This window comes from Panicum hallii, chromosome 3 (assembly GCF_002211085.1).
Source record: "Panicum hallii strain FIL2 chromosome 3, PHallii_v3.1, whole genome shotgun sequence".
In the NCBI taxonomy this organism is placed as follows: Eukaryota; Viridiplantae; Streptophyta; class Magnoliopsida; order Poales; family Poaceae; genus Panicum; species Panicum hallii.
In genome coordinates, this window is record NC_038044.1 from 61,566,371 (window position 1) to 61,841,567 (window position 275,197).

The following is a 275,197-nucleotide window of genomic DNA, read 5'->3' on the forward strand; positions in this document are numbered from 1 at the left end:
ATTCCTAAAAGTTTTCGGCCCACGGCCCAGAGTATTATGCCATAACGAACGAGATTTTAGATCGAACAACATTCAGATTCAGGGTCGCAAAAAAGCACCGACTGGTGGATTAAGTGAGCTTCGAACGAATCTTGCGTGCACTGTACGAATAAGAAAGTGGTAACTGATTATGGTTCTAATATTCTCTTTGGAATTCAATTTAACTTTTATATACTTTTAGCTCAAAATTGTATATCCCAAGGCTAAAATTTGAAACCCTGCACTCCTGTTTATGTATACACATACAGTGTTTACATCTGTCGTCTAGCTAGCACTCTCTTAGTTTCAAAGGCCGAGTAGGTTTTTTTCAAGTTAAACTTCGCAGGTTTTGCCCGAATTTGTAGAAAAATATAATATACGATGCCGGCCGAGCACACAACTTACAACTTTCAAACGCAAAGAGTAGTTACAATAGATTGGAGAAATTTATTTTGAATTATCTGGACCCCTAATTGGCAGCATTGCTCTTTTGATTCAGCATGGCTCACCTGATCGTTTATCCCCCTGTCCCCGTTAACCGAACAGCTCAGCGCGACAGCGCCCCCAGCGTCTTCGGTCTCCATCCACTCCCCCTGGCCCCTGGTGCATGCGAACCCGACCTCTCCGCTCCCCGGCCCTCCCCGCGCCGCCCACCCCACAGCCCCTCAAGGCCTCAACCCCAACCGCTGCAATCCGGACTGCTCCTCCCACCTCCCACTCCAAGCTTGCGAAAACCCAAAACCCATGGAGCCCTAGCGTGGCCTGGCCCGCGCCCCGATGGTCCTCGCGGAGGCCCTGCGCGCGCGGCTGCTGGCCGCGCTGCGGCCGTGGCTGGCGGCGGACCCCGCGGAGCTGCGGGTGGAGCCGGGCCTCCTCGCCCGCTCCCGCGCCGTCGCGCGCGGGGTCGAGCTCGACGCCGCCGCGCTCAACGCCGCCGCCGCGGGAGCGGGGGAGCCCACGCCATGGCCCGCCACGATCGACCACGCGGCCGCCGCCGAGGTCGAGCTCGCCGCCTCGCCCTGGGCCGCCCCCGCGGTCGACGCCGTCGTGCGCGGCGTCGACATCGCCCTCACGCTCAGGTACCGCCAAGCAGACTCGTGCAATCCAACGCTCGTACGGATGGAACAGTAGTTGCGTCACTGTTGTGCTTAACAATTGTGGCATTGTGCTATCGTGGAGTGTTTTTTAATGAATTGTTGTGAAAATTTGAAATAGATGGCTTAGATAATTCGATGACACATTTTCCCTGTCGGTTTTGAAGGGAGCCTGCGCCGAAGAAGCAGCAGCCGGACTACAAGGAATGGGTTTCCAAGGAGAAGAAGAGAGTGCTCGCGTCATTGGATCCTCAGGTAGGGCAGTTCCAACACTTTCCGTTCATCTTCTTTACCCAAAGTGCTTGCCAGTGGCACACATTGAGCTAGAATTTTCTAGTGGTGTTATAGTGACGAGCTTATTACTTAAAACACTGATCAAAAGCTGCCTGTCGTGCCACTTGCCAGGGTGAGATGTTGCATGAGATGATTGAAGGTGTGGTTAACTCCCTGGAAGACAAGTTTGCTTCAGTGTTTGCCAGTGTGCTTCTGGACTGTGGTCAGGTGCGGTTTGATGATGTCACGATACAAGTTCGATACCTTGACGACTCCCATGTTTTTGTATTGAGGATGACTGACTTGCGGTTTGGCCCTGAGCTTGTTTTCCGCAGCTCTCTGTTCAGAGGACTAGTTGGCTTTTTTATTTCGTCCAGAAAGAAGAATAGCCTGCTTGTTAGATGTTCTGAGTTTGAGTTTCTGATGAAGGAGAATGATTGGGTAGATTGTTCTGCATCTTTCACTGGCATATCTGCTTTGGTTAGATTGGATAATCTGCAACTTGCTGGTTTTGGCATTCATGTTCGCAAAGCATGCTGGGAAATCTCACCTAAATTTGCTCCTTCATTGATGGTGATTTTGGATATCACAAGCCAGAAGGAAGAGTTTGGGATTAGGAATGGCAGAGAGCTTTGGAAAATCACTGCACAAAAGCTTCACAGCTCAGCAGTCCGTCGAAGATTTTCTTTAAGCAAGGCTGTAAGCTGTGCTGCTTTCTGGCGGCGCTATGTTCATGCTTACGTACTGTTGCTGGCATTGGTAGGGTATCCCTCTGACAGGATTATAACGAGGAATTGTAGTAGGGGATCAAGGAGCAGGAAACTCTGGAGTACTGTTAAGGATCAGTGGAAAACTGTTACTGATTTGGAGGAGAAAATCCCTGTAGAAGCTATTGCTAGAGCACGGTGTGCTGCACGTTCAAACCTAACTGTGTCAGAGCAACCAACCAAGCAAGAGTCATCAAAAGCTTTTCTCGTTTCTTCCTTGCTGAAAATTCTCACATCCTTTTTATATTTATGGAAGTTTCTTGTGTACACATGGAGGTCAGTGTGGGCAACTGTGGGCTCTGGAAACAAAGCATCGTATGCATATATTTTTCCTGTCTCTACTCATGATGTAGACACGGAGCTTCAGCTCAGTGTACACCTTGGTGAACTCTCTGTAACCTTGTTACCTGTTGCTGATCGCTCCACCGATGCAAAAAGATCAGACAAGAGAAACAAGACTTACCACATTGATTTACCGGCGAATATTGTAATGAGGTCATCATGCTTACTTTACTCAGCTGGTCGCACCAGAAAATCAGTGTTTTTTGTTGTTGGGGAACTGAAGACATGCCTTTCCGGTGTCCCAAAGTTGCTACAAGCAGACATTAGCAACAGTCCCAGGAGGAGTTCATCTTTTGGAACAGCAGAGTTCACCGAAGATGCTGACTCTAGGATAATCCTCTGGAGCGATTCAGCTAGTATGGACCTGTTTTCCCGACAACAAGCAGACGGATCTTTTTACTGCAGCGATGATTTGTCCACTGACCTTATAAAGAGTAATATGGATGAGTTATGGTCAAATTGGATGACAGTTAGCAATCTGTACAATGAATCGGGTGTGATTCATCATGCAAAGCCTTCTGTTATTTTTGAATTCAAATATTTTCTCATTGATCCTTACAAATGTATAAGTGGTTTTCAGCAATGTAGATTCACAGTTGGGAGACTAAACCTTGATTTAGATTATTTATGTGCTTCCTCAACTTATCTGCTGTACAGACAGTTCATGCACCACAAACAGCCGAAAGAACTAACTGGAAGATCAGCTGACCTTTCGAACAATGCTGGCACCTATGTAGCGCGTACCAGTGGACTTGTTGACAAATTGAGATCATTTGATCATAGAATGAAGGTTGCAATGTTGGATGTGCTTCCAGCAAATACTCTTCAAATTGTAGCACTGGCTGCTGGTCCAAGTGTAAGGTTATTCTTTGATAAATATAATACGTTGCAAAATAGCAAAGATGTATACAACCCCTTGCTTTCGCAGATGAATAGCAAGTCCTGTATAGTTTTCAATCTAGCATATGTGGAATGTGCTCTCTGGCCAGCATCTCTATCTTCTCCAACTCTTCCAAGTGCTAATTCACATGCCAAAGAATCACGGAGCACATTTATTAGTGTGAAGGAGGCCAAAGAACATCAGCAACTACAAACAAAAAGTAGCGCAAGGAATGTTTATCCAGGGTATATTGTGCTGGATGCTTGGTTCGTCTTTGCTGGCGTAACTCTTCTGATAGATAATCCTGAGGCCAATCAGCAGTCTCACATTTTCGGACCAATGTCAGCCAATTTACAGATTTCAACAAACAGGTAGAATTGTCGAACACTCCTCATTTTCATGGGCATGTGACGCTTTTCATGGATGTGTGACTCTAAAAAGATTTTGGTTCAGTATGTTACCTTGGTCTGATATTTGCTATGAGTAGTCGAGTCTGAAAGGTTATCTATGAGAGGTGTGAATAGTAGCATATAATCCAAGAAGCTGTGATGAGCGAGACAACTTGTAATTTTTGATTAAAAAGTTAATGTTGTGGCCTCAGTTTGCATGATTCGAGTGCATTTTGTTATAAATTTTGTAAGTTAGCATCTTTTATTTCACCTTTCAGGAAGTATTTCTATTCCTTCTTTGGAGTGAGAGATGTTATCTCAAATAACTTAGGAGCAAGAATCGCTGGATGCATAGGTTTCTTCTGCATGGATGAACTCCTCATTGTTTGCCAGGTATGCACATTGGATTATATCAGTTTTCTTGAACATTATTAAGTCATATGTTTATTTATACTTATCTATACTTTGTGAGGGTTTTGAGAAACAGTCATAGAAGAGCTGGATAATGCATGATTTAGATCCGCTTACAGTAGATGAAATTTCTTCCTAAACCATCCGTAGCATATATTTTATTATTTTTTAATCAAGTATTCTACTCCTTAAAATATCTGCTTTAACTAACTTTACATTACTGTACTTGTGGCGTTTATCAACACTTTGCAGCTTATTGAAAGCGTGCACCTGGAGGTATTGGAATCTGACCTAGGCAACATTAAGTATTCTGAAGATTTTATTGGAAGACTAGCATCTTTTTATAAAAATGATATTAAGGGGAGTATAATGGAGCTTGTTGAACATATTGCCCAAGAAGACAAAGTGGATCCTTATGTAGAACTCAGTGTTGAAATGCAACTTGATTTGGAGTCAGCATATATCATCTTTAGTGCTTCACGTGATATACTTTTCACAAATCCTGCTTTGTTCATCAACAGTTTCGTAAACTACATCAGCAGCTCACCTGTATTTGAGGGCACAGCAACACAGGAATTACTTGATGTATTAACTCTAGGTGTTGGGTTCTGCATCAGAAGTTCTTCTGTGAAACTCTTGCTCAATGGACAATGCACAGACTTCCACTTTAGTCTATCTGGAATTCAGTGTGTGGCGTTAGAGAATCAAGGTCAAATGGGTATTTATAATGATATACATCAGCACGGAGACATATCTAGTGGCACACTACATAGCGAGAACCAGCTCATTGTGTCAGATTGCACCTTTAATATTAGTGTTGACCCCATGAATGTCAACTTGATTGATGAGAAACTGCAAGATGAATCTAGGAGCTGTTGCATTTCTTCTTTAGGAATTTTGTATTCAATTAAAATTGAATTTACAGAGGTTTATGTTGGAGACTACAGCATACACAGTTACCTATCTGAATTAAGTCAACGCAGAAAACATAAAATCTCTTTGTTGATCCATGATGATCTTCAGGTTGTCAAATGCAAAATCGAGGTGCATCACTCTCCTTGAAGCTTTTCTGCCAATTCTGTTAGACAAATATGATTTCTTATTTGCTATATTGACATTATTTTTGCATGCCTTTAATGGCCATGAGTTTTCCAGATATAAAGCATTTAGTTTATTATAAAAAAGCATTTAGTTTGTTTCTTAGTTTTCCTAATTGGCACCCCTTTTTTATTGTCCCGCTTTTAAGGCATATTCTTTATAATTGCAATTGACAGGGTGGCTTGATCTTTCTGGAAACAATTTCTTTAGCTAAGCTTGTTTTGTGTTGCGAAGTTTACTTTTGGCTGCTTGTGAATCTCCCACTGCGGGCAACGTCAAACTTAGTCAAAGATTCGGTAACTCCAATCTCTGCAGGAGGGAACTATATTGCTACCAACAGAGATAGTGAGAGGGAGGCAGCAGCTGTGCCTTTAGGTGCTAATGTACAAATTGGGGAATCCCAGTTGAATGCCATCCAATGCCTTGATATCGAATTATCTTGTTTGTCCCTAACTCTTGTTATCGCGGATAAATCAGGTAACAGGCTCATCCTGCTTATCCTTGGGTTCAATTTTGCTGCCAAACAGATAATTGTTATTCTTTTCCTGCATTTAGGTACACATCAGGGATTAACTTTTGAAGTTGATGCAAGTCTTCAACAAATAAATCTTGGCATGAAGTTTTTGTTTGAAGTGAAACGTCTTTCGATCTCCACTATTAGTAGTATTCACAAGAATGCCAATGAACAATTAAGAGATATACCAGCACCTCGTTTCCGAACCAGCAAGGCTGCTGATCTTTCACCTCAATCTGAAATTCAAGAATATCTCCCATTTGTACAAGCAGACAACATGGATACTTATGATCATGATGCTCCTTCAAGCTCAACTTCTGCACTGGGAAGTTCAACAGGCAACAGATCACTAGATTTTTCATCACATGAAAATCAAGTCCTGAAGCATTTCTCTACTTTTCTCAAGATCGAGAGAAAGAACTTTGATGGCGACTCCAGTTTGGTACACTTGAGTGGTGATTGGTCTGGAAGTGGATCTGTTTCTGGTTTGGAGGTGGCAATGTCACTCTCAAACATTGAGGTGATCCCTCTCCCTCAATCTTTCTCTCCCCTGGACTTATTATCCTTTGTAATTTATGGGTGACTAGCAGTTTTGAAAAAAATATGTAGAGAATACAAAAAGAATGAGGAGAACTAGCATCATTTAACACCATCTTATAGATTCTGGACCAAATTGTTTAAATTGTTCTTTCATCTAGGTGTTCAGAATTGGGGCTTACATACATTTGTGCCAGCATATTACTACTATTTTCATCATAAGTACACAGACAATGTCATATGCTAACACACTTGTTTTCAGCTAGGCATAGTTTGCCCTCTTCTAACCATGATACCAAAATTTCTTTTTTTAAGAATGCATCTTTTTGCCAATATGTACCATTTTCATGCTCTTCTGTGACATGCACTCACTTTTGGAGAATGAACTGGAATTATCTTGTTAGGAATATGGAAATGCACCCATCACATTACATGAGTACAAAACATTGGGTCATGGCTATCCAAGTTATATTTGGATCAAGTCTACTGCACAATTTCTTCTATGAATGGACCAATGAGTAAACCTTCTATCTGCAGATGGTCTCGTCATTACTTGCTCCTTTACATGGGATAATGAGTTCTGGCTCAACCCAGAAGGAAATACAGTCTGGTGGCACCACTCACCAAACACTGCTAGATAATATGGATTATACTATACCTGATGGTAATTCTGCTTAATGACAGATGCATGCATCTTATAGATCTAAAATTCACTGTGCTAATCTACATATTACTTCTTTAACAGGAGCAATTGTTGCTATAAGGGATCTTAATCAACAGATGTATGTATCAGTCAAAAACACTGGAAATACATACCAAGTGGTTGGCGCATACCATTATTCCCTTGCTGGTGAACACGCATTATTTAAGGTTATAACTTGATACCTGTACTGGAATTAATTTCTCTATTTAAGGTTATAGCTTGATACGTATATACTGGAATTAGTTTCCCACTATTAATCATAGTCATCTACAAGGGATGATATAAAAAGATTATTTCACCTTTTTTTTTTCAGGTGAAACACCATAAAAGATGGAGATCCAACGCACAATGCATTTCTCTTTTATCTTTATGTGCAAAGAATGAAGGCAAAGAGCTGGCCCTTAGTTTCTCCCAAGGATCAGATTTTGTGGAAATTTCTTCTTATGTTGACAAGCCTTGTTCAATTTGGAGCACACTTCCTTTCCGAATTGATAATTTTGATGATGATGGTGATGATGCAAAATCTTACAAGGTTATACCAAGAAGTTCATACCATCTTGTCAACAAGAAAAACAATTATGGCATTGCATTTGTTGATGGCTTGCTAGAGTTTGTGAAAAAACCAGGAAATCCATTTAAAGTGCAAGTTTTTGATGAATCTATTTTTTCTGATGTTGCAAGACTCATTGTTCCCCACATGAATTTGGATAATAACACTTATTTAGAAGTGGAAGATGATGTGCCTTTTTCTGTGAGGGATAGATTGGCGAGTGATGCAAGTTCTCAACATGTAATCATCAGTGTAGACAAAATTGTTTTTACCATCACTAATGAAGTGTTTGATACTGATAATGTTTTCCCACTTGTGCAAACTTGCATAAGTGATATCTGTGTTGTTACACAAATATTCCCATCCAAAATCAGGATTCTAAGTTCATTCAAAGTCTCAGGGCAGTACTTTAATGCACGAAGAAATCTGTGGTCAGTAATCTATAACTCCGTTTTCATGTCTAATTGCATTTTGTTGGTTTCTTGCAAGCTGGTGAGGAGACTTGAAATTAAATCGTTGCTATCTGACACACAGGGAGGAACTCATCTCTCCTATCGCCTCCTATACATTCTTTCGATCTAGGTTTTTTACCACAGATCCAGTTACTGAGTATGGAAAGATGCCCATCCGTTTCTTCTTTCACTTGAAGCAGGTGCAATGCTTTAGAAATATGCTCATTTCAACTACACATAAATGTTTAGCTGTAATATAGTTTTAATCTCACCTTCATTCTTTCTTTTGACAGAAGGCTCATCTTCCTTCTTGCAGGTGGATATACTTATTAATGAGCTTTCAGTTGACATCCTTCTATATTTGGTTGGGAAGTTAGACTTGATGGGTCCATATGCTGTCAGAAGCTCAGCTATATTTCCTAACTCCTGCAAGGTTTAAATTAAAGCCTCTATTTATATTATTCAACATTCTAGCATAATTGGTTTTCATTTTGGATACTTTTTTTTCTCGAATATGCAGGAGATCACTTTGGATACATGAATATGAATTACAGTGTTATGTTTACCATTCTAATGATATGGCTGATAGCTTTGAGACTCTATCTTGCCATATTCTACACCTTGTTTCATATATGCTGTGTTGCATATTGCATATATACTTCTGATTTGTTTCTGTCTTTTCACTATTGCCTCTTTCTTGAGATATGAACATACTACCCGTTGCTTCTGCAGATAGAGAATGGCTCAAGGCTAGCACTTGTGTGCAATTTTAAAGATAATGGGGATGCAATAGTTCCTGGACAACAGTCAATTTCAGTTTTCTTGAGGTCCGTTTATTTTGTTGGTTACCTAGATCATTCTCAACATCTTAGCAAGGGATATGTTTTGTACATTGTCATCAATGGACAATGGATAGCTTCTGACTAATTCAGTTCTCTGGATGTTCATCCTTCCCTTGCACTTTTATATTATACTACTGTTATGGTTGACAGTTGACACTCTATGTTTATACATCCTCCAGGCACTTCACATTTGATGATAATATTTCACATGATCAAAACGTGGTTTCTATTTGCTTGTTTAAAGAAGGGTTATTTTCAACTATTCCAATCAGCATTTCTCTCCATGAGTCTGGTGTTTTCGCATGGAGGACCCGCATATCACCTGTCAAAGGTATTCTTTTCAGCAAATATCGATCCATTGAAATAACAGTGTCGTTTTGTGATTAATGTTTTGAAAGTGTTCTTGTTCTGAACCATGTGTTGCTTGATTTAAAGAATATTTTGGTTTGAACTTTGAACTACTTTTCCATTACCTCTGTAGACTTGAGAAGCTTTTCTGGACCATTTGTTGTGGTCAAGGTGTCCCAGAATTCCGAGGTAGGAAAGCAAATGCTTTTGTAGTTTACCTTACATATGACTATCATATTCTGATTGTGGTTTCTAATAGTTAATGTTAACTAAATACAGGAAGGCTTATCTCTTTCAGTTCAACCTTTGTTAAGGGTCTATAATAAGAGTGACTTCCCCCTTGAGCTTCGGTTTCAGAGGCCAAACAAAACTAATGAAGAGGCAGCATTTGTCACAGTTAGAAGTGGAGACATGGTTGATGAATCTACTGGAGTATTCGATGCCATGGATTTATCTGGTGGATCGAAAAGAGCATTGATGTCTCTAGCTCTTGGCAAGTAACTATACTTTATCTTGGCATGGCATTTGTCCCCATTTTGCATGATGATTTAGCTCCTAATTCATTGCATGGCGAGGGATGGAAAATTATTGGAGAAAAGGGGTAGGAAAGGTCCTCCATAGGACCATAGTATACATAAACTTTACTTAGTTTTCTTTGGATAGTCATCTTCCCTGTTTAGTGTCTATTAAGACACTATCTTCCATCCAACATTCTAAAGATGGCTGTGCAGTGGTGTTTTTTATTCTTGTTAGCATAGCATTATTTACCTTGGGACAGTGGTGGTAACTAGAAAGTTTTCGATTTAAGCATTAGCGTAGTGTTAATCCTGCATACCATTCTTTGCGAACATACTTATTCCATGGACATCCTCTATGTGCAACTTGTGCAAGAAAGCGTTCCCATACTAAATACCATCATGGGTAGATTTTTAGGTACTATTCACCTTGCACACAATAATTATATGCATACTGTGAATCCTAACAGAAAAGCAAATTTTAATTGCATTTGGGATTTTCCTCTCAAATTGTAAACTTTTACGTGCTTCGTGACCCATGTGTGTATATATATGAGTGTTATTGTTGTATCAATTGAATAGGCAAGCAGTGCTCTAATATTCAAATATCGACAAGTCATGCAGTCTATGTGCAAATTCTAAACTAAGTTCAGATATTTGTCATTCCATATACTGATATACATCTCACGTGTTATGTGTAGTTCATGCTTCTTGTGGTTGCACATCCAAGTGTGCATGAGCCTAAAATGGCAAGTATTCAGATCAGAGGTAGTACTTTTGAATACTACACCTATCTGACAGCTGTTTAATCGATTTCAGGAAATTTTATGTTGTCAATTAGACCCGAGATTTCACAATATTCTGAAAATATTAGCCAGCCATCTTCAGTGAACTGGTCAGAGGACATAACTGGTGAAAAAGCTATCCGGATATCTGGGGTTATAGAAAAGCTTAATTATAACTTAAGAAAAGCCTTCAATGTTGATTCCATGAAGTCTTCTTTCAGCTCTTTGAGTTGCCCTGTTTTTGTCGATGGCCATCATGTTACAGATCTTCATTTTTTAATTCATACCCTGGGTAGAGATGTGCCCGTTCAGCCTACAAATGGAACTCGTCTATCTGAAAGAAGTTCACCAGTAACTTTACAGGTCCAGAGAGAAATTTTTATATACCCAACTGTACAAGTGCATAATTTCTTGCAAACAGACATACACGTGGTTCTGACAGATTGCCAACAGGGTAATTTCTTATCCATGAATATTCATTTATGGCAAAGTGGATGTTCCTATTGAAGGAAGCCAAAACAAAAGATGATATGTTTTACTTATTCGTTTCTATAATACAGGAAATGCTGTAGAAGATAACTTTGGCAGCATTGGCAAGCAGGCAACGATTTCAAGTGGTTCAAGTGCTTATTTCTATGTGAATCCTTCCCTATTTAATTTCTCAGTCACACTAATTTCATATGGTTCAAAGTCTATGACAGTTAGTAGTAGTGAGTGGGTTAAGAGAATGCAAAAGCAAACAAGTAGAGCTCAGTTTCTTGACATGCTGCTAGACTTTGTTCCTGGGAAGTTTCATTCTTCTTTAAGATTATTACGTCAGGAGAAAGGCCTGTTGGAGGTAGGATGATGATTTTTATGTTTTTTTCTTCTCAATTTCCATTGATATCTTATAAACTGCATGCCTTTGGGAATTAAGAAGTCTGAAGGTATCAAATGATCTACCTGATAGTCAATCTATTGATTGTGCAGGTTGCTCTATTCACAAGATACACATTACATAATACCAGCGACTACCCCTTACAATTCACATCTGCCCATCAAAAAGCACTGCCTGCGTATGTAAATCTGAGTATTAGGTAAGCATTCGTGGTTACATGGTTTACTCATGAAATGCTGAAATGTTGCAGGTCGGAATCAGGAATGAACAATATTAATCTTCCTCCCCAACATGGATGTATTTTGCCCTCAATGTCGATGAGCTCCTGGTTTATAAAGTAAGCAGTCACATTGAGTTTTGTTCTCTGTTCATTGAAAAATGGTTCTTGATTCAACACAGCAGGGCTAGGTAGTTTGCACAAAATTTCATTCAGTCACTGTCTTATGTCGAAAGTTTGCTTTCACAAATAGTCAATCTGTTATGGTTGTGAATTGTTCCTAGCCTCAGCTGGTTCGTTCTTTCTAGCCCTAGCCTGGCGGTAGACTTGCCTGACCATGAAAACAATTATTTCGGTACTGTAGATAATGTTTAATATATTGCCAATTTGCCACCTGCTGTGCTATCATAATTCATATGGCTGGTTTAGGGGGTTCCTGCCAGAAAGTTCATAAACAGTATCTGTGGATTGTCTATTCAATGTGTTACAACTTACAGACGTGTGTTTTTCAATCTTTTATTCTTATTCAAGGTGTGAGCCATTTAATTCATTTTTGTTGATTGAGAAACAATCCCGCATTGTCTATGATTATTCTGACGATGGAAAATGAAAGAATGTGAAGTCAGGAAAAAATGTCTTGTGTTAGCAACTTAGCATAAAAACAGAGCAGTATTCTTTCCTGGCACCGAGTCCACAAAACACGTTTAACTATGTAACATGACAAGAGCTTATATATGGCAGGTCAAGCAAATTTCGAATAAGCCTACATAGTGAGAAAGGATCAGAAGCTATTATTGATTTGGAAGCATTGTCTGGCTTCACTGAATTTTTTCTAGAGATCCAAGACAATATAGTGCCTCGTCGTATGGCAGCTTTTGGTTTGTCTTTACAACCTGTTATGTATAACTTGCCTGTGCCATCACAAGTTGTACTAATAGTTCCAAGATATGTTGTTTCAAACGAGTCTGGTGATGCAATTGCTGTTCGCCAATGTTTTGTTGAGGTGTGCCACTTTTTCTCTAACATGTATTGATACATTCATTAACTGTCCTCACCTGATGCTAATGGTTTTGGTTACAACTTTTGTAGCATGAGATAGATGGATTGACCATTGAAGCTAAACAGCGGGCTACCTTACAGACATGGAAACCTGGAAAAAAGCGAGAAATAAACTACTTTGATTTATTTGTTAAGAAGCACAGAAATGTGTTTGAGGATTCTCACATTTTCATCCAATTTTGTCCAAAAGAACCTGGATTCGGTTGGTCTGGACCAATCTGTGTTTCATCAATTGGCCGTTTTTTCTTGAAATTTAGAAGATCAGATCGCATGGTCACAGATGGTATCAAAAGAGACCCCATAAATGATGGGAAGCTGAAACTGTTTGCTTCTGTTGATGTTGTTCAAGAGACCACTTCTTTTGTCTTACACTTCACTAAACCACCGAAGGTTACACTACCGTACCGAATAGAAAATTACTTGAATGAAGCATCTATCATGTATTTCCAGAAGGTGCCAATCTTTTGATAGTTCTATCATTCTATTCTATCATAAAACGAATCATTACTGAGATATTACTGATAGAAATATAATTTTTTCTAGGATTCAGTTGAATCAGACGTATTATGCCCTCAAGAGTCAGAACAATACGCTTGGGATGACTTAAGTTTACCTCGCAAATTGGTTGTGCGCATTGTTGGTAAGTTCTTAACTCCTAATTCTATATGAGCTACTACTTCTGTTGCTTCATGTATTATGTTGGTGGTTGTTATTACTAATTACAAAGCCAATAAAGAAACTGCATTAACGTTCAGTATTAAAATATTTCATGTCTCTGCAAGCACTTTTTTATTGTTAGTCCTCTTTTTTCTTTGTGGTTTTTGTGGGGTTTCATCTCTACCATACCCCAAACCTTGCTTGGGATTAAAAGATTTGATATTATTGTTGTTGTTGTTGTCTATGCAAAAAAGCATGACAATGCACAACTCAGCCCCTTGCAATACCCCCAAATTGGGAAGATACACAGTCATGTGTATACACATAGGCAGAAAACACCCTGATTTAGAGAATAACTGCATGACTAGACATAACAATATGCAACACCAATTCTCAGTAAAGTGCTAAGCCAGCAGTCACTTTACCACTTAATACTTGATAGTAAACAGATTGTACGGACCTTTCATTTTTCAAGTTAGCCTTGCATATTTATGGGTAGGTATTAGCAATTGGTAATATCACATATTCACATTGTGTGTAATATAAATTGAATAAAATCCAATACTGTTGACTACTGCAAAGAGTTATCTGCGATTTTGTTATGGTTATTTAAACTAGTAAAGAATAGAAATGAATTGACCACTCAATGGTGTGGAACAAACTAATTCAGTTGCAGTGTGCTAATAGATAGGAAGATATTGTTGGTGAGATGGCCTTATTTTTCACATGACTTTCTGGTCCTAGTCTTCCTTGTCTAGAGAAGTCTTTTCTGGCTTACACATTGGTGCTTTTCACATTTGCTATGGTTCTCTATTAATAGCTTGTAACATTATGATTGATCTTCTCCAGATACACCTGCATTGCGTGAAATTAAAATAGATAAAATCAGTCCATGGAAGCCATTTTTGAAGATGCGGCAAAATAGCAGGCTCAATCTGGATTTCTCGTTCAGTGATGGACTCAGTTCAAGGAAACAAAGATTTGATGAATCATTTGGACTGAGGGTGTTCAAAATTGGTTATGAAGTGTATGCTGATGGTTTAACAAGAGTTCTACGAATATGTGAACATGCAGATAATCCCAAAATCGAGAAAATTCGAAGGCCAATATCAAGCCTACAGTTCAGAATTTCTTATGTGTGTATTCATCTTATTGACAAGGGCCAGGTTTGTTCCTTACTTTCTTTTGATTTCCTCCTGGCATAAGCGTGAGACCACTTTTTCATAAATTATATCAGCAATCTATTCATATTTGCAAGTCAAACTCAACGTCAGATTTCTTTGTCTTTTCATGTTTACCTTGTTGAAGAGTGGGGAAAATGTCCAATTGCAGTCTACAATACTAACAGCAAGACTTCAGCATGTATCTGCTGATTCAGTTGTCACAGATAGCTTCAAGCATGTATCTATTGCAATTCATGTAAGTAGTGGTCCTTCTGCAATTTTATATTTTTTCAATGTAAATAATGCATATAGCTAGACTAACTATTGACCAGAATAGAGTTTGCAATTTTTGTGCCCTTCTTTTTGTATGTTTACTTTTGGGTTTATATATATATTTGAATAAGTGCAGTCAGTGAATGTGGATGAAAAATGGGATGGAGCTTCGTTTGGGTCAATTCTTAGGAGGAACAAGCTTCAGGATGCTGCTCTCAATGAAAATATTCTTCGTATAGTCTTTGTACTGAATTCAACCAACAACAGTGTCAAACAAATACAGTATTGTTCGATTATTCTACAGGTAACTTAAGTGGTGTGCTTGCTCCTTTCTAGCATCCACAACAGCCTGTTCTTAAGACTTCTGTTAGTTATTTCATTCATTGTTAACTAGTGGAATATCGCAAGAATCATAAATTCTCTAACAAAGATATGATGTCACAGCCTGTTGATCTGAAGATTGATGAGGAAACATTAATGAAGCTAGTACCATTTTGGAGAGCGTCCCTTGCTCCTTCAGGAACACCAAGTACACAGTTTTATTTCAGACATTTTGAAGTACATCCAATTAAGGTGCCTTGCTCCTCGTTTATTTCACATCTGTAATTATCACGTGGTATTATTTTTGAAACACTGATTGGCTTTTCTTATGAATGCAATGGTCTAAAGATTATAGCAAGCTTTCGTCCTGGTAGCCGATGCACAACTTATAGTTCTGCTCAAGACGCTCTGAGAGCACTACTGCATAGTGTTATAAAGGTAGTTTTAAGCATCTTTCTTCTTTTGTTAAGTGGACACCTTGTCGACTATAAAAGGGCCTCTTTCATTACTTTATATCACAGTTTCATCTCTTACCTTCTTTCATTTTCAGGTGCCTGAAATTAGCAATTCAGCTGTGGAGCTCAATGGGGTTCTCCTAAATCATGCTTTAGTTACATTCCGTGAGCTACTTCTGAAATGTGCTCAGCATTATTCATGGTAAATCTTTTCCATTTCTTACACCATCATCTGTTGAGTCTTGATTACCCAAATTAATGAATATATGCTTTGACTAATTAATAGGTATGTCTTGAGGGCAATCTATGTAACAAAGGGAAGCTCATTGCTTCCTCCATCTTTTGCCTCAATTTTTGATGACTCTGCTTCATCTGTTCTTGATGTTTTCTTCGACCCTTCTGATGGATCGCTCAACGTCCCTGGGCTTACCATAGGTAAAAGATAAAAATCTATGTTCTGATATTTGTAGGAACGCTCCATAGTCATCGTAATATATTGAGCTAAATAGATACTAACTGTTGGAAAATTACTTGATTGGAGCTCTGATCTTGTAGTTTGGAAGATGTCTACTATCATAACTTGAACAATAATATAACAGCCTGTTCATTTGAAGCATGTATGATGTTGTCTTATTTGAAGGACTATATTATGGCTAATGGGTTACTGGTTTGCATCTAAAGATACACTGTTATATCCTCTGTTATAGATTTTAACTTATGGTTTGCTTTACTTATTTGTGGATTGTGGAGGCATGTTTAAATTTATAAGCAAAAACATGAAGTCGGGTGGTTTTTCTGGAACAAAGCGGTACCTTGGTGATCTCGGGAAAACTGTAAGTTTCCAAAACTTACTGGTTGTATCAATAAAGTCTTCCAAGGGATTAATTTAATGCCGAGTCTTCTGTAGGTTAAAACTGCAAGTTCGAACGCTCTCTTTGCCGCTATCACAGAAATTTCAGATAGTGTCGTGAGAGGAGCAGAAACAAATGGTTTGAATGGCATGGTATTTACTCTCTTTTTACATGAACTCATGCCACTTGTCCTTTTTTTTTGTTCCCTTAAAAGAAGGAAGCCACATGCAATTAGACAAACTAGACCAACAGACTTCCTCCTTGCAGCGATAACATTACTAAGCATTTGTCCTCTTTTGTACATAGGTTACTGGTTTCCACCAAGGCATTTTGAGGTTGGCCATGGAGCCATCTGTATTAGGACAGGCTATAATGGAGGGAGGTCCCGACAGAAAGATCAAACTCGATCATAGCCCTGGACTTGACGAGGTTCTGCCTATCTTTTACTGATTTCAAATCTTTGTCATTCGGATTAGGTTACCAATTTTTAACAGTTCCTGTACCATCGTTCAGTTATACATTGAAGGGTACCTACAGGCTATGTTGGATGTCATGTATAAGCAAGAATACCTCCGTGTCAGGGTGATTGATGACCAGGTAACTTTCTTGCATCCATTTGCTTTTTGCAACCTCCTATGTTATTCACCTAGAACTTTTGTTTTCTTTTCCACGAACATGGAAATACTACAGTTTATCTGAGCAATCTAATGCTGGACTCTTACCTTCCAGGTTATCCTAAAGAATCTACCACCAAACAGCGCCTTGATAAATGAAATCGTGGACAGTGTCAAAAGCTTTCTTGTGAGCAAGGCGTTGTTGAAAGGAGACTCTTCTACGCTCCGTCCGTTGCGCCATCTGCGAAATGAACGTGTAAGTTTCATCTTCTTAAACTATACCTTAAGGGAGATGCCACCTGCTGCCAGTGTAACCGACCTCACAACTGCCTGCAGGAATGGAGGATCGCGCCGACGGTGCTGACCCTGTGCGAGCACCTGTTCGTGAGCTTCGCCGTGCGCGTGCTCCACCGGGAGGCCAGCAAGGCCATCGCGGGAGTCATGACGAGAGCGAAGAAACCCACCACTGGAGGAGAGGGCGAAGGTGACCCATCGTCGTCCGGTGGAGTCCTGTCGAAGCCAAACAGGCTGTGGACTGTCGGGAGGTTCGCGGTCTCGGGCATGGTTGCCTACGTTGATGGCCGGCTGTGTCGGCACATACCCAACCCCATCGCCAGGAGGATCGTCAGCGGGTTTCTACTGAGCTTCATCGAAAGCAAGGGCAACGAATAGGCAGGCAGGGTACACATGTCATCGCGTTCTGCACCTGCAGATTAACTATACCACGGTGAATAGGAACGCACGTCGCACAAAGCACTGATGTGTGTGGCAGTGCACGTGGCCGCTCACTGCAACATGTAGAGTTGTACTCACGGGCGCATGTTTGGTATACATAAACACGGGGACAGTAAATCTGTAATTACCATCCCTCTCTAGTTACATTCCGATGCCACTGTTGTGAACTTGCAAGGCCCAGGCCGTGCTCCCTCTGTTGTATGTTAGCCCTTTGGTTGCTACTCCTATGGAGAACTCTTCTGTAGCCTGTACAAATGTTACGCTCCACCCTGGAGCCCCAAAACCCCCACCTCGCAGCACTCGTCTCACCTCTGCTCTCCTCTCAATGTCATGCAGGACTCCTCCCTGACGACCAACCGCCGTGGCCGCGCGGACCTCCTCATTGCATGCTAGTTGCCAGTTTGCCAACCGCCGGCTGTTTTAGGGTCTGTCTAATGGGGCGAAACATCTAAATTTTAGATGTCTGGCAACGTACGGGTCTCTAATAGAACGGGTATCGTTCGTTTAGAGGCCTCCAATCTTTAGAGGCTTTGAGCACTCTAATGGGACTCGCGGCTCGCGATTTCCAGCGCCGCCCCCTCTCTCCCCACCACCCTGCGCGCCGCCTGCCCCCGGTCCTCCCCGCCCCGCGCCGCCGCCCCGCCGTCCCCTCTCTCCCCCCAGCCCCCGCGCGCCGCCGCCCCGCGCTCCTCCCCGCGCCGCGCCGCCGCCCCCTCTCTCCCCCCAGCCCCCGCGCGCCGCCGCCCCGCGCTCCTCCCCGCGCCGCGCCGCCGCCCCCTCTCTCCCCCCAGCCCCCGCGCGCCGCCGCCCCCTGCTCCTCCCCGCGCCGCGCCGCCGCCCCCTCTCTCCCCCCCAGCCCCCCGCGCCGCCGGCCCCTGCTCCTCCCCGCGCCGCGCCGCTGCCCCCTGGTCCTCCCGTGCGCCGCGGCCGAGGCCGCCGAGGCCGCGGCCGCCGCCCCCTGTCGAGCGCCACCGAGAAGCAGAGGAGTCAGTTGAGGGCAGAGAGAGAAGCTGAGAAGGAGTCGGATCAAAGCTTTATTAGAGGGCTATAACGAACAGCTCTCTAACAGAGCTCTTAAATGTTTAGACCTCTAATCTATGGGGCTGTTTTTTAGACCCCTCTAAGGGGAAACGAACACACCCTAAAGTCTAGAAGAAGTCCAGGATGTTGTCCTCATTCTTCTTGCCACTTAATACTCACATAAGGGCAAAAGTAGAACCCTCGGTCTCTTGGCATTTGCATTCACCAAGAAACTAAGAGCTGCTACTTTCCAATGGTAACCATGCTTTGGGTCCGCTGCGTTTTGCAGTTCATATTTGAATTTTTTTAAAAAAAGGGATAAAAAATTAAATTTGAAAAAGGGGTACCGTTTTGAAAAATTTCGAAAAATGGGTGCCTCCCGCCCGATCAACGGGTGGCAGGAGGCGACCTCCCGCCCGCCCAACGGGCGGGAGGTCTGACAATTCCTCCCAGGCCCCTCCCGAGAGCCTCTTCACGAATAAAAAAGAAAACTTATTCGCGAAGAGGCCCCTGAGGCAGGCTTCCCGCCCGTCCAGTGGGCGGGAGGCCTCCCGCCCGGCCAGAGAACGGGAGGTCCCAGCTTATTTTTGTTATTTCACAACTGTTCGAATTCTTGTTTTACGTACTATTTTAAATTCAAAATTTTTTTTCAAATACAATATTTATTCGCCATGCCCTTTTGTATACATATAAAATTTTAATTCAAATTTACGAAGAAGATTACTGTATCTAAAACTCATATGAAGATGGTTAAACGATAACGTTTTGCAACGTAGAATCCAAATATTACGATAGCATTAAAAATAAAATAGTATCATCCAAAAACAGTTTAAATGTAAAAAGTGCACCGAATCAGGAGTATCTACCCTGCCTGTCCCGGACCTCGCACTCTCTTCGTCCTCCCCCCCTAGTCCTAGGCCATCGACGTATCTGGTCCTCCGAGTACGTGAATGCATCCGGAGCACGGTGAGGACGAGGCGGAGGAGGTGCTGGCGTGAACAGGTCATCTGGGACTGTGCACCTGGAGCGTCATACGTCTGCGAGGGACCAATGATGTCAGGCCCGGCGCCGCCGCCCACCAACTCCGACCAAGTGGCGGAGCCGCCCTCCCAGTCGTTCCAGTCCTGCACACCGAACAGACCACCGTGTGAAGAAGCTCCCATCGACCATCCATGCTGAGTATAGCCCTAAGAGTACGGTGCAGCTGGCGTTGAACCCATTGAAATATAACTACCCTAAGAAATATATCTAAAACTATTGAAATTACTAAAAACTATTCAAAATATAACTACCCTAAGAAATATTTCAAAAACTATTGAAGTTACTAAAAACTATTCAAAATATAACTACCCTAAGAAATATATCTAAAAACTATTACAATTACTAAAAACAATTCAAAATATAACTATCCTAAGAAATATATCTAAAACTATTAAAATTACTAAAAACTATTCAAAATATAACTACCCTAAGAAATATTTCTAAAACTATTGAAATTACTAAAAGCTATTCAAAATATAACTACCCTAAGAAATATATCTAAAAAATATTACAATTACTAAAAACAATTTAAAATATAACTACCCTAAGAAATATATCTAAAAACTATTGAAAATACTAAAAAGTATTTAAAATAGAACTACCCTAACAAATATTTCTAAAAGCTATTGAAAATACTGAAAACTATTCAATATATAACTAGCCTAACAAATATTCCTAAAAACAATTGATAATTATACGACTAGAACGAGAATATACCTCCAAACCGACGTGTGAACAGGGCTTCGCCGCTTACTCTCCTCTCTTCCTCTCCTTCCTTTCTTCTTTTTTGTTGATTTTTGCTGAATAATATAAGGTTTAGGGCCTCCGGGGAGCCTCCCGTCCGTTGGGAGGGCGGAAGGCCGCGTCAGGGGCCTCTTCACAAGTTTTCTTTCACGAAGAGGCCCCTCCCAGGAGCCTGGGAAATATTTTTCGACCTCCCGCCCGTTGGGTGGGCGGGAGGTCTCCGGTCCCACACATTCCGCCCGTTGATCGGGCAGGAGGCACCCATTTTTCAAAATCTTCCAAACCGGCACCTCTTTCTCGAATTTAAATTTTTTTAAACCCTTTTTTAAAAAAACTCGTTCATATTTCACATGCCAGTGGCAGGTGGCTGCGACGTCGAGGAGAGGATTGCTCTTATGCGCATCAGATCCTCGTTGCTGGAGGCAAACTCTAAGTTCCTGCTTCATGGGGACACACTGGCGACTGCTGCTCCTGGGAAAGGGTCCGATGCAACAGCAGCACAAGAGTATCAGATCTCAACCTCTACTCTATGTATTTTCCCCAGTCAAACTCCAACACTGAAGGTCAAGCAACTGTTAAAATTGAAGATGGATGCTCGCCCTGGAACCTAAGGCTCACTATCTTTTCTTCGTTTCATGAGCTTCAGCTGCTGGATTTATCTTCAAATTTCGCTTGTTTCCAAGATTTTCACGGTATGTAGCTTCCTTCCCATGCATACCTTATTCATAAAAATTCTCTTCCAGTGCTTTGTATAGAACCTTATTCATGTATCGTAGTTCATAAAAACTTCTCAGGTGTTCAAGGAGTGACTAAGCTTCGGTATCTAGACCTAAGTGGCAACAGTTTGATTGGGAATAATATCTTTGAATCTCTCGGTAAATTGCCTTCTCTTGAAATCATAGATATCCATTCAAGTGGTATGAGCGGTGCTCTTCAGGATTCAGGTTAGCAATAAGTAACTTCAAGTATCCTTTCATGTTGGCTTTGTTCGTAATTATTATATTGAATGTATGCATCATGTGACAGCTTTCAGAAATCTTAAGAAACTGAGAAAATTGCACCTGGGGTCAAACCAGCTGAACGGAAGCATACCACCGTCCTTGTTTGAGCTCCCACACCTTGAATACTTGGATCTTTCAGGAAATCTCCTTCAAGGACATATACCTATAAACTTATCTTCAAATCTTCCTTCGTCACTTCAAATTCTCAAGCTATCATCAAACAATTTAAATGGGACGTTTGATTTCTTTTGGCTACGAAACTGCACTATGCTGAAGAAGATAGACCTGTCAAGAAACACTGATTTGGCTATTGATGTCAAGTTCTGGGGACAGGTGCCAAAATTTCAACTGAGAGAACTAATGCTCTCTGGATGTAACCTTGACAACAGCATCATTACTGGACCGAATTTCCTTGGCACACAACGTCATTTGCAAATCCTTGATTTGTCTAACAACAACTTGGCAGGAAGCCTACCCAACTGGATCTTTACAAATGAAGCGAGTCTAGTTTATCTGGACCTTGCAAATAACTCACTGGTAGGATCGTTAAATCTGATGTGGCAACGCCAATCAAATCTTCAAATGGTCAACGTATCTAAGAACCGGTTTGTTGGGCAGCTGCCAACAAACATCAGCTCAGTGTTTCCGAATCTGACAGTTCTAGATGCTTCTTACAACAGTATTTCTAGATATTTGCAGCCATCTCTGTGCAACATTAGCAGATTGGCATATATGGACCTATCAAACAATAAACTTACAGGAGAGGTGCCACCTTGCTTGTTCACTAATTGTTCTGAACTGAAAGTCTTCAAGCTCTCAAATAAAAATCTTGGTGGTACGATACTTGGCGGGGTTAGGAATTTGTCCTTTATATCAGAAATATACCTTGCTAGCAACAATTTTGAAGGAGCACTTCCTAACAATCTATCGGGTGATCTGGAAATCATGGACCTGCATGATAATAACTTGTCTGGTGAACTCGATGCTTCATTCTGGAATCTTTCTTCATTGCAAGTTTTGAGTGTTGCTAGCAATAGCTTAACCGGTGAAATTTACCCAACAATTTGCAAATTGACTGGCCTTCAGGTTTTAGATATGTCAGCCAACAACTTAGCAGGGTCTCTACCAAACTGTAGTAGCAAGTTAACACTACATTTTCTGAATATGTCGAGCAATACCCTCTCGGGCTTCCCTAGCAGTTTTTTCAATAGCTCCTTCGTTACAGCTCTGGATCTAAGATATAACCAGTTCAAGGGCAGTCTTGATTAGGTACAGCATCTTTCTCAAATAAAGCTGCTCCTATTGGGAGGGAATATGTTTGAGGGGCAGATCCCCCCAAACTTGTGCCATCTCCAGTACTTGAATGTCATTGACTTGTCGCGCAACAGACTTTTGGGTTCATTACCATCTTGCATTGGAGGCATGTCGTTTGGATACCAAGTAGATGAGCTTGACCTTTGGTCCTCAGTCTATGATCTTAAGTAGATGAGCTTGACCTTTGATCCTCAGTCTATGATCTTGAGTTTGGAGTGGGGTTATCTAATATGGATATGGATGATCCGTCTTTCACGTATAATGGACATTATGACCTCCAAGGCTTCACCTTCTCTACTAAAATGAAACTCTACACATATGGTCGGAGTTTCTTCAATCTGAAGTTTGGCATCGACTTATCCGCCAACATGCTATCAGGTGAAATTCCCTGGGAGTTGGGAAATCTGAGCCGTGTCAAGTCACTCAGTTTGTCGAACAATTTCTTCACTGGCCAAATTCCATCTACTTTTGCAAACATGAGCACCATTGAAAGCTTGGACTTGTCCCATAACCAGTTGATTGGATCAATACCTTGGCAATTGACTCAGCTGTGGTCGTTGGAGGTGTTCTCTGTGGCGTACAACAAAGGGTGCATACCAAGCTCTAGCCAGTTCGGCTCGTTCGGCTGGGACAGCTATCTGGGCAACATGAACTTTCACAATGTATCACGAGGGAACAGGTTCTCTCCCATTCCAGTTCCTGTGGAAGAGGAAGATGTGGGCGGGGCATCTGAAGATCCAATCCTTTACATAATCAGTGCTGCCTCATTCGTACTGGCATTCTGGGCTACTGTTGCGTTCACGTTCTGCCATTCGTCCAGGAAGTGTGCAGTACTCCAACTGTTGTCCGTTACACCATCCGCTAGACGAACCTGTAAGATTCGTTTGTACATGGAAGCGATACCTTGAGGAAGATGCCTCCTGTTCCTGTCTAAGCGTGTCAGATTAACGTTAACAATGTTACCATTCGTAATTTCTTGCAGGAGGGTCTCGCCGACGGGGCTCGCGCTGGCAGTCTCGCATCATTCGTATCACCGTACCTCACCTCTCTTCTCATGATCTCCTTCCAATCCAGTCTTCGCCAGAACTCGTCGCCGACGACGTCAACGGTCGCCGGCCATCACGATCAACGTTTGGTGCCTTCACGTACACGGCAGGCTACACCTGAGTGCTGCCTAACCCGCCACACCCTGCCTAACTTGTGGCGCTCAAAACGGCCGCCACACCTGCGGCGGAAAAAGTGTGGCGCGCCATGGTGGGTTAGGCGGCACTCCAAACAGCCCCTAAGTCACTGCAGATAAGAATTCCTGTGGCCAGGAGAAGATATGGAACAGTACTTCCACGCCGTGATGTCTATCTCCATGCAATCAGTGCGTTCGAGTGAAACGCATTGACGGTATCACCCTTACACGGCACAAGTTCTACTTTAATACTTTTCTCCGTTCAAAAAGGAGAAGCATTCTGGCTCACCTATCAAACCTGAGTCTGTCACCACGGTTTGGCCGGAAACTAAAAGCCTTTTCAGCCTCTTGTCACTTACATTCACCAAGAAACTATGAGCTGCTACTTCCCGCTAGGAACCATGCTTTGGGTCCTATGCGTCTTGCAGTTCATGTTCCACATGGCAGGTGGCTGCGCGATCGAGGAAAGGATTGCTCTTATGCGCATCAGATCTTTGCTGGTGGAGGCAAACTCTGAAGTTCCTGCTTCTTGGGGACGGAGTGGCGACTGCTGCTCCTGGGAAAGGGTCCGATGCAACAACAGCACACGAGTGTCGGGTCTCAACCTCGACTCCGTGTACAGAAACGATCATATTGGAGATCCATGCTGGAATCTCAATTTGACCATGTTTAACTCGTTTCATGAGCTTCAGCAGCTGGATTTATTTCAGAATTCCGCCTGTCTTCAGAATTTTGAAGGTACGTACGTAGGATCCCTGGACATGAATGCGGCTTGATCCAGTACTTTGTGCCAAAGGACCTTATTCATAATTCATAAGAACTTTTACCCAGGCCTTCAAGGATTGACTAAGCTTCGGTATCTCAACCTCAGCAACAACAGATTGATCGAGAATAATATCTTGGAATCTCTTGGTAAATTGGCTTCTCTTGAAGTCATAAATTTTGAGAAAACCGGTTTGAGCGGTGCTCTTCAGAATATTGGTACAGACATAGCTAATTCGTAGCATTCTTGTTTGTTGCTCTTGTTTCTTGTCTTTTGGATAGGTGCTGCAGTTATTTCTATTTATTGTTGTTTGTTTGTAGCATGCAGCTTTCAGAAATCTCAAGAAGTTGCGAGATTTGCGTCTAGGATTCAATCTAATGAATGGAAGCATCCCAGCCTCCTTATTTGAGCTTTCATGCCTTGAATATTTGGATCTTTCATACAATCTCCTTCAAGGACACATACCGGTAAGCTCGTCTCCGAATATTCCTTTGTTGCTTCAAACTCTCAAGTTATCAGCAAATAATCTGAATGGGACGTTTGATTTCTCTTGGGTATGAAACTGCTCCATACTAAAGAAGATGGACCTCACAGGAACCCTCAAAAGCTTGCGAGAACTGCATCTAGGATCCAACCGACTGAATGGAAAGTTTGATTTCTTTTGGCTTCGGAACTGTGCCATGCTAAAGGACGTAGATCTATCAGGAAATGCTGAATTAGCTATTGATGTGAAGTTCCTTACAAGTGTGACCCCATTTCAACTGAGAGCACTAATGCTCTCTGGGTGTAAACTTGACAATACTATCATTTCAGGACCAAATTTATTTGGCACACAACGTCATCTGCAATTCCTTGATCTGTCCAACAACAACTTTTCAGGGAGCCTGCCTAACTGGATGTTTACAAATGAAGCGCCTTTGCTGTATCTGGGTCTTGCACATAACTCGCTGGTAGGATCATTGGATCATCTGATGTGGCAGCAACAATCGAGTCTCCAAATGATCAACATATCTATGAACTATTTCACAGGACAGCTTCCAATGGACATCAGCTCAGTATTTCCGAATCTGACAGCTCTCGATGCTTCTTACAATAATATTTCTGGCCATTTACCACCATCTCTGTGCAACATTAAATCCTTGGAATTTGTGGATCTATCAAACAATAAACTTACAGGAGAGGTGCCAGCTTGCTTGTTCAATGAGTGTTGGTCGCTGGAATTCCTGAGGCTCTCGAACAACAATCTCGGGGGTCCGATACTTGGTGGAGCTAATACACATTTGTCTTTCGCGGCAGGATTATATCTTGATAGCAACTATTTTGAGGGACCATTGCCTAACAATCTATCAGGTGAAATGTCAATCATGGATTTTCATGATAATAAATTGTCAGGTGAACTTGATGTATCATTTTGGAATACTCCTTCATTGGAATTTTTAAGTGTTGCTAGCAATGGTTTAACTGGTCAAATTTATCCAACGATTTGCAACTTGACTGGTCTTCACTATTTGGATGTATCCAATAACGACTTTGAAGGATCTATACCAAACTGCAGCAGTAAGTTAATGCTGTATTTTCTGAACATGTCGAGCAATACCCTCTCAGGATTCCCTAGTTATTTTGTCAATAGCTCCAACGTTGTAGCTCTCGATATAGGATATAACCGGTTCATGGGCAGTCTTGATTGGATACAACATCTTTATAAAATACAACTGCTCCTGTTGGGCAGGAATATGTTTGAGGGGCATATCTCTGCAGAACTCTGTCATCTCCAGCACTTGAATATTATTGATTTGTCACACAACAGACTTTCAGGTTCATTGCCACCTTGCATTGGTGCTATCCCATTTGGATACCATACAGATGATGATAATTTTTTCTTCATGTTCTACGGTATTAGCTTCGATGTGAGGCTTTCTAGTATGGATTACGACATTCCGTTGGTCTTGTATGACACCAATAATATCCTCCAAGGCTTCACCTTCTCCACTAAAGGAAACATTTACACATATAGCCGCGGCTTCTACAATCTCATGTCCGGCATTGACTTATCGGCGAACATGCTATCAGGGGAGATCCCTTGGGAGGTAGGGAATCTGAGCCATGTCAAGTCCCTCAACCTATCGCATAATTTCTTTATCGGTCAAATCCCAGCTACCTTTGCAAACATGAGGGCCATAGAAAGCCTGGACTTGTCCCATAACGAGCTGAGCGGACCTATACCTTGGCAGCTGACTCAGATGTCATCTTTGGAGGTGTTCTCTGTGGCCTACAACAACTTGTCAGGGTGCGTACCGAGCTCCGGTCAGTTTAGCTCGTTCAGCATGGAGAGCTACCTGGGCAACACAGACCTTCAGAATTCGTCACGGGGGAACCAGTGTTCACCTGCTCCCGGCTCTATGGAAGTGGAAGATGTGGGCGAGGCAGCTGATGATCCGGTACTTTATATTATCGGCGCCGCCTCATTCGTATTGGCATTCTGGGCAACCGTTGCGTTCTTGTTCTGCCTTCCATTCGGGCAGCGTGTGATGCTTCAACTATAGCTCATCACAACCGTTGAACAGGTGCAACCAATGTTTTTCTTTCCTTCTAGTTATGGGTAACGAGAAAGCCATGTATGCTTGATGTTTTTGTTCTGTTTCTTCACGTTTTGAATCTTTGAAACAAGTTTAGTGGTGTGTAATATAATAGTGTCGCCTTTTTCTTCGACGATGTCTCCATCGCATTGTACCCTTTTGACTTCTGTTCTGAAAGGAATGTATCAGACTGTACAATTCAATGGTACAGGGTAGCATTGAGAAGAACTACCTGTAATTGCATGGCCTTACATGACATATTGACATAGAAATTTTGTGTTTTGCCCGCGAAGTGAGCACATTTTTGTGTGTGTAGAAACACTGGGACAGTGAGCTTGCCTGTCACTGTTGGGATGACAGCTACGCCAGATGCTCTCCTCCCTGCATTCTTTTGCTGCTCGCACATGGCAGCTTGTTTTTCTCTCTGTCTATGTGGCTAGGATCATTCCTATCGAATTCCTGTGTCGAAAAATTCAGAGACAAAAGGAAAGGTACCAATCAAGCAACGCTTTTAGCAAAGTTGGCAGGCAGGAAATCAAGCAAAGTTGGACTGATCGACCCCGCACGTTTGAAATGGTTTCTTCTTCCTTTCTTTGGGCGTTTCTAATGGTCATCGGCCGAAGGGAAATGCTTTCAGCGCCCTACATAGACTCTAGTAGAGTAGCTAAGCATGCTGATCAGAAAAGGCTCTCTGCATTATTGCCAAAGCTTAACAGGGGGGAAACATGGATGGGGTACGGGAGGACTCGGACGCATACAAGAGAACAGTAAAAACAAACAGGAGTTACAGGTTAAACATTACATACAACAAACAGACTCCAGTGTTGCACTAAACAAACTTTAACAGGCATATAAATTGCATTCCATTACATATAAATTGTTGTTCTAAACAAAATATAACAGGCTCTGAACAGACTCCATTTTTTTAGGAATTACATTATGAAAATCCTTTCAAATGTAAATCCAATGATATAAAATTGTATTCCACAATCTACAAGCTCTTAGATTAAATATCGGCCAAATATCGTATAAATAGCATGTTGTGTTTTGTAAACAAAAATAAAGTGACTGCATGTGTGTATTCATCAATTAGAATCCCATGGTGAAAACAAAAATAAAATTATATGGATTGAAGCACAATCATATATAACTGCTGCTCCTACAATAAGGTCGAATGACTTTAAAAAATACACATATCTTCTAATATATATGGTGGGTGTTGCACTGGGATATTATTCTATAATCACGCCAACACGACTAAAGATGCATCCTAGTAAGTATGAAAGCCCCTAGCCGCGTGTCTTCACCGACCAACAACTATGAGGCCACCTCTTGCACTTAATACAATTTTGCAGAAGAAATAAAGACAGAAAAGAAGAAGAAAAATTAATTTTGCAGCAAAAATAGAGACAGAGAAGAACAGAAAAAAAGAAGAAGAGGTAAGTACAAAATGCGGCAGCAAGAAGCAAGAGGTTGGCGACAGCGACTTGGCACGCCACTCGCCACCGCCCTTAATTTGGCAAATCATAACGTAGTTGTCAACTTTTTTCTGTGGCCGTAATCAAATCCCCTGCCCGGAGGCCATGAGTGATCTAAGTGCCTTTTAGCAGAGGAAACCACCCCCCTCCTATTCGTTTGGTTGTTTGGAGGTAGGCTTCGATCACTGCACCGCCCACCGCTTCGCCCCGTCGTCGCCGTCCCCTCCTCCCTCCCTCCCTCCCCCACCACCTCCAAAAAAAAGAAAAGAAAAGAAAGAAAAGAAAGATTCAGGGGGGAGCGCGGCATCGTCGCCGCGGTTTCAGAAGGTGGCCGGCGCCCCGGCGTAGAACGTGCGCGCGAGTCCGTCCCCCGGGCATAGCCGCCGGAGCCCGCGGCTCGGTGTCGGTGGCGCCGGCGTTGGCGGGCGCCGCCGTGGGGGGATCACGCTGGTGCGGCCGGCTCGGGTCGATTCCGTCCTGTTTCCGTGGTAAGGAACCCTAGCTTTGATCGGATGGGGCTGCTCTGTTCTTTGGGGATCTCTCTTTTCCTACGAGGGATCAAATAAAAATCCCACCTTTTCTCCGTTTCCTTCCTGTAATCCCCGGATTGCTTTGCTGCGTGGTGGTAACCTAACAATGCGAATTGCTCAGCCGTCTATGGTTCCATTAGGCCCTTATTCATGATCGACCGATCTTGCATGTAAAAAGGGAAATTTTGCAGCTGAATTCGATTTATGCTGTTGCTGCAGGGACCAGGGAAGGGTATTCGATGTGTTTTCTTGGTAATTTGTTGTGGAAATCCGCATCGCTCGGTCAGGGCCAGGGTGGACATTAGGCGGCTGCTGGTTTTCTGTCAGGAGATGAATGATTCGGTGCTGGAACATAGTCCTACTTTGGTGATTGGCATTTCAGAGCCAGGTGGAAGGACATTGTTTCGCCTTCGAGCCCGTGCCGCTCAAGGAGGAGCTTCTGGCACAGCCATCATTCATTTGCTCTGCGTTGGATGAATAAACAAGTTGGTTCCAATCACCAGAAAAATTTGGATGTTGTCTATCAAGATCTGAACAAAGTTCTAGGTCTTAGTAGGTTTTGACTCTTGAGAACCTTTCAGATGTCTCATCTACTGTTTGTCCACTGAAAGGCGTTATGGATCCTACAAATTTCTTGCATCTGAAAACAGTACCATCTGAGAATGGACTTAAACCAGTTGAAAATCCAAGCGATAATCTGCTGGATATGGCTTGTGAAAGCCCATTTTCTGGGAAAGTCAAGTTCATGTGCAGCTTTGGTGGGAAAATCTTGCCAAGGCCAAGTGATGGGAAGCTCAGGTATGTGGGCGGGGAGACACGTCTCATCTCCATCAACAGGAGCTTCTCATGGAAAGAACTCATGCAGAAAACTCTGACAATCTACTGTCAGCCTCATATCATCAAATATCAGCTACCTGATGAGGATCTTGATGCACTGATATCTCTTTCATGTGATGAGGATTTTCAGAATATGATGGAAGAATACGACACTCTTGAGAAGGCCAATGGTTCAGTTAGACTAAGGATATTTCTTGTTTCCCTGACTGAATGCGAGGACCCATCATTGGATTCAAAGAGCTTGGAGAGTGAACCAGAGTATCATTTTGTTGCTGCTGTCAACAATCTTGCACATCTGGATCGGAGCATCAGCGGCAATAATTTAATGAGCCAGTCAAACCATCAATTCTATAGTTCTCCAGTCCCCTATGGAGACTCACCGCTCTGTCCAACCAATACAGAAACTGGAGCCAAGGATTCTGTCGGAGCAACTCTTAATGAGCCTTCCTCTCAGTTTTTTCTTGCTCCATACACACAACAAATGGTGGCGGAGTTGTCAACAACGTCATCCCCGAGCTTAGGTCAGCAGAGGACCATGCAACAGTCTAGGATGCAACCCCCTGCAGATGAATCCACCAGGAATCACGAGCATGTGAATAGAAGTGAGATTTGCAATGGTTTAAATTTGAAAGCCATGCCTCCAGGCCATCTAAACAAGAAGCAAAATGATGCAGACAGGAGTATTGGAACTGGACCTCCCATGCACCATCCTCATATTGAAAGGCAGGTGAAAGGTTTAGCTGGAAATGATAGTGACTTGATTTCACGTACCAACTATGATATTTCTACTCCAGTGGAAGCATCCTTGTATTCTGAAAAGGCCTCCGTGCATGCAGAGAATGCAGGATTGGCACCTGGGCTGCAGGAACCCACTGCTCAAATTCTAGGCATGCCTCATGCCTTCTCGGATCCTTTGATAAAGAACATCAATGATGTACCAGCATCCAATTTGTCATTACCTGCTGATTCCTACATAACCCAATCATTTTCCGACAAAATATGCCAAACTAATGAGTTGGAGAGAACAATTAGCAGGAGTAGGCCAGCTTTTGAATGTGTTAAGCTCCCTGACATTGCTCGTACAGATGAAACAAATTACCTTGTTTCTAATCATATTGATCAACAGTACGGTCAAGGAGTTATTGGCTCAGCCAGTTCACAGGCACCAGTATCTTATCAACATGAAAATTTGTCTAGTAATGTGACACGAAAAGGTCATGATGGTGGTCCTGTAATTCAACAGCAGGATAAGTGTTATCATCTGGATAAAAATGCTGGTCCAATTGTTGCTCCCTGTAGCAATTTTGTTGATGCAGGATTGATTTATCACACACGTGATGCAAGGTTGTCCTCAGATGAGTTAGATGCTCTAGAAAGTTCAGTTCCAAAGCCAATGTGTGCTACTGATCATTCCCTCTCATATCTTCTTAATGTATCCCAAGGAGGGGATTCAAATCCTGGGTCACACATAGAGAAACTGAATTCAGGGCCTATAGAATATGGAACTACTGGCTATGGGCATGGAAATGATAAAGTTGCTCCAGAGCCCCATATTCTGTTGCCTGTAAACACTTCTGAAGCTTTTGCCTTGCAAAGGTCAATGGTCAATGGAGAAGCCAGTGTGTATCAGAATGGTAATCTGCGCCCGTCATCAGTGCATAATTCTGGTTTGGCTGCCTCTCCGCATATTGGGCTGATTGATACTGATCTGAGCATGAACTTGCATGGCAATGGTGGCCTCTCATTGTCTTCGTCTCAAAATCCAGTTACAGATGGTGTTCCTAGGAGAGACGATCTAATTCGTGATTGTGGCAATATTGCCTGTACTGAGGGAGTAATTGGATTTGACCGTACCGTCATCAGTAATGAAAGCATTAAGCTACCACACAGGATGCATGATAATGCTCAAATTATTGTGCCTTTTATAGTTGAGGACGTGACCGATAATGTGCCTTTAGGCATTCCATCATCCAGCTCAGGTGGTCCTCAGGTTGTAATAGCAACTGAAGAACGGCAAGAGGTGATTATTTCATCACAAAAGGATGATGATACTAGGAGCATCGAGCCAGAGTTTGCTACTGAGGTATAGCCTATATTATATATTAATCATGTCATTCGTTCCAAATTGATTTCTGAGGATATCGTGTTTATTATTTCAAACCTTAGGATCATGATGGAGCTGTTGATGGGTCCATTAGTGATGCTGTAGTTGCTGAACTTGAAGCTAGCATGTATGGATTGCAGGTGCAGTTCTCATGCTCTAAATTTTTCTTGATCAAGATTGCTATTTGATTCACAAAACTCATTGCCATGCATTTTATCTTTAACATGCAAGTAATAGAAACATGTGGTTGTCATGATTTTGATGACCAGATCATAAAAAACGGCGACCTTGAGGAGCTACGTGAATTGGGATCTGGGACATTTGGAACCGTATACTATGGAAAGTGGCGAGGAACTGATGTTGCTATAAAACGTATTAAGAAAAGCTGTTTTGCTGGGAGATCATCTGAACAAGAGAAACTTGTGAGTGATGTTTCCATCAATATTTTTAGTCATTTGATTGCTTCATCATTTATGCAAAATTTTCGTTGACACCAGATGCGAAGACACTGACTATAAGGATAATATTGTTATTGGAACTGAAGCCTTTTCAACAGAACTCATGCATTTTTTTTTCTGAATTTGATGTTAATCTTCTTTTTTCTACAGACCAATGACTTTTGGAGGGAGGCACAGATTCTTTCAAAGCTACATCATCCAAATGTCGTTGCTTTCTATGGTGTGGTCCCTGATGGAACTGGAGGAACATTGGCAACTGTGACAGAATTTATGGTGAATGGATCACTAAGGAATGTTCTTTTAAGGAAAGACAGGTGAGTCGTGTATGTTTCTGTTAGGCACTTTCCACTCTGCACAATGATGTGATTGTTTACTAGATCTGAGCAGAATGCTTGACCGTCGGAGAAAACTTACCATTGCTATGGATGCGGCATTTGGGATGGAATACTTGCACTCCAAAAGCATAGTGCATTTTGATTTGAAATGCGATAACTTACTTGTTAACTTGAGAGATCCTCAGAGGCCAATCTGCAAGGTAGGTTTGATTCATATTGAGCTCTCCATCGGGTTATTTGAGATTTGTGTTCGTTGCTAATGAGCAAGAATTTTACCTTGTTTTTGGCTTTCAATTTGTATTTTGTTTAAACTGTCCCATTAATCATTCGTAACTAATTCTCAGGTTGGAGACTTTGGGCTGTCAAGAATTAAGCGCAACACTTTGGTTTCTGGTGGTGTGCGTGGCACTCTTCCATGGATGGCACCAGAGCTATTAAATGGCAGCAGCAGCAGAGTGTCAGAGAAGGTAAGGTCTTTAATCGGACTCCAGATCTTTTTCTAGGACAGGACTCCAGATCATTATTTGCAGGTGCAACCATGATGTTCCTGATATGTAACAAGTTTCACACTGTAGGTGGATGTTTTCTCATTTGGTATTGTTTTATGGGAAATCTTGACTGGTGAGGAACCATACGCAAATATGCATTGTGGCGCTATCATAGGTATGTCTTTGCCACATCTCTTGTTTTAACTTTTATTATCCATCAACCAGGATAGGAAGAAATAGAACGACAATCCTTCATCCATTCATGCTTTCACCATCTAAAATTTTCATTTGTTCAGTCCTCTAATTAACTTGCATTCCTTGTTCTGAAAAGGCGGTATTGTCAATAACACTCTCCGGCCACCAATACCTGAAAACTGTGACCCCGATTGGCGAAAGCTGATGGAACAATGTTGGTCGGCCAACCCTGATGCCCGGCCCTCATTCACCGAGGTCACCGACAGGTTACGGGCCATGCCATCAGTACTTCAGTCGAGAGGACAGGCTCCGGGGACCAGATAAAGCGCGATAACATCAGCCAGCAGATTATTTAACTGCAATAGGCTTCATCAGTTTCTGCACTGACATGCGAGGCGCCTATATGTGCATAGAGTACATATATACATAAATGTATTTATTGGTTATGGTGTGTATTCTATTCTGACGTATCTACGCTTCTTGTATACATTTTTTTTGAACCCCCGATGTCGAGGGTTTCTGATGTAACTACATGTATCTGAGTTAACAAGTAGTGCAGGCTGCTGCCTGTGGCCTCACGGTTGTTAACAGTTTTGTGTGTAGGTTGTGATGGTCTGCCAAATAGACCACTCGAGCTTTTTTGGGCCTTGGGTTGTAAAAATATGAGCTGGACACTTGTAATTACGTAGTAGCAGATGAAATACTGACTATACTGGCATGGCACTTTTGGAAGTATGAAATTTGAGAAATATATGGAACTTTTTGCTTGGCTGAACTGGCAGCAAATTCAAGGAACTTGTGACTGTATCTGCATGTGCTATGCACTTCAATAGACATCCTATAGTTCGTTTGCTTTGAGTATCAATGCAGATTCATTTGGAACATTGCAGTGTCTGAATCTCATTAGGCCTAACTGATGGTCACGGATGTGCTGATTCACAACAAGCCGACGTTGCATTCGTGTCAGAACGGATAAGGTGTCTCCATTGGATGATTCCTGGCTCTGATCTTTGATTCTTGACATCATTTCCTGGCAGCTGCAGCAGCAGAACACTGAACTGAGGCGCTGGTCGTGCAATGTCGGTCGTGGAGCTAGCTAGTGTCGCCGACATGGACGTGTACCTCGGCCACCGTGCTGATCCCATGCTTGGACGGTGGATTCTTGCTGGCCCTAGTTTTTACTCTGCCGAGACAACCAACGGTACTGTGGTCCTAGTTTAACCTTAAAAATAATCAGCGGGTCACCGACGTTTTATTTTATCATTGCATTGTTTACTGCTTAGTTAAGCATCTTTCTGACCTAACCAAACTCCGCTAGGCTTATTGTTTGCAAACTAAAGCTAGTAAAGTGTTCATTGCAACTGAAAGGCTGTTTTGCAGCCTCGTCAGTGCCCATTTCTGTCTCTACTACTTTTTTCTGCATTGGTGTGGAACTACCTAAAAAGCCCACGGTTCCATTGGGAACAATGAGTAGGTAAATCCTTAAGCTACCTCAATCAAAAACAAAAGGGATTAAAAAAAGGGTAAACTCTCTCCGTTCATATGCTATAGCCAATCATTCCTTCACACCAAATAGTGTGTTCTAAAGATACCCCTTTTACTGGGTGAACTGACGCGTGACAGCGTAACTTTTAGTGTGCACAGGCGTGTCATTAGAATCTGATTAGTTGGCAGTAAAAAGGCGAAGAAGACAGTAGAATGTGCTCGAGGGGTCACCGTCAGTTCATCACCGCCGGTGACTGGCGGAGCGAATAAACAAGAGAAACAGGCGGCGGCGACACGTGAAACCATGTCCGCCAGCTACCCGTTTCGAGCTCCGAAGTCTCTTTCCAATTTTAAAATGGTTTAAGGGTAAATAATTGGGATTAGGGTGGTGTTTGAGCTCCTCCTCCATCGCCGTCTATAAATAGGCTCGCCATTGCCACCTTCACCTCCTCTCACTCATCGCACACCCTTCAAGTCTCGCACTCTACCATTTTAGCTTGCTCTCTGCTCTCTCTCACACACAAAGGTCTCGAACTCTCGATTGAGAAATCAATTGAGGTCAAGGGAGCGGCTTGCCTTGCTTTTCCTCGACCGCCATGTCGTCTTCCATGGTGTCGTCCAAGAACCCGCCGCCGGCTGCCGGGTACGGCGACGGTGAAGGCGGCAGCGTTGACGCCGCCGCGGCGGCGCCGGTGACGAGCTTCCTGTACTTGCACCCCGGCGCGGGGACGCTGGACAGGGACGCCGTGCTGCGCCGCATCCGCCACCGGAGGCGCCACAACCGCCTCCGGGACACGCTGCGCTCCATGCTGCAGGCGCCGCCGCCGGAGCCGGAGATCATGGACGGCGCCGAACGGCAGCTCCCGTGGCCGCTCGACGACGCCTTCTCCGCGCCGTAGCTGAATACAATCAGGCGCTCCTCCCTTGTGCAGATTAAGCAATGCCATGATCCAGCGTGCGCCTCGCCTCTTCTCGTGTAGATCGATCAAGAACAGGCGAAGATAATCCAGCGTAGTGCTTAGTGCAGTAGATGTGCGTACTGCAAGGATGGAGCCATGGATGCAAAGATCATTCTGATGTCTTCTTTGTATAATTGCTTGGCTACTTGGTGTAGTTATGAATCATGATCGAGTAATTAAAGAATGTCTGGATCAAATGTTTAATTCGTTTTTTGTCTTCTTTTGGATTTAGGATTTTTTTAAAATTTACAAATAAAAAAGGCTTCAATCTGTGGGTGTGGATACAATGATTGGAGTACATCATGTACCATTAGAGACAAGCTTCTTGGATTCAGATATTTTGTTTTTATTTTCTATAATGCTATGATGGATGTTACTTCATCAGGTCCCAGCTAGTATTTGATAACCTGGTGATGTGGAATGGCTAGGGCACCCACCAAGGATATGATAAACAAGGTGAATAGATTTTTCTTGAGCAAGTGCTGGGCCAAGAACTCATGATTTAGCGCAGGATTATTTGGTGCAGAATACGTCTAAGTTCGTAAAAATTTCGACATTACTATTATTCTTTCATGTGTCAACAAATACCTCCTGTTGGATTCAAGAGGGTTACAACAGTATACATTCCCAAGAGGATTACAGTCATTCGTTTGACCAACAATTTCAACCTTTTATAGAAACCTATCATGTATCCCTGACCTTTTGTGCTCTACAGACAAAATCTGAACCGTCGACGTAAAATTTGGCTATAATGGTCACACTAAAAGAATGATGATGAATCTGTATCGTAGAATATGGCTAGAATCCAATTCATACTGTATGGTTATTACTAGACTCCAGTAGCCTGTCTCCTTCCGAGGGCATGTCGGATGACATCTCCAGGTTTTGCTTGGCTGTCATCTTGTTCCACTCGTTCTCAACTCGGAAAAACACCCACTGCCACCGTCTCAGTATTTCCAGTGCAGCTATGGTGAACACCGTCAGGTAGTTGTGTCGAAGATGTGCCGAGAGCTTGTATGTCCATGTACATCGCAGAACCAAATTGCTACCTAGTACCCAGTAGAACACCTGTAGGGCATGTATAGGACTGGTGACAAAACTGTCCAGGAGTTAATTAAGAGCATATATGTGTTCAAATTCATACCCAGTTCTGCCCATAAAGAAGATTAGTCCATATGCTTGGGTTTTTGAACATGAAAATCCTGGTTAGGATGCTGCAGGGACAGAGTAAAGCTCATTAGCAGAGATAGGATGTGTATCACACGTCAATTGAGTAGCAGACCATGTAAAGGTGCCATACCTCAAATCCCAATCTCGCTTTATATCCCAGTAGAAGGAATACAGCGAGTTTATAACACTAGATATAAGCCAGAGGGGTCGGTAAAAGCTAACCCACTGCTCAGGAAATACATGATACTTGAGAGCCGAAAGAAAAATCACTGGAACTGCTGTTGAGTACTTGAGGGCTGGATTTGGGATTAAAAAATGGCAAGTTATTCCAGAAATGGGTATAGAATAAGCATACAAGTTATATGCAAAATAAATGAACAAAGTAGATGCATGATGAATTAATACCGTTCAAAAGACATGTTTTCTCCTTGGTATCCTTGTACTGTCGGAGACATTGAAAGAAACGGCACAAGTAGGGGAATACGAGAGCAAGAGGAATAGCAATGGAGTGACTGCCACAAATAGAATCTGCTTCAAACCAAGCAATAGTCGCAACCTGGTATGGAAATGAGGAACATTGCAGAAGAATGAAATCAGCTCTCACAATAATTTAGAACTGATGACAAATGCAGATAACTAAAAGCATATGTAAGAACCAACCTGGCGATTCACCATGCGACAAACTGAACGCTCCAGATCTGAGAACACCTGTTAAGATATGAAACAAATAAAAAAAGATCATAAACAACAAAGATTAAACATTTATAATCAATCAGTTTTCTACTCGCGGAAAGTAAGAATCCGTATCAATTTGTTCAAGTAGTTAAGAAATAAGAAGATAATTTTTGTCTTCCATATATACTCCATCCGGTTTTTAAAAATGTCACATTTGCTTTGTCCCAAGTCAAATTTGTCCAACTTTGACCAAGTTTATAGAAAAATATAACAACTACAATACCAAATTTGCTTATTGAATCCACTATGGAATATATTTTGATAATGCATATAGTTGGTAGTATAGATGATGTTATATTCTTCAATAAACTTGGTCAAAATTGGACAAGTTTGACTTAGGACAAAGCAAATGTGACATGTCAAAAAACGACAGGAGTACATATATTAGGATACACCAAGACGAAAAACAGAGAATCATGTATTATTGACAGTGAGTACAATCCTTTGACATGGATGTAGGTCAAATTAAAAAATAATAATGTCCGCAACTAGTACTTCTTGATAAACTAGGACATACCTTTGACATGGATGTAAAAATATCAGCCAAAAAGAAGTCAGGGAATGTAATTGCCTGCACAAAAGATATCAGGATATCGTTAAAATTTGCTTTGATCAAGATGCCTCCACAACAGTTACAATCAGGAAAACCCAAGCCACGGCAGAGCATATAATATTGTTTGAAGCATAACGAAAGGTAAAACCTATCTGTACCCATTACTGATAGATTCTAAAGCTTACTTGTAAAGGCAGTATTATACGCCACACTGTCCTCAGAAAGTAAAATCTTGATGATATGTAAAACATATCAAAAGGGGAAAAAAGGATCATCAGAAGGATAGCATACAAGAGAACCTGCAAAGAGGCAGAAAGCATACATCAATGATCAATTAGTTCACCGCCCTATAAATGAAGACTGATGCACGAGTGAGGAAAATAGAGAAAGATATTCTCGCTTGCAACTTGGGGAAGGAATTGGGCAGCACATCCTATAGAATTTGAAAATAAAGATATAATATGCAACTGAACCCAAGTATATGTACTTCTGTATCGTTCACTGAGATGTGCCTTTTCACTGAGAAAAGTAATATCAGTGCTAGAAAACTAACAAAATGAAAACTACCGCTCAGATCTACAGTAATACTTTAAATAGTTAATGCTCAGGTATTATATGGCAACAAATCATCAGTTCGTGAATTAACAGTGCATAGTGGCCCAACACTCATTGGATGTCCAGCAACATATCGATAGGTTATACTGCCCATAGCAAGAATTCAAGGAATTTATCCTTACATGGATTTCATTGTTGTTAAGAAATGCTGGTCAGGTGGAAGCATTACCACAAACATAAGTAATAAGACAAAAGGTCATGGGCTTAAGCACACAAGAAAGAAGAATAAAGCATTGAATGAATTACTACTAAATAGGTTAGATATTACACTGGTTGAGATGCTGCAAGAGACACTTCTCCATGTGAGTACAGATATAGGTAAGCTGTCATGCTTGTGGGGACAATTAAAGTCAGCCAAGTAGCACACTGTCATTGGAAAACAAAAGGCAAGTGTTAATGTAGCAGGTGAATGTGTCAAATACATGTGGTATGAAAGGTTATGCAGAAACAACAAACATGAAATGCGTCTACCAGAAGATATCTTGGTATATGAGAACCAGGTCAGAAAGAATACTGCTCATCTGACAGATTTAGGACATGCAACATGCAGGAGTCATGCTCACTGAGAAACAACAATAGAAACTAGATACTGAAAGCAGGGTAAATATGTTTTATCATAAAAATCTACAGGTGTAGTTGAATTTGCAGAATTTATGAAATAACAACATGATAGAAATCTGTGAGCTTAACACTCAACATCAGCGCATATATGATAAGGGCAAAAAAGGTTCAAATATTCAGAAACTTGTTACGGCATCATGTTTTGGAAAATACATTGTTGCAGAAAAAAGGCATTCAGTACAGTTTTGAATCACTCTTACTCTCTCCTCACTATCTTTGACTAGCCAAGTCGGCACTATAGATAGATTTCCACAGGAAAAAACAATTTTGTCAAATCAAGAATCAAGTTTAAAAATGGAAAGTGCAAAGATGAGTGTGATAGACATACCCTCCATATCTCTCGGTGAGATAAATGTGTCTGTGCAAGATCAAAAACTTTAGCATAGTTGACAGATGATTGCGCAAAGACCCATAAATTTACTCCCCATAACCAAATCATCAAAGCCTGTAATGAAAAGAGATCATAGTTAATATGGATGCATATATACAAATCAAGGCTTTGATGTGCCTTCTTTTCTTCAGGTAGAGATTGTTCTGCATGACACAAAGTATGGTGATAAAATAAACTTACCACAAGAAGAAGAGGATTATAGTACAAGAAAGCCTCATAAAGGAATAAGTCTCGCAGATCAGCACTCATCCTCATAACTGAGTCCCAACCTATCTGTAATGGGAAATAGATATAGTGAGTTACCACAAACAGGTGAAAATCATGCATAAGAAAGGTCATGCATAGATGATGGTAAGACTGACCTTGCAACAACATAAGCCCCATAGGAGAAACAATATGGCCTGAAAAAGGACAAGCCGGTCAGAAGTCTAAAAAAGCATGATTCAAATACAGAACTAGGACTAAATGAAAAATGGTGCTTTCAGGGAAAAATACTGTAACAACATTTCCAATATACCCTGGAATCAGCTAATGCATAATAATGTAGGAGCAAAGAAATATTTAGTGGTTAGCATTATAGACTTTGGCCGAACAGAGGCAATTGAACATCATGTCATAGGAGAACATAAAAAAGAAGCTTATAATGGAAGAAGCAAAATCCCTTTTTTTTTATTCGTTTCAAGATTTTCAGTCATTTTCCTAGAGAATCAGATGTGTAGGCTGAGTTCCGATAAAGGATTTGTAACTTCTCAATTATAAACCCCACTTGTTGTCACTACAATGAGAGTTGTGATTATTAGAGCCATTTCTTGAAAACCCAAACTAGACCCTTCATTTCAAACGGGGCCTCAAAACATGCTAGAAGTTAACCGTCCTGCAAACATAAGCAGCACTTCCAGACAATGCAGAACACGGCAGACCTACTCCCCTCCTCGTAAGATGCTTACTAAACAGAGTAACTCGATGCAAGCTAGCTAGGTTGCTTATGGTGTATCTATCAGGAGGTGAATTTGGCTATGAACACTTGACTTGAAATCAGCTTACTCGTGGAGGTGAATTTGGCTATTGAGCACTCGACTTGAAACCAGTGTACTCGTGGTTGGATAACTCATTCAATTTCACAGGAGTTACCTTAAACCGCCAGAGGAAGAGCGGCGAGGGCATGATCGCGACCGCGGGGATGACCGCGCCCTTCATCTCGCCGCCGGCGCCGCCGATCCTGTGCGGCCTCCGCGCCAGGGGGCGGTCCTAGCGCCTCGAACAATCTGGGAGGAAAGCAACCATATAAACCCGTGTCCCGTCAGCACACAGACGACGCCGGAGCTGCCACACGAACCCAATCCACAACAAACGGGGGCCGAACTGGCGCGCCCACCCGTCAACGGAACAGATTCCGATCCCCGAAGAACAGCGCTAACTCACCAACAAACGAACGAATCACTCGACCAACCAGCCAGCCGACCAATCCAGAGCCAGCCAGCCGCGGCGGATCTCCTCTCCACCCCGCGGCAGTCCACCACGGGGAGGGAGCGGGGCGAGGGCGCCCACGACGAGGCGCGGTGCGGCGGCGGCGGCGGCGCCTGATCTGGACGGGGGGGCGCTCGGCGCGTAGCGGAGGGGGGAATGGCGAGCGCGACGAGATCTGGGAGGAGGTAGGGGGGAGGGGAGATGGAGGGCACGAGGCGGCGTGCGAATGGGAGAAAGCGAACGGAAGGTACGGGACGGGGAGAGGACGGGGAGAGCAAGTCCGACGAGGAGTTTGACGTGTAAACGAACCCACGACTTTTTTAAAAAAAATAATGGAACAGTTCAGTGTATTTCGTACTTCCGGTTCCGGAACTGGAATTTATTTTTCAAAATTTAAGTTTGCTTCACTTCTTTTCCTTGGAGCGTGGAAACGCCACTCCGGCACGGCGTGGGGAGGAGAGGGATCTTCTGTGGGCGTATTTTGAAGTGATCCTGCTCTTAGCTTTGCTTGTAATCGGAGAAATCATCACATGGATCGAGTGGAGTTTTGGTTCCTTTCGCTTTCTTCTTAGTTAGGCCACTCATCCCCACCTCCACCCGTCCACCGCCTAACACCCTTCTTACACTGACCAAGCGAGCAACAATGAAAATAGGAAATATCTAACTTTTTTTTTGAACTGGAAAATATCTAACGTTGGTTGAACTGAGAATCATTCATCTATACGATTGGATTGCCCGCGTTGCAGTTGAACACTTTGCGCGGCAGCATAATGAGCCTGTTTGGTTCCGATTAAAATCGGATTGTCGGTGAGAAAAATCGAAAATCCCGCCAAACGCTTCGATTGTGGGCTTGATTTTTCCCACCGCCGCTTCTTCGGGAATCCAAAATACACTAGCGACCGCTTTTTCTGGCAAGCATCCTTCCCCTCGATTCCCATGAAAGCGACGCACTTTCCTCCGCATGCCCCTCCCTCAGCCGGCCGCCCCTCCCATCTCCCTGCCGCCGCCCCTCCCATCTCCCTGCCGCCGCCGCCGCCCCGCCCATCCCCGGCCGCCGCCGCCCCTCCCATCCCCTGCCGCCCTGCCGCCGCCCCCTGCCGCCGTCCCGCCCGCCCCTCTCCCTGCCGCGGCGGGCCGCCTCTCCCTGCCGCCGCCGCCGCCCCTCCCATCTCCCTGCCGCCGCCGCCGCCCCGCCGCGCCCCGGGCCCCCGCGCCCCGCTGCCGCCCCCGCGCCCCGCTGCCGCCCCGCCCCCGCTCGCTCGCCCCGGCCCCGCGCCCCCACGCGCCCCACGCGCCGCCGCTGGCCCAGCGCCCCCACGCGCCCCCACGCGCCACCGCCGGCCCCGCGCCCCGGGCCCCCGCGCCCCGCTGCCGCCCCTGCGCCCCGCGCCCCGGGCCCCCGCGCCGCCGCCCCAGTGCGCCGCCTCCCCCTTGCGCCGCCGCCACCCCCGCTCCCCGTTGCCGCCCCCGCGCGTCGCTGCGGCCCCGCCCCCGCCCCCGCTCGCTGCCGCCGGCCTCTGTTTCCCATGTGATCCTGCAGGCGTCTTCCTTGTCTTGCATACTAACTGCGACTACAAGGTGATCGATATCGCCTTAGCTAGCAACTAGCAGGCTGGTGTTTCCCATCTTCACTTGTTAGGAGGAGGTTTGGTCAATGTGCAGGGTAATCTACACGGCAAATGTTGTTAAGTTGCTGGGACACAAAATTATGAACATCCAGCTCCTAACAGCTCTTGTTGTTACTGCTAAGTCAAATTGGTAAGTGAGAATAGCTGCCAGCTAGTGATTGTTATTACGTATCACCAGCTAGTCATGAAGAAAATAAAGTTGTGTGATGGCACCTGTCCAATAATCATTGTAAAATTGTATTATTTATTAATCTATAATCATCATGACTATTATTTATTAGTTTATTTTATCATTATTGTGTGTTTTATGACTATAATTATACTATAACAAAGTTCTGGTACTAATAATATACTTAGATTTGAAAATGGTAGAGAAATCCGATCAAAATGAGCTATTACAGGACTCAGGGGCAAATAGGTCATTTTACAGTCAGAACAGACAATCCAGTAGAAATAATCAGGATTGCCAAACACCCCGGATTCTTCAGACAGCGGATTCTTCAGACAGCGGATTATCAGAAAATCTTGATTCTCGGATAAGCGATTCTCAGATAAGCGAAACCAAACAGGGCCAATACCAGTGGGCTGCGCTGCTGGACCGCCATCCGAGCCCAGATGTGGCCCACTGAACCCAGGCCAGACCCCCTAGGGAACTATCCAGCAGCGGAGAAGAGGCCCGTGCCCGTGCTGCCGCGTTGGGAACAGCTAGCTGGAAGCGAGTGGCATCGTAGAGAGGAGGAAGTAACCACTCCACGCACGCACGCGACGCGTGGTACGAAACGCGCAGCCGCGACCACGACCACACCGCCAGCCAGGCTCCTTGCCCTCTTCTCCGGAGAGCTCCGCCGAGGCTCCGGCGGCAAACCTGACCAACGGCGCCGGCGGCCGGCAGGCGAGCGGCGACGGCCATGTGCGCGCCTCTCTCTACGGACGACGCCGGCCGGCCGGCGCCGCGCGCACTTGATGATGACTGGGCGATGATTGGCTCTCCGATCCATTACATACATTGACGTGTACTGTACAAGCAGGAAGAGGGGAACTCGAGCAAGCGACCGTCAATCATCGGAGCAGACGAAGCGAAACAGAACCGGACGCGTAGGTGATGAATGGGACATCTTGGGTTCTTGGTTCTTGGACAAGCTAGCTGTACAGGTGCAGTATCTTCTAATTCGATCTCTCCCTGTCTCGTCGTGCCAAATAATTGATCTACGCCCGTGCTACCTAACCCCACCATTACACTTGGATGGATGCAGCGCAGGAGTTGGCTTCATGGCTTGAGCGATCGAGGCTGAGAGAGGCTGCAGGGGCCAGGAACGCGACGTGGCGGACAGAAATGCCATCGTCGCCGTTGCAATCGGTCGACCAACTTGCGACCTAGCTAGAGCTCGATCGGCCGATCTGATCATGCCATTGCTAAAAGCCGTTTAGATTAGGCCAGAAGCCAGACACTGCTGCTGATAGCTGCGTCTAATAATATTCTTTTGGGCTCTGCAGGTGCCTCCTGGTACGCCGGTGCCCATGTCCGGATCGGAGCTTTGTCCGTGCGCATGGCAGGAAGGGGTTCGTGCGTGGACACCGATCGAGCGGCCAGCGCCCGGACCCTTGCTGGAGTGACGGTCGAGGTCATCAACCACGCGGCGCGGCGCGGCATCGGCATGCATGCCACGCCACCTGCAGGCCGCTGCGCGCGGGCCTTGCGGCGTGCAGCTAGCTAGCCCGCCGTGCGGGCACCGGAGGGGGGAGTACGCCGTGATGACCGGAGTCCGGAGGAGGCCAGCCATGACCAAAGAATAGAAAAAAAGTTTGCATAATTCAGTGAGGCTGCTAACTAGCCGCCAGGAGCCCAGCCCAGATTACGCCCCACGGCAGGATCCAACTGTGGGTATGAGTCCAGAATACATGTCATTCTGTCAGAGCCCGCGTCGTCAGTCAAAACAGCAGCAAAAACAATTTCGGGGAATCATAATGATGGAAGAAAAAATATGGTTTTCTTCAGGATTTGATTCTTGACCATACATAGACACTCTGACTAATCAATCAAGCTTATTGCCTGCCAATGATCCATTCATCCATCTTCCTCCCTTCCTCTCTCTGGTCATATTGTGCCCACTGCAGACTGCCATCGTCTATCTCTGACTCTCTCCATTGGCATGTCGCAGCTTTCCAATATCAGGCAGGTGTAGAGAACTAGTACTAGGCAACTAGCTAAGCAAGCAAGCCATCGAAGGTTCTCCAAGGAGAGAGCAGAGACCAGCAGAGTGAACTGGCCGCCTAGCCTACATGTCCCTCGTTCTCCTTCTCCTGTTCCTATCGATCCCCCATGCAACCTTCTGCGCCAACGCCGCCGCCGGCGGGTGCAACCGTCAGCGCGGCGGCACGATCGTCCCCTACCCCTTCGGCTTCTACGGCGACTGCCCCATCATCCTGGCCTTCAACCAGACCGCTGGCGCGGCGCTACTCCCGCGCGGCGCCGCGGCCGCGCCGTACCCGATCCTGTCCTTCGACCCCAACGCCTCCACCTTGGTCGTCGCCGTCGCGCCCTCCTGCGACCGCACCGTCTCCGAGACGCGGGCGTCGCTCAGCGGCGCCGGGTACGGCGTCTCCTCCCGCACCGGGATCTTCGTCCGCGGCTGCGGCGGCGCGCCGGCGGCCGCCTCCAACTGCACCGTCCCGTCGGAAGTCATGGCGAAGCTGCTCCGCAAGCCGGGGTGCGGCGGCGGCAACGGCACCGCGGCCTGGACGTGCGTGGCCTCGGCGCCGCCGGACCCAGGCAGCGCCGCGGCGGCGCGGGGCGAGGGCCAGTTCATGCGGTGGGGCAGGGTAGAGGCCGCCGGGTGCGAGGACGCGCTCACGGCGGCGGTGTACGCGGACACGCCGCGGGGGGTCCCGTCCGTGGAGTTCGGCGTCGCGGAGCTGGGGTGGTGGCTCGACGGGAGGTGCGACGCGGCCGCGGACGACGCCACCAACGGCAGCCGGTGCGCGGCGAACGCGGCGTGCCGCGACGTCGTCACGCCGGACGGGGCGTGGGGGCACCGGTGCGCGTGCCGGGACGGGATGCTCGGCGACGGGTTCGTCGCCGGCGAGGGGTGCCACTTCGGCGCGCCGGCGGCCGGTGAGTGCTCCCTTAATCATTGCTGCTCTAGCGTCATCGTGGATGCATGCGTGCCGCAGTGGGTTACTGGGTTTCTACTCTCTAGCGGTGCTGGTGTGGGTAAGTGGGGGCCAGTTCTGCCACGTCAGCCGCACCCGGCCCGGAAGTCTTCGCGGCGGTCGATCATGCGGGAGCTAGCTATTCATAGTTCACTCACTAAACCACCAAGCTATGTCCCTTTCGGGGGACTCTATCCCGCCAAGGTAGCTCTATTCCGTCACCCTAGCTGACAGCAATCTCATCATGCGATCCACTGCCACCGTTAAGCTAACCTTCCTTTCTGACCTTTAATTTTCCTTAAAACTTTCATGACTTCGCGTTGAACTCCAAATCTAACCCAAACCTATACTCCAATCTCGTACTTCGCTGTAGTTATTAGGACAGTCTCAATGCATAGTTTTATTGTACAATTACTAAGATTCAGTAACCAAATCGGATGAGTACACTAGGATGAAAGTCCTCTCTCTCATCTCATGAGACTCTCCCTGCTCGATGATCCTACTATTCCAACAAATTTGCTAATGTGATATAAAATTTAATATTTATAAAATTTCTCGTGAACCCCACTGAGACTGGTCTTAGCATGATCTGAGATATCATCGAAAGAGTTCAATTTCCAATATCAACCTTTTCAAAAAATTTAAAACTTCATGAAACGACGAGATGTTAGCTTGGAGAGAAGTTAAAATACAGTAACTGATCATTAATCCCCCCCGCTTGATGACCGGAGAAGGCCCAGCCTTGGCAGCGAATTGAATTGAATAACTCGGTGGTAGGAGCCCAGGACTCGGTAGGACTCCTACGCATGCCAGAGCAGCCATGATCAGGGAAAGGCAAGTCATCAAGGTATGCAAGGATTCTCAATTCACGGGTGTGGACTGGGTACACAGTGCCCACGTCGTCAGTCAAAACAGCAGCAAAAGCAATTTCGGTGAATCAAAATAGGGGCAAAGAAATCGGTTTTGTTTCAGGATTTATTTGTTGACCACTGATACTCTCTGGCTGACTAATCAAGCTTGCCTTCCAAGTTCCAACCACCCTTCTTCCTCCTCCGGCTGTTCCTCTTTCAATCCCTCTCTCTGCCTCTCCAGTCATATTGTGCGCGCGGCTATCGTATCTCCCTCTCCATTGCCACGTCGCAGCTTTGCAATATTAGGCAGGCGTAGGACGATCTGAGCAAGCCATCGAAACTACACGTAGGAGCGGAGACCAGTGGTCTGAACTGGCTGCCTACATGCGGCAGCAGCTCTTCCTCCTCCTCCTCCTCCTCCTCCTCCTCCTCCTCTTCCTCCCCCATGCAACCTACTGCGCGACCGCCGGCGCCGGCGGCGGCCGGTGCGACCGCCGGTGCGGCAGGAGCTTCGTCGCGCCCTACCCTTTCGGCTTCTCCGGCGACTGCCCCTTCCTCCTGGGCTGCAACGCCACCGCCTCCACGCCCCTCCTCCCGCGCAGCACCGCGGCGGCGCCGTACCCGGTCCTCTCGTTCAACTCCACCAGCTCCACCTTCGTCGTCTCCCTCGCGCCGTCGTGCAACCGCACCGTCGGCGACGCCAACGCGTCGCTCAACGTGGCGGCCTCACGCGCCGGCGCCGGCGCCGGCTACGGCGTCTCCTCCCAGACCGGCCTCTTCCTCCGCGGCGCCTGCAGCGGCACGACGGCGGGGGCATTCAAGTGCAGCGTCTCCGCAGACATCATGGGGAAGCTGCTCCGGAAGACGCAGTGCGGTAACGACACCGCCTGGACGTGCGTGGGCTCGCCTCCCACCGCCGCGGTGAGCAAGGGGCATGGAGAGTTCCTGGACTGGGACGACGTGGAGGCCGCCGGGTGCGAGGACGCGCTGACGGCGACGGTGTACGGGGTCGCGCCGGCGGGGCTGCCGTCGCTGGAGTTCGGCGTGGCGGAGCTGGGCTGGTGGCTCGAGGGGATGTGCAACGCCACGAGCGGCCGGTGCGCGCAGAACGCGACGTGCCAGGACGTGGTGACGCCGAGCGGGGCGTGGGGCCACCGGTGCGCGTGCCTGCACGGGATGTCCGGCGACGGGTTCGCCGCCGGCGAGGGGTGCCACTACGGCGCGGGTGAGTTCCTTCTCCCTTCGCCATGGTTGGTCTAGTCACGGATCCATGCCCGCCACAGAGGATCCCGCCCCGGGGGTGTTGGTAAACGGGGCCGGCCGTGGCCACGTCAGCCGCACACGGAAAGTCCTCCCTACCGTCAATCACATGCGCGAGCTAGTTAATCATAATCCACACTCACTAACCCACCAAATTATGCTATCTTAATGTAGTTATAGTGGCATCACTTTGATCAGTTTATCCAGCATTCCAGCAGTGCATTGCTCATGCCCATTTCCAACGCAGGGGTAGCTGTGTAATTTCAGTGGGATAATTCTACATACAAAACGCACCGTTCACATTGTTTTAAGTACCATTTTTTTTAAAAAAAACACTTGATGTGTGCCTCGGAAACCGTGCCGGTCGAACAAAACTGGTCCAGGGAATACTGTCATTTTTTTTAGGTTTCACATCATCATTTCTATAGTAAACTCGAGGGTTCCAAAGATGGTGACAGGGGGTTGACAATCAGCAGCCTTTGGTTATACAGGCTGTAGCAGTATGCTATTGCTAGCAGCAGCAATAAATGGACGCACAGAAATCCTTGACCCGGAACAACTCTAAATAAAAAAAACTTTTCAGTGTAAATGAGGCGTAAATTCCATTTCTTCACAAAATTCTTTCTTGAATTCAACCCGCCGCCCTAAACTAGGAATTAAGAAATCTGGTTACTATGTTTCCACGGTAACTCTTCCTGGTCCAACAAATTGTATATTGAATTTTTTTAGTTGAATTTTCTCAAGGGACAACCATATCTAGCTGGCAAGAAAAAATATGCAGTTTCTAAACCTGGGAATTATATATTTGAAAAATAGTAACCAAGAGTGAAAAGAGCTCACCAATCTGGGCAATATCCTTATTTTCAGAAAAAAACTGGGCAATATCCTAAAAAAACTAGTATGAATCTGTCAGAAGCATTGAGTGACAGGTCATACTCATTTTTTACTCCTCAACAGAAAACCAACCAACTGCCACCAAGTACCAGAAACCTGCCCCAATTTATGATAATCCTACCGAGTCCACGAACTACAACCTTTTTTTTTATAAAAAACAATAAACAACTTTATAGCATTTCATCGTATTAATCCTTCTTCTTTTGTCCTTTTTTTTTTCTGCCAGAGCGTCTCAAGAAGAAGATTCTCCTCATAGTTGCAGGTAAAAAAAATCGAACTCTTCTGCTTGACTTTTACTGCACATGTACTCCTTGTATCTCCGCGGGAGATACCACCCCTGTTTCTTACGGCGTGGTGAGAACAATCAGATGCTCTGGTCAAGCCAATTCGTCTCGTTTACATTTTTCTGTGCCGGTTACGTGCAGTTTCATGCACGTTGATTGCAGACTTTTGACCGGGAATTCTTCTTCTTGAAACCAAAAAATGAAACAAAAAAATCCTTTTTGATGGCGAGAATTTTATGGCTTTGTTGGACCAAGAATATTTTCAACAGCAAAAACATGAAAATCTGATGAATTGGATTTGGTTAAGGTGAATTATTCAGTGATCAGATTTAGTTAACCGTCGTCGATTTCAACGGCAGGTGTTGTGGCGGGCGTCGCGGCGGCCGCCGGCGCGCTCCTGCTGTGCCGGGTGCAATGCCGGCGGTACAGGGCCGGGCGGTCCGGCTCGGAGCGACTCGCGGCGATGCGGCTGCTGTCGGAGGCGGCGACGTCGAGCGGAGTGCCGGTGTACTCGTACGGCGAGGTGGCGCGCGCGACCAACTCCTTCTCCCACACGCACCGCCTCGGCACGGGCGCCTACGGCACCGTCTACGTCGGCAAGCTCCCGGCCAGCGCGCCGACGCTCGTGGCCATCAAGCGCCTGCGCTGCCGCTACCACCACGAGGACGACGACGCGGCGGCGGCGGCGCTGCTGCTCAACGAGATCAAGCTCATCTCCTCGGTGAGCCACCCCAACCTGGTGCGCCTCCTCGGCTGCTGCCTCGACCGCGGCGAGCAGATCCTCGTCTACGAGTACGTGCCCAACGGCACGCTCTCGCAGCACCTGCTCGACGGCGGCGGCGAGGGCGGCGGCCGGGGACGCAGCCGCCTGCCGTGGCGCGCGCGGCTCGGCGTGGCCGCGGAGACGGCGGCCGCCATCGCGTACCTGCACGGCATGCGGCCCCCCATCTTCCACCGCGACGTCAAGTCCAGCAACATCCTCCTCGACGGCGGCCTCCGCCCGAAGCTCGCCGACTTCGGCCTGTCCCGCGCCGTCGACCGCCTCGAGGCCTCGCGCTCGCACGTCTCCACCGCGCCGCAGGGCACGCCCGGGTACGTCGACCCGGAGTACCACCAGAACTTCCACCTCTCCGACAAGAGCGACGTCTACAGCTTCGGCGTCGTGCTGCTCGAGCTCATCACCGCCATGAAGGTCGTTGACTTCGACCGCCCGGCCACCGAGGTCAACCTCGCCTCCCTCGCGCTCGACCGCATCGGCAGGGGCAGGGTCAGCGAGATCGTCGACCCGTCGATCCTCGACGGCGGCGAGGAGTGGGTCGTGGAGTCGGTCCGGCACGTCAGCGAGCTGGCGTTCCGGTGCCTGGCGTTCCACAAGGACGTCCGGCCGTCCATGAGCGAGGTCGCCGCCGAGCTGAGCCAGATCAGGGACGCCGCCCCGGACTCCGATTCCGACGACCCCGGGTCCAGGCTCAGGCCTATGATGGACGTCCATGTCGACGTGAGCTTGGACGGCCCGGACGCGGTGGGGAAGAAGGCGGTCTCGCCGGTGTCGGTGCAGGAGGTGTGGGTCAGCGACCAGAGCTCGCCGTCGACCAACGGCTCCATGCCGCGCTTTGTTGCGTAGTATAAGCTAGTTCTTGTACACTGACGAGGAAAACAATGTAATTTACTAAAATTTTTGTTCTCTCATTTTCTCTAGTATAAAATTCACTGTGCAAGATAACATCCATTATTGTATAGTTACATGAAAATACGCGATAGGTTATCTTACATTACAAGAACAACCCATGGTTTTACCGAACATGATATGTTGACAGCATCACAAAATGGCATCTTTGGCTTCCTTCGTCGTTTACCATGCAAGCAAGAAACATAGTTTGGTCACAAGATACCTCAGAACAGAGCTGCATACCAAGATGCGCATTGGGAATGACTTACAGTTTTATCGGCCACAAAGTAATAACGCAAGAACAACATCCACACTTTGTTTCCTTCACCAATTGCACTGTTTTTTTACAAGAAATGAGAGGAACATGGGATGATGCTATAAATACTTAAGTGAAGACACAGAAGAAACCGTCTCCAGAAACTGAAACAGCATCCTGTTCCTATTCCTACATCTGAAACAAGAGAAGATGTGCTACAAGGTGGAGTGCAGCAAATGCGGCAAGTTCACCTGGAACGGCTGCGGCAAACATGTCGCATCCGTCTATGACGGTATCGAGAAGGGGAAGCACTGCACCTGTAAATCATGGCCAGGCGTCGACACAAAGGAGGAAGGATCCACATCGACTGCGAAAGAAGGTCAGTTGCCTTGCTGAATTTTTCGCCTGTCCAATATCCAGCAGCTGACCAATTTGCTGATCTGACTCCTGTGCCTGTTTTGCAGGTGAAGCAAAAGCTTGAATTCAATGCAAAGAGATCACAAGTTTTGCCACTATTCGATTGAAGGAGCTTACACTTTGATAATGTTTGCCACTGTTATCTGCTTGTCATAAGTATGTTTGCCTCTGTTATCAGCTTGTACTGATTTCTGGCTTCTACAAAAATCCAATAAAATACTGTCCAGTTAGTTGAAACCATTGCTCTGCTGAAGACGCCAATTCGGGCTGTGAATGTGATCTAGAGAGAGTTTGAAGACTTCAGCAAACTCTTTGATCAAAGAATTGTATGCTTGATCCATCCGTGATGTTTCATCAATTCCTCTTCCATCAGATGCCTTTTGTAATATCTCCTTAATGCTCCCCATGCGGCAGCCCTTTATGCCACAGGGAACAATCATTTCAAATGGGGATAAGTCAGTTGTGACGTTTAGTGCTACACCCTGGCAAGTTATATGTCGGGGGAAGACCACATGAATCCCTATTGATGCAACTTTCTGATCCCCTAGAGAGAAAATGGGGAGGACTTAGTATCAATGCCATAGTTAATTGTACTGACCGTCAGAAATAAAAAGTAACAAATGAAAAAGGAATAGTGAAATGATTGGAAATATGGACGATAGCACATACCAACCCAAACACCAGTGAGGCCATCTACCCTTGATAGAGAATGCGGATTGCAGTGCGCGGATGATCACTTCTTCAAGTGATCTTTGGTACAAATCAAGATACTTCCCGTGATAACACAGATTGAGGATTGGGTACATAACAAGCTAAAAAAAAAAGAAACGCCTGTAAGAAATACAGATATGCTGTGTTCATTCATAATAATTGCAAATGATATTCTTTAATTCAGGATCTATTAGACTTAAACAGGGACCACATTTTTTTCCATGACACGTCACCAAGGTTCAAGTACTATGAAATGCAGTTGTAGACATTGGATATAGATAAAAAAAATTACCTGTCCAGGGCCATGATACGTGGCTTTCCCAGCACGGTCGACGCGATGAACCTCGAAGGGAGGATCTTCCTCATCGAAATGGAGGCACTCCTCGGTGGTGCCATTGCCCAGTGTAAAAACAGGTGGATGCTGCAAAACAATCAAGGTGTCCGAGTGATCCTCGCCTCTGCCTGCCAACCCTTTCCTTCTCGCGACAATGGACTCCTGCCAAGCCTGGGACTCCGCGAAAGGGACTATCTGCTGATGCAGATCAAAGCAGTCGCACCTGTTTCAATGCAGGTAGCATCGTCATCCTGAAACCTGAATACTGCGACGACGGAAGAACTCCTGCTCGACACAACTAGATCGCAAAGCAGTTAAAACTGTTCAAGCCCTACCTCCTCCTGTCGACGGCGGCCGATCGGGGCTGCAGCGCCGCGTCCCTCCACTTGACGGGTGTAGAGCTGTGGCGGCCGCCGGCGGCCGCTTGGCGCAGGCTCCTCCCTCGTCGGGCGGCCAGGCATGAACATAAACAATATCAAATTAAACTCATTTCCCCTCAACAAATAAGGATTTGGGCTAAAAAAATCCTACCTGATGGGAAGTCGTCGGCGAAGTCACAAGACCCTCTATTTTTCATTATAAAAGCGATAAATCAGAAAATGATGGGTTGTTTTGCGAAAGAATCTTTAGATCCATAAAAAGCGGAATTTGTGTCTGTGAAAATTCTCGAGCGAGCATAGCTGAAAACAAAGACGAAAAATTTTGCCAAAAATGCGGGGTAGAATTTGTTGATTCTCGGATACGAAGATATTAAATGGGCTACGTAAAACTGACATGTCCAACAAGGGGCAGTAGGATGATGAGGGGGCCGGAGGAGCCATGGCGCCGCACGGCGTTGGATCACGTGGCAGCGGACGAATGGACAGGACGATTAGTTGGCCATCAGAAACTTTCGCAAAAGCACCCCTTTATCGGATTGTGATTAATAATCGCGATCCGAATATTTGCAAAGTGCCTCCTAATATTTTTATATAGACCCCTTATTTGTAATCGCGATCCGAATATTTGCAAAGTGCTCCTACTATTTTCATGTACCCTTGAATTGGATCGCGACTGTTAATCACGATCCAAATATTTGCAAAATACCCCTAAAAGTTTCATATAGGCCCCTGGTTTCCCTTCCGCTCCATCGGCGCCACCGCCGTCCTCAGGACCCCGCCGGAGAGGGCGACCGCGCGGACAGGTGAAGCGCGGCACCGCGGACCCGCGTCGCCGCGTCCCATCCATCGCATCTCGTACGAGGGGATCGGAGATGGAGGAAACGAAGCGGCGACGAAGGGGGCGGCGCGATGCCGCTGACCGGGGGCGAGACCGAGCAGTTTGCGGGCGGGGAGCCGGAGCCGAGCGGTTCGTGGCCGCCGCTGGCCCTCGCCGGGCGCGGCGCATGGAGCGGTGCGCGCTGGCAGCGGGTGCGGGTCGTCGGCCGGAGGAGCCGTGGCGCCGCCGCGCGGCGTTGGATCACGCGCGAGGGATGGGACTCCTTCCGTGCTCCCTGTGCACCGGCGAGCGGCGGCGGACGGAAACCGAGGCGAGGGGGAAGAGGCCACAATGGTGAAATGAGACATATTACCATGTTGATGATGGGTTCTGTATAAAACCGTCTCAAACCGTTGTGTAGGAAAACAACAATCTTTTATGCAAGATTCGGATGCGCTATTGCAGCAGAACGTCGTCTCTGTGAGAAGCTAGTCATCTGTTCTTCCAACAAATAAGGGACAACTTAAACAAATACACTTTCAATTTAAAATGTGGATGCAAAACAACAATAGACACTATTTTAAATGCCGGTTCGGATGTTAGCACCGGATCGTATGGAAGAATTGGTAAATACACTGTTCCTTACAAGAAAGAAGCACTACATGATGCTACTGCTATACAGAGTGGAGTGGACTGCTGCAAACACGGCGAAATTCATCTCGAACGGCTGCGACAACCATGCCGCCTCCAAAATGAAACACCATGCAGTAGGCTGGGAATGAGATTGTTGTCTCACTGAAAACTGCAATGAGGGCTGATGTCTAAACTTAGTTGGAAAAGCTCAGCAAACTCTTCCACCAAGGAGTTATATGCTATATCCATCAGTAATCTGTCGTCGATTTCCCTTCCATTGGATTCTTTTTGCAGTATCGCCATAATGCTCCCAACGCCACGATCTTTTATGCCACAGGGATCAATCAGTTTGAAGGGGGTTAAGTCAGTTGTGACGTTTAGTGCTAGACCATGGTAAACTATCATCCGGGTGCCACGAATCCCTATCGCTGCAACTTTCTGATCCCCTGGAGAGGAAATGGAGAGGATTCATTAGCGATCCGATGGTACCATTGATTTTACAAGCATTAGAGGATTTCAATGAATGATGGAAAACAATGGAAACTTGGTAAGGTACTTGAAATTTTCCAAAGTATGGCTCATACCAACCCAAACACCTGTGAGGCCTTCTACCCTTGATGCCTTGATGAAGAATGCGGATTTCAGTGCACGGATGATCACTTCTTCAAGTGACCTAAAGTACCAATGAAGATCCTCTTTGTGGTACCGCAAATTGAGAATCGGGTACATAACAAGCTATAGAAACAAAGAATGGAGTGTAAGAAGCACAGATATCACATATTCACTCATGGTAGTTGCAAACATATAGTAAAGTCTAAAGACTGAATATGAATGAGCAACATGAAGAGGTCAGTTGTGTTCTGAGTTCTGACTTTCAAGATGAGTAGATAACCAATCCTGGGTCTACATATACTACTAACTATAACTAAATAGCAATCAGAATTAAGAAGCGACTAATCAGTAAACAGAGCATCTAGATATGCAGGGCTAAAAACATAGGTGATAAGTACCTGTCCAGGGCCATGATACGTCACTTCCCCACCACGATCAATCTGATGAACCTCAAAAGGAGCATCTTCCTTGTGGAAATGGAGGTATTCCTTTTTGCTGTCAGAGCCCAACGTATAAACCGGTGGATGTTGTAAAGCAATCAAGGTATCCGAGTGATCTTCGCCGCTGTCTAGCAACCCTATCCTCCTCTTAACAATGGACTTCTGCCAAGCGTAAGCCTCCGCATAAGGAACGATCTGCTGATGGAGGTCGAAGCACTCACACCTGTCCAACACAGCTAGCATCATTACCATGACCAACAAAGTGGAAGCAGCAAAATTCACGAGCAGGTTGTGATGCACACTGTATTTTGAGCACTCGGCTGTGAAATAGAGAAACTTGAGGGGCGCAAACTGTTTGCAGACATCTGAATGTGAGTGAAGGAGAACAGCCAGACGGAAGTTCATTCTGTTGTTGACTCGTTATGCTGAAACTGTTGGTGATTTTTTGAATGGTGAGAGGACTGTTGATGATTCAGCCGGTGAAGGAGCAACTACACAATCAGTTGTGCATTGACCAATGTAAAGGTACATCTGTTAACATCTGAGGCTTGCTAATTTTACACCATAATATCATATGAGATACACGCATTGCGTCACGGAATGGAGCATTCGACAAGGAACAAGACCAAAACAAAATCGATCCAGCCGGCTAAACCCCCCAAAACGGCGAGCGACTCTAACGTGAGGGATCCGCGCGGGCGTACCTCCTCCTGCCGACCGCGTCGGGACGGGTCTGCGTCGACGCGGAGGTAAGGGCGTAGCGGCCCCCGGCCGCCGCGAGGCGCGGGGTTCCCCCCCGGGGGGTCGCCCAGGGGGCGCCGGAGGTGGCGGCGGCCGGCGCGAAGGGCGCGGCGCGGCGGTGGCAGGAGGGGGAGGAGGTTGACGGCAGGAGGGCCATGGTTGGGGGCAGGCGCGAGGCGTGGGAGGACCGCCCCCGCGCCCCGCCCTTTTTACGCGCCCTCCTCGCCGGCGCGCGGTGGCGGCGGGCGGAGGCACCGAGGCGGCGATGTCGTTCGGGGTCGCATCGCATCACTGGGTTAGCGATCCGGCCCACGGAAGGCGTCCGGCCGCCGTAATGTGGGCCTGCAAGCTACGCGCGCGGAGGAGGAAGAGCGCACATGGGCCGGCGCCGTTGCGGAGGCCCCCGATCACACCGAAATTGAGAAGAATGAAGAAGTGTTGACGCACAATTCGGCCCGGTTCGGTGCTGGGCCATGTGCTACGTGCTACTAGAATTACAGAATTACCACCGTGCCGACCTGCCACTGTGGCGCGCTGCAACCCTACACTACGAGCTACTCGGCATGTGAACGAGCAGGACGCTGATCCGGTTTGACCCGATCTGACCCGAGGCCGAGCCGGTACGAGGGACGGGCGGCAATCCAATGGCCGGCTGGCTGGGCGGGCCAGGCCTGGCCCGGAGGTGGGACGGGATGGGCCAGCAGCCCAGGCTGTGCGCGGACGCAGGGCCGCCGCTTTACGCGACAGCCAATTTACGCCGCCCCGCGCTTCGCGCTCCCCCACTTCCTCCTTCCTAGGTTCGGTTGCTTTCCCAACCAGATCACGCAGGCTTCACCGCATCTGCCTCTCGCCTCTGCTCATCCTCGGTTCAGACGAGCCGTGCCGTGCCCGCCGGGGAGAAGTAAACGTTCAAGTGCTGCGAAAATTACGTGCTTACTTCCATGTGGATTACTGTTTCCTCTCTTTTTTTCATCTATGTCGAATCCTAAAGATTTTTGGATCTTGTTAGTGTTCCCTTCAAAAGAAAAACAAAAAAAAAAGAATCTTGGTAGTCGGTTCATTTTCTTCTTCACAAAACAAAGTGCCCAATGTAGTAACAAGAGGAGGAGCTTTCTATTGCTACTTGCAACGACCTGTGTCCTCTGATGACCACGGTAACGACGCTTTCGCACTTCAATTGGCTAAATACTCTGAGAACCACAAGCGGTGAAAATCATGAGCGGTAAGGTAGTCAAAATTGTTATGGTTAATGTAAAGTGTACTGTAAACAATGGGTTCTTCGCCGACGCTACTGTATTCACTCATTGAGACATGCATGAGCTAATCACTTGCGCGTGAAAAAAATGCCCACCGTAACAAGAGATCGGAACTACTTTTACTAACTTATTACAACAAGCTGTAATTAATAACACCATTTTTCGATACTTAAATAACACCATTGAGACACAGTTCGGAATACACACGAGACAAAACACCAGAGCCAAGAGACAGACGGTCCATCCAGACCGATGGAACCGTGGTCATCCGCCCCCTCCGATGAGCCGTCCGGCGAGAAAACGACGGCTCCGGCCAACCGCCGGACGCCGTCGTTTTCTGATCGGACGGCCTACGCCGCACCACCTTCCACCACCATGTACACGCGCTTGGTCACAAGTCAAACGGCCGGCCGGAGGAGACGGGGAGAGAGGAGCCAAAATTTCAAAGATGAAGCCGGCGGCAAGCCGAAGCAGCGACACTGTTGCGTGGAGACAGCGGGCCTGCTGCGGGAAGCGACACGGCTCGCTCTGGGCGCACGTCCTCCCGCCATTAAAACCGCGGCAGGGACTCGCATTTAATCGCGCCATTACTGCCCCGCCCCCGCCTCCACGCGGGCGCCAGGCCCACCGCCCACCGCCGCGAGATCCGCTCACCGCGGCGCGGTGGGCGTCACCGGCGGCGGGGCGGGACGGGGGTCAGCGGCTGAGCCGGTCCGGCGAGAGCAGCGCCTCGGGGTCCCCGCACCGGAGCCGGCTGGACGCCGCGGCGGCCGCGCGGCTCCGCCTCGCCGCGGCCAGGATGGAGGGGGGCTCCGACGCCAGCGACATGAAGAACCCGCTCCCGGCCCCGCCGTGGGCGCGCCGGCGGGAGAAGGGGGACGACTTGCCCGCCGCGGAGCGGTAGGAGCGGAAGGAGAAGACGCGGGCGGCGGTTGAGCCGGCCGCGGAGCCCCCGCCCCCGCCCCCGCCGCCGCCGAACGGGGACGGCCAGCGCTTGCTCCAGAAGCTGCGGCCGCGGGAGGTGGCGCCGTCGGCGGCGGCGGACGCGCGGTAGCGCCAGGGAGGGGAGGCCGTGGACGCGGCCTCCACGGCGAGGCTGCGCTCGAAGCCGAAGGAGTAGGAGCGCTTGAGCAGGAAGTCCCTGGCGCCTCGGAGCTGGTCCGGGCTGGCCGGCGCAATCTCGGGCCCGGCGCCGTCGGGCGGGGCCGGCGGGACCGGGTGGAAGAAGAGGAGGTCGTCGAGGCTGGGCCGCACCCGCCGCGCCGCGCGGTGGAGCGGCGACGCGACGGGCGGCGGGAGCGCGACGGCGGCGCGGCAGAGCGGGCAGGAGGCGTGCGCGCGGAGCCAGACGTCGATGCAGTCGGCGTGGAAGGCGTGCGCGCACAGCGGCAGCGCGCGGAGCTCGTCGCCGTCCGCGAACTCGAGCAGGCACACGGCGCACTCTCTGGACGCCCCCGACCCGCGCGCCGCCGCGGCCGCGAGGTACTGCGCCGAGGGGAGCGACTTGATGGCGGCGTCGTCGAGGCCGCAGTAGGGCGAGAAGGTGTGGTAGTAGTTGTCGTAGGTGGTGAAGGACGCGAAGGAGCCGTCCCCGCCGCGCGCGGAGGAGGGGGAGAAGGAGCCGCCGCCCGGGGCCATGAGCAGCCGCAGCCGGCGCCGGCGCCACCGCCGCCGCGCCGCGCGGAACACCCGGCTCACCAGGCGTGCGTACAGCACCACCAGCAGCGCCGCGCCCACCACCGCCAGCATCGCGATGAGCGGCGGGCTCAGGCTCCCGCCCGCCCGCCTCCCGCCGCCCGCGAGCGGCGCCGCCGCCGCGGACGGCTCCGGCGCGGGACCTGCACCCGGGCCCGGCGAAGGGCCTGGGGAGGGCGCGAACGCCGCCGCGTAGGGAGAAGGCGGCGAATGGCTGGCGTCGCGAGAGGGCGACGCGGGGGACGGAGCTGGCGTTTGCGCCGGGGACGGGGGCCGCGGCCGGCGGGGCGGGCGCATGGTGGTCTCGCGGCGGTGTCTGCCTGCCTGCCTGCCTGCCTGTGGGTGTGTCGGTGCGGCGGCGGTCAGTGCGCGGGAGGCGGAGGCGGCGAGCGCATGGCGCGGCGGCAGGAGCTGCTGCTGCGGCTGCGGCTGCTGCTGCTGCTAGTGGGAGTGAGCAAGCAGCGGCGCGGCATGATGCGTGTGGTTGAGTGCACCGGGGGGGTGCTTGCGCACTTGCTGTCACACTAGTCCCGCTCGAGGAGGACAGGACACTGGTTGGTGGGCCGATTTATTATGGGTCGCCCGTCGCCGATCCCATTTACTTCCACCCGTCCAGCTGGGCAGCTGGTCGTTTCCTCTCCCTCTCAGCGGCGGGCTGAGCTCCCCCGCGCCGGACCCCTGGGCCCCGGCCGCCGGAGGAGGTCGGCTCCTTGCTACGCTCGCCGCCGCCGGCGAAAGGCCACGGTGAGAACTCGCGCTCCAAGCTGAGACCTTGAGCATCGGGCAAGATGAGCCGGGGCGTTTATCGCTTGAACTATGCTAAGAAAAAAAAACAGAGAGAGATTGGTTTCGGCTAGATTAGGTTTCTGCCATTCTGCATCATGGACAATCAGATCGGGCAGAAAGTAAGCCTGCACAGTGACCCCTGGTTTCCTAACAATTGAACACTGGAAATGGTTTCGCTGTCAATACAGCCAACTATTTCATCATGTGCAAATGGTGAAGAGAAAAGTATCATTCCAGGACAAAATGATTCAACAACACCTAAGATATCTGATTTGGAGAGCACGGGCGTTTTTTTTTCGCTTAAAATTTTCGTATCAATGTTGCCATATTCATGTCATGCAAAGTAGCACATTCGTGCCAAATCGCCGTGTCACGGGAATTGAAAACATTCCCAGCTTCATCTGCATCAGCCACTCCATGAGCGATGCATGCTGTGATCTGACTCAGCCGGGAATCAGAGCGGCCGTGCCTGGGCATGTTTTACATTAAGATGGGGAATCAGATATTGGAGTGAAACCTGCAGAACACTATTCTCCTTAACCTTGGTCCCTGACAGAAAGGTCTCTCAGGTTTGCACTCATCAGGCTCTTGGCGTCTCCCTTTTGGGAAAGAACTGAGAATCAGGACAAAGTGGGAGATATCGAATTATAGATCAGTGCCCTAGGTAGCTATAACTCTGCTTTGCAATGTTCTTTGTGCTCCATAATTCCAGTGTCCCTGCATTATTACATTGCCTTGCTCTCTTTTCTGACCTTTTGGCATGCGGACAGGTGAAGGCAATGTTCCAGTCTCGGAACCAATTCCTTGCTCAATCTTGATCAGCAAGCGCCATGAACAGTCTGATAGAGAGTTCAACACGAAGGTCGATCCAGGGGAAGATCAGATGCTGGAGCAAAGCGGACATAAGAGGTCCGTGTTTTTCATAGTGGGTAGTTCAGAATTCCTTCATTCAGTTCTGTACTTGGACACTGAACTTTAGTACTACCATCTACTAGTTCCTGGCAAAAGGATATTACAAATTGTATCAGCATTTCTAACTGATATCAGAAATAAAGAAATCTCCCTATGTTCGAATTACTCTTTGCAAAAGGGATAATTCCAACACCGGTCTGCACTTTTCGTACCTTCATTTTACATAACCTGTGACACTGATTCGAAAAACCATCACTTCAGACTTTCCGAAGAATGTCGTCAAGAATTTCAACTTGTTGATAATAATTGTTTCAGATATTTTTCCCCGTGCACCATAACCCTACATTCCTCGCTAAATTCCAGCCTGCCCGCGCAAAAGATTCTCGCTGCACTCAAATCCCTGGTAACCACAGGTTTTTTGCAGTCTGCTGGGGACATTCCAATCTTATTCTCCTCTGCAATCTGGAATTTGTGCGCTCTTATCCGCTGCTCGCCCTCCATCATGAAGACAAAGATCAGCAAGGGGATAACTGAAATCCTGGACTGGATGTTGCCGAGCTGGTTTAGAAGGAAATGCTGTGTAGGATTAGTAGCTGGGTCAAGAGAGGAAGCTGAACAATTTGACGCTGGAGGACTAGGAGGAACAAGATGCCTGCACCAACACACCAAAGCTTGAGATGCCATGTGTTGTGCCAGTGACGATTCATGTCTCGTCAAGCAGCCTCTTTTCCTCAGACTAATCTTGGCTAAACTTGACAAGCAGATAACATATCACTATTCAATTTTTTTCGTCACAACTGACAACTACAACTTCAACAAAATATTGTGGAAATGGTTAGAAACCATTGTGATTTCTCCAAAATTCATGTCAATATGCTCTGTTCTGAAACTGAATCTTTTTAGTCCAAAATCCACAAAATTCGAAAGAACACACAAGAATATATTCCATTCCATTCCTCGACGCCTCTCTTCTCCAAGCCTGAAGCCAAGCCAACCAACTCAGCTCCTGCCATTCCCATTCCATATAAACCTCCGCGTCCTCGGCTTCGTGCTACCTTTCTCTCCCGCTCAGACGCCATTACAAACTCTCTCAAGAACAGTGCAACGACCACGGGCAATAGCATCAGCTCGGAGGCGCTCGACCGGGAGGGTGGTGCCGGCCTGTTCCCGGCGGCGGCGATGAGGTACGGCGAGGTGGCGCACTTCAGCCACCCGCAGCACCGCCTCCGGCTGGAGCACCACGACACGCCGTTCCGGTGCGACGGGTGCCGCGAGGTGGGCATCGGCGCGCGCTTCCGCTGCCCGCACCCGGGCTGCGACCACGACCTGCACCGGCAGTGCGCGCTCCCGCTCTCGCCGTCGCCGCCGCCGCTCCGGCACCCGTTCTACCCGCGCTGCGCGTTCGCCTTCCTCGCGCGGGCGCCCGGCGCCCCCGGGTCGCGCTACTGCAACGCGTGCGGCCGCGACGTCGCCGGCTACGTCTACCACTGCCGCACGTGCGGGTTCGACCTGCACCCGTGCTGCGCCGCGCTCCCGCACGCGCTCGACGCCGGCGGCGGCGTCCGGCTGTACCTGCACCCGGACTCCAAGGCCGGCGTCGCGTGCCACCGGTGCGGCCACCGCGGGCGCAGCTGGAGCTACCGGAGCCACTGCAGGAGCTTCAGCCTCCACGTGGCGTGCGTCATGGACATGCTCGTCGAGAGCTGGCACGGCGTCGGCCGCCACAAGGGCGTGTACGACGGCGGGCTGGTGGTGCCCGGGGGCGGCGGGTGCAGGGTGCCGGCAATCCGGGGCGCGGCGAAGAGCGTCCACGCGAGCAGGGGAGGGTACGCGTCCTGGGGCAGGAAGAAGGGCAAGGTGAAGCGCTGCTGCGAGATCGCCGGGTTCGCGGGGCAGGTGGTCATCTCGGCGGTGCTCGGCGACCCCACCGCGCTCATCGCCGGCGTCATAGGGTCCCTCATCGCGCTATGACGGACGGACGCCGGCCGAGGGCAGCATGGCGACATGATCAAACGTGCAAAAACACTGTACATATATGTGCATCGCGGTCGCAGGGCGTGCATTCACAATTTTCAAATGGCATGGCCGCGCAGGTAGAGACTTCGTGGTGAACTAGGGTATGTTTGGGTTTAGTCCTCGTCGCATCCCATATTTAGACACCAATTAAAAATATTAAATATAGTTTAATTATAAAATTAATTGTATAAATGGAAGCTAATTCACGAGATGAATCCATTAAATCTAGTCAGTTTATAATTTTATTATATTGTGCTACAGTAAACATGTGCTAATTGGCGTGCGTATTATAAGATAGGGGATCGGACATGGCCCACACCGTACATCAGCTGTAATTAATCATAGCGTAGAACTAGTCGGAATAGAAAAAACCTACCCGGGTAGTATTCGGGTAGGACTCCTGAGCTCGTATCCGGCTAGGATTTGCATGTAACCATATCCCCCCAAACTATATAAGGGCGGGTAGGATCCTTCTTGAACGAGACCATGGGGGACAACTCGTGCCTCGTGCAGATCAACCCGATCAACACCTAAGGCAATACAAGTCACCACATAGGACGTAGGGCATTACGCTCCCAGCGGTCCGAACATGTCTAAACTTTACGTTCCTTACACCTTCGAGTTTCTAATCTCGGCGATACCCTACCTACAACCTACCACCTCGGGGGTATCACTCAGTGGGCTTGATGATAAAACACCGACACTAATGATGGATTAATTAGATCTTAATAAATAAAATCTAGTAAATTAGTCTTCATTTATGCAATTAGTTTTGTAATTAGTCTATATTTAATATTCTTAATTACTATCGTTTTTGACGGAACTAAACTTAAATCCGACGGATCCAAACAGCCCCGTGTGGTGGTGGTGGTGGTGTGTGTGTTGGGGGGGGGGGGGGGTTGGGGGTGCACGGAGGCAAATTGTAAAGTTAATATGTGCTTAGCATATTTGGTTGGATGTAAGCGCAAATTCATCGATTTTTCTGGTCTTCCGTAAGACCATAACTCATTTCTATTCGTCCACATATTAATCGAACGTGTTTATTTTTAGAGTTTTAGGAGCGAAGCCCCCGTCTTAAACAAGGCAAAAGACCGTTCCAGCGATTTTACAGCTCAGAAGTGCATCATGCACTACAACCAAAACCAAACTCACGGACAGAAAACTTTCAACCCAGGCTAACAGAGCCACACTGAACTACCAGAAACAAAGACGCAATAAGGAAAAACAATCTGACTCCAACAGGGACCGAAACGACCCCAAAAACTCTTTTTCTCCTGTCAGAAGCTGATTCCCCGTCCTCACCGGCAGCCATTGATCCGGTCTTCTGTTGTCGATCTTCCATTCGGTCAGTAGCTTCCCAAACGTCAGGGCTTGAATCGCCGAGTTCACATCGCCGGCAACTCTGGCTTGCAAGCATTTTGCTTCAGGTTGTTTATCCAACTCGTCAGCACCTCCTCCTTTTTCCAGGGATATTTTTCCAGGGACAGAACACGCATCAACCGAACGGCTAGCATCCAGACATCTAATAAGATAATGTTATAGCGTCCAGACATCCAATAAGATAATGTTATATCATCGGAACTAAGTAACCATTAGATGTTTGTACCATGACACTGAATCGCTAGGGCCCACTTCAATAATTCAGTTGAATACCTATTATATTTTCGAAAATCTTTTATATAACTATATATAATTTATAGCATGTAAATGTATTTAAAAAATCGAAAATAGCACGACATAACGGGCTTGCCAATCCCTCATTCTCTTCTTCAGCCCAAAAGAACATATTAGCCAGCCCACCTTCCCCTCCTTACCCGACAGTCCAGACGTGGCCCAAGGGCCCAATTTCACTCAGTGGCCCAGTCCATCCCCCATTCGGCCACTCCCTGACGCGGCGACGCCCGAGTGTCCCGGCTCCCTCCCCTTCGTCGTTCCTCGTTCCGAAGGCCCAGCCCTAGGTCGCCGGCAGGCGGCGGCGGCGGCGGCCGAGCTTGCAGGGCACCAGAGGGCGGCCAAGCGGCGCGCCACAGCGCCAGCGCGTGCGCCCGCAGCAGCGCAGGGCGGGGCCGCAGGGGGCTCGGCAGCGGCCGGCGGCGGCCGAGCACCGGCGCCGAAGGGGCTCCGCGGCCGGCGGGCATAGCCGGCCTACGGCATCGACTCCATCCCTCGCCCCTCTGCGCCTTCGCCCGTATTCCCTTCTCTGCTCCGGGCTCAGCACAGGCGCACGGCAAGTCAGCAACTGAGTTACTGAGGTGAGCAATTTGTCAATGTATTGTAAACTTTTTTATTTGTGACAATGTGGTAGTGACAGCGATGCAAGTTAGGATCAATTTTATGAACCTATAAATTTAGGCTGTCAAAAAAAATTATCATCTTAAATTTTGAATATCCACGCTCCAAATCCTGGTCACAGGGGTATGCCCACCCATTCCCTTCCCTTCCTGTTGTGCGGAATTGAACACCCAAACCTCTAATGTATGCTATTTTTATTCGGATCTGACCGTGCCTTTTACCTACTAACTTCTTTCTTTTTTTACAAAAATTATTGGGTGTCCATGTGTACACCCATGTCCTACACTGGGTCCGCCCCTGATTGACATCGCTTTATTGTTTTTTCCCATCACCAATCAAGTGAGCAATTAATTTCTTATACAGTTTTCGGGCCATCTCTGGGAATATGGATATTGCTCCATTCAAGCTGGACATTGATGAGCTAATAGCCGATTATGCCAAGGTAAATTTTGTCAGAAGTTTTGTGTGTGTTATGCACATGCTAACTTAGATGAGTTACATTGTTGCGTTCCTGACTGATAGGAGAACAGCACGTCACTGGCTGATTTCAAGCGAGTTTGGAAGGCAAAGAAATTTTCTTATCTCTATGAAGGCAGACCTAAGACAAACTCTGGTTTCTTCATGCAGTCCCTCTTTCTGCATTGTATTGGTAGGTGTAGGCTTCCTGGAAAAGCAAATTTCTGAACTGAACTCACAAGTGCTAATGAACCTTTTTTGTCCTGTCACTTTTGAACTATTTTAATTAATTGTGCACCCAGGTCATTTGACTTCTCAAAGTTCTCTACGCCGAAGATTGGCTGGGCTTTACTGCCTTTACTGTCTGTATGAGTGTCAGCCATACAAGCCACAGTTCAAGATCTACTTGTCCCTTGGTAAGGCATATATTTTTAAGCCAATAATTTGGTGCTTCTGAATCTGAATGTTAATACACTGAAACTTTTCCTCTGTTGAAAAACAGAGGAGTGCAGGCAACTGAAAGATTTTGTCATTACGACTAAGCAAAATGAAGTGCATCTCGTGCCGGCGCTTGTCAAAAGGATGCTGGATAAAGGCATGTTTTTGTTTGGCTACATGAATTTGCTGGGTGATGACAGTGAGAAGCAGGTTGAGGAATTGACTGCATTGCAGAATAAACGAGTCAATTTTGCTTGTGACAAGTATGTGATTTTTGCCAGTGTGTTGTTTTAGCATTAGCATTTGTATTTTCAGTAAATTGCACCAAAGAATACTTAGATTACTGACACAACAGCATGAGTTTTTAGTATGATTTTTTTATCATTAGTATTAGTGTTTCAAGTAACTTGCACCTATGGATACATAAATAAGATTAGTATCATTTTTCACCTTAATGATGTGCTCGCGCATTTGTCAAGTTCCTGCACTAGCTACACCCATCTTGCATGTTGTTCTACACTGCAGTTTATTACTCGTGTTATCTTCTCGTGCAAACGAGACCATTAGTATTACATGCTGATATTTTCCCTGTACTTTTGTATTGCAGGTTGTTCGCAAACACCCAAGCAGAAAGTTATATGCACATGGACCTGGTATGTTCTAATGTATATTTAGTTCTACATACACCACTGCTTTTATAGTTGTATGTCCTATCTTTGCGACACGGCATTTACACTACTTCATGATTTGCAGTTTGCACACCCCCTCTGAGGCTATGATCCTTCCAGTTTTATGTTTGAACACAATCTCATTAAGATAGACCTGTGCTTCCTCTTAATTTCCTTAAGGATTAGAGATATTATTATTCTATATTGTTGGGTTGGAAATATATCAGCATAACTACAAGGGCAGCCTGCCAGTCTGTTCTTGTTTTGATGTGAAAATTTATGCTAATGAACTTGATTGCTGACACATTTCATCTACCTCCAGGGTGTGGAATTTGAGCTTGATAGCATCAAGAAATTGTCAAAGGAGTATGCTGAAGCCAAAAAATTGGCCCTTGCAGGTGCTTTCCCCCTTGTTGCCTGTGGCTTACATTTTCTACATGTGTGTACGATTTTGGAACTTTACTAACAAGAGCACTGGTTTGAACCTGCTGCTACCCGTTTGCCCTAACTTTCCACCTTGACAGAGGCTGGCCAAACCGTCGACATTGAAGATGCTAAGCACATCCTTCAGAGTGATAAGCTGTTGGGCGACAAGATAGAGGAGGTCGTCAAAGAATGGGATGCTCAGAAGGAAGAGTTCTACGAGAGAACAGGATTATCACGTGGCAATGAGCTCGTTTTGATTGACAATGATGAATCAGGAGTACAACATCATGAATACGATGACTTTGATGAGCTAACACAGCTGCTTGAGTGAAGAGCGTCTTACACATGAAATCCTTTGCTGGATTTACTAGATTCATGCCCCCCACCCCCGTTTTTTTTCTTCTAATTTGACCTTTATGTGTTCTACACTGCAATTAGGAATTAAATCTTGTACATAGTTTAAGTTTATGGCGAAGCTTATCTCCTGTGGATGCTGGGTGATACGGTTTCATGCATTGGGAATTCTCACATGTATCAGGCATCCCAGTAGGCCAATTAAACCTGCAATATTGCATTTCCAATACAGGTCTTGCAGGAATTCTGTACATTGAGAATTTGAGGCAATATATGTAGGAGATAATTCCCCACAAGCCACTAGAAAAGTTTGAAATTCCTTATCTACCATTGAAAAAGTTACAGTTCCTGTTGTGCCATCCTTTCTTTTTTTTTTCCCCCTGGGCACCACGTGGATGGCGGTGGAACCGGTGGCCCCTGCAGGGCACGCAGCACGCTGCCGTACTCGGCGCGGCGGGGACGCAGGGAGCAGGGTTAGCGGCACAGCGCCCATAAATTTGACCTGTGGGGACAAGGGCAAAAGTGACTCTTCCAGCTGCACTTAACAGCCATTTCACGGTCCTACGACGGAAGTGGCGAGAAAGGAACCAAAAAATTGAAGCGATGGCATAGGTGGCATAACAACTTTCTCAGGGGCACGGAAGAGGCATCTCCATTCGTTTCAGTGGCACGTAGATAATTGCCTCTAGAACGTGCAGAAAAAATCTAGTTACTTAGTGTACTGAATTTCTGATAGTTGCATGTGACAGGAAAATGTTGGAAGAAGAGAGAAAAAACATTGAAAATAATAAGTAACCTCTTATCCCTGAAGAAAAGGAAGCAACGAGAGGTACTCTGGAATTTAACCGTATCGGTAGCCGACGCGTGTCCCAGTGTGGGCCCGTCCTCTATTTTTACCGACTTCGGCCCAGGTCACGTGGCCTCTGCCGCCGCCATCGGCCGTTGCAGCCTGCTGGGCTTCGGCCGTAGTGTGCGTCGTGCCTGTTCCTCCGTACCGTTCCCCTTCCTCGCCGTCGTCGGTCGGCGACGGGTCGCTGCCGCCCTCTCGCACCTCCCCTCTCGCTACTGGTACTGTTCCTCACCACACCCTCTCTCACTGCGCCATCCCCAACGTGGTCAAAAGGACGGCGACAGTTCGGGTCACAGCTCCTCTCATCCGTCCCACGCCTTCCTCACCTCCCCTCTCGCTACTGGTACTGTCTTCCTTCATCTGCCTGCAGTTCTCGATTGGACCAACGTCAATGAGGTCACACAAATCCCAACCTTCGTAGCTCCACTGCCAGCAAGATGAGAGGGACAGCTCTGAAGAACAGCGATGGTGGGTGACTGGCCCTCTCTCTCTCTCTCTCTCTCTCTCTCTCTCTCTCTCTCTCTGCTTGATCTGGTTCGATTTATATGTAGTAATCTTTTTTCCTGCTTGCATAGCCCCTCTCCAAAATCAGCGTTAGATGGTTAGAATAGCATTCATGAATACATTCAGAGGTCTACAGCTCTTTATGCTAGATAATTGCAGCGTTAGTTCCACATGTTTTAATTCACTTTTCTTCTTCTAATTGTCTATTTGACTATTTCCCGCATGAAACTGTCGACAAAACTTGATTAGTAACATGACTGGGTACACATGCAGTGGCAGCCAATCTCTGAATCCTCAGCAGTGCATTTGTATTCGTCAGAAATCAGGATCTGCATTGCCAATATGAAGCCTTTCCATCGATCTTGCTCCATAGCAGCGGACTGATCCAGCTATGGTTAGGTGTTGCCACTTAGGCTTAATTTCATCTATGTTCAAAGTGCAGGCATCCATGGTCCAGAACACATCAATTAATATTTCTTCTCTTTTACCTTTTCTGCCCCTACCTACAGTAATCATTAGTTTCTAAATTGTATGTTCATGTAGTACAGGTAGGACTAAATATGTTTTTGGTTTGTCCAGTGTCATATGTTCCTGATTATACAAATAGCTTAAGTCTTTTTTCCAAGTTACCCTTGACAGTTTATCTAACAAAATAACCAACAATAAGCACCAATTGAGTCTTTGTAAAGTTGAAATTACATGTTCTTTAACACTGTTGTGTATGTTTATCGTGCTTTCAGATGACCTATTAGTTTAATAATAAATGTAAATGTGATACATATACTTTAGCCCCTAAAAATAATTTGTCAGCAGACATATAAAATATTCACATACATGGCTGCTGACTTAGCATATTTCTATCGTGATCAGCCATACCTTCAACATGGACTAGGTACAGAAGCTTTCTTTCACTGGATTGTTTGTATGATGGTAACTTCTGCGTTTGGTTTCTTAAAGATTAATGAAAAAAGAACAGTTTTCCATTCCATGGAACCAATGTTTTGCAGACAACATCTATGATTTATATGTTTGCTGAATGAACAGCTTTCTGTCGCTACAGCATCTATTCAGAGTTTCACCAAAGTTTATTATGGTACCTGTATAGCAAGAAGCTAAATATGATACTTCAGATTATTCCATCTTTTGGCTGCAATATTTTGTAGACAACATCTATGATTTTAGCTCATTTTTCACTGAGTGTGAGCCGGTTTATGTTTTTATAGCTGACCTGGTTGATTGCCACTTCACTGAATCAGGAGACATTAAATCAAATATCCCGCAATTCCTTCTCATTAAGCATTGAAGTATATGTTTTAAGTTTTGAACCCTTTGTATTTTCACTATGTTTTCTAATTCGATAACACCCAACTGGCTTACAGTACTACCTCATCATATCTTCCCCAGGGTACCCTGCTTGCTTTAACTCATTCACCATGTTCAACATTCAGACAACAAAGAAAACACTGCTGTTTCGGAGCGGGCGCGGCGTAGCGTGCCAAACTTTCTAATGCTGCGATTTGAAGCCGGGTCTACGCGCGACGGGAATCGGAAAAAATATTGAAACAATAAAAATGGAAACTGGGGAAAAATGATTCCATTGCCGGGATTTGAACCCGGGTCGCCTGGGTGAAAGCCAGGTATCCTAACCGGACTAGACGACAATGGATTTGATGCCTCAATCTATGCCTTTTGTTATACATCCTCTGGGTACCAAGTTTATTTTTATATATAACCAGTCGATAACATATGATCACATCTCCTCTGTGAATCCGGCGCGGAACATATGAAGCCTAGATTTTTTATGTTCCTTTTTTTTAAGGAAAAGCAGAACAGCCTTTACTTTTTCCTCCCTTATCAAGAACAAGAAAAGGAGAGAGAGAGAGAGAAGGGTGTGCCAGGGCGTGAAAGAAAGCCCAACGCTTTCCTCGGAGACCTAGATCTGAAAAATCCCAACCTGCACTTGCTGTCCTCTCCTGCCAGCCAGCCAGTTCCCAATCTTCCATGCTCGCAGGTTGTAGCATTACCGACCACTCATCAGAGTGGTTTACAGTTCAGGATGTATCATAAAGACATGTAAACTTTAGTTACCATGATAATTGCAACCGTCACGGTGAATGATTGAGGAAACAATTGCTGCACAAGAGTAGCTCACAATTCAAGATTCATGATGCATTGACATGGTCCTCGATGCACAGCTGCACACAGTACCAGCTGGTAGTTCATCCCTGTTCCATGTGGTCTCGCAGGCCTCCAGCGCTGTGACTGTGAGGGCTCCAACCTCTCATGTGATCACTGACCGAGAAATGGTCCGGTGTGCTCTGGCCCATTCATCCCCTCTTTATCCATCTCCATCTGCTCACAAAAAAATGTATGCCATGACTTTAGCTGCATCCTGCTCCTGCAGTCCTTTTGATACGAGGTGAGAGAGACTGGGTTTTGGGGACTCACCAAAACGGCCGCTCTTCTTGTCCTCTCTACACATCTCAAGAAATATGTTTCTTCCATGACATCCGCCTCTGTCCAGCCTCCTTCCACAAACAAAATTTTGACACTCCTGATGCGTAAACACGATGATTTTTACAGTCTTCTGAAGTTCCTGTGAAATTACTGCTTACCCAACTACCAAATGTGCATAAGGTTTCCATTTTATTTACAGCCGGTCGGTCTTCTGAAGAAGCTACCATCCATCTGGAACAGTGCAGTGAAATGCAGGGCAGGCCCGGCCGGCCAGAAAGGACAGCACGGCGACCCACGCCAGCGTGCTCGTTCGCTTCCGGGTTACCCAAGCACTAATAGTGAGGACAAGGCATTGGATTCGGAGCAACAATATCCTAGGCCTGGCAGCCTACTTGCTTGCTTGCTTCTGCGCCACTTTACTCCAGTGCTGCTACTCCATCCTACCAACCAGAATGTACCCAAAGTGGTAGCTCCAGGACGCAGCAGCTGAACGAGGCCAGGACGCAGGACAGCACACGCCCGGTGAGGCTGCAGAAGCAGTTGCTGCCTTGCCTTGCTGGGTTGAGCCAGGCAGCCAGCCGAGTCTGTTTCCATTCCAGTTCGGGGCTTGCGTTGTCACTTGTCAGGTTGCAGTTGCAGGACAGGATCACAGGCGCGTGGGTTGACGACGATCTCAGAGGTGAAATCTTTGCCCCAGCCATGGTTTCCGTGCGAGCAATCCGGTAGCGCGTCGCCGCCGTTCGAGTCGGCAGTGTTTCTTGACGTTGGCAGGCAGGCATGTCGCTGTCGAGAAGTAGGCATCTGCACTTGTGCTGTTGTTCTTGTTCTGTGGTTCAGAGCCAGCTGATTGTGGAATGGAGGGAAAATGGGAGATCTTTTATTTGTTTTTTTTCTCTCTGGGTGAATTCGATTGAGCGGCTTGCGCGGATTTCTTACTCTGATCTTCAAGTCGATTCGCCTGGCAGGTTCTTCCGAGGAATCGGATGTGAAGCTGAAGCCGCCGGTCTCGAGCGAGGAGGGGATGGAGGGATCGAGGCCGAGGAGGGGCTCGCCGGCGAGGGTCAGCACCGTGCCGATCGCCGTCACGCCGGAGGGCTTCTGGTGCTGCCCGTCCCCGGCGGCGCTGCACAAGAGCCTCAAGAACCCGCATCACCACCACGCCGGCGGCGGCGGCAACAAGCAGGCGCCGCAGCATCATAAGACCCCATCGGCCCCTCCATCCAAGGCGCCATCAGTCCAGACCGCGCCGTCTGTGACCGACGAGCCACCGGCGCCCGCCGACGAGCCGCGGCATCAGGACCAAGCGGCCGCCGAGGCACCGGCGCCGGCGGGTGGGCAGCAGGAGCCGCAGCACAAGATCTGCGTCGGGTTCGGGCGGCCGGAGACCAGCGACCTGACGGTGATGCTGTACGGGAAGGAGGGGATCGCCGTCAGGATGGGCGTGCACAGGGAAGTCCTCTGCCAGAGCAGCGCCTTCTTCGCCTCGCGGCTCGCCGGCGGCCACGGCCCGCCGGCGCCGTGCGTGGAGATCCACGACTGCGACGACGCAGAGATCTACGTCGAGACCGTCGGCCTCATGTACTGCGACGAGGCCAAGCACCGGCTGCTCAAGCAGAGCGTCCCGCGCGTCCTGCGCATCATGAAGGTAACGAGGAGCAGCTCCGAAACCATAAGCATTGCAGATTCATCGCAGCGTCTTTCATCGTTGCTGCAATCTTAAACGCCATTGGAATCTCGATCATTCCGCAGGTTGCCGAGGTGCTTGGCTTCCATGGATGCGTCAAGTCATGCCTCGAGTACTTGGAAGCCGTCCCTTGGGTCGGCGAGGAAGAAGACAACGTCGTCGCATCCATACGGCATCTTCAGAGCAAGAACTATGGAGTTAGCCCGCTGCTGAGGAGGATTTCATCTGAGAATCTGAACTCACCAGGTGACACACTGGCAAACATAATGGAGATGGTACTGACGAGCACCGATGATCGGGGGCGTCGGGAAATGAAAGCCCTGGTTCTGAATCTTCTCAAGGACAGCAGCCATTGCACTGATGGATCTTCAGACATCTGTTCTGAAACGCTGTACAGTTCATGCCGAGGGTGCTTGGACAGGCTCCATCGACTATTTACAGAGGCATCTGAAGAGGATTATTCAGTGAATGTTACGCGGCGAATCACCTTGGAGACTGATAATCTCCTATGGCTGGTGGAGATTCTTGTTACCCAGCGAATCTGCGATGGCTTTGTGGTGATGTGGTCAAGCCAAACAGAGCTTGCTGAATTACATCCAAAATTGCCGGCAGCATCTAGATACACCGTGAGCTGCATCACGGCGAGGCTGTTCGTCGGCATTGGGAGAGGGGAGATGCTTCCATCCAAGAACACCCGTCTCAGTCTCCTGCAGGTATGGCTGCAACCGCTGATCGACGACTACTCCTGGCTGCAATGCAGCTGCCGGTCGTTTGACAGGAAGCTTGTGGAGGACGGGATCGGGCAGACGATCCTGACGCTTCCATTGGAGGACCAGAGGTCTATGCTACTGTCATGGTTTGGGAGGTTCTTGAAGTTGGGGGATAACTGCCCGAATCTGCAGAGGGCGTTTGAAGTGTGGTGGCGAAGGACTTTCGTCAGGCCGTATGTTAACGAGGCTGAGGCAGGTAATGTTTTATCATCAGATAGGAGTTCATCTTGAAGTGGTAGGGGTGTTAAATTTAGCTGACCATAGAATCTTTTTATCCTGAGGGTATTGTCTTGGTTGATCAATCTGACATGAGGCTTAAGAACTTGGGTGTTTTATTTCCTCGTGTAAAGGTTTGGTAGTTGTAAAGATTTGTGCAACACTACATGTTTAACTTGTGTGTAAAATCAGATGGTTTCCCCTATTTATGAGAAGAAAATCATCATCAATGAATCCTCTCCATTGTACCTATTGTGTCCATCCATTTCCAAGTTCTTTGATGAAATCTCACTATTCTTTTACCTTTGTTTTGGCTAACTGAATTACTGAAGGGTGGTCTTGCATGAACTATCAGTACATGAAAATCATGCTACTCAAGACTTGAAAAACTAGTTAATGCTACATGCATAGACTATAATCTTTGAATATAAAAGCTCATTGGCTTCAAATCATTACCGTATTGACAGTACCCAACAGATGACTCTCTGTAGGTTCATGGAGGAGAACCTTTTGACCTAAGTATGAATGAGGCATTAGTTTAAATGAAGCTAATAGGTTTGTTGTTTTTTTGCAAATTGAATAATTTTAGTTACTTTAACATGTTTGGATCTTGAAAATTAGAATAGTCTTAACGCACCGCAGATATTGGCAAAATATTTGATAAACCCCACATTGTTTCTTACAGTATCACATACTGCTATGAAGTGGTGTTTCAGTGCATGAATTTCTTAGCAGCCCAAATATATGCACATGCCTGTATTCGATAGTTCCATGCTACAGGGACATGTCATATCTCTCACTCCTACAAATAGTTCAGTACAAAGGACCTGGTCCAATTGTAATTCAAGAACTCAGCACAATGCCTCAAGTGAAAAAAAAATCTATATCCTGCATACCGATGTTCATATCCTACTGGCAAAACTGTTTTGCTAACAGATGTTTTCAGCTAAAATTACCGTAATCAACTTGGGGTCCAATCCACCGCATGCGACTTCGAACGCCCAGTAATCGCGAGAATCTCCTTTACTTTCCTCATAAATTCATCTTCTCCATGTTCCTTGTGAGGAATAATCTGCAACGAAGAAGACAGCACCCAGACCTTTGCATCCAATGTTGTAAGGGCCTCTGGATCACGGTCATAATCCTGCATGACAAAACAAAGGATTGGTTAGTTGAAAGGAGAATCGATGACCAAGCAAAATATTAGACAATGGGAATCCACAAGGCACTACTACCTTCTCGGTAATTAAGATGATGACATCTTTGCCATGCTGATCCATGAGATTCCTCACGGTTTCTTGGATTATCTTGAGGTCCTATTGTAATTTGTTTGTAAAGTAACAAGAGGGAATAAACCAGTAACAAGAGAGAGAATAAACCATCACAAACAGCCATCACTAGTAGAATACACAATCACAAAAAGCTGTGACAATTTCTGTTGCTTTAGCAGAGAACAGAAGTAGATTAATGCATTATTTCAAGAAGCGCTTCATATATTTTGCAGTCAAATAAGTAGGATAGGGTGCATATACATGCTGGACTATATATCAACATACGTTTTAATTCAAGACTCATTCTGAAAGCAAGGCATCTTGATTTGTGTGGAATATTTTAGTCAATAGTGCTGAGAAAAGGAAAAGAGATGACTGTACTTACATGTGCATTGAAGAAATGGTGATCACTGAAATCCATCCTATCAATTTTAAGTGGACCCATCTGCAGCAGCGAGGATAGATATTGCAATTCAGCATTGGATGGAATGTACATGGATTTTATGCTTTTAATAAATTATTACAGTTTATAATCAGTACAATAAAGGATCAAATGCTTCTGATCGATAAAGGAAATAGGTAAAAGTGTCATAACTAGTGCAGGCTATAACAAATTTCTGATAAAGCTGGACATTCACACCTTCAACCCTTGCTAACAATAGCATGTTGTTACGGCTTACGACAGACACTATGTAAAACCAAAATAAGGGGTTCTATACAATTGAAGAAGGCAAAAGTAAAGCAGGGAAGTATAATACCTCTCTGACTGTATGAATGAACGCATTGGGGCAGCCAATTGCAGAAACACATAGCACGATCTTATCATTCAACACATTAAGAGGAAGTTTCCATAATGGTTGCTTAGCTTCAAAAATATGTGATGGAGCCAATCTGCTATAGAACATTGAGCACGTTGCTGCATTGTCCTCTATTGTAGACCTGATTGCTTTAAGTTGCAGTTCAGAAGCCTGTGAAGTAGTAAATGGTAATTCAGAGAACAATCCAAGTAATTATTCTTCAGGTAAACATATTACAATATAATCTACATGTCTACCACTCACCTCTTATAGTGATATTCATTGGCAGAGAATAACAAAAGCTCAAAGGAAAGGTGATTGTTACAGTGTATTGGTTCATGTTCAAATTGGCAATTCCATGAACATAATCAAAGGACAAAAGACGAAAGTTGGCTTTCTCGTTCATTTAGATTCTCTTATCTCTGGAACTATTTTATCTTCACTCATTCTTCAAGGTAATCATTATTTATCATACGGAAAACAAGTTTGCAATGAGAGGGAGTCCCTCAAATTTCTGGTCAAGTTCAACCACGCTTTGACAGTATAGTTTTGTGCATTTGGATAATGTTACAAAAGTAGGCTGTAAAACAAAAAAGGTAACTATAATCTCAGAGATTGAGCCGATAACACATACCAGGTCAGCATTATGAATGACCACAATATCAGCTCGACCAAGTGCACTCAAAGGTTCTCTCATAGGTCCTCGTGGAATGAAATGGGTGTTTCCCCACGGAGCCAACCCATTAACCATTACAATCTCGACATCTCTGAGCAAGCTCCAATGCTGCCTAAAAGGAAGGGATGTTTCAAAAGAGCGTGTAAGTAAACTACCATGACGATGCCTTCATATACATATTATGTTGTCAAACAGATGTATCTGAAAACAGAAGACCAATTGCATCACCTGCATACCGTCATCTAATATGGCTACTCCAATTATACCGGATTCCAGTTTGCTAGTTGACGAAGGCTTCTTCTCAGCACAGAAGGTTTTAGAATGATGGATGTAGCCATATGTTCGCAGCATGGAAGAAGCCACTGCTGCTCTATTTGCACCGACCCCAATCTTGGCTGAAGTATCAGAAAGGCGCCTCCGGAGCATCTTTGGCTCATCGCCGCCCGCATAGCCCTGCGACACTAAAATCCAAATGCTAGGAGTGTTCATCAACACAAGCATCAAAAGCAATGCGGCCTAATTTTTGAAGAAAAGGATGATGACAAGGACAGACGAGAGCAGGAACCGACCCTTGTTAGGATGAGCGGCGACATGCCGAGGCGGTGGAAGCTGCGGGCCAAGAAGTCGACCATGGGCGTCTTGCCATTCCCGCCCCAGGTGAGGTTGCCGACGCTGACGACGGGCACGGGCAGGTCGCGGCGCGGGCGGAGCCGCGAGAGTAGCAGGGTCAGGCGGAGGGCGGCGGACGCGGCGGAGAGGAGGGGCACGGTGAGGGCGCGGTGGACGAAGGGGAGGTCCCGGACGGCGGAGTCCGGGGTGGCGGCGAGGCGGGCGACGAGCTGCCTCGCCTTCTCCTCCATCCCCGCCCCCGTTCAGCGGCGGCCCGGCGGCCCGCCCTCGTTCAGTTGCGTTGTGCCGCCGCCCGCCGCCGCCAGGAAGGGGAGGCAGTGTTGGGCCTTTTCTTGTCTATGGGCTGGCATCCGGATGGGCCCTTTTTCTCAGGGCCTTGATCTTGGGCTCCCCGCCCAACATATAAGAAAATAAATAGAGTTTGCCATGGCCCATGTATCACTTCATCAGGACAGAGAATCCATCTCAATTCTCAACAAAAAAAAAATGGCCACCCTAAAAAAACTGAAAAACAGCCGTCAAAATTGAATAGACTTTTCTTTCAGTTGGAGGAGCCAGAGCCTGAGGTGTGATCTTTTGAGCTTTCCTGAGCCTGGTCGTGCCTGAGTGCTGACTCAAAAGTAGGAACATGTTCTCCCGTGGGCCCATGGTTTTGTCCATGGGTGCCTTGATTTTGCACTGGATGATAGAGTTGCGAGTTGGAGGTTGCTGGGGTATGATTAGGACAAAGAAAGTTTGGATGGGTACCCATCATCTTCCAGATGGACATTAAACAAATGGTCTTTGTGTCGTGCCATTAGTGGACAGCATACATGCGCCTCAGAGATGACACAGGAAGCTACAAAAAGGTGGCATCATTTGGCGATGACGGCATGGCTGTCAACTTTCACCAAACGACTTTGATTAGTGTCGACAACTGATGACTCCATGTCTCCATGAGTATGTGTGTATGCTGTGATTGGACACCTGAATTATTTGTAGTATATATCATGGGTTGACAACTGACAATCCCCAAAGCATTCACATGATCACATCAATTCATGGTTATCCAAAAACTATATGATACTCGATACAGATGTCAAATAATCCACAACGTAGCACGTAGAAAAAGCTAAAACTAGGACGGAGAGAGTAACCTCTTGGAGAAGCCGGGAAAGATTGTACAAGGCAAGGATCAATCTAGATGGGCAATCTTTTTGCCAATGTATTAATGAGTCGGAGAGCACGTAGAATTCTTCATCCTAGGGTGTGTTCGTTTCCTCCCTCTAAAGTTTAAATCCGTCACATCAAAGAGAATCTTGCTATTTAGAAGTGTTAAATAAAATCTGTTTATAAAACTTTTTGCACAGATGGGTGCTAATTCGCGAGATAAATTTAATGAGCCTAATTAATCCATAATTTGCCACAGTGATGCTGCAGTAATCATCCGCTAATCATGGACTAATATACCTCATTAGATTCGTCTCGCGAATTAGCGCTGGGATTCTGCAATTAGTTTTGTAATTAGACTTTATTTAATACTTCTAAATGATAAGATTCTCTTTGATGTGACACCTCTAAACTTTAAATTCTAAGAAACGAACACACCCTTAGTTTCACTTGCTCAGTGTCACATCATCCGAACCAATCATAATCATCCCACATGCCATGATGGGGTTTGCTAAATTTTGCCGAATTTGTTGCGGCACGGCGTGGCGGGAGTCAAATAGGGCGTGAATTTTGTTTCGCAACAAATAAATGGATCAGAGTATATGACTCCTATGAGCGAGCTTGTACCTAACATGCATGGGCAGAAGCAACTGCTGGCCACATGGTGTGCCGCAGAGCCAAGAGAAGTTGTGGATTGACTATGCATGACCTGCTCATCATCTTGTGAGGTCAAAACAAAATATACATTTTCCAACGTAGCTAACACATGTCACGAGATAAAAAACTACAGGACATGAAGTTTTGTCAATCTGAATAATGCAAGCGTCAGAGCCTGTTTGGAAGAGTTCCGGCCGGTTCCGACTTCTCCTCCCTCTGTGACAGGGACAGAGGGAGGGGAGAGGAGAGGAGAGGAGAGACAAACCGCCTCCAGTGAACAGTGTTTTGTCTGAGGGCTGGGGCTCTCACAAATGGGCTCTTAGTGTTGCATTTTTTTGTGTGTGGTTGTATATAGACATGTTGTCCTACTATGTGATTGATTGCTCTCTTATTCTGTAGGGGTAGGTACTGCACCAAGCGAGGTAACAATGGTTTAGTTCAGCTGCACAACTGGTCCGCATGCTCGAGTTATTCCTCAACTTGTATGTGTAACTTGACATTTTTTTTATTTGCTCGAGTTCTGCACATGCATTTTTTTCCTTGTTGGAAGAAAATACACGAAGATTTGGAAAGTGAAGTTGTTAATTGACCATCTAGATGATATATGCACGGTGAAGATATAAGCTGCCAACTTACTCTCGAGATCTCTTTTTTTTGAAAATTGGGTGAAGATGTAACTCCCCAACCTTGCTCCATTTTTTGAAAATTTGGTGAAAAATAGAATGGCCTTTCAAGTTGAAATTCGAAGACTAGAAAACGTCCAAAAAGCGTCGACTAGTCAACTCACTGAGACCCACGGCTCTCCAACTCCAATTCCCTTCTCCATCCCATCAAAAAAAAAAATCCCTTCTCCATTCCAGTTAGGCAGTTACCGCGCGCCATCCCGAAATCCCGTCTCCATCTCCGCGCGACCTCGAGGCGTTCGACGAAATGCGACGCCACGCCGCGCCGCGCCGCGCGGCGCGCCCCCATGTGGCCGTGCGTCTCTCTCCTCGCCTCCTCCTCACCCCGCTGCCTGGCGCGCGCGCGAGGGAGACGTCGCTGTGCCAGCGCTGGGCGGACGTCACCTCACCTCACCCCCTCGCTTAGCTTTTCTTGACCCGGCTGCTGCGTCTCCACTACTCCGCCTCCCGCCCTGCCGTCCATGTCACGCCTCGGCTCCTTCCTTTCGCTTCCGCCTCCTCCCTTGCCCCTTGTCCTCTTCCCACCTCCTCCGGAATCTGGCAGCGCACCTACTTGTCGCCCGCCCCCTCGCTCGCTTTCTTTATCCTGCGGGCGGGGGCGCGTGCGGCGGTGTTCTTTGTTCTTGGATCAACGAAAAAGGAGAGGAAAAAAAACGAGCTTTCTATCTGCGACCGGCGGTTAGCCTGTCGCTTGCTGGCTCACTCAAGCGGTTCATCCGCGTCTTCTTGGTGTGTGGCCAAGCGCGATTGCGGAACTCGAGCCTCTCGTTTGGGAGTTCCGGATCACTTCGAGGTGAGAAGCTTTGTTGAATTGTGACGGGTTTGATGCAGTGTTTCGATTGGGCTTAGTGTTCTGATACTGTTTAGTCGCAGGGGTTCGGGGGAAAGGATGGTCGCCAGTTATCCTGGCTGGTTTTGATAGAATCGTGAGTCCCTTTGTTGACTGAATTCGTAGTTTATATTTGGCAAATAAGAATATAGTGCGTTGTAAGAAATTAATCAGTCAGCTGGATTGATATCCGTGTTTCTTCATTCTGTCTTGTGAGAGATCAATTTGATTTGCTCCCTTCAGCTTCAGTAGCGTTTTCCTCTAGTGTGCTAATTCGTTTCTGTTTTGATACAGGTCTGAATTGTTGAGAACATACCGGGTTTGTAGATTTTCTTGGCAGTTTCATCCTTAGACTAGGTATGGGATTAGAGATTTCCTGCTTTTACAGTCATGCAATGCCTTTTGCTAATACAGAAAAGGTGCTCACTGATGAATGAGAACCTTTCCGTTCGTGGCTTGCCAGGAAACATGTTTTTCATTTGTAATTCTAACTCAATGGTTTCTCCAAGTTCTTCTGAATTTGTTTTATACTCTTTGCTGCAGGATAGAGGAATCTGACCATCACATAAGGTCAAGATCATGAGTTGGTTAAACAAAATTTTCAAGGGTTCAGTAAATAGAGTTTCAAGGGGTCACTATGACGGAGACTGGCATGAAGGCCAGTCATCTGATTACAACAGAGTAAGCCTCTGTCCATGTGCTTTGCTGTTGAACAAAATCGGCCATGTGCATTCCTTTATCCTTTCTAGTTTCTACTGTAGCTAATCCTTTCTTGTTCATATAACCTACGCCTAAAGAAAAGTTTTAGCCTTATACCTTTCAATGTGATTATTCACATTCTATAGAATGCATGATCCCAAGACAAAAGAATTGTTATTCAATGCCTGCTTGTCCTCATTACTGTAGGATACTTATGGTGACAGTGATAATGAAGATATAGATCGTGCTATTGCATTATCACTAGCAGAGGAAGATCAACATAAGGGAACAGCGGCTATTGGTTAGTGCTGGCCTGACTTTTCATATCCTCTTCTTTGTTTATTTTATCATTATTTACCTATCTCGCCCCATATATAAAATTAATGTCCTTGGGAACAATGACTTTGGAAATGAAATCATAATACACCATTGCTGATTTTAATGTAGATACTCACTATAATTTGGAGGAAGACGAACAACTTGCACGAGCACTGCAAGAGAGCCTGAATGCCGAATCTCCTCCTCGACAAAATGTTCCTGATGAGAACGTACCTCCTCGACGGAATGTTCCTATTGAGGATGTGCCTCCTCGACAGTATGTTCCAGCAAAGGAGCCACCTCCACATGTTTACCCAGCAAGTGGATTCAGGTGTCTATTTCTTCCTCCGGTTTCTTTGGTATTTTAGATTTTTAGTATAACAGTTCAACATTGCTATGAAACTGGGAGATGACCCAGCCAGTACTCTAACCAAATTCGATGAGCATATCAAACACAAAACTAACATAGGACTTTTCAATATTTTTTGCAATAAAAGTAAATGTATTCTTTCAAGGTAGAGTTTTCCACCCCTTGAGGCTGACCTGAAATTTAACTGCTAACTGGATGATAAATACATATAAGTGTCATCTTCCTAGTACCAAGAGAGCTCATGGAACGATTAGCTCTACACATATGCTAGCAGGCATGTGTAACTAAGTTATCATATGAGGCTGCGAATTTCGAGGTCCACTCTGTTTGTCTATTAGCATTCCAGCACTGACTTGATCAGAAGTCCTTTTATTTGTGTAGGACTTGTGCTGGATGCCATAACCCAATTGGCCATGGCCGTTTCCTTAGTTGTATGGGTTCAGTTTGGCATCCCGAGTGCTTCAGATGTTTTGCTTGCAACAAGCCCATATCCGAGTATGAGGTATAAGAGAGTAGTATGTTTACATATATTAGTGTTCTTCAATTAAACCAACTGATTGATGATAGTGCTTCTTTTCTGCAGTTTGCTATGCACGACGATCAGCCATACCACAGATCCTGCTACAAAGAGTTTTTTCATCCAAAATGCGATGTTTGTGACAATTTTGTATGTATAAGCATGAAGGTATTAGTCAGAGTTATATTTTTTTATCTGTCTATATAACTGTGGTTATTATGTTTTCCTTCCCTAGATTCCAACGAATAGAGATGGCCTCATCGAATACCGAGCACATCCTTTCTGGATGCAGAAGTACTGTCCTTCCCATGAAGATGATGGCACTCCTAGGTGCTGCAGTTGTGAACGAATGGAGGTCAGTACAGGGTTTTATATCTGTCAATGAGAACAGATCCCCTGGTCAGTTCCTGGGTGGGAGCCGTTCACTTTTCACTAACATTTGAAAATACCGCCTATTTACTTGGAACCAGTATAGATCACTATATGTCAGCATAAATATATGTAAGTAGTTACATCACTTAGTTCCTACACTATTGTTGTTGTTGTCGCAATTCTTGGTTGTTACCATTGCACTTTGGTGCTAGAGTCTTAGGAATGCCAGCACAGGATGTAGTACCCCAGCCAACTAGTGGTGTTGGCCCATGCCACCAATGTGTTGTGTGGTGATAATAGTCCCGCATGAAGAGTTTAAATATGTTCGAGCTAGCTTATAACCCAATGTTTCCAAACATAACACCTCTCAGTTAATAATTTTGCACAAATGATGACATAAGTGTAAGCAGGGTATTATTCCTAAGCCCTGCAATATGTAGGCTTGGCATAGAGTGGCAATAAAAAAAATTCTTTCAGTACTTCTGCAATCAACTTTTGTGCCTCTATTGGTTCTCAGTTCTTCAGCCACTATCCCTTTTCAACTAGTGTTCTATGTTCTTATATGTTCCTTCCATCCTGAAATTCAGCCTAGAGAGATCAAGTACATAACATTAGATGATGGGAGGAAACTCTGCTTGGAATGCCTCAATTCTTCAATAATGGATACTCCAGAATGTCAACACCTTTACATGGACATTCAGGAATTTTTTGAAGGTTTGAACATGAAAGTAGAACAGCAAATTCCATTACTTTTGGTTGAGAGACAGGCTCTGAATGAAGCATTGGAAGCTGAGAAAAATGTAAGTGATATGAAATAGTTATTTGGTGTGCACAACACTTCATATACTCCCAAACTCACGCCATTTTATTTTGCTCTGTTTAAGGGGCACCACCTGCCCGAAACCAGAGGTCTATGTCTTTCTGAAGAGCAAATTGTCAGAACGGTGAGTTCTTCAAATATTGATGCATTACTCTGTTCATTTGACTATTGGGCTACTGGCACGGGTAAATTTTTAAGATATGCATGTACTGAATGATGCTATTGTTCCAGATCTTAAAAAGGCCACAGATTGGGCCAGGAAACAGAATCCTAGATATGATTACAGGACCATACAAGCTGTCTCGGCGGTGTGAAGTGACTGCGATCCTTATATTATATGGTCTACCAAGGTACATTGTTTTACCTTTATTTTTCCTCATTTATTGTTTTTTCAGATCATCCATCAAGCAGACTTCTGCCAGTTCCATTGTGAACCTTTAATGGACCATGAACTTATGATGTTCTTATGTTTGAAGCATAGCTAGATAGGCCTTCTTACTTCTCATTAATATAATGGCTACGCAGATTACAAACTGGCTCCATTCTTGCCCACGAGATGATGCATGCATATCTTCGTCTCAAAGGTAACTTGTTTATGCTAACATTTTTTTGGGCTTCACATGTATCGTCATCACTTCGCGCGCTTATTTTCGTCCATAAAGAAAAGGACAATTGCTACTCCTATTGCTGACATGCTTTTCTTTCTATAGGATTCCGAAATCTTAGTATTGAGGTTGAAGAGGGCATCTGCCAAGTTCTGTCCCACCTGTGGCTAGAGTCAGAAATCATCGCCGGTTCCAGTAGCAATGTCGCATCCAGCTCAGCGGCATCGTCATCTTCATCTTCAGCACCTACCTCTTCCAAAAAGGGCGCGAAGACCGAATTCGAGAAGAAGCTGGGGGCATTCATCAAGAACCAGATCGAAACGGATTCGTCCGAGGCATATGGAGGTGGGTTCAGAGCTGGCTATCCGGCTGTCGAGCGCTATGGTTTGAGAAGGACCCTGGATCACATTAAGCTGACAGGGTCTTTCCCCTATTGAAGTAACTGTAACTGAAGCAAAGAAGGCGACATTCAACCTGCGGGGGTGCTGCATATTCTGGAACATTTTGGTTTAAAACTGACATACACATACACACCACAGGAGAGAAATATGCTGTAAATCAAGAGGAAAAAGAACGATTTACTGGGGTAATATAAAATGCAGATGTTTTTTTTTTCCTGGAAGACAATACATGAGAGACTTCAGACAGAGAGGTTCTGCAGTCATTTCTAATTCTTAGTGGTCCCAATGTTATCAAATATCACATTTTCAGATCCAGGACATAGTGCAATTACCTAGTTATTAAACAGTTCGTGTAAATGTATAAATCCTATAGCTAGCTAGGACACCAACTAGCTTGTCTATAACGGATTTGATGCTATTGGTGTCTCGTCAATTGACTTTGTCAGACGTAGCAAGCACGCATTGGCCGCTCACACATCATCAGTGACGGGGGCGGCTGTTGCCTATAGCCACTGCGTAGGACCCTTTGAACACTTATTCTCTCCAACCACCATTCCTCTTTTCTTTTCCCCTTCCTCAACGCAGGCGCTCGTGTGAAACAACATAGGGGGTGTATGGTTCCCCGTAGACTAAACTTAACTTAAGTCTCGTCGTATCGGATATTTGACATCAATTAGAAGTATTAAATATAGTTTAATTATAAAACCAACTGCATAAATAGAGGCTAATTCGCGAGATGAATTCGTTAAGCCTAATTAGTCCATGATTTGACCATATTGTGATACAGTAAACATGTGCTAATGATGGATTAATTAGGCTTTAACAGATTCGTCTCGTGAATTAGCACCGGCTTATGCAATTAGTTTTATAGTTAGCTCATATTTCATTCCTCTATTTAGCATCTAAATATCTGATGTGATCCGGACTAAAAATTAATCTCTAGATCCAAACACCCCCGTAGTCTCCTCTTCCATGTAAAAGGGATTGAGGGTGATTGATTAGATGCCAGACTATAATAGAGAGTGAAGACACTTGGGTTTACACAAACTAGATATTATATTTACGGTGCGGATTCTTTTTAGATGGCAATGTGAATATTTAATGGGACAGAAGTTTGGATGTTTGAATTTTTTTAGATGAAGGAAGATTTATTAATAAAGTTTCAGGCACTGCAACAAACCAAATACATGGAGCCATTAAAAAAAGAAAGGAATAAAACGAAAGGAATTTTAAACTCAACATGTAGGTCCAAACCACCTACCAATCATATATTCCAAGTTTAAAATGGCTAGTTTGATTCAATAGCACGTATTCTATTGCACCACGGATAGGATGACATACTCCACAAACCCGTCGTCCTCCACCCAAAAAGAAGGTGATGAACATGGGATGTAAAATTAATAGATGATTTCTAGAACTAATGTACAAAATGAGTTTTCATCTAGTGCACAATTTGCTACACAAATGGTCACAAGAAAACTCGGTTACGTTTTAAGGAAAAAACAATGCCCACATGAAACTAACACAATATGGTTTGGTCTCGCTTGATGAAAAAAAAAGCTCCATAGTCTATCATAAGAATAACTTGAAAAAAATCAATATTGTATTGCTCAACAGTTCCGTTTCATTATATATTTATTTCATTTTTATATGCTTATCAATACCTATTTATTTGCTGTTACTGAAAAAACTTTTTTGTGATGTATGTACTCAATGATAGAAGTCAACATAACTACTTTTCAAAGCGGCTTCAACAACGGTGATTGTACTAAACTTTTAAAGTTATGTAAAGTTTGGAAAAGAACCGCCACAACGATTTGTGAGATACAGATCCTATTTGGCAAAGCTTCTTGCTATGAAATCCATGTAATATTTGGAGTTTTGTATCCTAACTAAAGTAGTTTGAACATATGCGTTTAATCCAATAAGAATGAAATGCCTCAATAAGTAAGTACCCTTAATCTGCTCAAGGCTTCAGTGCCAAGAATTTCTAGTGTTGTTCATCTAAGAACTACTAGATTTAGAAATTACCAGCTCCAAAGTTTCGTAGAGCTAGAGCTCTACCTAACAAATAAAAAATCCAACAATTTGCATATATATGTTTCACATTTTATACGAAGCTTGTGAATAATGAATTTGTATATAAATTAGAAATGTTTGTACAGTTAATTGAGAGGAAGAATATGGTTGCATCCGATTCTTAAACAGTCTGCGTCATATTGTGTTTCGCAAAAAAATAATTTTTTTAAATGCTGTAGTTTATTACCGATGAAAAACCAGTCCGGATTTCTCACTGCACAGTAGGCACAGGTAGGTCCTGCCTCCTAGCTGAGCTTGTTTTGCACGTTGCGTCATCTGACGAGAAATTTGCAATTTCGCCATTCTCGAAAATGGACTTCGCCAGAATACTATACTTTGCCATTATAAAACATGGTCAACCCGCTAGAATGCATTTCCGTGGTTTTCTAGTTCATTTTATGTTCTCTCATCTATTTAGCCACATGGATGGACCAATGTGCCCTTGAGGCACCCATCTTTATCTACTGGATTTTTTTTTCTCAGTGCGTTTCAGCAGTTCAACCTGAACTGCCAGCCGCGTTCGACGCCCCCAGCCGCAAATCCTCAACGCCGGCAGCGTCCCTCGCCAGCCAAGCGCTGCACCAGATCCTGACGCCGCCAGCCAGCGGCGCCAGTCCTTGACGCCGCCAGCCACGCCAAGGCTCGTCTCTTGTCCGCCTCGCCGCCGCACTCCCAAACGCCGTCGCCGGACCGTTCTGCAGCGTCTCGGTCGAGCAGCACTCCCACTCGAGCAGCAGCAAGCGGCGTGCCAACGCTAGCAACAAATGCAACACCCAGGAAGACGAACGAAGCTGTTGGATGCAAGTATGCGACATGCTGCAAGATACGATAGAGTCGTGCAAAGAAACTGCTACTGGTGATATAGATAATTGTGATTCCAATATCAAATCAGCTAGTCAAGGCTTTCGTGATGTTCTTGTCCCTGTCCTCATCCGCTAGCAGGACAGAGGCAGGACAGAGGAAGACGGATCGACGCAAGCAGCCGTGTCGACGGTCACCTCGAGCACCTGGGCGGCTGCGCCCCCGGTTCGGAACAGGTAGAGCATGGTTGGAGAGAGGAGCAGCTGAACGGGACGACGAGGTAGGATCTGCCCTCCGTCCTGTCGCCGCCGTGCCGGCCATCTCCGTCCATCCCGTCCCCGCGGCGGAGGTGGAGAAGCTGGCAGCGACGGAGACTTGAGAGAAGAAGGACGGGAGCTCGGGGACGGTATTGTCTCCTAGCGGCGGCGCTGCGGCGAGGCCCACCGCGGGGTTGCGAGCGCGGCGGCTCTTGCTGTCGGCCATGGCGTGGGTTCGAGAGGTGGAAGACCGAGCGGATAAGACTGGGTGGCAAGAGGGCACATTGGTCAGTTCATCTGGTAGAAGAAAGGGTAAGTTATAAAATGAATTATAAAAGGAAGAGAAGGCATTGCAGCAGGAAGACATCGTTTCATAAGCAATGTTGAAAATAGCCAACTATAATTTTGCTATAGCCTGCTATTAGCTTTTTAGGAGATCTACAGCTACGCTATGCAATATTTGTCCGCTATGTCCGCTAAATGGGTTTTACGAGATTTAGCGGTGCTAAATGTCGTTAAAGTGACTTTTGCGATATTTAGCAGTGCTGCTAGTATATTTTAGTGGTGTCATTCGCTCAAAGATACGGTCAATAGAATAAATACAACTAAATGAACATAGCGTGGACCCTAAACAACATAGCATAGGTACCGTTGGGCAGTTAAGAGACATGTTAGAGTTTATTTTTTGGTGTTAGACCAATAATGCTTATAATTTTATATGTAATTATTGATTATTTCATCATTCCACTGAATGATTTAGCTTTCGTTATCGTCCGCTGTAGCTTTCTATAGCTTTTAGAGAAGGCTGCAGCTAAACTTCATAGCCCGCTATTTACAACATTGTTCATAAGGCGTTCCTAACCCTCAGGATTTCCATACCATTAATTATACCGCTACATAAGACTTTTAGCTCATGTGACACCATAATAAATGAGAGAGAGTGGAGAGAGGAAGAAACTAGATCTCACCCAGTGTCAACAGGTAAAACAATACGCTAGATACTATAAGTTGTGCATTAGGAGTGATATGGTGTCTTCATAATAAATAGAGAACAAATATGATAGGTGGAGAAAAGAGACTTAGTTTAATAGGAATCCGCACCAAATTTCTAAAGATAATGTCTTGATGATATGGCAATATAGACACTACCCATAGACACTGTAAGTTGGGACTGCCCAATGGCACCCAGGCAAAAGCTAAAATTTGATGGTATTATAGCCAAGCCCACCTCCGATAATGTCGAAATTGCAAATTTCTCTCGCCTGACAGCCTAACGGGAAGCAAGGCTTTCCCAACCATTCGACATCGAGAAAATTACAATCTTGAGACTCGAAACATTGCGTTTCACATATTTGTCATTACTAACATTGGCATCGTAAAATTGGAATTTCAAAGATCAACAATTTGATTATACTGCCATTAGATGTATTTCTTCTCTTTTCTAATTTTCTTTTCATGTATTTGGACTGTGGAAAGATCCTTCTGCCCTTCACTCTCGCACAGATCAGGACATGCCTTCTTGCTGTGGCAAGCTGGCTGGCCGCTGCCGCCGCCATCGCCTGGGCAGGCTGGCTAGCAGGCCACCGCCGCTCTGGCAGGCAGATAGGCAGGCCATCAGGCCGTCACTCCCGCCTGGTGAAGCGTCCCCTCATCCGAGGTGACTTAAATGTGATATAAAAATCAGTCCTAGGAGGCTGATACACATTTATTACATCAGATGGTACATTACCGTACAAACCTCCGAGGAGGCGGACACTCGATACAAACGATAATCAGTAATAAAACAGCTATGGTGATACACCAAAGCACGACCCACATGGGATCCAGCTCGGGCTCAGAGTAACACACTAGCAGAAGCATCTTGCGGAGGGCTAACACCACAGGCAAGGTTGGGTGCGGACGCAACCTTTACTCGACGTCTTCAACAACGAAGTCCGGGTCTTCCTCTGAAGAAAATCACAAATATATATTGGGTGAGTACAAAGGTACTCAACAAGTCCAACCACACCCACGGAGGGGAAATAATAAAGATTATGCACGGGTATATCAAGGATGAGGCTAGGGTTCATTTGCGATAAAGCGAGGTTTTACACATGCAAGGGTTCATTTGATAAAAGAGTTTTCTCAAGACATTTTTATAGTAATCGAATAATAAGTGGGGTTGATCCTACACAAAGGATTCCAAGTTTTAATGCCACCGGACTCCACGTCCACAGTAGCTTACTGCACAACTGCCGGGCACTTTCAAAACAACTCACGCCACAAAACCAATCATCCCAAAATATCTATTGAAGTGACCATGCCGTAACGCGTCCAATACCGTGGACACGGCTTTTCGTATAGATTTTTCACTCTGCAGAGGTGGTACACTTTACCCTCAAATAGGGTACCGCACTACGAACACCTTAATGTCGCGGCGGATCCTAACAAAGCCATTACCCACCTTAGCCGAATCTAACTAGCCAACACGGAAGCTACCATGGGGTTAATGACCTATCAACAAGGTCATAACCGGGACATAACTCACACAGATCGTATTCCTCCTCCATGGTCTCCCGTTGCTCACCCACTCTCCTTTTGGCTAGCAGAACAACTAGTGGGGTTTATGCTAAGCCGTTGCCCACACAACGGTCAAGTGGTTGTACGATAAATGGGTTAGGCAAGATGACACCTCAGTTCATCCTTATATTGACCAGACGGACATCTCCTGACAATGCTCAACCACAAAGGTACAAGCACACTAGTGGCATTTCACACAGAAAATGCCGTCCATCTCGTCAGATTATATCTTTTCTTTATTTTCCTAAAATCCCGTTTTATCTTTTAAAACACTCGTACCCTTATCTTTTGGTAAAGCGCTTGTGGTCATGGTTCAAAATATAATAAAGGGAATAACAGGTAACAAGCATCTCTAGCAGTAGTTAACGTCTAACAGAGCAATCCTAGGTCATCAAGGGATAGTCATAGCAATCAAGGGGTGGCTATCCAACCATGTCTTGCAATAAAACGATGCATTTTATAAAACAGGCCAATAGGTTGCGTTTATAACACTGGGATAAATATGCATCAAAGGATGGGATTGGACTTGCCATTCACAAAGCCTTCCGGGAAGTCCTGATCGAGGTACTGTCCGTCGGGTTCGGGCTCGCGGTACTGGTCCTCGGACTCTTGCTCGCAGTACGGCTCGTCGACGGGTTCCCCCTTGGTCACTTCATGATCTACGGCGCACACAAACAAACATACAATAAAGAAGGGAAATAAAGGTTTTATCATCGGGCCCGAATCAAGAATAGCTTAAGAAACAATGGTAGAAAGAATATTTTTGGGAGTTTTCTTGATGGCATGGCCGACATTATGTTAGAAATGGCAAACGGAAGGTTTTTGGCACATGAAATAATAGGCCGAACGGGGTTTAGGGAATGAATAAGGATCCAAGGGCCTATTTGTAAATACTGTTGGGAGGGGAGGGCTTGATTAGAATTTCTGGGAATACCTAGGGTACTCTGAAAAGGGTCAGGGGCTTATCCGTAATTATTTTGTGTAGTGGAAGGGTTCATTTCCTAAATAGAGCGAACCTGGGGCTTATTTGGAAAAAAGGGATTAAAGAGAGGGAGGGCTCTTAATGAAATAGGCAGAAGGGCAGGGGGGGCTCAGGGCAAAGTTTCCCTTCTTCCTCCTCCCGTTGCCTGGAACAGAGGAGGGGGAGGGGCGCCGGCGGCGGCGCCGATTCCGGCGGCTCCAGGGCACGGCGGCGGCCGGGGGCAGGGGCAACACGGAGAGGGGAGCAAGGGGAACCTATTCCTCTACTCACCACGAGCTGGGGGGGCGCACCGCGGCCTGCCCACGGTGGCCAGCAGCGGCGGGCGGAGGCGCTTGCGGCGGCGGCGATGCAGGGCCGGGGAGGGGGCTAGGGGCGGCGGTGGAGGTTGTGGTGGTGGTGGGGCGCGACGTGGGGGTATTCATAGGCCGGCGAAGGCGGGAAGGAGGGGGGGGGTGCGGTGGAGGCCGGTGAGCTCCGGAGGCGGCCAGTAATGGTGGTGGGGGCGGCGGTGGCGCTGAGTCGTCGCCGCGCAGGATGGTCGGTGGCGCGTAGCGGGGAGGGGCGGCCTGGGGGGTGTGCGGTGCAGGGGGGGCGGCCAGTGGCGAGGCGCCGCGCGGCGGCCAGCTCTGCTTCGCCGTGGCTCGCAGGGGCAAGCGCGAGCGCCGAGGCGGCAAGGGGGCACGACGCGCGTAGAGGAGGGGCCAAGTTAGGCAGCGCCTGTGGAGGTCGCCAGTGGGGGGGTGGTGGCCGGGCGCTCGGCGTCGTGCTGCGCGTGCAAGGGAAGTGAGAGAAGGAAAAGAAAACGAGAAAAGGGAAAAAGGGGAAAAGAGAAACAGGGGGGAAAAGGAAGGGAGGGGGGTGCGTCGGCGGAATTCGCGGCGACTGTCGCGAGCGCGGGGTTGAGCACGCAGCACGGCGCGTGGGTCGAGGAACAGAGAAAGGATGGTGGTTAATTTTGGGTGTCAGACGGCGAAACGTCAGGAGATGTTTTGGGTGATTTGGAGCTTGGACGGTAAAGGATTTAGGGGCGAGTTGAGCTTGATGACAAAAAAAGTTTTGAAAATTATTTTTAGCGAGTGATTTGTACTGTAATTTGAATACGATAAAAATGCGGGCGTTACACCTGGGCAGGTTGGCTAGCTAGCTGCCGCCGCACGGGTGGCGGGCAGGCCGGCCGCTACTGCCGCCGCTGGGAAGGCTTCGGCTAGGGGTTAGGGCCAGCCTCGGCCTGGGCGGACGCGGCAAGGGCGCCACAGCCCTCAACAAGGGCAGGCGCGGCCAGGCTGCCGCCGGTCTCGGTCAAGCTGGGCGCGGCCAGGGAGCCGCCGGACTCGGGCTGGCCGGGCGCAGCCATGGTGTCGCCGCCCTCGGCTAGGGAAGGAGCGACAAGGGCGGACGTGGCCAGGGCGGGGCGGCGGCAGGTACTGGGGAGGCAGCAAGAAGGCATGTCCTAATCCGTGCAAGTGATAGACAAAAGGAACTTTTCACAGTCCAAATCTATACTATAAAAGTTGAAAATAATTGGAATCTTTTTTCACCTAGATTAGACCAACCGTACCCCTCACGGAGATCCCACTTGCCAGTGCGGGAGGTTTGATAGGAGGTGTGGAGACCTACGAAATTGATGTTTCTAAAATGTTTTCGCCAAAATCGTAATACTTTTTACACCAAACCCTTCTACATACCCATCCGATGTACCCACCGCATGGAGCACCCTCGCGCGCACAATTAAGAGAGAAAATAGATCCCCACATATTTATTTCCTTATACATAAATAGGAAATAGAGTAGTATAAATGGAGGAGCATAAATAAATTAAATAGTAGAAATTCTTTCCATACTAAATAAATTAAGATATCCCTATCAATCAATCAAGAGGCTAATTGCAACATCAAGACGCGCACAATTAAGAGAGAAAATTAATCCCCGCATATTTCTTCCCTTATGAAAAAAACTCGACTTATAAATATTTCTTTCCTTACTTATGAATCACTCCTACGGACAAATAGGAAATAGGAAATAGAGTAGTATAAATGGAAGAGCATAAATTAAGAAGTATAAATTCTTTCCATACTAAATCAAGATATCCCTATCAATCAATCAAGGGGCTAATTGCAGGTGCTTTGATTGCCGCAGGAAACTTTTTCAAAAGCATAATGTCTCTCTACCTTCCATCACCATACCTATAAACCCATACACCTCTATGGTTAATCAGTCACCCTATTGCTGCTACCATCTGATTTCTTCTTCCAAGATATGACCTCTCCGCCGATCAGAAGAGGGTTAAAGTTGCGCCAAGCAGCTGCTACCACAAGAGCAACAAGATGTCGCATCTAATGCCAAGGTCTGCCTCCTGCCCATGTTGCAATGTTTGTTGTGAATAGCAGTTTTATGTTCGTTAGGCAGGAGATGTTGTTCATCAGGACGTTGAAATCATGTCTTAGGTCCCCGATGTCCCACATCATCCGCATTCCCCTGCTAGTCGCCGGCGTTCCCCGTTCTCCCTGCCCCTCCTAATGTCGGACATTGCATGGTCATCGGCACCAACGCCCGTTCATCCGGCTTCTGATTTGTTTTGCAACCGTGAGCAGATGGCAGGACTCCTCGCTGGGAGCTGATCCACTAGCACAAGGATGTGGATGATGCCGGCAAAAAGGATCCAGCGGAGCATGATCCTCTTCCATCGAGCACCTGCAGGTTTGGCTCCCTCCCATGTTAGTTCTTGGTGGTTCGTCAAAGAAAATTGTTCTCGATCCTTTTGTCCCCCTGTACTACAGAAATTTATGGATTTGATTCTTCCTCTAATAAAGTATAAGCGGAGCATGACCTTCCCCCTCGAGCATCTATGTGTCTGACTTCCACTAGGCCAAGCATTTCGTGGATTGTTTCATTTTTTTCTTCTTTCAGTTCTTGACTGGTTCATAAAAAAATCACAAGAATTGCCTTTTTTTAATAGGTTCTTGGGATTGAAATTATAGGTTCTCAAGTTTTTCCCCTCGAGCATCTACGTGTCTGACTCCCACTGGGCCAAGCATTTCGTGGATTGTTTTATTTTTTTCTTCTTTCAGTTCTTGACTGGTTCATAAAAAAATCACAAGAATTGCCGAATTTTTCTTAATAGGTTCTAGGGATTGAAATCATAGGTTTTCAATTTTTTCCGTGAAAATGCAGGAATTTGTGGATTAACAAAATTAGTGTACACTTTGCCCTTAAACTGGACATGTTATGTAATGTTTAGTTTACTCCTTAAATAGGAAAATGCAAGAATTTGGTTTTAGGACTTATTCTTTTTTTTTAGTACAAGGCGAGCGAGACCAACTTTTAAGCGCGGTTTTCCAATGCTCTTTCGAAATTCCAAAATTCGCACACTTGAGACACCATTTGTGGTACCTTTGCCACGCCTAATGATGATGGTGTGGGTTTGAGCCCGTCAAGCTCCCTGCGCTAAGCCGGTCTATGGGTTCGCTGCGGGTCGAGCTCGGTGGGTCCTTACCCCTCAAAGGCAATATTTTTTTTAATCTTTTTAATCTTTTACAGCAAATCTTCTTGCAGCTATCACGGTGATGTAAGGAATGTTTCATCCCTTCCTTGTTACTCTTTTTTAAGCATATAGTACCCTAATAATATATATGCATTTTGGGTGAATGTGTCCAATGAATATCCCATGTATTTCATCAGTTATTTCCATATTTGATTTGATTCACTGATTCCTTTACTAATCTATAAGGAATATAAGAATTCATCCACTAATTGCATATAATCATGCTGATGTTCAACCGGTTTTGTAATCTAAGGAATAAGGAATTCGATTAGCTTGTATTAGATTAGATTGGGTTGCTATGATATACTAATAAATAAATTAAATTTTTAATAGTCTTGATGGAAGCCAATTATTTTTAAATAATTATTCTTTAAATACATCCCTGTAGCACGTACATCTCCACTAGTACATGAACAGAAAATTAGAAAAGAGAAAAAATATATCTAATGACAGTATATTCAAGTTGTAGATGTTTGGAATCCCAATTTTACAATATCAATATAGTAATGGCAAATATACGAAGCGCAACGCTCAAATCCTAAAATCGCAATTTTCTCTCGGTCACCTCTGCTGCTGAGTGAAAAACGAAAAGAGTCTCTCTCTGGTCAAGCGAGGACCCCTGCCCACATCTTCTTTCCTTTCCCAAGTGCGGCACTCGCGGAGGCGTGGAAGGAGACTGATTCAGCCTTCCCGGGAGCAGAACTCTGGAAGGGAAAGGCTGCTGGGCTCGCCAGGTAAAGATCTCTGATCTGTAGTATCCTGAATGTTCTCCTAGTATTTTTCTTGCAAGCTGCATCTTACTCAAATTGGACCCATTCTGAAGCTATCTGCATGACAATCATGAAGACCTTCATCCAATGATCCGATTTCTTGGCTCTTCATCGCGAGAGTGGTGACTCTGGCAAGGAAGCTGGAGAACACCAAATTCCTTGCATTCTCGAAGGAGACAAAATTTCTGCTTAACCAAAAAAAGGTAAAAAAAACGTTGTACTTCAAAAACAGTAGAGGAAATCGGGGAAAATATTGAGCTAAGTTTTATTTGCACTTTGTGGGACTAATATATGCTTTATCTCGTGTCATAGTGTCCCTCTGTAATCAGGAAAAGAAAAAAAAATGGTTGGTGAATCTAGCAGATGTCGTAACCTGGAGAGTATGCTGCAAGACATACAAGCAAAACCATGCAATCTATCATTAGAACTTTTATCAGATATCACAGACAACTTCTCAGATAAGCGAGAGATTGGCAGAGGTGGTTTTGGAGTGGTTTATAAGGTAAAATAAAGTCCTATCTTTCCAACCTCCAAAAATATATAAAAAATGCAATCTCATTTAATTCACAAAAGCATGTATGTATTAACAATGACTTTGCATAGGGAGTGCTCGAAAATGGGGATGTAGTTGCTGTGAGGAAGCTTGTGTCCATGCCAGGAGTTAATGATGTACAATTTGAAAATGAGGTTTATCATCTCATGATGCTTAAGCACAAAAATATAGTTCGCTTTCTAGGATACTGCTTTGAAACACGACATGTATGCATAATACATAAAGGGAGATATTGTTTTGCGGAGATGCCAGAAAAGTTGCTTTGCTTGGAATATCTGCCAAATGGAAGCCTTGACAGACATATTTCAGGTACATTGGAATATTTGCATACTTATAATACAATGATATGCCAGGGAAGTAGTGTATCATGCTGATATGCTGTTGACTTGTAAACAAAAGAGAAGAGAACACATGCTAGAATCCAAATATTTTTTTGCCGTGTAATCAAAACCATCAGATTTATGTCCTATATGGAGCCTCTGCTGTTCATTTTCTTTTCTCGAACACTCTGCTGTTCACCTTTCACATGCAGATGAATCTTGTGGACTTGATTGGCGCAAGCGTTACGAAATAATTAGGGGGATCTGTTCTGGTTTACATTACCTTCATGAGGAAAGCCAAACAAATACTCCGATAATACACTTGGATCTAAAGCCTGGCAATATATTGCTAACAAATGAGATGGTGCCGAAAATTGTGGATTTTGGTCTCTCCAGACTCTTTGGTGAACAACAATCTCGAATTTATGCTACGAATATAGGTGGATCGTTGTAAGTTGAATGCTCCCATGATAATTACTTTATGCGATAACTGAAATGCATTTATGGCTTTCATGTTGCTATGCAGTGGTTACATGGCACCAGAATACTTGCACAAAAGAATAATAACAAAGAAGTCAGACATATTCAGCTTGGGAGTTATAGTCATAGAAATAATCACCGGGCGCAGAGACCGCCCCGATAGTACTGGGATGTCTATGCCGGACTTCATTGAGAATGTAAGAAAATTTTGTCCACGTGCATTGAACATGTTGTGGACTCGTGGACTTAATCCCCCCCCCCCCCCCCTCACTGTACTGCTCTAGCTCTGAATACCAGTTCCACAGGTGCTTGAAAAGTGGAGGAATCGCTTGGAAGACTCGAGGTGCACATCACTGGAAAAGGGTTGCCAGCAAATAAGAAGATGCATTGAAATGGGTCTAAACTGTGTGCAATTTGATGAGACGAAAAGACCCACAGCAAAAGAAATTATCAATAGTCTTAAAAGGCAGGATGATGCGAATTTACATGTTATCAATGAGGAAAAGTTACCGGCAGACCAGGTAGAACATTGCTTACAGAAGACTTTATATGCTATCTGTGCGTTTTTATTTTGAGGGAAATCTTTCAATATGAACAGGCCTTTTCTAGTAGTTTTTTACTTGAAAGTGCATTTTAGTTCTAAATTTCAACTTATTCAGGCACTTCAAAATTATTCAAGCAAGTCAAAGCCAGGTATATATCCACTTACCGTGCGTCAATTAGATCAATTGACCCTGAATGCTGAGTCTCCTAGACAAAATGCTCCTGTTGATAATGTTCCATGGAACAGTCTTCCAGTGAAGGAACCACCTCCACATATATTACCATCAAATGGATACAGGTGCCTAGTTTTTGCTTTGGCTGATTTGATGTTTCATCATTGTAGTTGTAGTTTTAGGTAATTCGATCTGCAACTGCAAGTGGAACTAGTTTCTTTTTAAAACGGAGAGATCGTTGAGGCATTTTTTATTAAAAAATATGGTAATAATATACAGAAAGTAAATATTAATGTTTATGTCTTCCAAAATAGAGTCAATCCCCCCCGGATTGATCTGATAGCTACTGCAAATACAACTGCTAATTGGATGTTTGAAATGACTGGGCACAAATGGTGGTAGTAAGTACATGTAGAAGCAAAAGGCTTAGTATCACCTTATGGGTGCCATGAATTCATAGAATGATTAGCTCTACTACATATACGGTAGCAGTGCTGTTCCATAAAGTAATCGAATGATTAGCTTTATGTATATGTTCATGGTTCAGCAGGTTCTTTTCCAGTCTTCATTTGCCCAGAAGAATATATATCCTGTGATTTTATTCTTTTATCTATTCATAACTATTTATGTTTTTTGTAGGACTTGTGCTGAATGCCAAGACTTAATTCGCCATGAGAGTTTTGTCCAGTGTATAGATTCATCAGTTTGGCATTCTGAGTGCTTCAGGTGTTTTGCTTGCAACAAGACCAGATCTGATAATGAGGTATAAGAGAGTAGTATATTTCCATTTATTAATGTTTTCCAATTAGACTTAATGATTGAAACTAGTGCTTCGTTTGTGCAGTTTACTATGCACGAAGATCAGCCTTACCACAAATCTTGCTACAAAGAGTTTTTTCATCCAAAATGCAATTTCTGCTACAACTTTGTAAGTATGCCCACGTATCAAGAGTATGGATAAGAATGAAGGTATCAATTTTATCTGTCTGTTGAACAGCGGTTTTTATGTGTTCCTTCCCCAGATTCCAACACCGAACAAAGCAACTAATCAATGTGGTGAAGAAGCTGTTCACATGGTAAATCGAGCCATTCCTGACTACCTGGAGCAAAGGACAGTCCAGAAGCTTTTGTTGGTTGGGTCAGGGGCAAGCACCATACTCAAACAGGTACAGTGTTTATGGACATCTAATAAATTAATGTGCACAGACGTATAAGTTGATCAGCTGCAGTAAGATCACCATCCAAGATATGCTTTGCACATAAATAATGATTAGTTTTCTGAAACCCCACAAATTTACAATGTTGATGTGCAATTGATGTTGAATCTATTGAATATATTAGGCCAAGTTCTTGTACAAGAACAAACCATTTTCGGTAGATGAGCGTGAAGATCTGAAACTTATCATACAAAGAAATATATACAACTACCTTGGTATATTACTTGAAGGCCGTGAGTGGTTTGAAGATGAAGCTTTAGTTGATAGAAGAAACAGTCAGCATGACCCTTCTAGCTCTGGTATGTCCCAGTTTGTTACAACTCTTAAAACAATTGAGAGTTTAAGGAAACTCCTAATTGTTTCCTTGTTGTGAAGCAATGTAACAAAAGAAAAGATTTCTATGTTTGCAACTATGCCTGGTACAAGTGATTTTTTGTTTGTTTTCTGCAGGCCGTTGTGAATCTGGGTTCTCTGATGAAGTTACTGAATACTCCCTTATTCCGCGCTTGGAAGCATTCTCTGATTGGATTCTAAAGGCAATGGCTTTAGGTAACCTTGAAGACATTTTCCCTGCTGCTAGTCGTGGATATGCACCGGTTGTTGATGAACTATGGAAAGATCATGCTATTCAAGCTACATATAAACGAAGAAGTGAACTGCCATTCCTTCCACCTGCTGCCAATTATTTTCTTGACAAGGTATTACTGGGAAACAGCAAAACTTTTTTCTTTGGTTACTATAGAATTGTTTATAAATTGCGATTGCTCATTCTTCAACCATGTTTGGAATGGCCAGGCTGTTGATATTTCTCGAACTGAATATGAGCTCTCTGATATGGATATACTGTATGCTGATGGAATTACATCCTCGGATGGGCTAGCATCCACAGAATTCTCTTTCCCACAGATGCCTTTGGGTGGACAGGGTGCTGATGAGCCTGATCCACAAGACACCTTGCTAAGGTCAGTTCTGTCACTCTGAAGGCAATAGTAGTCTGCTACAGTGATGTATTACCTATCTCACTTTCTGTTTCTACAGCTTCGTGGTTAGTGTGTCGTACAGTGTTATCTAGACTAGACACCTCTTAAATGTGAATAATTTTTTTAATGTATGGGCATGTGGCATTTTCATGTAGAGCGACTTAGGATGGGAACTCACATGCACGTTTGTTAAACCTTATATTCTAGGTTTTAGTTCTTGACTTCTGTCAGGGATTGTGATAGCTGTTATTCTGTTTCATTTTCCTCTCTAAAATAGCTTCAGGTTGTTATTCTCCATCTTTGCCCAAATCAACTTTTCCATTTGCTTTCAGGTACCAGCTGATCAGAATAAACAACAGAGGTTTGCATGAGAACTGCAAATGGCTGCAAATGTTTGATGATGTGAGGCTTGTTATCTTCTGTGTTGCTGCTAGCGACTACGATGAGTACTACGAGGATGCAAATGGCACGATTGTCAACAAGATGATAGAGAGCAGGGAGCTGTTTGAGAGCATCGCCCTTCATTCAACATTTGAGCAGATGGATTTCCTCCTACTCCTCACCAAGTTTGATCTCCTAGAGCAGAAGATTAACAGCTCCCCTCTAACCTCATGCGACTGGTTCGACGACTTCACTCCCCTGATCAGCCGCAACCTGCTCAATGGCAGCAGCAGGAGCACCCGGAGCAGCCAGACCGGCGCGACGCTGGCCCAGATGGCCGCGCAGCACATGGCGACAAAGTTCAAGAGGCTGTTCAGCTCCCTCACGGGGCGGAAGCTCTACGTGTCGTACGTGAACGCGCTGGACCAGGAGTCGGTCCGGTCCGCGATCTGCTACAGCCGGGAGATCATCAAGTGGGAGGAAGAGAAGCCCGTGTTCGGCGCCAGCGAGACGGTCTACAGCGAGGAGCCGAGCACCTTCACCCACTGACCTGATCCCCCCACCTTTGCTGCGTGCGGAGAAGAGGTGTAAATATCTGTGCATTTCGCCATTGCTTAGAGTTGTACCCCCCCCCCCCCCACTCTCCCCCCTCCATCCCCCACATTCCTTTTGTTCGTAGCTGATCATCGGCTTGTAGTATGGCTGCTAGTAGTTTTGCAAGTAGAATGATGAGGTGCGAGAAGACCGGCCCATTCTGATTCTTGTAAATTGTATTATGAGTTGCTTGCGTTTGATTTGATGCATCTGGCTGGAGCAAGTCTTGCAGGAGGATGCATCCTACATTGCTGAGATGTTTCGCTGGAGATGCATCCTCCACTATTGAGACGCATCATCTTCAATTGTTACTCTGGAGTATAACCTGTGCGACCACATCTTGGATTGTTCTACGAAATTTCCGCGTCCCTGTTCATTGCAGGGGAACGCCCATGGAACGAAGAAATGGGGGAGATGAGCAACCAACAGCAAGATGGCATCACAATCCACAACATTTACACAACCATCGCCTGCCATTGTTTCGTTTCGCCTGTATAGATGGACGCAACCGGTCGCCGGAGCGCGGGGGCGAGCTGAGCTCAGCTGGGCGCGAACCGGTCGAGCAGCAGGAAGACCGTGGTGTCGGACATGGCGCCGCCGCACCTCCCGACGTCCCCCTCCTTCGCCGCCTTCCCCGCGGACGCGGCGGCTCCTTGCACCGCCACCGCCGCCGTCCTCTTCTTCACGGCTCCCAGCTTCTCCTGCTGACGGCCCGGCCGCCGCCGCTCGCCGTGGCTGGAGGCCATCGCCTGCCACGCCCCCCGCGCCGCGGCGGCGAGCTCGGCGAGCCACAGGCCGGCCAGGTTGGACGCCGCCGTTGAAGACATGGTGACGCAGGCAGAACCGAGAACTGATCGGATGTGAGGCTGGCGAGTACCGAGTACTGCGACTGCGAGGAAGGTTCAGTGAGCGAGGAGGACACTTGGTCTGGATGAGTGAGGTTGGTCGGGCCCTCGCCCGCGCTTATATAGCGCGCCAGCCGAGGCGAAGGCGAACGGATCAGGCTTCTAGGTGTCGTCGACGTCGACGGCGCAGCGCGCGGCCGGCCACGACAGCGGCAGCGATACGGCAGGCGCGCGGCGCGCCCCGCCCCGCCGGCTTGCCGAGCCCGCGGTTTCGTCCGCCCCGCCCCGCCGTGTCGCTGTCGATCGGAAGTCGGAACGGGGCCAGCTCATCTAGCTGCCAGCCTGGCCGACGCGTGCCGCGGTCGTTGTCCTGTTGCGCTGATGATAAACCTTCCAGCTCCACCGTCGCCGTCGCGATGCGGACAAGCCTTGACGCGACGGCGGCGAAGGTAATCTTTAACGACCATCCGGAACCCCCGTGCGCGCGGGGTGCCGTTCCTCCTCCTCGTTTCGGCCGCCGTCGCCGCCGCCTTCTCGAAGCATCTCGATTCATCCTGTGTAGTTTAGTGCCACCTCGCTAGACGAGATAGTAGAAGACGGCTGGATAGGATACAAAACAAGAGGTGCAGATGTATTTCAACTCGTACCTTTCTCGGCCTTTTGGCTAAGATTCAAGTGTAGTATCTGTTCTTATCAGTTTAATATCTGATATGTGAGGTCTCGCCCTCACAACGGTATTAAATTTACTTTTTGTGGGGGAGAGCTCGCCGCGGTAGCTTGCTACCTGGGTTCTCAAGTGTCGCCCTAGTTTTGCACTGTATAGCTCGGGCCTGGCACACCCCATCCAAGACCAATGCAAATTTTATTATGTTTGCTGGTTTTAAGCAATCTAATCTGATTTGGCATACATAAACTGCAGGAGGATCGAGAACATTGTTGCTTTGGACTGTAGGATTTAAAGATGATAGAAATGGCCATGAAAAGTTCTTGAAAGATCTTATCGTGATATACGTTTCGGGTGGAAATCTGTTAAGAGTTTCTGTGAATATTTGGACAACACTTTGACAGTAATCGGTAGAACATCACTGCTTTGGTTGCATCTTCAGCGATGCTTGCTCCTGGGACGCCATGGAGCGGAAGGAAAGGGACGCGAGCATGGCAGCAAGATGCCACTACAATCCAGAACACTTGCACAATCATCGCCCGCGATGATCTTGCCTGTACAGATGAACAGTGGACACGAACGCGCGCCAGTGAAGGCCACGCAGCTGAGCTCAGCTGGGCGCGAACCGGTCGAGCAGCAGGTAGGCCGTGGCGTCGGGCATGGCGCCGCCACAGCTCCCGACGTCCCCCTTCGTCTCCGTCGCCGCCTTCGTCCCGGCCGCGGCGGCTCCTAGCACTGCCTTCTTCTCGCTTCGCAGCTTCTGCTGCTTTCGCGGCCGCTGGTCGCCGCGGCCGGGCGGAGTGGCCTGCCACGTCCCCTGCATCGCCGCGGCGAGCTCGCCGAACCATAGGCCGGCCAGGTTGGTCGCCGTCGTCGAAGACATGGAGGTGAAGTCCGAGCTGAACTCAGTTGGTGCGCTCTGGAAGAAGGTTCTCGGTGAGGAGAAGAACACCTGACCTGGCTGATGAGTGAGTAGGTAGCTTGGACCCTCTGGCCTGCGGTTATGTAGCTGTCGTCGGGTCGCTGTCGATCGGAACCCGGAACGGAGCCCCACCTCGTTCCGGCCGTCGTCGCCGCCAAGTATCTGGATTGTGGATTCCCGTCTCCCGACGGCAGCGAGACAGAGGGGCTTTCGCCTCGAGTTGCTGGGATTACATGGGCCTCCACACCTTCCTCACGGGTATTGGGCCACCTCATAGGCCGAAATTAGGATCAAGTGCACGAAGCCCAGCAGGACAGCGCGCTCCGGTTTTGCTCAGCAAACCCATGTCATTAGCTCCGGATCCTGTAGTTATAGTTATAATTAGTACCACATCGCCCCACGAGGTTAGTAGAAGCCGGTCGAGGAGGATACAAAAGAACAGGCGATGTATCCAAGCAACTCATACCTTTCTCGGCCTTTTGGCTAAGATCAAGTGTAGTATCTGTTCTTATCAGTTTAATATCTGATATGTGAGGCCTCGCCCTCACAACGGTATTAAATTTATTTTTCGTGGGGGAGAGCTCGCCGCGGTAGCTTGCTACCTGGGCTCTCATGTGTCAGTCCTAGTGTTGCACTATTGCTTGGATTTGGCGCACCCCAACCAAAACAAGTTTTGAAATTTTACAACCGCTGCAAGTGCATGTCCTAGAGCTTTGAATGTGTACAAATGCTCCAGAAATAAGATCGTCTGTGTTGTGAATTTTGATGTTTTGCTTTTGAAAATTTTCTTGGGAGATCTTTCTACCAGTCGGTCGATGCAACAGCGTTGAAATCCGTACGACGTTTGCGTGTGAACCATTGGCAGCTGCTGATTGTTGCCTCCAAGCTTCCGCCGCCAACGCCAAGACCGGCCGACTCCCCGTACGTGTCCCCTTCGACTGGCGGATCATCGCCTGCCCGTTCTGATTCCCCCAAACTGGGAATCACAAGCTGCGTTCTTCGTAGCCGTATTTGATTTGATGGACGGTTATTACCATTTAAAGACGGTAAAAATGGCCATGAAAATTGTTAAGTGATTTTTTGTTGTAAGTGATTTTTTGTTTGTTTTCTGCAGGCCATTGTGAATCTGGGTTCTCTGATGAAGTTACTGAATACTCCCTTATTCCACGCTTGAAAGCATTCGCTGATTGGATTCTTAAGGCAATGGATTTAGGTAACCTTGAAGACATTTTCCCTGCAGCTAGTCATGAATATGCACCGCTTGTTGAGGAACTATGGAAAGATCATGCTATTCAAGCTACATATAAACGAAGAAGTGAACTGTCATTCCTTCCACCTGCTGCCATTATTTTCTTGATAAGGTATTACTGTGAAACGGCAAACCTTTTTTCTTTGGTTATTATAGAATTGTTTATAAATTGCGATTGCTCATTCTTCAACCTTGTTTGGAATGGCCAGGCTGTTGATATTTCTCGAACAGAATATGAGCTCTCTGATATGGATATACTGTGTGCTAATGGAATTACATCCTCGGATGGGCTAGCATCAACAGAATTCTCTTTCCCACAGATGTCTTTGGGCGGACAGGGTGCTGATGAGCCTGATCCACAGGACACCTTGCTAAGGTCAGTTCAGTCACTCTGAAGGCAATAGTAGTCTAGTGATGTATTACCTACCTCACTTTCTCTTTCTACAGCTTCGTGGTTAGTGTGTCGTACAGTGTCATCTAGACTAGACACCTCTTAGATGTGAATAATTTTTTTATAATGTATGGGCATGTGGCATTTTCATGTAGAGCGACTTAGGATGGAAACTCACATGCACATTTGTTAAACCTTATATTCTAGGTTTTAATTCTTGACTTATGTCAGGGACTGTGATAGCTGTAGTTCTGTTTCATTTTCCTCTCTAAAATAGCTTCAGGTTGCACCAGTTATTCTCCATCTTTCCCCAAATCAACTTTTCCATTTACTTTCAGGTACCAGCTGATCAGAACAAACAACAGAGGTTTGCACGAGAACAGCAAATTTCTGCAAATGTTTGATGATGTGAGGCTTGTTATCTTCTGTGTTGCTGCTAGCGACTACGATGAGTACTATGAGGATGCAAATGGCACGATTGTCAAGAAGATGATAGAGAGTAGGCAGCTGTTTGGGAGCATCGCCCTTCATCCAACATTTGAGCAAATGGATTTCCTCCTACTCCTCACCAAGTTTGTTCTCCTAGAGCAGAAGATTAACAGCTCCCCTCTAACCTTATGTGACTGGTTCGACGACTTCAATCCCCTGATCAGCCGCAGCCTGCTCAACGGCAGCAGCAGGAGCACCCGGAGCAGCCAGACCGGGGCGACGCTGGCCCAGATGGCCGCACACTACATGGCGACAAAGTTCAAGAGGCTGTTCGACTCCCTCAAGGGGCGGAAGCTCTACGTGTCGTACGTGAACACCCTGGACCAGGAGTCGGTCGTGTCTGCGATCCGCTACACCCGGGAGATCATCAAGTGGGAGGAAGAGAAGCCCGTGTTCGGCACCAGCGAAACGGTTTACAGTGAGGAGCCGAGCACCTCCACTCACTGACCTGATCCCTCACCTTTGTTGTGTGCAGAGAAGAGGTGTAAATATCTGTGCATTTCGCCATTTCTTAGAGTTGTACCCCCGTTCCTTTTGTTCGTAGCTGATCACCGGCTTGTGTGGCTGTTAGCTATTGTGACAGAAGTTGGAAATGGTAAAAACACTTTATTCTGGACTGATAGATGGTTGCTTGGCCAAAGCTTCGAGCAAACACTGCCACATCTGTTCAGTTCAGTGGCAGCCAGAGCAAGAAAGAAAACAGTACATGCATCACTCTCTGATGGAAGCTGGATTGCTGGTATAAGAGGGCTCTACAGGTCTTGCTCGAATACCTCCATCTGTGGGAACTTCTTTCAACTGTTCAATTACAGCCCGAAGTGGAGGACACACATATCTGGCAATTTCAGCTTCTGGTCAATATTCCACAAAATCAGCATATGAAGCATTATTTATTGAGCCCCCCGAATTTAGTCCTTGGCAAAGAATTTGGAAGAGCTGGGCCCCTAGGAAATGCAATTTTTTTTTATGTGGACAGCAGCTCATAATAGATGTTGGACTGCAGACCGACTTGCAAGAAGAGGCCTTCCTCGCCCTGCAGCTATGTGATCAGGCTGATGAAACAATTGACCACCTGCTTGTCTCATGTGTTTTCTCACGCCAATTATGGTTCAACATCATGCAATTCTTTGGCTTAGATGTCCTTGCCCCACAGCTGAATGAGTTGTGCTTTGAAGATTGGTGGGCCAAAGCAAGTGACAGGGTTTCTGGTCAAGTGAAAAAGGGCTCAACTCCACATCATTTTAGGCGCTTGGTCACTGTGGCTCCACCGCAACCATTGTGTTTTCGATGGAGGTACTCCCAGTTTGACTACCGTTGTCTCGGCCTTCAAAGAAGAAGTGTGGCAGTGGGCTTTGGCATGGGCTCAAGGAGTGTCTCACCTTCTCACCCTTGCCCCTCCTGCAACTTAGCCTGGGCATAAAACCTGAGCCCGAAGCCCGAAACCCGAAAAACCCAAGCCCGAACCCATTTAACCCGAAGCCCGATACCCAATGGGCTCCCGCGGGTATTGAATCGTGAAACCCGAATTAATTTTGGGCTTGTTCGGGTAGTAGGCCGCGGTACCCAAATTACCCGAATAGCCCGAATTTATGTTGTGTTCTACTGTTCTATGCCTTTACTCTTGTTACGAACTTCTCTTAGTCTTATTTTTGTTGACTTGCAGTCTTGCATGCTCTTTAATACTCGTTTGTTTGGCTGTTGTTAACTATTGATCATGCTTTAAATCTGTACATGTAACACTGATTTCTAACCTGATATCAAATTTCGGGCCAAATCGGGCTACCCGAATCCGAACCCGAAATATTCGGGTACCCGAAATTTCGGACTTAGCTTTTGAAAACCCGATTTCGGGTAGCATTTCCGAATACCCGAATTCGCCAAAAGCCCGAAAAGCCCGACCTGAAAAATTCGGGTAGCCCGAATGCCCAGACTAACCTGCAACTTAGCTTGGTCCTGTGCTTTCTGGTCCAGTTTTCCCGGTCCTTAGAAGGAGAGTCAATTTGTTGTTTTAAGGGTGTGTTACACAACCTCTAACCCTATAATGTTATATACTAGGGGCTCTTTCCCTCTCTTTTCTTCTTAATATATTGATGTGCAGCTCTTCTTCGTGTTCTAGAAAAAAAAAGTTGTGCAAGTAGAATGATGAGGTGCGAGAAGACCGGCCCATTCTGATTCTTGTAAATTGTGTTATGAGTTGTTTGCATTTTATTTGATGCATTTGGCTGGCGCAAGTCCCGGACCCAGAGGGATGGCTGGTTTGTCACCGGCAACAATAGATTATCTTGCAGGAGGATGCATCCTCCGTTGCTGAGGTTTTTTTTGCTGGGGATGCATCCTCCACCGTTGAGACGCATCATCTTCAATTGTTACTCTGGAGTATATCCTGTGCGACCTCATCTTGGATGGTACCATTTCAAAATTGCAAAAATGGTTATGAAAAAGTTCGAAAGATATTGGATTAAGAATGGCGTCATCAAGCATCAAGCAGTTTACAGAACGACTGAAACTCTGCCGTAGCAAGGACAATTGTCGCTGGATGGAGATTGTTCCTCAAAATTTCGCTGTAGTTTCAGATTTTAATTTACGTGGATAGCACTTAGGCCTTGTTTGTTAGGAAGGGGTTTTGTAACAACCCAAATGTAATTATTATATTAAGCATTGCATCATGAGCATTCTTGTTAGCATTTATAAAAATTTTGTGCTTCATTTGAGTGCATTTGAATTTAATTTCGAATTGTTGATACATTTGGAACTCATGCTTTGTGAAGCAACATGCATTTTTATTATAGAACTTATGTTGGGAGTTATGTTAGTAAGATACTTCTTTGCAAAACTTGAGGTGATTTTTCCCGGATTTTAGGAAACCATCTTGAAGCCAGCCAAACAGCTCAGCCGAAAACCCAAAAATAGCATTTCGAGAAGAATTTTCATTTCAAATCTACAATAAGTTTTCTACCAAATCCAACCAAAATAGGTCGCTCTTGATTTCTTGTATCAAAACAAAAATTAGTGGAATTTTTGGAGGCTTAGAAGATTAGTTTTGAAGTTTGGAGCAAAGAAAGGAGCTTTTGTACACAAGTAACATGTTACCTGAATTTTTTCCTCGAACTGTACGCTAGTCTACCGCGGACTGTCCGTGAGAAGCCCCTGTGTGCGTGGCATCTCTACAGAGAAGTTGTGCCATGTGCTCCCGCCGGATCCCACCCAATCCCCACCTCACCCAGCGCCTCATCCCCTCCCTGATACCTCAATCCCACACAGAAACCTCCTATCCCTCCCTTGCTCTCTCCCCAACCAAGACATGACATGGAACAAGAACTCACATTTCCTCACCAAATCCACCACCTCCTTGTGGATCACCGGAGGACGACGCCGACGAGCTTCCCCACCACCTCGACCACTTCTTCCTCGCCAAAGACCAAGAAGAAGGCTATCTCGAAGCTTCTCCTTCCTCATCCCCAAGCATCCAAGGATAAAATCGACCCGATCTACACCGATACCGCTCTACTCCAATAAGTGGCCCCTTGCTCGTGCTCTAATTGTCACCGGCGATCTTCCCTGGCCGTTCCCCTTCCTCCTCTTGCCCTCAATCAAGCTCCCTAACATATCCATGGCCTTTCACCATGATGATCTAGAGCTTTAGAGACTCCATGCATGTTAAATCTACTAGCCAAGATTAGTTCCCTATATTCTTAGGAACCCATACAAACAAACCATACTCAAAACCGTCACCGGCGACCTTGCCGGTGAACCTCGGCAACGAGTGGACAGTCCGCGGCCTACGGCCGAACAATCCGCTAGTCGTGGCATCCAATACCGAGCTTCTTCACAAAAATAGGCCCCCGGAATTTTGGTGTAGGGTGGACGGTCCGCTTCCCACCCCTGGTCTACATTTCACTTCCGAAATCCACTCAGAACCGATTTGCTTTTGAACTCGTCCCACACTCAGCAGACTAGCTGGGTCTATAATCATGCATCATATTGCATAATTCATATAAAATTGAATATAGCTCCGATTGATGTGAAACAAATTTTGTTGGTTTTTTCTTGATGTTCTTCACCTGTTAATAATTTTTTTGCTCCCAAAATAATTATATTATTTCCTATTTTATTAAACATATGTCTATCGTGTTAATTGTATAATTAATTCTCTGTTAGTCCAAAAGTTATGAAACCAATTTTGCTAGCTTCCTTATGGAATGTACTATCCATTAGACATGTTGGTTGGTATGAATTGTTTCTAGATTGGTACATTTTAATCTATATTTGTTTAAACCTAGTTAACTTGTAAATTGCACAATAAATACATATTTACCTCTAAAACTGTGGATCCAATTTTATTAACTTTGTTTAACCTTTGTCTACTTCCTGAAATTGATAACACCCATGTAATAGTTATATATTCATATGCTTTGTAATTTATTGATTAAGAGCCTGCTACCTAGTTGAATGCATGGTCAACTATTTTATGATGCTCTCTTAAAAGCATGAAACAATCTTGTTGGTTACCTATAGCCATGATATGATGTTGTTAAATATTAATATTCATATATGATTTTGTTAAATGTTACCTTTCATGACATGGTTGTAGAAAGATATAAATTTAGATATGTTTGCTCTAGAACTAGTTTACTTGCAAAATGCCTATTTGTCGTTGTTTTGGATTGCCGCCTAGTGAATTTGTGTTTGCGCGTCTGGCTTGGAAGGTGTGTAAGAAAGACAAGAGTTTATACCGGTTTGGGTAGAATATCCCTACGTCTAGTTCAAACTGCCCGTGTTCTTGCACTGGTTTGCACTAGGGGTTATAAATGATCGAGAGAGGGAAAGGGCTCCCAAGTCTCTGGTGGCGGAGTGTTCGAGTGAGTGCGTGAATGTCTTGTCCTTGCCCCTGGGGGACTCCCCTTCCCTTTTATAGGCCAAGGGGAGGGGTCGGATAAGAGAGAGAGAGAGAGAGAGAGAGATAAGGAGCACAAAAGGAGGGTCCCTAGGATCCTGCTGCTCCCCTTCGCTGCGTGTGGGCCCCGTTTGCCCTGTAGATGATGGTGGGGTGTCCTGCGTAGCTCCCTGGCGCTTCAACAGGCGGCGTGGGCTCCCGGTGTGTCTGGTGGTGCGAGCCCTCGTTGTGGTGGACGACGTGCGCTCTGAAGGGACGGGCTGCGTGAGCCCCTGGCGTGTTTTGCAGCTTAAGCTCTGGCGTGGTGGGCGGCGGGCGCCTGCCGTCATGGCCTATCACCTCCGGGGGTCACATCGAGGCATGCTCTCGCCTGTTCCTACGTCAGAGGCTTGACCACGGATGGGACCTTCCACTCCCATGGGGCCCTGAGGGCCCTACGTCCTTGAGGCGGGTACGGCTGAGCCCGTGCCCTCGAGGTCGGACGAAGCGGAGCTCTCCCTCCAAGGTCGAGTGAGGCAGATCCTGCGCCCTCGGGGTCGGGCGAGGCGGAACCTAACTCCCGGTGGTCGAGCTGGGCGGCTTGTGCCCTGCGTCTGGGCCTGTTATTGGGCCGTCGATGTTCCTTCAACCGTCGGGCTGCCCGTGGCCGCGTGACGGCCCGGTTAGGCCAAGCTGCATGGCTAAGAGAGCTAGTCCGCGGTTAGTTCCCTGGGACCACACTTCGGGGTACCCGTGATATTCGCCCCTGTCACTATTGAATCAATTGTGCTCATGTGAGCCATCCACTACCCTTTGTTAATTAAATAAATGTGGCATGCTGTTATGATTAGAAACTTTCATGATAAAACTTATAATGATGATGCTTGTATTGATTAAATATAATAAAATTAGCTAGTTACTCATTTGTAGAATGAAGTTATTACCTTAACTAAGATGTGATGTTGCTAGCATCTACCCGTTACTTCTTGAATTGTCTAAAGTTGGCTATATTAATGTTATCAACTTGTATAAGCATGCTCTAGTACTCTATGTCGATAACAATCATGAACTAACTTTCATGGATGATGCTTGATGTTATGATGAGTTAACTTATTGTTAGATTATATGACAATTAATCATAGAACAACTAGTTTTGGTTGGCATCTTAATGTTACAACTTGTCTTGTAGAGAGTGTGTCCAAATGTATGAATAGTAGTTTTGACATCTTCACCCTATAAAATGTTTGTGTAACCTAATTCCCCTCTTTTATTTGCTTACTTTTATGACCTTGAATCAGGTTAGCCTTTACCTTTCATGTTATTGCATCTCATATGCATAAGCATTCATAGCATCCTTTATAATTCATGCATTTATCTACTTTCTTAGAGAATGACATTCCGGAATGTCGTTGTGGAGTACCAAGGTAGGCATCTATGTATCTCAAACTTTACTTTTGAAATTCTTAATTTGCTATTATAAAGTATTGCTTGTTCATGGACTTAACCCTACCTAGTTCATGTGATATGTGTAGAACCCACTTAGCATGTTTTCCCTTCTAGCTCTAGAATAACTTATACTAGGTAAAGTATGTATGTTTAGACTTCTCGAATTAATTTGCTTAGACATGCTTAGTCTAGGATAGAAGTGGAGAGATGGCAAGGTCACCAATTCACCATCACTCGCGAGCTATAGGGTGTTTACATAAATATACTTAAAATGTACTTGAGTAGATGAGAAAGATTAAAATATGAGCAAGGTATGAATGATGGATCGAGAATTGAGCAAGTGTGGTAGGGCTATGTTGGGAGTTGAATCATAGTGGCATAGGCTTGCTTGAGTTGGTTAAGGACCGCCGCATCATCGCTTTAATACTTAGCACTATTTCGTATAAACCATATGCTTAATATGGGAATGGTAAGCTAAATAACATATGCGCATCCTTCACTGAGCGAATTTGACGCGGTTTGTGAAGGGGTGTAGTCGGCAGTTTCGTTGCACTTGTCCATTCTGGCCGTTCATTCAGCGTTGGGGATAGGATGTGAAAGGTTGACACGTGAATCATTGCTTACGGGTCATATGGCCTATGGTCTCATGTCGTGTGGGAAAAATTGTACACCCCTCCAGGGTATTAATCTATTGTAATAGCCGCGCTCTCGAACAAAGAGCACGCTCAAGTTTATGATTACATGATCACTTTAGTTATGCAATTGTATTGGTGCTTGATATAGAAATGTAGATGCCATGCCTTTTGCTTATTCACTCAATAAGTTATGCTCGTATTTTTATATATTAATGTTAAAATTTGACTAGCCTAATGCATCCATCAAATGTACAGTATTATGGATAAGTCCTGCAAGTATAAAATATACTTACAGTGTTGCCGTTAAGTTGTTTTGTAGGTTTTCTTCTAGGGATTGACGGCCACATTCATCCCGCCGAAGCTGACAATGTGGATGGATAGTGGAAGCCTCTCAAAGCTTATGCAAGTGGTGTCTTATGGGCAAGGACATCATTATTTCTACTTAATACTCTCTAACTTTCTGCTGTGTTTTAGCTCTCAATCTAGAAAAGCATGATAGAATAGCCAACTAGACCTATATTATATCTTAGTTTATAAAGAACCTCACTTTAATTGCTGAAAAATCCTCATGTTTAGTTGCTTATGTTATAGTGAAAATTCATGAGTTTTTGTAAGATGATTAAGACTTGTAATCAAAATTTTAAAATTTTGCTCTCATATGTATCATTGTGATGGCTGTTATGATGTACAAACGGTATGCGAGTTGTTCCTGGGCGATACTCAAGGCGCATATTGGGGACTACCGAGATTATTTCGCTTAAGCTGGGTTGATCAATGGATGATAACCCGGTTTAGTCGAGATAATTTGGGCGGTTCCTCACGGCATGGCATCAGAGCTTTGTTATGGAGAGAACCCTAGATAGAGTAGTTAATTGGGTAAATAAAATATAACAACATACACTTAGTGACCAACTTTTACCACTAAATATAATTTTAATTTTCTAAGTCTATCCATCTCTTTTTTTCTTACCTATTTTAGAGCTATTCTTGTCTTGTTCTTCACCACTTGAATTAATAATTGTTCTTAACTTGTCTTTTCTGTAATGGTTTTGGATGCGTAAAGAATGTCCCTTCATCATGGTGCAACTCCAACCTTTGTATCTTGTCTAATCCTTGTTAGAGAATTTACATTATATCTCACCTTGACCTTGTCCACTCCCTTCTAAATTCTTTCTTTCTTTCTATCTCAATATGTGGTGTGGTTAAAATGAGTAGCGTTTTTAGTAGTAAGAATGTTGATCTATAAGTGGAAATGAACCATGACCAACCTAGCTAGATTGCATATAGGTGCCTTAGAGATTGGACCGATTAGTAAAGGTTCATGGTTAAGTTTTTAATAAGGTTTTAAGGTATGAAAATGACTAGACATGAGTAAGGACGAGTGTTCGACAGGCTTCTTGCCCTATGTTTCTATTAAAAAATCATATTCTTATGGTATGCCTCGTGGATTGCATGTGGACGGTTGTGGTTTGGAAATTTCAGCAAGCACACTTTATGCATTTATGTTATAATTTAATCTAGATTTATGTTTTAGTTCATTGTGAGAACATTTTGTGCTAATTCATGCAGCATGCAACATGAGATTTTCCATTAATCAAATGTTATGGGAAGTGATTATGTTGGCAATGACGTATGAAGGGTGTCTACGTAGAGTTAATTGCATGAACACCACTCATGAATGTTTTATTTTGCATGAATGATGATGTATGTGGCCGATTTATCATGCGTTGAACTGTTCATGCTTGCTGAAATTTCTAAGAAATTATAACCATATGCATTGGTATTTGTCGGTACATACGGACAGGGGTACCTCCTGCTAGGGTGTCCAGACCCTTAGCGCGTCACTGTCGCCTCACAGGTAAGGGCGCGTTGGTGTCCGGCTCTGGCGTGTGCGCCAAGCGTATCGTGGTGGACGTGCGCCACCACATGCTCGGCCGTCTATCCTCCATCATCGCCAAGGAGCTGCTCAACGACCAGAAGGTCGTGGTGGCCCACTGCAAGGAGACCTGCCTCTCCACGGGCCCCGTCTGTCAGTAAGTCGTCTGACAGGGTCTCCAACCAGATGGGCGCAAGGTTATCCGTGACCACGCCCTGGTCCTATGGGTGACGGGGCGTACGGTCCGGGCCTGACAGCTAGGATCATGGTCTCCGGACCTCCCCCCGTGCTCATATAGGTCCGGCGCCTCCACGTGCCCACGAGGACAACATGCTCGGGAATGGCCTCCGCAGGCCCGGATCCCCCAGGGGGTCTGGCGCCGCCACGTACCCCTCTGGGCTTGTCTATCCGGACTAGCCTCGGGGGGCCGGACCTCCCTTCCCCCCCCCCCCCCCCGCCCCCGAAAGGGGTCCGGTACCGCCACGTGCCGTCAAGGAGGTGACCGTAGGGCCGGCCCTGCCACGTGCCCGTGGCAGAAGGCCCTCCGCGGGATGCCGGTCCAACTACCGCATTTAATGCGGGTAGGTGGGCTGCGCGCGCCCAAGACAGAGCATGGCCTGCCCACTGACACGCTGGGCAGGTATGATGACACCACGGTAAGCCCGCCTGTTTCCAAGGCGGCGCGTCGCATCACTGTGCACTGTGCACGGGCAAGAGGCGTACAGTCAACTCACGGCGCAGCGCGCGCGTGGGTAATGATGGTCTGCTGCCGGAGAGCCAAGGCGTGCGCTGCTACAGTGTGCGCGGAGGCGACGGCGCAGCGGGTCAGCGCAGCTTCTTCGCCTGTCAGAGGGTTCTAGCCCAACAGTGACAGCACGTCTCCCACTGTGCGTAACACTGACAGCAGGCACTGTGCCGGTAAAGCGGCATAAGACCATATCCTAGCTGTAGATATGCACATCAACTTCCCGATAGAGAGGACTACAGAGAGGAGCTGGAGAAGAAGATTACATATCTCTCGTATTGCAGGCTCCAGTTGCCGGGCCCACCTGTCGAGGTCCCACTCAGTGTATGCACCTCACTTAGTCTATAAAGGGGAGAGAGCACTCGTTAGAACAACAACTTCTAAGTCCAGAAGGCTCTCTCAGGCTCTTTCCAAGCCCAACAATCTTTCAAGCAATACAACGCTCGAGTGGACGTAGGGTGTTACGCTCCGGCAGCCCGAACCACTCTAAATCCTCGTGTCTTTCCCGTGTTCATCCGCCCTTTGATCAAGCGTTCCTAGATCTCCCCCAAACTCTTTCTAAAACTAGGATTAGGCGGGTGCATTCCGCCACCCGGCTGGAGATTTCTTCCGACAGTATTTATGTTGAGTTACACCATATATGTTCGAGTGTAAAAGGGGTTTTATGTAAGTAGTAAGCTTGCTGAAATTTCTGGAGAATGACGAGTTTGAGAATAACAGGATTGCGGTAATATAGTCATTATCATTTTGCATCCATTCATATGTATGTGAGAGTTGCTATTGATTTTCATAAGCATACATGTTATATATACCTTGTTGTCCAAACTAAATCTATAGAAATCATCCACACTTGTTGTCCAAATGCTTTTACATGAGTCATTCTAACTTTCCCATGCTATCAATAAGTAGATATCTTTCTCACCAATTCTTATTACACAAGTTACCTGCTAAATTGGTCACCTCCTTGCAATCCAAAACTTTAGAAAATATGTTCCTTGGTAATATATGCCATTTAGTTGCTATTGGCGGCTTGCTTGTAGTGGTGCCACTCCATGTGACTCATAGTGCCGCGACGAAACCTAGGGCCTCATGTGTGCTGCAGGCATATGGTTGTGGTGCTAGGCACGCGCTGGTGCTCGGGCGTTTGGTCATGACATGCTACAAAAGCCTTCCGGTGCACTACTTTGGTCTTGAACATTTCTAGTGCTCTCATTCTCAACATCCTATCATGTCCTGAAGTTTCTATCTAATAAAGTGAGTCATTCTAATGGCAATAGCAGCTACAAATTTACCTTTCCTCTGTTTCATTCCATCATATAAACACCGGTGTATCTAATCTTTTACCAATTCAACCCTTCCTAATGCCCTATAGGTTATGAGTGATGTGATGATCTATTAGGTTGAATTCAATCATCCTTGATCCCCAAAGAGTTTCTAGTAGCATCATCGCATCCAGCTCAGGAGCAGCGTCGTCATCATCATCTTCAGCACCTACCTCCAAGAAGGGCGCGGAGACCGAATTTGAGAAGAAGCTCGGGGCATTCATCAAGAACCAGATCGAAACGGATTCTACCGAGGCATATGGAGGTGTGTTCAGAGCTGGCTACCCGGCTGTCGAGCGCTATGGCTTGAGAAATGAGACGGACCCTTGATCATATCAAGCTGACAGGGGCTTTCCCGTGTTGAAGCAACTGAAGTAAAGGAGGGCCATTCTTCGACATGCGAGGATGCTGCACATTGGCGGATTTTGGTTTATATACATATACATATACATATCAAAAGAGGGAAATATGTTGGCTGTAAACTAGTACTTGATTGCAAAGTTAGTGTTTTTCTTATAGGGAAAATAATACTTGTAAGTCTTCAGATAGGGAAATTCTATACTTCTTCTCATCAGAGTCGACACATACTTGAAATGATCAAGCAATGAGAAACTCTGTCTATGCTCAATTCTGCGTGTCATTCGAATTTTGTTACATCAGATTATGAAAGGATAAGTTCACTCTTCACTGTCAGGGAACTATTATTTTATTTGTGGGTATGGAAGTATAAATGATTAGTTTTTTTAAAAGATCATTAATAGTTAATAGGAATGCAAGTTATATATATTTTGGGTTATTGGATCGATTCAAAAAAGTGGATAAAATGAAAGTATTTTGCGTAAATAATTTAGAAGGAGAAATGAACTAAATTAGCATAACATTGTAATTAATTTGCGAACTCAAAAAATACTATTAGATATCCACTTGCATCCTTAATCATTAACCACGCTCCTGGAGTATTCTCCAACAGATTTATTTGCTGAAGAGTATTTTTCCCTGCCACCTGCCGAGCTTGCCTCGTCCGGCATCTTCTTCTGACTGGCCATTTCAGTTGTTTCGTTTGTGTCGTCAGCAGCTCAGCGCTAACCAACCATGGCCGGATGGCCTTCGTCCCTTAAAAAAAAACATGGCCCTCGTCGAGTTCGGCTCAGCCAAATTGGTTGAGCCAGCCCATCAGCCCATACAAATTGGCCCAGAAGCCCAGCCACGCCTACACACGCCGAACAAAAGGCCCCACGCTCGCAATCCGCTTTGTGGCGGCCGACGCATCTCGCACACTTCGCGTTCTCGCCGTACTGAGCGGCTGTCAAGCTTCCCAAACCATGGTGGCGGCGAACCTGCTCTCCCGCTCCCTCCTCCCCGCCCTAAACCCTAGCCCGTCCGCCCACCGGAACCGCGGTAGCGCCGCGGCCGCCGTCTCCTTCCCCCGCCCCCGCCGCCACGGCCGCCTGTCCTCCGTGCGCGCCTCCGTCTCCACGGCCTCCCCGTCCCCGCCGCCGCAGCCAGCGGCGGCGGCGGCGGCGCCGAAGCACTGCTTCCGCCGCGGCGCCGACGGCTACCTGTACTGCGAGGGGGTGCGGGTGGAGGACGCGATGGCGGCGGCGGCGCGGAGCCCCTTCTACCTCTACAGCAAGCCGCAGGTCCTCCGCAACTTCGCCGCCTACCGCGAGGCGCTCCAGGGGCTCCGCTCCGTCGTGGGGTACGCCGTGAAGGCCAACAACAACCTCCCCGTGCTGCGCCTCCTGCGCGAGCTCGGTTGCGGCGCCGTGCTCGTCAGTGGCAACGAGCTCCGGCTCGCGCTCCAAGCGGGATTCGACCCCACCAGGTGCTGCTATTGTTCCTACATTTCTACTTCCTGGGATGGAATGGGTCATTGAGCAATGCGTTTCCATTTGCTGGTGGAGGAATGCCTTCCTGGTGTTGTGTGATGTATGAAGTTTGGATGGATTAGAATAGATTGTGTTGTATTTGTATTAAAGTTGCGGACCCAGTTGCAGGGAGACCGGGGATGCTTAGTTGGTCTCTACTTAATCTAAAAAGGATACCAAACTTGCTAATTTACAGTCGCCTGTTATGTAGCATTGTAAGGGGCAACACAACAGTCTGGATCGAGTTAAAGAACTTTTAAACTTAACTAACAGCTCGAATACAAGATCTTTGATGAACTCGAAATTGTCACTTTTGCATGTATGGTCAAAGAGGATAAGAAATTTTTTTTGGCTCTACTACCTTCCATTCAATAAAACATGAAGGAGCAGGGAGAGTCCGGAACAGTAGCAAGCTATCTAACAGGCGTTCAGTTTTTTTTAAGGGCAGCTCCAGTGTCACATTCGAATTGAAAGGGCAGTATTCGGTTGGTTCTGCATGGTTCGCTGCCTGTAGTGTAAACATCGTTTTCTTGGGCCCCACATTAAGGGCCTGTTTGGATCCACCAGCTAATTGGTAGGTAGCTAATTTTAGCTGTGGTGGATCCAAACGGGACCAGCTAATAGGCAGCTAAACCTCTTCTAACAAGTTAAATAGCAACTATCCAATTAGCTGGTTCAACCCAGCTAATTCCAGCTAATCAGCTAATGAATTAGCTGGGTGGATTCAAACGGGGCCTAAATAAGAAAATATCTTTCTTTTACCTGCTAGATTTCCTGCCTGTCACTGCACCATTGCCAGCATGCACTTTTGAGTAGCTTTACGATTATTTTACTTCGCTGTGTTCGAATCATGTTCGGAGTTCGATTTTAGCTTCTGTCATGAGCATTCGACGCCTCCAGTGTGCATGGTTTGCTGTTTTTGCCCACGGTTTGCTTTTAAATGCACATTGGAGCTGCCCTAAAAAAAATTTATCTACAGAAGTAACTATGGTTTTGTTTGTGCAGATCTGTCCTTGGTAACTTCTTTTTCTTTGCATAAACAAGAGAGGAGACCCCTAATGATGTTTTATTAAAGAATAAATAATATGTACAAGAGTGTTACGTGGACTTTAAGCCTAGAAGCTAAAAAAGGACATTGTGATACTATTTTTTATTCTACTCGAGGAATTCTTTCGCTTGCTATTGAATTTGCACACCTTTTAGCTGTAGAGCTCATTGTTTCTCCAGTTGATGACATTTATTCCGAAGAGGAACTAACTCTATTCAATTTGTATTTTGAAGATCAGGTGTATATTTAATGGAAATGGGAAGACATTGGAAGATCTCAAATTAGCTGCTGAGAGCGGGGTATTTGTAAATGTGGATAGCGAATTTGATTTAGAGAATATTGTCAGAGCTGCAAGGGCTACAGGAAAGAAAGTGCCTGTTTTGCTTAGAATAAATCCAGATGTGGATCCGCAGGTATGATCACCCTCTAACACTCCCCAAAACACACAGGCATGTGTATGCACCTGTGGCCACTGAGATTATTTAGTTGATTTTTCTCGCGCTTTGTCCTATCCCCTTTGCATTGTTTTGAGTGGGATACCTTTTGTTGGTTTAACTGTGCTAGTTAGCCATGAGGTATTGACCTTTTTTCTCTAAATAGCTTGATGATCTTGTAGACAACCACTGCCCCAGTCCTGACTAAACAACCACACTGGGTCTGTTTCACCTTTGAACAACCACCATCACAAGGCCTTCTAATCCCAAGCAAGTCCGAGTAGGCTAGAGATGAAACCTAACAAGAGCCCCAAATGATAGCAAAGAATAAACAAGTTATTAGTAATAGTAATTATAGTAAAGGAGAGTAACATCTTAGAAAAGTTTTGAGTTATACACCTACATAAGATATCTTTCAATGACTGGAGCAGTTCAGTTTTTTTTTTTGAAGACAAAAATTGAACTTTCTTTCAACAGGTACATCCGTATGTTGCCACTGGAAATAAAACTTCCAAATTCGGGATCCGCAATGAGAAATTGCAATGGTTTCTGGACTCTATCAAGTCATACTCGAATGATATCAAATTGGTTGGTGTTCATTGTCATCTGGGGTCTACTATTACAAAGGTAATGTCTTGTTCTTTTTATATAGTATTTCTCTTAATTATCACTATAAATGTAATGTCTAGCGTTTGCTGTGTGAGCTTGATCTCAGTGGTAAATTGTACCTTTTTCTGCCATAATGGGCAACATCTTGTTTGAGGAGAACAGTCACTTTGTAGAAAGCAGTTAAGTTTTTTCTGTCCCAGTGAACAATGACCCTGTTACATCATGTCACCCTTTGTCAGTAGATGCACCCTCTTTTGGATAGTCCCTGAGAGGCAGGGACTACAGGAGAGTGGGCGAGGACAAGGACAAGGAGTGAAGATTGAAATTGATATTTATCAAATGCCAATTATATCCATTTAGTTTTAGAATATTAGAAATATATTTGCATACCTGAAGTCCCTTATAGAACCTGTAACGAGGATAGATGTCTGGGCTATCACACTTCCATAACAATGCCCTAATTGATATGTGATCTCAGAACAATTCTTATTTACTTGTTCACTTCAAAACTAGAAAGTTGAATTGTGTTTTGCCGCCTCCAGACCACATTTGCACCTTGCTCTCTCACTATTTCATGTTGAACTGCGAAGTGAGTTTTGTTAATTCTGAATAATTGAAGTTGCTATTGTCTTATAGTGAAGTCCAAAATTTTCAATAATACTATGGTGGTCTATAGCTACATATAGCACTATTCTCCACGAACTATCATGTTCAATGTGAGGCAAGTATGGAATTTGCAGCATTTGCCAGAGATTTGATGCATTGATATCAACATAAAAAATGAGCCTGTGTTTTGTTAGCAAGTTGTGTGAGGATGACCATGTAATGGCTCAATTATTTTGAAATTAATATGCATATTGACTGAACCAAGAGGTACATGTTCCTTGTACTAATATGCTCATTTTAGTAAATATTGTTTCAATTATTTTGCTTAAGCAAAGTGGTCTGATATGGACTAATGTTACCCAAAAAGACCCTAAAGTGCAAGGTGGCTTGTGCCTTGAAAACTGAAGTTGCACATTGTTTGAGCTGAGTAACCTTTTGAGCTTGGTGTCACGCGGAGAACTTTTAAGCTCTCAAACTATTTTGCTCCTCTTTGTTGACATGCCTGTATTCTGTGTAGAATACCTGTTTCTTTCTTACATCTGAAGTGTTGTTCCATTTTTATTAGGTTGATATATTTAGAGATGCTGCAATTCTTATGGTGAATTTTGTTGATGAAATTCGAGCACAAGGTTTTGAGTTGGAGTACCTGAACATTGGAGGTGGTTTGGGAATAGATTACCACCACACTGATGCAGTCTTGCCTGCACCTATGGATCTCATCAACACTGTAAGATCAACATCCTTAACATGTTTCTTATTCATATGTTTGCAGGCTCATATGCTTTCCTTAAAAGAGCAGCTTTCCTTTTGCGATACGGAAAGTTAGTCTACGTGGTTATGCTGTGATTCATTATGCTTATTCTAATTATTTTGTTGTAGGTGCGAGAATTAGTTCTCTCTCGAGATCTTACTCTTATCATTGAACCTGGAAGATCCTTGATTGCTAATACTTGCTGCTTCGTCAATAGAGTAACTGGTGTTAAATCTAACGGTACAAAGAATTTCATTGTTGTTGATGGCAGCATGGCAGAACTCATCAGACCTAGTCTGTATGGAGCATACCAGGTTCGTTTAGATCTTATTAATGATGATGCGTGTTACTACTTCTATGTTCTCAAGGAAGTTTCCTTCCTGTCTCTAGAACCATAATCATTTCAAGAGGCAGCGTTTTTGAACTTAATCAAGAGGCAGCTTTGGTTATGTATCTAGGATAGTAACCGCTTTGCCAGGAAGTCTTGAAAAAAAAATATACTATTACTCTAGTACATGGAACTTTTGGATATTGCAGTCTGAGATAATTTTGAATGTTGCTTTCTCCAATCATAGTAATTTACTTTTTATATGTTCAACTGGTGAAGGATGAGAAAGTTCAACCACACACCTATGGCACCCCAGCTTCACCTTGACATAAACTTGTCATGCAGTGTCAATCAAGTCCATGAATGAACTCGGAAACCGTATATTCAGGTCTTTAAACTTGTTAAACATGTCATCCAGGTCCAAAGTACCCAAAATATCCCTTGGTTTCTGATGTGACATTGCCAATTTGGAGATTTCTTATTAACAAGTTAAATAAACTCGAAGAACTAGAAAGAGGGAGATGATATCCTTCACATGACCATTTTCCATGCTTTTATATTGCTATATCTCATTTCTTGCCGTAGATTTCTTTTATTATTGTTCTTTCCGCTGCTAATTCTCTACTTGGTGGGCACTTAGTCAACAATGCGCCCTGGCACCCAGGGATTGCTGCAACTTAATGAAGCACTATCACGATATTGGGACCCACAGTATGATAGCATATATTTATACATAGTCGGCATGCATTTGTGTTTGGGGTGCATAGCATCTATCTGTCATTCAAGTGCACTGAAAATCATGTTAGCTGCATAAATAAAGATGACATGCACAGAAGTGGTTTCAGCGCTTGAATCTTGTTACATTCTGTTGAACCATTACTCATCTCGCAGCATATCGAACTGGTCTCTCCCCCCTCTCCTGGTGCTGAAGTAGCGACCTTTGATATTGTCGGACCAGTTTGTGAGTCTGCAGATTTCCTTGGAAAAGATAGGGAGCTTCCAACACCAGATGAGGTCTTTTTCAACACCATTGTATTCTCTCTGATGATTAGAGTCTCCTCTGTTCCCTTTTGACATATTGCCCTTGTAGGGAGCTGGACTGGTTGTTCATGATGCAGGTGCCTACTGCATGAGCATGGCTTCCACCTACAACCTGAAGTTGAGACCGCCAGAGTACTGGGTACAAACTACGACCGACATTCACTTTTTCCTCTATCTTATGTCTTGTAGTGGTTCATTTGTCATTATGGGTTCTTTCTTCCTAGGCCATCTAGCTGACATGTTTGTTGTTTGCTTTGCAGGTGGAAGAGGACGGTTCTATCGTAAAGATCAGGCATGAAGAGCAGCTTGATGACTACATGAAGTTCTTTGATGGTCTTCCTGCTTAGACATTTATCTACAACTGTGATGAGCACACGTTTTCTTGGGGGATAATTAGACTTTCTTTGCCAAGTCCATTTTACTTTCTTGTGGTTGTAGTGGAATGTGTGACTGGATAGTTAATTTGGTTTGTTGGTGTACCCTCCATTTTACCAATTTTGTAATATACTGCAATTTAAAGCCAGAAGTTCTTACCTGGATAAAAAGGCACAGTGAATAAGTCTGCCGTCCCGATGTCTTGCGTGCCGAATGCATGCTAAGTCATGGACGATGAATAAATATAAGCTTATGCTTGGCGCAATGGTTTGATCTAGGAGGTGCAAGTTGGTGCCCCTAAGGGTAACCGTTGGCCCTCTTTAGTTTTAATTCTTTTTTTAAAAAAAAAACTAGTTTTTTAAAATTAAACTGAGGATTGGTTTGGCAAGCCGAATCATCTCGGTTTCTGGCTCCAGTGCAAAGGTAAGCCTCTCTACTACTATTTTTTTCTTGTCACCTGAGACATGCAGATTGAGACGCCATCTCAAGTTGATTTGGCTTGAAACGTACTGTGTGAGTTGTGATAGTAGCGGACTGCTAGCTTTCTTTTTACAAATGTTTTCTGTATTGCACTATGATTGGCCACCGATATGGTGTTTTGTTTTGGTAGCTGGACATGAATCGTAGTTCAGGCATTCTGTGTGTACATGGCTGTTACCACATTGACATGATTGTGCATTGTGCTGCGAAACTGTAGATGTCTGGCTCGTCTGATTGGTCAAGTGATGAACATGTCAGAATTACTTGCGAGTTTTGCTGAACAAGTGAGCTGGAAATCGTTCGAATACCACCTCCACAAGATTATGGCAGAAAAAAACATTACAAACTGTAAGGGTGTGGTGTAAGAATGACAGTAGCGATTGTTAAGGCGCATTGTGATTGTAGCCTGTTTAAATCAGAATCTACCCGCGCGATGAGCAAAGCAGGCGGCGCCGCCGGCCCAGCCCCGGGCCGACGGCCGCGGCGCAGAAGCAGAAGTAGCTGCTGCAGAAGGCCGACGCCGACGTCTCCAGCCTCGTCGACAACTTCTCCTCCCTCATCAACATCTCCCGGGTACGTCCCTGCGCCACCTTTAATTCCCCCCCCCCCCCCCCCTGCTGTCAAATCTAGCGACCCCGCGGCGGCACTCCGGACTAACCCTTGCTCGGGATGTCGTGGTCAGGTCAACGAGCCACCCGTGCGCAACTCACAGGAGGCCTTCCAGATGGAGATGCGCGCAGCCCACATGGTAGGGACCTGCTCGCTGCCGGCGAGGTGTTAGTAAATTTGATTCTGAAACTTGTGTTTGAACTGGTTTGAACTAAACATACACTAGTTATTTTTCTAACTAAACACATGATCAAAATTTAGAGTGATCTATAGTTCCCTACTACTTTAAACTGCTACACTCTTTAGTTTCCAAGCCAGTTTTTGCTTTTGACGATTCCTTTATCTTTTGGCTGCACAATATTGCTCTGGCTCTGCTTATATTACACTGCTGAGGTATGGATAGATAGAATTATGTACATTGTTCGAAACATATACTGCAAATCAAGACATAAATGTTCTTCCAGGGTTTTGAGTTTGACATTCTCAACTTGGCTTCCTTTCAATTAGATTACTAAATAAGGAGTTAGATTTAGCCATTTCCCCAGTAGATATGTTGTAATCAGTTCATGGCATGTCTAATAATGAAATCGCCAGGAACTGTGATCTTAACCTGTTAGCTTGAGGCGACCAGGCTATAGAATCAGAAGGCTTGTTGTTATGGGCGTGAATCAAGATGAGAACAAAATGAGGATGCGAAACTGTAATGAAAACACAGATGTAGGATCTAGTGATGAACACGTGTGGATGCATAGAACAAGAAGGGTAATAAGGTTTTGGCGCATCAGAACCTGGATGGCATTTCAGGGGCATCAGAACTTGGATGGCATTTAGAAGACTGATGTTCCAAGGTAAACACAACTGTTAGAATGACAATAAGAGAAGCTTTCCCTAGACTGTAGTGGCCCTTGTTCACTATGGCCAAGATGATCATTGTGGCCAGGTGAATATCCTTCTTTCCCCTTCCATATGCTATAACGGAAAGGTGATATTCTGCTAAATTTTATGTCTTACATGTGCAATCCTAATGCGTTTTTTAAAGAAAGGGAACTAATTCAGATAATGAAGAAATTGGCAATAAGTGTCATGTATCGATTCTAAACCTTAAATTTCTGATAATGTCTTATGTCTTGATTCTGTTCAGGTACATTCAGCAGATTCTCTGTTGAAATTAGTGTCAGAACTTAAGAGGACAGCCATCTTTTCCAGGCTTGCTTCATTGAATGAGAATGTGGATAGGAGGATTGAGTTGCTTAGTCAGCAGGCGGAGGGAACAGAGAGGATGCTGGAGAGAATTGGGCAGGAGGCAGCTGCAAGCTTCAAGGAGTTAGAGGCCCACTACTACTCATCTGTTGTGCGGTCGCCGTCCTACGATTGAGGTGAATATTATCTGCCCAAGATTGAATTGTGTGAAATTTTTAGCTTCAGAATTTTTTTGTAGATGGTTTTGGCAGGGATTGACCTGTTGCACTAGCCAAGGTACCATTAAGTTGCCGTGGGGTTGATACTTGGTGGAATGGTTTACCAGAGTACTCCTGTGTCTTTCTTTCTAGAAAAATATTTTTATGGATGCTACGAATAATCGTGGAGTTACATACCCTTTTTTTATCATTCATCTATCACAATTTGTGTTTGCCACTATCAAATGAACTTAACTGAGGAAGATAAACTTTTGTTTGTTTCCGGCTTCATGAACTATAGGATAAATATGTTCCCTGAATTCACAACAAAAACTTATCTACCAAAACAATGGAAGCTGTACCACGCAGCAATCCTTCTTAATCTCTGTTTTGATTTTTTTTATGCTGACCATAATGATCTTGAATATTAACTACGGACAGAACAGTTTACTTAATAACCTTTTTGTTCCTCATTGTTTCAGGGTTGTCTCGGTTGGTAGGCCTGGATTTGGAGTCGCGAAACAACATGTTTAATATGTACATTGTGTAGAAATCACTCAAATTATTTGATTTCTCAAGGCTGTTGTCTTACTACTTCCACGGTTCAACACGCTTGATGTGTGTGTCTGCTGTCATTCTAACGGTAGACAGGCATTGCTGGTCCACCATCTATCTTTACCCTGAGCCGTAAATTGCATGCAGCCTCTGAAGCTGTCGCATTCCTTATTTCCAAACCGATACGCGTGCTAAATTTTGCTCCAGATCATGTTGAACTGATCTTTCACACAGGTCTGCATTCCCCTGCCCAGCTGGGACAGAATTTCCACCAGGGCCGTATGAAAGAATCCTCATGTTCTTCAGTACATTTGTGATACTGTTTCTCATCAAACAGCAAAACTCCCTTTGTGGTTGGAGTATTTGGTGAAGATTATTTTTGCTTGGCACCTGGCATCTTCTTCTGGCCATTTCAGGTGTCGTCAGCACTATGGGCTAACCATGGATGGCCTCGTCAGAGTTCAGTTGGCCCAGCCGAATTGTTTGTTTGAGCCAAAACAGCTCGTCCCAGGACCCAGAGGCCCCGCTCGGCGGCCCACACGCTCGCCGGCGTTGACCAGGCCGGCCCTCCGCCGCGACGAGATCCGCGCCACGCCGCGCGTGGGGACGCTCCACCTCCACGGCACCACCACCGCCCGGCACCGGCGAGAGGGCCGCGCCCAACTCCTCCTCTGATCTCTCTGCCCCCCGAACTCGTCGCTCGCGCCGCCTTCTTCTCCTCCTGTTCCTATGGCGGTGGCAGGCGGTCCTTGCTTGCTCGCCGTGGCGCTCGCCGCCGCTTGGATCTCCGCCGCGGCCGCCTCGTCGTCGCCTGAGCCGGTACGTGGGGATGGGCGGGTGCTCCTGGTTTAGGCGGATTTACTTGCGCGCGATTTGCGATGCCTTGTTGGTTCGGATTTTGGTGTTGTGGCTCGCGTCCATGCATAGGATGTGGAAGGGTTTCGGAATGCATTCATTTGTAGCTGATTAGCAGTTAGGTTCAGTGATGTGGCTTAAGTAATGCAGATTGAATGCTACCAGCGATTTAAATGCTGAAATTTACTTGCATTGATAATGTAAGGAAGTGTGAATCCATCCCAAGTTCGATTTAAATGTATGATCGTTCAAGTCCAGTGGCCTGAGGTAATTAGCTGTATCTTGTTTGGATTTTAAGATGCACCCTATTTCTAGTTATGTATGTGATGCTTTGAATTTTAGTCTTTTTTCTTTTTGGTCTGAGTTGTTTATGCCTGTGTGGGTGAGTTTTAATTACTGCACTGCACAGGCAGGTAGAGGCCAGAAATCCATCAATTGTATGCCCTGCTCCAGGACGTACATTGGCGATGAATATCTCTACACCTTCACTGACCAGCTTGCTCCCCACCGTGGCTTAGCTGAAATGTCTGACTCTGGTGAATTGTGCAAAGGACTTACTGATGCTGTTGAAGTGCCTACACTCTCAGAACTGCACCGGCAACTGGTTGGTGAAGGTTCTCACCGTCGTCTAGTCTATTCTGTGAAATTTGGTGCCTGTCAAGATGCCATGGTTAATTTCCTTGATGGCTATGATGCCCATCTGGTGATAATTGAGAAGCTCCCGAATGGGGTGTTTGCTGACCCATTTGAGCTACAGCATTTTGTTGAGCACAAAGGTGAATTCTAACTCTGAGGAAGACTGCAACTGCATTTTTATTTGCATTCTAATAAGTTTTTCTATAATCTTGCAGTTTTCCTTGATGTTGCTGTTTTCGGAGACACCAACCTTGAACTACCCTCAGCTCTGTCCAACCGGTCAACTGTTGAGATTCATTTTGATCTCAGGCCAAGCACTTTAACAAACTGTAACATTGTAATAGACCTGCCTCTCCATGCTAGATACCCGGTAAGGTCCTATAGACTACCATTGGCAATAATAAACACTATTAATTTGAATTATTTGGCTCCTGCTACCTGTCATAGAAAACATCACTTGTTGTCCTTTTGCTTGTAACCTATAGCTATGGATATGCTGTTATACCGAAAATTCTGTCTGCAAATCCAGCATTCAGGTTTTGCCTTATCAAGTGAGAAATTGATGTGTATGAATGTATTATAATATTCAACAACTTGGCGGTAGTTAGTGGTACATGATTTCCGTGATGGACCTTAAATAATGCATGCTGAAACATAAAAGCCTTCTATGTTGGGGCACATTGATACATAATAATAGTGGATATATGCTTCCCACTCCCTTTGACATGTTTTAGAACATGGGCCTAATAGATAGAGATAAACTGTCCTGCAACTTTAATAATTTCTGATTAGTTTTGCTTCAGTGTACAGATAATATCTCACCAGTGTCTATGGATTTATGCAACTGTTAAGGACCATCCCTTGTGCATGCTACCTTAAAACTTTCCAAGAAATTTCAGAAAAAATACATTCTCGCACTGCTTAGAATTCTGATGGACTAGGTCCTGGAAAAATAACTTCAGCTTTGTAGTCAGCCGGGAGACAGGAAATGAGAACTGGATGATTTGCGCGAGTAACAAACTGAAAATAACTATCGTCATATAGTTGTGGTTTACATGTTCTGTGATGCTGCAAAAATGCCTGAATTGCACATGGTGTTCTGAAATTTAAAATACATTTCCTTCTTTATCTTGGTCAATTCCTCATAGGCATATTTAGTACAATCAATCGTCACTGAAGAGACTCTTCACTCTTGGTTGACTACTGACTTTGATGTTTGATTGCAGCCTCTTGATGCCAGCGAGCATGCAACAGTCGAGTTTGGTAGCCCAGATTTGCTCCTACGCTACAGAAAAAAAGAAATCCGTTCCGAGTCCTGTTTGTGGGCGCTTAAGAATCTCGAAGCCGCACCTGTGGAGAAAGCTGCGTGGCGGGTACCCTGTGGAGATGAAGCCCACATAGGATTTGTATCTAGCATTACCTTTCTCTCTGCTCTTGTCTGTTCCATGTCCATTGTCCTAGCCGCTCTAGTTTTTTGATGTCTTGGGCTCCAGGCAAAACTGGAATGAAGTAAAGAATGATGTTGGGAACCTTATATTCTTGTTGATCAAGCGATCCGCAGAGCAAAACATGCCACAACTAAATGATGCATAAATTTACACCTGCAGACGCTCCTCAATCAGATGGGACTGTATATAGTTGCAAAACAAAAACTGGACAAAACAAAAGTAGCCACGGTGTGGGATTTTACCTCAAAACAGAGCCATGGAACCTGGTGACAAGCACCAAAAGAGCCTAGAGAAATCTGGCGTGCCAATCACCGTCCCTCTCAGCTCTCTGATCATGACGAGCATGCTTCCCTTTTGACTGTGCACTGGAGAAAGGAGTAGCTAGGCGACGCAAGCCTGTCCCAGTGTTCAGCACCTCAGCATGGCAAATTGGCATTTCCACGAACACCTCGCGGTCGTCCGAGATGGGCAAGAACATCAGGCTCCAAGACCCACCTCGTGGGCACAGCAGCTGGCTGGCTGGCTCTGCATCCATGATGGCAGGCACGGCGGATCCCTCGCGCGCATTGCTCTCTCCCATCACAAAACAGCAGGCGTTGCCCCTGCACAGAGCACAGTGGCAACGGATTTGTTCAGATCAGATCGATGCAGCTGTGGTCTGATGGAGGATCAAGGATGCGCCACTTTTTTAACCCAAACGATCCATCCATTCCTCTCTCTCTCTCTCTCTCTCTCTCTCTCTCCAACAGAACAAAACTCAATTCATGGAGAGCTTGCTCATGGGATGGGGCTCCGGGCTCCCGGCGGACGGGCGGGGAGGGCGGCGGCGGCGGACGGGCGGAAGGAGTAGCCAACCTGACCAGGGTGCTATATGCAAAATTCAGGATCCTAATTATAAATATTTGGATTGTGATTAATAATCGCGATCCAAATATTTACATATAAACCCCTACATAGTTTCAATATTCGGATCGCGATTATTAATCGCGATCCGAACTAGGGGGCATTTTGTGAATATTACAAGCCAATCCAGGGCTTTCTGCGAATACAGCCACCACCACCGTCGACGGTGGGGATCCTCCGCCAGGAAAACCGCAGCAGGTTCTTTGCCTAGGACAACCTCCACTCGAGGCCAAACCGTCTCTGCTTTAGTTACCAAGGTCCGGGAGCACGCGGCACCGGCGTCACTCCGTCGCTTCACCGCTTGACTCGCCGGAGCGCCGGCGCGATCCGGCCATACCGTCCAGCCGCCTCGTGCAGGCGGCAACAGGCATCCAATCCAACGATCCAGTGATCAATCGAAGTCAAGTACTTCGGTGGAACAAACGAATCACTTGTGAAGAACCGATCACTTGCATTGCCAAGGTGAAGGATCTCACCTTTCTGACTGCAGCTGCATGAGCCAAATTTTGGCACTACTGATTAGGAGCTATTTGTTCTTTGTGATATCACACAACATGTACTCATCATCATGTATCATTAGATGTTGCTTATTCATTTGACAAACAACACAATTTACGGCCCAGGCCCGATTCAGCCCGGCACTATTAGCCCAGCCCGATTGGCCCGATTACTTAACCGTGCCGGGCCGGGCTGGCCCACGTGCCGAGACCTCAGCCCAGGCACAGCATGAAGGCCTTCTTTCCGTGTTGGGCTGGCCCGATTATCCATTTGGGCTCTGCGTGTTGTGCTAGCCCGCAGCCCGTCATCCTCTCCACCATTTCATCTTCCCATAATTTCATCGTCCATTTCAATTCCACAAGTAAAAATTTGAAGTTTCAAACATACACATACACATAGACAGAAACATACACTGATGCACATCCAAACTTTCAAACATACATATCCAAACATTCACACATAGACATTGAGAAGAACAACATATATTAACTTGAGATGTTTTATTTGCTGCCTCATTAAAAATCTTTATAGGTAAAACCTCATACCGCATGGGGAGAAAACCCTACAAAGGAAAAAAAAAAGGAAAAAAACGGGTACAACCAGCTCTAAATTGTTCAAATACATCACTTCAAGTTCAAGTTCTGGACAACGTGTCCACACCAGTACACCACAAATCATATTACATAGATTCTTCGTCAAGAAACAAGTTCTGGGAAGAGTCTTCGAGTTCTTGATCCTCCACGGAATCCTGAAGTCTTGCATCTTCTAGCTTCCAATCCTTCACTAGAGCTAGCATCTCCACCATCTCAAGGCCCAGACGCCGTCACCGCTCCTCGATGATCCCGCTAGTAGTATTAAAAGCAGATTCTGACAATATTGTAGAAACAGGCACAATCATAACCTCTCTTTCTAGGATTGAAAGAACAGGATATGGTAGTTTTTGCTCATGCCACCAGTTCAAAATGTTGAAATCATTGTCGTACTGATTAACAGTATCACTGTCCAGGTAGGCAGAAAGTTCAGAAGCATCAGCTAGACAAGCACCAGAACTAGCAGCCTGCAGCAAGGCACTAAGCACATGACCTCCTATGCAAGGAGGGAGAACCACCAAGCCCAGCACCAAGACCAGCAGAACTAGCAGAACTAGAACCAGCACCATCATCCTCAAAGATCTTATCCCACAGATAAATACAAGCAAACATTTGATATGACTACCAACTCCTTTGCAAGTCAAGGTCAAATGGGCATACTAAATCCACATTCAAGGCAACGCAATCCGTGGCATTTCATTGGCTGATGCATCCTGGTTTCTTTGGGGTTAGCAGAACTTTCTTGCCATGTAGCTAGCATCTCAAGAACATCCACAGAGGTATTTTCATTTTTTTTTCCCTCTTTCCTTTTAGATACAGTCACCTAATCCAGAAAGGATTTCTTTTTTGAAGCCTGCTTTATAGATGATTGTGAGAAGTTTCCATGCAGACCACAGCTAATAATTTGTACTAAGTGCGTTATCAGGGTGTGCATGTGTACGGCAGCGTGTGCAGTTGTTGCAGCCAACGACTTGACAGAGATGTCGCCACAGCAACGGCTATTAGCCTATTATAAATGGTCACCAGCAGTCCTTCGTCAGCATGAATACCGTCATATATAAATGGTCGATGCTGCAATACCCTGGTGGCGACGCCGACGAACAAGCACAAACGCACAAGGAACGAAGAAAGGACAGGGGCAGAGCATGATGCGTTTCCACGCGTTGTTCATCAGCTGATCAAATTTGTTCTGAATCGCTGTGTCGATCATATCCCCAGTCCAAGCATTCACCTGCACATGCAAGATTGGTAGAATAAGTAATAGAATACTTAACAGAAGACCTGATGCTGGCTAGTTTAGGGTACGACTAACCCGAGTAGCAGCCGTCTCTTGTCATTCTAAAATGGAGCAGATGACCTTACTTTTGTCCTTTGCCTTGGCGAGGTTCATCAAATGGTCGCCCAATTAGGCCTTAAATACTAGCTAATTAAGAGCGCCATTGCTTGCTTCTAACTCATCTCCGGGGAAGCCTTGCTACTGGCCGGCGATTGCTTAGCTTCTAACTCATCTCGCCTCGCTCCGCCTTGGGCAGCATGGAGAAGATCACTGGTGCCGTGCTCAACAAGATCAAGGAGCTCCGCGCCACCAAGGCGGACACCATGACGAAGACGGAGAGCAGCATGCTGGAGAATCTAACGCACAGCAACAGGAGGCCTACGACGAGCGCTTCATGAGACGGTTCAGGACGATCGAGAACACATTCGTGTACGATCCAGAAGTGGGCACCCTTGCGTACGGCCGCAGTCCTCCGCCCCCACGGGTGGTTTAAAGGTAACTTGCATTGATCTCCACACCACTGATTTTTCAGTGTTTAATTATTATACTAATTAATTACCACTTGGCTTCTTTCTTCAGAGGGAGATTGCATTGTTGGCTTGTTGCATAATAAATTAAATAATGAAATTGTATTAAACTATGTCAGTATCTGTTCGACAGGCTTCACACAGTTCAGCTTGTTTGAGTTGAAGGTCGCGACGAATAATTTCTCGAAGAAGAAACGCACAGGAAAAGGTGGTTTTTGCAATGTCTACAAGGTACACACTTATTATATATAATATATACTTCCGTCCACAAATGTAAAGCATTGCTATACCATTGGAATCAAACAGGTAGTTTTTCTTTTATTGATCTTTGGTTCAGAACAACTACGGGTAGTGAAGCATCCAGCTGTGAGGCTTATGGCTAATGCTGTTACTGATCCTTAGAGATAAACAAAATGGATGCTCAGATGTAGTTGCTTATTTTGAGAATTTTTACGCTTCCCCGGATATTCTTGGTCCTAGGATTTCTGTGGTGCCTTGGACACTAGCTCTTGTTCTTGTATATTTTATAATAAGATGTCACGAACCCATCATTTGACTCTGTGCTCATTACTTTTTAGGGTCGATTACACGATGGGCGTGTGGTTGCCATCAAGAAACAAGCACCCGACCCTCCATCACGTGATGAGAAAGAGAAACACATATACAATGAAGTTAATATTGTTTCAGAGACTAGCCACAAAAATATAGTTAGATGTCTGGGATACTGCCATGAAATCAAAGTGGCTTTGGCTTGCTTGGATGATGAATACGCTGGAGATAAACAACCGACTTATTGTTTCGTCGAAGAATACATGCGAAATGGGAGCATGTACGGCTTTATTACTCAAGGTAGTATATGCATTGCTGCCGAAATACAAATTACAGTTCACCGCCAGAAAAAGATGCATCTCCTAACCCTTTGTAAATTTATTTGTCTCTAACTTATAGTTGCCTGTACATGGCTATATGCATCTTCTGTAATTTGCAGGCAATGTTAAGTGGCCCACTCGCTTCCAAATAATTAAAGGGATTGCACGAGGCATACACTACCTACATAAGCAACGCATTGTCCATTTGGATATGAAGCATAGGAACATTCTCTTGGATTGTAACATGAACCCTAAGATTAGCAATTTTGGGACAGCTAAAAGGTTGGGCCATGATGATGAGATCACTTGGCACACCGTAAGACCAGTCATTCTAAAATACTCCCTCTGATTTCAAATCTAGGTCTTTTTACTAGATTCGCCATGTTACACACCTTCATAATATATAGCTATCTATTTAAAACAATTTTACAAAAATTGCAAACCATGTCATATTGGAGGAATGGAGACTCTATTGTTGTCCTGAACGACTTGCATTCAGAACCAGAGGAGCATGGGCCCAAGATGTGCATATATATAGCACTTTTCAATTTTGATTTATTTATCTTCTCTTACATCATTTCATTTTACTTAATCATTCAGGGGATTTATAGCTCCAGAGTACGTACATGAACATATTTTATCGATGAAGTGCGATGTGTACAGTTTTGGCGTCACTCTCCTTTGGACCATCAGTGATATGTGTGGATGTGAACCACCACCTGCCGAAGATTTAGTTCAATAGGTAAGTATTGCTCGTTGTATAACATCTATGTTTGTGATATCAATTTACAAGTCATAACATATATACCACTGGAGTTGATTTCAGGCTTGGACGGTTCGGCAGGAAGCTAGACGAATGGAGGAGTTGATTGATCCATCACTGTGTGACGAGTCTCAGCTAATGGCGGTCAAGATGTGCATGGAGGTAGGATTGCTGTGCACCCAGCTTGATCGGAATGATCGACCCACCATGGCAGATGTTCTTGCGATGCTGAATGGGAGGAAAGAGTTGCCGGACCCAAAGAATCCAGCAGGCACATCTGGTCCAAGAAAGGGCCGGAGAAATCGGATGGGTGCTAGGGCGCTTCAGAAGAATCCTGACACCTCATCAAAGAGAATGCCGAGAAGATCTCGAGCTCCGCATCATCGCCAACACAACAATCCAGCAAGAGATGATGAGCCATATGCTAGTTCGCGGGAGATGGCAGGATTGGAGGCAGATGCAATCTCTCCCTCGGAATCTCCCTCATTGCCTGCCAGTTCGGTGAACCAGATTGAGAAAGTAAGGAGTGCTGGAGAAAGTTATGATCATAAGCACAGAGAACCAACGAATCCACAACCTGACCAGGGAATAAGAGGATTCAGAAAAACGTGAGACATAGGTCAACCTCTGCAAAATTGTCCGCAGATGGCATTGACGATAGCTGAAAATGGAATTCAATGGAGCAGGACAGAGAGCAATGGGGGAAGGGGTCATGGCGTCAGACGGGGTCGTGGCGGTGGCCGAGGTGGTGGCAAACGGAGACCACCTGGCTGGTTCGACCAGGGAGATCAATACCAAAATCAAGGTTCCAGAATCAACCAGAGGGGGCCTTCTCCAGCTTCTTGTCGACCTATGCATCAGGAGATGAGGAGCCAACAACCTCAAGCTCAGGCACAAACTCAAGGCAAGCAGATGCGAGCTCCTCCAGCTCAAACAATCAGTACTGCTGTGATGAATGCGGGGGGAAAAATTGAGGTAGGAAGATCCAGTAAAGCTACCGAGAAACTGACTCAACCTAAATGCAGATTGTGTTTTATCTGCAGCAAAGAGGATCATCAGGTGGAGGAATGTCCTGTGAGAAAACGTGGCCACCGGTATGCTACATATGTGGGATCTGCAGCCAATGGGCTAGGTTTCTACAATATTGAAGTTCCTGAAGTGCATGAACCACAACTGATTGATCTCAGAAACTGTGGGAAACTTTTCATAGAAACTGGTGAGATAACCGTGGAAGAATTAAGGTGGGAACTTGCTAGAAGTTTCAACCCCAATTGGCCATGGCAGATAAGACAACTTGATGAACAGTGTTACTTAGTGAGATTTCCTCCAAACAAGAAAGTGGAAGACTTAGCAGACTTTGTATCTTTCAATCTCCGTAGAGAAGGTGTTTCAGAGAGAGTAGAAGTGTGGAACGGAGATCTTGAACCATACTCTGAGCTAAAAGAGACATGGGTTCAACTGAGAGGGATCCCTCCTAAATGGTGTACCTGGGAAGTATTACATCAGTTTGCTTCATGCTATGGGCTGCTTTTAGATGTGCATTGGGAAGGAGTGATCCAGAGCTTTGGTGAGGTGGTTAGAGTCAAGATTTCTTGCAGAGATTGCACGGACATTCCTAGACAAAGGCTATTTGGTATGAATGGGAAACTATATCTAATGTCGGTTACCATAGAACCTCCTATAGCTGCTGTACAGAATGGCATGGGAACAATCTACAATGATGATGAAACAGATGACTGCGGACCAGATGTACAGCACATTGAAGATTAAATGGACACCTTTCAGAGGAACATACAAGATATTGCAAACAGAGAGTGCAACTGTTACTATAGCTGATTGAAATTTTGAAATATGTTAGATGTATTGATCGTAACTTTATGGAACACTTCATCCATTTTTTTCCTGAAATTTAAGAGTTCTGAACTGCATTTCATGTCTTCAAGAAGCTTCAAATTATCTCTGAGTGTAAATCGTGATCAACTGAACTTTGAAACTTCGTGGAAATGCTTTCATGATTTTCAGATGATACAGTTACTTCCATTTTCAAAGAAAGAGACAATGTTATATTACAAATACATGAAGTAATACCTCAATCGGATGGAAGCATTGGAAAACAGATATTGTGCAAAAGCAAAGACTGACAAAAGCAGAGATAGCACATTGGAATTTACCTCAGAGCACTGGAACCTGGTGCAGCATCACTGCGTCAGAAGCCCAAAAGGGCCCAGAGAAATCTGGCACATGAATCACCATCTCCTCTCACCATCACGAACATGGTTTTACTGTTGATTGTGCCCTGGAGTAGCCAGGCGATGCAAGCCTGTACGAGATTGTTAACTCCTCGGCATACGGCATGGCACTGACACTGCATAATCCTTGTTGGTCCAGAATTCCAACGAGATCGAGCTATGCAAGAGGGGCAGCGGCTGAGCGGCCTCCTAGACTGCATCCTCCAATTTGAGCACGGCGCCTGAAACTGTGTCACGCTCAGCCATCCCCGTCCAAGCATTTCCACGAACACCTCACGGCCGTCTGAGATGGGCGAGAAACATCAGGTTCCACTCCGTCTCGTGGGTGGTTGCAATAGCTGGCTCTGGATCTCTGATCGAAAACACGGCAGCGCACCGTCTGCGGCTCCAGGCGAAGCACCGGCCGGCTGCCGGCCACGGCGAACATCTAGGTCCGAAAGCGGCCGAAGCTCCGGGACGCCACGCGGCGGCCGCCGCCCTGGCCACTGGACTCCTCGCTTGCTGACGAGCTATTCCGCGCAGTTTACGGAGAGCTCGTTGATGCTAGGTCCTGGATGTGGGAACGGTGGCTGGGATAACGCTAGGCGCTGCCGGCGGACGGGCGCGGAGGGCGGCGGCGGCCGACAGATGGGAGGAGGAGCCAACCCCGACCGGGGTGCTATATGCAAAATTCAGGGTGGTAATTACAAATATTCGGATCGTGATTATTAATCGCGATTCAAATTAGGGGGTATCTGAAAATTTTAAGGGATTATATATAAATGTACGGATCGAGATTATAAATTACGATCCAATATAGGGGGTATTTTGGAAATATATTTATTACAATCGAACCTGGGGGGTCGTTTGCGAATATCCCGCGACGGCTGCTTCTTCGCCTCACGCCGCGGCTCGCCGACCGTCTCTCCCTCCCTCTCCCTCCCTCCTCCCAGCCTCCCGTCCGGCGGTGGCGGAGCGTCATCTCGTACGACGGTCGACGGTGTGCGCCCGCACGCTGGAGGCGAATGAACGGCTACTAGCAGGAGGGCAGAGCAGGGCATGGCAGAAATCAGAAATGGCCGGCGGTGCCCAAGCTCAACCGAGATATGGCTCGCCGCAACGGCAGAGACCTCAATGTCGCCGCTTCCTCAACGAGGAAAAGTTGTGCTAGGATTTTTTTTTCTTTTTGGGGTTTGCCTGCACTGATGAATGGTGATGGGATTTGTTTGCTGAATTGCTGAGCATAGGGGCGCTCAACCAACGCAAGCACTGCCGAGATGGCTCTGTGCGAGATATCAAGACAAGAATCCAGCATTTTTCAGGGCGTTTGTCCCTCACGATTTTCTCTTTCTTTTCATGAATCAGAACATGCTGCTTTGTCCAGACGACATAGGGCCTGTTTGGATCCACCCCTAAATGGCAAAAGGGCAAATGGTAAAATTTTTGCTCCTATCACATCAGATGTTTGGACGCTAATTAGAAGTATTAAATATAGTTTAATTAAAAAACTAATTATATAGATGAGGACTAAATGACGAGACGAATCTATTAAGCCTAATTAATCCATAATTAGCAAAATTACGGTAGCATTTGCCCTTTTGCACTTTGGGGTGTTTGGATCCAAAAGTGCAAAAAAAAAGTGCAAAAGAGCAAAAGTTTTGCACTTTCTCTTTCTCTTTCCGTTGGATCCAAACAGGCCCATAGATAGTAGTACCATTAGGATTGAACAGAACTTTCAGGCTTTGACAGGCAGTTCTGCACTGGAACCATCATCCAATTTTGCCGGTTCCTTTAGTGTGGTCCACTGCACAATAATGCGTGACTAAACTTTTCTTATCTCGAGCAAACTGAATCTACCATATACAGGCATGGAGTTCTGCTTGACAGAGTCAGCCAGAGAACTGCAGGAGATTACAGCGGTGCTGATGCCATGCGAACAGAGAAAGGGAGGAGGTTTCAGATGTTGCCCCTGCATGTGATGTGTAAACAAGATGGGCAGATGCAGCTCTGAAATTTCCAGCCGTCGGCTATGGAAAGCGGAGCACCACCCGGCGGCCGGGCACGGCGAACTTCTAAACCTGAACCTGACGACGACGACGAATTCCTGAACCTCAACGAACACCTGATACACTGATAGGTGCCCTCAGCTACCTGCACTTTCCGCAACACGCCTCGCGTATAGAGCAGAACACATGCAGGGACGGCTCTTCCGTCTCCGCTCCTGCACATTGCAACCTGGTTTTCAGATTCTTTTTGAAGGTTTACCCATCAAATTGTGGCTATGAAAGTTCAAGATTGAGTCGACGCGATGCTGGTGAATAGATAACTCCCCTCTGCCTGTCAACAAGAATTGGGAGAAATCGAAATCGAGAACAATGCCTGCCAACCTTGTTTCAGATTATTTCTGAAGAATTGTCCATCAAATTGTGACTACGGAATCTCTCGGTTGAGTCGTTGCGATGCTGGTGAATAAAAAAACTCTGCTCTGCATGTCGACAAGAATTGGGACAAACTGAAATTGAGAACAATGTCCGGAACCTTTTGACTTGCTGATGCTTCAGCAAACCTCTGGCCGGGGAGGATAACGTCCTGCAATTACGAGACAGATGTCAGCAACTCCTCAATTACAAACAGATGTCAGCAAAGAGACTGCTAACATCGAACACCTCACGAACAGAACCTGCGGCAAGACCAGCGGAGGCGGCGAAGCATGTACCGGCCACCGCCGCCGGCGGCGGCGAATATCTGAGCATGACGAGTTGATGACTCATTTGTCTGTTTGTAGTCGCTTGGCCTGCCACTGCTCCAGGGGAGGAAGAAGAGCTGAGCTCCGAAGCTTGGGACAAGAAGCCAGCCAGGTTGCAGACATGAACGAACCGCATGTCGCGCCGCCGGTGGCGCCCTCGAAGGCGGCCAAGCTAGTGAGCAGCCTTCCTCTCGCTCTACTTCATCGCGGCCGACGGGCGCCGCACCACGGCCCGCGACGTCCGACTCTGAAGAGGCAAAGCGCCTGGAAACTCCTTCCGCGATTCGGTAAATCTGGGCCGGCGGACAGGCGCGGAGGACGGCGGCGGCTGACGAACGGGAGGAGGAGCCAATCCCGTCCAGGGTGCTGCTATATGCAAATATCAGGGTTGTAATTGTAAATATTCGGATCGCGATTATTAATTGCAATCCAAATTAAGGGTTTCTATGAAAATTATACAGAGCCTATACGAGGGTTATATATAAAATATAGAGACCATTTGAAATATATAGAGTTTATTCTGCGTATAAATTATTCATCCCGGACTGCTACAGGTGATGTCTTCGTCTCACGCCGCGCGGCTCGCTGGATTGCCGCCGAGTTCCGACCATCTCGCCTCCCTCCCGCTCCTCCCAACCGACCCACCTCGTGACTCGCCGAAGGGCCACCGAGTTCCGACCATCTCTCGCTTCCCTCCCGCTCCGCCGAGTTCTGACCATCTCTCGCTTCCCTCCCGCTCCTCCTAGCCACCCCAGCTTGCTGCAACTCTGCTACATCTGCAGCTGTGTGCCTCTCTCTATTCGCTCGCTAAAGAAGAGCTAATGGCCGGCGGTGCCCAAGCTCAACCGAGATGACTCAGCTCGTCGGGACGGAGAGACCTCAACGTCGCCGCTTGCTTAAAGAGGAAAAGTTGTACTAAGATTTTTTTTCCTTTCTTGGTTTGCGTGTGTTGGTGAGAAGATTTGTTTGCTAAGCATAAGGGCGCTCAATCAATGTAGGCACCACCGGAATGGCTCTTGTGGGAATGCAATTATACGACGACAATTCTATCACTCCGAACATGCTAGGATATAGCGTTGGTACTACACAGCTTTGCTTATAAGTCGTAAGAGGACGATCATGTGCTTACAAGTCGAATCATTGCTGCAAGTTCAGTAAATGTCACTTAAGCGATGAAGCACTTACAAATTATTCACACATACGCTTCAACGGTTTATTTCACCATTTCAATTAGGTACACATACATATTTATTCTCACCGATTAAAACAGATACGCCGTACATGCATTTAACAACTTCTTTTATACACTTTCTAATATGCTGTAATCCATTAGATTCCTAATTAACAAAACAATTTATTAAACTAGCTTTCTCATTCTCATCTTGTCATTTAATCTTAACAACAGATATAGAAAATCATACATATTTGTAAATGTATTTGTTTCATGATATGTTGGTAACATAATGATATGGTAACAACGTGATTAATTTATGTATCATGAATTAATTATGTAATGAATAAATTATCTTATTTAGTGCTATTCTTTCAGTGGTAGGTGACGCGCCCGTCGACAAAGAGACGTCCGCAGTGACTTCGTCAATTTCGAGAATCTATCAGCTTAGTCTCTCAAAGATGCTCACAGAGTAGGCTTGCATGCGTGCAACTATAGAGGTAAGTGTGCCTGCATGTTTGTGAGCGTTGGCGTCTAAAAAATATTATTATTACTTCTTAGTTCTTACGACACTCCATACTTTGCTAGATAGCAGCGTATAAATTTTGCCTTTTCGTAATTTCTAGATAGGTTGTTACTTTATGATAGATAATTCTTTGTTTATATTTGCTACATGTCATAGCCCATGTACACTCCTTTCAGTTTTTATTTTTGTTCCATTTGTCTTTTTAGCATTACCAAATACAAAGGAATAGATGTTAATAAACATCACCGTGATAGAAAAATAGTGCACATATGCTTGGAATACGCCAACATGTCCAACTTTTAATTTCTGTAGAAACAGTTGATTGCACGTGTTGCGAAATAATGCAAACTTTAACATATATTTATAACATATTATTGTCAACAATATATTACACACTATATTTTCAATCAATGACTCTTTCTTTTACATGTTATCGAGTGGTTTTATCATTAATCAAGTAGTTACAGAATATAATCATGTTAGAGCTTTGATTTTACCTTCCGTCTGCAACGGCTCAACAAGTCATTGCACACGGTAACTATTTTATTAATGCCCACTTTTTTATCTGCATAAACCACGTACGGCTTAAAACCGTTAGATGCCGTTGAATCTTTCTAAGATATCCTCCGACACGAGTCATGGTCATCAACATATCACATAGCAGTACTTTAGTACTACCATAAATATCTAGTATCAAAATGTATATATACGTTGTTATAAATCGCTGCCAAAACAGCAGGGAGATAATTATCCACCGTGGTAAATGACTGCCAAAATATGCCATTATAAATAACTCTGGCGTACGGAGTAGCCAGGATGAATGAGGCGAGCTAAGCCTACGGAGAGGGAAGGGGGCTAAACCTAAACCCGATCCGATTTTTCAACAGCCAGCCTCCCCGACTCCATTCCACCACACCTCCCCCCTTCACCCCGTCTCCGACTCGACTAGGGCGCACGCCTACGCCGCCGCCCCCTCCACCGCCTCCGCCGCCGCCGACGAGCGGGAGGGAGGACGGGGCTCTCGATCTCCGCGCGGGCCGCGGGGGTACGCACGCACGACGCGAGGGGCGGCCTCCCCGTTGGGGGAGTCAGATCCGAGCTGAATCGGGGGATTTCCCGGGCAGGTGAGCATTGCGGCGCGGTTTCTCCCCGATCTAGTTGGGCGGCGGGCATGAAGGTTCCTTCGGTCGGCTAGGCCGGAGTCCCGCGCGGGACGGTTCCGGCGTGCGCCTAGATTGGATTGAAATGGATTGGGTTGGGTTGGTTGGGTCCGGTTCCAGACTTCCAGTCAATTCGCGTTCCCTTCGTGATAGTCTCGGGAGGGAGCTGCAGTTTTTTTTCTTGCGTAGGAAATAATCCGGCTTCGATGTATATATGATTTAATTTGCGAAGGCCTACAGCCCTTGCGGCACTGGATTATTTATTATTGCTTTGGGATTAGTGTCGTTACTTTAGCTGGGAATCAGAGGTTGCACGGGTTAAGAACTGTCTTCCTGGGATCCGGACATTATTCCTGATACTATGTGATGGTAATTTTTGCTATTCTGGATGTTATTTTTGTTTCGGTTGTGTCTGGAAAACCCATGTGATTCTAGTGGTTCAATCGCCGTTTCTATTTTCTGCAATGCCTGTTTGGTACCATGCACGCTTTTGCGGCTGTTAGGCACGAGATTCACGAGGCACGGATTCTGCAAACCTACTAGTTAGCAATTGTCTGTACTGTCTAAAAACTTTCTGTCTTTGTAACGTCTTGTTTAGCGTCACCTTTGGATATTTCTTTTTGTATTTCTGGTTGTCTACTGAAACTAGGACTTATGATTTTAGTTTCTTGGCAACTGCAGGAAGGAAAAGGGTGAGTGTGAAATAGCTTCGCTTCTTCAGGTGATAGAATAATGGCTGGCACTTTGATTGAGGACAATGCTGGGGATAGTAGATCCTCATCAACTGAAGAGATGCCAAGTGATCAACAGAGCCATTCCGGGGATTCTTTAACTGAATGGAGGTCAAGTGAGCAAGTTGAGAATGGGACACCATCCACCTCACCAGCTTACTCAGACACTGATGATGATGATTGTGGTATTTTGTCAATCTCTTCTAACATCTTTTTGTATTTTTTGCTTTGCAAATGCTTTAAGCTAAGTATTTATAATCTTTCCTTCTGATATTACCGTATTTTTAATTACACTGTTCCATAAAAGGGTCTCAACTAATTTGGTTACAGTACTACACAACCCATGCACATGATTCATTGCAGTCTTATTAAATGCCGATGCAATAGGATGGATGACTACTTAGATACTTATATTTTCTTCGGGGAGTTTAGTCGGTCACTGCAGTTATTTGGGTTAGTTATGTTAGGCTTAAGTTAACTGCTTGCTGAACCTGGACCTTGGAAATAAGTTTAGCGAACTACAAGACTATGTATGTTACATGTTGAACAAGCGCTTCAACACCCCTTCCCAATTTTTTCCTTAAAAAAAGAAAAATGGTTAGCACTTGAAAAAAAGAAAAAAAAAATGGTTAGCACCATGCTGAAGACATAAGTTAGAGTCCCAGGTGCTACCCTCCCTTCAGACATAAACATGGACTGCGGTTTCAACTTAAGGGTGGTAACAACATTAGGCACAGTTTCCCTATACAAAAGGGAAAAAAAATTCTAGGTAAGCTTAGCTAGGGACTATTTGAAACAAAACAAAGCTAATGAAAAGCTGAGGTTAATCCGTTTTACTTATGACAAACTGCTATTGGGAAGTGCATATTTCTTACGTGACAAAAGTTGTGGCACATACTACTATACCTGGCGTAATCTACCCACATTATGCTCCATCCATTACTTTCCCACACAAATGGTTACTGCTCCTACCACAAATCATGGCTGCTTGGGAGGTCATACTGCCTTCTAGTTCTGTTGCATTCAATCATTTAGGATTGTAGTTTACTATTCTAAAAGGCTGGCACCTAGGCGGTGCTTATTTTAAAATAGATGTACTTACATTATATTATTATAAACTATGTGGCCTTTTTATGTGTTGACATCACTGAGTTGGACATGTTATTTCAATTTTTTATCGGATCGCCTTGTAATTAAGATGAGATGATTAATACCTTAGCCTTTTGGTTCTAGTGGATTATGTGATTCTTACAAGCTTGATTTACGTGATGAACAATTCAATCATTCATCAAATTAAAAGGTTCTGGTATGAATTGGTGCTTGACCTGTTAATTCTATTGTCTTGTATAGGACCAAGGCCTTCTGAACTTTATGGGAAGTTTACATGGAGAATTGATAATTTCTCTCAAATCAACAAGAGAGAGCTAAGGAGTAATTCCTTTGATGTTGGCGGATTTAAGTGGTATGGTCTTTGTATGGGCATTTATTGGACTCACTATTTCCTTTTTATACTTTGTTCTACTGCAAACATATTTCTATTCTGCTGTATCTTTGCTTCTTACTTCTGCTAGGTATGATTTGGCTGTTAGTTTCCAGTGATTTTGCAATGATTTCTATTATGTTGAAAAGGTGTCGACACAAATGAATCTATTGAAACAGCACAAGGTGTACTATTTGCATGTTTTATTTGAACTGCAAATTCTGAATGGTGGCCATTCAAAAGGTGATTTGAGGGTTGAAAAGCGACTATAATATTAACCATGGATGACCTTGTGTTATTAGGTATCATGGTGACCTTGCATCCTTCAACAGTTGAACTTACTGGTAGCAGATCAATTTATTGTTTTTTTTTTGTTCTGCCTGACCATGGTGGTGTACTTTGGCGAGCAAATAGTAATCCTAGTTTTTATTGCCATGTAGAAAAAGGACTATTGTAGTATTAACATTTGCATGTAAATATTTTTCGCTATCGGTATCCAATTCCCTTAACATGATCCCTATGTAAATACTTATGGGATCACTGATGCCAAGGTTACTTATTTTCTGGAGTCTGTATCATACTATATTCAATATCCTTTTAATTTCCGTTTACAAACTTCTACTTCATATCTTTTTACATACTGTGAAAGTGAGAAGGAAAGTGTTTGGTGTTTCTCCTATAATTTATTCAAGAATGAATAGACTTGAGCAGTTTTTTTAATTAATTTTATTGTTTTTTTTTGTTTCTTATGCCCTTTTCAATCTGATATGTTAGACTTATATTCTCATGCTGTTTTCTTCTGCATCATGTCTTGAGATCTATTAATTGATTTTCAGGTATATCTTAATTTATCCACAAGGATGTGATGTTTGCAATCACCTCTCTCTCTTTCTTTGTGTTGCGAACCATGATAAACTACTCCCAGGTAGATGCATAGATGGATGCATTGTGTTTGATACACTTCACTTCGTGACTATCATGTTCTTCAATATGATTTGCTTTTGTTCAGGTTGGAGTCACTTCGCACAATTTACAATAGCTGTAATTAATAGAGACCCTAAGAAATCCAAGTATTCTGGTGAGTTTGATGAACTACTATATGGTTTGGCTAGTGCCTAGAGCTAAAATACAAGCTTTTGCTTGGCTTCTGCAATTGGAGTTTAAAGAAAGTAGTATTTCAGATACACTACATCGATTTTGGAAGAAGGAACATGATTGGGGGTGGAAAAAGTTTATGGAGCTATCAAAATTAAATGATGGCTTTGTTGTTGAGGATGTTCTTACTATCAAAGCTCAAGTTCAAGTTATCAGGTATCTTTTTTCTATGAATCGTACATTTTAATGCTACCATCAGTTAATTGCAAGTGGCTAGTATCTGTTTACTTTGCATAACCATTTCTGCTTCTGCATTCTAATATTTGAGGGAGAAGGCAGATCGTCCATTTCGTTGCCTTGATGGCCAGTACCGAAGGGAACTAATTAGGGTTTATCTATCAAATGTGGAACAAATTTGCCGACGCTTTATTGATGAAAGAAGAAGCAAGCTTAGCAGGTTGATTGAGGATAAACTGAGGTGGTCCAGGTTAGTTAAACCTCCAGAAATGGGGCATTAGTGTTCTGGGACCAGGCTCATTTCCAATACCTTATTTAATATTTGTTCTTGGTGAATTGCAGTTTCAGTGCATTCTGGCTAGCAATGGATCCAACTGTGCGGCGACACATGACAAGGGAAAAGACTGACACTATATTGAAAGTTCTAGTGAAGCACTTCTTTATAGAGAAAGAAGTTACGTCAACCTTGGTAATTGACTCACTATACAGCGGACTGAAGGCTCTTGAATACCAGAGTAAGAATAAAAAGGGGATACCTAAACTAACAGAGACCGATGCTCGAAGCACTCCGATGGTACTTATTGATCAGGACATGTTTGTTTTGGCTGATGATGTGATACTTTTGCTTGAGAGAGCTGCAGTGGACACACTGCCGCATCAACCGTTGCCTACAAAAGATGATAAAAGTTCACAGAACCGCACAAAGGTATGCATGTTTCTCTTTGACCAGTTAAACATTGGTTTGAAATGTTAGCGTTCATCCTAGAAGATTTCATCTTGTGGACAGTTCACTAGAATATAGTAACTGCAGATAATTTCTTTTTCATATTTAACATTAAAATGGGATTCTTTTGAGATTTTACTCAATACTAAATTCAAAGTTACTTTCATGAATATTCCTCTGTAATAATGCTTTGAAGTAAGGCTAGGACTTAAAGAGTCCTATGACTAACGTCTTAGTGAGTTACAAACCCTAAAGATGAAGAGATGCTACATGCAGTACACAGTTTGTCTAAATGTACTTTATTCTTCTGATACGTTTGGATCCTTAACTAATGTTCTTATTACAGGATGGCAACTCAGGTGAGGAGTTTAACAAAGATTCTATTGAGCGCGATGATAGACGGCTTATAGAGCTAGGCTGGAAGACATTGGAGCTTTTTGCCTTAGCTCATATATTCAGGTAAGCAAACTTTCAAGTTCAATGCTATTTTGCTCGACAAAGCGCATAGCAAGGGTCAACAATGTGAATTGTGATTTCCAGAGCTTTGTGTACTTGGCTTGATATGTATGCCTTTTCAGATGTTGCTTATTTAATATGTTATCACATCACTGCAGAAGTGGTGTCTCCCATTTGTGGGATGCCAGACGTTTTTTTTTAGGTTTTGATGAATGTGTGTTAAAATTCTTTTACATGGAAAAACATAAATGTTCAGATGAAATCTGTAAATTCTAATCACAGTTCGATTATGCCCTTGCGTGACTCATCTTAATGTAATGTCTTGAAACAGCCGAATAGAAGTGGCATACCAAGAGGCGGTGGCTTTGAAACGCCAAGAGGAGCTCATTCGTGAAGAAGAAGCTGCTGGGCTAGCTGAAATTGAACTTAAGGCAAAGCGGAGTGCTGCTGAAAAGGAAAAGCGTGCTAAGAAAAAGCAGGTTAATATTAATCTGATGAAAAACTCTCCTATTCTACTTTCCTTTCTTGCCTGTTTCATATATTTATTATAGTTGAGATGAGAAATTGTGTTGTCCTTGGTCCTCACTGCTGCTGTTGTATTTTTACTTGATAATTGGCGTAATTTTGTTGTTCTTATTGAGGATTTCTATAATGTTAGTGTACCTCTGTCCTCCAGGCAAAACAGAAGAAAAACAGTCGAAAAAGTAATAAAGGGAAAAATGGCAAGTCTGACATCAACAAGGAAATACTTATGGACAGTAGTCCATCTGATGATAGGATCCTGGACGATTTCTCTGGACAAGCAGAAGAAATGTCCTCAAATGCTGACAACCCTGAAGAAGTCTCTGATATATCTGACAACAGAGATGATAATTCAGATGCACTTCATGTTGATATTGAAGACCGCGAATCTAGCCCTGTTAATTGGGAAACAGATGCTTCAGAAACTCAAGCTACTGTGCCTAGAAGTGGTGAGGTGCAAAATGACCAAGCAGGGAAGCGGACCTCTTTTGTGGATGATAGCTCATCAACTTGTTCATCGGACTCAGTTCCCTCAGTTATCTTGAATGGATCATCCACGGGAGGTGCCTGGACAAATGTCAGATCCTCATCCAATAGGTATGCTTTTATGAGTATTTTCCCCTATCTTACTGTTACTTGATATTTATCTTGCTGTATTGTGATTCAGGGGAAACAACCGGAGGAATAAGGATACTGATCCACGAGCAGGACTTGCACAAGGTGGACCAAATTCAGGGTATAATGGTTTTATAGGATCCGGCAGCAATGCTTCTGGCAACTCCAAGGAGAACAGACATGAATCTGAGGTACATGACTTTCTTGGATGTCTCAGATATATAGGCCTGCAAACCTTGTACTTATGATTTGCAATGTATTCAATGGGAAATGCGCCATAAAGCATTCCATTTTAAGATAAAGTTGTGTTAAAAAACATCCTTCTCTTGATCTTTTACCAATCCTTTTGTGTTCCACTTGATTGAATAATCATAAAACTTTATTCGTTGCAGGATGATAAAGTTGTCTTGCAGAGGAAGCAACATGCACAACGCCATGTTGATGTCATGAGCCCCTCCAAGTCAAGAATGGCGGAGTCTTCCTTTTCTTCTGTGAGCCCTGTTAAGAAGCAACCTAACTTATCCCAGCAACCAAAATTTTCACTAGAAAGCACCAATAGTTTGAATCACCGTGCAAGCCAAGTTTCGGGTGCTGTGACTGCCACTACAATAGCAGGTGTCACTTCAACCCCGGCAGCTCAGATACTATCAAATAAAGGGCCTCTGTCCAGTCCTGCGATCCACAATGAGAAGTCAGTTCCAATTGCAAGTAGACCCCTGCAGGTCCCTGTACACTCCAAATCTGAAGCGCAGAAAAAGGCTTCCCTGGATGGCAGTGCAACAACCCAGGCTGTTGCAGTATCAAGGCCATTGAGTGCCCCACAAGTCCCTGCAGGAAAACAAAGTGCACCAGTTACTTCAACATCTCAGAGTGTACCCCTTCTTTCTCGTTCAATGAGTGCAGTCGGACGGTTGGGAAATGAGCCCTCGGCCAATGCTCCTAGCTTCATTCCCCGGTCACGAACTTATCGCAATGCCATGATGGAGAAAAGTTCTGTTGGTGGAAGCAGTTTTACACATCAGCCGAGTTCATTGGAGCAAGGAGTTGCACATTCACAATCATTGTTTTCATCCCAGCCTTCCATTCTGTCATCTGAAACCTTGTCTGGGAAAGAGGAAACATCATTGAAACCTGGGTTTACATTTGGAACTGTCAAGCCCGAGTCACTGAACCAGTATCAGTGCAGAGAACAGAGCTCACAGCAAGCAAGCAGCAGCAGCAGCAGCATCAGTAACAGTAGTGATTGTGCTCCATCGAGTTCGAACATCAGAAGTGAGATTGCGAAGCTCAATTTGAATGGAAGATCACGAAGCAGGCAGCTGTTGTCAGAAATTTCTACCAGATTTACTCCTTTTCAACCGCAAGGCCTGGTTGCTGATGAGTTCCCACACCTAGACATCATCAATGACTTGCTGGATGAGGAGCAGAGCGACAGGAGAAGGGTTCTTCGACCTGGATTCGCTCAACATTTCTCTATGCCCAATGATGCCAGCAGCCCTGATTATGGCTTGTTCGGTGAGCCATACCTGATTGATCAATCCGAGCCATACCTCGAGGAGGAGCCTCCTAGGTTTTATAGCACATTGAGCAGTGCTCCTCGGGGGCTGAGGGACCGGAGTTATTCGCAATTCGATCTCCCTTCATACTCCAGCAGCGGCCAGTTTGAGGATCTGATGATGAACCAATGGCCATACAACCACACTGAATTATCCATGCCTAGCTTTTTGTCAGACACAAGTGGCTACCCCTATCAGTCGCAGGATTTCCCGAGTTCGGCAAATGGAGCAAGCAGATACCCATCCTATCGCCCTGCCAATGGGCACTGAGAATTTTAATGATTGCATTGGTAATAATTTGTGGTCGAGTCCATGCTGTTCGCTTCTGAGCTGTGTAATTGTAATAGTTCCCCATAGCAGTGATATAAAGAATGGTTCCTAAGTTTCCTTGTTCAATAGTTATACCTTCCCCCCTTACTTTCTATAGATCAGTTTTGCCCGATGGTAATAAATCTAAGTCAGTTAAAATGGTATGGTTAATCTAGTTAATCACATTGTGAAATGTGAATGATGCAAGCAATGGTATAGCAGCTTTTTTAAGCAATGCCTTGCTTAAGCTGATGCAGCAATGATAGGCAATATTTCTCATCATCTCTTGTTCAAATTTTCTGTAAATTCCGGAACCAGCCCATGGGCAAAAACCCTAAAATCTTGCATGCTGATTTTTTTGTACTTGCTGATCTGAGTTCTGAAGGTCTAGGAATATGGTCGATGATAGCATGGAATAGCTGTAAAGTAAAATGTTATAGCAACAAAGTTTTCATGCCATCCTTAAAAAAAGGACGAATGTCGGCCTTTCGAGAGCAATTATCTGAAGAATTTTTCCACTTTGAACCAAAATTATGTAAAGAAAGCAGGGATTGCAAAAAGGCTGTTACATTCTTGTTTCTACTTCAAAGGAAACGTTAGGTCGTTAGCACTCAAATATCCAAGTTTTGAATAAAACAGGTTAGTTACAGTTGGCGCTGCCGATGTACCGTAACCGTAAGTGGCGAAGGTTAACAAAACTACTCTGGTATCTCTCTCTATAAAACAACTCAACGCAACTCCTGGAACACACACGAACCTCGGGAATATACATTCTTCACAATTGGAGTGCACCACCCACCCTGTCCATGCTGCTCTACTGCTACCGTTGCCGAGACCCAGGAATGGCGGAGAAGCTCCCATTATCAGACATGAAATAGTGATTGTAATTGATTCTTGTAACTAGATCCGCAAGATGGGGAAAATGACCCACATTTAGCTTGAAAGATAGGATCTACAGCATATATAAAAATCATAGTTAGTGAATCTAACGGGGGAATACCGAAGTAGATGTTAGAGGTGATGGAATTTTACTAATCTAGCAAATAGATTTAGAAACCTACCCTCAGGAGAAATACGACACACTCATCAAATTGCTTCTCAATCCGATCCATTTCCATCTCACATCGTGTCCTCACAGCTGGAGCAGTCCCACCAGTACTGAGAGTCTGTTCTACATTGTGAAAGTCGAGAGCCAACCCAAGAATAGTCTTAACTCGACTGGCAATGAGGGCCCACTGAAAAACACAGGCAACAAAGCATTCTTATTGAAACTTAAATATTGGAGACATGCATTGGTTCATATTAGGAACGATGCTTACCAACTTATCAGAGGCAACAAAGCACTGTCGTTGAATAGAAGAGAGATATGCCACGTGAACTTCCATGACTTCGTCCAATGTCGTAGCAGATGCCATGCCATCACAAAGTTCGGTCCATGCACTATGATATACCTACTCAAAGATTGCAGTGAGTAAAAGACATACAGTGGTCGAATGGAGGAACAAAACATATTTCAACTCACTCGGTCCATGACGTACTGATGAAATGCATCGACAAAATGGAGGAGCTTCTGTGCTACAATTAAGTGCTGTTTGAAATTATGTGCAGTCCTGCCTCTGGCCTGCCAACAGAAAAGGATAGATTTTATTGGCAATTAAGTTGTCATTTTCGAGCACATTTAATTGTCAACTCCCAACAACATAGCAATCCATAATTTCTTCAACATTCATCAAAAGAGAACTCACAACGAAGGATACTATGAGATAATAACCAAAAAAAATACAATAATCATATGGATCAGTACCTTCCACATCCACTTTCGGGTTTCATCCAAAACAAACTTTGCCCGCTTGACCTTCAGTAAGAATCCCATGACCTAGATAACAGCAAAATTATCAAAGGCATCAGTACATATGCGACCCTACCTGGTACTTGCAGTAGGAAGTAAGACAATACCTGATTATACTTCTTCAGTGCATCTGTATTAACAATTAAATCAAGAGGCCAAGACACCTGCCATTACAAAAATACATAAAAACACAGCAAGAATACAGACAAAGCTTGTTCTCGTTGGTGCTTACCTTATATGTAAAATTAAGCATGTCAAGAGCATCTATGCCAAAACCAAGTGCACGGCCTTTTTTGGAAGTTGATGTACCTTCGTCATTGTTGTTTGTTGCCAATGAAACAACCAAAGAATCCGGTGCTGTCAGGAGCATTTTGTCTGCTGAGTTTCTTATGGATTCCTGCATGAAAGAATTAACATAAGAAAACTTCATCATTGATGAAGCCTAAATATCAATGAGACAGTAAATTTGCAACATAAATCACCTGCAACAAATTATTCAACTCAAAATCATCATCCCAGGAACTCCCTCTATCAAGCTTATCGAAAATTGTTATCAGAAACTGCTGCAGCATGTCACCTGAAGGCTCAAGTAGATTAGTAGAATCACATTTCATTTATTTACTCACTTTCTGCAGTTTGAGGGAAACACAAGTAAGAAGTTTTTTTGGGCGTTTTCTAAGCTGAATGATGACACACCTGATCCTAGCAAATAAATAGCACGTAACACAAACAGTTCATCCATTAATCTCCATTCACCCATTAGCTTGGACAGGATTTGCTTGCCAATGTGATCCACCTGAAAGGGGAAGAAAAGCACAAACCCTTTATAGTATGGATAAACAAGAAAATGAACAATATATAACTTTTAAGCAGACCTGTCTCTTTACGCATTGGGAAAGGCATTCTTGGATGATAACCATTGGCTGAAGACGATCTTTCAAACTCATATTCTGAATAAACTTCAGAACTCTTGATGCTAGTGTACTATCTTTCTGCATTGGTAAGATCTCCGACAGCGGGACATTTTCCTGAAGGGAATGTGATTAGAGATATAACTAGGAAATACAAATAACAAACTATATTAGAAGCAAGTCTTACATTTGCACAAGGAAGAAGAGTTGGAAATGCATAAAGCACCTCCAAGGTCCTTCTGTCATCTTCTTGACGGACATAGTCCAAATCATTGAATTGGAAACCGAACTTATAATCAGTGCCATCCAGTCTGGGGAAAGAGGTTGTAGGCTGTGTATCACCAATGGTGCAAGTTCCTGCAGAATGTCCATCAGCAAAGATAGCTCTTCGCATATTCCCATCATTCAGTGGAGGGAGATGAAAACTTTCAGAGATATTCAGTTCACTCCAAGAATTTGGATTCCTCAGTAGCACTTCTCTGCAAGCAGTGATGGCTGGATTTTCATAACAAGATAAAGTGAAGCGCCCTGCTTCTACTGCATTGGAGGATGCATCTTGTGGGTCACCAGGGACAAGTATTGGCTTATCCATAGCAGTGTTTCTGGATATGGTCTTCTCAATACCATCATATTTCCTTCCTGACGTAGCATTTTTAAGGAGCTTTACCCAAGTCTTCTCAGTGCTGCCTTCTACACATATATCCTTTGTTTCTTGGACGTTGCTCTCACTTTCCACAAAAGCTTTGTTATTTGGAACACTATCAGCATGCAGTCTTCTTAAGTATTCATAAACATGGTCACCATTTTCTAAGAGACCAGATAGGCATATCAAGAAAATCTCAGACAAGGTTAAGAGCCCCATTTCACGAGAATCATTTCCGAATTGACTTGTGGATTCTTCAAGAGCATCTTCACTTCTTGGATGGCCATCTTGGATTCTTAAACTTGAGGTATCTGTCCAGAATTTTTCTTGACTACTGCAATTAGTACTCTGATAAAGATTGGAAGCATATGTATCTTTATGGGTTTGAATTCGATGCACATCTTGAACATGTTGAACAAGTTGAAAGGATTTTCCAGCAGATACAATGGCCCTTGCAATATCTTTCAAGAATATGGGGCATAATATATCCACACAACCTTGATCGTTCACTTTCAAGCAAGCTCCCGCAGTAGTTGATTCCTGGTTGCTTGATTCTTTTTTCCTGATAGATTCATTATCAGTTGAATTTGTTGAACCGTCAGCTCTTGAATCTCTTATTCTGAGCATATAGCTCATTTCCCAGAATGCTGGCTGATCTATGGTAACTTCACTATTTGCAAAAAAGAACATCTAGAGAAGACAAAAACGGCTGAATTACAAAAGTTGCCTTTAAAAATCAAGGTACACATCAGAAAAACTAAACAGCATTCATCAGCAAATCTCTACAGGATTATTTTTTTTCTGGAACACGCAGGAGACCTGCGTATTATATTAAGAAAGAAACTACAGGATTATGTTAAGCTGGTAATAATCAAGGCAATGTAGAATTGCATGATATAAATAGCAGTTAAAATGACTAATAAATTGGGTAAAGGTATGATACGTGTCAGACATCAAAGAGCAATGACCTTATACCGCGAAGAACTGGGTATGCAAATAGCACCTTATTCAGACAAAACTTTGGAAAGGGTGAATTTCAAGATACACATGGAACAAGATCAGGACCTCTTCCAGCCCACCCAAGGAACAAAAATAAATTACCATATGCTTTTGTTGAATTCTTCAAGGCACACGACATAATCATGAAATTCTCACAATTTATGTTTGGATTTACGTAGCAGGTCAATCAAACCAGACAAGCTACTTTTGTAGTGTTTAACACAGTTACATGAATGCCTATGAAATATATAAAAACAAGCAATAAAGGACTGTTTCTTCAGCACCTCTTCATAAGGGTCATCAAGGATACCATCATAAAGCCAGGAGTCAAGACACTGAAGATAAGGTAGCAAGCTTCCAGCGAATATCACTAGCAGCATATGATGTGGCTCGCCCTGGAATTTATAGGGATTAAAAATTCAAATTAATGAGCATTATAATAATAAGCAAAACACCCAGATATTGAGACAACTGATTCTTGTTGCAACCTCGCCATCTTCCACAAGACAGACTTCATTTAACTTCTTGAAGAGATGGTTGAGAATATGAACTGAAACTTCACTAGATGCCATGAGTGCACCAGAATCCCAAAAGCCATCTGGCACAACTCCATGCACAACTTGAGACAAGTGTTCTGCTCCAGAACATAAACTGCAAAAGATTTTATATAATGAGTGACTGATGGCTACAAATTAAATCTGTCAAGTGCTATGTAGCGCATAAGAAATTCATGTACTAAGTTCAACATGCAAATTGTCACCAGCACACATTACACACAATTGCTGATCTCTCTAACAATTTCATCACTTAAAGTTAACCTACTCATCAGTTTAATAGAACACTACAAACTTATATACAAAGCTCTGAAAAATATACAAATGAAATTCGAGGAAGAAACTTAGTAAAGTATCATGGTGAAGTATGACCTTGACATAGAAACGATTAATCCCAGTAGCGTTATAGTCCTGTTGACTGAAATAAATAGCTGCTCTTCCTCCTTCAAAGCTGCTTCACGGAGCCTCTGATGTTAACATGACAACAGTCATTGGAATTTTGAATTGGACAAATACCATTTACTTAGATGACACAAAATTCATCTCAACAAATCTATGCACATCCTGCAATGCAAACTCACCGTAAGCCAAGAATCAATTGAGCTAGCAAACGCATCCAATGTCGGGATCCTGTGAGGACACATCCTAACCTTCCGAACAAAGAGCTCCACTTCCTTCAAGCATGTCGACGCAAACAGAAGTGGACTCAGCACGGACCTGAGGCCCGTCAGCGACAGGTGCATCACATATATCCCTGCTTTCTCACGGTACCCAGGCACATTACTGTCCCAATAGAGCAAGGATGTCTCGAAACCTTGGATCACCTGGAAAACAGACTTAACCTGCAGCAGGCACAAGGACAGCATGAGCACATGTTAATCAACTTGACGAAGTATAGTACAAAACCGCACAGTCATATTGCGAAGCAATGGAATTCCTACCAGCTCATGCTCTTCTGTTCTCAGTGCTGGCACCGGCACCGCATGAGGAAGGCCCTTGGAGACGCTAAGCTGAAGCTTCTGTACGAAGCTTTGGGCATCATCGCCATCCACCAATTCTGTGGTTCGTTGGGGGAGAACCATGCTTGGTTCCACCAGTAGGTCAGAAAGGATTTCAAAGGTGGGTATTCCCACTCCCAACAAAAGAAGGTCCTAACCAAAAGTAAGAAAAAAGTTCACAAACACTACTGACAAAGTGACAATTAAAAGCTAAAGTTGTTCATATCTCAGATATCCATGAAACAAATGGAAACTACAAAACTTCAAAGAAAATTACAATCTAGCATTAACTTCGTTCCTTCATGGCTTTGATGTGGTTGGTGATATCAGTATCCTTGACTTGCAAAAAGAACACACGCTCAATAAATGTGACCAAGGTGACCAAGCAATCATACAAGTAGTGATCCCCATCTCATTTCTCAATTTATTCTTCACATAATTCATTGATGAAAAGCCTTTCTCAACACTAGCAGTTGCTACTGGAAATACTAGCACCAGTTTGAGAAACTGGTAAACAATACTACGTATGAGGAAAATCTTTATTCTAACAAGTATCAGCAAGACTTCCCACTTCTCTAAACCTTTCATCTCTACGCATTAGTAAGAAAGAGTTTTAAGTGCGGAAAGAAGATTGTTCATCTCTACGCATTTACGCTCAACAACGGGTGTAACTAGATTTTCACCCTCGACAGTATCCAGCTGCGGAATTGATGTGGAGCCTAACTCTACCTTCTGTGTCTTTGCTACTCTATCCCACAAAGTCTTCAAATCAACTGCTTCGTTTTGCAAAGCTTTAGCATCTAAAGGGGAGGTATATAGACACACAAATCAACTAACAGAACCAACCTTCCTATAAAATAAAAAAATGCTGAAATCGGCAGTGGTTCCTCACCCAAAAATCCCAAATCCCAATCGCTGCAGCCCGCTGCCCTGCTCGGCAAATCGACGGTGCCGAATCCCCGCCGCCGCCAACCGGTGGTGGCGCCTGGCGACCCTGCAGGCGCAAGGGCGGAGCCGCGGAGGGGCTCGGTCGCTCGGAGGCGCGCAGTGCCCGGCTGCCCGGCAACGCCGCCTCGCGGACTCGCCCGCCGCGGCGCACGCCCAGGCGCGGAGGCGCCCGGCCGTCAGCCGAGCCGCGCCTCGCCTCGCCCTCGAGTCGATTCGGGGGAACAGGGTGAGACGGGAAGGGCCGACGCGGACGCCTGCGTCTGAGGGAGAGGAGTCGGCAGTTGTGGCCAATGGATCGACCTGAGGGTGGGGCAGAACTGAAGGTGGCCAGTGACAGTTAGGTTGTGCGGAGCGGCGGCGGCATGTGGAGGACGGCAGCGCTGTGATAGGTGGGAGCGCGTCGTGAAGGGAGCCGCGGGTGGTGGGAGTGAAGGCGACGGGCTGCGGGCAGCTGGTGCCGCAGGCCGGAGGAGGGAGTCGGAGGCGGGGAAGACAGGAGGCGCGGCCGGGCAAATTGAAGCAGGCGAACAAAACCGGAAAACTTTCATATGAGAACAAAATGTAATTTTGAATAACCATGTTTCATTGCACAAATGTGCATAAACTTCAAGAAAGTTTAAAAAACTCTACATTAACGTAACTCAAGAAACGGATTATATTGGCTTTGTTGAGTAAGGCAAGTGGTGCAGCGATAGCACAAATATAACCATTTCAAATCATCTTTTCTTTTCTGGTTGCATTTTGTTTTTTGTGATTGTAATAGAAAAAAGGTATTCTATAATCCTTCTGAAACGCTTAGAGCGGCTCTATTGTTATGCAATTTCTACATGATGCCCAAGTGTTTTCTTGACTCCCCACACTCAATTTTTTTTTCATATCACTAATCTTCACCATTCTCTTCAATCTTCCCTATCATTGGTGAGATTTTTTCTCCTCCGTAAATTATTAAGCTTATAGGTTTAGGGTTGGGCGCTAAAGATTGTAGGCTTAGAGGTAAAATTAAGAAAGGCAAGATGATTAATGAACGAGGCACCATTTGCTGATATGGTGATGGAGGGCTTAGGCCAGTCTTAATGCACAGTTTTATTATACAGTTACTAAAACTAAAAATTTACTAACTGTGCCAGTTGGATTTTACGAGGATGAAACTACTCTCCCATCTCATAAAATTCTCCATCATCTCTTCTCGTAATGATATTCTTAAATCAGCAAAATTGATAATATGATATATTATTTAATGCTTATAAACTCCTAATAAAACTTCTACTGAGACTAGGCTCCGGAGGAGCAACTCAATAAGCTAGCAAGGCATTCAGATCTCACGCGTCCACGGTGATTGTCAAGATGAAAAAAAAAGAAAGTCAAATGAAAAATGGCAAGGGGAGGAAGAAAGAAGGAGAGCCGTTTGATGAAATGTTGACGTAGATGCAAAGACTCACATTCAAGTGTAAAAAATGGTAAAATATTTACCCAGAGAGTAGACATATGCTGTTTGTTATTGTAGCGAGTTAGCTATAAAAAATAAGCAAATTATGGATCACCACTTTGAATCAACTAAACTGAAAACGTTTCGAGCTCTCATTCTCAAATTAGAGTTTGCATTTTTGTGAGTCAAAATTCTTAAAGTGAATGTGACAGTTCAGTCGTGCAATATTTCCACGAATCTAAATAAAAACATGTGATCAGTACAATATATTTTTTGTTTAAAAAGAAGGCAAAGAAATATTGCAGAACCTTGGCAATTTGGCATACCCATGTGAGAAGAGATCAATTGGCCGTACGTTTTGTTTGAATGGAGAACTCGCTATTTGACAACCTTTTTTTTAATATTTTATCCTTTTAGCACGGAGTTTACCCAACACAAATTGGGTTCCCAAAAAGGCCCAGCTCCGCCGATGGCAAATCGGGAAATCACCCAACACTCTGCAGCCCGGAGCCCCTGGCTTTGACCTAAATACCCCTCCCCTCCCGTCTCATCCCTTCCCCCCCGCCGCCCCCGTCTTCCACCATTGCCCCTCGCCTCGCCTTCCCCCAATTTCTTTCCAGCCCATCTTCCTCTCTTTGCCCTCCGCGCTGCTGCCACCCTGCCCCTGCGCGGCCTTCAAATCCGCCCGCTGTTTCCCTGCCCTCCCCCTTCGCGCGCAGCTCCCTGCCTCGCCGCGCCGGCGCAGCGAGGCGCCGTTAGCTGGGTGGGTCTCGCTTCCTGGATCTCGCGGTCTCAGGGGCCTGCCTGGCTCGTCGGTTGGTCCTGGTGTCTCCTGGCGATTCCGACAGCTTGCTGGGTGGTGATGGCTGTGGCTAGTCTCGGGGTGATGGCTGCGTGAAGGTTGGATTGGGTTTCCGGCAGAGGGAATTGGATCTTGGCGGGGCTGCAGGAGGCCGGATTGCGACGCCGCTGTGTCTGCTTGGACTGATTGTGCCGCCGCTGCGATTTCCAGTGAGTTCTTGCTCTGTTCTTTGACCAGGCTCTATTCGATTTGAGCTTGTTCTTGGTTTCAATCCGTGGGATTCACTGTCTATCCGTGCGCTTCGTCACTGATTCGCTCAATTCCACTTGGTTGATGCTTTGTCAGGAATTACTCAAAGCTGTGAGTTTGCTGGCGCGGTGATCGGCGATGGCGAACCACGAGCTGGTCCTCGGGCACGGGCAGAACGCGGAGCTTGCGCTGGGGCAGAACCACCACGACTTCGGCCAGGACCACGGGCTGGGCCTCGGCCACGGCCACGAGCTCGACCTCGGCAGCCACCACCACGACCACGACCTTGTCCTCGGCCAGTCACACGAGCACGACCACGAACTTGTCCTCGGCCAGTCGCATGACCACGACCTGGGGCTGGGGCACCACGACGACGATCACCAGCTTGTCCTAGGGCATGACCATCACCACCATGGCCACCATGGCGGGGAGCTGGCTCTGAGGCAGGGCCATGAGGGGGACTCGGGAGCACTGGATGTGCAGGGCCACCACCACGACGAGCTTGAGTTGTCTGAGAGCCACGAGTTGACTCTTGCTGAGACGCACCACCTCGGTGTCGATCAGAATCTGGACGACCAGCTCTCGCTTGAGCAGGCTCATGAGCTCGCGCTGCATCCACATGACCTCTCCCAGGCTCCTCTTGCAGTTGCTCCTGTTGTCCAGTCACGGACCATGGTTGTGAGCCCAGAGTTTCAGCTTGCCGTGGGCCAGGAGTTTCCAGATGTTATGAGCTGCCGCAGGGCCATCCGCAACACTGCCATCGCCTGCCATTTTGAGATACAGACTGTGAAGTCTGACAAGACAAGGTTTACTGCAAAGTGTGCTGCTGAGGGTTGCCCATGGCGCATACATGCTGCAAAGCTCCCTGGTGTGCCTACGTTCTCCATCAGAACCATACATGACAACCACAGCTGTGTGGGGATCAACCATCTTGGCCATCAGCAGGCATCTGTCCAGTGGGTTGCAAACACTGTTGAAGAAAGGCTACGTGAGAACCCACAATGCAAGCCCAAGGAAATTTTGGAAGAAATCCACAAGGCCCATGGGATTACACTGTCCTACAAGCAAGCTTGGAGAGGGAAGGAGCGTATCATGGCTGCGGTTCGAGGGTCTTTTGAGGAAGGTTATCGTCTCCTGCCAGAGTACTGTAGGCAGGTGGAAAGAACAAACCCGGGAAGTATAGCTCGAGTCTACGGAAACCCAGATGACAATTGCTTCCGGCGACTCTTCATATCATTCAATGCATCAATATATGGTTTTGTGAATGCATGCCGTCCACTTATTGGGCTTGACAGGGTCCTTCTGAAAAATAAGTATCTTGGTACCTTGTTTCTTGCAACTGGCTTTGATGGCGATGGTGCTCTCTTTCCTTTGGCATTTGGTGTGGTTGATGAGGAAACTGATGAGAACTGGGTTTGGTTCTTGTCTGAGTTGCATGAGTTACTGGAGAAGAACACAGAGAACATGCCAAGGCTCACCATCTTATCAGATAGACGGAAGGGTATTGTTGATGGAGTTGAATTCAACTTTCCAACTGCATTCCATGGTTACTGTATGCGCCATGTTAGTGAAACCTTCAAAAAGGAGTTCAGCAATCCACAGCTTGTCAACCTTCTCTGGGAAGCAGCTCATGCACTGACTGTGATAGAGTTTGAAACTAAGCTGCTGGAGATAGAGGACACCTCACCAGAAGCTGTTGTTTGGATAAGGCATCTACCTCCTCGTCTTTGGGCCACAGCTTACTTTGAGGGGACAAGGTACGGTCACCTAACAGCAAACATCACAGAATCACTAAATTCCTGGATACTGGATGCATCTGGCCTTCCTATAATTCAGATGATGGAATGCATCCGTCGCCAGCTAATGACATGGTTCAATGAGCGGCGTGAAGCAAGCATGCAGTGGACAACAATCCTTGTGCCCACAGCTGAGCGCCGTGTGCAAGAGGCCATTGAGCGTGCACGGGGCTACCAGGTGGCCCGAGCCAACGAGGCAGAATTCGAGGTCATCTCAGCTCACGAGGGAACAAACATTGTGGACATCCGCAATAGGTGCTGCTTGTGCCGGGGGTGGCAGCTCTATGGAGTGCCTTGTGCACATGGCGTGGCGGCGCTCCTCTCCTGCAGACAGAATGTTCACCGTTACACTGAGAGCTGCTTCACTGTAGCAACGTACCGCAAGACGTACTCGCAGACCATACATCCGATACCAGACAAGACCCTCTGGAATGAAACAGCAGGCCAAGGCCAGGCTGAAGAGAACAAGGTCGAGATGGTCATCAATCCACCAAAGTCATTGAGGCCCCCAGGGAGGCCACGGAAGAAAAGGGTCCGCGCGGAGGACCGTGGGCGAGTCAAGCGAGTCGTTCACTGCAGCCGCTGCAACCAGACAGGACACTTCAGAACTACATGTGCTGCTCCAATATGAACAAAGGCATCATACAGGCAGTGTTGAAATTCCGAATAGCTGCAGTATTACTGAGACAAGGTAGAATTTGTGTCTACTGTGCAAACTTCTTGCTTGCAGATGGGCGTCTTTGGTTTTACTTGATCCTGCTGCCGTTCTAGCATTGGCTTAATAATGTTAATTTCAGCTATATATATCTCCTGCCAAACTGAGGGAAATAGAGCATCTATGTTCTCCAATCACTCAATATGAGTAATTCGATACTAACGATGTCTTATCCCCAAGAATGAGTTGCTCCTTTCTCAGTTAATTTTATCTTCAAATTTCTCTAAGGGGCCGTTTAGATCCTCTCATTTTGGAGGAATTGAAATCTACATCTACTTAATAAACAAGACTATTTGGCTTAGAATTTGATATCTCACCACTTTTCAAAGTTTAGATATAAGTTTATTCTAAATTTATAGAGTGGGAGATGGAAATTAATTCTACACACCACCAAGCTTTCTATTCCATAACTTATAGCATGCTCTTTGACTCACTCCTCCATAGTAGAAATATAGCACATAAGTATCTTTCTCGTATGGCCATTGGCCAACAATAATATACAAATATATTCCGTATATAGTCATATTAATAAGCATATTATTTTAATAGATTTGTGTCTAATAAATTATAATTATTAGAATGAAATTCAATTCCAAGATTCCAAACGGGCACCAAGTAAATTTCACAAAATACGACATTCTTATCCTAATTGTCACAAAACTACAAATTATGTGGTACACGTGAATTTTACTCAATTTCTTTGGCTCGTGTCTTTCATGCATATGGTTGCTGTTATGCTGTATTTTCTCATGACGAGAAATTATGCATTAGCCAGATAATAAAACTTAAAACAAAGAGAAGTACAAGTAATAACCACATCAGTAACAAAATTTCTACATCAATGATACATGTACATTCTGCATATTACAATACACAAGTTCCTCGTAACAAAAAAAAAGAGATAAAAATCAGCTTATCATTTACTAACTACATGGACAATCAGTACAAAATCGCCATTCATCATATACTCGGCGTCAACTGAGCTTGGGCTACTAGTGGCTTCTGAGCTTGTGCTACTTGTGGCTTCTGAGAGTCTATCCCGGGAAACTGACCAATATCATGCCCTTCAACTTTGTTTAGGTTCTCATGCAAACCAATCCCAAACTCTTCGGGCCTTTCACCGTGACTCACAAAGTAATTAGCTATCTGCATTAGCAATTGAATTCATATTATTTTCTTTTAGTCAGCAGCTGAATTAGTTAGCTGTAGAATATTCTGAAAAATAGCACGCGACATCTGAATCTTACATGGTTTGCAAGAGACGTTCCACTTAAAATTGCTGCTTCTATGCTTGAACCTGTAAGCCAGTCACCACAAATGCCTGCTCGTCCAAGGGGATCAAATATGCATGGTACTCCTGGAGTGTTCATGGGCAGAGCTGCACCCCTGTGATTTCTACATTAGTTTGTCCTGGTGTTTCAAATTAGTGGAGAAGGAGAAGAGATTCAAGGAATGCATTAGTTATACCACAACTGCACTCTTGTATAAATTGGTTGATGAAGAGATCCTTTGGATAACCCCAAAGCATGTTCTACTCCTCCAAGCATGTCTTCCTTAACTTTTTCTGCTGTGATTTTTGGGATATTTTCCTGAAATTAAAAATTTAATCCATTAGAGAACTCAAACATATAAAGCTGAAACAGACTTGGAATCTCTATTGTTCAATCTGTTGTCTGTCAAGTAATTAAAATATTGGGTGGTGCAACCAAATCATATGACTAACAGATTTCAGCAAAAAAGCCACCTGCGGGACTTTGTTTCGCTTTCCATAAGCAGCAGTGCTGAAAAATGTCCAGCACTCAGGTGTACCCGTCTGCATTGGAAAAAGTTTACGGGTATTGTTGCCCATCCAAGAGAGAGAATCAACATCTCTTACAAACGCTCCTTCAAACACTCCGTGAGAATCATTATGTGGGATAGGAAGAGGATCTTCAAATGCTGCAAGGAGTGCCCAGACAGAACTGAGCTCTAGTCTCTGATCATTGAATGCATAAGACCCAGTAAGAAATTGGAAGATAAGGATATGCCTCGTGGGTCCAAAATTTGTGCAATAGTCAATACCTTCATCTGTTTTGTAAGCAATGGTAATCCTGATGTAGAGAGCAGACGGTTGGCACATTTCCCTGATAAGTGTGTACCCAAAAGGATCAGCTAGGAATATGATGTCATTTGAAAAGATTAGAAATTTGGTTTGCCAAAAAAGTTACACAGTTCCTGCTATAAAATCAGGGGAGTGCATAACTATGGTGTATGGACGTGTGGCATAAAAAATATATGTTACAATATAATTGTGACACTTAAGCAATAGTATGTTTTTTAACATCATTCTACTTTATTTAATAATGTGAGCCATTTGGGTTGTCCAAAACATGTAGAGCTATAAAAAAAGACAGAGTGGAAAGGCTGAGCTTCAGAAGTTTACCGCCTAACTTACAGAAAATGTCCAACATTATGCAATCATGCTTTGCCTAAATAAACAATATTTTTCCTATTAGAAAGGAATCTGTACTTACCATTATGAGCTATCACAATTGCATCATATTCACCACGAGGCTTTTCATTCTCAAACAAGCGCCACAGGCCATTGAACGGCTCAAGTTTGCTTATCCAACAAGGCCGCACAACTTTAATCATATCAGTCTGCACAGTGCGACATGCAAATCAGCAATTGAATGGGCATCCATCAACCAAAGAAAGAAATAAAAGAACTCAAGCTTCAGCAAACCGTTGAGTTGTTGTACTTCATGCTACTTGGACTGAACTCCTAAAACAAAATCAGAACAGGTTTCTTGGGCAGGATATGATCATGCAAGTTCAATGTTTGGCGAATCATGGTTCAGGTAACTGAATCACTAATCACTTCGTACTGATCTTTCAAGAAAACAAAGAATCACTTCATACTACACTTCCATGGAGCTTGCGTCAGGTGGAGATGGATATACCTCAGGCAGCATTGCATCTGCAAGTGAGCGCATCCCGTTCACACCGATGTACCTCGGCGTCGACGAAGGTATGGGCCTGAAACGGCCACCGGCGTCGAGCTCGCCGATCAAGCCACTCCACTCACGGACCAGCCCTCTGTCGAGCCACTCGTCCACCAGCCTCTGGAACCTCTCGTCGCTCGCGGTGAAGAACTGCGCCGCGTGGTCGAACACCAGCTGCTCGCCGCCGTCGACGAATCTGGTCGCCATCCTGCCCCCTAGGCCGTGCATCCCCTGCATCAGCATCGTGCCCGTGCCGTTGAGCCTCGCGTGCTAGCGGATGGGGTGCCGAGGAGGGGAAGGGAAGGTAAGGGACTAAGGGGCCCGATTCGAACCGTGTCGAAGACGACGGAGCGGACGCCGCGGGCGGCGAGCGCGGACGCGCAGGCGAGTCCGGAGGCGCCGCCGCCGATGACGGCGACGGTGGGGTCGGCGGGGACGGGCGTGGAGAACACCACCTGCTCCTGGTGGAAGCTCTTCTTGATGGCCGACCGCCGCGAGAACCCGGGCTTCCCGCGCCGCACCCGCCGCGGGGGCGCGCCTCCGCTGCCGGAGGAGGCGGCCATCACTCTGGCGAGGCGGGCCGCCGGGAGCGCGGTGGCAGGGACGACGAGGGGAGGCGGCGGCATCACGGCTGTTCGACGAAACGCGAGAGCGCGAACCGTACCGTTATCTGTTTACGGGGGCTTTTTTTTTCATGATACGTTTACAGGGGTTGGGTTTTTATTCTTCTTCAGTCGACTGAAAACACACACGTTCAATTCTAAGGCTAATCGCAACGGAGGTTTCATGGCGAGTTTCATAGTATTAATTATTATAATATATCAGTATTTTTAATGATACGGTACTGATTTAATGAGAAAAGAGAAGGAACCAGTTTCATCCCCACGACACCCTGCTAACCAGTTTTCAAGATGTTGGAAATGGCGTGAAACGATCACTAATAATGTGAAACGACCACTGTGACCGCCGTTGTTTGATAGGGGATCCCGTGCGCCAATAGATTAACTAGCATTTAATTACACTGGTTAGCTTTGAAAACAGTGAAATAAAATTCTCCATTGAGGCATAGTGTTTCATTCATTCCCGAAACTAATGTGACATTCTTGGAAACAGGGATACGAAATCCCCGTTGTGATTAGCCTAATCTAATTTAACTTTAAATTGGATCTATTAACTAATTAGCAGTAGCTATTTTTAGTAAGATGAATCCAAACATGACCGGCTAATACGCAGCTAAAGTCATTCTAACTAGCTAAATAATAATTATTCAATTAGTTGGTTCAACCTAGCTAATTCTAGTTAATTAGCCAATGGGTTAGCTGAATGGATCGAAACGGGATTTTATCCGATTCATTGTATAAGTCGACCACAATAAAAGGGAACTATAATAAATCCTAAGAAGCAATATATTTTCCTCTCTCTGATGCTTTTCTTGATGCTCCCACCCCCTAGAGAAAGTTGAGATGAAACTCCTGCCAAATTTGCAGAAACTGTTCTAGCGGTAACGAGAGTAATTAGTTCAATCAGTAATCACCAAGGCTCAATTAAGCGAAGAGACGAGCTAAACAGAGCTTAAACATGGCTTAGCCGTTGGGTTTCCGTAACCTAACTCGAAGCGCGTGCTTTAACGATCGTGCTAGAAGCCGAAGATCCACCGGCCCAGGGCCACGAGCGCCGGCTCCCGCTCCTCCTCCCGCGGCGCACGGCACGCCGCCTCCGGGTCCCACCGCCAGGACTCGTCGCGCCGGTGGCCCTGGCTCCACCACCCGGAGAGGGACGACGCCGAGGGGGTGAGGTTGTCGCGGTCGCGGAGCTCTCCCGGCCCCGGCCTCCCGCGGGACCCCGCAGCCTCCGCCAGGGCTTCTTCGCCAGGGGCTGTCACCGCGGCTGGCGTCGCCGACTTGGCCGCCGCCGGATCCTGGCGCCGCCATTCGTCGTGCCGGAGGCTGTGGCTGCGGCGGCCCTGGCTCAGCCGCCCGCTCCACCGCCCGGAGAGGGACAACGCCGAGGCGGCGACGCGGTCGAGGTACTCGCCCAGCCACCCGCGGGACCCCACCGCCTCCGCCAGAGCTTCGCCGGGGGCAGCCGACGCCGCTGGGGCCGCGGTGCTCAGCCTGGCCGCCGCCGCGGGGCGGACGATGCGGGACACGATGGCCTCGACCTCCTCGTCGACGCGGTAGTCGAAGGAGCCGCCGAGCGAGTAGGTGCGCCGGTGGTCGTCGCCGCCCGCTGCGCAGGAGGAGTGGCGGTTGCTGACGCTGCCGAGCTCGAAGCGGAAGCTCCTCCTGCTGCCCGCCCGCGAGCCGAGCGGCTCCTGGCCCGCGGCGGCGGCGGGGAGGGGCGGGAGCGGGAGCGAGACGGCGCCGCGGCAGATCGGGCAGACCGGGTTGGTGCGGAGCCACGCGTCGATGCAGGCGGCGTGGAACGCGTGGCGGCACGCCGGGAGCAGCCGCAGCCCGGCGTCGGGCTCGAACGCCGCGAGGCAGACCGCGCAGTCGGGGGAGTTCTTCGGCAGCGCCGCCAGCGCCGACGCCATGGTGAACAGGGGCAGCGACGCGATCAGGCGCTCCATGCCGCCGTCGCCCGCGCCTGCCCCCCGCCGCTCCACCTCCACCTCCAGCCGCTCCCCCCGCCTTACCGCCGCCGCGATCCTCCTCGCCGCCCCTGCCTCCGCCTCCACCTGCTCCCTCCCCGCAGCGGCGGTCCTAGTTGCCTCCCCTGCCTCCGCCAGCTGCCTCCCCGCCGCGCCGGTCCTCCTCGCCGCCCCTCCCTGCTCCACCTCCGCCATGCGTCCCGGACGCGGCGACGACGACGCCCAGCGGCGGAGGAGGTAGCGGAGCAGCACGATCGCGGCGATGGCAAACAGGAGCAAGCCACCGATGATGAGCAGCGCGGACTTGAGCGACGGCGGCGGCGGGGTGTCGTCGTCGGCCGCCAGGGGCCCGGGCGGCGGCGCCATTGATTGTGAAGTGGAAGCGAAATTGAGGAAGCGAATCGAAATTTCGAATGCAGCGGGCTGTGCCCGTCACGCCATGACACCGTAGGAAGGAAGGGGATTTCCAAATTCCATTGAGAAAAACTAGTTGCAAATCTGCTGGTGATATAGTTGCATTAATTCAGCTATCTCAATTCGAGTCTAGTATGTGCCCAGATAAATCAAACCCATATGAGGTCAGGTAATTAATGCGATTGCCATGATACTATCTTGCCAAGTATGAGCTGTTGCTTGCTCTGTGAACACTTGACAGCATCACCAATTTTCTGAGGCACTGATATTTGCCTCAATGGAACTGTGGATGCTCTATTTCTTCAGAATACAAATTCCAAACAAAGAGCACCACAGATACGCTTCGTATTAGCTATCTAATGATCTTTCAGATCGCCTTGATCGCTATCATACGCCGTGTTTTCTTATCACTCTGTACGCACCAGAGAGGACCAAGTTTGACAAATAAACTTCAAACGAAGAGTAGCTAGCATAACCGTGCTAGCTTTCAGCAAAAATTTTACATCAATGGCGCATGTACATTCTGCAGGTAACAGCAATGTACCAGCTCCTGGGAACAAAACCCAGCTCAATAGCTCATCATCTACAAGCTATCGGTTCAAAATCATCAACTGGAGTTCATCATATATGCTCGGCGCCAGCTGAGCTTCAGCTACTCGCGGGCTTCTGGAAGTCGAGCCCGGGAAACTGGCAGATATCATGGCCTTGAACTTGGTCAAAATTCGAAAAGTAATCAATCGCAAACCCTTCAGAACTTCATGACTCGCCAAGCACAAGCAGCCAGCTATTTGCATTAAAAAGAAAAAATGGACCAGGGCGTAATCAACAGTATTCAACTGACGCTGATAATTTTGTACTGGTAACATGACATTAGCATAAACTGATCATATTCGTGTAAATGTACAATGTTCTAACTTGTAAGAAAAGAGCAAAGGATATGTTACATGGTTCGCAGGACGCATACCGATGCTTCAATGGTCGAGCCTGCAAGGCAATCCCCCACAGATGCCTTGCCTGCTCGTCCGTTGGGGGTCCAATACGATCGATAAACCCCAAACCAAGTTCTAATCCATCAGGCATATCTTTCTTACTTTTTTCTACTGTGCCCTTCGCGGTATTTTTCCTGTACTTAATAGTTAAGTTCCATTTAGAAGAATCAACCGATAAAGCCTGGAACATGTATTTAACTATTAGGCGGCTGGTGGCACAAGCTAATCATAAAAGTAGAAGATACTGAACAATTTCTGCTAATACCTCTTCCATAAGCAGCATTGCTGTACCTCTTCCATAAGCAGCATTGCTGAAAAATGTCCGGCACTCAGGTGCATGGGACAAAGTCTGTAGCTGACGTTGCCAATCAAATGCTCGTACAAATGCTGCAAATGCCCACATAGAACAGAGCTCAGTTTCTGATCATGGAAGGTGTAAAACTCAGTAAGAAACTGGAGGGAAAGGTTATACATCTCCTGGGACTAGAAATCTTGCAATAGAGGACCTTCATTTCGTCTTGGGATCAGTAATCGTAAAACCCAATGTAGAGAGCAGACGGTTGGCACAATACCCGGACCCCAGTGCGTAAAAAGACGGATCAGCTAGGCACAGGTTTCCATTTAAAAAGACCGGAACTTTGATATGCCCATACTGTTTTCCTCCTCATCCTTAAAGCATTCTACTATGACCTGCTTACTGCTCTTGTTGTGAACTAATAATCTCATCTCTAAGTGCAAGAACAAATCTCTTATAGAAATCTCTTGATGGAAGTCAGACACTAATATATTGTTCAGGATTGGCAATAACACGTACACTTTACAGTTATTTCCACAGATTTTATGACTGTAAAGGGACCAGAAACTGGAAAAGGCTGGCCCCCAGAACTTCACTTTCTGACAGGGATATTCACCAAACTCACCAGCTACATCTGTACAACATGTTTATCTTAAAATGGTTGACTGATGGTCACATAAGATGGGAGTGTTGATGTGGCTGAGGCACAGAGCATTCTCTCAAACACTGAAGAACACAGAGTTGAGGCACAGAGCATTCTCTCAAAGACTGCTAGCTCCTGGATGTAGCGCTGCAGGATGTTTGAAGAAGAATATGTTAGTGCAAAATAACACAGGGCAAGCATCTCTTGGCAGTTCTCAAATATGTCACCTAAATTCTCCTTTTTTCAGAGAAATCTTCCTAGGTAATGACTGATCACTACCTTACTATCGTTGCGAAATTGGAACAAAGCTCAGATTCTCTAATCGAGCATCTTGCCTAATAAGGAGGGAAACGTTTGAAAAAAAAATATTTCACACGAAATTTTATAAATTGTTAAAGTATCAGAATACCTAAGTTGCAAGTCGCATGGCTCTGTATATCATACATATTCTGCCTTCGACGCACTCCGTCAGATGCACAAATCTTTGGTACCAAGAGAAGATCTACAAAATCCAACAAGAATGTATGCTCATTAAAAAATACAGTGGGAAAACTATGTAGTGCTGCTCGACTTATATTATGTTCAAATGCACTACAGAATGTTACAATGTCACAAGAGTGAATGAACACATGACAGAACGCACAATGTAATTATAAAATCCAACCAACAATGACATCAAACTGAATCTGCTGTTACCATCTCAGTACATACCACAGCCTTATAAACTTGATGCAGCAGCACCCATTTACGCCGTCCAATTTGAGGAGGCATGTACACATTTCCAATAACTACCAAAACAAGAACAAGCTCCAAAGTTAATAGTTGATGCAAGATTCATACTCAACAGAATTTTCCCAACTTACTGTATTTGTTTGTTGATGAAACCAAAACACAACTAGTCCTTCAGTCACCACTTAGATTCAAATAGTACTTGACTTGAAATCTCAATCAAACTTGGCAACTGCTTGCAACACAATAGAGTGAGTAACTCAACAACTCAACTAGATTGAAAACAAATTTATTTATGATATTATATAGCCATGCATAACCTGAATAACAAGTTAGTCAACAACTTCTAAATGATCACACCAATTTTATTACAGAGGGCCCCCTAAACACTACCATGACACAAACCTCGACGATCCTGATGAAAAATCATCATGAGCCAATTGAGGTTGATTGCTACTCCTACTGCTAAAAGATCTACCAGGGCCTCAGAGGATTTCATATGAGATCATGTGCTGTCGCTACTAGCTTGGTACTAATAGAAGCTAATCAAAGCACCCTAGGGATCATCTGCATCTCATGGAGGAGCATGTACAGCGATCCGTGCTTCACCATTCGAAGCCCTCCGTGCTCCACCTCAACGGCGGTGAACACCGCGTGGCCGACTGGGTAGGGGCCGAGCAGGTCGGTGGTGAAGAACCTGGCGGATCCCAGGTGCACGAGGCACGATACTGGAGGGAAGACCGTCCACTCCGCCGGCGGGGCGAAGTCCTTCCAGAGGTTGCGCACCGCCGGGGGCCACGGCGCAGAACGTGCAGGGGCCGTCGTCTCTGAGGCCGAACCAGAGGCCGTGCTCGCCTGCTCGGGGACGTACTCCGCGCGGCCGCTGAACGGCAGCATCCAGTCACCGGCCTTGCTCCAAGCCTCCGCCGCCGTGTCGAACGAGTAGGTGCCGATGCGCGCCTTGGACACCAAGATGCGGGTGGGACCGCCACGTACGAGTCGACGCCGTGAAGAGGATCACCCCTCCTACGCTAGCCGTACATGTAGGGCGGCGGCGGGAGGACGCGGGGGTGCCAGTCCTCGTCGCCGTCGTGGTCAAACTCGTGGCACTCGAAGTACCGGCCATCGCCGCACGGGAGGTGGTCCTCGTCGACGGTGAGGGAGGCCGGCATGGACTTGAGCGCAGCGAAGGCGCGCAGGGTACGGACGGCGTGCTGGTCGGGGTTGTAGAGGACGGCGCGGCCCGTCTGGTCGGCGGCGACCACCTTGTTGTGCCTGCCGCCGAGGAGCATGAACGCCATCTCGCCGTCGTAGTACAAGCGTCGGGGCGGGTAGAAGGTCATGGTTGGGGCGGGGAGGGGGCACGGCTTCATCTCATGATCCTCCTCCGTCGGCGGTGGCTGGTCCGGACGGCCACAGTCACCGGTGGACTCTTGTGGGGGGCGGCGGAACAGGTGAGACATGTCGATGCTGCGCAGGCTGTAGCTGGTCCACCACCAGGTGCACCAGCCGCCGGAAACTCATCGCTCGCCCGATCCTCTTCAGCTGGCGCTGCTGCGCCCGCGCGTGCAGTTCGCCGGCCGGGGCTCGACAATGGACGCGGGCAACGGCGGCGGCGGCGGCCTCGGGCATGGCCGTCTCTTTCAGGCAGGCCACGTGGAGCAGGCGGGCCCCCAGAAAAGTCTGGCCTCCGGTGAGACTGCCTCCGCTTGGTTGACCCATGACGCGCCCCGGCTTGAAGCAAGTCATCTCGTCGAATCGTGGCCGCACAGCTTAGATCTAACGGCTCCGCTCACCTTGACCCGGACGGTAAATGAGATACCGACCGGGCGGACGGTAAATGAAACACCGTCCACCCCGTGCCAGGGCGCGCCCTCACGGCCACCCAGTTCGCCGCCACCGCCGCCGCATCCCGGCGACCACACCGCTGTGTCTGTGTAAGTGAGCCCGGCATACGCCAGCGAGCGTTTCCCAGCCGGGGAAGGCCGCTCCTTCTCCATCGCCGCCGCGGCAGGGGCGGAGACCGAAGCAGCGTGGTGCCGTGCGCGCGGTTCCAAACGCGGCGCGCGCACCTGGTCGGCGCCGGCGTGCCGGCCCGGATTGGGGCCACCGCCTCGGGCGATCACCCTGTCTCCGTAGCGGTGGCGCATCAGGTTCGGCGCCGGACGGGCGAGCAGACGTCGCCGGGGCGGATCGGGATAACTGGCACTGGCCGTAGTCGAGGCTCATGCCGCCAGTCGATCCGGGCGGCGTGCTGTGCTCGATCGTCAGCGCTCTGCAGTGACACCAGCGAGACGGAAGGTTCTCGATCACGGCAGCACCGGCGATGAGCATGGCCGCAGAAAGGAGATGAAGAAGCAGTGCATCTAATCTTCACCAACACCGGCAGTGATTCAGAGGAAGAATCAAGCTTCTTCGGAACAGAGCATCTGCTAGACCGCTGCAGAGTCACAATGTCTGTACCTGGGTGGAAAACTTTTGTCACAACTCGTAACGATCGATGCACGAGTTTTTCAGTGCCTTCTTGGGAGAAAAAACTGGGGAAAATGAACAAGCTCATCAGTGACCATTGCTGAGACGCTTCTGGTAGCACATGACCTGTGAAGGCTGCATTCGTGATCAAAGGAAGTACAATTGGTTATTGGTCTACCTCGAGTTCACTCGTCGTAGTCACCAAATCATAAATAAGATGACGACATAGTATGGCATTTGCCATCTCATGTTGGATGAATCTGATCTTTCAAACCAAGCGTGCGAACAATGGGCGCCACAATGCGTGTTCTTAATTCCTACAAGGCTGGCACCTCTTTTGTTGCATCAGTTCAAACAGGTATGCCCTGTACACATCTTTTGTGCCCCATGAAACCTTGAAAGTTCTACACTTCCATTTTTGGTGGTTTGCTACCTGATTATTTTATAACTTTACCTCCATGTATACAATAATACAACCACATATTGTCTTCCTGAAAATACCTGGTAAATGATTACTATGGTTTTATACTTTTATGCAAATGAGTTACCAGCTATTCTGTATAAACTTGAAGTACCTACCCTTCTTGTTTGCAAAAGCCAACCTAGGAGTAACTAGGTGGCTGTATATTAGTATATCCATAAGAAGAAAATATACGCACCCAAATTCGCCTAGATGGAGACTTCCTTATTGTTTGCAAAAAAAAATCACTAAAATATATAAGCAAACCGATTCATATTCTAATGCAAATAAAGCGCGCAATCCGAATATATTCCTTGGATTGCTTGAAATGTATTTTGTGTAGATACAAGCATCCCTCACCTGTACCAGGCAGTCGACAGCTGCTCTGCATCAGTTATGTCTGATTTGAGAATACAAGTTGAACCTGATTAATTACCATCATCATGACAGTCTAGTACACCCAAGTATAGAACAGTAAAACCAGCATCAACTCCAGCAACAGCAATCAGATGGTCAAACACATTGTGCAATATGCATAGCAGAAATTGCCACTGTCCACCCCAATCTAACCATCTTTAGATTAAAAAAACAATTCCATCGATTACATTAACAAGAGAGATACTCAAACCTATGATTACAAACACAGTTGAGAAAATGAAAGGGGCATGGGATTTGAAATTAAGGACGGCTGTGCTGCTGCATCCAACCACCAGATTCATCAGCATGAAGAGGAACAGCAATACTGGATGATGACATTGTGTCTGCTCCCATCACCTGATGGACAATGGCCTGAGACCAAGAAGACGACTCTGAAAGTCTCATCTTCTTAAGACTAGAATCTAGTGCGTCATCCAAACATGGTTCAGCTTGGCATCTTTTTCGCTTCTCCCTCATGGCACATGGTCCCAGTCCCGGTTCCTCGCTTTCAATCTGATTGTCTGTTTTGACCAACACTGCTCTGGGCCTATTTGGGTGTTTTTGCGCTGCATGTTCCCAACGCTGTATTTCTTCTGCACTCGCCTCAGCATCAATTTTGACTTCCTTGAGATGTTTGAAGTGTCTGATATCCATGCCTGAAAGACCAACCACCAAATCTCGACAGAGAAGCTGAAGTGAGACGAGGTTTGGCAGAGCTCCTTCTTCAATGGTTGGCGGAGCTAAAGCGAGACTCTGCACGTGAAAGCACAGGCGTCGCAGACTTGGGAATGCCCCATGTTTTATTTCAAAACCCTCAAGCAGGTCTGCAACCAGTTTGAGGTAGAGCAATTTGCCCAAATTTGCCAGCGCTGATAGAAGACCCTGTGTCAGGGTAGCTGATGAGATGCACAGATCAGTGAGACCTGACAGCAGCGTAACAAATGGAGGCAGTTTAAGCAACTTGCCTTGAAGCTTTAGTGACCTTATATCATATTTGGAACCCTCAGAGCATGGCTCCAAATTAAGTTGACTCAGAAAATTTTCGTAGGTTTCTTTGCAATCAAGTGAAAGAGAACAATCATTGTGTCTGTCGATAGGGACCTTTGTCAATTTCTGAATGACTTTTGAAAGGTCACTCATATAACTATCTCTGTTGGCAACACGCTTACACCATATCTTAAGCTTCCTCAGTTTATCCATATCCATGATAAGCTGCAGAAAACCTTTGCTATCTTTTTTTTTCGAACAAACAAAACCTTTGCTATCATCAGCGACAAATCCAGCTAAAGTCTGCAAGTTACTCTTTTTTCCAGATAAAAACTTTTCCAGTTTACTCATCTTGTTCACATTCTTCAAGTCGTCCTTATCAAGCATAAGCTTATTTCCAAACAGGTGAGTTAAGTGTGGCAGTTGAATGGCCTCGACGGGCAGTGATTGTATCTTTGTTCTCCTTAAATCCAGTGTCTCTAAACAGTGCAGCCCATCAATGCACCTTGGAAGCTCACGGATACTGCCTCCTAAGCTCAGGTACTTGAGATGCCATAATTTCCAGATGTGCTTGAGATCGTGGTCTTTCAAGTCACTGCATTCTTCCAGATCCAAGACTCGTATCAGTTTACACCTGCGAACAAAAGAAATGGCTCCACCTGCATCCCCAAAGACTGTCAGAGATCGAACACGTGACGAATCTTCATCAGATGCCTCACATTCTATCAGTTTGCCATCATGGACAGATAGGTGCCGAGCATTGTTGGCATTGGCACCAGCCCTTGGATGATCAGGAGACAGCGTCATGATGAACCTATGCGACAAGGACTTATGGAGTACAAACTCATGCATGATCCCATGAGTTTTGCAAGTCTTCACTTGTGAATTGTTACTTGTGTCGATAGGCCGAATCATATTCCAATCGACAAGCTTATTGAAGTTCTCGTCTGCAATGTCCTGCTCACCACGAAGAGATTCACTTCGACAATACCCTTCGGCTAACCACCGCCTTGTTACAACTTTCCTCTTGAGCGGACGATTCCTTGGGAATATGCCAAGATACAGGAAGCAACTCAGAGCGTAGCCAGCTAAACTGTCATAGTTGTCAAGAAGAACCTTCCTTAGGTCTGAAAAGCTGTCATGGCCATGGTTTTCCTTCAGATGAGAACCAAGGTTGCGGCATAGCTTTGCACAAAGCTCCCCTGTGGGCTCAACTGAACTCTTCAGATAGTCGGAAACACTGACCAGAGCAAGTGGGAGGCCATCACATTTTCCCAGCAGCGCCGCTGAACCGTGCTCCAACTCAGGCGACCTGATCCCCGGAAAGGCTACCTTCTTCGAGTCTTCTTCACCAAGGGTGTCCATTTGGTAGACATAGCCATTGCCATGACTGCACACATTAGCAACTGACTGAATAGTTGTCGTCAGTATTATTCTGCTGCCAGTACTGCTATCTACAAAGGCTGAGTTTACGGCTCTCCACTCATCCATTTGGACGCCATCAATGACAATCAAATACCTAACAACAAAAATAGAGAACTGAGAATCAAAGTTGAGTGATAGAAATAATAAAAAAATTATTAGGGAGTTGAAGTGGCAAAGAACTGATACAAACGGAAACATACACACACCTCTTGTCACTGAGGTATTCCTTGAGCAAGGCCTCAAGATTGTTGGTGTCAGCATCCAAATCCATGCTGTCCTTGGGAACAATTTGCTGGAGTATATCAAGCAGGATAGCCTTAATCCGTTGGCTGATCTCTGGCAAGGTACCGGCGGCGGAAAAAGCACGGCAGGGGAAGGTTTCCTTGGCATGAGGGCTGTCGTAGGCTGCCCTTGCAAGGGTGGTCTTCCCCGAGCCACCGAGCCCAACGATGGAGATCACCCTCAGCTGCCGCGGCTCACCGTCCACCTCGCGCAGCAGCGACAGCATCTCCTCCATGGGCTTCTCCATGCCTGCCGGGTTGCGCGTGACGGCGGGGCACGGCTTCGAGGCGTCGAGCGTCGCGGACGACGGCAATCCACCGGGCCGGCCAACAGGAGCAGAGTCGACTACCCGTTGACGCGCCTCCTTCAGGCGCCGCTTGAGCTTGTGGATCTCGTCGGCGTAGCTTGAACGGCTCTGAACCTTCTTCAGCTCGTGAGCCACCCGATGCACGAAGGAAGACGCCGCCCCCCCGCCGCCGCCGCCGCGGTGCTTGCACCTGAGGCGATGCGTGAAGCGGTCAACGCAGTCCTCGATGTCGTGCGCCAGGTCAAGAATCTCCGCGCTGTACAGCCTCGCGACGGCGGTGCGCTCGGGCCTCCCCAGGGCGCCGAGCTGGTCATCCATGGCGGCAGCGATCATGCGGAGGTCATGCTGGATGGAGGCAGCTTCTTGCGCGAGGCCCCTGTGCTTGCTGTACTCCTTCTCCAGCAGCAGGAAGAGCCTTCCCATCACGCTCTTCAAGAAAGCTCCCACTGCCGCAGACTCCATGGATGTGTATGGGTGTGTGAGCCTTGATCCACGATCGGAGACACCTACAAATCTCACGGATTAGCGAGAGCAAGGAAGAAATGGCAGGTCCAGCTTCACCTTCCCTGCTGGTCTGCTGGAGCACTTTGAGTGGAGGCACCCAATCATGGGCAGAGTAGACATCTCTATGACTCTATCTCGTTACTTAAAAAAGAAAAGAAAAGAAAACTGAGCTGGTGGTTGGAAGTGATAGGAGACGCTCCCAAAGGATTAATAGGTAAATAATTGTTTATTCTGAAAAAAGCTGAATTCGCTGGCCTAGGCCTAAAACCCACCACCATGGCAATTAATTGCTCACGTTTTAGTTTTGTTCTGAATCTAACTTATCTAACTTTGATCAAATTATTGAACATGCACCATCATATACAAAATCATAGTTAGTTTTAGTAAATCCATCATTGGAATATGTCTTGATATATTTATTTGGTATAACAGATGTTAATATTTTTTCTATAATTTGGTTAAAAGTAGAGAAATTTGACTTAAAAGGTTTACATTTTGGAACGGAGGAAACACTAATAAAATTAAAGGTGTGAGGGGACATAAAGCAGACAATCAATCATGCCTATGTGGTCCCTATTTGATGTAGACGAATGACCTGTTAGAAAAGAAAAATGAAGAGAAACGGAAAAGGTCTCTGTCTCTCCCAAGTCCTTCCTTCCTCTTCAATTCTGTTGCTCAGAGAGGTCGCTCATGCTACCTTGACCTGAGCTGATTCCTTCACCTTCTAGGTTTGTATTTCGTACCACTTGATTCCTGTTTCAGCATCTTTATTTGCCTGTAAATTGAAGCACCAACCATGGCTAAGCAATCTGCAGCATGCATGCTCTTAGGCCTCGGAGAGATCTCAAGCATGGAGGCTCCTGCCAGTCCTTTGGACGGCACCATTTTGAAGCTTCCAGGAAAGCTCGACAGGCTACTGCGCCATGGCTGCGCCCTGCCCAAGGGCGCGGCGGATGAGATACCCCTCATCAAGCTTGACCTCGAGAAAATCAAAGCTATTTCCTCAAACCTGCAGGAGGACGACCATGCTATGATGGTCAGGTGCTGGAGGAAGGAGGTGCGCGAGCTGTCATACGACATGGAGGACTTCATCGACCAGTATGAGCACGCCGCTGCCATGAACTGTGCTAGCAGATCCATTCGCGGCCGGGAGATTATTACTCGGCGGCGTAAGAACAAGACGAGTCTCCCTTGGATCCGGGAAAAGCTGAGGCAGCGCCTGTGGATGGCCAACAAGATCAGAGAATTCAGCGAGCGCGCACAAGAGGCACTTGAGCGCCACAGGTTGTATAACCTTGACGCCATTGCAGGCTCTGCTTCCTTGAGATGTATTGATGATGCATATCCTACCTCTTGGAATGGCACACCGTGTGGGGAAGATAAGGCCTATGTTGGTATCGATGCTGCTATGGAAAACCTCGAAGAGTTGCTGTCGATGACGCATGATCAAGAGCACCAGAAGCTTAAGGTTGTGTCAGTTGTTGGGTTTGGAGGAATCGGTAAGACAACACTTGCCATGGAACTTTACCGCAAGCTTGGGCAGCAGTTCGAATGCCGGGCATTTGTGCGGACTGCCCAGAAGCCTGACATGAGGAGGATTTTCATCAGCATGCTCTCCCAAGTTCGTCCACACCAGCCACCTGACAATTGGACAGTACATGGCTTAATTTCCACCATCAGGACACATCTGCAAGATAAGAGGTGCTATCTTTACTACATCTAACATCAATTACATAAATATTTGCATTGTGATAAACTGTACTCACAATCTAGCTCCATGGTCCAGTGGAGTCTAGTATGCATTCCATTCAGTGTCTCTAATGTGTCTAACATAAAGCAACTTGATCTTTAGAACAGATGATCTCTAACGGGTGTACAAAAGAAAAATGTAAATTCTGCTTAGAGAGGGAGAGAGAAATTCGAATTATTCAGAGTTCTTATTCAATATTTGCCACTGATCTTGCCACAATGTTTTCACTATAACAAAATATTTGCAGGTACTTGATTATAGTTGAGGATTTATGGACTACATCAACATGGGACATTGTTAAACACGCTCTACCAGAAAACAATTGTTGCAGCAGAATACTAACAACAACAGAAATTGAGGATCTAGCTCTGCAATCTTGTGATCATGACCCCAAGTATGTTTATAAGATGCAACCGCTTGGTGAAGATAACTCAAGAAAATTGTTTTTTAGTTCAGTTTTTGGCCCTCAAGATGAATGTCCTCCGGAACTCAGGGAAATTTCTCATGATATTATTAGGAAATGTGGTGGTTTACCACTGGCTATTGTGACTGTTGCCAATATTTTATCAAGTCAGCCAGGCAAGCAAGATCGATGGGATTATGTCAATAAAGCCATAGGTTACAGTTTGTTGACGAATCCTACCTGGGAAGGGATGAAACAAATCTTCGACCTTAGTTACAACAATCTTCCCCAGCATTTGAAAGCATGCATCTTATACACTGGTTTGTATGAAGAGGACATTATAATTTGGAAGGATGATTTAGTTAACCAGTGGATAGCTGAAGGTTTTATCCAAGCAACAGGAGGGCAAGACAAGAAGGAAATTGCAAGGTCGTTCTTCGATAGGCTTATCAATGGAAAACTGATCCTTCCTCTAGATGTAAATAGAAATGGTGAGGTTTTGTCCTGCACGGTTCACCACATGGTACTAAATCTTGTTATTAGATGCAAGTCAATAGAAGAGAATTTTGTCACCGCAATACATCATTCTCAAGCAACAACCACACTCGCTGACAAGGTTCGTCGACTGTCTCTTCAATTTGGTAATGCAGAAGATGCAATAACCCCAACAAATATGAGACTGTCACATGTACGAACTCTTGCCTTTTCGGGGCTCTTCAAGTGTTTGCCTTCGGTTGTGCAGTTTCGTCTTCTTCAGGTTCTAGTTCTCCATTTTTGGGCCGATAAGGATAGCATCAGCTTTGACATCACTAGAATTTCAGAACTTTTCCGACTGAGATATTTAAAGGTCACAACTAATGTCACTTTAGAACTACATCCCCAGATGCGAGGTCTGAAATCTTTGGAAACACTTAAAATTGATGCAAGAGTTTGTGCTGTTCCATCAGATATTGTTCTCTTGCCAGGCTTGCTACATCTTAGTCTTCCTGCTGAGACAAGCCTGCCCAATTGGATTGGCTGCATGACACCACTTCGCACGCTTGGTTATTTTGACCTCAGTAGTAATTCGATACAGAATGTTAAGAGCCTTGTCATGCTGACCAATCTCGGAGATCTTCAGCTCACCTGTTCTACAGTACAGCCAGAAAATCTGAATAGCAAATTGCAATTCGTGCTGACCACGATTGTTGGGAGACTCAGTAACCTCAAGTCTCTGACTCTGGCACCAAGAGCTCCCAGTTATGCAAAATCTATTGGTGCTACGGGCATGACCGTTCATGGTGGCTTCAGCAGTTTGTCCCCTGCCCCATCTCTTCTTCGGAGTCTTGAGGTTTCGCCTCAAATTTGCATATTCTTCTACACCCCTAAGTCGATCGGACAACTCCGCAAGCTCTGCATCTTAAAGTTTGGGGTTAGAAAAATAGACAGGGATGGTATTGATGTTCTCAGAGGATTGCCTGCTCTCGCTGTTCTCTCCCTGTATGTCCAGACCAAGCCTGCAGCAAGGATAGTCATTGGGAAGACAGGATTTCCGGTTATAAAATACTTCAAGCTGAAGTGCTGTGACCCTTTTCTGAAATTTGAGGAGGGCGCTATGCCTAATCTCCTCAAGCTGAAGCTTGCTTTCAATGCCAGCAATGCTGACCAACAGAGCACAATACCTGTCGGCATCGAGTACTTGTCAGAGCTGAAAGAGGTATCTGCAAAAATTGGTGGTGTTGGTCCTGAGGAATCCCACAGAAGGCCTGCCGAATTGGCATTCAGAGATGCCTTCAGGGTGCATGCTAGCGTTCAGAGAGTCAATGTACAATGTGTAAAGCAGATCATTGAATGTAAGGATGATCAGAGTAGCTTAACAACAGTGGAGTATTCGCCTGCCCCGGCCGGGACGAGCCTCCTCTCCAGCGGTTGGGCCCACGTGTCAGTGGCAGCGAGTCCCTATGAACCGCAGACGGCGCGCTGGAACTGCCCAAGAGAGTGAGTTGTCTGCTGCCTTCCTGCCTGCCCGTTGGTAGTCCCATAACGGCTTCTTCCAGGGACACTTTGCACACTGTAGCAAAGACCGATACAAGGAAATAAACTAGAAGCTAGAAAAGTCGAGAATTTTTTTTTTCCTTTTGACTTCACTGCTCCGAAGAGCCGGAATCCTACCAAATGAGGCCTTATATATTTTGTTCTAACAAATTATTGCACGCTGATCTGATTTGTCTGCACCCCTCTCCAACAGGAGAACGGTGACAGCCTCGCCGCACCGCGACGGGTACCAGTGGAGGAAGTACGGCCAGAAGAGGATCCCCGAGACACAGTTCCCGAGGTCAATAAAATCTCTCTTCCTACTCCGAGTATATACTTCTTAGCTTGGCACGTAAATCAACTATATTTCGTTTTGAATAGGCTACGTGGTTTAAGAATGAACTGATTTATTTTTCCTAATCGTCATGTATCCAAGAACATAGATTATTATCTACACTAGCAAACGTACCCGTGCGTCGCTATAGCGTTACGATGAAACACCGTGCAACCTTATCTGCTTAAATAGCACCATGGTATTATTGAATTCCACGTGACAACATCGATCCTTATTCAAAATTTTCCAAATATATTTTGACCTCTTACACTTCTTACACTTTTGCATACATGTGTAACTAACACACCATCACATCATAATCAACTGCAGATAAGGTTGTGAAAGGACCTCTAGCCTAATGGTTGGAGCACCACAGTAGCACCTTGCAGATCCGAGTTCGAATTCTCTTAGGGAACGAATTTACTAGGCTGGTTTTTAAGAAATTTTCCTCACCGGTAAAATCAGGGTTTGAGGATTTTCTAGGTCAGAAGAAGATTGATTCTTATTAGTGAAAAACTGTGTGGTGATCTTAACCCCACCGTCTAGTTTTTTTTTAAGAAAAGTTACGTAATTGAATATAAGCTCAAAGTACCGTTGCCATGGTAAATGAATTTGAAACAATTACCTGCAAATTTTGTCAAGAACCAGCTACAATACATAAGAGGGTCCCATTCCATGTGTACCCACAATCATCACGGTGCAGAGCAATGTCAACGCATGTGAGCTCATCAAACGCTCTAGGCATTCCCTACCTTCCTTCACTTAACGTACATATCCAGCAAGACTGCACTGATGATCCATGAAAGAGTTACTCTCTCCATATTAAATTATAGATTATTTTTATTTTCTAAATACATAGTTTAGACATAACATAAATCTAGATTCATTTCAAAAACTACGTGCTTGGAAAAATCAAAATAGCTTATAATTTGAAATGAATTGAGTGTAAATTAAATAAACTTTTGACCACTAATTCATAGACCCAAATCCCTTGATACATGCTGTCGAATGCAGCGCAAGCAGCTAGAACGCTTGCCATCACGTACTTACCCCGGCTGCATGTCCAATATATTATTACTGAATCGCGTTCAGTAAAGATATGTTATAATCATGCGTAGTATTTATTATTGAAAATGTAGGTAGTAATTAGCTAGTGTGTAACGATATTATAGTAGAATAACATATGGTTATATATAAGGCTAATTTCAATGTAAATGTCATAGAAGTGTCAAGAGCATTAAATATCATGTCACGTCAGCAAATTTGTTGATATGACAGAGTCATTTATGAGAAGAGACGAGGAAAAATTTCATGGGATAAGACAGAGCAGTGTCATCACCGTGATACTCCTCTTACACAGTTATCAATTTTGCTGTCTTGGTAACCGTATCGTCTTGGTAAATTTTTACATATGTATGTACGTGCGTGCGCAGGTGCTACTACAGGTGCACATTCCACCGCGAGCGCAGCTGCCGGGCCACCAAGCAGGTGCAGCAGTGCAGCGTCGGCGACCTGTGCAACCCGCCCCTGTACGGCGTCATGTACTTCAACCAGCACACGTGCGACACGATGGCCGGCTGCGAGCCCGAGGCGGCGGCGAACCCGGCGATGCCGGCTGGCCTGTCCGGGGCCGGGCTGGTGGCCCGCCAGGGCGGCTCGCTGTCGCTGGGGCTGGACGAACGCGGCGTCCAGGAGGAGCACGAGCGCCAGGCGTTCGTCTCGTCGCTCGTGTACGCTGGCGACGACGACGAGCTCCCGCAGTCGTCCGCCGGGGGCCGCGGGACCACCAGCTCCGCCGTCACCTTCGACGTGGCCAAGGGTGGGGCTTCGTGCGCCGGAGCGGGTGGGGATGCAGCCGTGCCCGAAACAGAAGCAGGTGATAGTCCTGGCGTCGAGGATTGGTACCTGAGTCGCCCGGAATGATAAAGGCTACTCGCAATGGACTATATGCATTGAAGAGGCAGTTTTAAAACCATTTGATTTACTTATTTCTTACGTGGTTATCTTGGAAACATTAATATGAAACCTCCATTGAAATTAACCTCGTACGCTCATTTTCACCGGCACTGGCCGGCTCTATCCAGAAAGAACCAGGCTTCAAAACAGAGCATCTCCTACAGAGTGGTCTCGGTACATGGAGTTCACTGATCGTAATCACAGAAGAATCATAACATGGGACCAATGGAATGCCATCTGCCATCTCATGTTGGACGAGTCTGATCTTTCAAACCAAATGCGTCAACCACAGGCGCACGCAGCTAATGTTAACGAGACTTTACATGGAACTGTAGAGCATTGTAAACCCAGGACAGGAGAATGTAGGACTGTCAAAATCTGAAAGAGCCCCCAATTGTTATCGTTTAATAGAGAAGTTTGGTTGATGCTGCTAGGTTTTCCTCTTGATTACTGGGAACAGGAATGTTTAGAGCAGGCCATCACTTCTTTTGGCCGTCTCATCTCATGGGAACGTTGTCAGTACATACGGACGGACAGGGGTACCTCTTGTTAGGGTGTCCAACCCGAAAGGCGTGAGGTTATCCGTAACCTCGCCCTAAGCCTTTGGGTGACGGGGCGTACAGCCCGGGCCTGACAGCTGGGGTCACGGTCTCCGGATCTCACCCCGTGCTCTAGCAGGTCCGGCGTCTCCACGTACCCACAAGGACAAGGTGCTCAGTAACGGCCTCCATGGGCCCGGACCCCCTCGGGGTGGTCCGGTGCCGCCACGTGTGGAAGCTGGACCCTCTGGGCCCTGTGCACCTAGGTCAGCTTCAGGGGTCCGGACCTTCCTACCCTCCGGGGAGGGGGTCCGGCGACGCCACGTGTCCCTGAGAAACCGGCTGCTAAGCCAGCTCTGTCACGTGTCCGGTGGCAGCCAGCATTCGGCGGGACGCCAGCCCAACTACCACATTAAATGCTGGTAGGTGGGGGGCGTGTGCCCGGATCAGGGCGTGGGCTGTCCACTGACACGTCGGGTAGGTATGCTGACACCACGGTAAGCCCGCCAGTTACCGAGGCGGCGCGTCGCATCACCACACCGTGTACGAAGGCGGGCGGCGTGTTGTCACATCATAGCGCTGCGCGCGTGAGCTGAGAGTAATTATGATCTGCTGCAGGAGGGCTGCGGCGTGCGCTGCTACAATGTGCACGGAAGCTGCAGCACGGCAGGTCAACCCGGCTCTTCCGCCCGTCAGCGGGAAAGGACCCAGTGTCAGCACGACTTACACTGTGCATGGCACTGACAGCAGGTACTGTGCCGATAAGGCGGCACTCGGCCATGCCCTGATAGAAGATATGCACACCAGCTTCCTGATCGAGGACTACAGGGAGGAGCTGGAGAGTAGGATTGCCAAATCTGTTGACTTTAAGACTCTAACGTGTACGTTATTTAATATGTCGTTGGGCCCACCTGTCGGGGCTCCGCTCGGTGTACGCGCTCCCCTTGAGCCTATAAAAGGGAGAGCGTGCTCATTAGAACACAAGTTCTCTTAGGTACACACAAGCAATACAACACACAGTGGACGTAGGGTTTTACGCTCCGGCGGCCTGAACCACTCTAAACCCTTGTGTGCTTTCCGTGTTCATCCACCCCTTGATCTAGTGTACCTTAGATTTCTCCCAAACTCATCCTAGACTAGGATTAGGTGGGTATATTCCGCCACCCGACTGGAGATTTTCTCCAACAAACATGATCTTAACAAGCTTGGTAGACTGATCCTAAAGGCACTGTTCCACATTTCATTGTAATCACTGATGAGGAAGGTGCACAAGGTGAATCATGGACGGTTCAGTGTGAGATTTTGCAGCAAGAAATGCTACAGGAACTACCCCCCAGATGAAGACCCAGCTCCAGACAATGACAATGGCCAGGAACCACCTTTCAATTTCTTTGGGTATGGCCAACAAATGCCAGGTTTTCACCAGCAACAGATGAATGCAGCTCAAGCTAATAACCCCCCAGCAAATGATTTGCCCCAATGGCCCCAGGGGCCTAATGCTGACCAAAATGATTTGCAGGATCATAATGGGGTACACAATGATGTCCAGCCTGCTGCAATTCATATGCAGGGTCATGACTGGGACCTCAAGTTATGGAAGTTGAAGTACAAGTGTAAGAGATTGAAGAGTTTGTTAACCCTGAATTGCCAGTTAACCAGCAGGACCAGCAAGAACAACAACACAGTTTCACTGTCTCTTGAGGATTTTGGTTGACTGAGCTCCACTAGTTCGATCATGTCCAGTCTGCAGGACCCACTCCAGGATATTGTCTTAGCCCTGCCTGCACAACCACAACAGGCCCATAACAACAACCTGAATGTGGGTATGGTCCACATTGTTAACAATTTCGTGACAGACCCTGTCCTGGAGTCTTTCAGCCCAATGGGCCAACCAACTCTCAGCTTCAATGCTCAGGCAGTCACGCATTGGGCAAACTTTTTTTCTCAGAACAGGGCTCCCAACCTTCCCTCAGTGGAAATACCAAATGCTTGGTCTGATTTTTTCACTGCTATTCTCATGTCACCAGCACACTATGATTGGACCAGAAAATTTTTGATGTCTCAGGCTCGGAAAATGATCCAATCTTGCACCTCTGATCATGGAAACATTCAGTTCACTCTGCCACAAATCTGCCCCAGCAAAGAGCTCCTCACATGTCAGAACACACCTCAGTCTGTCCAGAAGTTACCTCACCAGTAGCAACACCAGAACCTGCACCTCTCTTTGAGCAATCCGAGGAACCAATTTTACAAGCTTCTTCCCTAAGGAGAAGTAACGGACTCAAAATACTCAACCAGGGATTCAGGAAAAAATCTTGTGCTGATAAGAATTGTTTGGCATGCACTGTTACCCCACCCACTCTCTCCCCCACCTTGATAAAGAATCTGGGTGTAACTTTTGCCAAAATGAGTCCTGATGAGCTTTCCTCTGAAGCATTGCAAGCCAGGACCAAAAGCAAGGGTAAAAAGACTTTGCAGAGTAAGCCCAACCCTCCTACCAACCAGACAAGAGGTAAGAAGAATAGTAAAGAGACAGGGCCAAGTAAATCAGTCCCTGATGACACACCCAGGAAGAAGCCAAAGAAGTGATGTTCTGTGCTGCAATGTTACAACTGAATATTGCTCTATTTTGTCCCACAGTCTTTCTTATCAGTTTGTTCGGACTTTTCATGTTGGCTTTTGTTCCTTCCTTACTTCGCTCTGGGAAACTCCTTTTGAACTAGTCTGTAATTTCATCATCAGACTTATTTGCTGTTGGTCCTATGTCCAGTGGTTATGCAGTTTGTCAACCATTTGCTATGCATCTGGTTTTTATGACCCTACTTTCATTTCATTATGAATCAGAATGACTTTAATAGAACCTGGAGAGTTCTTTCCTGGAATGTCAGGGTTTAAATTCAGATCGAAAATGGAATGTAGTTAGAGATAAAATTGTGGAATCCAAATGTGATATCATTTGCTTATAAGGGACTAAAAAAGGCAGCTTTGATCGTAATTTCATCAAAAATATTGCTCCAGTGGCCTTCAACAAATTCGTTTTTCTGCCTTCCCGTGGTGCCTCAGGGGGCTCAATCGTGATATGGAAAGGAACTCTCTTTGATGGCGAACTTATATTTGAAAATGAATATGCCGAGTCAGTTCAGTTTACATCTCTTTTTTCAGGAGCCTTTTGGATTCTAACGAACATTTATGCGCCTTGTACAGACGAGGGAAAGCGTGTTAGACATCTAGGCAATTTTCGGTATATTTTAATTCCAAATATTACTATCAATTTCATGATATAGATGAGTGATAATGTGTGGACAAGATATGTGCATGTGTTCATGTTATTCTCACTAATAAGCATGAACAAAGAATTAAACCAAAGTAGGTTTAGTAAGTACCCCAAGGCGGGACCAGTGCCGGAGGCACCGGTTGCGCCGTTACCAGCTGGAATAGACATGCTATTCGACTGGCCTTACTCGAAATAGCCGAACTATGTCGATGCAGGTAGATGTTCGCAGTGCAGTCCCACGAACGGTTACGTCGGGAAGTAGTCGTTCCACGAACGGGCACGCCGGGAAGTAGACGAAGTAGCCGTTCGCACGAGCAGCTACGCCGGGAAGTAGACGAAGTAGTCGTTCAGGGAGCGAGCAGTCGCGTCAAGACGCTCCCCAAAAACCTAATTGCCCGCGTCCCGTGCAGGACCGTCAGCGAGCAGAGGTTCCGGAGGCCCTGCTCACGCTAGAACTGTGCGCGCAGTGCTAGCGGTGGGAATGGCAGAAAGCAGCTGAGGGAGAAGAGAGAGGTCTCCTGAAGAGGAGTACCTGTAGGAATGCTGAGATGAGTGAGGATGGGAGAAGAGGGTGCTGAGATGAGTGAGGATGGGAGGAGAGCAGCACATCACGTCGCACCGCACCGCACGTCACGTCACGTCCGGCCGCGCACGCGCACGCGCACCGCACCGCCCGTCCGGCCGCGCCGCGGCCCGGCCCGGCCCGGCCCGGCCCGGCGAGGCGAGCGAGCGCGCGCGCGCGTGTGGTTCACTGTCCTCCTCTTACCGGCTTCTCAAGCGGTGTACACGAAGTCCACCTTTTAAGTCGGTTGAGATCCTCCTCAATTCGCGGTACGGAATTAAGCATTGATTCCCTAGCATTAATAGTGGGCTTTATATTCTTTTAATGCATTAGAATAAATGGGCCAAGCCCATTACTCCAACAATCCCCACCAAGAAATTCAAGCCGCACTAGAAATACCCTCATTCCCTCATTGATATACCAGTATTCGACAGAGACTGTTAAGTTGAACTTCCATCTAGGACAAAGGCTACACTTATTCACAACTGTGCAATGGACTATGCCTTAAATTGCCAGTTTTGTGCAAACAAGTTTGACCAGAGCCCTACACTGGTACTAGGCTGCAAGAGCATCCCCGCGGTTTGGAGCTTATAAGTCATACTCCAGGCCCTTCATGAGTTTCTAGAGAATACCCAGTTCTCATAGACCATGACCAGTGGTCAGACTCATATAGGTGTGTTCCTTTCAGATGTTCTGTAGGACAACATCTTTGTTTCATGAAAACAACTCATTTGTTTAAAAGAAACCACCTGGCACACATTAAGGTATAGACCAACCTGCCATACAGATTAGAAGAGAAATGCACCTTATACACGGAATGAGCACTTTTCACAAAGGTTCTCTTCTCACAGTCAGACTTTAGTTTGTTTCACCATCCTAATTCACGGGATCTCCGATCACATAGGACAGGTTTCCACTAAAGAATGACTCACGTGGGTCTCAAGCCCAATTCCATAGATGCATTATCTATCACATTTAGTGAAAAACCCTTTGTAAACTGATCTGCCAGATTTTTAGCCGTCTGAACATAGTCCAGGGCTATAACTCCGGAGTTTCTCAATTTTCTGACAGATTTCAACCGCCTTTTCACATGTCTAGATGACTTCATGTTATCCTTTGAACTATTCACCTTGACAATTACCGTTTGATTGTCACAGTTCATTAGGATTGCCGGTAACGGTTTTTCAACTATCGGCAAGTCCATAAGGAGCTCACGAAGCCACTCAGCCTCAACAGTGGCGGTATCTAATGCTGTGAGTTCTGCTTCCATAGTTGACCTCGTTAAGATGGTCTGCTTGCAAGACTTCCAGGAAACAGCTCCACCACCAAGTGTAAACACATATCCACTTGTGGCCTTTATCTCATCAGCATCAGAAATCCAATTTGAATCACTATACCCTTCTAGTACCCTTGGGTACCCGGTGTAGTGAATTCCATAGTTCATTGTCCCCTTCAGATAGTGCATTACTCTTTCAAGAGCCTTCCAATGATCATCTCCCGGGTTTGAAACAAACCGGCTCAGTTTGCTTACAGCAAACGAGATGGCAGGTCTTGTAGCGCTCGCTAAATACATTAATGAACCAATGATCTGAGAATATCTCAGCTGATCTTTCATTATCCTTTTGTTCTTTCTAAGAATTAAACTGGCATCATATGGTGTTGAGACAGGTTTATAGTCGCTATAACCAAAGCGACTTAACACCTTCTCCACATAGTGAGACTGTGTAAGAATCACCCCACCATTGATCTCTTTTACCAGTTTTATATTAAGGATAACATCAGCTTCTCCCAGATCCTTCATCTCAAAATTTTGAGATAAAAACTCTTTGACTTCCTTAATCACATTAAGGCTAGTGCCAAAGATCAGTATGTCATCCACATACAAGCACAAAATCACTCCTTCAGCCCCACCATAGCGATAGTATACACATCTGTCAGCTTCGTTCACAACAAAGCCGGCAGAGGTCAAAGTTCTATCAAACTTTTCATGCCCCTGCTTAGGCGCTTGCTTGAGACCATATAAAGATTTTAACAACTTACAAACCATTCCTTCTTGACCCTTTGATACAAACCCATCCGGCTGATCCATATAGATCTCCTCTTCTAACTCTCCATTTAGGAAAGCCGTCTTAACGTCCATCTGATGAACGAGAAGACCATAAGAGGCTGCCAGGGAAAGTAACACTCGAATTGTGGTCAATCGGGCAACTGGTGAATAAGTGTCAAAGAAATCTTCTCCTTCTTTTTGGGTTTAACCCTTGGCCACAAGTCTAGCCTTGTACTTTTCAATAGTACCATCTGGCCTAAGCTTTTTCTTGAACACCCACTTGCATCCAACCGGTTTACATCCATAAGGACGTTCAACGACCTCCCAGGTTCCATTAGACATAATAGAATCCATCTCACTCCTTACTGCTTCCTTCCAATAGTCAGCATCAGGAGATGAATATGCCTCTTCAATGGTTCTGGGTGTATCATCTATGAGGTATACAATGAAATCATCACCAAAAGACTTTACAGTCCTTTGTCTCTTGCTCTTTCTCGGAGCATCATTGTTATCCTCCTCAGGATTTACTACAAGTGTATGTTCATTGTGTTCTATCGGCTCAGCAGAGCCATCATCCTCGATGAACTCTTGCCTAGATGAACTTGTTTCATCTCTCATGGGAAAAATGTTTTTAAAAAATATAGCATCTCTGGACTCCATTATAGTACCAACATGCATGTCAGGTACTCCAGATTTCACTATTAAAAATCTATACCCAACGCTGTGAATAGCATAACATAGAAAGATACAATCCACAGTTTTAGTTCCAAGCTTACGTTTCTTGGTTATTGGCACACTCACTTTTGCGAAACAACCCCAAGTACGTAAGTATGACAATGTTGGCCTTTTCTTCTCCCATTCCTCGAATGGAGTTATCTCTTTATTCTTTGTAGGAACACGGTTTAGGACATGACATGCAGTCAATATAGCCTCACCCCACCATTCCTTGGAAAGTCCCGTTGTATCTAACATGACGTTAACCAAATCCGTTAGAGTGCGGTTCTTTCTTTCGGCAACCCCATTTGACTGAGGTGAATAGGGAGGCGTCCTCTCATGAATAATACCATGTTCCTCGCAGAATAAAGTAAATAAATTTGAGAAATACTCGCCACCACGATCTGACCTAACTCTTTTGATCTTTCTCTCAAGTTGGTTTTCTACTTCAGCTTTATAGATTTTAAAGTAGTGTAAAGCTTCATCTTTTGACTTCAACAAATAGATGTAACAAAATCTAGTACTATCATCAATCAAAGTCATGAAATATTTTTTACCACCTTTTGTCAACACTCCATTCATTTCGCACAAATCGGAATGAATTAATTCTAAGGGTGCCAAGCTCCTTGCCTCCGCGGTCTTATGAGGCTTACGAGTTTGTTTTGATTCAACACATACATGACACTTAGAATTTTTGACAAAAGTGAACTTTGGAATTAAGCTCAAATTAGCTAAGCGCATCATACAACCAAAATTAACGTGACAAAGCCTCGAATGCCAAATATTTGTTTCATCAATGTTAATAACAGTGTATGCAACTTTATTACAAACATCTGACAAAGAAAGACAGAACAAGCCTCCGCTTTCATAACCTTTTCCAACAAAAGTACCAAACTTAGACAAGATACATTTATTGGACTCAAAGACTAATTTGAAACCATCTCTACACAGTAGAGAGCCGCTGACTAAATTCTTCTTGATGGTGGGGACATGCTGCACGTTCTTCAGCTGCACGGTCTTCCCCGAAGTAAACTTCAGATTTACCGTACCAACACCAAGAACACGCGCATGTGATCCGTTCCCCATCAGCAAGGAGGAAGTCCCACCAGTCTGGTAAGAAGAGAACAAAGAAGCATCAGCACAAACATGAATATTAGCACCAGTGTCAACCCACCACTCGGGTGAACCAAAGACTGAAAGAACAGTAGGTAATAAATTACCGTACCCCGATGTTCCTCCAGGCTCGCTAATAACCATGTTGGCGGAGTCATTGCCTTTGCGGTTCGGACACTTTGCAGCAAAGTGATCCGTACTACTGCACACATAGCAAGCTCCCGTCTTCTTCTTCTTCTTAAAAGTGGTTGTCTTCTTAGTCTTTGGTTGGTTCTACGGTGGCTTTTTCTTGTTCTTGTGGGAGTTATTCTTTTGAACAAGATTGGCACTTGAAGCACCAACAACTCCTTTCCCACGTATGTCCTTTGCTCTCGCCTTCTCCTCAACATCAAGAGTCCCTATGAGTCCATCTATTGTGAACTCTTGTCTCTTGTGTTTTAGAGAAGTAGCAAAGTCCCTCCAAGAAGGTGGCAGCTTAGAGATTATACCTCCGGCCACAAACTTATTGGGTAACACACATGGGGACTCTTTGCTGCAATTTTTGAAATCTTCTGCCAGAGTATGTATTTCATGAGCCTGTTCCACTACAGAACGGTCTTCGACCATCCTGTACTCAAGGAACTGCTCCATGATATACAACTCACTCCCGGCGTCAGATACTCTATATTGAGCCTCAAGAGCATCCCACAATACCTTGCCAGTTGGCAGCCGGATATAAGAATCCACCAGGTTATCACCGAGAACACTAATGATCAAGCCTCGAAAGAGGATATCAGCCTCATCGAACGCACTCCCTTCCTCTGGAGAGAATTGTTCAGGCTTACCCTCTTTCACATGGATCACTCTCGACAGTGTTAACCACAGTATAAGCCGTTCTTGCCAACGTTTGTAATTTGAACCATCAAAAGGTGGTGGTTTGATTGATGCAGCAAAGCTAGATACCGAAAGACTATTAACAAGATTAGGTTTTTGGATTGTTAGACATTTAGGCAATTTTCGGTATATTTTAATTCCAAATATTACTATCAATTTCATGATATAGATGAGTGATAATGTGTGGACAAGATATGTGCATGTGTTCATGTTATTCTCACTAATAAGCATGAACAAAGAATTAAACCAAAGTAGGTTTAGTAAGTACCCCAAGGCGGGACCAGTGCCGGAGGCACCGGTTGCGCCGTTACCAGCTGGAATAGACATGCTATTCGACTGGCCTTGCTCGAAATAGCCGAACTATGTCGATGCAGGTAGATGTTCGCAGTGCAGTCCCACGAACGGTTACGTCGGGAAGTAGTCGTTCCACGAACGGGCACGCCGGGAAGTAGACGAAGTAGCCGTTCGCACGAGCAGCTACGCCGGGAAGTAGACGAAGTAGTCGTTCAGGGAGCGAGCAGTCGCGTCAAGACGCTCCCCAAAAACCTAATTGCCCGCGTCCCGTGCAGGACCGTCAGCGAGCAGAGGTTCCGGAGGCCCTGCTCACGCTAGAACTGTGCGCGCAGTGCTAGCGGTGGGAATGGCAGAAAGCAGCTGAGGGAGAAGAGAGAGGTCTCCTGAAGAGGAGTACCTGTAGGAATGCTGAGATGAGTGAGGATGGGAGAAGAGGGTGCTGAGATGAGTGAGGATGGGAGGAGAGCAGCACATCACGTCGCACCGCACGTCACGTCACGTCACGTCCGGCCGCGCACGCGCACCGTCCGGCCGCGGCCCGGCGAGGCGAGCGAGCGCGCGCGCGCGTGTGGTTCACTGTCCTCCTCTTACCGGCTTCTCAAGCGGTGTACACGAAGTCCACCTTTTAAGTCGGTTGAGATCCTCCTCAATTCGCGGTACGGAATTAAGCATTGATTCCCTAGCATTAATAGTGGGCTTTAAATTCTTTTAATGCATTAGAATAAATGGGCCAAGCCCATTACTCCAACAAAGCTTTTCTTTGTAGAATGGTTCAGAAATATTCGTATGCCTGATAATATCGACTGGTCAGTCGTTGGGGATTTCAATCTTATAAGGAAAGCCGAAGACAGAAACAAGTCAGGGGCAAATGCCAATGAGATCTTTATGTTCAATGAAGCCTTAAGTGCTCTCGGCCTGGTAGAAATACCATTAAAGGGCAGGGCCTTCACTTGGTCAAATAAGCAAGACTCTCCACCACTAGAAAGACTCGACTGGTTTTTTCATCTCTCTCTTGGAATTCCAGCTACCCAAACACAGTGGCAACCTCCTTGGCCATGCAGTCTTTCGACCATACACCATGTATAATTCACATCAATACCAAAATCCCTAGGGCTAAAGTGTTCAGATTTGAGAACTATTGGATGGAACACTCCAATTTCTTGCAAGCGGTACAACATGGCTGGACAGTGCCTGTCCATTGTCCTGACCCTGCAATGAAGGTTATGGCTAGATTTAAAAATCTCAGAAGAGCGCTCAGGGCTTGGCAAACACACATCTCCAGCCTCTCCTTACTGATAGATAATATCAAGATGCTTATCAACTTCCTAGAAGTCTTGGAAGAATTCAGAGATTTATCACTACATGAATGGAATTTCAAAGAGCTCTTAAATGAGAAATTAATTTCTCTGCTAGATCAACAAAGGATTTATTGGAAACAGAGAGGGAATCTTAAATATGTCAAATTTGGTGATGGCAATATCAAGTTTTTCCATGCCAATGCTACAACAAAATTTAGGAAAAATTCCATCGCTTTCCTTCAAAATCAAGCTGGAGAACAAATCTTTGATCACAATGGTAAAGCCGATTTATTATGGACAACTCTTAAAGAGAGGCTTGGAGTATCTGAATTCAGTCACATTTCTTTTGACCTGGCCTCCCTGATACAGCCCTCACATGAACTGGATTTCCTAGAGGCACCTTTCACAAAAGAGGAGATAGACCAAGTGGTTAAAAGTCTGCCAACAGATAAGTCACCTGGGCCCGATGGATTTAATACTGACTGCATTAAGAAATGCTGACACATAATTGCTCCTGATTTTTATGTCTTACTGGATGCTTTCTTTAAGGGAGATATCTGCTTACAAAGCATTAATGGATCATATGTTACACTGGTGCCAAAGAAAGAAAACTCTGTTTCAGCTGTAGATTTCATGCCAATCTCCCTATTAAATTGTCCAATCAAGCTCATCACCAAATTGTTGGCTAATAGACTGCAGGTGATTATCAGAAACATTATACACCTCAATCAATATGGCTTCATCAAATCAAGGACTATACAGGACTGTCAGGCTTGGTCCTTTGAATATCTACATTTATGCCACAAGTCAAAAAGAGAATTGGTTATCCTGAAGCTTGATTTCGAGAAAGCTTTCGATAAAGTAGAGCATCAGTTTATTCTGTTGATGTAAATAATATGTAAGCTAGGGACCAATATGCATAAAGAATGAATGAAAAAGGAGAGGGGTGTGGCCAAGTGCTACAGTTAGTTTTTCCCCCAAATTACAACATGGTATACAGAGCTAGGTTTAGGGTTTGCTCCGCTGGCCGCCGTCGTTGTCGGTAGGCGCTCGGCTCGCGCGCGCGGGCGCCGCGGACGGCGCGCAGGCGGCGCGCGCGGGCGCGTGGGCGCGCAGGCGGCGTGCGGGTGCCGCGGACGACGCGCGGGGCGGCGCGCAGGAGGCTCGGGCTGGCCGCTGGTGGAGCTGCTGCACGCGGGCGTGCGTCGCTCGGGCTGGCCGCTGGTGGAGCTGCTGCACGCGGGCGTGCGTCAGCTGCTGCACGCGGGCGTGCGTCACTGGGGGTGCTGCGGCACGCGAGGGGCTGCAGGAGCTCGGCAACAGGAGCAAAAGTGAGCTGTTGTGCAGAGGCAACAGGAGCAAAGGCAACGTGCTGGGTGAGCTGGGCTGAGCAAAGGCACGCAGGGAGACTGTTGTGCAGATTGAAGGGAGAAGAGCTGTGTCATTGTGGAAAGGAAGTCTTGTTCGATTGATTACCAATGGAGATGCTGAGTTCGGAAGAAGAGGCTGCAAGGAAGGCTGCAAATGAGCAGCATAGCCGCAGCAAGAACGAAGAGGATTCACTCATTACAAAAAATGAGATGAGAAGTGAGATGAGGTGTATGATTCAGGAGCTTATGGGGCTGGGTTTGATTGGGTCTAAGGCGGTGTCTGGACCGTCTGAGTTGAAGCTGGAGCTTGTGCCAAATGATGTGAAACTAGAAGGCAGCAAGAATTACCTGAGCTGGTCTAGGAGAGTGAAGATGCTTCTAGCTGGAAAGAGGGTGGAACACTACCTGGAGGAGGACTGTGTCGAGCCAGATGATAGACTTAGTTCAGAATGGAGAATTTGGCACACCACTAACTCAATTATAGTGACATGGTTACTGTCATCTATGTCCCCATCTGTGAGTAAGATGGTTGAAGCTATGCGTACTGCAGCACATATTTGGAAGACCTTGAGTAATATGTACTCAAGAAAAGGAAATGTGATGATGATGATGGAAATTCAAAATAAGGCAGATGCGGTGAAACAAGCAGGAAGATCTGTTGAGCAGTATGCTAGTGAACTTCAGTATTTATGGGGTGAGCTAGATCATTACGCTCCACTTCACATGGAGTGTTCCAGAGATGCTGTGGCTGTTCATAAATGGGTAGAGGATAGGAGAGTAACCCATTTCTTAAAGAATTTGGATCCTGAGTTTGAAAGTAGGAGGGCAGCCATCTGCCATCAAGAGAGCCTTCCTACTATGGAGGAGGCCATTTCGGCTATGCTTAATGAGGAAAGTAGACTTAAGGTGATGGGTGGTAATGATCCAATCAAATCGGCATACAGTGCTAGTGATGATAGAGATTGCTATAACTGTGGAGAGAAAGGACACTTGAGTTACAACTGTCCTCATCCGAGAGGGAGTGGTGCTCGTGGTGGTGGTGCCCGTGGAGCACGTGGGGGTGCTCGTGGTGGTCGTGGTGGTTATGGAGGAGGTCGTGGAACCCGTGGTGGAGGACGTGGTAGAGGTCGTGGTGGCCCTAGAGCCAATATAGCTGTTGCAGAAGAAACACCATCTATCACGCTAACTGGAGAACAAGCTAAGATGTGGGAACAGTGGCAGAAGAGCAAAGAGTCAGAGAAATCAGCTAGTACTCCACCTGATGTCACTGCAACCACTACCGTTCAACACTTCGGTAACTTCGCCAACTACGCCCACTCGGGCGAAGGTACTCAGGCGCAGGCACTTGCATCCTCATATAGAAATCATGTAGACTGGGTCATAGATTCAGGGGCATCCAGACATGTCACTGGCTTATCTCATACCTTTAAGACATACATCCCACATGCTCATTCTGAAACTGTTCAAATTGCTGATGGCACCTCACAACGCATTCAGGGTGTAGGGTCTGTAGAATGCACACCATCTATTAGATTATCATCTGTTTTGCATGTTCCCTCTTTCCCAGTTAATCTCCTTTCTGTTAGCTCGATCATTGATCAATTCAAATGCATAGTAATATTTGATGAACAATATTGTGTGTTTCAGGAGAAGAGCACTGGGAGGAGGATTGGGACTGGAGTCAGGCGTAATGGACTGTGGTTCATCAATCATGAGGAGGCAGCACTAGCAGCAACAACGGAAGGGGATGAGGAAGTAGTCATTTTGCTCCACCGCCGGTTAGGCCATATACCTTTTGAGAACCTATACAGGTTGTATCCCGAAGTGTTTAAGGGTCTGGATAAAAGTAAATTCGTATGTGATGCTTGTGAACTTGCTAAGCATACAAGAGCAACTTATTCTAGTATTGGTATTCGGAGTTGTGAACCTTTTATGCTTATACATTCAGATGTTTGGGGCCCTTGTTCAACTACTTCTGTGAGTGGTTTTAAGTGGTTTGTTACCTTTATCGACTGTCACACCCGCATGACATGGATTTACATGCTTAAGCACAAGGGTGAGGTTCTTCGTTGTTTTAAAGATTTTCATAAAATGGTCACTAATCAATTTGGTGCCAAGGTTAAGATCATCCGGAGTGATAATGGGACAGAATATGTGAACAATGGGTTTGCCTCATATTGTTCTGATCAAGGGATCATTCATCGGACAACATGTCCTGGTACACCACCACAGAATGGGGTAGCTGAGAGGAAAAATAGACATTTGTTGGAGGTAGCAAGATCCTTGATGTTTCAAATGAATGTGCCTAAGTATCTTTGGAGTGAGGCGGTCATGACGGCTGCATATCTGATTAATCGCATGCCGTCCAGGATACTTGGTATGAAATCACCAGCTGAATTACTGTTGGGGCAAAGGAATTTTAAAGTTGCACCTAAAGTGTTTGGCTGTGTGTGCTTTGTGCAAGACCATCGACCATCAGTGGGTAAATTGGATCCACAAGCCATTAAATGTGTATTTGTTGGTTATGCTTCTGCACAGAAGGGATATAAGTGTTGGGATCCTATTGGAAGGAGATTGTTTGTGAGTATGGATGTCACATTTAGAGAACTTGAACCATATTACAAGGCACGAGGTGATCTTGACCAATTCTTGGACGAGTTCTCTTCAGCCACCGATGGTGACAGTAGAGAGGGGGAGAAGAATGGTAAGGAAGAAGTGATTATTGGAACAATTCCGTGTCAAGTTGGGGTGAAGCATGATGATGAGATTGGAAGAAATAATTGTCAAGAAGATGCAGAAACAAATACAAATGATGTGATTGGAGCACATGGGGATCATGAGGATAATGAAGAGGACAATGATGATGATGAAGTGATGACTGTTGGAAGGATTCCATGTCCAAGGGCGGATAAGACACCAATTGTGTATCAAAGAAGGAGGTTTAAAAGACAGGGGGAGCAAATCATGCAACCACAGTCACAGCAGTCTGAATCTTCAGTCCCAGACCCTTCCTCGGGCTCTTCTCCATCAAGCTCCTTGCCTTCTCCAGAGATAAGTAATTATATTCCTCATACTTCTGATCATATAGAGTTGCCCCTTGCACAACGTAGAGAGCCTAGAATTAATGCTGGAAAACCTCCTTCTCGTTATGGCTACGAGCATGATATTGCTAACTTCATTTCATATGCACATGTCTCTCCTGCATATAGAACATTCATTGCATCTCTACAGACAGTGCCTATTCCGAGGGATTGGAGGTGTGCAAAACAGCATCCTAGGTGGAAAGAGGCTATGAAAGAAGAAATGCATGCTCTAGAAAAGAACAAAACATGGGAGCTTGTCCAACTCCCAGAAGGGAAGAAAGCGGTTGGCTGCAAGTGGGTCTTCACTGTGAAGCAGACCCCTGAAGGAAAGGTAGAAAGGTACAAGGCAAGATTGGTTGCAAAAGGATACAGTCAGACATATGGAATTGACTATGATGAGACCTTTGCTCCTGTTGCAAAGATGGGAACAGTTAGAACTTTAATCTCTTGTGCAGTCAATTTCGGATGGACTCTTCATCAATTAGATGTGAAGAATGCATTTCTTCATGGTGATCTAAAGGAAGAAGTTTATATGGAGATCCCACATGGATTTGCAAATAGTCAGACTGTTGGGAAAGTGTGTAGGTTGAAGAAGTCACTGTATGATTTGAAACAATCACCACGTGCATGGTTTGATAGATTTCGACGTGCTGTGTGTGGTATGGGTTACTCTCAATGCAATGCGGATCACACAGTGTTCTTTAAACATAGAGAGTCATCCATCACTATATTGGCTGTTTATGTTGATGATATTGTAATCACAGGAGATGATATAGAGGAGATCAAGTGCCTGAAGGAGAAGCTTGGGAAAGCATTTGAGGTAAAGGATCTTGGACCACTTTGTTACTTCCTAGGGATTGAGGTTGCTCGGTCATCGAAAGGGATTGTTCTTTCTCAAAGGAAGTATGTCCTTGATCTGCTAACAGAAACAGGAATGCTTGGGTGTCGACCTTGCAGCTCACCTATTGACAAGAATCATCAAATATGTGCTGAGTCAGGAGACTCTGTTGATAGAGAGACATATCAAAGGTTAGTAGGACGGTTGATATATTTATGTCACACAAGACCTGATATTTCTTATGCTGTGAGTGTGGTGAGTAGATATATGCATGATCCCAGGACCGGACATATGGAGATTGTTTATCGGATTCTAAGGTACTTGAAAGGAACTCCTGGAAAGGGGTTATGGTTCAGGAAAAATAGGCATTTGAATCTAGAGGGATACTGTGATGCTGATTGGGCTAGTAGCAGGGATGATCGAAGGTCCACATCTGGGTATTGTGTGTTTGTCGGAGGTAATCTTGTCTCTTGGAGAAGCAAGAAGCAAGCGGTGGTAGCTAAATCTACAGCAGAGGCTGAGTATAGAGCAATGGCATTAAGTCTATGTGAAATGATGTGGTTGAAGCGCTTATTGGGGGAGCTTAAGGTATTAAGGAATGAGACTATGAGACTTCACTGCGATAATGTGGCTGCAATAAACATTGCAAACAATCCAGTTCAATTTGACCGCACTAAGCATGTAGAGATTGATCGGTTCTTCATCAAAGAGAAGATAGATAGTGGGGTCTTAAAGTTAGAATATGTGAAGTCCTGTAACCAATTAGCTGATTGCTTCACAAAGGGTTTAGGTCCTAATGAGAATGAGTCCATATGTGTCAAGATGGGTATGATTGATATCTTTCGCCCATCTTGAGGGGGAGTGTTGATGTAAATAATATGTAAGCTAGGGACCAATATGCATAAAGAATGAATGAAAAAGGAGAGGGGTGTGGCCAAGTGCTACAGTTAGTTTTTCCCCCAAATTACAACATATTCTAAACATTATGGAGCACAAAGGCTTTAGACCTAGATGGCTAATGTGGATGAAAATGATCTTTAACTCTGGAACCTCCTCCATCCTCCTAAATGGGGTCCCAGGGAAAGTATTTCATTGCAAAAGAGGAGTGAGACAAGGGGACCCTCTCTCACCTTTGTTATTTGTGCTAGCTGCAGATATCTTGCAATCCCTCATCAATCAAGCCAAAATTGATGGTCTTCTGAACCTGCCATTGCCTACTGGAGCTGGAAGCGACTTTCCAGTAATTCAATATGCAGATGATACTGTAGTTGTCTTGGAGGCCTGTGAACAACAGCTAACCAGTCTCAAGGCAATCTTGGACTCCTTTGCCCAATCATCTGGATTAAAGGTTAATTTTTCTAAATCAGTTATGGTGCCAATCAATATCACAAAGGAAAAACTGCAATAATTGGCAACTACTTTTGGTTGCACCACTGGAAGGTTGCCTTTCACTTACTTGGGACTTCCCCTAGACACAACAAAACCCACTGTCCAAGAATTCCTTCCATTGGTCAAAAAATGTGAAAGAAGGATTCTAGTCACATCAAACCTTCTGTCTCAAGCAGGAAAGCTCATAATGGTGAACTCAGTTATCTCTTCTTTCCCAACTTTCATGATGTGCTCCATGAAGATTCCAATTACTGTCATTAAACAGATTGACATGTACAGAAAACATTGCCTATGGAGAGGCTCAGATATAAACTCTAAAAAGCCACCAAAAGCTGCATGGAAGATGGTCTGTTTGCCAAAGGAGGAGGGTGGACTAGGGGTCATTGACCTTAGAGTGCACAATGAAGCTCTTCTCTTGAAAAACCTACACAAATTCTTCAACAAGGTCAATCTGCCATGGGTAAAATTAATTTGGGACAATTATTACAAAGATGGTAAATTGCCCAACAAGACAAAAAAGGCTCCTTTTGGTAGCGAGATATTTTAAAACTCCTTGATCTGTATAAGGGATTGGCAATGTCCAATGTTCACTCTGGCTCCTCAACTTACCTTTGGGATGATATGTGGAATGGATTACTCCCTAAATTGCATTTTCCTGAGCTGCATTCATATGCTAGGAACAAATGTCTCTCTGTACAAAAGGCAAGATCATTAACCCATTTTCACAGTATCTTCCACATCCCTCTCTCAGATGAAACTTTCAACCAGTTTACAGAATTTCAGAACATGCTGTTAAGTTTGCCCACATCGACTGAAAATGATGTTTTGACTTATATTTGGGGTCCTGATTTCTCTTGTTCAAAAGCATACAGACATTTAAAAGGCCACATTGAAACTCCTCCAGTATACAAATGGCTGTGGAAATCCTGTTGTCAATTAAAACACAAAACTTTCTTTTGACTCTTGCTAAAAGACAGGCTCGGCACAAGAGATTTATTAAGAAGAAGAAACATATTTCTAGAGGACTATAATTGTGCAGTTTGTAATACAGGGGTGGATGAATCACTTGAGCATCTTTTCCTACACTGCAGCTTTGCCACACAATGCTGGGCTTCACTGAATCTTAACAGTGACCTGAATCTGAATCCACTGCAAACCTTGGAGATCTTCAGAACAAACCTGCAAGTGCCTTTCTTTGTGGAAAATTATCATCTTGATGTGTTGGAGTATCTGGGTTTCTAGAAATATGCTCATCTTTGAATCAAGAGCGCCGTCAGTCCACAGTGCAATAGATTTTTTCAAAAAGAACTTTGCAATGGTTATCCATCGTGCAAAGGCAAAGAATTCACAATCCATGTCATCATGGCTAGAAAGCTTTAGCTCTGCATAATTCTGTAACCCTGTAACATTCCTTTTTTTTTCAATATATTCAGTAGGGGATCCCCCCCTCCTGTTCCATCAAAAAAAAAATTGTTACCGTTTAATAATTTTCAGAGCATGCTATGCAGCCATGGTACATTAATTCAGACCCAGTGCTCCTTACTTCTCTGTCCGCATCTTCAGTGAATAGTCCACCTATCAAGCATCTTGGAGAAGTGGCACATACAATGGAGTCAGCTACTCAGCCAGATTGCAGTAATTTCTTGCGCAAACAGTTGGAGGACTGCCTTTCCAGATCGTCCAATCCAGATGACAACTTTATTCCTAATAAATCCTGATGAATGATAGTTTATATGCAGGCCCGGTGCAGGGATGATGGTGCCACTGCCATTCAGCTTATTATTGGCAAGAATACAGTTGTTGTTTTGGCAGCGGATGACTTGATTCCTCCACATGCTCACTTGGCCATTGTCATGGCTAGGACCTTGACCCCCATTTGACATGTCCTCTGGCGATGCATACTCCTTGGGCTTGTGGCTGTGACCTGCAAGGGGAAATATAATTTCAGTAGCCATTTATTTTGCGGCAGCTTGTCCATTTTGCAAACATCGCGGTGCAGCTCTGGGCAAACGTTGGAATTGACATTCCCCCTTCTGCTTCAGTGTCGGGTCTCTGGGAACTCGCAAGACCTGAACACCTCCCAGCTAAATTTTTCCACACATATCTTCTACTGTGCTCATGGCAAATCTGGAAGCATCGTAACGAGGTGATCTTCAGAGGAGCAGAGCCGTCTCTCCTCAGACTACTGCTGGCATGCAAGGAAGAAGCAAGGCTTTGGCGTTGCCGATTGCCGCGCTCAGATCAAGGAATAAGCGAAGCCTGGTGCCATTCCTTTTGTTCAAATATGTAATCTCTCACTAGCTTTCGGTACACGCTCTGCTTTGTAAATCTGCTGAACCTGTGGTTTTTTTGAGCTGCAAGAGGCTCCATGAAATATATTTGGTGGGGATCCTCTCCCCCCCATTTCCCTAAAAAAAAACTGAAATGTTACTGCTACATCACTATAATGACAATTGCTCCTACATCACCGAAACAAAAACAATATTTCTAGGATATATTTTTATTTAACACCTTTACTTCTAATAATTATGTTATTATTTGACTGATTGAAAAGAAGATGGGAGTACAAACCTCTTTATCAGGGAATGAAGATCATACCGATTGGCACTCTGCAGATCGAAGACATAATTAGACATGTTAGTTGATAAATATGCGGGTATAACGATGCGAGTTAGAAAGATATGTAAGATAGCCAAAAAAAAGCTGGCAACTCCTACTTGACATATCAACTCTAACAGCTGAATCTCAACCTTAAGTTGGCCCACACCAGGGAATGTCAACTTGTTTGCCCATGACCTCAGGTACAATGGTCATCGCATGGGCTGAGATATAGCTCAACTGAAATGTGCTAAATTACCTCCTTGGCATTGAAGTGAACAGAAATGTTTATGGGAAAACTGAACTGCCAAACTAAGACAGAGCCTGTGTTAATGGCGCTGCTTGTAGAGATAGCGAAGACATCAATCAGTTGTTCTACTTCATCTGATAAATATATAAACAAAAAAACTAGAAATTCAACTGATGTGAGTGGTGTGCAACACATTTGGTTACTCTCTTACAGCACATATATCCCAGTTAGGACAGTAAACACAAAATTTCGCCGATTGGTTCAGTGTGACAGTGCAGTATATGTTATATTTTCATATTATCTGTAGTACATTCATGTGAACAGAGTGGTGGATAGACATTCTAGTGATTGTTTTCTCTAGTACTTTAGAGTTGAGGAATTACCTTTTTTGCGTCACTCAAGGAGCTTTATCATTTTTGTCACTATCACAGAAGCAACTTCGGAGTTCAGCCTGTCAGGCAGACACTGTAGATTTCCTTCGATCCCATCTTCCACCAACAATGTTGCCAACTTGCCATTGAACATTCCTTGGAAAAAAGAAAGCAGGTGTGCCAGGTCGCCGAATCAGAATTTTAGAGAGGCCCCCTATTTTGGATATGGTATTTTTCAAAAAAACCCCTGAGTATTTTTCAAAAAGCCCCTGGTTTAGATCGCGATTATTAATCTCAATCCGATATTTTGCAGCAAGACCCTTACAACGTTATAAATAAGCTCCCCATTTCTTATATCTCCTCCCTCGTCGGCTCCAATCGCTTGTCCGCCGCCTCCCACCGCGGTCGGCCCATCCCCCCGCTCCTCTCCTATGTATCCCGACGCGAAGAGTGGAGGCGCGCGTGATTCATCGCATCCGATTGCCACGGCGGCGACATTACGCCCTCCGGCGCCTCCCGTTGCTGCGCCCGCAGCACGCCGCTTCCCCATCGCCCTCCGCCGGTCACGGCACTGCTATGTTCGACATCGACGAGAGAGGAGGAGCCTGCACACGAGGCGTGGTGAGTGGCACCGGGACCGACTCTGACAGCGGCTTCGACCTCGGGCATTCCGTGCTCTTCCCCCGCCTGACGCCAAAACTCTCAGGTTTGAACAATTTAGCAGATGTCATCACCGAAGATTCGAAGATAGTACGTACCGTGAATGCAATCCTAGCTCGACGAACTCAACTGGTGGCCCAACTTCTGCAGAACGGCTTTGACAGAAAGGGCGTTGGGCTAGACAGCGACAGGCGTTGGGCAGCACAGAAAGGGCGCTACACCAAACGCCACTGACTGCCCCTTGATCTCCTCTGCAGGGAAGCAATTTTGTTTTGAGAGAGACGGCTTGCTCAAAATACAACCGGCTGTTGGTCTATATTGATCTCACTCTTCATAAACCATAAGATGGCATCATGCCACCTGCCATCTCATCATATTGGGTGAATCAGATTTCTGAAACCGAATGCGCCAAGGACCCATGCAACTAGTGTTAATAAGACTTTCTTTTTCAAGTGTAGAGCACTGCAAATCCAGGAGAATGTTGGACTGCGAAAAATCTGAAAGAGGCCCCAGCTGCTGATTGTTTCAGAGTATGCTACCAGCATCAGACGGTACATTCATTCAGATCCCGTGCTCCTTACATATCTGTGCACATTTTCAGTGAATTGTTCACCTATCAAGCATCTAGGGGAGGTGGCACACTGGGTGCCAGATTGCAGGCCTGGTGCATCCAGCTGATAATTTTATTCCTAAATCCTATAAATGATGGTGTACATGCAGGCCCGGTGCAGGGAAGATGACGCTACTGCTGTGCAGCTTATTATTGGCAAGAACACAGGCGTTTGTGTTTGGCGGTGCAACTTGATTTCTCCGCGTGCTCACTTGTCACTCCAGGGACAGCTTGGCCATTGTCAAGGCTAGGACCTTGACCCCATTCGCCATGTCCTCTGGCGATGCATACTCCTCGGGCTTGTGGCTGTAACCTGCAACAGAAAAGATGCTGCTTTCAGTAGCCATTCATTTTGCAACAGCTTGTCCATTTGCAAGCAGGTTGTGTGGTAAAACTGAAATGTTACTCCTACAACACAATATTTCTTGGAATATTTTTATTTGACACATGTACTTCTGTATATGTATGAAAAAAGATGCTATTGTTTTGACTCATTGAAAGGTGATGGTCTGATGGAGTACAAACCTTTGTAACAGGGGATGAAGATCATACCCATTGGTGATACTCTGCAGATCGAAGGCATAATTAGACGTGTTAGTTGATAAATATGCTACTATGATGGTACAAATCAGAAAAATATGTAACCTAGATATCAAAAATGGTTGTCAACTCCTCTTGACATCTCAACTCTAACAGCTGAATCTCTTAACCTTAAGTCGGTCACAACGGGGCATCTCTACCTGTTTGTCTGTGACCTCAGGTACAATGGTCATCACATTGGTTGAGATATAGCTCTACTGAAATGTGTTAAATTACCTCATTGACATTGAAATGAACAATAATGTTTATATCATCCAAAAACTGAATTGCCAAACTAAGGCACAAGCAGCTGGTTCTATTTCTTCTAGTAAACAAACAAACAAGAAGTTCAACTATGTGAGTGGTGAGCAACACGTTTGGTTACTCTCCTATACAGCACATATACCACAGTTAGGATCTCTAAACACGAATTCTAGGCTCAAACCGCTCGATTCCATTGGGCCATGTCGCCTCGTTTCCTCGTCCGTCGGATCTTGATCCAGCCGTCAACCAGGCACGGTCGCTAGCGTTTCTCGAACCTTCGTCCCGAGCGTGACGAAACGCCATCGCCGCCGCTGTCTCCACCTACTCCCGCTAGCGGACACCGGGCTCGAGGAGAGCTTGCGCTCCACCTGCTGAGCCTCCCCTCATCAAGAAGGCCAAGCACGAACGGGCCGCCGCAGCCTGATACTCGCCGCTGCGCCTGTCCCTCCCCTTTCCTCCCCCGCTCCAAATCTTCACTGTACACGGCGCCGTCGCTCTTTCCGCTGGGGCCGCGCTCCTCACCTGTGCCGCCTCCCCTCCGAGAGAGCAAAAGTAGATGGCGAGGCGCAGAGCGAGAAGTATCAGTATATGCAGCAGCGCTTGCGTCCTCCGCACCGGCTATTGGACGCGGATGCGGGGCGACCGAGCTTTACGGGGTAGGCGGGCACCAGGAGGTCGATGCGGAAATTGATCGCCGCCTGGCTAGCTAGCCTTCCTCTCACCGTTCTTCCCGTTACTCTGCCGCGCGTCTTGCCCTCGTCCAGCTCCTGGAACAACCTGCTCTCCTCTGTCGCAGCCATTCTAGATACTGATGACGGCATCACTGTGGCCATGAACTCCTGCCACGCTGCTCTATGGCATGTGCGTTGCGCATCTTATCACAGGGAAGAGCAGTGCCAACGGTGACTCCTCAGTGTGCAGTCGTATCTGTTGTGCCTACAATGTGCTCGACCAAATGCCACTTCCATGGCAAATTTCCTTGTGGTATGTCGCTCACATCTGGACACCCTCCCTCAGCAAACACAGATGAAACATTCATATATCTGCAATTTTTATTTGATTTTCACAGTGCTCACGGCCAACTGCCAAGCACGATGTTTTGGTATTTAGGGTGTATTCATAATTTAGAACTTAGGCCATTGCTCTCATAGTGGAAGCTATTTTGGAGTTCTATATATTTATCTCTGAAACTCAGCATCTTATCATGCCATGTACCTCTTACATAGAGCACCTCTGTTTTGTCAAACAAATTATGGTATATATCGATCTCAAAAGTTTGATTTACATAACTGCGCACATTTGAAAATTAGTTTTAACTACAGTTTCACACAATGCAAATTATATCACTTTATCAAGGATCAAACCATCTCGAAATATTTTAACAGTGAAATGCTTCTTTGCTAGGATTACTAGCAGGGGTAAAAAGGTCCATAGTGTAGATCTTTGCAAATAGATATAATGACATAGATTATGAACGTTGAATAACATTTTGCACCTATTATACTATATTTGCCTTTATTTACATATTTTTCATAAGCGAATGAGCAGATACACTGAAGCAGTATACTAAAGACATACAAGAAATTGAAGTGAAAAAGATTCATGCTGAGGATAACACAAGCAAACTGATAAATGCATTGTGCAAGACTAAATAGAAAATACATCGATCTGTTTGCCCTGATGTTGCCTTACTTCTGTGTGCCTTTCTACTAATCATCTTCTCCACCTTAGTGACATTTGGATGGACAGTGTGAGTGGGATTAGGATGTCATATAGATGAGATAAAATGCAGGCGAACCTATGAAAGGTGTGCTGAAGAGAGCTGATGATATTTTAACATTTTCTGAGTTGCATGGAATTGAGCAATCCAGGCATCTGTGGGTATTATAATTTCAGCTAATCCCGTCCCCTCTTGAAGCATGATCGAGCAAAAGTGAAACTAAGCTCCCTCAATGCTATTTCAATAGTGAAACTGTCATTTCCTTGCAGGAGGCAGTCTGTGCAGCACCCTGAAAATGTTCCTTTAAGCTTTTCCCCTCGTGTATATGCTGCTTCTTTCGTCATGATCGTTTTGCTCTAATTTATGAGAATTTGCCATTGCAAATTTTATGTCCCATCCTATGATGTCCGTGATGACAGAAACAAGGTACAACAAGCCCACTTACCATCCTGCTTGTGTAATGTGCATTTTCAGGTGTTGCCAGCAGGATAGTTCAAATATACCATGAAGAAGCCACTTGCATGGATACAGAAGCTGCTGAGGATAATTTGAAATATATTAACCAAGAGCTTCACACTAATATTTTTTGAGATACAATTCTGCCAGCAAGTCTTCACAGTTAATTACATTTTTTTTGTTTGTATACTGCTATACGATAAATAAAGTGATGCATGGAAATTTGTTACGTTTGACCCAAAAGGTATTTTGCGTCACTTGATTATAGTCAATGACAGCTTATGGTTACACCAGAATTTTGCACTAATCTTATGTTATTGTAGTGATTCAATGTTATTCTTTGTGCAAATAGTAAATAAAATACAAAAACTGATCATATGTCAAACAAGAAGTCTATTAAAAGACGCAATTCAGTACAAGAAAAAGAACACGAACAATTACATGCTAAAAATATGAGGTACATCATGTCGAAGAAACGTTAGTGGTCCATTTCACAACCCATGGGGTGGCTCGGCTCTGCTTTCTAGTAGTAAACACAAAATTTCGCTTATTGGTTTACTGTGACAGCGCAGTTTTACAGCTAGGAGATGCAGACCTTCCATTTTTCATATTATATGTAATACATTCATGTGAATAGAGTGATGGATAGACATTCTTGTGATTGTTTCCACTAGTATTCTAGAGTTGAGGAATTCCTTTTTGTACGAGTGTCAAAGGAGGCGCTTTATAGTTTTTGTCAGTATCACATAAGCAACTTCAGAGTTGCTTCAGAGTTTAGTCTGTCAGGCAGAAACTGTATATTTACTTCGATCCCATCTTCCATCAACAATGTTGCCATTGAACATTCCTTGAACAAAGGAAGCAGGTGCATCCAACATTGCTGCCAACTTGACATCACGCGATGCCCCAAGTATTTGTGACAAAATTTACCGCGCGTATCGAATGCAAGGCAAGGGAGACGATGGAGAGAACTTCCCACGGCAGCACCAATCGTTTGGGCCTAATCCACAGTCACTCCGCCGACTCCCTCCCTCCCCCCTTCGCCCAATCCACTCACCGGCAAGCCGCCATCGGACCCTGTCCCCAGCATCGCCCTCTCTGGCTCGCGAGAACGCCAAAAGACGAGCTGGTTGCAAGGAGGCAGCCAAGGAAAGGCGATGGAGCCGCGGCCCGCGGGAGCATCTGCATCCACGTCAGGAGAATCTCGGGGCACGGGGCGCGCCAGGCCGGAGGTAGCAGCTGGGCGCGCGAGCTTCGCGGAGGCGGGCGAGGGGCACACGGTGGCAGGCGTCGCCGGCGGCAGCGCGCGCAGCCACGTCGCCTAGCCTCGCCGAATCAACTTTTTAGAGAGAGGACCCTATTTTGGATCCGGTATTTGTATATCAGGATCGCGATTAATAATCGCGATTCAATATTTTGCACAATACCCCTAGTATTTTTCAAAGTATGCCCTGGTTCGGATCGCGATTATTAATCGCGATCCGAACGAGGGATACTTTGAAAATATCAGGAGTATTTTGCAAAAGGACCCCTGATTTGGATCGCGATTTATAATCACGATCCGAAATTTTGCATAAAACCCCCTAATATTTTACAATAAGCCCCAGATCTCTCCTCCCTCGTCGGCTCCTATCGCCTGTCCGCCGCCGCCCAACGCCGGCGCTCTCCCCGCCTCCCGCCCCAGTCGCTCATCCCCTGCTCCTCCTCTCTGTATCCCAACGCGATGAGTGGAGGCGCGCGTGCGATTTGTCGCATCCAATTGCCACAGCGCCGACCGTGCGGCCTCTGCTGCGCCCGCAGCACGGCCGCTTCCCTGGCGCCCTCCGCCAGTCGCAGGGGCTACTATGTACGAGCAGCATGCACTGCGGCTTGTTCGACATCGCCGGAAAAGGAGGCGAGGAGGAACAGCTCGAGGGATTCTTCGGGAACATGCAGCGGCTGCACACGAGGCCGTGCCGAGTGGCAGGTCCCTATCTGACGCCAACAGTTTCAGGCTTCAGCAGTTCAGCGGATGTCACAATCGAAGACTCGAAGGAAGTGCAGTGAATGCCAGAGTCAAGCTGAGCTGTGTTTGTATGTTATTCGTGTTGCCAGCACCAAGAGGGATGGTTCTGACGCTGCAATGTGGCCATGTGGGTCGCTTCTTTAGTCTTTAGCTCATCATCATGTTTTCCCAAACTTTTGAAGTTTTTCGATGAAAATTTGCCATCCATTCTGTTATGACAGGGAGAGGGGATGGACAAGGAATTTATGATATTTTGCTTGAACAACAGTCCCTAGGAAACAATTGTATGGATGTTCTCAAACAAAAAGGAACATTTGCAAAACACATGGATTTGGGCTTTCTTGAGCTAATGTAAACTGTTACTACTGAGGATATAAATTGAAATTTCAGTAGAATGAAATAGCATAAATGGGGCGAAGATAGTTCAAAGAAATATGTCAAGTAGTTATGGAACTTTTTATCTGGTATTCTGAATTTTCTGTAATTGTTCCGTTCCATTGTGTCTATTAGTTTGTTCTGTATAAACAGCTACTCTAATTTTATTTCCTATGCAGTCACATCTTCCAACAATTCGTGAGCAATTTCTGCTGGAAATTGAGGGATATCTCAGTTATGGAGGCCATGTCTCAGTTATGGAGGCCATGTCTCAGTTGGACAGTTGAGGGATCAATAGAATCAGAAAATGGAGCCATGAAACATTTTGAGGTAGTTTGTTTTCTAAAAAAAAAATATTCTGCCTTTTTATTTCCTGGTCGGAAATTTCAGTATTATTTTTTCCTATTTATTTTATGCTAACATAGGGACCTAAAGCAATGAACAAGAAAAATTCAGAAATGGAGAACATCAAAGTTGAGGCTAGTAATGCACCTGGCCATGAAGAGTGAATCGTGGTAAGCTCTGCTAATCATCTTTTTATACTCCAGGTTCAACTGTTTTGCAGAAAATTCCATTGCCTCAACAACTGATTTGTCAGATAGAGCAGGTGGATCCTGGTTGATGATCTTGAATTCTGAAAGCACCACTCCACGGTTCTTTGATATCTCTGTTGCAGATCGGCGAATCTTCTCAATGACATCATTCCTTCTCTTCTCATCAATATCTCTTACATCTGTATCAAGAATACCATGACTTTGATGGTTGGAAAATCATCATATTTTCCTGAACAGTCATATTTTGTTTGAAAGGAAATAAGCTCCTACCAATTTCTAGGTGTGATTTACTTGGGATGCTATTGATTGCTCCTGGATGTAGCTGCAGAATACCTGGAGAAGAATAATTTAGTCAAATTAATACAAGGTTACGCATATCTTGACAGTTTGCTTCAAATGTTTAACCTTTTCCTTTTGAAAGAAATCCTGCTGGTATGTTGGTTAACCTTTAGAATCATAAATATCCTTTACAAATTAAAATAGAAGTCAAATCATCTAATTAAGCTTCTAGCCTACAATGGGATAAAACATTAGAAAATAACGCTTGCAGTCTCTTCATTTTATTTCAAGGCCAGAATATCCAAGTCGCATGCCTATTGCCTTGGCTAAATATGATATATTTTGTTTGACATGCGGAGAAGATATAATCCAACAAGTATGGGTGCACATAAAGTGCAGTGAGAAAGCCACAAACTTCATGCAGAAAACAATGTGCTGAGCAATACATATTTAGTCCAAATGTACTACATGATATCATGATGCCACAAGCATGAAAGAATGATAGATTTGATGTCGAAAGTTAAATATTGTTTATGAAACATACCAACAGTGCCAACAGTATCAATTGATCCTGATTCCAGGACGTGTTTCTCGACTGCTAATGCCAGCTCAGCTGCTGCCAGTCCAGCATCATTTCTGCAAAAGACCCTTTTTACATACATATATGGGGAGATCCTCCCTTACTAATGTAATCAAACGAATGCAAATGCTAACCTTGCAGGCATGAGCACTGCCCCTGCATGACCCCCGTTGCCTTCAAATTCCACCGTAATGCTTGCAGGAGCAGCAATAGCAGTAACAATGCCAATGGGGATACCTGTTGTAAGAATAGATATTAGTAAGAGCAATTTTAAACCTCAGACATACTAATTACTTGGAATCTACCTTCCTTCTCCAAGATGGGACCCTGTTCAATGTGCAATTCTATAAAAGCAGAGTAACTGTCTTTCTTTAAGAACACACTTTGCAGGTCTTCTGGATGCATCTTATATCCAGCAGATTCTGCAGCATCTAAAAATGACACATTCTGATTGTCAACTACTTTTCTGAGGGATTGAGCTAGTTCTTCAATCCCTGCCATTAAGCGGCTGCATATTTTAAAGGAGTCAAAAGATAAGAACCAACAAATTAGAGTCATGCAGCGATTGACACAAGCAAATTTGATCTTATTAGATAAGGGTCCACCTTCCCAAGCAGCTAATTCCAAATCGCGTAGGCTCCTCTGATGTAAACATAATGACATCCAAAGATCTTTTTGGCTGGAAACCAGATCTGTATGGCACATGCAGGACAAACAGGTAAGGTTCATTTCAAGATGGAAAACAAAGCTAATCTAATGTTTACATAGCCGGTTCTTCGGAAAAAAAATGTTTACATAGCCCAGAGTCATGACCTCAAAATACTGACAACCTAGACAAAACATGTAAGGTTTATGCCAATGTGAGTACTCTGCTTTTTGGATCAAACGGTAAAAGTTTTATTGATAAAGAAAAAATAATGTAAAGCATCAATTTCTTGAAATCCAAATAAGCGCAATGCCGCCAATGTTCAATAACAATGTAGCACAAAGGTTCCGGACTATATTTTGAACCTAATATCTCAAGTTGAGAGCACATTTCTAGTGCATTTGAGAATACAATGAGGTAGATGTCAGATGCGTGCTTGGAAATACTTAGTTACATCCCACGACAGAGGTGGATCTTCAGTGGTCTATCAGGCGGTTGCAGCACAGAACTAATCAATATGCAGCTCAGCAGTTTGATCAAATTAACAACCCAACAATCTGATCAAGCACACTACAACAACAAAATAATTTCACTCATGTAAGCGCTAAAAACATCCTTGTATAAGATGTATGATGGTCAAAAAACACACAAGCTGCATGGAAAGGGAAAAAAGAGACACATCCATGTTACAGATGGGAAACAGTAAACAAATTGCAAGCCAAAGAACCATCTTTGTTTCAGAAAAAGTGAAAGATACTTTGGGCAGTATCTGCTACCTTTTTAGAAGACTAATTGCCTCAAGAGCACCAAGAACACCAACAACACCGTCATATTTTCCTGAGAATGGAATGGCATCAACATGAGAACCAGTTCCAACTGCTCCTAGCACAGCTTCGGAACCCTCCCTGTACAGAAATTCACAATGTCAAATTGTAACAAGAATTCCAGTACATATCAAGTTTAAACAAAAGAAGAAGAAGAGATTTTCGAATCATAGGTACTACATTACAGCAGCATCTCACATGCTTTCAGCAGAATCTGAGAGATGTCAAACACCAACTTACCAGCGGCCAAATATGTTACCAACAGCATCTTCCCGAACTGCAAGGCCGAGCTGATTCATTATCCCTTTGATATACCTAAACATAAAAAAAAACAAAACAGAGGACGACAATCAGGCATCGGCAAAGGTGGCCATGGATGCTCATTATTGCCGCACAATGGTAGCTTTAAATACCACATTTGACACGGGATGGGATGGCCACTTTGTTAAAGTTGCCATCCGAATCCAGAATGCAAACTAAAGTAAGTCACTAAGTCGACCGATCAGTGTTATGATGATCCATCTTTTAAGCGTGGAACATTCTAGGACTAATTTCAGTTACCTTCGAGCCTGCACATCCTTGTCGCTGTACAGAATGCGGGTCACGGATGGCGCGGGCGAGTCCGAGAACGACGCCAGTTCATCAATCTGGAAAAGGCACATCGTGGGGAAAACACCATTTCAGTTGTCACTTGTCAGTTCACAGTGATACCCTGCAGCCCTGCACAGCATGAGCGTGCAGCTAAGGGAAGGGAGGCGCACCTGACGCTGCAGGCCCTCGGAGTCGACGCGGAACGCGGTGGAAGGGCCCTCGCCGCCATCGGAGGCGGGGAACCCGGCGAACTCCTCCATCGTCCGCCGCGCCACCGCGTCGTCGTGGCCCCCCGCGGCGGCCGCGGCGCCGACGAGGAGGAACGCGAGGAGGACGCGCGAGGCCTTGGTCTCCGACGTCATGCTTCGTCTCTGTCTGGCTGCTCTGCTGGGGTGCAGGGAGAGATTTGAACGGCGGGCGGGGGAGGTGGAAGTGGGAGACGACGCGACGGCACTGCCGCTGCTGCTGTTGGTGGTGGCGAGTGGTGGCCTGACTGGCTGCGTGCTGACGAGGAAGACGACACGGCGGCGGTGGCTGCTTCCTCACGATCACGAGCGGAATCCTCAACCAATTCTTAAGAAAAAAAAAAGAAAATAAAAAACAGAATCACACGAGTGGAGCTGCGGCGGGGGGCCCTCCCGGATTCTCTGCGGGCTATCGCTTTCAGCTGTCACCCTGTGCGTTCAGGTGTGCGTGTGCTTTTGATCTCCTGCGGAATCTGATGGAGCAGAGGATCCCTCGCCCCCTCTCAGGAACCGGGGCTTTGGCTCTGGGACCCACGTACCAGCGGCCGGGCGGCCCAAGGAGCAGCCTGTATGGAGGGGAGGAGGGGACACAAACTATGGGCCCAAGCCTGCTCGGCCCATGGGCTGCGCTCACAGCTGGACAAGGAAACGTAAGGCCGGCTTAAATCCAAACCGAACCCCACGAGCACACGCCCCCTCCCGAATCCGCACGAGTCCCGTGCTCACCGCTCAAAACCCTCCCCCTCCTCCTCCCCCTCCGGCGGCGGCGGGGCTTCTTCTCCGGCGAGGCCTCCTCCTCTACACCTCAGGGTACGCTCCCACTCCTATCTCCCCTACTCCCGCCCCCCCTTTTCGTCCGTACGCCGTCGCGTGCTCGCGCGGCAGCCGTAGCGAGCGCAGGCGAACAGCTTCGCGGGCGGCGGCTAGGGTTCCAGTGCGCGGGGTGCACCCTTGTGCTCATGTGCATAGGCCGCTCTGCTTCGATGGGCGCGACTGCTTCCGTGCGTTGGGCTCGATTTGATGTGCCGGGTTGGGGTACTGTGGCGTGAGCTCACAGCTCAGCTGTTGATTAGGGTTTACTGTCTGAGCTTTTTCCCGTATGCTACTTGCCGAATCGTTGGGGGTTTGTGGCGTTTCGAGTTTTGGATTTGGTGGATCTGCGGGGAAAATGGGTTTCGTGGTGTGCAGGCTGCAGGTGGACGGGCTCGAGTGAACTAGGATATTAATTGTGTGGTTGGTAGTTCAGCTGGTTTTGTGCAGTGTAGGCACTGCCTTAGTTTCTGTTTCCACCTCCTGGCTCCTGCAGACTGCATGCATGTTTCAGAGTTCTGCCTCTTGAATTAACCTGAGCTTGTTGCTTGTTTCCAGAAAGTATGGATGTACCTGTTGAGGACCCTGTGGAGAATAACCTGGCTGGAACTACTCCTACCCGTGGCAACGAGGAACAAGCCAATCCTTATGCTAATGTGCAAGAGAAGTTCGATGAAGAACCAGAAAAGCCGTATGATGGGGAATCCAAAGACCCAACGCCTGATGAGTTGGGGAACTCCGAGCATGCAGACGTGAACAATGAAGTTGCGGGGGATCTGAACAAAGAGGACCAAGCTACCCCCATGCAGCAGGAGCCTGCAAATGTCTATGTTGAGGAAGCTGGGACAAAGCAGCAGGGTAATGTGGTGCCTGATGAACAGAAATGGCCTGGGTGGCCTGGAGAAATCGTGTTCCGTATACTGGTTCCTGTCACGAAGGTGGGTGCTGTCATTGGGCGAAAAGGAGATTTCATCAAGAAAATGTGCGAGGAATCCAAAGCTCGCATTAAGGTTCTCGAGGGCCCACAAGGCGTGCCAGAAAGAGCTGTAAGTGTTTCGCTGTCTTCTTTAGCATGCTGAATTGCTATTATTAGTTATTTCTCAGTCAGTATGTCCAATAATGTTCGAGCAGAGGCATGTTGAGTTTCACTTGTTTCCTACACCAATAAATATATTATGCTGTTACTTCAAAGGCCTCAACATGTAGATAAGATAAGTTGCATACTGGTGATTTTCCCCCCTTTTTTATGGATACCTACAATTGTGAGGCTTCTATACTGACATATTTTAAAGGCCTAGACATGTAGATAATTTGTTGTATACTGCTTGTGCTTGTAGTTGCTATGGAAGCCTTACAATTGCAAGCAGCCACCCATACTGTGCTTCTATTAAGTGATACTTTGTGAACATGGCCATTTATGGATCTCAGATAGGCTGGTGTGTTATCTGGAAGTGCTGGAGTTGATTTTAACATGTAACCTGTTATTTGGCCGTGCAAGTCTTGTTGAATCTCAAAACTTGCTGCAAATTGTAGAAACGAACAGGAATTATTTATTGAAACTATATGCTGTACAATGTTGTTTGGCATACATCTGCAGTTGCAGATTACTTAGTCTCTAAGTTATTGAGTTGGGTCTTTTGCTTTCTTTTTCCTTCTGATCTGGATGCTCTTTTAAACATTTTTTTAAAAAAAACTTCAAACAGTTTGGGTTAGTGATCAGGTGCATATATTGCTCCTGAAATTGTGATTCCTTTATCACTTCTAACTCTAATGCAATTTTATGTTTTTTTATATTTCTGTGAGATCTGATCATCTAAGTTATTATTGTGAAATTTGTATACTGTTAATAAAAAACATTGATGCAGTAGAAACCTGCCTAGAGAATGGGCTATATGCATGGTGCAAATAGTTAGGAAAAAATGCCTAACATATATTTCAAGTGGAAAAGTGAAATCTCCAACTCCAATTTGAAGTTTGCAGTGGAAACAATTATGGTTTTTGGATTTTTTACAATGCTGTATGAAGAAATGTTTGCATGCAACCAAATGAAGGGCCGGGGTGTGGGGGGGGGGGGATCTCTTCTAGAAGAAGTATGACACTAGAATTGAACATCAGATGGAACAGTGGCTTTGCCAAATTATGAAAAAAAATATGTCCATTAGTGAATATTAATAATGTTTGATGTGTGCATGTATCAAATGGGATTATGGGTAGGATACATGAATGTCCTTCATTGTAAAAAGAAGATCCCATCAATTATTAAATAGGGTATACTAATTTTGACCAGTCCAGTAGTTATATATGTGAATGCGGATTAAAATAGAATATTATGGCATGGTTCCTTTCTTTAGTTAACTGTATATTATGAGACCAGTTAAACACATATCATGCTACGAGCCCTATAAGTTTGTGCACAAGTAAAGAAACTCTAAAACTAACAAGGAGCAGATTATCAGCAAAATAGCATTCAAGCACAGAACGTAATAGTGTCAATAACAATAACAAACTAATCTTTGCAGGTTCTCACTGCTGCCTAAGGCCTCAAGTTGAGTCATTTGTGTATCCAAATTCCAAAATAGACGTACAGTCATGGTTACCCAAGTACAGTGTTGTGCTCCTCTCCTGCACATATGGTTTAAGTCTTTTGAATATTGGATGAAGATCCCAGTCAAGGAGCTGCATATATTGTCGGGTAATTCCATGACCTGTTTGAGTTTTTGACCAAAAGGGCATCAGTTGGTTAAGCAATGGAAGACTAAAATAGTGTAAAGAATATAAAAGAATAATCCTAAACCCTAATCACTTTCTAAATAATACTCTAATACTTTGAGAAAATAATATATATAACTGCAAAAAATAATATAAAAGTGCATACACTCTTTAGATATTAAATATAATTCCCTGCTTGACATTTCCTGTTATATTTTGGTCGAGTTGACTTTTTTTTGCTGAACCAGTGTTTTACTTAACAATATTATTTATGAAATTTAAAACAAACTATACGACAAACGTTTATAACAGTTCATCATTTTTTTCTCTTGGGATTAAGAATCACATATGATATAGATAAATATTCAGATTGGAATCAGTATATAGCCTTATAGGTCATCTGTATCCCAATTCCAGTATACCCTTAAAAGCAAGTCTTACGTACAATAGTTAAGGAAACTTATTGCTGCAGTAAGGGTGCTTCAGATGTTTAAACTGCATAGATTGTGATGCCGTTCAGTTGGTGTAGGAGCATGATACTTATTGTTATAGCCATGGGGCAGCAGGGATATTGCCTCAGTTGTCTTGATGAGCTGAGTGTATATGCAATGTTCCATTGTTACTTCATGCAAAAATGTATTTGTAATAAAATGGATTGCAACCCAGCTAAACGGGTATGAATATAACCACTATCATTCCGTCTAGCTACCGCAGGATGGAAAGACTCCTTATATCATCATTTCCTTTCATGAGTCCCTGTGCATGTTGGTACTAACTAATGTTTCTGTGTTACATTTTGTACCTATTTGCTGATATTTTGATGCTGTTTTCCAAGGTAATGATTTCAGCAAAGGATGAACCAGATGTGGTGCTACCTCCAGCTGTTGATGGGTTGCTTAGAGTTCATAAAAGGATAACTGATGGTTTAGATGTTGAAACCGATCAGCCTCAACGAGGCACTGCCACCGCTGGGCCTACAAGGCTACTGGTTCCAGCTTCCCAAGCTGGAAGCCTGATTGGCAAGCAAGGAGGAACTATTAAATCCATACAAGACGCTTCAAAGTGTGCTCTCCGAATTCTTGGTAAGGTTTTACTTTTTTGCCCGTTATCAGTTATCCTTGTGTTATGGGAAGGTTTTACCATATTATGTTCTGCTTATATAATACATATTTCTGTAGTTCTTTTCAATTGTTTTACTTAGCCAAGGATATATCCATGGTCTGCAATTAATGTCACTTGAAGTCTCCCATGGCACATCAGCCATTTCACTAATATAGTATTTTTTTAATCACAGAGAATGTTCCTCCTGTGGCATTAAATGATGATAGAGTTGTTGAGATACAGGGTGAACCTCTTGATGTTCACAAAGCAGTGGAGCTGATTGCAAGTCATTTGAGAAAATTTCTTGTTGACCGCAGTGTTCTCCCTTTGTTTGAATCCCAGGCAAGTTGTATTCTGCTATGCAGCCTATTGATTCCTCGATGAAGTAAGTATTTGGTAATCATAAAACATAAATTGCCTTCTTGACAGATGAAAGCATACAATGTGCACAGAGAGCAACCTATGCCACCTCCGCAGCCATGGGGTCCCCCTCCACCCTCACCCTGGGGTCATCCACCAAACCTTCCTCCTGGTGGCCCAGGTTATGTTGGGAATCCACAATACATGCCTCCACGGCCTCAAGACAACTATTATCCTCCTCCTGATATGCCCCCTGTAGAAAAGCAACCACACTATGGAATTTCTTCATATGGACGCGATGCACCTCCAAGTGCTCCCTCAGGGAATCAGCACCAAGCACATGGGTCTTCTCAGGTTAGTTTCTACACATTTGACCATTCTTGACATGATGAATTATGTGTATCCCCATCTCATGTTAAGTTGTACTTAACTTTTTTCGGTAATTGTGATTTTACTTAGCAGGTGACACACAGCATGCAAGTTCCCCTTTCCTATGCGGATGCTGTGATTGGAGCAGCTGGTGCCAGCATTAGCTACATCCGCAGGCATAGTGGCGCAACCATAAGTATTCAAGAAGGCGCTCCTGGGGAGATGACAGTGGAGATAACAGGAAGTGCCTCACAAGTACAAACTGCTCAACAGCTGATCAAGGTATTTTTCTGTCTTAAACTGCATCAGCAATTTAGCTCACATGATATGACAATCTATTTCCTAGCTTCTGATATTGTTGCCATTCACTCATCCGATGCCACCTCACGAACTGGTCCTAGGTTGTTGCTGGGCCATTGATAATTTGGTTTATACTGTCGGTACAGTGTCTAGGGTACACACACTCGACTGTTCCTTTAATACCTTTCAAGAAATGAAGACTTCTGTGAATAGGACCATATGTACCATCTGGTACATATAATTCAATAAGGAAAAAAAACCTGACATCATGTCTTGATATTTTGATTAGTCTAGATGTTTGACATTTTCCAAGTTAACCTTTGCTAATCTACCATCACATGCCACTGACTGTCAATGTTGTCAGGTGTGGGTGTAGAGGCTGGAAACACTTTTCCTTTATCTAAAAAAACCCAAAATATACAAGAACTACAGATGACCTTTTAATTTGGTTGACTTGTTCTCTAGCCATCACACTCTGCAACTCTTCTTTTCTGTGTAACGGAGCAAGATTCTCTTCTCTTGCAGAATTTCATGGCTGAAGCTTCTCCCCAGGGCCCGCCAGCTCCCGCTCAATCAGGTGACACGGGCTACAGCTCTTCTTACCCACCATACGGCGGAGCATCATACGGATCTCCTCCAGGCAGCACAGCTCCAGGCCCACACAATGGAGGAAGCTATGGTGCTGCACCGTATCCACCGAGTTACGGATACTAATCTGTTGGAAAACCTGGTTTCCTAGTTGCGGATCTTGGGGAAATGGGGCATTCTGGTTTTGTTTGCTAGTCGCCTAGTCTGTTCATCTGTTGAGAACTCGAGGTCGTTAGGATTTCTGAACTAGCTTTTGGTGTTGTAAGCTGCTTTCTGTTCCCAATGTCGATTGTCTTATGCGCGTACGCTCTTTCATTGCTCCGTGGTTGCGTGAACTTACCATTAACATAGTACTCCCTCCTAAATTGTTAGGTCGTTCTAAATTGTTAGGTCGTTTTGATAAATCTAGATAAATAGATTTTGAGATATACACTATATCTAAATATATAGTAAAAATTATGTATCTAGATTTGCTAAAATAAACTACAATTTGGAACGGAGGGAGTATTTCTATATTCGCAAAAAGTAGCGGTCTTGGTATTCCAATAATATATTTTTTTCCTACCTGTGGCATTGAAAGAAACACCTTGTGTTCCTGGTGGTATGACTACCTAGGACGGATATGCTCTGAACCTGACTGAGCATAAATATCCAAGCACCATGATGCCATATTGTCATGTGATGGGAAGAGGAACAAAGAAGGATACTCCTCCGTTCTAAAATATAAAATATAGATTATTTTAGCAATTTTAAATATATAGTCTTTGCTATACATCTAGATAAACATTGTATATAAAAATTATGCATCTAGAATTATCAAAACAACCTACAATTTGGAATGGATGGAGTAATTAGATAGGCGGTCACTATTCAAGACCTCACTGTCGAATCAACAAGAGCATCTTGGAAAGGCCTGTAAAGCCCTATCTTTTCTGTCATTTGGTGTGGAGACCTAACGCCAAATTGAGGATAGTCTGATGAGGCTGCAGCTGGGGATTAGGGAAGAACAAGACGGAGGTAGCCTTAAGAAGCTCTCATTATATCCAGTTGATGTCAACTTAGAAAATCTAGTTGGCATGCTCAGCTTGGAGACTAGCTACTGTAATTCAGACTGCAAATCTAGGGTCTCATTCAAAGGCCGTTTCAATTGAAGTGTGGCTATCCAACGCGCACGCAGATTCGGGTCATTTTTTATCTGGATTTTCTACAAGTTTGCACGCAAGGCTTGACTTGTGCGCGAAACTGCTGCCGACCCCAATTGACTTCCTTTCAGTGGACTGTGGGCCCGAAGTTTAGACTTAGGCGGCACGTTATGCGAAAACTTAAACCCAAAGGAGTAGGGATTGCTAAGGACAAACAATAATTCTTGTTATGATCAACTGCCCACTACTCACTTAACTTGATGCATGCAACGGAAAAGCCCAAAATTTGATTTCTTGCAAGACAAATTTGAGGATGAGTTCCATAAAAGATGAGAAATTATAGCGCGCCTTGGGTATTTGTTTCCTGCTCATATCCATTTTGTTGAAAGGTCACAGCAGGATATGCCAGCCCTTGAGATCATTTTGTTTCCTGATGAAATTATATATATGTGATGAAAGTACAGACACATAGGTGTAGAAGAAGACTTTGTGCCAGACATCAAATGTTCCGTCAGACATAAGTAGCTGTCAATGGATCCAGCCCTCCCATTCTCGACTGTGCATGCTGCTAGGATGTTCCAATCGACTAATCTTTCTTTTTTCTTCGTTTTTGCTTGTCAGCGTCTTCATCATTAGCAAGCTAATGGCGACACCCGACACATGGGCCATGGCTGGTTAGCCTGTTCGGTGTATGATGAGAAAGGAATCAAAGTACTCCCTCCAGCCTCCAGTCTCTTTTGATATGTCTATTTTAAAACCTTAAATGTTCACAAATGATAGTCTTATTTGCTATTGGTATAGGCTATGGCAATAAATAGCACCAGTAATAAGGAGCTCTTAGTAAAAGAGAATGGAGGGAGTAAAAAAGAAGAAGAAGAAGTATTTCGTAACTACAGTATAAAGGCAATAAGGCAGGAATTTCGAAGGATTTACGAGGAAATTGTGCATCTTGCGCCAAACTCCTATGAGGTGACTGAAATTCCAGTGTTCTAAATATGTTCATAGATTTTTTTTTATAAGAATATATTCATAGAATTGGATGCATAAAAAGGAATAGAAAGCATGGGATATTGGGATGGCCATAGACATGTTCAAAAAGTAGAAGGAAAACAACACGAAGATGGTGTTATTGTCTTGCTTGGACATTAGAATGTTCCAAATAAAGCTGATGCTGGGCCATTGCTTGAAGCTAATAAATCTTCTCCTTGACCTCAAAACACCAGCAGTACTATGTAACTTGAATTGCAGGTCTTGACACAAATCTATCACCAAGATCCCACCTTAAATTCCTTGTACGAAATTTTTAGATCTCCCAGATTAAATCTGTATGGGTAGGCCAGGAACTTAAGTGTGGTTGACCATGCAATGAATCATCGGTTGGTGACGCATTTTTGTCCGGTGAGCTGCTCCAATAATGGAGTGTGACTAGTTTGCCCCCACAGGACAACCAGGGGCTTGCACTCTATGGTTATGTCCGGATGACTCCACCGTAAGCGTCAGCTAACGTGTTCAATTGTCAACCTCTAGTTGAGAAGCATTGAAAGCGAAGAACAAACATGGGACAGGAAAATCCTAACAATAAAATGTTTCATAAATATTTTTGTTCTCATGGGCCCACAATTTTGTTGACAGAAATGTGTCCATGACTTCCACAAAACTGACAACTTCTTCATGAAAAGGCTCCAGAAAAAAAACATTTCTTTTTTGTGTAAACCATGAAAGAGGTTGTAGTTAGAATCTCCGATATAATAAATTTATATTTTTTTGCTCTTAAAAAAGATGATTTTTGCTCTTAAAAAGATAAGATTGTTAGTTTTTCATTCACCGTCTAGACCTGTCAAGAACGCAGATGGCACAAATCGATGCCCAAATCATTGACATAGAATGCTTTACACAAGGGCAATAGTACCGAGATAGCAAATCACACCAATAACTTGCACCTTTCATTCTCGAATGCTTACACCTGGAAAACCTATATGGTCCTAGCTTGTCAGCAGTCAGTACGGACCACCTTTGTCAACAAAAGAGGTGATGATCTTTCGATAAAGCAAAAGCAACACACACAGGCAAGTCATCGCAAGTGAACTTGTGCACGCTAAAAGCCAATCCGGCCATCCTAATCCATCCTTGCATGATGCTCAGTCGTTCACTTCTTTTCCTCAAATCTTTGCTTTCAACCCCTTCAAACTCACTCACAAAGCTCCCCGGTCGCTATCAAACGCCAGATTTTCCTTTCTTTCCTGCATCATCTTTCAATTATATGTGCCACAACTCACAAGATAGGTGAACAGCTCGAATGTCCCCACTATAGCATCTCTAACAGCATGTAGCTAAGGAGGGGCCAAGCAGCTCATCAGATTCTCAAATGGCTCCATGTTGGTTACTGCTGCATTCAAAGATCGTAGATCACCGGACCGAGTTTCTACATGACCGCCATCCAGCAAAGGCATGGCCTGCGCTTCACGTGTGGAGTGCTGAGTTTTACTGATTCTCTAGGTTTGGGCAGACTGTGCTGGCAGTCGGGTATGGTTGTGCTCGCCTTCATAAGTCACAATTAGCATAGCTGGGTCATCTACGCAGCGCTCAACGTGCTTCCTTGCCGGGCAGCCCCTGACACTGCTGCATTTGTAGTAACCCCTGCATTGGATTAAAGTCATCAGCACACAGAGTCTCATGCTGAGACAAAAAGAATATGTGAAATGGGTAAACAATCAGCACCATGTGCTTGCTTTCATGGTATAGCTACATTTTCCTATCATCTAGGGCAGACATTAAAGCTTGACATGGGGTAGGGGAATGAGCGCAATCAAGAGAATGATGTAGATAGGCTAACATGACATTCAAATGCAAGTAGCAACTACTTTAGGTCCCCCGTGATAGATCCTTGCTTTCTCACAAAATGGGTACAAGAAAGAGTAGAACCCTGAGATAATCCACTAAGCTATATTTAATTGTGCTAGCGACTAAGTTATCGACAAGCATTGGTTGCAGAAGCACTTGGGAGTAGGAAAAGGTAAAGTGGAGGGGATGATCCACCAAGCACCAACGATATTCTACAGAAAAAAGGAGCACCCTGAGAGCTTGATACAGATATGCCATCTCTCATGGTACAAGGAGGAATGATGCATCAATCATTATGACTGAAAAGGATTTGATACACGTTTTAATGTTAGTTGAATATTTCTTGTTCAGCTCATACCTTGGGTGAGGGGAACCCTTAATCGGCTTCTGCCCATACTTCCGCCAAGAGTATTCATCCGGAGGTATATCAGCAATTTTATTGCTAATTGCTGGCACTTTTATCGACCTCTTAATTCGCAATTTCCTGCCGAAACGAGCGGTGTAATCAGATTTAGTTATACCCCACCCAACAAGAGATAAAGATAAGCATAAAAATCATTAAAAGAACACAACTTACCTCCTCTTTGAGCAATGGCACCTGCCGGTAGTGGCACACTTGCCTGTGCCATCCTGCCCCCTACCTGTGCACCTTCGCTTGGGCGCACGGTTTGCATCAGCCGAGTCACTTGCCACCGGCGCACCAACCAAATGGAATGGCCGCTTCCCATCCAAGCTAGCCACACTCCCATCCATACTCAAGGATGACATGAATGACCTTGCAGATGACATCGTCCCTGCACCACCACTGGGGCTAGGGCTATCAAACTTCAGACTGATCCCACTATTGCTCCTCCTGAACATCTCAGCCTGCAGCTTGTGCCGCGAAGGCTGCTGGTGGAATGGGTACCGATGTGCGACGTTCCCAATCTGGAACTGCACCGACAACGGCTGGACCATCTTTGGAGCTCCAAACGGATGAGTGCCGCTCTTGCTGCTTGAGCTGGCCAAATCCAGCCCTCGTGGGTCTGGCGCGCCACTAATCCGAGCACGCAATTGCGCATAGCTAGTAGATGGAGATGGAGCAGCAGCAGTACTCGGCATCAGCTCCGACGGGGTATCGCTGCTGCTCCCCAAGAGGCTCTTCAGGGTGAAGAACCCCGCAGGCCTGCCTCTCCTGGAGAACCTGCCCCTAGCATGCCCGCTGCTACCGCCATTGCCGAGGAGGGCGGTCACCTTCCTGAACTTGGCGCAGGCTTCACCCGTCTCCGAAGCTATGCTCTTGAGCAGGGCCGGGTCCTGCTGCAGGGACTGGGAGAGCAGGGCCAGCACCCGGTGGCAGCTCTCCACCGCGGCCCTGTTGGCCACCTCCACCTCCTCCATGGCTGAAATGGAGAAGCAGCCGGAGAGGGGGGGGGGGGGGGGTGAAAAGAAGCAATCCGTTCTTGAGCTCCGAGCTCCTCTCTTCCACCACCTCGGATGGAACCTCAGCTCCTTTCAGTTCTCACGGACAGCTGCACCTGACCTGCACATCGGAATCAGGTTAAAGACGCAAGATAAGCAGATCTCCTGGAATCTCACGGAACTGGGAAATTGTACAGGAAATCGCGCGCGGTGGCCAAGAAGCCACACATTTCAGGCGGATAAGAAATGAAATAAAATCTCCGGCTCACGGAAACAGTACAGGACCCGGTTGCGCCAAGAACTAGATGCGCCAAAACATGGGCGCCGGCCGAGGTTCCGCCACGGACAGGCGGCGGCCCAAGAACGCGCGGAGGAAATCCGCCCGCTCCAGGAATCACAGACCGCGAAAGGCTCAGGCGGCGAGCTCACCTGCGCGCGGGAGATGGGAAGACCGGGATGTCGGCGGCGGCGGCGCGGTACATCCCTGGCCGCTGCAGGCCTGGCGAGGAGGGGATCGAAGAGGGCGGAGGAGGAGAAGCGGCTGCAGCAGCAGCAGAGAGAGAGAGAGAGAGGAATGGAGAGAGCGGGGGCGGAGGTATATGAGGGCGAATTTGCCGGATTCGGAGGGGTGTTTTGGGAAAGCGTCGCTTTCGGTTGGGACCTGGGGTCAACAATGTTCAAAGACAGGGGTCAGTGGTACGCCGGGACGGTCTGAATCGAAAAAAGAATAAAGAAATACTCCGATGGTATACACATGTGCCTCCTAAATACGGATATTATTTATCTAATTTTTTATTTGATAATGTTAGTTATGCTAAATCATCTTCGAGTATTTTGCTTTTTTAACATAGTTTAGTGATTTTGTACCCCATTTTGCAGCATTTCCTAGTTCTTTGTTGGAAGTGATTTATATATGTTGCCGGTACCGCGATGGAAATGTCCAAGGGTGAGATGAAATCATTCACCGTTCCGCGCCCTCATCGAAAATGGCTGTAAAATCAGTCGAGCAAAAGAGAGAGTGTTTATTGGTGAAGCAGGTTTAACCATGGAAAGAAAATGAACCGGTGACCGGACCCAGTGGGCTAAACGGTTGGTCAAGTTCACCGTTGAACCGACCGGCGATCTTGTTCGGTCTTTTTTCCTACGGGTTTTCTTATTCCAAGACTCGGCGACGTACACTACAGTCTGGTTGATGAATGGCTTCCCGGTACGACACTACTACACTACTACACTACACGTGTTGTTTGTTACAGAGTTTTTTTTCTCTCTCTCGAGGAAGCTGAGGTGAGGGTTGTCCATCTAAAAATTTGACTAAATCAATAAAAAAGAGGGGTAAAAGCATGTACTAGAATTATCAAAATTCACCTACAACTTGATCACACCAGGCGCACTATAGAATTTTTATTTTTGCTTCTGGAGGATATTGGATGAATGGGCCGGCTAGGCAGGAGGTCCAATACGGCCCAGTTCATTGGCGCGTTTGCCTGCGGCCCAGTTCGGCGCGCAGTTGTGTTGGGCCGACCTGGGCCACATGAAAAGGCACCTAGCCGCCGCCGCCGCCGCTGCCGTCCGCCGTCCGCCGCCGTCGCCCGCCCGCACAGCTCCACGCCTGCCGCCGGTTCCTCCGATCCTCCGAGCGGGCGTTCCCCGCCCCGACCCAGCGCTTCCCCGGCCCCGATGGAACAAGGAGACGGATCGGCAGCTGCTGCGGCGGAGCAACAGGCGGGCGGAGCAGAGGAGCAGCAGCTCGCCGAAGATCTCCTCCACCGCTTCGAGCGAGTCCTCCACTCTGACCCCCTCATGTATGTATGTTACCCACCCGGACAGGGCACTCTCGTCCTGCAACCCACGCCTCCTCCTCCGTCCACTTCCCCGCGCTGGATCTTTGGGTGACATCTCCTGCCCTGCTTGTGCTCGGGCCATGTTCGCAGTGATGAGGTGGGGTTCTTGCATCCCACACAGTTCAACTCACTAGGCTGCGGCCAGGACGGCGATTCCGCACCCCAAGCTCCGGAATTGCAGCACGGATACTTCTGGTGCAGAGACCACAAGCTTGCCATCTCCGCCGAGATCCTGCCTAAGCTCTACCGCGCCGCCCGCGATGCCTACTACAGCTCCAGAAATGCTCCACTACCGGCGACTCATCTCATGAGCCACACCAAGGCGCTTCTCATACTTTGCCCTGACATGCTTACCGCATGGAACTCCAGGTTTGCTTTTTTCACGGTTCATTGAATTGACTGCAAAAAGATAGGTAGGGTACATGACTCCTTTGACCTACTAATGCGTCTCTTCTTTCCTGCAGGAAGATGGTTCTGTCGGAGAAATATGATTTCACAAAGCTCAAGGATGAGCTGCAACTGTGTGCGCTGATCCTTTCCTACTCACCAAAGAATGAGAGCACATGGAGCCATAGGTACACCTCTTGCACTTGTAAAATAGTTAAACCAGCCTGCCTGTGAAACTCCTTCAGATAAAGGGTTATGTCCCCTACCTATCTATTTGGAACTTGATTTCATTTGGCACCAAATTATTGTGCTGGTTTGGATAACAATAAAATAACATAGAGTTTCAAGTTTTTCCCTCCTAGAATATGTAAAGTTTAAAGTTATTACTATTTGCCGCAGGAGATGGGTGTTAAAACAAGTTGCAGAGCAACATCAAGATATGGCAGAGCTTGTAGAGAAGGAATCTGTACTAGTGAAAGAGATAGCAGAGGTTATAACTTACGAATATTTGCTTTTTCAAAATTTCAAACTGCCAACAGTGTCAACTTGTCTGAGCTCATCATATTGTGATAGTCCATGTTGTTTGTTATGTAACAGGTAAAAAGCCTTTTCTACACAAGTAGCTGCAGACAGTATGCAGGAAGATAAATTTTATGCCTTTTGCAGAGGTCAAAGATGAACTACCGAGCATGGAGGCATCGCTGCTGGCTTATTCCTTACATGACAAGGAAACAGGTGCAGATAAATGATTCAGACTGATTAAAAATTCCTTTTCTCTCATTCTTAAGATTGTGACTTCTTAGCACTACCATGAAGACCAAAGCTTTAATCTTGGCAATCAGTCAATCACTGTTATGATGTTAATGAAAACTACAGAATGTCTCCTCGTCAGTTACCATGAAGAGCATTTAATTTCTGTTTCTGAAGGTGCTGGATGAACTGAAGAAGTCAACAAGATGGAGTGAGCTACATGTTGCTGACAACTGCTGCTTTCACTACCGCAGGGTTAGTAGTTTCCTTATCTGTGTATTTAGGACTACACAATACTTAAAAGCAAATTTGTTTATTACTTGATGGTTCTCATATGGACCTGTAGCATCTCTAAAGAGCCTGCACAATATGTTTGCAAATGAATCTGCAGAGCTTTTGAATGCGCACCATGCTTTAGAATGGTTATTTTGAACTTTGATTTGTCGACAATTTCCAATAGTATAGCACACATATCCTGTTTGCGAACCAGTCTGATTGATAGCATATGTATTTAATATTTACGCACATGCCTCCATGCAGTCCCTGCTTCTTGCACTACTAGACATCCGAGAGAACAGAGAGGATTCCCTCAGTTGGGAATCAGAGACGTACCTGCTCTGGAAGGTATGATGCATTCCATCAAAGCTAATTACTTGTTTGCTACAGTTTTTTTTTAAATTCATTTCAGCTATCTTATCCTCCTTTTCCATTTATGCATGTTATATAAAGCAGAAAACAAAGGCACACGCACATTGTTGTACTTTTACAACACCGCTTTTTCTTTAGGCCATGGTTAGTTGATACGTAACCATCCTGATGCAATGTTGATTGTATATGATCTGACAGGAGGAGCTGAGGTGGAATGAGATGCTTATCAGACGCTACCAAGGGCGAGAGGTTTGGAAATTCCAAATTCGCCTGCTATTGTTCTTTCAATGGGTGATTGCAGTCGTGCTAGGGTGTCTTTTCTTATGCTAGTTGCGGTGCTGTATTGCTGCAGTCACTGTGGAACCACCGGCGGTTCCTTTCGCCATGGTGGATACAGCAATTGCTTGCTGTTGAAAAAACCTGCCCCTCAATGACATCCCAGGTGGATCTGTTCATAATCCAGGAGATAGGCCTGCTGTCAGAGTGCCTGAATGACCCTGTGGATGAGTTCGAGGAGTCACACGTCCAAGCAGAGCTTTCAGCGCTCTACATTCTGTGGATAGCAAAGGCAGTCACCACCCCCTTTACCCAGCCTGCTTCTGTAGCAACCGTGTATTTGCTAGAATAGATTCATGTGCTCTGAAGGGTTTAAGTTTAACAGGGAAATTGTTGCGTGTTTCGTTGGATGCAGCAAGTTCCCGCTGTAAAAGGGAAGCTGGAAGAGAGGCTGCATTCCGTTTCCATTATGGGGCTGAAGGACGTGCTGGTAAGAGCCTGCCGACCGGAGAAGATGCGGCTGTGGATGAATCTGCTTGGCTTGGCTGATCCATCACAATGACGACATGGCGTTTCTTATTGACATTGACGGTGTCTGCCTCGATTGCAGTTGTAATGAAACACATGGATTGCATTTTGTAACCAAACACACACGGCATGTACATCTCCTTAGGCATTTGGTTCAGGTCCTCTGTAATTGCAAACCAGATTAAGCAGGGGGTTGGGATTGCCGGCAAAGAGGATTGGAGGAGGTGTAATGTTTAGCTCAGAACCAGGTTGCTTACCCCCCCCCCCCCCCCTCCCAACACACACACACAGAGAACAAAATGGGCATCAAACCGTGACATATAGCAAGGCAAATTTGGCATTTAAACCAAGAGATAATATTTGCAAACAAATTGCAATGGAACACGAGAAGCTTGTCATGCTTCATATGGTAGTGGTTAGACTGTATTGCCCCAAACTACGACATTATTTTGGGAAAAAAGAATGGCCACAAACCCTGAGGCGTAGCATGGAGATACCTGACCAATGGAACAAGTTGAAACTTTACAAATAAAGGCACTCAAACTATGAACATCAAGAATACTAACATTTCTGGTTGTTTTATTTCCCCTAAAATTATGACAACATTTTGTGAGAACAAAATGGACCTTGAACTATATGGTCTATAGCCATGCAAAACTTGACCATTAAATTGAGAAGTGGAATTTTAAGATTTAGCAATTCTACACTCAAATTGTGACCTTTCTATATGAAACTAAAATGGCATCACATCAGACCCTGATACACCAAGGCAAAAAGAAAAGAAAACCCCCAAAAACTACCCATTGAAACTAAATAGATTCTGCCAAACCATGCACAATAATAGTGGTGATGCAAGTGATGATACCAGTGGATAGTGGTGGGTTAGTTAGCCGCTACTTTATTTTCTCTTGCATTGAAATCTGGATTAGTTCAACTAAATGACCTAGAGGAATGGACACTTGGATCCCTAAAGACAAGGCATACTACCATTTGACACGAGAAGAATTTTGGTTTTTTAGGCTTAAATTAAATATGTTATATTTAGAAACCAAATTTGATCTAAAATTATGACAACTCAAGTAACACAATATGTTAAATGTATTTATAAGCTTATTACATTCAAATTAGTGTTGTCTTGGATATTAAGTTGTGGTGAGCCGCATCCTTTTTAAGAAACCAAACATAGTTCTCACTTTTTGTAGCGCCACCTACATGAGATGCGTTGTGGCGAGGCATGCCTGAGAACCAAACACACCCTAATCTTCCGATGTAGATATTGAGCAGCTGGAATTGAATTGAGTACCGATACCAAAGCAGACTAGTATTGGAAATGAGTTACATTACCAAATCTATTGTTTGGATGTATACGAAATTGCTAGTTGGAATCTAATAAAGTGGCAAATACGAATTCATGTTTGAATTCATGTTTGGAGATGCGCATGTTAAGAAATTAGGAATTGACCTTCTCATCCTCTCCACCTCGGCCACGTCGCACCCTCAACTCGCCAGAGAAGGTCGCGCTGCGCTCGCCCAGGGAGGAGCTCACCACTGCGGCCCCCGCCTCACCGGAGAAGGCCGCGCCCTCCTCCGCCAGAGCCACGGCACCTAGTCGACCTCCAGCACCTCCACCGGAGCCACCGGACGCAGCCACCGCCGGAGCCCTCGGCTGGAGCTTCATGGCGGAGAGATGCGCGTGCGAGAGAGAAGGGAGGTGGTGGAGAGATGGGGCGGCACACCGCGCGAGAGAGAGGCGGGCGACAGAGAGATGGGGCGGCGCGCGAGAGAGACAGAGGGAGGAGGACGGCGAAGAGATGGGGCGGTGCGCGTGAGAGATAGGAGGAGGAGGGCGGCGTGTGCAAGAGACAGAGGCCGGCGGAGAGAGAGGAGGGCGGCGTGCGAGAGGGAGGAGGGTAGCGCGCGAGAGAGAAGAGGCCGGTGGAGAGGGAGAGGAGGGCGTAGGAGATGGGGCTGCAATTTCCACCCAATACGGAACAGGACGGCTCATCACTGCGGGAGGGGATGTGGCTGCCGTCTGGTATTGATTGAGATTCTGGTTGCCAATTCCGAAGCCATCCAAATAGCTGAAATTCGGATGTACTCATGCCAATTTCAAATTCTGGGCTATAATATCTACATCCAAACGGGGTGTAAAACTATAGCGATGACTAACTCAAGAACATGGAGACGCGATCCACGTGGGACCTGCATGTACAAATCTTTATTTTTAATTAAGAGCAGGAACACTTCTATGTCATTTAAGAAGAGGAAGAAAATCGGCGTGTCTTTATAATATTGTGATTACATTGAAACAGTAAAACTTGATCTACTTGAAGAAGATGACTACTCCCCCGTCTTGAAATATAAGGTATTTAAGGGTTTAAAATTTGTACCCCAATATAAGGCATTCTAGGACCTTTGGATAAGTATTAAAAAATTTATTTAATTTTCTTACCTCCTTAGCTCTTAGCTGCATACTTACCTTTTCTATTCCTTTCCCCTACTTAATTTAGAAATGACTTTAATTATGATTGTTAAGCTAAGAGTTCTCCGAGGGTTCATATATACATTTTTTATTCTCTTATTAATATATCTGAAAATTGTTAGAATATCTTATATTACAGAATGGAAGGAGTATTTATTAAACTAAACATCACCTGGATTATATATTCACGAACAGAGATCTACCAATCTTTTTAGCATAAAAACGTAACCTAACAATTATATACATTCTCTGAAACTAAACCCTGAAATTCTGTGCGTCAGCACCGTTGCGTAGTGCTTGCGTATGCGATGTGCTGATTCTGCATGGGCGCCACCTGTGCCCTCTCGGTGAGGTAAATAAGAAAGCCACACAGAAGCTACGTACCAAGTGGTGACCGTAGTCACCTGAAGCACAGTCCTTGTTGAATAGCGTAGCAACCGGACAAGGCACATGCATATACATATTTATAAATCCAAGTAGCTAGCCAGTTAACGACGAAGCAAGTACTCTAGCTACCTCCCCCTTCTGAATACAGCAGATACATGTTGCATGCGCAGCCATCTGATTCGCACACATGCATGAAAGGGGTCCTCGATCTCTTAGCTTGCATGCATGTACACATCTGAGCCAGAAATTAGTTGATTGAAGAGGCCACACTTGCCGAGATGATGATCGAGCAACCGCAGTCCGCAAGGCCATACGCCATGGAGGGTCGATCGTCGGCTCAACAATGTCGGCACGGCGGCGTGCGGTCAGTCTGACGGGGGATTCGCCGGCGGCGGTGGCGGCACGCATTGGAGCAGCTAGCTAGCTAGCTTCGAGTCCGAAGAAGGTATGTCCCTCGCTCTCCAAACCATGACTTCTTACACGGACGCAAGAGCATGTGATACATTGATTATTCCTGGCTATTTATATAGAATATAAGATCGAATCGGAGATCTCTGAATGAACATGAACTTTCAAAATCGGCTGGCCGGCTATGGATGCAAAATTTGCTTTGGTTGTTTATTATCTGGCAGTGATTCTCAAAACCGACTATATATAGTCGGTCACATGCATGGAGCTAGATCTATGGTGACCGAAATCACTTACTTATGTGCACATTGATACTTTTCTAATCCTCATATCTCGCGACATCAGGCCAGGCCAGGACTTCTTGGCATTCCTAATCCTCAGGACCTTTTTTCCTGAGGGAGGAGCGCTCAAATAAGATATCTTGGATAGTGTAGGGGATCGATGTTCGGTAATGCATTACATGCAATAACACAACACATATTTGCAGCCTATTTTTTAGATCTGAATGTATGCATGTCGTTCTCTATGCCGGCTTCAAGCTTTGTAAAAGAATTAAACGTGCTATTTAAACATCAAACATAACAAGGGCACTGCACTTGTTACATGCATGTTCAACTTAGAAGTGTTCAAATTAGCCAAAACAATGCTATATATTTACTATCTATCGATACTTAAATTAACACTTGAATAATACCGTATATATATATAAAAGTAGTTACAAGCGCGGGTAGAATGAATTATATATATATATTGGTTTTGCATTGTCAGCTTCTAGTTTTGTTGATATGTTGTATATATGCATGCATGCGAATTAAAAACCAAACAAAGTGCTAATTGTTGCCAGGGGTATTTTGGAACACGTACGGTTACAACCCACCTCAGATCATACCTTAGATTAGTTGTATTCCGATTGAAAATTTGAGCGCTGAAGTTAGCTACTCCGCCATCCGGTCAGGATCGGAGAACGTGTTGTTTCAGACAGCCTCGTAGAACTAGACGCAGGACGTACCGGAGTCCGTCCCTGTGTGTGTTGGGATTGGACGACGATGGCCATGCTCATCAACACAGTACACAAGAAGTCAAGAACCCGTATGGTATACTACTATAGTAGTATATGCTTTCAGCAGATACCTCACTACTAAAAAAATGATTCGTAGGGACGCTTTATTTTTTCCTAGGGGCGGCCTAAAAATATGTGTTTACCCGTCCTTAAAAACTTTTATTTAATTTAGTAGTGCCTGGGGCGGCACCTCTCCACTTTTGTTGCTGACAGCTGTATCCGGTATGCACATACACATGCATGCAGAGCTGTACCTAGATCTGGATGGATGCAGTAGCCGCAGGCTCGCAGACAGAGAGCAAGGACAAATTTGGCGAATAAGTTTTCAGAAGTTCATGCAAAAAAAAAGAATGAGAAAACTATTCACAACTCTTGCATATATATAAAAAGTAATATATGAAAGAAGACAGGAAAATATGCTAGATTTGTCAGTAAGCATGCATGCAAATTAAAAATGAAACAAAATGCTAATTACCTATAGTAAGGGGTATTTTGGATTCAACACGGTTGCAATCCACCTCAGACCTAAGAATTTTAGTTATGCCGGGCAAAAAATTTTGAACATATATAAAAGTTAGCTCTACTCCTTCCGAGTGGGGAGAAAGCTTGGTAGAACTAGATGCAGGTCAGTTTGCATTGGTTTGTCCAATGCATCAACTTCTTCTGATGATCGGATATATAGGATGGCCCTGCTCATCACACGAACCCGTGTGGACGGTTTCCGGTGTATGGTATAGTAGTTTATGCTCAGAAAAGATACCTGGGGCGGTACCTCTCCATCCAGTTTCTTGCTCACACCTGTATCCGGTATATGCACATACGCATGCACGCAGACCTGAACCTGGATGGGATGCAGTCACTGCAGGCTCGCAGCTATGGAGAGGAAGCCAGCAAGGACAGATCAATGGAGGACAGAAAAGCTCAATGAAAAAATTAGAGCACAAAGTTAGGAAATAATTTTTGGAAAATTATGCATAAAAAAGAATGAAAAATTATTCACAGCTTTTGCATAAAAAGTAATCAATATATAAAAGAAGAAAACTAGTAATACGAAAAATACTGCTAAAGTCTTCAGGAATGGTTGTAATAAGCATATTAACAATCATAGTTTGGAGAATTTGACTTCACCAAACATAGTACGCTCTTGATGTGCTGGTTGGGATTGGATCGACGACATGGCCATGCATGCATGTTCATTACAAGAATCCGTGTGGACGGCCGCCGGTATTACAAGGTAGCCAGTCTATGGTATGTGCTCACAAAATAAGATACCTGGGCCCATACCTCTCCCATCCCAGTTTCTGTCTCTCCCAGTTGCCGGTGTGCAAGCAGCAGCTGTATGCAAATGGTAGCTAGGGCAGCCAGCTATGGCTAGCTACTAATAGCCTACTAGCAGGGGCAAAATTTGGGTAGGAGATGACGACGAAACCCCTGGAAGGAGGCATGTACATACGGACTCGAGAGATGTGCAGGCATCGTCGTCTTCTTCACTCTGCTGATGGATGTATGCAGCGTGGAAACTTCAAACTGCTGCTTCAAGTGCCGGCCGGCCGGCTACAGTCCACACGCGCCCATCCAGCGCTCCACACGGCCATGCTTATCTCTGCATGCTCTCTCTCACACCCCCCCCCCCTCCCCCCCTAGTATAAGTCTGTTATTAGAACATCAGTATGGTCTCCAATATTTCATTTTGACAGAGAATAACTATGATAATATCTTATTTTAAAACGAAAGAGTTGCATAATATAAAAGCTTTTCATGATGTATCTAGTGCCATCAATCTCATATCATCAATTAATATAATTTTTTAAGTTGTTAATAGTAGACACTACAAATCTCTTTGACTTAATTAGGACAAAGAAAAAACAGACTTGAGATTAGAAGGAGTATATATGTGGCCATCTGGGAGTATGCATCTAAAGAGATTGGATATTCCAGACAGCCATAAATTATTATTAATGTATTTGAAACGAGTGACCAAATAATAAAACTAGTAAATTGATCGAGCATACGTTATTTGATTACTTTTCTTGTGATAGGATGTCTCCATCAAGCTTTAAATGCACTAATTCATGACTAATTATTCTTTTAGCGGTATAAGCGAGAGCGTAAATCTCAGCTACTAGCTTATGGACAATTTTGGCAAGGACGGCACCCTCGGGAGGAGGCATGCAGAGCTAGCCACGTCGTCTTCTTCAACCTACAGCAAGTGGTAACTTAGCTTAGATTCCTCCCTCCATTGACGGATGTCTGTAGCGTGGAAATTTTAAACCGCTGCTACTTCTTCGTTCACGCAGCAAGTGACACCCAGCTGGCCACATGCCAAGATCTCGATTACTGACTCTCTGATCGCTTCCGCACACGCCCAATCAGCGCTCAACACGTACTCCGTCCTTATCTCTGCTGGATGCCCCTCACCCCCCCCCCTCTCTCTCTCTTCTCTCCACTATATATAGGTGTGCACAAACACTACACTGCAGCACCTCGTACTTGTTAAAAAGGAAGTAAATAGCTATAGCAAGAGTTGTTCTCTTATTGGTCGAGTAGTGCTGTGTGTATGCCACCACATATGGAGACGACGATGAACAGCCAAGATTCATGTCCAGCGCTCTACTATTCCGTGAACCCCAGCGAGGCCGCCGGCGGCGGCGCCGAGGGCGCCGATGCCTTTCTCGACAAGTTCGGCGATCGACAGTCCTTGTACGTTAGCTGTCTCATGTTCCTAATTAACTAGTATATATAATACATCCTAGCTATATATATATACATGTGCATGCTTGAAGAGAATAATGATCATTACAGGTTATAATAATAACACTCTAAAAATGGGGGTTCAGATCGAAACAATCAATTCATGTGCGCCTATCGATCACTTGTTAATTCATGTGTCCCTTGAACTGTCGCAGCGGTGATCTCTTTGATCTGGTGTTGTGGCAAGGAGGGGCCCGAGGCAGCAGCATGGAGGTGCAGCCGGCCGCCGGCCACCTCCCGCCGCCGTCGCCCGCGGCGGCGGTCGCGCTGCCGCCTTCGGACGATGAGATGGCGGCGTGGCTCTACCCGATTTTCCGTGGCGACCACCCCGGCGTTGCCGGCCACGCGGCGGCGGCGGACGATCTGCAGGCTGCGCCGAATCACAAGAGAGAGAAGGTGGATGATCAGCAAGTGGCGGATCATCACATGAGTGAAGACAAGCTTCCAAAGACGGAAGAGAAGTGCCGCGCCCAGGTACGTACGTATGCATGTATGTCATTTCCTAAAAGAACATACTCCGTATGTATATGTGTGTATGTATACGGCTGTTATTGATACCTCAACTAAATTTCTTCAGTTAAATTGTTTAACTTTGTGACCACTAGAATTTTTAGGGGATTAGTGGGCTGATTTTCTTTTTCTTCATAACTCAGTAACAAAGACGCCCGTAGACGCACGCGCACACCTAATCATTATGAGCACATCTGAAAGGTTAGACTGGTCCAATATATTTTTAGGCTCCGAAACCTGCTACCAAAAGAATAATTAGCTGCAGATGCGTAATCCTTATTTCAGAATAGGATTTAGGTTACATGTATTATTGCTTGATTCAATGAAGATTTATGTGTATTTTTCGCCTCATCTCTCTACCCTTTTTTCATAATCTTTATTAACTATTTTGGTCCATATTTTGTATGGATTCGAACTACTGATTTTCCTTATTTTAAACTTTTGATTTAGACTATTTATTAAATGTATTAAAATGTACTCTTTTGTTTAACTTATATTTGCTATCATTTATTGTTTTTCATTCTGAATTGTAATCAGTTGTAGTTTACATTTACTCTTATTTTAGGTATTTTGCCTCCCAACACATAGAACCCTAGTATATTAAATATGAATTTAATTATTTATTAGTTGTGTTTGATATGGATTCCAATAATTTTCTTCCGTACTTCAGTTCTAAATTGAACTATTCCTTGTGTTCGATCCTATTTGATTTGTTATAGGCTGTTAGATGATCATAACAATCATCGATCTAGACTATTTCTCTGTTTTCTTGTTCCGATTAATATGATAATTTTAATATACGTGTGATTTTAGCAGACCATTATATTGTTCTGATCGGTCCATTTGTCTGATGACAGGACTCAACAAGCTTCTTGCTGAGGAAGAAGGCAACAGGAGGGGCAAGGAAATCACACCACGCACAAACACACAGCCGGACTGAAAAGGTGTGATGAAGATCAGTATAATACATGTGTATTTCTTTGTATTTCTTTATTTACAAACTACATGTATAATATACTTGTAATAGGCTTGTAGCTTGTTGATCTGCCAATTTCTTACCACGTGTAGCCTGCCGTATATTTTTGCGTATGCAGAGACGAAGGTGCAAGATAAACGAGAAGTTCAAGACCCTGCAACACCTCGTGCCAGGGTGCCATAATAAGGTTATAGTTGTACCCATCCATACTCTCACATGTAACAAACAAACTTTTTAAGTACAAGTCGGAGCAAGTGTACTCTCTCTCTCTCTCTCACACACACACGGGGACAAGATTGCATTATTGCTCACGATCAAGTTAAGTCTCTGATATCTATCTGAAATAATAATGTCTTCTTTTATCTCTGTGTCATTTCAGAGCAACCAAATCTCGACTCTGGACCAGACCATCCAGTACATGAAGTCACTGCAGCGACAGATCCAGGTCTGAACGAAGTCCAAATAACATGTCCTTAATTAATTCTTCTTTGTGCAACAAATAACTGAGCAAATGCATCAGCATGTGCTTTTATTCCAGTATCTAGCAGTCAGTGTCCCTTGAATGATCGATTTACCACTTTGCAGGCAGTGTCGTTTGGGTGCGGCGGCGTGAAGCCAGCAGCAGTTTACCCCGTCATGTCGCCGGCATACCTGCCGCCGGCCGCCGCTGCCGTCCGGCCGGGGGTTGTTCTTGCACCGCCTCCGGCGATGGTCCCGTTCGGACCTATGCTTCCACTGGTGAACCACCACCAGTATCCGGCAGCCATGGCGTCAGCTCCAACTCTGTACCCTGCAGCGGCGGTTGCTCCAAATGTAAGCGTAGTAGCAGCTCCCGGCGGCAGGCCGCTGCAGAATAGTCACTCGATTAACTCACGGAGCATTAATCTGTGATGTTTATCGACCACCAGTACATTAGGAAATGGCTATTAGAATCTTGATACATTATATTGTATAGGCTTTAATTTTGTGTTTCTACCCCTACTTTGAAAGTCCGGATTACAGTACGTTAGCAATTACAATGATAAATCATGAAGGCAGCGGCAGATCTTCTCTGCTCAAACGTTACCGGCGCTAGGGTTCTGACCCCACCAACCCTATACCGGTTCGCCGTCGATGTCCGGCACTGAGACCACTCCCTCTGTCAAATTGCTGACCAAGAACCAGACCTCCTTTGCGGTGTGTAAACGTAACTGCAATGCGAGCACAGATGGGGTGCCGTTTCCTGCTCTTGATCACAAAGAGCACACGTCAAATTGCAGGGCCAAGTCCAGGCTTCAAGCTTCTCAGCGGCCAGCCAGTATTTTGCAAGTTACTTTGTCTAAGGATACAAGTTACTTTGCCGCAGGAGATGGGTGTTAAAACAAGTTGCAGAGAAACATCAAGATATGGCAGAGCTTGTAGAGAAGGAATCTGTACTAGTGAAAGAGATAGCAGAGGTTATAAATTGCGAGTACTCTTGCTTATTCCAAATTTCAAACTGCCAACAGTGTCAACTTGTCTGAGCTCATCATATTGTAACAGTCCGTGTTATTTTTTATGTAAAACGTAAAAATCCTTTTCTACACAAGTAGCTGCAGACAGTATACAGGAAGATAAATTCTATGCCTTTTGCAGAGGTCATAGATGAACTGCCGTGCATGGAGGCATCGATGCTGGCTTATTTATTATTTATTTTAATACAATGGTGTTAAAAGAAGTCACCATATTTGCTGAGAGGGTGTAGAAATTCCCACGTTAATCTAGAAAAGAGAATAATATATACCGTTAGATTGTATGAAGATCCGACGGTTCAAACTAATCTAAAGAATCCATATCGAGTACGACTAATAAATAGCTAATTTTGGAATAAAAAATAAAATTAGGAATATGTTTGTGTGTCCACATGAAGGGGTTTCTGTCATGCACACAACAATGAACAGCCAATTGAAGCAGACACCCCTTCCCCAATCCCAGAACAGGAGATGTGCAACAAAAAAAATGGGACAGGAAAGCCAAAAGCGCAGCACCAATGCATGCTCGCCGCAAGCTTGTGTCCACGCTTCCCGTGCTGCTCCTCCGTTGGGTCTAGAAGTGCAAAATTCGAGAGCCATTTATTCATGTGATTTGTTATAGAAGGCTAGCTGAGTGCCTAGCTAAATTTGAAATTAAGAAATAGGAAAAATAGGACTTGACCAAAGAGTTCTTTCACATACTATTAGTAAATAGCTAAATTTAAAATTAAAAATAAGCAAATTAACACTTAATAAAAGAGTACACGCTGAATACAATTAGTAAATAGCTACAAAATTGAAAACATAAGAAAATTAGTAGTTGACCAGGAGTCTACGTACAATACTATTAATAAATAGCTTAATTCAAAATTAAAAATAAGAAATATTAGTAGTTGATTTGTATACGAATTAGGAAGGAAAACAACTAAGTAAAAAGTATATGACAATGAACTAATAAATAACTAAATGTGAAGATCAAAAATGAAATTAGAAGTTGACCATATTTCATGTGAAACATGATTAATAAATAGCAAAAGCATTCCCTCCGAGAAAAATTATTCCATCAAAATAAATAGCTAAACCATGGATTTAAAATAAGAAAATTAGGAGTTAATTTGTATACAAATTTTAAGGAAATTAGCTAAATAAAAACCAAGTGAGATTATAATTAATAAAGAATTAAATGGAGAAAAAATATCTTAATACAATAGTGTTAAAAGAAGTCATCACGATCCCCGAGACAACTAGAGATTACCACGATAACTGAAAAAAATGTACACTGTTAGATTTTATGAAGATCTAACGGTCTAAACTCATCTTAGATAAATATATTGAATATGACTAATAAATAAATTAAACACATAAGCAGAAAATTTTCATTGTCGTGTGCTTGTCTACTATCATAGCTAATTACATACTACCAAGTATGAGTCATTACCAAGTTTGGAGTCCATCTAAATATAGAATAGTCCATCTCCAACTACTACTACCATTGGCCGTAAATAAATTCCCTTACATAAATAAATAAATAAATATACAACAATGTTTAATCCTGTTCGTTCAAAACTCATGTAAATGTACTGAATGAGACCATAAATAATGGATGATGGCTGTAGTTCAGATGCTGATGCACTACACGTTTTGGAGGAAAAACCACGACCTCGAGAAAGGAGACACGAAGATGCTGAACTTTTGGGACAAGGTAGCTTTTCAGTTTCCATTGATGCTTGGAAGCAAATTATTTAAATAAAGAGCAAGGTACCTAATTTTTACCTACTTTTTCATGCTATTGCCACTATAGTATATCTTCTTTTGCTGCTTTTATAATAACCAGTTAACCATTACCTTGATTACATATGTGTACGACTTGCTTGAGCAGTTGTCCGGCACTACAGAGTACATCAACTATATCATTGCAATTGCCCCATTATGGACTCAAACTCTATCCCTAACCTACCAATTATAACTCAAGTTCAATGTAACCGGACTATACACATATTCAATAAACTCCACCTTGGCGAATATGCACGCCACCTAGAAGCCGTCCATGCTCAAACCTCCGTGTACTGGACTTGAGAAGTCCCCCTTTGCTGCTCACATTGAACAGCTCGACAAGGCTGATCCCGCCGCCTCGCCGACCTCCGGACAGAACACCACCACAGTTGCATTGCCATCTATGATTCCATCTTCAACAACGCTTCCCATCAGTTTGTATTAGTATGCTCTTGACTTCTTACCAACCATAACTGTCTTGCCTTCCCACATGACTTTCAAGGTCTTCCTATCCATCTTGCAGTAACCCAAGCAAAATCAGATTCCTCTGTAGCCCCAGCACATGCTTCACACCATTAAGTAGAATCTCCTATCCATCACACATTTTGAATTTGATATCGCCCACTCCTGTGATACGGTAGACCGAATCATCTCCCAAGTGAGTAAGACCACCATCCTTCTCAATGTATGACGAGAACCACTCCTTTTTTGTTGCATGAGACGAGCTAGCTGAATCCAACAACAAGTTCCTGCCACTCACAGCCTTTTTATGTCCCTATTCCTTGTACTTGTAGCACTGTGGTCCCTTCTTCTTCCTGTTGCCCTTCTTATCCTCGTCACTGTGACCACCTCTGACTACAAAAGCACCTCCAGAAGGATTTTTAGATAAATTATTCTTCCTCCTTTATTTGCTCATGACTGAGCAAAGCCATAACAATTTCATCCACCTTAACATCCTCCTTGCCATACGTCAGTGTAGTAACAAAGTGCTCATAAGACCTTGGCAACGTTGCAGAAGAATAATAGCCCTATCTTCATTATCAACCTTCACATTGACCTTCCCAACATTAGCAATTACCTGATTGAAGATATTAATTGAAGATATTAATATGCTCCGCAAGATCCGACCCCTCCTGCATCTTCAACCCATACAACTTCTACTTCAGGTACAGCTTCCTGGTCAATATCTTGGACATAAATTACTCTTCCAACTTATCCCAAGTTTTCTTTGGCAATATTTTATTCATGACATGGTATATAATCTGATCTGAGAGATACAACCTTATAGTAGCATACGCTTGCGCCTACATCTCATCCCACTTATCATCATTCACTTTCGCCAAGTTCTTCTCGTTGAGAGCACTCGAGATACCCTGCGGAGTCAATAGGTCCTTCACTCTCGTGTGCTACAACCCGAAGTGTCCGGTGCCATTAAACCTCGCCACCTCAAATTTAGAAGCCATCGACACCATCTGCCTGTTGCCACAAGTCGTCGAAGAAATCTTCACACACGTGCACTACACGCCTCCTGCGTGCCCGCTGCCTTCACGTGTTGAAGCTGTGTGCCTCCTGCACGCCCTCGCGCCCTCGTCGGATGCGCCTTGCTACGTACACACGTTGCCCAATAACTCTACACGCCGCCTGCGTGTGTTGCTGCCTGTGTGCTACCACCACCGTACACCGCCTGTGTACAGCCATGTCGCTCGCAAGCCTCGTCGACCTCCACGCCATCGCACATATCGCCGACCCGCTTGAGCGCCGCTTCCTGTTTGCTTTCAACCGAACAAGCCCAGGGCTATAGGATTCGGTCCGAAAAGATCAAATTTCGTTCATTTCGGTAAGGACCGAAATGAAACCGAACCATCTCAAAAATTTGATTCAAGTTAAATTTTTATACCATGACTATGGTTTATACAAGTCCACATACTCCTTTAGATATAAAAATATGAATAAACTCTAATTATAGATGTCTTTTGTGCCTCTCTCACTATGATAGTCAGTAAATGCTGAAACTGTATAATTTTACCATCTTTCTTCTTAGGTTCTCACCATATCTCCCCAGTTCTCCCCACCATCTACTATAAGAGTGATCAATGCCCAAATTCCCATCAAATTCTGTCCAAATTTCATTTAAAGATAAATTCGTTGACTGATCAAGCAAATAAATCACAGTCCGAAATTTCCGAAATTCCCCTATTTCAGTAGCAACCGAAATTTTTCCGATTTTGAATCCCAAAACCTTGCGCAAGCCTCGATCTGCAAACAGCTTGATTGCTTTCTAAGGGCAGTTCCAACGCCGCTGATTAAAATAGTCTTTAATATTAATCAGACTTACCACCTACTTCCTCCATCCCAAAATAAGTGTAGTGTGGGGATTCAAAATTTATCCCAAATAAGTGTAGTTCTCACTTTCTAATACAACTCTATCTGTATCTCTCTCCTCCTCTACTCCTTCTCGTTTCATATGCACTTTCTACTTTTTTTTTATCCCTTCTTAATTTTCGTACCCTACTTCTAAAAACTACGCTTATTTGAGGATGGAGGGAGCAATCATTTTGATGACGTGGTACGGATATTAATGAAAAGGGAGGAAGAGAAACCGAGTCTTCGATTTTCTCAAGGATGGAAGAAACGAGCAGATTGGCGTTGGGGCGATTCCTCGTTTCCATCTGTGGGGCCCGCATCCCGCAGCCGGAGTGCCCGCCGCCATTGGTCGTTCCTTCCCCCACGCACTTGTGCGGCGTAGCCGTTGCCGTCGCCAGGTCCGCTGCCGGAGGGGGTGGGAAGATAAGCCGCGCCGCCTGAGTTGCCGCCGCTGCCCGCTCGTGTGAGAGCTCGTGCGCGAGACAAGGCGTCCCCAGGTTGACACAGCTGCAAGATGGAGGAGCTGCTGCTTGCATCTCGATCGGAGCAGAGAGGCGGTCCTTGGATTGCTCGACGTTCGGTGGATTTGATTTGCAGGAGGTAGGAAGGCAAGAATTGTTGCTGCTGGTGGTAGATTAGTTGATTACTTGATTGGATTACACTTTTTGACACGGATGGATATTGAGTGGTGGAATTACTTGCTCGCTGGAACAGAGAGGACGGAGAGATGTATGGGAGGGCAGGGCCGATATTGCTCTCGGGTCTCGGCAGAGGAAAACGGATGGGAAGAAGGGGAAGAGTACAAGGATAAGCAATGCACGGGATTCTTCCGAGAATAACCAAGGTGGGCGGCGAGAGCTTGACGACGAGGACGGGATTGCCAGAGACGAGGACAGGGGGATAAGAAATTTATTTTGGGCTCACGAGTTTTAATGGGGTTCTATAGAAGTTTTATGGGCATTAATTTTTGCGCTGATGTGACATGATTATTATGAGTAGAGAGAAGAGAGAGGTCGTGGGATGAGAGAGAGTTTGGTTACGGTAACACTCCCTTGATTTGATTACTAAATTTTTGCTGTTACTGTTGGTAACTGTGCAAAATTTTATATATTGAGATTGGCCTAAAAATAATTTCTAGGTAAGATCCATTGCGCGGTTTTATGGTTGGGGCTGCCCTCGCAACTACGGAGGCAGATCAGGAACGCCGCAAGTCCAGATCGATTCGGACTCCTATTGGCCGCTCCTTCCTTTTTTATTCTCCTGACGTCCGTCCGCATGTCCACATGCACCGTGGACGAATCCGTGACCAATTCCCGTACGAATCAATCCTCCAGGAAGCCAATTAGCACCGAACCTAAAAAGATTACATGCAGCACAATAGCTCATTCCATGCATGCATGTTACCTTTTCCTATTCAGCTTAATCATGACCATCCGCCCGTCAGTCTGATCGCGAGTCGAAGGCGTCTCCAACCGCACCGTCGAACCTGGCCGTCATGTCTAACCGGCCACTATCCAACAACAGCCGCCGCCGCTAGCAATCCGATTTTTATATCTAGACGTATCTTTGTTGATTGCAGCTCATTAAATGGTTCGAGCCACTTGTCCGAAATATCCAACACCTACGATCGAGTTGTCGATCGCCGCCATGCTCCACCCTTGTCCTATCTCTCCTCGGATAGCTTGTGCGACCTTGCATGGTGTAAAATATACTCGTCACGTCTCTACGTGGATCTTCTCTTTAGATCTAACTTTGGTACCACTTGTTAGAATAATTGCGTGGAAGCGATAACCCAAGAACGCAAAACCAAATCACAAGATGACACAAAACGAGAATGACATTGAGGCACCATATTTTCTAATGAGGTTAGGTTCGGTGAAGTGCCTACATCCTCAGGGTATGACTACAGGCGCTCCTCCCCGTAAACAGTATCTACACCGGCATCCGGGCACCACCGTGACCTCTTCGCCACCCACACCACCCGTCAAGTCGTCTCATGGTTACAATGGTGGTACCCTCATATTTATTAGATCCAGAGATACAAAGTTAGACTCAAGCTCTATCTCTAACCTACTAATTACAATTCTACAATTCAAGTCCAATGGTAACATATTCGACGTATAATCGACGCATAGCTCCGGCCGCGTCTTCAACTCGATCCACCCGTTCAGTGGAGTGGCGTGGGGCACAGTGGGACGGTTGAAATTAAAAATGACACCTGAGAGGGTTCAAATCTTGAAGGCCGACCCGTACTTTTCAGGTCAAGCAAATTTACTTCTAATTTTTTCTTTCTTTTCAGATCAGTGCTGCAAGCTGGCATGTTGCATTGGCAGACAAGAAACGGGTAAGACAACCAACACACATCCCTTTATCCAAAAAAAAAAACAAATTACGAGCACATGATCACGGACGACCGAACAAGTATATCAACATGTCAGCATGTGTAGCTGAGCTGCTAGCTGTATATAGTACTCGTAGCTGCATACGTATGTGTGCGCACGCAGTGAGCCGAGGCAACGCGGTCCACTTGGGACGTGCATGTGTAACACACGTGTAAGCACGTACATCCAGGTCTAGTGAAAGACTACGACGGGTTACGTATCAACGATCGATGATGGATAGATATATACACACGAGCTTTTTCTAGCTCATCTAACTATATATTTAGAGCATGCACTAATAAAAAAATGGGATTTAGTTCCGATTATTCCCCAACAGGATCTGTAAGGCATCGTCAACCTTCACTACCAGAATTTGTTAATGTACTGAGTGTCAAAAATATTCGGTACAATACAACAAACACTCGGCACCGATTATGCCGAGTGCAACACTCGGCACAATACACTCGGCACAAGATGGCTCGGTACAGATTCGAATTACACTCGGTACAATAGAAACACTCGGCACCATCACTCTATACCGAGTGTTTTCGGAACACTCGGTATAAATGTGCACTCGGTACAAAACTAACGCCATCCCACACTCCTAACGGTAACGGCCATTTGTACCGAGCGCTGGCACTCGGTAAACCAAAAGTCGGAACAAAAATACAAAACAGTACCGATCACCCAGACTCGGTACGAGAGCACTCGGTAAAAATGTTCGGAACAATTTGCCTAGTGTTAGCGCTCGGTAAAGAAACACTCGGTACAGTACGTACGAATATGTGCCTAGTGCTAACACTCGGTAAAACAGCACTCAGCACAGAGCACTTGGCACAACTATACCGAGTGTTAGCACTCGGTAAAACTGCGTTCGGCCAAGTATTTTATAATTTCATTATATTTTCAAATTATTTTCTGCTGTCCAGAATTGACACATAAATCAGAAAATACTAAATATCAAACAGTAGCTGAAAGTTGTCACAATCTCAAAATACGTTGTAGATCACACAACCAGTTTCATTGAAAGGAAATCACAAGAAGTCTCCTACTACAATATTCATCACATTGCTGCTCCAATCTCACATATTAAAGCAATCATACAAAGAAGCAGATTGCAACACACATACATATTCTCACATAAACCTGCAGTTTGGAAACGTAATATTAAACCTGCAGTGCCCTAATATTGCTTATTAAAACTGCAGTGCCCTAAATTACATCACCACATCATCATTGCACTCATCCCCATCCTCTTGTTGTGGGTTGGCAGTTGCATTGTTTCCAATTGAACCTGCTGTTCCCTATAAGCAACAAATCATGTAAAAAAAAAGTTGTAAGCAACAAATCATGTAGCTGGGATGGAGCAAAATTCTAAACCAAAAGTTTGATGATCTGAACTCATATAGCCACTAGGATGAACTTTTTTCAGATGAGTACATTGGTTGTTTCAACATTGACTAGATGAGTACATCAGGATGCTCCATTCAGACAGCTAGCCAAGACCAAAAAATTGATTCAACTATGCTAAACAACACAGGTCAGGATGCTCCATCCAAATGTGCCAATATTTTCAGTAATTGAAAAATAAACTCAGCTATGCTAAATAATAGAGGAATAAAAATGAAAGCTCCTGATGACCATGAAGTGCAAATAAGAAACAAAATGAAAAAGGAAAACCATCGGGTTTTTTAGATCAAACTTCTATACTTACTGGAGTGCCAGCAGTAGAAGCGGCTAGTGGTATGCCGTTGTTTGCTATTGGGATCTGATGCTGAGCCAACTGTCCTTGAAGAGACTACAATTGGTACATATAAAATGGTAAGTGAAATGGAAAAAATTAGTTATGTAACAAAATCATGACATTGTGAGAACTTACAATGAGTATCTGGCGTATCTCTACCATCTGCGATTCAAGGTCACCAATTCTATCCACTCCGGTCCTTAACCGTCTCGAAGGACGTATGTCTTCAAATGATCCACAACTCATTGATGATCGGCTTTGAGAAGCACTTACCCGTGAGTCAATGTAGCCATTAGCCAGGCAGTGACGCCCATGTTTCTTACCACATCCAACCTTGTACACGACATCCGGATCAAGCGGTGCATTCATCACATCAAAATCTGGACCATGCTTTTCCTTTGCAACTTCAGTATACCTTTCCTGTTAGAGAAATTATCACCATACCACAATAAAAGAGAAATGTAACAGCACAAAGAAAATAACAGATGAGAGTGTATTATTACCAAGATTTGTTGTGCCCGACCATTGCACAAGACACCATTTTCAGATCCATGTCTAGATGCAACATATGCAGCCATATCAGACATAGGTCTTTTCCCTTTTTCCTCCTACCATGGTTAAGGTAGTTTCATCAAGTAACATTCATGATCAACAAGCAACAATTTATAAAGCAGCCATATAATTTTTTACCATGATTTTTTTGTAACGAGGAAAGGAAGAGCTTCCTTGACGATGTGCAGCACCACTCATCAAGGATCTGCGTTCCTTGCAACTGTTAGAAGTCTCAATCCATTCATCATTGCACCATTTTTGTCGCACAATTTGAAGCCAACAATCAGCGTAAGGGGCAGCCCAGGATGGTATTGCCTAATTGACATAGAATTTGAATAAAAAGTTGACTCATTATTCATTAACAAATGAAGGAGTATCACTACATGCATTCTCAGAAGCAAGCAAATGGAAACCAGCAGCCATTTAAAATTCCTGGTACATTTTTTTGTTGATACAATCAGCAGCCTTTAAAATTCTAAACTCTAAAAACTGACTTGCATGGCAAAGAGCTAGTTAACAAAGATAAGTAGAAACAAGTGAAGTACCTGCATATATTGTGTTTCAGTCAATCTTATTCCACAAGCTTGCGTCCTAGTTATTTTCTCCTTCTTTACTCGAGCGTAATAAAAAACCACAGCTGTTTTACGCTCTTCATAGTACATTTGTGAGACCCTTTTCTTGATAACATTACGCAGAACTCTCCTAGCATCATGCTCCTTCTTTGTTTTTTCAGCTTCAGTATCTTCGGGATCAGTTGCCCATCGAAAATATTGCTAAGATGACCATGCACAAAAAAAGGGCAAAACCAGTCAATGAATAATACAACACACGTTGTTCTGAGAATGTGCAGCTGAACAAGTGCAAAAAAGGGCACAAAATCATTCCAAACTAGTGCAAAATAAGAGTCACTTGCTGCTGCACTGAAAACTAATTCTAATCAGCAAAATAAGAGTCACTTGCTGTTGCAATGAAAACTAATTCTGATCAGCAAAATAACAGTCATATTTAAGAATATTATAATATGGTTCAGTATTGTTCACAAAACTGATTTGCTGCTGCACTAAGTCAGAAGTTGATTTAGTTCCAAATCTAATGATTTGCTGCTAGTTCAGAAGATAAAGTTCTAATTCAAAATAAGAAGATAGAGATAACAAAAATACCCAAAATCTTTCCTCCACCCGCTCTAAACAGTTGCTGTATTCAACTCCATCCTCATCCGGAGCATCTGGCGCAGCTGCATAATGCTCCCATGTCCATGGAGGCTCTGTCCTTCCATTGAAGTTGACAAGGCCAGGGAAGCACTCTTTTAAAATCACAGTGACGACACCATTTGGATTTCTACGCTTGCCCCCTCCTAATTCTATCCAATGGCTGTGATAAAAAGATTGACAGAGACAATGACACACCTCAGCTATATAGTAAGCAATTTAGGATAGTTCAGCAATGTAAATAGAATTTTTAGGGATACTTACAAGTCTCCAGTAGGCTTTATGACAAGCTTTTCATGATCTGTTGCTGGTAATGGTGGTAGACCAGCAGGACCACGCAAGTACACAATTGCCTGATCACCATCCTCCTCCTCCCCATCAGCCTCCAACTGAACCTCAGCCTCCTCCTCAATCCTTTCGCCATCATGTTCCTCCTCTCTATCGTCCTCATGTTCCTCCTCTCCATCATACTCATCATCATTCTCAACTCCGTCATTCTCATGAGCTTCCTCAGACACAAATTCTAGCCTTCTTGGACCCCGTCCTCCTCTTGAGGCTATGGTAGCTCCTCTTCCACCTCTTGGAGCTGTGGCAGCCCCTCTTCCACCTCTTGGAGCTGTGGTAGTCCCTCGTCCTCCTCTTGGAGATGTGGCAGCCCCTCTTCCTCTTCTACTCCCTCTTGCGCCATTGCCTTTGCCTCGTCTAGCAGCGGCATCCGCTATGGCAGCCTTTGTTGGTTTTATGGCCCTGCCACGACTGCTCCTCATTGCAAGCCTTTTCCTGCAAGGAAATCCAATACAAAAGGTTAGTATTAACAATAAAGCAAACAGAAATGTCAAAAGAAAAATAGAGTATATCAATAATGCAAAACATACAATTGGGATCTCCTTCAGCTGGTACGACAATATCATAATCACTAAGATCATAGTCACTATCATGAATGTCGAAAATATCATCCACATGCAGTACATTGGGTGGGATGTCATCCTCACTATCACTATCAATATTTAAGCGGTTAAGTAATTCCAAATCCTTCTCATTAGCTACCTCCTCAACCTCAATTTCAGTATTACCGGAGTGATAATCCTCATGTCCAATAACAATTTCAAAGTTCCCTAGCAGCCCATCCTCTTGAAAGAATTCATCAATATTTGTGTTTAGATCAGTGTTGTAGTCCTCATCATTAGGTGTAGGTAATTTGGTACGTGGTGGTACCTTATATACTACATCCCAATCAACTAAAGATGTCATAGTTTTGCAAGGATATGGAACATAATATACTTGTGTTGCTTGTGAAGCCACAATGAAAGGTTCATTTCCTAGCAAGACCGATGTCCTTTTTACTTCCACCAACCCAATATTAGGGTTCCGTCTCACTCCTCTAATGGGATGGAACCAATGACATTTGAATAAAACAATTTTGAGAGGTTTGGAAGAACCAAAGCTGAGCTCAATTATTTCCTCAATAATTCCATAGTATTCAATACCGTCTTCCCCAACAGTTACCACCCCACTATTTATTGTTTTTGCATTATGACGCTTCCTCTCATGTGCTGCTGTTCGGAAGCGATATCCATTGATATCATAAGTGTTATAGGACAATGTCCTATATTGGCATCCCTGTGCAACTTGTCTCAGTTCAGCACCCATGGATCTGTCAACTTCCCTCTACAATTTAATTTCAGTATTGATATATTAGTGACACGTAGAGTACTATAGAATGTGGAAGGTTAGAAGCATGAAAGAGTAGTAAATTAGTTACTTTTTTGCGAAACCAAGATATGAAATTTTGCTTGCTATAACTAGCACCATTCCTAAGAAGTTTCTGAATTTGTTTTTCAGATGGCCCTTGTTGATGTTTCCACTCCTCAAGGATGAATTCACTACAAGAAAAAATAAACATTGATGTTTGTTATGATTTGCTATGAAATGAAGACATGATTTGTTAAAATATTTCTGAATACCTTATGTACTTTTGCACTTCTGGAAGATTGGTCAAGACATATAGTACTGCAGTCAGCCACTCTTCATGCAGTAAAACTTTAATGTCTCCTCGGCATGAAGTGTCACCTCTCCCACTAAAAAGGCTGAGTTTGCAATTATTTTCATACCCACTGTTGTATCTAGGGACTGGGTTGTGGACTGTGCGAATCTTGTCACCAAAGTATTTTGTCGTGAAATTTGAATGCTCCTCTATGATAAAGGCTTCTGCTATGGTTGCCTCAATACGGGACTTATTTTTACATTTGGCTCTAAGATTTTTTTGCTCCCTCTCAATTGGATACATCCATCGAAACTGCACAGGACCCCCCATCCTTGCTTCATATGGGAGATGCAGAATCAAATGCTGCATAGGATTAAAGAAGGCAGGTGGAAAGATTTTTTCTAATTTGCAAAGCAACACAGGTGCTTCACGCTCCATAGAAGAAATCACCACTGGATCGATCTCTTTAGCACAAAGCTGGCGGAAGAAAAAGCTCAATTCAGCCATTATTTGCCAAACATTTTCAGGGACATAGCCTCTTATCATGATTGGCAAAAGACGCTCTATGAATATGTGATAATCATGGCTCTTCATTCCATTGATGCGCATAGTCTCAAAATTAACCCCCCTTCGCAAATTTGCTGCATACCCATCAGGAAACTTAAGTTCCTGAAACCACTCCAAAACTTCCCTCTTTTGAGCCCTATTTAGGCAGAAATTAGCTCGTGGCTTCTTCCACTTATTTCTAGATACATCATGATGCATATTGAGAGCTGGTCTATTGCAAAGTGCTTGTTGATCAACTCGTGCCTTTACATTGTCCTTGGTTTTTTCAGGGATATCAAATATTGTACTAAAAATGGCTTCAGCAACATTCTTTTCGTTATGCATTGCATCTATATTATGGGGAAGCAGCAACTTATGGAAGTAGGGCAACCGCCACAAGCCAGGAACATGAGTCCAATTATGCTGCTCACCATAACCCTCGAAACCCTTTCCATCAGGACTAGGCTTCAATGCTTTTAACTGATCATGAATTTGCTGACCTGTTAGTCGAGAAGGTGGCTCACTATGCACAACAACACCAGCCCTAAACCCATTTGGATCATTTCTAAATTCATGGTCAGCTGGAAGAAATTGTCTATGAAGATCAAAGAAAGAGAATTTACCCCCTTCTTTAACCATATGCAACGCAAAACCTCCCTACAGACTGGACAAGGCATCTTTCCATGAACACACCACCCACAGAATAAACCATACGCTGGCAAATCATGCAGAGATGTATGATATGCAACTCGCATAGTGAAGTTCTGCTTTGTTGCACGGTCATAGGTGATTATGCCTTCTTCCCAAGCAAATATCAACTCATCAACTATGGGCTCCATGTACATGCTCATGTTCTTTCCTGGGTATTCAGGTCCAGGGACTATCAAAGAGAGGAAAATATTCTGTCTTTGCATGCAAACACCAGGTGGAAGGTTGAGTGGAATGATAAAAACAGGCCAACAACTGTAAGATGCAGCCCCCATACCAAATGGGTTGAACCCATCTGTTGCTATTGCCACTCTAACATTCCTAGCCTCGGTAGCAAAATCTACATACTCCATATCAAAAGCCTTCCACGCTTCACCATCCGATGGATGCACCATCTTGTCAGGATGGTATCGATGTCCATGCTTATGCCATATCATTTGTTTGGCTGAACCTTCAAACATGTACAACCGCTGCAGCCTAGGTAAAAAAGGTAGATATCGAAGGACTTTCATGGGTACAGTTAGTTGTTTTTGGCTGCCATTACCACTGTCCACCTCAATATACCTAGAGCTGCCACACTTAACACAATATTTATCGTCGGCGTGCTCATTCCTAAATAACATACACTGTTTTGGACAGACATGTATCATCTCATAAGGCATTTTAAGCGCGCTTAACAATTTTTTTGACTCATACATGTTGGGGGGCAGATTGTGACCATCTGGGAGAAGAGTGGCAATAACTGCCAAGAATGCATCAAAGCAAGCAATGCTTGTGCTAAACTGAGCCTTCACAGCAAGTAGACGTGTAATAGCATCTAGTTGGGACACTTTGGTGTGACTATGAAGTGGTCTGTTGGATGCAGTCAACATATCAAAAAAAGCTTGTGTGCTAGGCTCTGGTTCTTCTTCTAAAGGTATCTCAAATGCATGATGCACATCATCAACCATTTCAGGAATTCTGTTCTCATTGTATCCACCCCCACCACCCCCATCATCGGTGCGCTGGCGAATCACATCTGATCTACTCTGACCACGCTCACCATGGTGTACCCACACAGTATATCCTGGTCTAAATCCATTCTTGACCAAGTGCTCTATCATTTTTGACCTATTCTGTGGCCGCCTATTGTAGCATTGACTACAAGGGCACATCACGCCAAAATGACCAGTATTCCTAGCAAATGCTTGATCTAAAAATTCAGTAGTCTTTTCAACCCATTCAGAAGTAATCTCATTTTTGCTTTTACGACCACTGTACATCCAACCACGATCTTCATTCATCCTAATGCAATTGGTAGTAACATATATGCAATCAAACAACTAGTTCATCACAAATAATCAAACATCCATGCTGTAATAGATGGCTTTGATGTATTGTACCTGGACACCAATGGCTGCTGCTGTCCTACTTAGGTGCTGGGGCTCGGTACTGCTGCAACAGATCACGCACAACCTGAAAATATGCACAAAATCTTATCAGGCCAGTCATATATTAGTTGGTCTTATGCTTTAGAGTGGGCAGAACCCAGAAACCAGCATCAATGTTTGAGGCAGAGGGGAGCGAACAACCTGGATAGGGATGGCAACGGGTAAAATATCCGTGGATATTGCCTCTGGATATCCATACCCGCGACCTAAAAATCGTACCCGAATCCATACCCGTTACCCGCAACGGATAGCAAAATATATCCGTATCCGTTACCCGCGGGTAACGGATATCCGCGGGTATATCCGTACGCGCAGCGGGGGGGGGGGAGGGGGGGGCGCGGGCTGACGGGCGGCGCTGGGAGTCTGGGCGGCGGGGGCCTGCGGGCGGCGCTGGAGCTTGGGCGCGGCCGTCCGCGGGGGGGGGGGGGGGGGGGGCGGGGGGCGGGGAGCCTGGGCGGCCGTCCGCGGGGGGGGTGGGGGGGGTGGGGGGCGGGCGCCGGGCCTCGGGCGGGCGGCGCTGGAGCCCGGCGGTCGGGGGGGGGGGCGTCGGGCCTCGGGCGGCGCTGGGAGCCCGGGCGGCGGGGGCAGGGGCCTGCGGGCGGGGCGTCGGAGCCCGCGGCGGCGGGGGGTCCTGCGGGCGGGGCGTCTGGCGGCACTGGGCGTCCGTCCGCCGGGGGGGAGGGGGGCGGGGCGCGGCGCTGGAGGCTGGGCGGCCGCGGGCGGAGAAGACGGCCGGATCCCGGGGGGAGTGGGGGCCGAACCGTGGGAGGTGGGTGGGGGGGGGGGGGGTGGGGCTGAGGGAGGGGGTGGGGCGGCGGCTGCGTGTGTGTGGTGTCTGTTGCGTGAGTTCGGATAGGGTTGTGTGTTGCTGCAGGTTGGGTTTCGTTGTTTTGGAGGCAAAGCCAAATTTTTGCCAAGTCCTCTGCCCGGGAAACTAACAATGCCGAGTGTATGCATTGTACTGAGTGTGCAAGATTCAAAAACACTCGGCCCAATAGTTTGAATATTACTTTAATTTTTTTAAAAAAATTAATAAAGGAAACTAACAAGGAAATAATATATTTTTCTTAAAATACATGTCAAATTCATCTTAGGAAAAAATTTAAAATAAAAAAAAACTAAATCGGTATAATCATGTTGAATCATGAAGAGTCCTTTAAAGTGACTATGAAACTACTCACTAATATGGTCACCAAATCAAACACTTTTGAAATTACTTTTGAATTTCTTGATGAAATTTTTATGGGAACATTATTGTAATATGGTTTAGTCCCTCACCAAAAATTATAATTTTAAGAGACTATTTGATTATTAATAATTTTTTAGAAACATTCAATGAAAAATAAAACGCATGCAAGACTATATAAATATTTGATTTTTTGTGTCCCTCTCAGATTTTGAGTGTTTCAAGTGTCATTATGCTTCGATATGATTTTTTTTGAAATAAGTGAAAAGTATTTTGCATACTTGTAGTACAAATTGAAAGTAAGTCTAATAATCCATACAAATCATTTAAATTGGAAAATATATCAAATAAGTTTGAAAAATTCCAAAAATCGTACACCCATCTAGACTCTTACGATCATGACTCCCAAAAAAGTTTGGAACCGTTTGTGCAAAGAAATTCATATCAGATATACCTAGTGCCAAACTGTGCCTAGTGTCACCACATCAAACCACTCGGCATAGTATTTTCTTTACCGAGTGTTAAATATATACCGAGTGCTAGAGGACGGAACACTAGGTACAGTACCGAGTATACCGAGTGCTGTTTTCGTACCGAGTGGTTGAGTAACGATACACTCGGTATATTATTGCAAACACCATTTTTCCCTGCCCGCGGAATAATCTATACCGAGCGTTAGTAATGTGCTGAGTGTTTGCTATGAAACATTCGGTATATGGTATGTATACCGAGTGTTTAGCTTCTGTACCGAGTGTACTCGGTACAGAGTACGATGTACCGAGTGCCCGACATTTTGCACTCGGGACAGATTTAGGCACTCGGTACATTAGCAAATTCTGGTAGTGCTTGCAGTCAGCAGGACTTGAACCCAAAACATCTTTTACCTCGTGCATAGCTTCATTACCATTCCACCTACATAGCACATGTGATTCTATATAGAATGCTTTCTATTTAAACTGATCCGTAGAGGATCCTTTAGTTCCGTTGATAACCCCAATCAGGACTAAAGAATTCTTTAGTCCCAATTGATAACACCAACCTGGATGTCTAAATAAGATGTCTAAATAAAGGATTTCTAATCCCTGTTATTGATACAAACCGGAACTAAATGGTGACATTTAATTAGTCATGGTTGGTTTTACGAACCGTGATGAAAAAGGCTATAGTATCCATAAAATTTAGATCCAGGACTAACAGGGTATATTACTTCCGAGTCTAAACTCTACTTAGATAAATGCGGAGGATGGATATGGATTTCTCTATTTAGTGATGATGGTTTGATTGAAATATGGGACTATGATGTAAACTCGTAAGGACTATGATATATGTAAATCTGTGAATGAAACTCTCGTAACTATAGTCGAGGAGCGTTTTGAACTGCCGGTGATTCCTTTTAAAAACTGCATAAAAAACTTGTAGTGACGACAAAATATTTACAATCGTAGGGAGTGAGAATAGCCATGTCCCGTACGTATTATGCTGATGCCACAGATTATTATCCTAACATACAAGTCGTAAAAACTATAAAAGCATCATAATTTTTTTTGGATACTTATTCATTTAAGTAGATAAGGGAGATTGAAAAAAAAGATTATTCATCTATCTTATAAGAGAATATATACACGCAACGGTGGAACCGGGGGAGGGCGAGCAGGGGCCTTGGCCCCCCTGATACCGGTGAAAAGCTTTAATCCCCTACCTATATTCTAAAGCTTAACACATAGCTCATCGATGCAACGATGCTTTGTGTTTAAGTTCTTCAAGTATCATCCTTAACACATCCAACAACACATACTGAACGATGCATACGATACTCATCTAGCTAGGCAGCTAGCTAAATACTAGTCAAATCCAATCATAAGATTGACGTTATGGGCCAAATTTGCAATACGTTAGCAGATGGCTTGTATGCTATGAAGTCGTATGAAGTGCAAATAAGTCATATGTGAAGCATTTTCCCTATCTAATATATTGGTGACACGTATATTAAGGGTGGTAAAGAATCATGATCCTAACGCTCTCTTCTCAATCCAACTTGATCTTTACATATTTTTAACTTAAAATTGTATAAGATAAGAGCTCAGCTATTAGATTATTTAGGCTAAATTTTAAGACCTTTTACCACCACTACGTATATACATCTTGATATATTTTCTCACGTATAATATAAGGTGTTCGGTCGGGCCCTTCTTATTCAAAATTCCTGATTCCGCCACTGTATACATGCACATGCAGCGCTATATATGATGAAAAGTACTTAGTCTCTCAGTCAGCAAGCGTGTTATTGCTACATATCCTATCTGTTAGTTAGACATGCATGGTAGGTTAGAACCGACGATGGAAATGCTTTATCAACATTCTTTATAAAATTGGTTGCGAAACTGACAACGGTAAAAATACTCTCTCTCTGTGGTAGTGGCTTCCATACAAAGGAGTATCTAATCTCTTTTATTTTACTGTACCTCTGAACTGAATAATCCAATCCGAACCAATTACCATAAAGAACTGCATATTTGGTAAGTAGCAAACATTTTTTTTTCGAATATGTAGGAAGCTGCGTATCACTGTGTTAAGAAGAAAAATTGCAGACTTAACTAATACTTCATCTAGCAAACTCAAGGAACAATTGCAGCAGGCCGCCGGGACTGACAGTTGTTGGTAGTTTACAATGTGGATGGCGATGAAGAATACGACGGCTCTTGGTTGGTCATATGTATCCATCACTTTTCTCTTGGAACACCGTATTCTCTTCATTTTAATTTCCAAATAAGAAACTAGTCCTGTCTAATTCTCTTTATCGGACCTGGTGATGCAAGTTCAGTGTTTCATGCGCAGGCTGCCACCGCCCTTTTCCTTGCTGCTGCTCGAACTCGAACCACGTCGATGGCTGGCCGACGACCTGGCGCTCTCAGGCGCTGCCGCAGCCCTCGCCGCCGGATATAGGGGCGCCGCGGCAGCTGCAGGCATCATCACGGGCACGCCGGCCGCGGGGTAGTGGGGCAGCTGAAGCATTGCCCCGAAGGGAACAACCATCGTCGGAGCAGGGGCGAGGACCACCGGAGCTGCTGGCATCATCGGCACGTCGACGGCCGGCGGCACCCCCGGAGGAGCGTGGTGCGGCTGCACGACGGGGTACACCGCCGCCGGCGGCCGGGCAGGCCCGAAGGACATCGCCTGGACATGCTGCTGCAGCGATTTCATGTACTGGATAGTCTGGTCCAGCGTCGAGGCCTGGTTGGACTGAAAAAGTATCGCACATACGGCCGGGAAAACCCATCGGTCGTGTCAGAATTCAGACGACAACACTGAATGTTCAATGGATGCACATGAAGTCTGTCTCTGTCAGATCAGATCGGCTATGAAAATGTTCTATGGATGCGTGATCTCTCGATCGATCGGGAGATCGATGCACACAGACCACGGTGGCCACACCACATCCGGTTTGGGATATGCATCGCCTGCACACCACGAGGGGACAAATCCTTGAGTTCAGAGAGTTTGTCCAGATGCCATCGATCGGTTGCGAATTCAGTCTCGATGATCTCTCCCCAAGACCAAGCGGAGATGAAAAGAAAATTGGAGCTATCTGTTGCAGTGATCTCGTCACTCACCTTGTCGCATCCTGGGACGAGCTGCTGCAGGGTCCGGAGCTTCTCGTTTATCTTGTGCCTTCGCCTCTGCATGCGCAAGCAGATCATGACGTTAATTAGTACTGCAGCTAATCAATGACCAACACTGTAAGAAACGGAGGTTGCACGTACACACACGTGCCTTTTCTGTCAGGCTGTGTGCCTCTCCGTGGTGAGGGTGAGACCTTCTTGAAGTAGATCCTCCTCCTGCAGGTGGTTTTCGCATCTCCTATCGATCCGGGGCCCGGGCAAGACCCAAATAGGTCAGAATTTTGGATCATCAAAGGAGGTGAAAGATTAACGTAGCGGTTTTGCAACAAATAGGTAAGAATTATGCGAATTTTAGCTTCTCATATGAAGAACAACTATATGAAATAGATATATATCTGTTCATAATAATGGGATGTACGGCATGTCCCTATTCCTGACGTTGGCATGCATATTTGTCGTCTCAGTCTGAACGAACGTCCTCCAAACACACTCTGAACCCTGAATCTAGCTAGGTGTATGGGCTAGTGAGTAAACAATGCAATGATCAGATGCTTCTGGAACATGCTGGAACCAGCAGGTGGGGAGGAAATATAACCCTAATAATTTGACGGCAGGCCAAGGGTCCAACATAGATACAATTCGAGAGCCTGACCTCTATGTAGTCCCCAGCTTGTAAATAAATTATATCCTCACCCTGTGGGGAAAAAAACAGGTAGAAACCTTCAAGTGTACGTGGCAACCTGGTTTCTTCAAGCACTAGAAAGATAGAAAATATTGGAAAAAAACGATTGGAAATTTTGATTTTGAAATTTTTGACAGGTTTTGGCATGTCATAATAAGGCTAACTTTTCAAAACCACAAGGTAACAAAAGGACAGTGTTTTAAAAAATTTCTTGAAAACCGTAAGTGCCAATTGAAAAACAACTCAAATCCGAAAGAACAGCATGAATATATGGACATATATATAGCAGTTGGTATCCGTACAGATACACGCACACGTACCAGCTTTGCGCCCATCGTCCCTTGCTCCGTCATCGGAAGCTTTTCTTTCTTGTCCGTCGCCGACGCGTCGCTCGACCCCTTCGTCCCCGGCACATCCTGGCCACCAGCCGCCTGTTCGCGACCGCCACCGTCGGTGAAGGCAAGCTCGTCGCCCTTGACAATCGCGCGGAGCCACGCCGCCATCTCGTCCTCCGACGGCGGGTCGCGCCACACCTCGGGCGGCTGAGTCGTCGTCGTCGTCGACCCCGGTGCTCCTCCTCCTTGTTCTTCCCACAGCAGATAAAAAGGATCATCGCTGAACTTGGAAGGTATATATGCGAGTCAGTGTGAAACGCAGAGCAATGGTCGATGCAAGGCGCGCGTCATTCTGCTACGCAGTATCATGCGTACATGCATGGAGCCATGCATGCACTTAGACGCAACGCAAGAACATCGGGCATCAGCAGTTCAGCACTGGAATAATGGTGCTGCTCGACGTACGTGGAGTAGTCCGCGATCATGGCGGTGAAGCTGCCGGTGGCGTCGCCGGCGGCGGCAGCCTCGCCGGCGTCGTCGGCGTAGCACCAAGGAGGACCTGAAGCATGGCCTGGGAAGTTCATCGTCTCAAGAGTCAAGACACACACACAGAGAGAGAGAGAGAGAGAGAGAGACAGAGAGAGAGAGAGAGAGAGAGAGAGAGAGAGAGAGAGAGACTCCTAACTCCTTAGCAAGCGCGAGAGCACTTGCGTCTCGAGCGATCTGTGTTTGTTTGGGACGAGGTTGTACAACTGCGCCGCGTGCCTCTCTCTATATAGTGGCCGGCCGGGAAGAAACGAGACGAGACGCAAGGCGGTTGGGACATGGAAGAGGCAAGCAAAAAAGCTTTGTACGGTAGCGGTTGAAAAGTCGACGACGGCGCGGGCACAGAGGCATGCAGCAGGTGGTCGAGGGAGGGGGGATGCAAGGTAGAAGACGACGAGTTAGTTCACGTGTACCAGCTCTCTGACCTTCTTGACCGAGAGCTTATCCGATCCGCACGCGCACGATGCGGCTCCGTGGTCCTAGCCTCCTAGGGGGATCGGAGTCGGCCCGGAGTCCATGTCCCCCCGGCGCGCGGAGACACCAGGCGCCGGCGGGGGTGTTCCGATCCATGAAATACTCCGATCAGCTCCGCCCCGCCGGCGGTGGCGCTGGCACGGCGATGGTCAACCGGTCAACCTGAGCTGCAGAAGTACTATTGGGGCTGTGGGGGTGACTCGTTTGGTTGTTGTTTACTCATCCCGCCCACGACCATCTCGTGGCATCTCGCACCTGTTCCGACCACATGATGCGCATTTTGCGAGGATGATGTGTGCAATTCGGTTTGTGATCGATGCTACCATGTTGGCACCTTTATTTAGGGGATGGTAACTTGGAGGGCTTGCAGCTGCATGTTTTTTTTTTCGGAAATGCTACGGCTCGAGCGTCCGACGTGATTAAAACTCGTCCACTTGTCTGGCACTTATCTAGTTGCATTTCCTTGGTGCTCGACCTGCTAACCGCGCACGCGACTGGTTTCTACTGCTCGTGCTCGCCAGCGTGACCTTGTTCTGCTTCCTCGCATTATTTGGGATGTTGCAAGTGATAATTTGTGATGTTGCACTCTGTGATTTGGCATGGAGAAAGATAGTGAAACCGGAAACAAACAAATGATTCCCGGGTTTGTTTCTTTAATATTGTAACTTCTTTTTTGTGATGTTGTGATCATACATTTGGAATGTTGCACCCTCCTACTTTTCTCTCATAACAAGATTATGCATGTCATATTCATAGCTAAGAGATGTTATGGATATGGTTTTTGAATGTTGCACATCCATAAGTTGGGTGTTTCATATGTTGATCTTATTTGTTGCAGGACATATCTTGACGGTGAGACCTTAATTATGATTTGCATCCAATTTTCGTGGTGGAAACTCAAGGCAGAATTTTTGTGGTGAGAATAGGGAACTGAAGGATGGAATAATTAAGGCAATGAACAACATGATCAGCTTGAGGGTGAGCGTGCAGACAAATGGATGCTAATACAAATGTTGCATGCAACATTATAGAATGTTTCAGTGGGAGTTTTTCGATTTTCATCCAACGATAGTAATTAACTTTGCTCGGAGCGTCCCATGCAGCACCGAGATGTCGGACGTCCGGACGCCAGCAACCTTGTTTTTTTTTCTTCTGATTTGGATTTATTGCTAGCAGAAATTAGTGTAATAATAACGAAGAATGGTATTTTGTGCTCCACCAAAAATTTAGGAATAATGGCCCTATCATGCACAGACCAATCTATTGTAGATGAGCTGATTTCTCAAATATATGAATTGATTAATATGATTGCTATAAAGCATACATGATTTGTGAGCTGTAAGAATAGTTAGGGTCAAATCATATAGCAATTAGCTTTCCTTTCCCTCAAGTAGTAGTCCTTGCGAGAGAAAGAAAAGTATATATAGAGAGTCGTTATATTTTATCAATGATGAAAGAAATCGGTGCTCGTAGTCTAAAAGTGGCAGAGCGTGAATTAGACAAACTTAAAACCTAAATCTATGGCTCAAACTAGTTTGCACAAAATATAATCTAGAACATGCTATCTAGATGTGCAACTACGGTTCATCTATTGTGAAACCCCCATCCAAAATAAATTTTTCAATCTATAACCAATTCTAATAAAACCAATCCTAATAAGATACTACACTAATAAAGTAAAGACACACAAGTTTATATCCTTATGATCTTGCTAATCTACCCTCACGTATTGTTATTTATTCATGCATTGCATGCACGCATGAGGCCAAACCAAAGGGTTCCGGAACTGCTGCAGCTGCTGCGGGCGCCGTGCGTGGGAGTTTGGTTGTCGTCATGATCGAGCTGAGGAGCTTCTTGGGTTTGCGGGAGGGGTGCTACGCATTCGTACCATGCATGTAGTAGGGCTTGTCGGCGTGTTGTACGTGCACATGCAGATACAATGCATATATGCATATTACTTCCTCCATTCTTTCTTTTCTAATCCTATCTTATCTTGGTACAATAATTAAGAAGAATCTTGCTTATCATCTCATTAATTATAACTCGGTTTCGATATTATTATATACCTACACCGATCATTTTCTAAAGAATTTACTATGCACGGAATCGGACGGCCATCTATACTACTCCAAAAATAACAACTCCAATAGAACTATTGAAAAGGAATAATTTAATTTTAAAAATAGGACTATTAAAAGATAATGAAGGAAGTACCTACTAATCGTGCTTGATATGAGACATGCATAGGCATAAAGCTAGAAAGTCATGGATCGTTCATTATATCCACTCAAACTCTAGCCAACTGGCCGACATCAGAGGATTAATTAGCCTTTTGCAATCCTTTAATCCATCCCAGCATCCCTTATGTTTATGGATAGAGGGAGCGCGGACGTGGTTTACTGCTTGCAACTTCTCACACGGCTACTTCTTCTGACTGCAAGGCAATCGTGATTTATCCAAAGTCAAATATAACTAGTTTTAATCAATAATATCTGATGTTTCTTATAGATTAACAACAAATAAAATAATATAGACACTAGCTCCTAGATTTTTTTCTTTACTGAAGATAGCTCTTGTAATGTACAACTCTTTTCACTAAGGTGTGCACGCCCATTTCAGCTGCATATATACTTGTGAGTTCTACAAAAGATTAGCTGGATGTGGAATATGATGAAAGTGAAACGTGGTCATCACCTGCAAAAAGTAAGGAAAGGATACGGTCATTTATAAGTTTCTTCGTGTTTCAGCTCTCAAATGACGACGTACGTACTACAATTTTCGATCTGCCTCGTGTGCGCGTGGAGGCATGCCTACGCGCGTGGTCATGGATGCTTGCATCACCGGTCGTACGTACATACGTGCGCAGTGCGTCAGGATCTTATCTGCAGGCGTCAGCAACGACAAATAACCACCTACTCCGGGCATCCGGCCGGCCGGCGGAGTCGCCGAGCTCTCCGGGCGTGTCTCGCGCGGCCAGGTGTCACTGCCGCAAGCAGCTTAATTAGCCAGCAGCAGCTACCGCCCGCCCGGCCGTCACGGGTGGGGTGGTGACGACGGCCGGCGGCGCTAGCTCTCTCCCGGCTCGAACTGACGGGCGGCGTACGCTTGTTGGGAGGTTGATATGCCTAGATCAAATAAAAAATATATAAGGTGGAAACGTTAAGCTTCTGCCCTAATTTTTTTGGTACGTTATATATGGACCGAGGCTGCGATTTCGCGTTGGGCCTCCCCGACATCCGCAGGCCCATGCAAACTCGCGTGCCAGCTCAACCGTCCGCTGCTTTACTATGGATAAACATGGCATAAATATCAAATACAGTATAGTTATCCATATATAATTGAGTCGTGGATAAATGGCTGGTTCAACTCGCATACGGAATAGATTAAGATGTATTTTTTATTCTTGGTGTGTACTTTTTTATTCAAGATTTATAAAATTTTAGTCCACTAATCTTTATTGTTTGTTCCATGTATTCTCTCGAGTTTGTATACTAATTATTACTGGTATAGAAACTTTTACTCTAGGTGTATAGCATTTTGTTGTATAGGAGTTCTTAATTTGTTCCATTTGCTTTTCCTCTCGAGTTCGTATACTAGTTGTTCTTGATGTACCAATTTTTATTCCAAATGTATATCCGCAACTGTTTATTTACACATATTCACTCCATCCTATAAAAAGTGCAATCCTAGCATTTGAAAAAAAAACTCACAAAAGAGTACAATCCTAGATATGTATGTATATATATATGTATATATATATATATATATATATATATATATGTGTGTGTGTGTGCGTATATGTGTATGTATATATGTATAGTGTATGTATGTACGTATGTATAACCATATTATGATAATTTTCATAACAAATCCTATAATATTTTTGTGTATGATGAACCCCCATAGTTTCCCTTGGATCAGTGTCTAATTTTATATTTTATAGAGGTTTGACTGCATGAGTTCATACATTTACAAGAATGTAGACAACATGTCAAGGTTCTAATAGCCATTCCTTTAATTGCAGTTGCTGACTTGAATTGGTCGTCGATCATTCGATCCTCTCGTACAATTACTCCTGTAACAAACACCGTAGAAAATATCCTTCTAGCAATCAATGTGCAATAATTAATCATATCAATGGACTTCTATTCCGTGAGTTAATCAATATAATCATACCCCCAAGCACCCCCCCCCTCCAATTCAAAATAAATGCTCTTTAGTAAACTTCAGATACATTAGTAGTCGTGTAAAATAACCATATTGCCCCTAAATAATTATTCATAGTAGTTGTAACTAAAATTTGCATTGTCTGTTTGGTTTTCAAAATTCTGAATAAATACACATGCATCATCAATTAATCATTTAATTGGCTGCATACGTAATTTTATTTTTTTGTGGTAAATTAGTGCTGATCTAATTAGACGGGTATTACAAGAAACTAAAGATATATTTTTTGTGGGATGAAATTTGAATTCTTAAATGATTTTATTTTGGGACAGAGAGAGTATATACCTTGTTCTGTGAAGTTGAATTATTTCGAACAGCCGGTGCCGGATACATCATGGGAGATGACGCCATCGCTGCTGCCGGATGGTGGTGCACTAGTGGAAGTAAAGCGGGTCCAAACGGGATCATTGCCGGAGGCAGTGCATGAACAACTCCTGGCCGGACAAGCCCTCCCAATAAGACCCCCGGAGCAGCTGTGGCTGGTGGCATCAGCCCGGCCGCCATGTCTGGTGGCAGGTATTGCGGTGGAACAACAGGGTAAACTGCAAATGGCTTCACGTCGCACCCAAAAGACATTTCCTGCAAGTGCTAAATTGATCATGTTAGAGTGGTTAGTGGATTCCGGTCCGGTTCGTTATACCCACGAGTTGGCATCCTACTAGACTCAGGTCCACTAGACCTCCAGCCTCACTCACCCCAAAAGATTAGTATATGGATGAGGGTTGTTCCACCTTACATACTATAGCCTCATATCATCAATTTTTGATGTGGGATTAAATCTAATAATCTCTTATGTCACACATCAGGTCCAATTCTTCCATCACAAAAGCAACCCGTGTGGTCTCCCAAAAATTGTTATCCCAAGTCCCGAGTCCAATTCTCCAGTCACACACAACTCGTCTGACCCTTCGGAGATGTTTGCGGGCTCCCACGTTACCATGTGACCCGTGTGATATTCTAGATTTTAATTTCCTAGTCCTAATACCACTTGTTATACTACTTGTTAGAGTACGCAACGGATTCTGGCCTAGCTCGCTGTACCTACGATCTGGCACCCCACCATGCACTGGTCCACCGGAACCCACACGAATTAAGGTCTCGGATCTAACTTAATCTAAAAGACTAGCCTTATGAGTGAGGGTTGCTCCACCTAATATGTTGTGCTCCCTCACCATTAATTTTTTTGATGTGGGACGACTTGCAAGGGATATTGCTACATGAGATGGTGAAAACTACATGCATTATTTGCTCAGTTGTTTTTTTTTGCGAGGATATTTGCTCAGTTGTTTGTTGTACACTGAAGAATTAAGGGTGCGTATTAGGACTTCGTTCAGACCTGGATTTGTTGCTGCAGTGAGTTCATGTACTGGATGGTTTGGTCCAGAGTTGAGACTTGGTTACTCTGAAATGACACAAATAAAGCAGACATTATATCTGGTAGATATTCAGACTTAATTTGATCATGAGCACTGCAACCTTGTCCGTGTGTTTGTGAATACACTTGCTCCGACTTGTACTTGAAAAGAAGGTTTGTTTGTTACTATTAGAGTATTAGCACAACCTTGTCGCACCCTGGTACGAGCTGTTGCAGGATCTTGAACTTCTCGTTTATCCTGCACCTTCGTCTCTGCACATGCATGAAAAATTATACGGCAGCAGTGTACGTGGTAAGAACTTGGCAAATCGACAAGCTACAGGTATATTAAACATGTAGTGTGGAGGCATATAAGAATAAAAGGATTCAAGTGTGTGTAGGCATGCATAATAACCTTTTCTGTCAGGTTGGGTGCCTCTGAGTGGTGAGACCTCCTTACACCTCCTATTGCCTTCTTCCTTCTCTCGCCCATTGAGTCCTGTCAGACAAATTGACATCTTAGAATAATGTATAATGACAAGTTAAAATCACCTAAATTATCATGCTAATTGGAAAAAAGAAATAGTCTAGACCGCTGATTGTTATCATCATCTAACAGCCCACTTAAGAAAAGTTAGAAACTAAGGACTTTGATTCCCACGCAAGTTGGGAAGCAAAACACCTAAATAAAAGGACATGTAAAGTATAATTAATAGTAGCTAATGTGCGGAGTAAAAACTAACAAAAATAGCATATATAAATTAAATCATAAAATGCATGCAAATAGAACTAATAATTATTTTAATTTAAGGTTAAGAATTAGAAAAAATAATGGTAGGGAGCAAAATACCTAAGTAATGAGTTCATATAAAATATTTTTGATCAATAGCTAAAATTGGTAATAACAAAAATTATGAAAAATTAGTACTTTGACCTTGATACGGATCTGAGGAGAAAAAATACACATAAATAACCTGAACACTCCTGCACAGTGATCCAAGGTAATCGTGTACCCTATTATCACATAAATCTCCTCCGTCTTTGGATAGTCCTCCCGCTTGTGATCCGTCGCCGCTTCGTTGGCTGGCGCTGCTTTTGCTGCTCGTCCGTTGCGTGGCCGGCAACAAAGTCCCCGGGGATTGTGGGGTCGTCCGGGCCAGTGACGACGAGCTCGTCGCCCCGGACAACCGGGCAGAGCCACGCCGCCATCTCGCCCTCCGAAGGCGGCAGCGACGGGATCAGGTGGCTGGGCTGCACCTCCATGATGCTGCTGGTGGCTCCGGCCCGTCCTTGCCACACCAGGTCAAAGAGATCACCGCTGCGACAAATTTCAAGACACGTGAATTAACACGCGATATACATATCGTTAGTTCGTTGTTTTGTTTGTGTCAACCTGTACCATTCTCTTCACCAACATACATATGTGTGTGTGTATACCTTATTAACGTTATTATATATATAGATAGCTAAGGATGCATGCTTTCATATGTTTGGACGATATATACGATCAAATGAGTCTGACGTACGAGGAGCGGCGATCACCGAACATGTCGAGGAAGCCCTCATCAGCACCACCGCCGTTGCGGCCGCAGCCGGTGGCCTTGCCGGGATCGACGGAATAGTTGTAGTGCGCTGGGCCTGAACCTTGACTGTTCATCATCTTCTTAATTAATTATGTGGTGGGCTGGTGGCGTATACAACGCACTCGACCAATGCAACAAGGGAGAAACTCTTGATCTATCCTTCCTACCTATTCTAACAAGTACGACGTGATGCAGTATAGTGTTCGTGCACCCGGGCCCCTACATATAGTGGGAGGAGGGAGAGAGGTTTCATCGACGACGACGACGACGGTGCAAGCAGAGATAAGCATTGGCGTGTGGAGCGAGAGTGCTGATTGGGCCCGCAAACTCTTCCGTGCCGACTGCCGACCTTCTCCCGATGCTATGCTAGCCAACGACCTGGTTAAACCAGGCTCGGATTGGATCGGACGGCATGCATGCTCATTATTTATGTAATAGAGAAGTACAGTGTAGGATAAAAATGACGATGCGGGTGGGGTTGTTAATGTGAGCCTTCAAAATTCTTCTGAAAGAATAAAAGAATCAAGGCCTAGGTCAGGCACAAAAGAAACGAGATGAAAACAAGTTTGCGCAATTATATTTGTATATATACACTGAAATATCCGGATCAGATGGTGTTCAGACTAGAAGTAATTCCTCTGCACCTGCTTGTGAGCCCACATATTAGAGAGGGAGAGTCCCTCTGCAAGAGACTCATCCGTCCAGACCTGGAACTTTGGGATCCTCAGGAGACATTCTGATAGAGTCCCCGGTCTAATTTTACTGGATGATCGGGACATGAGACCACCGGACACTAACTCCAGTGATGCTCAGAGAGGTGGTCTAGCCACATGATCTGATACCAGCTGATTGAACCAGACACATCTATTCAGCATCTTCATATGTGGTGGCATATACAGCACTAAGCCAATACGAGAAAAAAATATGTATTCAATATGCACTTTAATAATGTACTCTAATGATGTATATATGTTCTATTTCTATATAATTTCATATACTTAATTATATTTATGTAACAAATTCTACATCGATCACTATGATCTCCAATCACACACTAGCTTGTTAGGTCGAAATTAGCGGGAACCAAAATTTTAAAAAACTGGCGGAAAACAGTTTCCAAAAATTCAAAATCAAAGCGCTGAATTTTTTGGCGGGCATGATATTTCCAGGGGCGGGTCATGCCTTCACCCAGTCCTAGAAAAATATTTTTAGGGGCGAATCCCCTGGAAAACAATTTGCAGGGGTGGAGTCGTGCCCTGACCCACACTTGCAAATACCATTTCTGAAAATACATTTTCAGAGGCGGGGTGACGGCGTGACCCACCCCTAGAAACACCTTTACAGGGCAGGCATGTTACCCGCTTCCATAAATAGCTATTTGTAGCTGCGAAAAAAATAGAAGCAGATACCGCATCCGTCCCTAAAATCTGTTTTTCTGGTAGTGAGGTACGCTGCCGACATCCGTCAACTGAGTGACGAAGACGACGTTGCTGCACATATCTCGAGTCCATGAAAGAGGTATATGCCTCCTTCTAGGGGTTTCGTCGTCCTTGCCAAATTTTGCCCTTGCTACTAGCTGCCAATATATAGCTGCCCTACCATTTGCATACAGCTGCTGCTTGCATTACCGGACGACACAGGTGTGAGCAAAGAAACTGGGAGAGAGAGGTGCCGCTGCCGCCCCAGGTATCCTGACCATATACTACACTGGCGGCCGTCCACACGGGTTCGTGTAATGAGCAGGGCCATCCAATTTCCTGTAACAAACAAACGCACAAGCAGAGACGGTGCCGCGGCTTATATATGCAACATATATCTAATCAAGAAAAAAGAATTCTACAGTGACAAGGAATACGGGCTTTTATTAGTAAACCCAATGTTGCAGGTAAAATAGAATGAGGAGAATGTATCTACGACGATCCCAACCCTTTTCTATGGCACGTGTAGGTTTCCTGAGGCCTACAGACTATAGTCACCATGAGCTTGCATAGAACCGGTGGCTACACCTCAACTTTCAATATTAATTTGGATCCGCATGTGGTACCTTAGTAGCATGGTGTAGGGGCTAACTCCTTCAACGAAAAGGAATCTAGTCTAGTCTTGTTAACTAGGTAAAATAACGTTGCCGATTGATCAAAATAAACATACTACTACCTCTAGAAATAAAATCATTTTGTACATTGAATGTTATATTAATTACAAGGAAGAACTTTAATCAACGAATTATTATAGTATTATATATAGAATTACACATTGTGAAAAGACTTAATTATTTGGATCCGCTAATATCAAGCTTAAGGCACCATTCTAACTAATTATTGATGTATACCGGTGGTTAGAAACAAAAAAGGTTTGATTGGCAGGGCCTAAAACGAGTTGTGTTTATGCTTGCTGGGATTATTTGGTACTATTAAGATGTAGTGTTAGGTTAACAAATAATGACAATAGTAAATGCCTTGTTTAGCTATTTAGAATAGTCCTAAGTTGAATATATATGTAAGTGCAATCGCCTTCTTATGTTCCACGTATATTAACATACGTTTCATTCTTTTACAAGAGTTTGAGGTCAGCAGAGAACGTCGAGATAGATACATATATTGAGATCCAAATTCCAAAAAAGAAAAGAAAATATAGGCAACACACGCATGTGCTGTATTATTGCATGTAATGTATTAGTGGGAAGACGACTGAGCGTCGACCCTACACGACACAGAAGGCGGTCTTAATTATTTGAGCGCTCCGGCCTCAGGCTTGTGCTGCTAAATAAAGACCTGGAGAAGTCGTCTTCTGTGCCAAATTCCTAGCCTAATGTCAAAATACATAAAAAAAAATTAAAGTAGTATCAGTGGGTACTTTTTATTTCCTCGTTCTTCTTCGTTCTACTTCTTCAACTACTACTAGCTACAGCTCCTTGATTGTTCTGGGCTCGTATGACTTTCCTATGTAAAAAAAAGCAACTTCGGTAGTCGTAGATCTAGCTCCATGCGACAGACTACATTCGGTTTGAGATCATAGCAGGATAAACCACCCACTACCTACCAACCGGCTGCTGATCGGGTTTGTAAAGTTCATTTTTCAGATCTCTGCTGGTTAAAAACTTTAAATTCCCACATAAGTTCTTTGGGTTTTTGCTCTGATGAATGTGAGGGAGACACCCTAAGCCTTATATTTCATAACATTAAATATATTTGTTACTAAACACCGCAAGAGATTCGAGACTCTTTTATTAGACTATCACTCTTGAGTTTGCTTTTGAGATCTCCATAAAAACTCTGCTTGGTCTTGTGATAGGGGCTTGAGGAGGAAGCTGCGGAACAAGAGCTCTTAGTCCGTGAGGCTTACACGAGTTGGAGGGCTATTTCACCGACAGTCACTTCTCCTTTGTATCTGCGGCCCAAAAACTGACCCACAGCACAGCGCCTATTCGTTTCGCGCGCGGGAAGAAGGGAGTTGGTCCTATAATAGGCATTCGTGTGAGGGAGGGTTTTGGAACGGAGTTTTTTTGAATAGAATGAAGGACTATAGCGGATGTTGGCTCAATCCGAAGGAAATTATGCGGAAGTGATTACGACAACTAGAAAGAAACGACGAATCCCAACTACGGATGCTTTTCCGCTTCTTTTATAGACCGTTCATTTTAAGAAGCCGCAAGCCCCAATATAATATAATTTGGGAGAGGATTGCATAATTAAAGAGACTGCAAGAATTGGAGCAAAGCCGTGATCTGGTAAGCGACTGACCCATCTGGAATCGATGTATCATATGTTGTTGCTGTGTCCGTGCAATACATGTATGTGATCTTCGCAAAAGAATAATACAGTTATGCATGTATATGCATGTTTGGAGGAGCTTTTTGGATCTGCGCCAGCACCAAGACCATGTCTTCGCAAATTTGCTAGTCCGCAAGTTGGCTTCGCAAAAATACTGTTATAACAGCTATCCACGCTACTCATTTGCCATCCAAAAATTTTTACCGCAGTAATTACTTTTAACTCCAATCTAATGTGCGGACACCCAGCTCCCGTCGTCCGCCTCCCAGCTCCTGTCGCGCGCCCCGCAGCCTGCCGCCGTCCCAGAGATCCCCCGCCGTCGCCTGCCCCCAGCTCCTATCACGCCCCCACCACCTCCCGTCACAAGCCCAGTAGCTCCTGTCGCCCGCCTCCCACCTCCCCTCGCGCGGCCCCCAGGTCGCTGCCATTGCCCGCCTGTCTGGTCCGGCGTCGAGGCCCGCCCTTCAGAATGCCGTCGACATGGAGGAGCTTATGGATGAATATATGTAGTGCTGTTTGTATGTGTACTCTGAATGGTGCTGTGTATACATGACAAATTTTCATTCAAAAGGAACAAAAGATAGATGCAACCTGACATAGTTTCATTC

The 275,197-nt window shown here is 45.2% G+C and overlaps 31 protein-coding genes, 2 long non-coding RNA genes, 3 other non-coding genes and 4 pseudogenes across 65 annotated transcripts; 24 read left to right on the forward strand and 16 right to left on the reverse strand.

Moving 5' to 3' along the window:
- Window positions 1–645: 645 nt before the first annotated feature.
- Window positions 646–17,984, forward strand: LOC112886086. 2 transcript variants are annotated; one of them, XM_025951865.1, is made up of 36 exons: window positions 646–1,097; window positions 1,280–1,367; window positions 1,518–3,745; window positions 4,042–4,156; window positions 4,427–5,218; window positions 5,449–5,749; window positions 5,828–6,306; window positions 6,861–6,987; window positions 7,069–7,193; window positions 7,340–8,007; window positions 8,111–8,228; window positions 8,345–8,461; window positions 8,761–8,855; window positions 9,050–9,201; window positions 9,352–9,407; window positions 9,498–9,711; window positions 10,553–10,972; window positions 11,079–11,356; window positions 11,488–11,573; window positions 11,646–11,732; window positions 12,354–12,615; window positions 12,702–13,124; window positions 13,215–13,311; window positions 14,178–14,494; window positions 14,637–14,747; window positions 14,901–15,068; window positions 15,209–15,337; window positions 15,434–15,523; window positions 15,636–15,742; window positions 15,827–15,975; window positions 16,291–16,373; window positions 16,448–16,543; window positions 16,698–16,820; window positions 16,905–16,988; window positions 17,121–17,261; window positions 17,342–17,984. In XM_025951865.1, the coding sequence occupies exons 1-36, from the start codon at window positions 796–798 to the stop codon at window positions 17,675–17,677; spliced, it is 9,564 nt and encodes a 3,187-aa protein (XP_025807650.1). In that variant the 5' UTR covers window positions 646–795; the 3' UTR covers window positions 17,678–17,984. The 2 variants fall into 2 exon arrangements, with proteins under 2 accessions (XP_025807650.1, XP_025807651.1); XM_025951866.1 differs by lacking the exons at window positions 646–1,097; window positions 1,280–1,367 and having other exon boundaries at window positions 1,518–1,613; window positions 1,721–3,745.
- A 2,911-nt stretch (window positions 17,985–20,895) lies between these two features.
- LOC112885605 lies at window positions 20,896–23,918 on the forward strand (annotated as a pseudogene).
- Window positions 23,919–24,295: 377 nt separating this feature from the next.
- LOC112884316 (receptor-like protein 45) lies at window positions 24,296–27,634 on the forward strand. Of its 2 annotated transcripts, none has more exons than XM_025949693.1 (4): window positions 24,296–24,778; window positions 24,872–25,021; window positions 25,131–25,270; window positions 25,382–27,634. In XM_025949693.1, the coding sequence occupies exons 1-4, from the start codon at window positions 24,415–24,417 to the stop codon at window positions 27,344–27,346; spliced, it is 2,619 nt and encodes an 872-aa protein (XP_025805478.1). In that variant the 5' UTR covers window positions 24,296–24,414; the 3' UTR covers window positions 27,347–27,634. The 2 variants fall into 2 exon arrangements, with proteins under 2 accessions (XP_025805478.1, XP_025805479.1); XM_025949694.1 differs by having other exon boundaries at window positions 25,385–27,634.
- Window positions 27,635–29,009: 1,375 nt separating this feature from the next.
- LOC112884821 lies at window positions 29,010–34,590 on the forward strand. Of its 2 annotated transcripts, XM_025950411.1 has the most exons (9): window positions 29,031–29,345; window positions 29,607–32,307; window positions 32,391–32,468; window positions 32,598–32,750; window positions 32,937–33,100; window positions 33,174–33,321; window positions 33,466–33,588; window positions 33,697–33,784; window positions 33,941–34,590. In XM_025950411.1, the coding sequence occupies exons 2-9, from the start codon at window positions 30,004–30,006 to the stop codon at window positions 34,126–34,128; spliced, it is 3,246 nt and encodes a 1,081-aa protein (XP_025806196.1). In that variant the 5' UTR covers window positions 29,031–29,345; window positions 29,607–30,003; the 3' UTR covers window positions 34,129–34,590. The 2 variants fall into 2 exon arrangements, with proteins under 2 accessions (XP_025806197.1, XP_025806196.1); XM_025950412.1 differs by lacking the exons at window positions 33,466–33,588; window positions 33,697–33,784; window positions 33,941–34,590 and having other exon boundaries at window positions 29,010–29,345; window positions 33,164–33,321.
- A 1,104-nt stretch (window positions 34,591–35,694) lies between these two features.
- LOC112887473 lies at window positions 35,695–36,500 on the forward strand. Its single transcript, XM_025953649.1, has one exon. The coding sequence runs from the start codon at window positions 35,886–35,888 to the stop codon at window positions 36,186–36,188; it is 303 nt and encodes a 100-aa protein (XP_025809434.1). The 5' UTR covers window positions 35,695–35,885; the 3' UTR covers window positions 36,189–36,500.
- Window positions 36,501–36,782: 282 nt separating this feature from the next.
- On the reverse strand, window positions 36,783–42,030 carry LOC112887333 (SPX and EXS domain-containing protein 5). The gene is made up of 13 exons (XM_025953477.1): window positions 41,756–42,030; window positions 41,465–41,598; window positions 40,696–40,734; window positions 40,514–40,606; window positions 40,271–40,387; window positions 39,592–39,687; window positions 38,892–39,005; window positions 38,671–38,724; window positions 38,079–38,126; window positions 37,824–37,974; window positions 37,549–37,714; window positions 37,393–37,462; window positions 36,783–37,316 (listed from the first exon to the last, which is right to left on the reverse strand). Exons 2-13 carry the CDS (start codon window positions 41,528–41,530, stop codon window positions 37,059–37,061), a joined length of 1,272 nt encoding a protein of 423 aa, XP_025809262.1. The 5' UTR covers window positions 41,531–41,598; window positions 41,756–42,030; the 3' UTR covers window positions 36,783–37,058.
- A 2,441-nt stretch (window positions 42,031–44,471) lies between these two features.
- Window positions 44,472–47,417, forward strand: LOC112885768 (wall-associated receptor kinase-like 14). Its single transcript, XM_025951407.1, has 2 exons — window positions 44,472–44,580; window positions 44,682–47,417. The coding sequence occupies exon 2, from the start codon at window positions 45,709–45,711 to the stop codon at window positions 46,807–46,809; it is 1,101 nt and encodes a 366-aa protein (XP_025807192.1). The 5' UTR covers window positions 44,472–44,580; window positions 44,682–45,708; the 3' UTR covers window positions 46,810–47,417.
- Window positions 47,418–47,561: 144 nt separating this feature from the next.
- LOC112885767 (wall-associated receptor kinase-like 14) lies at window positions 47,562–51,637 on the forward strand. The gene is made up of 3 exons (XM_025951406.1): window positions 47,562–48,654; window positions 49,810–49,845; window positions 50,227–51,637. The coding sequence occupies exons 1-3, from the start codon at window positions 47,814–47,816 to the stop codon at window positions 51,489–51,491; spliced, it is 2,142 nt and encodes a 713-aa protein (XP_025807191.1). The 5' UTR covers window positions 47,562–47,813; the 3' UTR covers window positions 51,492–51,637.
- A 169-nt stretch (window positions 51,638–51,806) lies between these two features.
- On the reverse strand, window positions 51,807–54,075 carry LOC112885607 (annotated as a pseudogene).
- An 890-nt stretch (window positions 54,076–54,965) lies between these two features.
- LOC112884067 (octanoyltransferase LIP2p, chloroplastic-like) lies at window positions 54,966–57,191 on the reverse strand. Of its 3 annotated transcripts, none has more exons than XM_025949383.1 (4): window positions 56,841–57,191; window positions 56,095–56,359; window positions 55,681–55,819; window positions 54,966–55,530 (listed from the first exon to the last, which is right to left on the reverse strand). In XM_025949383.1, exons 1-4 carry the CDS (start codon window positions 57,164–57,166, stop codon window positions 55,244–55,246), a joined length of 1,017 nt encoding a protein of 338 aa, XP_025805168.1. In that variant the 5' UTR covers window positions 57,167–57,191; the 3' UTR covers window positions 54,966–55,243. The 3 variants fall into 3 exon arrangements, with proteins under 3 accessions (XP_025805168.1, XP_025805169.1, XP_025805167.1); XM_025949384.1 differs by having other exon boundaries at window positions 55,673–55,819; XM_025949382.1 differs by having other exon boundaries at window positions 54,975–55,530; window positions 55,669–55,819.
- Window positions 57,192–58,105: 914 nt separating this feature from the next.
- Window positions 58,106–60,346, reverse strand: LOC112883826 (RING-H2 finger protein ATL65). The gene has a single exon (XM_025949069.1). The coding sequence runs from the start codon at window positions 60,123–60,125 to the stop codon at window positions 58,830–58,832; it is 1,296 nt and encodes a 431-aa protein (XP_025804854.1). The 5' UTR covers window positions 60,126–60,346; the 3' UTR covers window positions 58,106–58,829.
- A 2,243-nt stretch (window positions 60,347–62,589) lies between these two features.
- LOC112887097 lies at window positions 62,590–64,391 on the forward strand. Its single transcript, XM_025953187.1, has one exon. The coding sequence runs from the start codon at window positions 62,706–62,708 to the stop codon at window positions 63,495–63,497; it is 792 nt and encodes a 263-aa protein (XP_025808972.1). The 5' UTR covers window positions 62,590–62,705; the 3' UTR covers window positions 63,498–64,391.
- Window positions 64,392–65,661: 1,270 nt separating this feature from the next.
- LOC112885948 lies at window positions 65,662–68,472 on the forward strand. The gene is made up of 8 exons (XM_025951667.1): window positions 65,662–65,794; window positions 66,198–66,276; window positions 66,357–66,483; window positions 66,593–66,706; window positions 66,793–66,991; window positions 67,336–67,381; window positions 67,719–67,794; window positions 67,921–68,472. The coding sequence occupies exons 2-8, from the start codon at window positions 66,220–66,222 to the stop codon at window positions 68,151–68,153; spliced, it is 852 nt and encodes a 283-aa protein (XP_025807452.1). The 5' UTR covers window positions 65,662–65,794; window positions 66,198–66,219; the 3' UTR covers window positions 68,154–68,472.
- A 640-nt stretch (window positions 68,473–69,112) lies between these two features.
- On the forward strand, window positions 69,113–74,907 carry LOC112885910 (BTB/POZ domain-containing protein At3g50780-like). 3 transcript variants are annotated; one of them, XM_025951607.1, is made up of 3 exons: window positions 69,113–69,494; window positions 72,953–73,632; window positions 73,737–74,907. In XM_025951607.1, exons 1-3 carry the CDS (start codon window positions 69,464–69,466, stop codon window positions 74,670–74,672), a joined length of 1,647 nt encoding a protein of 548 aa, XP_025807392.1. In that variant the 5' UTR covers window positions 69,113–69,463; the 3' UTR covers window positions 74,673–74,907. The 3 variants fall into 3 exon arrangements, with proteins under 3 accessions (XP_025807392.1, XP_025807394.1, XP_025807393.1); XM_025951609.1 differs by lacking the exon at window positions 69,113–69,494 and adding an exon at window positions 72,534–72,666; XM_025951608.1 differs by lacking the exon at window positions 69,113–69,494 and adding an exon at window positions 72,750–72,780.
- On the reverse strand, window positions 71,123–71,196 carry TRNAE-UUC. Its single transcript has one exon. It is a non-coding gene; the product is annotated as a tRNA-Glu (tRNA).
- Window positions 74,908–75,310: 403 nt separating the features above from the next.
- LOC112885911 (probable tetraacyldisaccharide 4'-kinase, mitochondrial) lies at window positions 75,311–78,342 on the reverse strand. Of its 2 annotated transcripts, XM_025951611.1 has the most exons (8): window positions 77,971–78,342; window positions 77,630–77,854; window positions 77,360–77,509; window positions 76,687–76,896; window positions 76,314–76,373; window positions 75,893–75,973; window positions 75,614–75,801; window positions 75,311–75,484 (listed from the first exon to the last, which is right to left on the reverse strand). In XM_025951611.1, the coding sequence occupies exons 1-7, from the start codon at window positions 78,259–78,261 to the stop codon at window positions 75,619–75,621; spliced, it is 1,200 nt and encodes a 399-aa protein (XP_025807396.1). In that variant the 5' UTR covers window positions 78,262–78,342; the 3' UTR covers window positions 75,311–75,484; window positions 75,614–75,618. The 2 variants fall into 2 exon arrangements, with proteins under 2 accessions (XP_025807396.1, XP_025807395.1); XM_025951610.1 differs by having other exon boundaries at window positions 75,350–75,801; window positions 77,971–78,341.
- Window positions 78,343–80,959: 2,617 nt separating this feature from the next.
- Window positions 80,960–85,808, forward strand: LOC112886364 (protein DA1-related 1-like). 6 transcript variants are annotated; one of them, XM_025952252.1, is made up of 14 exons: window positions 80,960–81,313; window positions 81,388–81,446; window positions 81,644–81,706; window positions 81,893–82,030; window positions 82,256–82,349; window positions 82,496–82,697; window positions 83,118–83,238; window positions 83,320–83,403; window positions 83,489–83,608; window positions 84,213–84,425; window positions 84,510–84,569; window positions 84,677–84,795; window positions 84,971–85,029; window positions 85,156–85,808. In XM_025952252.1, the coding sequence occupies exons 4-14, from the start codon at window positions 81,929–81,931 to the stop codon at window positions 85,485–85,487; spliced, it is 1,506 nt and encodes a 501-aa protein (XP_025808037.1). In that variant the 5' UTR covers window positions 80,960–81,313; window positions 81,388–81,446; window positions 81,644–81,706; window positions 81,893–81,928; the 3' UTR covers window positions 85,488–85,808. The 6 variants fall into 6 exon arrangements, with proteins under 6 accessions (XP_025808037.1, XP_025808040.1, XP_025808036.1 ...); XM_025952255.1 differs by having other exon boundaries at window positions 81,644–81,668; XM_025952251.1 differs by having other exon boundaries at window positions 81,394–81,446.
- A 10,470-nt stretch (window positions 85,809–96,278) lies between these two features.
- On the forward strand, window positions 96,279–101,885 carry LOC112886660. Its single transcript, XM_025952624.1, has 15 exons — window positions 96,279–96,403; window positions 96,493–96,642; window positions 96,752–96,941; window positions 97,043–97,301; window positions 97,525–97,762; window positions 97,839–97,989; window positions 98,098–98,313; window positions 98,452–98,633; window positions 99,148–99,271; window positions 99,353–99,436; window positions 99,531–99,674; window positions 99,850–100,024; window positions 100,176–100,423; window positions 100,521–100,687; window positions 101,038–101,885. The coding sequence occupies exons 3-15, from the start codon at window positions 96,783–96,785 to the stop codon at window positions 101,633–101,635; spliced, it is 2,745 nt and encodes a 914-aa protein (XP_025808409.1). The 5' UTR covers window positions 96,279–96,403; window positions 96,493–96,642; window positions 96,752–96,782; the 3' UTR covers window positions 101,636–101,885.
- A 1,283-nt stretch (window positions 101,886–103,168) lies between these two features.
- LOC112888221 lies at window positions 103,169–103,369 on the forward strand. The gene has a single exon (XR_003227762.1). It is a non-coding gene; the product is annotated as a U2 spliceosomal RNA (small nuclear RNA).
- A 216-nt stretch (window positions 103,370–103,585) lies between these two features.
- LOC112886661 lies at window positions 103,586–104,285 on the reverse strand. Its single transcript, XM_025952626.1, has one exon. It carries the CDS (start codon window positions 104,070–104,072, stop codon window positions 103,800–103,802), a length of 273 nt encoding a protein of 90 aa, XP_025808411.1. The 5' UTR covers window positions 104,073–104,285; the 3' UTR covers window positions 103,586–103,799.
- A 288-nt stretch (window positions 104,286–104,573) lies between these two features.
- On the forward strand, window positions 104,574–104,772 carry LOC112888219. Its single transcript, XR_003227760.1, has one exon. It is a non-coding gene; the product is annotated as a U2 spliceosomal RNA (small nuclear RNA).
- Window positions 104,773–104,962: 190 nt separating this feature from the next.
- LOC112887765 (extra-large guanine nucleotide-binding protein 1-like) lies at window positions 104,963–107,597 on the forward strand. Its single transcript, XM_025954028.1, has 3 exons — window positions 104,963–105,472; window positions 105,570–105,736; window positions 106,090–107,597. Exons 2-3 carry the CDS (start codon window positions 105,609–105,611, stop codon window positions 106,685–106,687), a joined length of 726 nt encoding a protein of 241 aa, XP_025809813.1. The 5' UTR covers window positions 104,963–105,472; window positions 105,570–105,608; the 3' UTR covers window positions 106,688–107,597.
- Window positions 107,598–118,401: 10,804 nt separating this feature from the next.
- LOC112887274 (probable diaminopimelate decarboxylase, chloroplastic) lies at window positions 118,402–124,462 on the forward strand. Its single transcript, XM_025953411.1, has 8 exons — window positions 118,402–118,962; window positions 120,292–120,466; window positions 120,965–121,114; window positions 122,268–122,429; window positions 122,582–122,767; window positions 123,673–123,795; window positions 123,872–123,961; window positions 124,083–124,462. Exons 1-8 carry the CDS (start codon window positions 118,460–118,462, stop codon window positions 124,167–124,169), a joined length of 1,476 nt encoding a protein of 491 aa, XP_025809196.1. The 5' UTR covers window positions 118,402–118,459; the 3' UTR covers window positions 124,170–124,462.
- Window positions 124,463–124,932: 470 nt separating this feature from the next.
- Window positions 124,933–127,479, forward strand: LOC112884027 (annotated as a pseudogene).
- A 292-nt stretch (window positions 127,480–127,771) lies between these two features.
- On the forward strand, window positions 127,772–130,307 carry LOC112884025 (phosphatidylinositol-glycan biosynthesis class X protein). The gene is made up of 4 exons (XM_025949322.1): window positions 127,772–128,057; window positions 128,503–128,869; window positions 128,945–129,099; window positions 129,956–130,307. The coding sequence occupies exons 1-4, from the start codon at window positions 127,968–127,970 to the stop codon at window positions 130,205–130,207; spliced, it is 864 nt and encodes a 287-aa protein (XP_025805107.1). The 5' UTR covers window positions 127,772–127,967; the 3' UTR covers window positions 130,208–130,307.
- Window positions 130,308–132,188: 1,881 nt separating this feature from the next.
- LOC112886840 lies at window positions 132,189–139,024 on the reverse strand. Of its 2 annotated transcripts, XR_003227443.1 has the most exons (4): window positions 138,687–139,024; window positions 137,775–138,510; window positions 133,481–135,559; window positions 132,189–133,399 (listed from the first exon to the last, which is right to left on the reverse strand). It is a non-coding gene; the product is annotated as an uncharacterized LOC112886840 (long non-coding RNA). The 2 variants fall into 2 exon arrangements; XR_003227442.1 differs by lacking the exon at window positions 138,687–139,024 and having other exon boundaries at window positions 137,775–138,662.
- A 4,080-nt stretch (window positions 139,025–143,104) lies between these two features.
- Window positions 143,105–151,394, forward strand: LOC112886502 (TNF receptor-associated factor homolog 1a-like). Of its 5 annotated transcripts, XM_025952415.1 has the most exons (13): window positions 143,106–143,398; window positions 144,116–144,350; window positions 145,516–145,627; window positions 146,482–146,570; window positions 146,655–146,723; window positions 146,827–146,956; window positions 147,069–147,227; window positions 147,320–147,683; window positions 148,048–148,160; window positions 148,489–148,636; window positions 148,834–149,276; window positions 149,347–149,485; window positions 149,687–151,394. In XM_025952415.1, the coding sequence occupies exons 2-13, from the start codon at window positions 144,167–144,169 to the stop codon at window positions 151,118–151,120; spliced, it is 3,384 nt and encodes a 1,127-aa protein (XP_025808200.1). In that variant the 5' UTR covers window positions 143,106–143,398; window positions 144,116–144,166; the 3' UTR covers window positions 151,121–151,394. The 5 variants fall into 5 exon arrangements, with proteins under 5 accessions (XP_025808199.1, XP_025808198.1, XP_025808197.1 ...); XM_025952414.1 differs by having other exon boundaries at window positions 143,105–143,398; window positions 144,099–144,350; window positions 146,482–146,723; XM_025952413.1 differs by having other exon boundaries at window positions 143,105–143,398; window positions 144,107–144,350; window positions 146,482–146,723.
- A 268-nt stretch (window positions 151,395–151,662) lies between these two features.
- On the reverse strand, window positions 151,663–158,393 carry LOC112886503 (gamma-tubulin complex component 5-like). Of its 5 annotated transcripts, none has more exons than XR_003227393.1 (17): window positions 158,006–158,136; window positions 157,057–157,266; window positions 156,697–156,957; window positions 156,488–156,582; window positions 156,050–156,212; window positions 155,846–155,956; window positions 154,107–155,252; window positions 153,884–154,036; window positions 153,705–153,804; window positions 153,491–153,585; window positions 153,241–153,405; window positions 153,116–153,172; window positions 152,964–153,035; window positions 152,698–152,780; window positions 152,479–152,610; window positions 152,221–152,394; window positions 151,663–152,111 (listed from the first exon to the last, which is right to left on the reverse strand). XR_003227393.1 is itself a non-coding variant. In XM_025952418.1 (17 exons), exons 2-17 carry the CDS (start codon window positions 157,195–157,197, stop codon window positions 151,980–151,982), a joined length of 3,096 nt encoding a protein of 1,031 aa, XP_025808203.1. In that variant the 5' UTR covers window positions 157,198–157,266; window positions 158,006–158,393; the 3' UTR covers window positions 151,663–151,979. The 5 variants fall into 5 exon arrangements, 4 of the variants coding, with proteins under 4 accessions (XP_025808203.1, XP_025808204.1, XP_025808202.1 ...); XM_025952418.1 differs by having other exon boundaries at window positions 152,682–152,780; window positions 158,006–158,393; XM_025952419.1 differs by having other exon boundaries at window positions 152,682–152,780; window positions 157,057–157,250; window positions 158,006–158,216.
- Window positions 158,394–160,031: 1,638 nt separating this feature from the next.
- On the forward strand, window positions 160,032–163,231 carry LOC112886734. Its single transcript, XM_025952712.1, has 2 exons — window positions 160,032–160,498; window positions 160,635–163,231. Exon 2 carries the CDS (start codon window positions 160,677–160,679, stop codon window positions 162,963–162,965), a length of 2,289 nt encoding a protein of 762 aa, XP_025808497.1. The 5' UTR covers window positions 160,032–160,498; window positions 160,635–160,676; the 3' UTR covers window positions 162,966–163,231.
- Window positions 163,232–163,883: 652 nt separating this feature from the next.
- LOC112886140 (renalase) lies at window positions 163,884–166,727 on the reverse strand. The gene is made up of 8 exons (XM_025951933.1): window positions 166,366–166,727; window positions 165,992–166,264; window positions 165,563–165,689; window positions 165,111–165,172; window positions 164,794–165,024; window positions 164,517–164,638; window positions 164,297–164,435; window positions 163,884–164,195 (listed from the first exon to the last, which is right to left on the reverse strand). Exons 1-8 carry the CDS (start codon window positions 166,657–166,659, stop codon window positions 164,010–164,012), a joined length of 1,434 nt encoding a protein of 477 aa, XP_025807718.1. The 5' UTR covers window positions 166,660–166,727; the 3' UTR covers window positions 163,884–164,009.
- Window positions 166,728–167,656: 929 nt separating this feature from the next.
- Window positions 167,657–168,739, reverse strand: LOC112887500 (E3 ubiquitin-protein ligase ATL4-like). The gene has a single exon (XM_025953681.1). The coding sequence runs from the start codon at window positions 168,603–168,605 to the stop codon at window positions 167,670–167,672; it is 936 nt and encodes a 311-aa protein (XP_025809466.1). The 5' UTR covers window positions 168,606–168,739; the 3' UTR covers window positions 167,657–167,669.
- Window positions 168,740–170,255: 1,516 nt separating this feature from the next.
- On the reverse strand, window positions 170,256–173,261 carry LOC112885608 (annotated as a pseudogene).
- A 1,899-nt stretch (window positions 173,262–175,160) lies between these two features.
- On the reverse strand, window positions 175,161–178,725 carry LOC112886118 (disease resistance protein RPM1-like). 2 transcript variants are annotated; one of them, XM_025951903.1, is made up of 3 exons: window positions 177,664–178,725; window positions 176,011–177,551; window positions 175,480–175,927 (listed from the first exon to the last, which is right to left on the reverse strand). In XM_025951903.1, exons 1-3 carry the CDS (start codon window positions 178,506–178,508, stop codon window positions 175,860–175,862), a joined length of 2,454 nt encoding a protein of 817 aa, XP_025807688.1. In that variant the 5' UTR covers window positions 178,509–178,725; the 3' UTR covers window positions 175,480–175,859. The 2 variants fall into 2 exon arrangements, with proteins under 2 accessions (XP_025807687.1, XP_025807688.1); XM_025951902.1 differs by having other exon boundaries at window positions 175,161–177,551; window positions 177,664–178,722.
- A 431-nt stretch (window positions 178,726–179,156) lies between these two features.
- LOC112886206 (putative disease resistance RPP13-like protein 3) lies at window positions 179,157–185,418 on the forward strand. 3 transcript variants are annotated; one of them, XM_025952018.1, is made up of 5 exons: window positions 179,157–179,278; window positions 179,381–180,251; window positions 180,548–182,680; window positions 182,931–183,017; window positions 184,484–185,418. In XM_025952018.1, the coding sequence occupies exons 2-5, from the start codon at window positions 179,401–179,403 to the stop codon at window positions 184,971–184,973; spliced, it is 3,561 nt and encodes a 1,186-aa protein (XP_025807803.1). In that variant the 5' UTR covers window positions 179,157–179,278; window positions 179,381–179,400; the 3' UTR covers window positions 184,974–185,418. The 3 variants fall into 3 exon arrangements, with proteins under 3 accessions (XP_025807803.1, XP_025807802.1, XP_025807801.1); XM_025952017.1 differs by having other exon boundaries at window positions 179,172–179,278; window positions 179,366–180,251; XM_025952016.1 differs by lacking the exon at window positions 179,157–179,278 and having other exon boundaries at window positions 179,289–180,251.
- An 11,780-nt stretch (window positions 185,419–197,198) lies between these two features.
- LOC112885609 lies at window positions 197,199–199,156 on the forward strand. The gene is made up of 2 exons (XM_025951191.1): window positions 197,199–198,417; window positions 198,738–199,156. Exons 1-2 carry the CDS (start codon window positions 197,199–197,201, stop codon window positions 198,779–198,781), a joined length of 1,263 nt encoding a protein of 420 aa, XP_025806976.1. The 3' UTR covers window positions 198,782–199,156.
- Window positions 199,157–203,271: 4,115 nt separating this feature from the next.
- On the reverse strand, window positions 203,272–206,457 carry LOC112886867. 2 transcript variants are annotated; one of them, XR_003227448.1, is made up of 5 exons: window positions 206,378–206,457; window positions 205,632–206,306; window positions 204,972–205,009; window positions 203,944–204,808; window positions 203,272–203,850 (listed from the first exon to the last, which is right to left on the reverse strand). It is a non-coding gene; the product is annotated as an uncharacterized LOC112886867 (long non-coding RNA). The 2 variants fall into 2 exon arrangements; XR_003227447.1 differs by having other exon boundaries at window positions 203,272–204,808.
- Window positions 206,458–206,709: 252 nt separating this feature from the next.
- Window positions 206,710–216,315, reverse strand: LOC112886869 (probable ureidoglycolate hydrolase). 2 transcript variants are annotated; one of them, XM_025952884.1, is made up of 12 exons: window positions 215,933–216,315; window positions 215,733–215,818; window positions 215,412–215,486; window positions 215,124–215,252; window positions 214,307–214,393; window positions 214,007–214,209; window positions 213,836–213,938; window positions 213,666–213,757; window positions 213,113–213,175; window positions 212,781–213,021; window positions 207,385–207,455; window positions 206,710–207,202 (listed from the first exon to the last, which is right to left on the reverse strand). In XM_025952884.1, exons 1-12 carry the CDS (start codon window positions 216,122–216,124, stop codon window positions 207,105–207,107), a joined length of 1,440 nt encoding a protein of 479 aa, XP_025808669.1. In that variant the 5' UTR covers window positions 216,125–216,315; the 3' UTR covers window positions 206,710–207,104. The 2 variants fall into 2 exon arrangements, with proteins under 2 accessions (XP_025808669.1, XP_025808670.1); XM_025952885.1 differs by having other exon boundaries at window positions 207,415–207,455; window positions 215,933–216,311.
- Window positions 216,316–216,669: 354 nt separating this feature from the next.
- On the forward strand, window positions 216,670–222,609 carry LOC112886868 (flowering locus K homology domain-like). The gene is given in 8 exon segments (XM_025952883.1): window positions 216,670–216,817; window positions 217,376–217,863; window positions 220,362–220,608; window positions 220,821–220,969; window positions 221,057–221,341; window positions 221,450–221,638; window positions 222,182–222,268; window positions 222,270–222,609. Coding segments are annotated over 7 exon segments (1,566 nt in total). The 5' UTR covers window positions 216,670–216,817; window positions 217,376–217,380; the 3' UTR covers window positions 222,396–222,609.
- Window positions 222,610–225,236: 2,627 nt separating this feature from the next.
- On the reverse strand, window positions 225,237–228,215 carry LOC112887621 (protein WRKY1-like). Of its 2 annotated transcripts, none has more exons than XM_025953845.1 (4): window positions 228,058–228,215; window positions 226,805–227,749; window positions 226,586–226,711; window positions 225,237–226,023 (listed from the first exon to the last, which is right to left on the reverse strand). In XM_025953845.1, exons 2-4 carry the CDS (start codon window positions 227,605–227,607, stop codon window positions 225,879–225,881), a joined length of 1,074 nt encoding a protein of 357 aa, XP_025809630.1. In that variant the 5' UTR covers window positions 227,608–227,749; window positions 228,058–228,215; the 3' UTR covers window positions 225,237–225,878. The 2 variants fall into 2 exon arrangements, with proteins under 2 accessions (XP_025809630.1, XP_025809631.1); XM_025953846.1 differs by lacking the exon at window positions 225,237–226,023 and adding an exon at window positions 226,030–226,439.
- A 929-nt stretch (window positions 228,216–229,144) lies between these two features.
- On the forward strand, window positions 229,145–232,314 carry LOC112883932 (protein prenyltransferase alpha subunit repeat-containing protein 1). 2 transcript variants are annotated; one of them, XM_025949199.1, is made up of 10 exons: window positions 229,145–229,434; window positions 229,560–229,838; window positions 229,934–230,044; window positions 230,256–230,346; window positions 230,523–230,591; window positions 230,784–230,861; window positions 231,147–231,230; window positions 231,453–231,503; window positions 231,607–231,822; window positions 231,946–232,314. In XM_025949199.1, exons 1-10 carry the CDS (start codon window positions 229,160–229,162, stop codon window positions 232,090–232,092), a joined length of 1,401 nt encoding a protein of 466 aa, XP_025804984.1. In that variant the 5' UTR covers window positions 229,145–229,159; the 3' UTR covers window positions 232,093–232,314. The 2 variants fall into 2 exon arrangements, with proteins under 2 accessions (XP_025804984.1, XP_025804986.1); XM_025949201.1 differs by having other exon boundaries at window positions 229,181–229,430.
- The last annotated feature ends 42,883 nt before the right edge of the window (window positions 232,315–275,197 follow it).

Coding starts and splice junctions, on each gene's coding strand:
- LOC112886364 (XM_025952252.1), top strand. CDS start 81,929: ATGAGTTGGTTAAACAAAATTTTCAAGGGTTCAGTAAATAGAGTTTCA. Junction 82,031..82,255: donor AGTCATCTGATTACAACAGA/GTAAGCCTCTGT, acceptor TCATTACTGTAG/GATACTTATGGTGACAGTGA. Junction 82,350..82,495: donor TAAGGGAACAGCGGCTATTG/GTTAGTGCTGGC, acceptor ATTTTAATGTAG/ATACTCACTATAATTTGGAG.
- LOC112887621 (XM_025953845.1), bottom strand. CDS start 227,607: ATGGAGGAGGTGGAGGTGGCCAACAGGGCCGCGGTGGAGAGCTGCCAC. Junction 226,712..226,804: donor TGCCATTGCTCAAAGAGGAG/GTAAGTTGTGTT, acceptor TCGTTTCGGCAG/GAAATTGCGAATTAAGAGGT. Junction 226,024..226,585: donor AAGGGTTCCCCTCACCCAAG/GTATGAGCTGAA, acceptor AATCCAATGCAG/GGGTTACTACAAATGCAGCA.
- LOC112887333 (XM_025953477.1), bottom strand. CDS start 41,530: ATGAAGGGCGCGGTCATCCCCGCGGTCGCGATCATGCCCTCGCCGCTC. Junction 38,725..38,891: donor GTATAATACTGCCTTTACAA/GTAAGCTTTAGA, acceptor TCTTTTGTGCAG/GCAATTACATTCCCTGACTT. Junction 38,127..38,670: donor TTTTTACATCCATGTCAAAG/GTATGTCCTAGT, acceptor ATATCTTAACAG/GTGTTCTCAGATCTGGAGCG.
- LOC112885609 (XM_025951191.1), top strand. CDS start 197,199: ATGGAGATGCTGAGTTCGGAAGAAGAGGCTGCAAGGAAGGCTGCAAAT. Junction 198,418..198,737: donor CTACGCCCACTCGGGCGAAG/GTACTCAGGCGC, acceptor TGTGTGTTTCAG/GAGAAGAGCACTGGGAGGAG.
- LOC112887500 (XM_025953681.1), bottom strand. CDS start 168,605: ATGGAGCGCCTGATCGCGTCGCTGCCCCTGTTCACCATGGCGTCGGCG.
- LOC112885768 (XM_025951407.1), top strand. CDS start 45,709: ATGTCCCTCGTTCTCCTTCTCCTGTTCCTATCGATCCCCCATGCAACC.
- LOC112885910 (XM_025951607.1), top strand. CDS start 69,464: ATGAGAGGGACAGCTCTGAAGAACAGCGATG. Junction 69,495..72,952: donor AGCTCTGAAGAACAGCGATG/GTGGGTGACTGG, acceptor TTCGCCTGGCAG/GTTCTTCCGAGGAATCGGAT. Junction 73,633..73,736: donor GCGTCCTGCGCATCATGAAG/GTAACGAGGAGC, acceptor ATCATTCCGCAG/GTTGCCGAGGTGCTTGGCTT.
- LOC112884316 (XM_025949693.1), top strand. CDS start 24,415: ATGAGCTGCTACTTCCCGCTAGGAACCATGCTTTGGGTCCTATGCGTC. Junction 25,022..25,130: donor CGGTGCTCTTCAGAATATTG/GTACAGACATAG, acceptor TGTAGCATGCAG/CTTTCAGAAATCTCAAGAAG. Junction 25,271..25,381: donor TCCTTCAAGGACACATACCG/GTAAGCTCGTCT, acceptor TCCATACTAAAG/AAGATGGACCTCACAGGAAC.
- LOC112886503 (XM_025952418.1), bottom strand. CDS start 157,197: ATGGTTCTCCCCCAACGAACCACAGAATTGGTGGATGGCGATGATGCC. Junction 155,253..155,845: donor TTGATGACCCTTATGAAGAG/GTGCTGAAGAAA, acceptor TGTCTTCTCTAG/ATGTTCTTTTTTGCAAATAG. Junction 152,611..152,681: donor ATCAGTACGTCATGGACCGA/GTGAGTTGAAAT, acceptor ATCTTTGAGTAG/GTATATCATAGTGCATGGAC.
- LOC112886660 (XM_025952624.1), top strand. CDS start 96,783: ATGGTTGGTGAATCTAGCAGATGTCGTAACCTGGAGAGTATGCTGCAA. Junction 98,634..99,147: donor TTACCATCAAATGGATACAG/GTGCCTAGTTTT, acceptor TGTTTTTTGTAG/GACTTGTGCTGAATGCCAAG. Junction 100,424..100,520: donor CCAATTATTTTCTTGACAAG/GTATTACTGGGA, acceptor TGGAATGGCCAG/GCTGTTGATATTTCTCGAAC.
- LOC112883932 (XM_025949199.1), top strand. CDS start 229,160: ATGAAAAGGCACCTAGCCGCCGCCGCCGCCGCTGCCGTCCGCCGTCCG. Junction 229,435..229,559: donor ACTCTGACCCCCTCATGTAT/GTATGTTACCCA, acceptor CCATGTTCGCAG/TGATGAGGTGGGGTTCTTGC. Junction 231,231..231,452: donor AGACGTACCTGCTCTGGAAG/GTATGATGCATT, acceptor ATGATCTGACAG/GAGGAGCTGAGGTGGAATGA.
- LOC112883826 (XM_025949069.1), bottom strand. CDS start 60,125: ATGCGCCCGCCCCGCCGGCCGCGGCCCCCGTCCCCGGCGCAAACGCCA.
- LOC112885767 (XM_025951406.1), top strand. CDS start 47,814: ATGCGGCAGCAGCTCTTCCTCCTCCTCCTCCTCCTCCTCCTCCTCCTC. Junction 48,655..49,809: donor GGGGTGCCACTACGGCGCGG/GTGAGTTCCTTC, acceptor TTTTTCTGCCAG/AGCGTCTCAAGAAGAAGATT. Junction 49,846..50,226: donor GATTCTCCTCATAGTTGCAG/GTAAAAAAAATC, acceptor TTTCAACGGCAG/GTGTTGTGGCGGGCGTCGCG.
- LOC112886118 (XM_025951902.1), bottom strand. CDS start 178,508: ATGGAGTCTGCGGCAGTGGGAGCTTTCTTGAAGAGCGTGATGGGAAGG. Junction 177,552..177,663: donor GAATACCTCAGTGACAAGAG/GTGTGTGTATGT, acceptor TTTTGTTGTTAG/GTATTTGATTGTCATTGATG.
- LOC112884821 (XM_025950411.1), top strand. CDS start 30,004: ATGGATCCTACAAATTTCTTGCATCTGAAAACAGTACCATCTGAGAAT. Junction 32,308..32,390: donor AGCCAGAGTTTGCTACTGAG/GTATAGCCTATA, acceptor TTCAAACCTTAG/GATCATGATGGAGCTGTTGA. Junction 32,469..32,597: donor CTAGCATGTATGGATTGCAG/GTGCAGTTCTCA, acceptor TTTGATGACCAG/ATCATAAAAAACGGCGACCT.
- LOC112887274 (XM_025953411.1), top strand. CDS start 118,460: ATGGTGGCGGCGAACCTGCTCTCCCGCTCCCTCCTCCCCGCCCTAAAC. Junction 118,963..120,291: donor GCGGGATTCGACCCCACCAG/GTGCTGCTATTG, acceptor TTTGAAGATCAG/GTGTATATTTAATGGAAATG. Junction 123,962..124,082: donor TGAGACCGCCAGAGTACTGG/GTACAAACTACG, acceptor TTTGCTTTGCAG/GTGGAAGAGGACGGTTCTAT.
- LOC112886086 (XM_025951865.1), top strand. CDS start 796: ATGGTCCTCGCGGAGGCCCTGCGCGCGCGGCTGCTGGCCGCGCTGCGG. Junction 6,988..7,068: donor GGATTATACTATACCTGATG/GTAATTCTGCTT, acceptor CTTCTTTAACAG/GAGCAATTGTTGCTATAAGG. Junction 9,202..9,351: donor CCGCATATCACCTGTCAAAG/GTATTCTTTTCA, acceptor TTACCTCTGTAG/ACTTGAGAAGCTTTTCTGGA.
- LOC112886140 (XM_025951933.1), bottom strand. CDS start 166,659: ATGCCGCCGCCTCCCCTCGTCGTCCCTGCCACCGCGCTCCCGGCGGCC. Junction 165,173..165,562: donor AATTGTGATAGCTCATAATG/GTAAGTACAGAT, acceptor CACACTTATCAG/GGAAATGTGCCAACCGTCTG. Junction 165,025..165,110: donor TGCTTACAAAACAGATGAAG/GTATTGACTATT, acceptor TTCAATGATCAG/AGACTAGAGCTCAGTTCTGT.
- LOC112887097 (XM_025953187.1), top strand. CDS start 62,706: ATGAGGTACGGCGAGGTGGCGCACTTCAGCCACCCGCAGCACCGCCTC.
- LOC112884067 (XM_025949382.1), bottom strand. CDS start 57,166: ATGCGATGCGACCCCGAACGACATCGCCGCCTCGGTGCCTCCGCCCGC. Junction 55,820..56,094: donor CGTATCATGGCCCTGGACAG/GTACTTATCACC, acceptor TTGTTTCTATAG/CTTGTTATGTACCCGATTCT. Junction 55,531..55,668: donor CCTCACAGGTGTTTGGGTTG/GTATGAGCCATA, acceptor TTTCCTCTCCAG/GGGATCAGAAAGTTGCAGCG.
- LOC112885948 (XM_025951667.1), top strand. CDS start 66,220: ATGGATATTGCTCCATTCAAGCTGGACATTGATGAGCTAATAGCCGAT. Junction 66,277..66,356: donor TAATAGCCGATTATGCCAAG/GTAAATTTTGTC, acceptor CCTGACTGATAG/GAGAACAGCACGTCACTGGC. Junction 67,795..67,920: donor CAAAAAATTGGCCCTTGCAG/GTGCTTTCCCCC, acceptor CCACCTTGACAG/AGGCTGGCCAAACCGTCGAC.
- LOC112886734 (XM_025952712.1), top strand. CDS start 160,677: ATGGCGAACCACGAGCTGGTCCTCGGGCACGGGCAGAACGCGGAGCTT.
- LOC112887765 (XM_025954028.1), top strand. CDS start 105,609: ATGGATATACTGTGTGCTAATGGAATTACATCCTCGGATGGGCTAGCA. Junction 105,737..106,089: donor CCACAGGACACCTTGCTAAG/GTCAGTTCAGTC, acceptor ATTTACTTTCAG/GTACCAGCTGATCAGAACAA.
- LOC112887473 (XM_025953649.1), top strand. CDS start 35,886: ATGTCGTCTTCCATGGTGTCGTCCAAGAACCCGCCGCCGGCTGCCGGG.
- LOC112886869 (XM_025952884.1), bottom strand. CDS start 216,124: ATGACGTCGGAGACCAAGGCCTCGCGCGTCCTCCTCGCGTTCCTCCTC. Junction 213,758..213,835: donor GCAGTGCTCATGCCTGCAAG/GTTAGCATTTGC, acceptor GGTCTTTTGCAG/AAATGATGCTGGACTGGCAG. Junction 213,022..213,112: donor TAAATCACACCTAGAAATTG/GTAGGAGCTTAT, acceptor TTCTTGATACAG/ATGTAAGAGATATTGATGAG.
- LOC112885911 (XM_025951611.1), bottom strand. CDS start 78,261: ATGGAGGAGAAGGCGAGGCAGCTCGTCGCCCGCCTCGCCGCCACCCCG. Junction 77,855..77,970: donor CGCCGCTCATCCTAACAAGG/GTCGGTTCCTGC, acceptor TTAGTGTCGCAG/GGCTATGCGGGCGGCGATGA. Junction 76,897..77,359: donor TCATTCATAATGCTGACCTG/GTATGTGTTATC, acceptor ACTACTTCACAG/GCTTCTGAACTGCAACTTAA.
- LOC112886502 (XM_025952414.1), top strand. CDS start 144,167: ATGGCTGGCACTTTGATTGAGGACAATGCTGGGGATAGTAGATCCTCA. Junction 145,628..146,481: donor GATGTTGGCGGATTTAAGTG/GTATGGTCTTTG, acceptor ATTGATTTTCAG/GTATATCTTAATTTATCCAC. Junction 149,277..149,346: donor GTCAGATCCTCATCCAATAG/GTATGCTTTTAT, acceptor ATTGTGATTCAG/GGGAAACAACCGGAGGAATA.
- LOC112886661 (XM_025952626.1), bottom strand. CDS start 104,072: ATGTCTTCGACGACGGCGACCAACCTGGCCGGCCTATGGTTCGGCGAG.
- LOC112886206 (XM_025952016.1), top strand. CDS start 179,347: ATGGCTAAGCAATCTGCAGCATGCATGCTCTTAGGCCTCGGAGAGATC. Junction 180,252..180,547: donor ACACATCTGCAAGATAAGAG/GTGCTATCTTTA, acceptor AAATATTTGCAG/GTACTTGATTATAGTTGAGG. Junction 182,681..182,930: donor CGCTGGAACTGCCCAAGAGA/GTGAGTTGTCTG, acceptor CCTCTCCAACAG/GAGAACGGTGACAGCCTCGC.
- LOC112884025 (XM_025949322.1), top strand. CDS start 127,968: ATGGCGGTGGCAGGCGGTCCTTGCTTGCTCGCCGTGGCGCTCGCCGCC. Junction 128,058..128,502: donor CCTCGTCGTCGCCTGAGCCG/GTACGTGGGGAT, acceptor TGCACTGCACAG/GCAGGTAGAGGCCAGAAATC. Junction 128,870..128,944: donor GCATTTTGTTGAGCACAAAG/GTGAATTCTAAC, acceptor ATAATCTTGCAG/TTTTCCTTGATGTTGCTGTT.